Genomic DNA, 288358 nt, shown 5'->3' with positions numbered 1-288358 from the left:
TATGAGTAAAAGATTGCTTTGTGAAGAATCTATTTTTATCCTTCAAAGAATTCAATGAGGTAAAGCCTAAGAATTACACGATTACCTATTGGAACTACATCCAACTACACAATTTTATTCGGAACCATAAGCAGAGATCTCTTTTGACTAAACCCCTGACGGCTTTCGAGAAGATTTGCGGGGACCAATCGCCCTTTCCTAAAACCACTTCTCAAGCTTATAAGTGGATTTCTCATACCACTACACAACCACCAGACAAATATAAGAACATTTGGGAACGGGACCTGGAATGCACAATTTCCGATAAAAATTGGGAGAAAGCATGTGTTTTTACTCATAAATGCTCCCTAAGCACAAAAATTCAGGAAATGGCATTTAAAATACATACACAATGGTATCTTACTCCAGTGAAATTGAAGGCCTGGTCCCTGCAGTATTCCGACAGCTGTTGGAGGTGTCTGAAACATAGAGGCACATTTGTCCACATTTGGTGGTTCTGTGATTTAATACAGCCCCTAACGTACCAGATGAACCTGTTAAGCCGAAAAAGTTCTTTTCAGATCTTATTGGGTTTTATCCTTGCCGCAAATGTAGGGTGTGTGACTACAATTGTGACAAGAGAAGAAAATTTACCTCTTTCCAATCCACTGTCACAAATAGTCTCTATCAAATAACATTTTTTGCTACATGTGCAACTACCCATGTTGTCTACCTGATGACGTGCCCATGTAAAAAACAATACGTGGGGCGCACCATCAGATCATTAAATGTACGTGTTAACGAACACATCACTAGCATTATCACAGGTAAGGACAAACATAATGTATCCAAACATTATTTATCGGTTCATCACAAAGATCCTACAGGCACTTTGTTTCAGGTTATAGACCAGTATACATCTCCCTGGAGGGGTGGCTCAAAAGTTAGAGGTGTCTCCAGGAGAGAGATATACTGGATCTATACCCTTAAATCTTACCATCCTTATGGTTTAAATATTGAATGGGACATTAATGCCTTTATAAATACAGCATAATGTCTACACTCTTTGTTCCATTCATTTCGCTCTTTTTACTTGTTCCCATCCTCCAATTGGTATTATTAATTTTACTAATTTTTTATTCATTTTTTAATTATTTGTTTTAAAATTCATCAAACCATTTAGTGATTTTTTAACCTAGTCATATGGTGTACTACATTTTGTGCTATGAGAATATGTATATGTACTATACCTTAATTGGTTTCTTTACATGTTCTACCATAATTTATTGATATGTCTGTTTGGTTTTTTGTCCCCCTGTTTTGGGAAATATGTTTGGACATTACTAATTAATGCTTTTCCTCTGTCCCAGAAATATTGGTATATTCATTTTCACAGCCGATTCTGGTAATATACCGAGTTTAAGTACGTTGAGTCGCAAGCCTCGACTGCGTTGCGCCTCATTGACGTCACTTCCGCCGAGTCCCGGATGTGACGTTGGCGCATCTGTGTTTTTCTTCCATAGCGAGGCTTAAGGCGTATGACGACGCGACTGCCTACTTCCTATGTCCCGCTCGTCACGCCTCAATGAGGTCACTTCCTTGTTTATCTCGGAAGTGACGATATTATATATTTGTTTTGGTGGTTCTTCACAATGAGGCTTGGAGCGCACGCCGGTGTGCTCCATTGACTTCCTGTTGTCCAAAGCCAATTTCCTTTGCAGGTGGACTGAACCAATCGACATGTTATATATATTAGATGTTTCAGTGCTGACAAATTATCTTTTGAAAAAGGCAGATATGCCGAAACATGTTAAGAGGACACCAGTCAGCTCAGTCGTTTTATACTTGATATGCCTTATAATCACGGATGTTTGTAAGTGTATCGGCTTTTTTTTATAAATAAATTGGTTTTAGCAATATTACGCTATGTATGTCCCCCTTCTTTTTGATACACCATCCAACGTTTGAGAGTGGAGATTCTGATCGATTACATCTGTCAAGGATCTACTTATCATCCTTCGTGGTCGGTGAATTCTGTGGGAATACATCTTTACTCTTTCAAGTCTGTTTGACCCCCTTGCTATATGGTATTGGGGTCCCATCCATCTGGTGAGCGCAATTCATATATATCTTCACTGGTGTTGGGATTTGCTGCACAACTAGTCTATATTTACAGTTTGGATTATTTTCATCAAGTTTATCTTCACGATATTCTTTCATGGGACTTTGTTCAATTTATGTCGGACTTTATTAATTCATTAGAGCTACACATTTGGTTACTTTATATTTAATACAGGCTTACTGGGTAAGATTATTCATCTAATAAAGCTCATCACGGACACCTCTCTAGATTTGAATGCTGCATGTTGCCTATTACATGTAAATAACTTTTCTTACAAAAATACAAACAATCTTTATTGAGACACCTGCTTAACGCAGCTAAAGCCATTATTCCTCTTCATTGGAATACTCAAAATATGCCCTCTACTAAAGAATGGGCTGATAAGGTAAACTCAATTTATGAAATGGAGGAGATCGTGGCTATCAAAAAAGAGCACGATGCCGCTTTTCACAAAACCTGGAGACCATGGTCGATATTCACACTCTCCGATTATTTTTCTAAATTAATAACACGTTAGCCAACCTTGATGGAAATTGACGAGATACTGTATCCAACCGCTTACTTCATTCTTTGTTCCTTGGTAAATATGTCTTATATTAATCTGAGCCCGTACTTCCCCCTCTCCCGCCCCACTCTTCCTCCCCCACCTAACCCTCCTCCTTCTTATCTTTCTTCTTTATTCCTTCTACTCTTTCTTCTCCCTGGCCTGACAAATTATCTTTTGAAAAAGGCAGATATGTCGAAACATGTTAAGAGGACACCAGTCAGCGCAGCCGTTTTATACTTGATATGCCTTATAATCACGGATGTTTGTAAGTGTATCGGCTTTTTTTATAAATAAATTGGTTTTAACAATATTACGCTATGTATGTCCCCCTTCTTTTTGATACACCATCCAACGTTTGAGAGTGGAGATTCTGATCGATTACATCTGTCAAGGATCTACTTATCATCCTTCGTGGTCGGTGAATTCTGTGGGAATACATCTTTACTCTTTCAAGTCTGTTTGACCCCCTTGCTATATGGTATTGGGGTCCCATCCATCTGGTGAGCGCAATTCATATATATCTTCACTGGTGTTGGGATTTGCTGCACAACTAGTCTATATTTACAGTTTGGATTATTTTCATCAAGTTTATCTTCACGATATTCTTTCATGGGACTTTGTTCAATTTATGTCAGACTTTATTAATTCATTAGAGCTACACATTTGGTTACTTTATATTTAATACAGGCTTACTGGGGTAAGATTATTCATCTAATAAAGCTCATCACGGACACCTCTCTAGATTTGAATGCTGCATGTTGCCTATTACATGTAAATAACTTTTCTTACAAAAATACAAACAATCTTTATCGAGACACCTGCTTAACGCAGCTAAAGCCGTTATTCCTCTTCATTGGAATACTCAAAATATGCCCTCTACTAAAGAATGGGCTGATAAGGTAAACTCAATTTATGAAATGGAGGAGATCGTGGCTATCAAAAAAGAGCACGATGCCGCTTTTCACAAAACCTGGAGACCATGGTCGATATTCACACTCTCCGATTATTTTTCTAAATTAATAACACGTTAGCCAACCTTGATGGAAATTGACGAGATACTGTATCCAACCGCTTACTTCATTCTTTGTTCCTTGGTAAATATGTCTTATATTAATCTGAGCCCGTACTTCCCCCTCTCCCGCCCCACTCTTCCTCCCCCACCTAACCCTCCTCCTTCTTATCTTTCTTCTTTATTCCTTCTACTCTTTCTTCTCACTGGCCTCTATGGCCAACTGGTGGGGTGGCCCTCCCCTAGGACCACACCTCTTGTATGTTTTTTATCTCTGCTGAACATAGACTATCAGACTGCTGATGCCACCTGATGGTTAGTTTTTCTTCTTTTTGTTGCAATGTCTATGATATTCACCTTCTTGTTAAAATTGTACTGTTTACACTACTTGTGTTAATGTTTGCATTTAATTCTCAATAAAAGTTTTTTATTGAAAAAAAAAAAAAAAAAATGAGCACATAGACTATCAGTGCCAAGAGGCCTGTGTGGTGCAGTCCTACTCTAATCAAGGTGAGCACTAACAATGTGTATATTATAGTAATAAACCCAATACAAGCTGTCATGGGAGTTACCCAGTACATGGAAGAGAAGAGTGCTGGGAAATTTTGTACTGTGCCCTTAGTTTATTATCCTCCTAGTGTGTACCACCCATGTCCTTTTTAATGGATCTAGCAGCTGTGACTTTTACACATCTGTGGAAACTAGATATTGTAAGATTAAAGGGAAAAAAAGACATGTTCAAAAATAATTTAGGAGATATCATCACTGAAATGACACATATTATACAGTATTAGAGATAGGTTTAATTAGCATTTAGCGCCGGTTCACACATATGCGATGTCAGACATTGCATGTGATTCACACTGCACTGCTGTGCAAATCACATGCTTTGTCTTCCCACAGTTAAAGCACCCCCCCACACACAGTTAGCAAACACTCCCTAGGAACACATTTAACCCTTCGATTGTCCCTGATGTTAACCCCTTCCCTGCCAGTGTCATTAGCACAGTGTATTGGGGTCACTGGTGCGTAAAAAGTGTCACTTAGTATCAGATATGTCCACCGCAATGTCACAGTTCTGCTAAAAATCGCTGATCGCCGCCATTACTAGTAAAAAAAAATAATTTAAAAAAGTCTATAAATCGATCCTATAGTTTGTAGGCGCTGTAACTTTTGCGCAAACCAATCGATATATGCTTATTGTTATTGGGATTTTTTTTTTACCAAAAACATGTAGCAGAATACATATTGACCTAAATTGATGAAGAAATTACATTTTTTACATTTTTTTATTGGATGTGTTTTATAGCAAAAAGTAAAAAATATTGTTTTTTTTTCAAAATTGGCAGACTTTTTTGTTTATAGCACAAAAAATAAAAACTGCAGCAGTGATCAATTACCCCTAAAAGGAAGCTCTATTTGTGGGGAAAAAAGGACAGAAATATTTTTTGGGTACAATGTCACACGACCGCACAATTGTCAGTTAAAGCAACGCAGTGCAGTTTCGCAAAAAATGGCCTGGTCAGCAAGGGGGTAAAACCTTCCAGAGCTGAAATGGTTAACAAAGCCTTTATTATTGACATGAATTTGTTTATCAAGAGAAGAATGTCACACAGGACCTGGGTCACACAGCTAGGGTGGGCTTCTAGTTTCAGGCCCCCTTCACACACGGAGTCCGTCAGACAGACTCTGTTTTTCTCAGCGGGTGATCGATCCGCCGATCCCCCGCTGAGCAGGTGGATGACAGCTGTGTCTCCGCGCTGTGTGCGGAGACAGAGCTGTCAGGTCCCCACTCATCTCTATGGGGGAATCGGATGGGAAAGGACCGTCTGTCCGTTCTCATCCGATCCGCCAGACGGATGGAAAATAGGTTTTCCATCTGTCCGGTTTTGATGGATCAGATCAGACATGTCTCCGCTGACATCCAATGTCCCATAGAGATGCATGGGGCATCCGTTCAGATCCGCCAAAAAAACTGACAGGCGGATCTGAAGTGACTCCCTGTGTGAAAGGGGCCTAAAGGGGAACTTTTGTTTAGCTAATTTTGCTTACCAGTGCAGCATGGCAAATGTAGAACATCATTTCCATGAATTAAGGTGCAGGAGAAATCAACTTTGCTGCAAAATCTAGATGTGGGAAATCTGCCATTCATACCTAATCTTTGGTTCAAATTACAAGAGTAACAAAGGTGGGTACACCTGCGCCAATGGATACCTAGTAATAAGATACCGTACAAATGCATAAGCAGAGGATGCTTATTTTATTCTGGCAAATCCTGTCTTTAAATTGAGTACTATAGTTACAAGGAAAAATTTGATTTTTTTTTGGTTGTAGAAAATTTTTATACTTGTTTTTTAAATAAAGGACAGCCTACTGTCATTTTTTGTACTACACCTTTTTTGGTTGAATGAGTAAGGGAACTATGTACCCCATACTCATTACCATAGTGGGAGGGGGGGGGGTGAGATCCAGGGGCTCCTTTGTTAAAGGGGGCATCCAAATTCTGAATAAGCCTCCAGCCTGGCCAGTTGTTGTGATTAAGAAGCCCTTGTCCCCATTAACCACTTGCTAATTAGGCCTTTTCTGGAACTTTTTCTTTACAAGTTAAATTAGTATTTTTTGCTAGAAACTTATTTGGAACCCCAAACATTATAAATGTATTTTTTTAGCAGAGACCCTAGAGAATAAAATGGCAATTGTTGCACTATTTTATGTCACACTGTATTTGTGCAGCGATCTTTCAGACACTATTTTTTTGTATAATGTGAATGATGATGTTATGCTGAGTAAATAGATACCCAACATATCATACTTTAAAACTGCGCACGCTTGTAGAATGGCGAAAGAATACAGTACTTAAAAATCTCCATAGGTGACGATTTAACATTTTTCACAGGTTACCTGTTCAGAGTTACAGAGGAGGTCTAGTGCTGGAATTATTGCTCTTACTTTATTGATTGCAGCGATACCTCACAAGTGTGGTTTGAACACTGTTTACATATGCTGGTGTGACAAACGTATGTGTTTGCTTCTGTGTGCAAGCAGAAATTCTTTTTTTTTCTTATTTGTTTTACTTTTTATTTGTTATTTTTACACTGTCCCTTTTTTAATTTTAATTTTATTTTTTAGCACTTTTATTCCTATTATAAGGAATAGAAATAAGCATGACAGGTCCTCCTTATTGAGAGATCTGGGATCAAAAAGACCCCAGATCTCTAATTTACCATTAAAAGCAAAATCCTTTTTTTTTTTTTTTTTTTTTTTCGACATTTTGACTTTAAATTAAAAAAATATATAATTTCTTTATGCCCGAGAACCAGAAGTGAGGTCAGAGGTTGCTCTGGCCTCTCAAGGGCATGGAGCCAAGTGAGGACCATCTTGCATGCAATCACTTTTGGGTCTGTTGGTTTTCTATTACTCTACTACACCTACTAGTAAATTATTTGCCATGTAGAAATATAATTTATACCATCAACAATGATTGTACTGGTTAGTGATGTTGGACTGCTATTATGTTGAACACAACTGTATATACAGTATATATATATATATATATATATATATATATATATATATATATATATATACTGTGCATCCAGGAAAGTATTCACAGCGCTTAACTTTTTCCACATTTTGTAATATTATAGTTTATTCCAAAATAGATTCAATTCATTATTTTCCTCAAAATTCTATAAACAATACCCCATAATGACGATGTGAAAAACGTTTTTTTTAAATCTTTCCAAATTTATTAAAAATAAAAAAACTAAGAAACTCACATGTTCATATGTATTCACAGCCTTTTCTCAATACTTTTTGAAGCTCCTTTGGCACTAATTACATCCTCAAGTATTTGTGAATAAGATGCTAGAAGCTTGGCACACCTATTTTTGGGCAATTTCTCCCATTCTTCTTTACAGGACCTCTGAAGCTCCATCAGATTGGATAAGGAGCATTGGTGCACAGCCATTTTCAGATCTTACCAGAGATGTTAAATCGGTTTAAAGTTTGGGCTCTGGCTGGACCACTCAAGGGTATTCACAGAGTTGTCCCATAACTACTCCTTTGTTATCTTGGCTGTGTGCTTAAGGTCATTGTGTTGTTGGAAGATTAACTTTCATCCAAGACTGAGGTTCAGAGCGCTCTGGAGCAGGTTTTCATCAAGGATGTCTCTGTATATTACTGCATTTATCTTTCCCTCAATTTTGACTAGTCTCCTAGTTCCTGCTGCAGAAAAACATCCTCACAGCATGATGCCGCCACCACAATGCCTAACTGTAGGGATGGTATTGACCAGGTGATGAGCGGTGGCTGGTTTCCTCCAGACAGGGCGCTTGCTATTCAGGCCAAAGAGTTCAATCTTTGTCTCATCAGATTAAAGAATTTTATTTCTCATGGTCTGAGAGTCCTTCAGGTGCCTTTTGGCAAACTCCAGGAGGGCTGTCATGTGTCTTTTACAGAGGAGTGGCTTTGGTTTGGCCACTCTACTACACAGGCTTGATTAATGGAGTGCTGCAGAGATGGTCGTTCTTCTAGTAAGTTCTTCGCTCTCCACAGAGAAATGCTGGATCTCTGTCAGTGTGACCATCGGGTTCTTGTCACCTCCCCGACTAGGGCCCTTCATTACTTTGTTTACCGAGCGGCCCGCTCTAGCAAGAGTACTGGTGGTTTCACACTTCTTCCATTTACGGATGATGGAGGCCACTGTGCTGATTGGGACCTTCAATGCTGCAGACATTTTCCTGTACACTTCCCCAGATCTGTGCCTCGATACAATCATGTCTCGGAGGTCTACAGACAATTCCTTGAAATTCATTGCTTGGCTTGCACTCTGACATGAACTGTCCAATCAACTGAATTTACCACAGGTGGGCTCCAATCAAGTTGTAGAAACATCTTAAGGATGATCAGTGGAAACAGAATGCACCTGAGCTCAATTTTGCATGTCATGGCAAAAGCTGTGAATACTACATTTTCATTTTTTATTTTTAATAAATGTGCAAAGATTTCAAACAAACTTTTTTCACGTTGTCATTTTGGGGTATTGTTTGTAGAATTTTGAGGAAAATTATGAATTTAATCCATTTTGGAAAAAGAGTGTAACATAACAAAATGTGGAAAAGCGCCGTGATTACTTTCTGAAAGTACTCTTTACATGGGCTTTATATAACTCAACCTATATCTTTCTTTAGCCTGTTTAAGGGCTCTTTCACACGGGTGTTCTGATCAGATCCGCCTGTCAGTTTTTTAGGCGGATCTGATCGGATATCCCATTCAGCCCTATGGAGCAGCGGATGTCAGCGGAGACATGTCCGTTGACACCCGCTGCCATCCGCATCCGATCCTGTCCGTGAAATCCAGATGGATGGAAACCCTATTTTCCATCTGTCTTGGGGATCGGATGGGATTGGATAAGAGCGAAAGAAATCCAATTTTGAGACCGCACTCAGGATATTATGATGAAATCAAAAGTATCTTTATTCCTCATGAATAAAATAGACAGACAGTGTGCAAACAGACGCGTCAGGTTGACGCGTTTCACAACGCTGTAGGTCGCTTACTCATAACCACACGATGAGAACGCAGAAGTTGGCTAGCATTTGTAGGTAGACAGACAAACGGGAACAAGGTAGTGTAATCAAACACACCCTGAACCAATTAACTTGATGAAAAACAAATGGGAACCAAACTATCCGCGATGTCAAGGTGGAGACAATTATTGACACATAGAATCTCACTAAAGGGAAAGCATTGAAAATTGTGAAAAGTCAAAAGCTGTCCGCTCTCATCCGATTCCCCATAGAGAGCAGCGGGGCTCTGACACCTCCCTCTCCGCAACGGAACCGTGTGAAAGAGGCCTAACTGTTATTTCACAATTACGTATCTTGAACATTTTAAATAAACTGAATACTTGAGTTTAGTGTCATTTGAAGTTCTTCCATTTCCTAGCAGATTATTATTTTGCAAAAGTTTTTACTTGCCTTTCTGGTAATTTATGCACATTTCCCAGTCTGCAGTATTATGAGGATATAAACACCCAGAACCCTGTCCTTAATTTCAGCCACTATTTTATTTCAAGGTCCAGTTCAGCAGAAATGTTTATGTATTAGTATCAGTGTCAACACTTAGGGTCAGAAGCAGGATTTTTATAGACTACAGCAGGTTGTTATTTTACTAAAATATTGTGTACTGGCACTGAACATTCCCATAATTTTACAGCAGCCAATTCAAACTAACCAGCTCTCTGGAAAATGTCACCAAGTTAATGAGATATGTTACTGTTTAAAAGAAGGAAGTTACAGTTTTTTACCCAGAACTGCCCATCATAGTAGCATTTCTTACTTTTTCAAAGGGAATGTTTATGAATGTACTAATGATAATTTATATGTACTATGCTGCTTCAATTAATAAGACTTTAAATAGAAACTATTGTACATTCCAAATGTTCAAAAAAATACAAAAAGCAGATCTAACTGGTTGATTTTATGGTTGGTTAAATTATTTTTTTTCTGGGTGTAAAGTTAAAGCGGAGTTCCAGTTTTTTTTTGTGTTTCTGTAGCTGCTGACATTTAATAAGGCCCCTTTAGCACTTGTGGGACTTGTCCTGTGACTTGGCACTGCAAGGTCGCATTACAAGTTGTACCTAAAGATTTCCAATAAGTACCATTCAAGTCCCAGCGACTTCGAAGTAGTTTCTGCACTACGTTGGTTCAACTTTGCTGCGACCTGAGGTCCATAGACCTCAAGATTACACAGGCATTGCTTCAAGTCGCATCAAAGTTGTGCAGCAAAGTCGCGTCAAAGTTGTGCAATTTTCAGTTTGTACAGGTGTGAAAGGAGTTTAAACAGACACTCACCTGTCCCAGGATCCAGCGATGTGCTCACCCAAGCCGCCCCTTCCCTCTGTCTTCTGTCCCCAGTATTGACATTTCAACTGTGGTCAACCGGCTGTGACAGCTTGCGGCTTCACAGCCGGGTGCCCACTGTGCACGCACGAGCCACGCTGCAGATTGTGAATGCTCTTGCAGTCTTCTGGGACCTGTGATGTGTCCCAGAAGACTGCAGGGAGGGAGATGAGAATTTTCCTGTCAAAACTAGGTACCCGCTCCCCCCCAAAAAAAAGAAGTGCCACCTTTTGGGTGGAGCTCCTCTTTAATGTGATTAAAATTATTTTTGCAATGTTTCCAAATAAAGAGCACAGAACTGATGTATCAGTCATTTTACCAGAATTCCATAGAGCTGTTTCATCCATGGAGTGTTGAAAAGATAGCATTTGCATAGAAAAACTGTATAGCAAAACTTCATGCACACAGATTAATACACCATTGAACACATAAAGTATATCTGTTCTACATCCTAAATGATTTGTATTTCTTTCAATCAAGTTCTGAGATATACACAGCTCAGCCAAATTGCAGTGAAGCAATAAAGCTAGGTCACCTCCCAGCTTTCAGCTTTTGATTGGACAATGAAGAATCAAAAGGAGAGCATCATTCTGTCATGCTGCTCTCCTCCTGTGTTAACATTTCCTTGTCAATTGCCTGATTAGTTCCTAAGTCTGCTCCCATCTCTCCCTGTCTAAAGCCTAGTACACACGCAACGATTATCGGCCGACCGATCGTCTTTTGTCCAGAGTTGTGTTTTGTTGGTTGGAATGTGCCTAGACTGCACACCATTTTTCCCGCCCGACAAAATTCTACTTCAGAAGTGATGTCATGTGTTGGTTTGCTTTCTTTGTGTTCTTTCTTCTCTGAGCATGCCTAGTCTTGTTCATTAGATTTTTCCCCATCGAAATCTGTACTGACTGCAAGAAAATCGGACGTGTTTTGACGGAGGACAAAAATTTCATAGCCTGCACACCAGATTTTTTTCGGCCGAAAAGTCGGAGTCGGTTGTCGGAAGCATCATACTAACAAGCCGAAAATCGGCAGATCGGTCGTCGGACGAAAATTCCCTGCCGATTTTCGACGCGTGTGTACGAGGCTTAAGTTTAGGTTCACATGTATGTGGGCTGCGCTTGATGCTTTTTTCTGGCTCATTTTGTAGTGCATTTTGCGTTTTTAAACCTTCATTTTTGATGTGTTTTACATGCTGTTTTCATGCATTTTGCGTTTTGTGTCCCCCCCCCTTTAAAAACACTGTATATAGCTGGTTGCTAGGGGAGCAGGTTGGGAAGCTGGCCACCACATCCTTAACAACTGATGAGTTCCCCACTGACAGATGAATGTAGAAAAAAGAATTGCCGGCAAAAAAAAAATTGGGAAAAACAGTGTGGAATTCCCCCCTTCGGGTGTTGTTTGAATGTGGAGGGGAACCCTATGCCAAAATGTAAAAAAAATGGCGTGGGGTCCACCTCAAAATCCATTCCAGACCCTTATTTGAGCATGCAGTCCAGCAGGTCAGGAAAGGGATGGGACAAGCGAGCACCCCCCCCTCCTGAACCATACCAGGCCAGGTGCCCTCAGCATGGGAGGTGCTTTTGGGCAAGATAAGCCCAAAACGCATCAGTCAATGACCTCACGGGGGACGGTGCCACCTGATGATGTCACTGAATGGCCCCGCCCCTTACCTATTTAAGATCTGTTAGACAGAGGAGTGGACAGATGGTGGTTAGCCTTCAACAAGTGAAGACCTTTTTTTGGGGGGGGGGGGTTGGGTTCCTGCAGGCGGCATAATTCATGATGGATCTACATCCAGGGACATTATTTTTGGATTTTTCATAAAAAAATTGTCAAAAACTGTGTTTGTGTTTTATTTTTCTATGTGACAATTTTTTTTTTTGAATGAATAGAGGTAACTCTACTTATTCAGGGCAGGATCAGGGGACCCCACAGATTCTGATAAGCCCTCCGCCCGCAGACCCCCACAACCACAGCCCAGGGTTGTGGGGAAGAGACCCTCTGTCCCCATCAATGGGAACAAGGTGTTTTGGAGTGGCAAGGGCAGTGCCCCCCTGCTCCAAAGCACCCCCGATGTTGAGAGCATATGTCCTGGTATTCTATAGGGGGGCACTCGCTTGTCCCCTCCCTTTGCTGACATGTAGGGCTGCATGATTGGATAAGGGTCTGGTATGGATTGGGAGGGCCCACGGCATTTTTTTAAATTTTGGTGTGGGGGTCCCCTCCAAATCTAAAGCAGACCCGAAGGGCCTGGTATGGATTGGGGGGACCCCATGACATTTTTTTCTCAGATTTTTTACCGGGCAATTCTTTTTTTTAAAATTAGCTGTTGTTAAGAATGCAGTGGCCAGCATCCCGGTCTCCTCCTTAGTAACCAGCTATATTCCGTGTTTTTAAAGAGAGAAAAAACGCAAAATTCATTAAAAATCATATAAAAAATGCAACACTTGCATTTCTGGTGCAACTCTATTTAAGTCTATGTAGCGCCACCCCTGAAGGAGCTGTTTGGTAATTTTGAGTTCCTTGTTCCATGCCTCGACTCCAGAAACAATCTCAGCCCCTCTGACACATCTTCTGTGAGCTTGAGTAACACCACAAATGTAAAATACCCTTCACCTAGCTGTGAGGTATTGCCAGTAGAAAAAAAAACACACACACCAGGCTAGGGAGAACTTGCTTAATCTTTTATGAAGATTACCATACATAGCAGTTTCAACAGAATTAAACAACAGATCAGGCACATTCAGACACAGACTGCTAAACAGGGTAAAATAACTATACCCAAGTAGAAAAAGGGGAAAGAAAAAAAAAAGGAAAGAACAGTACACTTCTATATCATTAGCTACAAACTATGTATAATAACTCTAAATGCATTCAGAATGAGAAAAGCTCTATACTGGTTATACAAATGAATAGACAAGGACAGGATACCATATACACACAAATGCAGTGCTGAATAATCATAGAAAAGTCCTATAGTAGTGGAGACCAGCCGACCTCCAGACATGACGACATATACGCAGAGCCTTGCCTGCCCAACGCAATTCAGGGCGCCCCTGATGACATCTATGTGACAAAATGCATTGGGAGGAGCAGGCTTTGCGTATATGTCGCCACGTCCGGAGGTCGGCCATTTTGTTGGATAGAAACAGGACTTGTTTACTGCATTACAGACGTTTGTTTTACCAGTCATCTGGTGAGTATAATTTTATTCATTCAATAAAATAGAATGAACTTATTACACTATGAGTCTCTTTCTCTGACTCTTTCCCGATCCGCATGTATCTCATCTTGGATATCCTTGAGGGGTCTGGATATAAGATCAATCTGGGTTTTAAGGCTAAGTGATCCTTTTAAATCACCCACTGCACTGTTTGACCATTGCGGGAGCAATGGTCCATCCATTGTGGTAAGAGACAGTGTGTTTTGTGATGGTGGAGGATCATGTTCACAACTTTATGGCTATTACACCTGGGTGGAAGATCCAGTCTCTACTACTATAGGACTTTTCTATGATTATTCAGTGCTGCATTTGTGTTTATATTGTATTTTCCTTGCCAGTGTTAGGCTAGCTGCTACCCAATTCTAGGAGCGCGGGTTTATTGTGTTATTTCATATATCAGGGACAGGATACCACTTTAACTGGCCAGCAGATAGAGCTTCAAGTTACAACTAGGGGCAGCCCTTGGTCCTAAGTTTCATTGGAGCTTGTTGGCGCCCATTGCGGCCATCGGTAAGGCCTGCAGGCTGTATTAGAGCTATGGGGTCACTGGTTTAGTAGCTCCTAGTGGATTTAATTCCTAGCAGTGGTACCAAGAAGTGGCTGCAAGGCCCTCTCACCAGTCCAAGTAACACTATCTTAGTTGTCCCTCCGATAAGGCATCCACTCGCTTAGGTTGCATGGGGCGACTGTGGCAGGCAGCACGGCAAAGACAGCATCCCGATAGTGGCTCTGTCTATGTGAGTTTTCCGGTACCAGAACTGCTTTCCCACACTGTAGTAGCTTCCAATGGCATGGCCTCCCTCCATCTCTGGACTCTTGAGATGACACCCCATGTCTCGTCCTCTCACCACAGTGGCCCTAATAACTCACTGCAGACTCAGGAAATACGCCAAATAGCTGGGGGGTTTTGCCGACTCAGGCTCTCTCTTTCTCTGAAAAATCTTCTCAGCCTCCTCAGCACTTCCTGAAACTCCTCTTTCTTTTCCAGTGTCCTTTGTGTCTCTGAGTTTTCTGGATCTTACCTCATCCTTCTGATCCAATCGGCATCCATCTCTCAATGATAACTCACCTCCACCTCCATCCTGGGGTCCAAGAAAACAGGGGGCACCTCGCGGGCTCCTCCGCTTTCCCCAAGGAAGCTCCGTTCTGCCAAATCCTCTGGGAGTGCTTCTCGGCCTATGGGTGCCCCGGCGGCCATTTTGGACACGTGGCCTCCATTCTCTAGCATGTCGGCAGGTACGCAAACCGATACAGACCCGGGGGGACCCTCCAATCCGTCTCCATCGGATATCCTGGAGGCCATCAAGGCTTGTAAGGATACCCTGATGGTCAAGATGGACTACTTGGCCACAGATGTCAGCCTCATCAGGCATGATCTTGACAAATTCCGTGCCCGGATGTCGGAGGTGGAAGACCGTATCTCTCACCTGGAGGATTCCACCCGCTCCGACTCCCGTGAGCTGCACGCCCTTCAGATCCAGGTCAAAGCGCTGCAAGATCGGGCCATCAACACAGAAAACCGGCTCCAGCGCAACAATATTAGGATCCTGGGCCTGCCAGGACGGGCCAAGGTCGCTAGGCCGGCGGAGTTCACAGAGACCTTCCTCCCCTCCCTTTTCGACTTGCCTGCCATGCCGCCTGCGTTCATCGTGGAGAGGGCGCATAGGGTGTCCCCGACCCCTCCGATCCCTGGCGCACCGCCTCGGGCTTTTCTCCCCTGGCTGCTGAACTACCGGGACCAGGATCGCCTGCTGGCTGTGGCCCACGCCAAACAAGACCTCCGCTTCTAAAATGCAAAGATCCTGCTTTTCCCGGACTACTCTCCGGAGGTGCAACGCCGACACCGGCTCTTCACTGACATTCAGAAGAGACTGCGGGACCAAGGCCTGAAATATAGTCTCCTCTACCCCAGCAAACTTCGTGTCATAGACGGTGACCAGGCCCAATTCTTTGAAGACCCGGGTGAGGCGGCTGCTTGGTTGGATGCTCGCTTTCCCGCTGATGATGACCTACCTAGCCTGCTCCACCACTGCCATAGTTGCCGCAAGTATCAGTACCACACCTCTCCCATCTCTTGCCCTTCTCCCTTTTTGACTGCTTCCTCTCCGGTCGATGTGGCCTGGTTGGTCCCTTGTGTAGGCCTATCCTCTCGGGTTCTGTCCCTTGCCTCCCCTGCCACCCTTCCTCCCTTCTAACCATGCTGAGAACTGTGGAACTGCTACCTGCCTCATTGTGATGGATGCCCACTGTCCGGGAGCTCCCCCCTTGGTGCCTTTTCTTTCCCCACCTGGTTGCGTTGACTGTCCTTACACCCCCTTTTTTACTTTTTTATTTTTTTGTAGGACTGAGACTGTGGCATGCCCTAGGGTTCAGCTCCTAGTGCTGCCCTTATTCTTTTTTCTCTTTTTTTTTGTGTTTTGGGTATAGACCGCCCCCAAACCCCCCATGTGTTTTTTGGGGTGCCCGGGGGATGGTAGGATGAGCCGCCTTGGCTCGGGTTGTTTTATTTCAATGTGTGTTTTGCTGTTGTTTCATGTACATTGGTGCGAGATACTCTGTGCTGCTGCTGCTCACCAGGTACTGCTAATTGGCCTCTGGCCCGTAGATACGGGCCTCCCCAACCCCTTTCTTTACCATGGCGTCCTCTAATCAACGCACCTTTTCGGTGTTCTCATGGAACGTCCGTGGCCTAAATTCCAAATTTAAACGGGCGCTCCTTTTCCAATATGTTAAGTCTTACAACCCCTCCATTCTAGTTTTGCAAGAAATGCACCTGGTGGGTGTCAGCCTGCGGTCCTTAAAGAGACCGTGGGTTCAGAAGGCCTTCCACACCTCCTACTCCAACTATGCTAGAGGGGTGTTAATTTTGCTCCACAAGTCCCTGCCCGGGGTGGTTGAGGTGGTACACACCGACCCCCTCGGCAGGTATGTTATTTTAGTACTTTCTATCTGGCAGAAGAGATATGTAATGGCTGGTGTCTATGTTCCTCCACCGTTTAAATCTGAGGTCCTGTATACGGTATTGGACAAGGTTTCCAGCTATAACCCTGCCAGGATGCTTCTGCTTGGGGACTTTAGCGCCATTCTCTCCCCTGACTTGGATCGGCCCACGCCTCCTAAGGTGTTCTCTGGGGATCTTTCCCGTTGGGCGGTGGCAGCTGGTCTCCAGGAGGTCTGGCGGTGGAAGTACCCCTCGCAGAAGGTCTATTCTTGCTTTTCCACCACTCATAAGACCTCTTCCAGGATTGACTATGCCTTTGCTAATCCCGCCATGTTGTCAGATGTGGAGGAGGTGGCGTATTTGCCCAGCGGGTTGTCTGATCACAGTCCCCTGCTGGTCAAACTGCGCTCTGGCTGTACTCGGGATGGTTCTATGTGGCGCTTGGGTGCCCAATGGATTGAACAACCGGATATCTTGGCTCAGACCCCCCGATTTTGTGGGGGTTCTGGGAAGTGAATAAGGGTACCTCCTCCCCTGAGATGGTGTGGGATGCCTTTAAGGCGTTTACCAGGGGTCACTATATCTCCGCCATCAAGGCGGTGAAGGTCCAGCAAACTGCCGAGGTTTCTGCCTTGGAGGCGGTGGCTGATGAGGCTTCTGCCTGTTATGAGCGGGACCCTTCCTCCGCCAATTTTGAGGCACTGCAGGCCTCCAAGCGGGACCTCCACCTCCACCACTCTGAGATGGCATGACTGTCCCTGTACCAGTCGCGACAGCAACTTTTCGAACAGGGTGATCGCAATGGCAAGCTGCTGGCGACTATGTCTCACCATGCTGCCCCCTTGACCTTGGTTCCCGAGCTCACGTCTCCCACGGGTGAAGCCATTACCTCACCAGATGATATACTTACTGAGTTTCGTAATTTCTACTCTCGACTTTACACCACTACTCTCCCATCAGACCTATGCCCGAGGGATCTGTTCCCCCTTTTGGACCCTATTGCCCTGGGCTGGTTGTCTGATCAGGAGCGGGCCGGTCTGGTCCGACCGATTTCGGAGGAGGAGGTCTGAGAAGTGATCTGTTCCATACCCAGGGGCAAGGCTCCTGGTCCGGACGGGCTGCCCATCGAATTTTATAGAGCCCATCTTGATATCTTAGCTCCCCTGTTGGCTTCCCTGTTTAATGACTGTTTCGCAGCGGGGTCCCTTCCTCCCTCCATGGTGCAGGCGCATATCATCCTCATTCATAAAACTCCTAAAGGTCCAAAATTGTGTGCCTCCTCTAGGCCAGTGTTTCTCAACTCCGGTCCTCAAGGCACACTAACAGGCCAGGTTTGCAAGAAAACTGAAATACATCACAGGTGATATCATTTGCTGCTCAGTGATTGCAGTATTCTAGTCTGCATCTCCCCAAGGTAATACTTAAAATCTGGCCTGTTAGTGTTCCCTGAGGACCGGAGTTGAGAAACACTGCTCTAGGCCAATCGCTCTGCTTAATAATGACCTTAAGATACTTACCAAACTGCTGGCTGCCAGGTTGCAGCCCCTGCTTCCCTCTGTTGTAGATCAGGACCAGACCGGCTTCATGACCCAAAGATCCACGGATATTAATCTCCGTAGACTCTACACTAACTTGCAGGCCCACCATACCAATACTGGCTCCAGCGTTGTTGCCTCTCTCGATATAAAGAAGGCATTTGATTCAGTGGAGTGGGAGATCCTCAGACGCATGGGCTTCCCCCTGCTGTTCATCGTGTGGCTCCAAACTCTTTATAGGTCGCCAGTGGCTGCCATCCGCCTTGGTGGTAGATTGTCCTTGGTGTTCCAGCTGTCGCGGGGTACGCGGCAGGGCTGCCCTCTCTCTCCGGCCTTATTTGCTATTGCCATGGAGCCGTTGGCAGAGGCACTCCGCGTCTCCCCTCATATTAAAGGTGGCGTGGCTGGAGGAGAGGGTAGCCCTGTGCGCGGATGACCTCCTGCTGTTTCTGAATGATGCTGGTCCCTCCCTGCAGGGGACCCTGCGGGTGTTAGATGCCCTTTCGGTGGTGACGGGACTGAGGGTGAACTGGTCCAAGTCACAGCTCTTGGCCATTGACCCAGGAGGGTGAGGCAGGATTACCTTGTCAAAATGAAAATTCTCCCTAAGTTTACATATCTGTTCCGCAATTCGCCCTGTTGGATTCCGAAGTCCTTTTTCTGTCAACCTTGCCTTTCTGTGGGGTGCTAGTCCCCCTCGGTACAAGTTTGCCATGCTTATGCGTCCTCTGTCTCAGGGGGGGCTGGCGTTTCCGGATTGCCACAAATATTTTTTGGCGTCACAACTTGTTACTGCAGTGGATCACCACTTCCGAGTTATTTATACTGACTTGCATGCCTCTTGCTACTGGCAAGCTCCAGACTGTTGTAGCCCCTGGTTGAATATTCTGTTTCTGAGTTACACTGCTAGCTCCTTTTGAAGGACATGCCCCTGTGTGGGCAGCACGTTATTAATTGCTGTCGCTACTGTACCTCCTTGCTGTGAACTTCTCGCACCTTGTTTGTTTTTTGGTTATGTCTTGTTGAGTTGTTCTTTGTTAAAACTTCAATAAAAAGATTTAAAAAAAAACTGCCAAAGCCAGTCTATGCCCATTTATTCATCATCACTATCTTGTGCATCCATGTTTGGTGGCAAGGATTGGGACCTGGTTATAGGAGGGGATTCCTGAGATGTAGTTATAGTAGGCTGTGGATCTGGTTATTGAGGCACACAAACTGCTTCTGATAGCGGCAGTAGGTAATTACAGTGCCAGGTCTTTAGTGTGCCCGTACTTCCTTCTGGGTGGATCTGGTATACTGGTAGTCCTGGCAGCTGCTTACAGATTATATAAGGCTGCGACTTCCAGCGATCTGCCAGCTCGTGCTTTCCAGGGACACCCAAGTTACTCAGTAACACTCTGTCACCAGGCAGCAAATAATGTATTTTTACCATCAGGTCAAAGTTTCGCTTGTTTTGCTTTCCCAAGATATCTGAGGCAGCCTGAGCTTTCTCATATGCTGTTTTCAGACTCTTCCTCAAGCAGTCCACATATCGTCTGTATGACACCATAGAGGTATGATCTAAAGAGGTGACGAATGGTAAGTCAACTGGCAGTCAAGTCTCATTTCAGAACACCAGCCTGTATGGTGTATAGCCTGTGGCATCGTTTTCAGTGCTATTATATGCGTGTACAATAGCTGCAATGTGCTTGCTCCAATTTCGCTTCTTTTCAGCCGTAAGAGTTCCAAGCATATTTAGGAGGGGGAGATTAAAGTGTTCTGGCTGAGGATCCCCTTGAGGGTGGTAGGGAGTGGTTCTTGACTTCTGAACACCTAACAGTTCTAACAGTCTTTTAATGAGTCTACTCTCAAAGTTTCTACCCTGGTCAGAGTGAATGTGCTGAGGTATGCCATAGTGGAAAAAGAGCTTTGCTACCAAAATTTTGGCCACCATAGGTGATTATTGGTCTTTAGTTGGGAATGCCTGGGCATACCGGGTGAAGTGGTTGGTCACCACCAGAACATTTCCCTCTCCACTCAAGTCAGGCTCCAGACACAGAAAGTCAATACACACCAATTGCAGTGGTCCTTGACTTTGAAAATGGCCCATTGGGGAAGCTCTGCGGGGCAAAGTCTTCCTCTGTATAAACCGTTAGCAGGAGTAACAGTATCCCTCAACTTCAGCCCGCATACAGGGCCTATAGAACCTCACACCAGTTTTAATATCCTCTCAGGCCTGAGGTGGTTTGTCATGTAAGGCATCCAGCACAGTCTCTCTATGCTTTCTCGGTAAGAATAGCTGCCACCTATCTTCAGGACTATCCAACAGACGCCTTCGGTGGACCACTCCATTGCATAACTGCAGTCGATCCCATTCCTTGTGTACTAGGAATACTTCTTTTGGAGAGTCTGTTAGCAGTAGATCTTAGCAATGGCACTCCAGAGCCTTTAGTGTTAAACTACAGAGGGGATCTTCCTTCTGGTCCTTTCTTAAGTCCCTGTCTGAAAGCTTAGGTAGGCCATTGTCCCTGACAGTAGCATTTGGGGAAACCTGCCACAGAGACTTCGACAGCTTTGGCCCCAGTTGTTCCTCTGGCCAGATGTTCCACTCCCTGACACAAGGCTTGTATCCCTTCTGGTGTCAGATGCGTCCACTCTTCAGAGCAAGCCCCTGTGTCATAGTGTCTCCTCGATAGGGCATCAGCATTCGATTCCCAACTCCTGGACGGTACTTTAAGCTGAAACAGAATCCTGATATAGCAGCCAACCACCTGTGCCCAGTGGCATCCAGCTTGGCTTTGGTAAGAATATATGTGAGTGGGTTGTTATTGGTCTTGACTATGAAGTCTGCACCATACACGTAGTCTTATAACCTAAATGGACCTTCGGATAAAAAGCTGTGCTGTGGATGGGATCCAGTCGCCTTAAGGTCAGTAAATTCTGACCTTATTGAAGCATACCCATACGGATAATTTGATCCGGGAACCCTACGCAACCAGGCATGTAACCAAAAACACAGAAATAGAGAGAGGGAAGGTACCCTCTCTGGAAGGTTGCTAAAGAAGAGCTCACAGGGATTGGTTTGTGCAAAAACAAAATATAACCTTTATTAAATTTGGGTGCAGTACATACAAAAAATAATATGGAAATCAATAAGATAGATACAAAAAATAAAATAATAAATAAAAAACTACCTAGTTACAGATTGAGACTCGGTAGCTGATGGCCGACCCCTCGGGTCGGTGTCGGTTGTGCATGAAATGCAAATGCATCAACCTTGCCTGGCACCTGTGGCACCTACTGGGGTTCTGTTTTAGGAGCTTACTATGGGGAGCGGGTGACGTATGATAAATTCATTTGAGTCACCAATTTACTCAACCCTATGTGTAGAGGTGTCTACTGCTCTGTATCCAGTTTATGTAAAAATGGTGTGTACCTTGGAAAAGCTTAATGGTGAGTATGGTAATGACCGGCAGAGGGCAAACGGACCTGCTTAAGGTAAGCAAGGACTGTCCATGTTCGGGTGATATAGAATGCACATAATTGCAACCAATCTAAGATTTAAGGAAGTATATGGTATATCACAAATCTAAATATACACATAAAAAGGGTGGCCACCCGACATGTAAACAGTTGCTGATTCCCTGTGGAGATCTCAGGGACTGTTCGGCACTTCCATAGTCATAGGGACAGAGAGTCCAATCATGTGATGGGGGTGGTATATGTATCACCCGGTAGATATGGGACACGGACAAGATCTTACTGGATCTACAGTTGGCGGGGGCAATGAAGTATTGATGGGACTTCAGTCTCAGCCCGTGGTGCACGGAGGGAGCAGGCCAATCCGGAACTGGGGAGGTATTACCAAAGCAAAGATAGGGATACAGGATATATCTGTCTTAAAGTGTGTGTAGTGATACTGATCAGGGATGGGGCCCACCTAGTCAGAGGAAAAAGGGGTTTAATAGCGGTGATCCATCCATAATCCTGGGTCAGTCCATCAAGGATAAGTAACATACAGTGTCTGTGTGTGGGGATCGTATCGCTCACCTTACCTCTCTGATTGACTCAAATGTGGGATGAAGAAGTCCAGTACCTCTGATCAGTCATCTACTCACAGTGGATGGTGTGTCTCCTCTTGTCCCTTGCAATGGGATGCTCACCCTGGCCGGTGCTCAGACCTCCGGAAGTGCAGCCGGGAAGCTCTCTCACTCCAATGCTCTGTATCAGGCAGTAAGATGCCACCGCTCCTGCGGCGCTGCTTGCTTCTGGCGTCCCACGTGGGTGTGCCGTGCTGGCCGTGCTGGTCCTCTAGAAGGTAGGTAAGCTTCCTACTGTGCCTGTCAGGTGCTGGCGTCGACCAGTTGACTAGTTTCGCGTGCCCTGCGCACGCTTCTTCAGAACTTAAAATGGTGTAGTCTCTTTGGGCAGAATAAATAGTAGTCCTGATTTTTTTGGCAATTGATTTCAGCTGTCCCATAATGCAGACTATCGCCATCTTGTGGTCAGACAATGATATCACATTTGTAAGTGCTCAGTGGCAAAGAATATTTAAAAACAAAACGAACATATAAAAACATATGTACAAATCTTGATGAGAGTATTCTGACTTTGTGGCTTGTCAATTTACAAAGATGGTAACATAGCTATTTATGTACTACGTATGCCGTCATTGATAAGCTGATAAAGTGCAGTCCCCCAGAGGGGATCAAATGCTTGACATTAGCATGGAGGATCGGTGGATCGAGTCTCTGTTTTTGTAAAAAATATATATATATTATTAAGGAAATTTATTATTTTGCAAAATTCCCGATATTCTTTGTGGGAGGTACTTATACATACATGGAAAACAGCCTGAGGAAAATATACCATAGAGGAAGGAATTGTTAGAGGATATATAGGGGCTAACCAAAGTATCTGACTTTGTGGCTTGTCAATTTACAAAGATGGTAACATAGCTATTTATGTACTACGTATGCCGTCATTGATAAGCTAATAAAGTGCAGTCCCCCAGAGGAGATCAAATGCTTGACATTGGCATGGAGGATCGGTGGATCGAGTCTCTGTTTTTGTAAAAAATATATATATTATTAAGGAAATTTATTATTTTGCGAAATTCCCTATATTCTTTGTGGGAGGTTCTTATATATAGCCCCTATATATCCTCATACAACACCATAGAGGAAGGAATTGTTAGAGGACACATAGGGGCTAACCAAAGTATCTGGATATTAGCCCATTGGGCCAGGACAGTCCTTGCTTACCTTAAGCAGGTCCGTTTGCCCTCTGCCGGTCATTACCATACTCACCATTAAGCTTTTCCAAGGTACACACCATTTTTACATAAACTGGATACAGAGCAGTAGACACCTCTACACATAGGGTTGAGTAAATTGGTGACTCAAATGAATTTATCATACGTCACCCGCTCCCCATAGTAAGCTCCTAAAACAGAACCCCAGTAGGTGCCACAGGTGCCAGGCAAGGTTGATGCATTTGCATTTCATGCACAACCGACACCGACCCGAGGGGTCGGCCATCAGCTACCGAGTCTCAATCTGTAACTAGGTAGTTTTTTATTTATTATTTTATTTTTTGTATCTATCTTATTGATTTCCATATTATTTTTTGTATGTACTGCACCCAAATTTAATAAAGGTTATATTTTGTTTTTGCACAAACCAATCCCTGTGAGCTCTTCTTTAGCAACCTTCCAGAGAGGGTACCTTCCCTCTCTCTATTTCTGTGTTTTTAGTCTTATAACCTGTCTACTACTGCCCACTTCAGAGCCAAGAATTCCAACTTGTGAGTAGAGTAGTTCTTCTCAGCAGGTGCAAGACTTTGGCTCACATAAGCAACAGGCCGCAGGTGTCCATCGTGTTTCTGATACAGTACCCCGTCTAGCCCATCTCGGCTGGCATTGACATGCAGTTCATACGGTTTGGCTGGATTAGCACAGGCTAGGACAAGAGCAGTGGTTAAACTCCACTTCAATTGACTAAAAGCTTGCTCACATGAGTCAGTCCACTGATCTTGGATCGACTCTGGAGGCTTCCTGGGTCCTCTGATTTGCTCGACGGGTTTTGTTGAATCGGGGTCATCATCATCATCCTCATTCTTCAACAACTCATTAAGGGGCCGAGCTATTTTAGGAAATAATTAGATGAACCTTCTATAGTATAAGCAAAATCCCAGGATTGACCTAAGCTCAATCATATCGGTAGGCCTTGGCCAAGAGGTGACAGGTTCCAGCTTCTGGGGATCAGTAGCTATTTCTTCAGTGGAGACAACATGGCCGAGGTAGTTTAACTGAAGGCTGATAAAACTGACATTTTTATAGGGACAGCTTCAATCCCTTGTCATAGAGTCTCTTTAGGACTTTTTCCACACGCTCTTTATGCTCTTTGAAGGTTTTGCCGAAGATGATGATATCGTCTATGTATACCAGCACTTCAATCAGGTTCATGTCTCCTACTGTCTTCTCCATCAGTCTCTGAAATGTTGCCGGAGCACCAGTCAGACACTGAGGCATCCTGTTAAACTTGAAGAACCCTACTGGGGTGATAAACGCTGTCTTCTCCCTATATTTAGCTGGATCCAGACCAGATCCGAGAGTAGAGCACCTCTCAGGATCTGCTGCATTCTAACTTGATCAATGGCTGAAGATTCCTTTACCTTCTGTAATACAATTTGGTTTAGCATTTTGTTTAACCACTTAAGGATAGGAAGGTTTTACCCCCTTAATGGCCAGGCCATTTTTTGCAATTTGGCACTGCATGACTTTAACTGGTAATTTTGCAGTCATGCAATGCTGTACCCAAACATAATGTATGTCCTTTTCCCCCCCACAAATAGAGCTTTCTTTTGGTGGTATTTGATCACCACTGGGATTTTAATTTTTTGCAATATAAATGAAAAAAGACCATCAATTTTGAGAAAAAATAACATTTTCTACTTTTTCTTATAAAAAATATCCAATAAACTCAATATTTGTCATACATTTAGGCCAAAATGTATTTGGCTACATGTCTTTGATAAAAAAAATCTCAATAAGCATATATTTATTGGTTTGCGCAAAAGTTATAGAGTCTACAAAATATTGTGTTATTTACGCTATGGTGGAATTTACGCAGCTTTTACTTTCTGACTGCCTATCTAATTTCTTGAAGTGCTAAAATGGCAAGATAGTACAAAACCCCCCAAAATGACCCCTTTTTGGCAAGGTAGACACCCCAAGGAATTTGCAAAGAGGCATGTTGAGTCCATTGAATATTACCTTTTTTTGTCACAAATGTTTAAAAAAATGACAAAACAAAAATATATATTTTTTACACAAAGTTCTCATTAAAATTATATATTGCTCACACATGCCATGGGAATATGTGGAATTACACCCCAAAATACATTCTGCTTCTTCTCCTGAGTACGGGGGTACCACATGTGTGAGACTTTTTGGCAGCCTAGCTGCGTACAGGACCCCAAAAATTAATCACCGCCTTCAGGCTTTCTAAGGCTTTCTAAATTTCACTCCTCACTACCTATCACAGTTTACGAGGCCATGAAATGCCAAGATAACACAACCCCCCTCCAAATGGCGCCTTTTCAGAAAGTAGACACCCTAAGCTATTTGCTGAGAGGCATGTTGAGTGCATGGAATATTTTATATTTTGCCACAAGTTTTGGGAAAATTACACATATTTTTTTTATTTTGCACAAAGTTGTAATTTAAATGATATATTGCTCAAACATGGCATGGGTATATGTGAAATTACACCCCAAAATACATTTTGCTGCTTCTCTCGAGTACAGGGATACCACATGTGAGACTTTTTTGCAGTCTAGCCACGTACAGGACCCTGAAAACCAATCACCGCCTTCGAGCTTTCTAAGGACGTAAATTGTTGATTTCACTCCTCTCTACCTATCACGGTTTCGGAAGCCATGAAGTGCCAAGATAGCACAACCCCCCCCCCCCAAATTACCCCTTTTTCGAAAAGTAGACACCCTAAGCTATTTGCTGAGAGGCATGTTAAGTATTTTGCAGTATTTTGCAGATCTCGCTTTTTGTCACAAAGTTTTGAAAATTGAAAAAAAAAATACATTTTCCTTTTTCTTCATTTTCCAAAACAAATAAGAGCTGCAAAATATTTACCAAGCCTGAAGGAAAAAATAATAATTTTCCCAAAACTTGTGGCAAAATATAAAATGTCCCTCAACATGCCTCTCAGCAAATAGCTTGGAGTGTCTACTTTACAAAATAGGGTCATTTGGGTTTGTGCTATCTTAACATTTCAGGGCCTCCAAAACTGATAGGTAGTGAGGAAGTAAAACGAGCAATTTACGCCCTTAGAAAGCCTGAGGTTTTCAGGGTAATTTTCCTGAAACCTGTGGCAAAACTTGTGGCAAAATATAAAATACTCCATGGGCTCAACATGCCTCTCAGCAAATAGCTTGGGGTGTCTACTTTTCAAAAAGGAGTCACTTGGGGGGTGTTTGAACTGTCCTGGCATTTTATGCCAAATATTAGAAGCCTATGCCACACATCACCCACTCTTCTAACCACTTGAAGACCAAGCTTTTTCTGACACTTTTTGTTTACATGAAAAAAATTCTTGCCTTAGACCTCTAGTGGGTTAATTATGTGGGCAGACACTTCACCTGGGGATTGCAGCACAAGTTATAAGGAGTGGACACATATAGAATGATTAACATATTGTACCGCTTATAGAGTTTTGGAAGGAGTGCCTTCTTTTTTCTTTTTTCTTTTATTTAATATATATATTTTTTGCACTTCAGGACTTATTGTCTTGCGCCTTTTAATACCAGAGACGGTGTTTATACACTATTGTTGCACTTTAGGAGGTGCTCACCTTTGGATTGCTTATATATAATCATTTTTTGTTGTTTTATGTCATATTTCATATAACTTATCACTTTCTGTTTAGGTCTGTCTATTCATTTAGTCAATTGGTTTATGCTAGCAGCGCTATCGCATAGTTATTTTCCTTAAGTACAGAAACTACTGCTCACACTGAATAGCAGTAGTCTCCAGGTGCCTTTACTATAAAGCCTTTACTTTTAGAGCACCCTGGGACTGCTGGGGCTCTCTAATATGCAAACAGTGAACATTTCCTGTGATCAACAGCTCTGCCCCTCATATACCATTCAACCTATTGGTTAGTGAGGCCATTCTTCACAGTGATTGGCCAATAGTGAGGTGCAGGTGGGAGAGGTAAGCAATGTTAATTTTGACGTCAAATTATGATTTCGTTTTAGTCATCATCCTTTGGCTAAAATGTCAGTTCTAGTTTTAGTCATATTTTAGTCATCTGAATTGTTTTAGTTTTAGTTGTATTTTAGTCAACTAAAATCTGCAGTACATTTTAGTAGACTAAAATCCTACATTTTAGTTGACTATAATCTCCGTTGACTATAATTTTTAGTTGATATAATGTATCTGTGGGGTGAATTAGGGGGAAGGACTGTAATGTGCCGTAAATGTTCTGGGTGGTCTGAGGAGGCCTGTAATGCACAGTGAGTGCTCTGGACAGTCAGAGGGGGCCTGTAATGCACACAGTACTCTGGGTGGTCTGAGGAGGCCTGTAAAGCACAGTGAGGAGTGCTCTGGACAGTCTGAGGAGACTTGTAATGCCCACAGTGCTATGGACAGTGGTCTGAGGAGACCTGTAATGCACAGTGCTCTGGACAGTGGTCTGAGGAGGCTTGTAATGCACACAGTGCTATGGTCAGTGGTCTGAGGAGGCCTGTAATGCACAGTGCTCTGGACAGTGGTCTGAGGAAGCTTGTAAATGCTGCACAGTGATCTGGACAGTGGTCTGAGGAGGCCTGTGATGCACACAGTGCTCTGGACAGTCTGAGGAGGTCTGTAATGCACTCAGTGCTCTGTACAGTGGTCTGAGGAGGCCTGTAAATGCTGCATAGGGCTGTGGACAGTCTGAGGAGGCTTGTAAATCACACAGTGCTCCGGACGATGGTCTGAGGAGGCCTGTAAATGCTGCACAGTATTGTGGATGGTCTGAGGAGGACTATTATGCACACAGTGCTCTGGAGGGTGGTCTGGGGAGGCCTGTAAATGCTGCACAGTGTTGTGGACAAGTCTGAGGAGGCCTGTAATGCACACAGTGCTCCGGACAGTGGTCTGCATAGTGCTCTTGAAAGTCTGAGAAGTGGAGGTCTGTAATGCACACAGTGCTTTGGATAATTGGAGGCCTGTAAATGCTGCACAGTGCTCTGGACGGTGGTCTGAGGAGGCCTGTGATACACACAGTACTCTGGATGGTTAGGAGGCTTTTAAATGCTGCACAGTGCTCTGGACAGTGGTCTGAAGAGGCCTGTAATGCACACAGTGCTCTGGATGGTCGTTTGAGGAGGCCTGTAAAGCCGAGCACAGTGCTCTGGACGGTTGGGAGGTCTGTAAATGCTGCACAGTGCTCATTACAATGAAAATAATTTTGTAGACTAAAATAACACTGGTGGTAAGAGCCTATACTCCAGTACTAACTCCAGGACACAACAATTAAAAGTAACTGGAGGCTGGAATATTAAATTCAAAATATGGTCACAGATGGACTTGAGTCTTACCTTCGCTAGCATCTAAATACATCCCTGCATTACTATGGGGTGCTGCCCACTTGCCCAGTCTAACTGTGATTGTATAATGCAGATTCTGCATCCCTTTACAGGAGGCAGCTGAGAGACCACAATAGAAGGCAAAATGCTCAGGATGACAACTGAGATAAGATGATCACTTTGTCACATACAGTGATTTACACCATTGCATACAGTAGGTCATAGAAGCTATTGTGGTTTTTAATAGTTACATAGTTACATAGTAGGTGAGGTTGAATAAAGACAATAGTCCATCCAGTTCAACCTGTGTAGGTGTGTGTGGCTGTAATCATCTCACATACCCCTGAATGTTCTGATCCTTGAGATGTAAGTCTAAGAGTCTTTTGAAAGCCACCATACTACCCGCAGAAACCACCTCTTGTGGTAGAGAATTCCACAATCTTGTAGCCCTAACAGTAAAGAACCCCCCACGTTGCCTGAGGTTAAAACGCTTCTCCTCTAATTGCATTGTATGCCCTCGAGTCCTCATGCAATCCCTTCGAATTAACAGCTTTTTTTCTAAGCTGGGATCCCCATTAAGATATTTATAAATTGCTATCATGTCCCCCCTCAGACGTCTCTTCTCCAGGGAGAATAAATCGAGCGATTGTAGACGCTCTTCATAGTCAAGGTCCTTCAATCCCCTAATTAGTTTAGTTGCCCTTCTCTGGACTCTCTCCAGCTCCAACACATCCCTCCTGAGGACTGGCGACCAGAACTGGACAGAATACTCCAGATGCGGTCGGACCAGAGTTTTATAAAGTGGAAGGATTATAGTCTTATCTCTGGAATACATCCCTTTCTTTATGCATGCTAATATTCTGCTGGCTTTGGCAGCTGCCGCTTGACATTGCATGCTGTTGCCTAATCTATCATCAACCAAGACTCCCAGATCCTTCTCCATTTTTGATTCCCCCAAGGGTTCCCCTCCTAACGTGTATTGTGCTTTTATGTTTTTAGTCCCCAAGTGCAAAACCTTACACTTCTCCACGTTAAACCTAATTTGCCATGTCGTTGCCCACTCTGTAATTTTGTCCAGGTCATTCTGTAGGATATCTGCTTCATGCTGTGCAGTTATTGCCCTGGCCAATTTTGTGTCATCTGCAAAAACTGATATCGAACTACTGATCCCGACCTCAATGTTGTTTATGAATAAATTGAACAAGGTTGGTCCCATGACTGAGCCCTGGGGCACCCCGCTTACTACCTCAGACCAGTCTGAGTATGCGCTGTTTATTACCACTCTTTGGACACGCCCTTTAAGCCAATTCCGTATCCAAGAGCAAACCCTGCTGTCGATACCTGCAGACCTTATTTTATAAATTAAGCGCTTGTGGGGAACTGTATCAAACGCCTTAGCGAAATCCAAGTACACCACATCCACTGGTCTCCCCCTATCTAGCTCACAGCTCACCTCCTCGTAGAATGTTAATAGATTGGTTTGACAAGAACGCCCATTTGTAAACCCGTGCTGATTACTGCTGATGATGTTGTTGTCTTTAGCAAACTCTACGATATAGTCCCTTATCATCCCCTCCAGAAGTTTACATACTATTGATGTCAAACTGACAGGCCTATAATTTCCCGGGATATGCCTCTGGCCCTTTTTGAATATCGGAATCACGTTAGCTTTCTTCCAATCCCCTGGTACATCTCCTGTCCTAATACTGTCAGCAAAGATCAGGAACAGTGGTCTGGATATAACCTTACTGAGTTCCTTGAGTACTCTCGGATGTACGCCATCCGGGCCTGGTGATTTGTTTGTGTTAAGTTTATCCAGCCTTTCCCTGATTTCACCCTCTGTTAGCCATAGTGGCAAGTCCTGTGTATTACTACTAACCATACAGTCATGGTCAGTGTACCCCTCCGTTTCCTGTGTAAAGACTGACGAGAAAAAAGCATTCAGCACGGTTGCTTTTTCAGTGTCCTCTGTAACCATCCTCCCATCATTGTTAATTATGTGTGCAATATGCTCTGCCCTAGTTTTTTTGCTGTTGATAAATTTAAAGAATCTCTTTGGATTTTTTTACTATCCTCCGCTATTTGTCTCTCAAAGTTGATTTTAGCCATCTTGATTTCTTGTTTACTTTTCTTATTTGCCTCCTTGTATTGCTCGAAAGTCGATACTGTGCCTCTGATTTATACTTCTTGAAGGCCAATTTTTTCCCCCTAATAAGTTTTTTGACGCTACGGTTTAACCAGCCAGGTTTGGCGTTGTCTCTTCTAAATTTATTTCCCATAGGAATGCACTGCAAGATGCATTTGCTTAATATGTTCCTAAAGCATTCCCATTTTTCCTCTGTGGTCAGGGATCCCAGGGTTTGGTCCCAGTTTACCCTTTCCATCAATGAGTACAATTTTGGAAAGTTTGCCCTTCTGAAGTTTAGGGTTCTTATGTTCCCCACTTGCCTTGTTATATTGTTATTTATACTAAATGTGATCATCCTGTGATCGCTAGAGCCCAGGTTGTCCTGGACTCCTACCTCCGAGATTATGTCTGGGTCATTAGTGATCAATAGATCCAGGACTGCATTTTCTCTAGTGGGAGAATCCACCAACTGTGACATGTAATTATCCAGTAAGGTTTCCGTGAATAGGCGGGCCTTCTGTGAGTGTGTAGTCCCCTCGTCCCAGTCAATGTCGGGATAATTGAAGTCCCCCAATATGATGACTGATCCCAATTTTGCCACTTTACTCATTAGTGCTAAGAATTCCAGCTCTACCTCCTCCCCTTGGTTAGGTGGCCTATAGCAAACCCCCACAATTACTTTCCCCTTTTCTCCTTCCCTATGGAGTTCAACCCACACAGATTCTAAATCCATGCTCATCCCATCCGTAATGTCACTCCTTTCTATCACCTTTATAAGTCCATGCTTAATAATAAATTCAGTATTTACTATCTGACCCTCAAATATATATCTGACCCCTCAAACATATGTCACAGGTGTACCCATGTTGCTTCTTAAACAGTAAGATGCCTTTAACAAGCTCTGTCTGCAGATACTGTATTGTGTTTTCTAGTATTTATTATGTTTATGGAATTAGGAATATAAATCTTTTTTGGAATATTGTTCCATCAATCTTCCTGACCCGATACTTGATCAGTTTTGAAGGATGGAATCATTAACATTTCAGGAGGTTTTCATTATTATTTTGCAGTTTCTATAGAAACACAAATTGCATTGCAGTTTTCTGGGCGGCAGGCTGAGGTAAATTGCGTGTAAATGTTGGTCCCAGCTGGTCTGAAAGTTGATGTTTTACTTTTTTATCTCTTATATTCTTTTTTAATTATGTAATAAAAAAATGTTTCCAAATGAAACAGCACAACCTTTGTCACATTTGACAAGTTTTGTGAAAAAAAACAATATTTTACTTTTGTTGGGCCATTGCCGTAAAACAATGACATACTTATAAACTGCTCTCTGTGCCTACAGTTTAGATTTAACCACTTGCCAACCGGCTGCTGTATATTTACTGCAGAGGTGTGGTTCTAAGGCGCGAAAGGACGTACCTGTACATCATTTCGTTCAATATTCACTACATGGCGCGATTGCACTGTGATTGGCTAGCGGAGATGTCAATCAGTGGGTCCGGCCACTCGCCTTTATTCCCGGGAGAGGCAAAGTGGCGGTCTTCCTATGTAAACAAGGCAGATCGCTTTTCTGCAAGGGGGCAAGATGGAGATCTTGTGTTCCTGCTAAGCAGGAACACGGATCCCTGTCTTTCCCCAAACAGTGCAACCCCCACACAGTTAGTAAGCACCCCCCAGGGACACATTTAACCTTTTGATCACCCCTGATGTTAACCCCTTCCCTGCCAGTGACATTAGTACAGTAACAGGTGCATTTTGTTTTAGCACTGATCACTGTATTCGTGTCACTGGTCCCCAAAATGTGTTAAAAGTGTCAGTTAGATGTCCGATTTGTCCACTGCAATGTCACAGTCCGCTAAAAATTACTGATCGTCGCCATTACTAGTAAAAAAAAAAAAAAATATATAAAAATTCCAAAATATTGCATCATTTGTAGATTCTATAACGTTTGCACAAACCAATCAATATACATTTATTGAGATCTATTTTACCCAAAAAATGTAGCAGAATACATATTGTCTTAAATTGATGAAAACATTTGATTTTTTTTTCTTTTTTAATGTTTGTCGGTGTTTTATAGGAGAAAGTAAAAAATATTGTTTTCTTTTTTTTTTTTTAAATTGTTGCTATTTTTTGTTTGTAGCGCCAAAAATAAATATCGCAGAGGTGATCAAATACCACTAAAAGAAAACTCTACTTGTAGGAAAAAAAGGACATACATTTTATTTGGGTAAAGTGTCGCACAACCGCGCAATTGTCAGTTAAAGAAATGCAGTTCTGTATCACAAAAAATGGCTTGGTCATTAAGGGGTTAAACATTTTAACTTCGATAGTTTATTTTTACACAAAATCTTTCTTTATTATTTATGATTGAGACAAAAAAAAATGTAATTTTTTTTAGACAGGTAAACATGAAATATTGTCAATGAATGGTTTGGTTAGGCTTTGGGGACTGAAGCTGAACTTTAGAAAGATATAAATATCACAGATTAATATAGTTCTGTAATCATTAATACATCATTACATTCATTTTTTTGTAAATGCAAGCAGTGTAGGTGTCTGAATTTGGCTTCATATCAGCCCCTTGCAGTTTATTGTATAGTCTGTTCAGTAAAGATCAGAGAGGAGGGATAAGCAGCACAACCAGTTAGATGTGTTACAGTGGAAGGAACATGCTCATAGGAGGAGAGCCCAGAGTGACCGGGAGATGAGCTGATCACTGTGCTGCTTCTTCTTTCACTGTACAGTCACTTGCTGGGGAGGACCTGTAGGTAAAAGTGAAATTCAAGCAGAGAAGGATCAGGTCTTCTTTTTTGCTAGACAGGGATGTGTTTTTGGTCAGAGATGTGGAAATCTCAGAATTGAATGGATACAGGTAAAACTATTCTTATTTTTATATTTAGCTGTTTTCCTAGAGTTCAGCGTAAGGCCCTGTTCACACCTGAGCGTTTTTCAGCTCGTAAAACGCTCATCTCTGAAGTAAAAAAACGCCTGACAAGCAAAATCCTATTAATTTCAATGTCCCCTGTTCACATCTTAGCGTCTTGTTGCCTGAAGCAAAACGCCTGAAGCTCAAAAAAGTACATATGCCTCTTTTTTGTCAGATTACAAGCGTTTTTGTTAGAGGTCAATGCCTGCCTCCAAACCCCTGCAAAAAACGCCTGAAAAAACACCTGAAAAACACCCAAAATAACACCTGAAAACTATACGCTCAGGTGTGAATGGAGCCTTAAGTGGGATACACACTATAAGAAAATCGTCGTCCGATTTTCCTAATTTTTTCACAGCAAAGCAGAACCGATGAAAGAAAATTTGTACGAAAATTCTCATACGGCAAAGGCTTTTTTTTGTTGTTTATTGTTTCTGATCATGCGCAGTCTTTGTTTTCTGTATTTTCTTGTACAAAAATTGTCCCAAAACGGTACACATTAACCTTCTCCCATCCGTGCTACAGCCTATATACGGCTGCAGCGCGGACTCACATTTTCGGGAGGCCGTTTTTAAACGGCCTCCCAGAAAGACTCTCCCCGCGCGCTCCCGCGAGCGCGTATCAGGGAAAATCTGTGTCGGCCGTGTCCCTTGGACACAGCCGATCACAGATCGTGGTGAATGGCCAATCACAGCTGCCATTCACCACGTGATCGGACCGTCCAATGAGAGATGATCTCATATGTAAACATATGAAATCATCTCTCATCGCCAGCGCTCCTTCCTCACATGGAGACTGCAGTGTGAGGAAGGAGGGAGAGCTGCCCAACGCCGGGGACACAGAAAAAAGTAATCAGGGCACTGATCACCAGTGCCCTGATTACACAAGGTACACCAAACACACCTTCAATGCCCACAGTGCCCGCCATCAGTGCCCCCCATCAGTGCACACAATCAGTGCCCATAGTGCTGCCAGTCAGTGCCCATCAGTGCCTGCTCATCTAGGCACTGATGAGCACTGACTGGCAGCACTATGGGCACTGAGTGTGGGCACTGATGGTGCTGCCCATCAGTGCTCATCAGTGCCGCCCATCAGTGCTCATCAGTGCCGCCTGCCAGTGCCCATCAGTGCCGCCCGCCAGTGCCCATCAGTGCTGCCCGCCAGTACCCATCAGTGCCGCCCGTCAGTGTCCATCAGTGCCGCCCGTCAGTGCCACCTCTCAGTGCCCATCAGTGCCACCTCTCAGTGCCCAGCAGTGCCACCTCTCAGTGCCCAGCAGTGCCGCCTATCAGTGCTCATCAGTGCCGCCTATCAGTGCTCATCAGTGCGGCATATTAGTACCTCCTCATCAGTGCCACCTCATCAATGCCCATAAGTGCCACTTCATCAGTGCCCATAAGTGCCACCTCATCAGTGCCCATCAGTGCAGCCTATCAGTGCCCATCAGTGCCGCCTCATCAGCGCACATCAGTGAAGGAGAAAAAAAATTTTATTTTCAAAATTTACTCGCAGAAAATAAGAAAAACTTTTTTTTTTCAAAATTTTCTGTCTTTTTTCTTTTTTTTTGTAAAAAATAAAAAACCCAGAGATGATTAAATACCACCAAAAGAAAGCTCTATTTGTGTGAAAAAAAATGATAAAAATTTCATATGGGTACAGTGTAGCATGACCGCGCAATTGTCATTCAAAGTGTGAGAGCACTGAAAGCTAAAAATTGGTCTGGATGGGAAGGGGGTTTAAGTGCACAGAAGGCAAGTAGTTAAACGAAAATCGTTTGTTTTTTCCCATACGAGAAACATTTTGGAGTTTATCCCTTCGAGAATTTTCATACGAAAATTCAAAATCGGCTGTAGAAATTCTGTACACTGTACAAAAATCGTACGAAAATTCTTTAATTTTTGCCCAATTTTCTTATAGTGTGTACGAGCCTTTAGTGTGGGTCCCAAAATGACATAAATAGCATATTTTGTCTGCAGCAGTACCCTGTAACATTTCCCATTGATCATGCCAGCAGATCTATTATTTTTTTAGTCCTTGCAATAAAACAACAACCCAGTATGTTCTGCTGTAAAACCACACTCAGTGTTGTCACCCTGCGGACAGGTAAGTGTTAGATTGGCACTTAAATTTTTAAGAACTGTAAATTAAAGACAAACAAATGAAATCCCAATTCCAACAAACACTTTTAAATTTGAGGTTCAATCTTCTAATATTTTGTTCCTTTCCCAATCAACATGCCAATGGCATTTTTAAATGCATTTTAACCACTTCCCAGCTGAGCCAATTCTGATACCTCTTTTACATGTAAATATTTTATTTTTTTGTTGCTAGAAAATTACTTAGAACCCCCAAACATTATATGTACTTTTTTTTTTTTTTAGCAGAGGCCCTATAGAATTAAATGATGGGTGTTGCAATTTTTTATGTCACACGGTATTTACACCATGATTTTTCAAACGCAGTTGTTTTGGAAAAAATACACTTTTAATTAATTGTTTTGTACACAACCACAATATAATGAGAGAAGGGGAAGGGCTGGTTCCGCGCTATGGACTAATTAAATATATGTAAACAAGAGAAAAGCTGCTGCCCCCCACTGAAACGACTAGATGTCTAAAATACAAAAATGTAGTAATGGGGAGTGGGTGTGGTGCTGCTAATAATTTCCCATACATGTGTAATGGTAAGATACAATCAATTTGCCAAAAATCATCAAAAATAAAAAACCATAAACATCATCATAAAATCAGATACAAAACCAAACAATATAGTCAAACGTACATGATCTGAAATGTTTACACCGTAATTAATAGGACCTGAATTGGTGAAGTGATATCAGGTGAATAATGTGAACACATAACATATAACAACGAGTCCTTTAGTGGAAAATAAAAACACGGGTGCTTTAAAAAATAAAAAATGCAAGACTTTTATAAAAATAAAAATAAACAAAAGAGTCCTTAAAAACAAGTGCGTGAAAAGCTGTAAATTCCACACAAGCGAACGGTGTCCATATAACACTTGTGCTCCCTGCGGCCACTTCTGATGACGTCGTGAATGACGAAATGCGTGTAGCACCCTACAGTTGGGCTGTTATGTCTCCCAGGTGTGGTTACTGAGAGGGGAGTCTCCCCACAACAAGGCACAAGACTCTCACGGATATCAGAAGGATCCTAATAATGATGACACACTCATGTGAGACCATAAATCCTTAGCCAGGGGACACACTAGGTGCAGCCAGACCACTTCCTTAGGCTCTTTGCATCAGGGAAGCTCTGATCACCAAAGTATCTCCACTGCATTTCAAGAAAGGTTTCCTGGGTCCATCCTGAAGCGTTGCTGATGGTCCCCCGGGCAAAGGATTTATGGTCTCACATGAGTGTGTCATCATTATTAGGATCCTTCTGATATCCGTGAGAGTCTTGTGCCTTGTTAGCCCGTCTGGTAACACAGGCGCTACATTTGAGGTGAGAAGATAGTTTGGCTGGGTGTCGGACGCACAGAGTGGAGCACAGTTTATATCTTATATGTGCACGATCACATCATCTTCACATCGGGACTACTTTTTGCTTCCATTTTCTATATTTATATATGGATTAATATATGTATTTTTACTGCTAGCGCTGCACTTTTTTTTTTGTTTATAGCTACCGGTATATAAATCCTGTATAATAATAATGAATATGGAAGAGCCTAGAGAAGACATTTGTATTCTCATGTAGCAGCTACTGTAAGCGTTTGCTAACAATGTGTACACTGCAGTTACACTGTGCACATTAAAGGTTATATATTTGTGACCCTTTATTTCAGCATCTCAGCAGGTGTTATCTTGTTTCAGTCAACCTTCCAATGCTTTGATTAAAAAAGCAGAAACATACATAAAACATGAAAATCTGATTGCTAGAAGATACTCACAAATATCACATTTTAACTTAGAAATATAGTGGATTTTAGCAGTAAGTATGCAAGAAAATAACATCTACAAAATTACTAAGGTATAAAAATTATAAACAGCAATTTAAAGATATTCAGGGCTCATTTACACATTTACAGTACCTTGATAAAGTATTCATACCCCTTGAAATGTTCCACAGTTTGTCATGTTTCAACCAAAAATGTAAATGTATTTTATTAGGGTTTTATGTGATAGACCAACACAAAGTGTCACATAATGACTAGTGTCACCAGGCAGGTGAGCCTGGAGGTGGCCCATCCCTCCTGAAAGGTAATTGGGGGCATAATGGAAGCCCAGCTGATAGTATTACAGCAAAGGCAAACAGTATGTCCACTCACCAGTACACATTAACAACAAAGAAAATGGCCTCTGCCCCCACCTATAACTGGCCTTCATAGCAAAGAACACATGGAAGGGCAAAACACATAAAACAAACAAAAATAAAATTCCCAGTTCAATTTGCCAACCAGTCTGCTTACCAACCAAATACTATCAGCTGGGCTTCCATTATGCCCCCAATTACCTTTCAGGAGGGATGGGCCACCTCCAGGCTCACCTGCCCCCTATCTATCCATTAGCTTGCATGTGCTTCCACTGTGAAGACTCTTATAAATTCATTAGAGCTAGGACTGCAGGTAACACAGGGAGCCATGAAGTGGCCCTGCAGCTTTCACATGCGTTTGCAAATGTGTCCTAACTAAACCCCTGTTTTGACGCAAACTGTTAGACAGGTTAATTTGGTTGGTAAGCAGACTGGTTGGCAAATTGAACTGGGAATTTTATTTTTGTTTGTTTCATGTGCGTTGCCCTTCCATGTGTTCTTTTCTATGAAGGCCAGTTACAGGTGGGGGCAGAGGCCATTTTCTTTGTTGTTAACAATTCCCATCATGCCCAGTCATGTCTGTGCATGTCAGAGGTTTACAATGCCTCATGGGATGTGTAGTTCTGCAACAGCTGGAGGGCCATAGTTTGAAGATCCCTGATCTAAACCTTTTCATTGTAGCTCTGGCTGTATGTTTAATTCATTGTCCTGCTGAAAGGTGAACCTCCGCCCCAGTCTCAAGTCTTTTTCAGACTCTAACAGGTTTTCTTCTAAGATTGCCCTGTATTTATTTCCATCCCGCTTTGCATCAACTCTGACCAGCTTCCCTGTCCCTGCTGAAGAAAAGCATCCCTACAACAGGATGCTACCACCACCATGTTTCACGGTGGGGATGGTGTGTTCAGGGTGATGTGCAGTGTTAGTTTTCTGCCACACATAGTGTTTTGCTTTTAGGCCAAAAAGTCACATTTTGGTCTCATCTGACCAGAGCACCTTCTTCCACGTTTGCTGTGTTCCCCACATGGCTTCTCGTAAACTGGACTTCTTGTGGTTTTCTTTCAACAATGTCTTCCATCTTGCCACTCTTCCATAAAGGCCAGATTTGTGGAGTGCACGACTAATAGATTTCCCCACCTGAGCTGTGGATCTCTGCAGCTATTCCAGAGTTACCATGGGCCTCTGGGCTGCTTCTCTGATTAATGTTCTCATTGGCTGGCCTGTCAGTTTAGGTGGACAGCCATGTCTTGGTAAGTTTGCAGTTGTGCCATAATCTTTCCAATTTCGGACGATGGATTGAACAGTGTTCCGTGAGATGTTCAAAGTTTGGGATATTTTTTTATAGCCTAACCCTGCTTTAAACTTCTCCACAACTTTATCCCTGAGCTGTCTGGTGTGTTCCTTGGCCTTCAAGATTCTGTTTGTTCACTAAGATTCTCTAACAAACCTCTGAGGGCTTCACAGAATAGCTGCATTTATACTGAGATTAAATTACACACAGATGGACTCTTTACTAATTAGGTGACTTCTGAAGGCAATTGGTTCCACTAGATTTTAGTTAGGGGTATCAGAGTAAAGGGCGCTGAATACAAATGCATGCCACACTTTTCAGATATTTATTTGTAAAAGTTTTGAAAACCATTTATCATGTTCCTTCTATTTCACAATTATGTGCCACTTTGTGTTGGTCTAGCACATAAAATCCCAATACAAATTTACGTTTTTGGAGGTAACATGACACAATGTGGAAAATTTCAAGGGGCATGAATACTTTTTCAAGGCACTGTATGTTTCAATGTATCCCATACATACACTAGGTAAAAAAAATGAAACTGTTAAAAAATTTAAAAAATGCAAAAAGTCCCCCATCACCATTGCCAGTCTAAATATGTCAATGGATAAATAGTCATTTGAGTGGCTTGGATGTACAATGGATGTAATACATGCAAGCAGGAGTGAGTGACGGAGGTCAACGTTGATATTGCTGTGTTCAACGGCACAACTATCAGTCCGTCTCCACTGCCCCCACATGCCAGGGTGTTAGGTGTAATCCTGGACTCTGAACTCTTCTTTTGGCCCCATGGCCATTCGTTGTCTAAATCTTGCAGCCTCAACCTCCTTAAAATCTCCATTATACACCCCTTCTTACCAATGATATCACAAAGTTTCTTATTCAATGCTTGGTTATCTCTTGTCTTGACTTTTGTAATTCCCTCTTCATTAGCTTACCTTTACAAAGAATATCCCACCTTCAGTCCATCATATATGCTGCTGCCAGACTCATCAACCTTACCAGCCGTCAAAGCCTAAAACATACTGCTGTTTTGTTTTTTTTTTTTTCCATTCAACCCAGCGGCCTGAACGAAAAAAAACCTGAAAGCTTAGGTTGAAGCCGTGGTACCAACAATCCAATGTTAGTACAGTGATCTCCCCTGCTGTTCTATTGTGTTCTGACAGGGGGAAGGCACCCCCCCCCCCCGCCAGGACACACCGGTAAGCTGATTAGGAGCCAGTTGGCAGACCTTTCTTGGCCATGCCAATTCGACAGAAGCTGGCCAAATGACTGGCTACAGTACACACGGCCCGAATGTCGGACCGAATGCCCACCCAAAGACTAAATATCAAAATACTAACAACAACCGACAAACTCATCCACTATTCTGCTCCAGCTACAGTACATCACTAACCTTGTCTCAAAATAATAACAGTTCTCTTCACTCTTCCCAAGACTATTTTTTCTAATTACTTTGTCACCTTCTCCTTTGCTCACCTCCGGATTTTTACCGAGCTTCTCCCATCCACTTGAACTCCTTACCTTAGTTAGTCTGACTATATCCTACTCTATCCACCTTTAGGTGATCATCACTTTAGAGAGACCTATCCTACCGCTCACTAATAAACTGTCCTTTTTTTTTCTCCATCAGCTCATTCCCCACAGTTATTACCTTTTGTATTATTCAACTCTTCCTTTTAGATTTTAACTTTTTAGATTTCTAACGAGCAGGGCCCTCTGATTCCTCTTGTATGGAATTGTATTGTACTGTCTGCCTCCATTTCGTGAAGGGCTGTGCAAACCATCCTCTATAATAATATAATATAATAATGGCAAATGAGTAGTGAAAACAAACAATTATTTTCCATTCGTTTGAAACATGCAACTACATCCTGTTGCCAGAGGGTGACAAGAATTTAGAGTGGCTCTGAGGAAGAGGCTAGGCCTCGAAACGCGTCAGCGCCATCTCATTGGTTATAGACGATTACATGGACTAACCCGGACATTTGAGCAATTCAGCTCGATATGATATACTTTCATCTATGTCTGTGAGTAGCCATTTTTTAATGTTACACAAATAAAGCCTGTTATTGAGGATAATGCGCTAGGTCGGTGCGCCCTTTCTTTGTTTTCTTTGCTTTTTGACAAGAATTTAGTGCTGGTGTTTACCTTGCTATACAGTGACTTGTGAGTTTATAAAGTGCTCGGGGAACAGCTCAGATCAAGAGGCAAGTGAGCAGTGTATCTCTGCACCACCCCTTAGGGAAGTCACGCCTTACCTACCCACCATCTGCTATTTTATACACCAAAAAGTTGAATCTTACAATAGGAGGAGCTGGCCCTCGCCTCTTCCAATAAGATCCTTCCAGCGCACTGCTCCTTCATTACATGCGATCGGCTGTGCGGTGCGAATTCAGCCATACACTTTGTATGTCTAAATTCGCACTGCACCCGCACCAAAGTCGCACAGGACCCTTTTTTTCAGCCGCATCAGGATCGGATCGCACAGTGGTTCACACTTGTGCGATCCGATCCTGTGCAAACTGTAAAGATCGCACTGCGATATGCGATCAAACTGGGGGTGTCGTTAACATCTCGTTAACAACCCCAGCATATCGCATATGGCAGTGTGAACTGCCAGGGGTGCGTTTGCGATGCGGGAACAGGCTGCGAATTCGCAGCCTTCCCGCATCGCATAAGTGTGACCCGGCACTTAGGGGCTGCTACACACAGAAGGCATAGAATGGATTAAGATACAAAACCTTCCTGACTTTACAACTCCTTTAAGATTCAGTTTCAGCTAACACTGATGATAGTAATGCTCCTACATTGCTTGATGTCATAGGCTCAATTCACAAAGCTGACACATCAGGATAAGGAACATGGTTTTAAAAAAAAGTGACAGCTATTTTCAGTTGAATCCAAAAGCACTGAAAGATGGAAATTACAGTCATATGGCTAAAATAAAGATCCTTACTTCTGTGTTAAAGCTTGGTGAAATGATCTTCATGTGTCTAATTACTGATTATTTCCCTTTGTCTTTTGAAAAGGGATTTAGGGTTTTAGTTAGCGTCTATATTTCAGATTTGGGTTTAAGTTTAATATTATCTTTTTCTGCAAAAATGAATTGGTTTTAAAGGATAATGTTACTTTCATAAAGTTATCCTCCTAATCTCGAAATTTCAATTTCTTTGTGAACATAGAGATTCTGATGCAATACCTGGCTGTATTGGAAGATATTTCTCAATCAGTGTATGATACTGTGTATGATACTTTAAGTACCATCTTTCAAAGGGTTCAATTTTCCAAAAACTATTTGAGAGGAATTTATCACAGATATGTGCATGTTTTCCTTATTTATTACAGTCAAGATAAAGGTTTAAGGGTCCATTCACACTAGCGCGACTTGTCAGGCGACTTGGTCGCCTGACAAGTCGCGGTCGCTCGCTCGCCATTGAATAGTACAGGACCCGTTCTAATAGGAGCGACACAAGTCGCTCCGACTTAGAAAAAGGGTCCTGTACTACTTTGGGGCGACCTGGAGGCGACTTGCATTGACTTCAATTATATGAAGCCCCAGCAAGTCGTGTCGCACCAGTCTGAATGGGCGCTAAAAGTAATATTTTTGTCTAGTCAAGTACATGAAACATTAAACAAAGAAGCATTGTTTTTTTTTAAGCTAGCAGATAAAGCTTTCTACTCCTTCTCACATGGTCACAGGCTTTACTAGTCCCTTTGATGGAAAGAGCCTATTGTATACAGTGTTCCATAGCTCAACCTCAATTTACACATACTGTAAGTGACTGACTCAAAACTTAAATTCAAGCCTTATCAGATGTTTTTTTCCTAGGTTTTAGTAGAACAAAAAACAAGTCAGGCAGCTACTAATGTGCTGTCGATTTTGCTAAACCAAGTGACATATGACTTCTTTCTAATCGATTAAATGTTTTTTAAAAACTTGTAAACACAAAGTAAAAAATGAAATAATAAAAAAAAAAAAAAACAGATTCCAAAAAGACTTTAAACTATTATATTATAGTTTTACCTTCCCTGTAGCTTGTATGTATTGGGTGCTCATTATTAGCTGGTCATACAATAGTAGAATTTTGCTAGACATTTTTAGGTTCAGGAATATTTGTTGGATTTTCTAAATACATTAGACAACAAAGAGTTTGCTTCCTGAACACTTTTTGGAGTGTTTTATAAATTTTGACTGCTAATCACGAAAATAATCTGTGACCCCTGGAAAATTTACCCCCCTTCGGGACCAGGTCATTTTTTTTGTGATACTGTACTGTATTATTTTAACTGACAATTGCGTGGTCGTACGTTGATGTACATAAATAAAATGTATGTCATTATTTTCCCACAAATAGAGCTTTCTTTTGGTGGTATTTGATGACCATTGCGTTTTTATTTTTTGCGCTATAAACAAGAAAGGCTGACAATTTTATAAGAAAAAAAAAAAAAAACAATATGTTTTACTTTCTGCTAAAAAACACATCCAATAAAAAAAAATGTAAAAAATCAAATGTCTTCATAAACGTAGACCAATATGTATTCTGCTACATATTTATGGTAAAAAAAAAATCCCAATAAGCGTTTATTGATTGGTTTACGCGAACGTTATAGCGCCTACAAACTATAGTATATATTAATGGAAATTTTTTGTTTTTATACTAGTAATGGCTGCAATTAGCAACTTTCAGTGGGACTGTAATATTGCCGTGGACAATCGAACACTAACTGACACTTTTGACACTTTGCGGAAACCAGTGACACTAATACATTGATCAGTGCTAAAAATATGCACTGTAACTGTTCTAATGGCACTGGCTGGGAAGGGGTTAAATTTATAGGCAATCAAAGTGTTAACTGTGAGGCTAGCCAGTGTTTTTGTGTACTGTATGTGTAGTTTTTACTAGGGGAAGTCATGGGTTTTAGTCCCTGCTTTGCATGAACACAAAATCCATACCCCCCCCCCCCCTTTCAAAATGGAGATCTGCCTTGTTTACATAGGCAGATCCCCGTTCTGTGTATTTTACTGACAATTGGCGGGTCATCTAGTGTCTGGCACCCACAGATCGGCTTCTGCTGTGGGCGGAAGTATGTACATATTTACACGTGATCCTGTGCAGAGCTGCTGCCCTGTAGCAGTAACAGTGCTAGAGGGTGGTCGGCAAGTGGTAAACCTATCCCAAGCCATTTTATAGAAACCTTTTGTTTTTGCACTTTGTTCTTATAGATATTTCATGTTTACTTTTTGCGTTATAAGATGTTTTGTATTAGATGTTAGATTTAGATTTTGTTTAAGATGTTTAGCATTTCCAAGCATGTACTGGGGGCAGATTGCATAGCATCTGTGTAACCGGTACAGATTGGGCATGCCTAGGCTGGATGGCTGCTGCCTGGAAAAACTATTAAAGCAGATTGCATGCACAGATAATGTTAATTTCTTTGAACTCAGTACATGTAATTTGCTTAACAACTAAGCCAGCTTTAGACTTGCTATATGACAATTGGTGACAGCAGAAATGACTCGCCAATGTTGGAACAGTCATGATAAGTTCTGATACATTTGTACATGCTTAAGCCTCAAAGACTTGACTAGACTAGTTAAGAAAATGTGGGAACTGTACTTTGGTTGCAATATTGGTAATCAAGACAAGGCCTGAGCTCCCCACATTTGTTGTGCAAGATGTGCTGTCAATCTCAGAGAAACTTAGAAGTCAATTCCGTTTGCTGGCCTGATGATCAGTGTTAATTTTGGCATCGAATTTTAATTTATTTTAGGTTATAGTTTTTTGACTAAAATGGCATTTTAGTTTTAGTCCCATTTTAGTCATCTGCAATTATTTAGTTTTAGAAAAATCTACCGTACATTTTAGTCAAATAAAATCCTTTAAGTCAACTAAAATCAAATGTGTTTAGTTAAATTGTAATGCATTTTTTAAGCATTTCTACAGAATTTCCAAACTCATTATATACTCCTGGAGCAAAAAAATGTAATATCATGTTATTATTCATGGTATTAAGGTTTGAAAAAAGTCACAGATACAGTTTTAGCCACTCTGGATGGTCTAAAGAGGCCTGTAATGCTGCACAGTGCTCTGGATAGTGGTCTGAGGCCTGTAATGCACACAGAGCTCTCTTTGGACATGCATAGTCTTAAAAAGAGGCCTGTAATGCTTTGCACACTGTGCTTGGATGGTGGTCTGAGGAGGCCTGTAATGGTGCACAGTGCTCTGGACGGTGGCTGTAATTCTACACAGTGCTCTGGACGGTGGTCGGAGGAGGCCTGTATAGCTGCACAGTGCTCTGGATGGTGGTTTGAGAGACCTGTAATGCTACACAGTGCTCTGGACGGTGGTCTGAGGAGACCTGTAGCACTGCACAGTGCTCTGGATGGTGGTATGAGACTATGAGCGGCCTGTAGAGCTGCACAGTCCTCTGGATTGTGGTAAACGAGAGCCCTGTAATGCTGCACAGTGCTCTGGGATGGTGGTCTGTCTCTGAGAGGCCTGTAATGTTGCACAGTGCTGGATGGTGGTCTCAGGTCTGAGAGTTGGCCTCTAATGCACAGTGCTCTGGATGCCCGGTGATCAGAGATGGAAACTGGAAACTTTACAGAACACTGTAAATATTTGCCAGCACACCTCGGATCTTCTGATAACATTCAAATGGTTTTTAGTGAAGAATAATCACATCACAGCAGAGAAGCTGTGTGTAGCCATTCTTCAATTAAAAAAAAAAAAAAAAAAAACATTTGGATGTTATCTGAAGATCGGTGGTCTGCTGGCAAATATTTACACTGACCTGTGCAAGAAGGATGTATTACTTTAAAAAGAAATAGCCACTCCAGAAAAATTTGGTTTCAGAACAGAAAAACCCACATAAAACCATTTGCTGACCTGACAAAGATATTTTTTGCCTCCACTTTACTTAGACTGATGAAAAATGTTATCAAAGCCGCAAACAAGAAAGGTGAAGGTTTTTGTTATTTGAGACTAATATTTCCAATAATAACTGATGCCAAGATTAAGGAAGATATTTTTGTTGGTCCAGAGATTAGATACATTATTAATGACAAGGGGTTCAAAGATCTGGTAACAGGGCCAGAAAATATTGCCTGGAAAGCATTCAAGGATGTCTGAGAATTTTCTCGACAACTACCGAGAACCACACTACATCCAGCTGGTTTAGAAAATTCCTAAAACATACAAGACCATGAAGTGCAACATGTCACTGAAAATTTGTTTTATGCATTCACACCTGGACTTCTTTCCAAAAATGTAGGTGCAGTCAGTGACACACATGTTGGAAGGTATCACCAGGACATTGCCACAATGGAAAAACAGTATCAGGGCAACTGGAATCCATCAATGGTGGCTGACTATTGTTGGACTATTGTTGAACACTGCAGCAAGGTGCACCAGAGTACAAATACAAACCAGCAGCAAAACAATGATTGACCTGTTGAACTAATCATGTCAGAAACAATATGGATTATACACTATATTATCAAAAGTTTTGGAATGCCTGCCTTTACACGCATAAGAACTTTAATGGCATCCCAGTCTTAGTCTGTAGGGTTCAGTATTGAGTTGGCCCACCCTTTGCAGCTATAAGAGCTTCAACTCTTCTGGGAAGGCTGTCCATAAGATTTGGGAGAATGTCTATGCGAAGGTTCGACCATTGTTCAAGAATCACCTTTGTGAATTCAGGCACTAACATTGGATGAGAAGGCCTGGCTCGCAGTCTCCGCTCTATCGGGTTGAGATCAGGACTCTGATTTTGATCCCTTTCCTGTCAGTGTCATTTATACAGTGACAATGCAATTTTTTTAACACTGATCACTGTATTGGTGAAATTGGTCCCCAAAAACTGTCATCCCGTGTCAGACTTGTCCGCCGCATTGTCGCAGTCCCGTTAAAAATCGATGATGACTGCTATTACTAGTAAAAAATAAATACATTTCCATAAATCTATCCCATAGTTTATAGACGCTATACATTTTGCGCAAACCAATCAATATACACTTATTGGGATTTTTTTTTTCCTTAAATATGTAGCAGAATACATATTGGCCTAAATTGATGAATAAATTAGATTTTTAAATTTTTTTATTGGGTATGTTTTATAGCATAAACAAAAAAATTTTTTTTCAAAACTGTCTGCCTTTTTTGTTTCTTAGCGCAAAAAATAGAAACCGCAGACGTGATCAAATACCACCAAAAGAAAGCTCTATTTGTGGGAAAAAAAGGACATACATTTTATTTGGGTACAGAGTCCCTGCAATTGTTAGTTAAAGTAAAGTAGTGCCGTGTCGCAAAGCCTAGTCATTAGAGGGTAAATCTTCCAGGGCTGAAGTGGTTAAGAAATAGACACTTACTTGTTTGTGGAGTACAGCGATGTTGTCAGGACCTGGGTCCCCTGCTGGTGACACTGATGTTCCCAAGGCCGAAGAGTGCACTTTGGGTGGCCACCAGCGGGTGTCTCCCAGCAGCCAGCTTATACTAGTAATTAGGTTCCACCTGATCCTGGCTGCTGGGAAGGTATTTAATTCCTCCTTAGATGAAGGTCGGTTCTTCAGTGTTCTACCTGTGAGCAGTGACCCTGCCTGATCCTGTGCCTTGTGTTTTGTGAACTGCTTCCTTTTTGTGATATGTATGATCTCAAAAAAGATCAAATACAGCGCTTGCTTTAAACTATAGATAACAATATCTCTATACTCTATATCTGGTGTGTATATTGCCAGTGTATAATAAATATCAAAACATCAGATTATCACAAAGCATAAATTCCACCAGTTGATTGGTTGTGCAAATCAGTGCAAAGTGACACAGCATAAATATATAAATACAAAGCCAATTCAGTAGGTAGAGAGTAGAAAATCACTAAAAAGTCTATATATATATATATATATATATATATATATATATATATATATATATATATATATATAAATAGCCAAGAAAAAATTGTCCGAAATATATAAAGTAACTGCTGTGCTCCAGATTAATAAAATATATACATAACCAAGAAGGGTTATCCAAAATATTAAAGTGACTTCTGTGCCTCAAATTGATAAAGGTAAAATGTCTATATGTATATATAACCAGGGAAAAAATGTCCAAAATATATAAAGTGACTGCTGTGCTCCGAATTAATGAAATATATCAGGAAGGATTATCCAAAATATTAAAGTGACTTCTGTGCTCCGAATTGATAAGGGCAGAGTGTCCTTAATGGCAGATATATTCTCAGTTCCAAGGTGCAAATGCTCTAGCCGTGACAAATATATCCCTTGTAAATGGGTGAAGTAAATCACTTACCAGATGAGGTGGGTTCTGTATGCCGTATGGCACCAGAACCTTTCACGCTTGTAAAGCCCACTGGGCTTAAAGGATGTTTCCCCTCTATGTGGTCCTCCGGAATCCTGGGGTGCCTCTATGCTCCGGGGTACTCGATCCCAAATACCATATGGGGGAGAAAGGAAAAGCTCCAAATAGTGTAATAGGGTTTATATAATGTCTGTATTTCTCCATAATTGAGGTAGATTAAAAGTTGTACAACATCACTGGTGGTCTAGCGGTGCGAGTTGTTCGTCTTCCTCGCAGAGCAAATAAAACCAACTCACTTCCGGCTTGCGTTCCACCTCCGTCATGACACAATGGCGCTGTGCGGTCCAAGCTGACGTGTTTCGTCACTTCCGGTGACGTCCTCAGAGTTGCTTCCTTTACCCTGGACCTAGTATCCAATATCCTGTTTCCCGCATCTAGTACCTTGTATCCTGCTCCACTCCTCTTGTTTCCAGTCCCAGTCTGTAACGCTCCTGCGTTTTACGTATGATGTGGATTTTTAGCTGCAGAAATATTCCACTTCAGTAGTCATGTAGAGAAACGCTGAGACACCAATCCCAACTCTCAATGACTCATCATGTGTGGATGATCTCAATTCAGCAAGTAAATACAAACACTCAATAAGATGTTTCCTAGAGTGACTTATGTATATAGTAACACAGTGATGATAGGCTGAAGAGACAGGTTGGGTAGAGATGGTAGATGACAGACACTTGAAAGGAAATGTTCTTGAAAGTAAGATAGTAGCAGATGGGATGCAGATAGGTTTAGCAATCATGTATGGTAGCAGATGACAGAGTAGCAGGTGGACATACAAGAGAGATCAACCCAGTGCAAGAACAGGTGGTAGTAGGCTCAAGAGCTAGCAATCTTAGATAATGCAGATGTAGTAATAGTCCTTAGTATGCAGAGCTAGATAGTGTAAGCTTTAGTATAAAGGTTATAGAGGTTTCCCCTGTGGGGTACTTATCACTAATAGCAATGTAGCAGAGGAGAGGTTCGGCAAGAGCGGATGATCCGGTAGCGGGATACAGGGATCAGCGCAGCGTGGTTCCAACAGCGAGGTATGCTTGCAAGCATGAGAGCTTCAAGACACGTTAGCATCAAGGCACAAAGCAGTTTGAACGAACACATGTGAGTGAGAGCCGGCGATCTAAATAGCCATCCAGTCCGGCGCTCAGTGATGACAGCATCAGTCTTAAAGGTGTATGCGCACCTTACCAAAAGAGAATGGTGGGGCGCATACACTTATGAAAGAGTAATTAGGGTACCCAAAGGTACCAGAACATTACACAGTCCTGATCCTGCCCTATTCACATGAGCTCCCTATTTTGTACATGGCATGTATTAGTTGGGTTGATGTTCTGGGCTTGCTGCACTATCATGTTTATTTTTCACTTTTACATTGTTTTAAGTTTGTTGGAACGGTGTTATTTATGTTAATAAACTTTAAATATACCTGGTCTGGTTCCGGATTCTTTGAGGTATAGCCCAATGATCTGGTCATCCCTGCCAGATATCCGCATATGGTATCCCTAACAGATAGATGTCTTCCTCTGAGCTGATTCCTCAGCAGGCCTCATCTCTCCAGTGCTGCCATCTTGGATATGGGATCCAGCTGTCATTTCCTGAAAACTCACAGTGGGACTGGTTCCATGAGGTTGTAGGTGGGGAGTCAAGCTAATGTAATTCTAGCCTACGCAAGTATTGGCGACATGAGATTGAGAACCTGTCACAAAACAATACTCACTACCCCAAAAAAAAAAATGATTGGAGGAAGGGGAGAGGAATAAAGAGGATGAACAGTACTTTAGTTTTTATGTGAAGGTCCAACCTAATATTATTCAGTCTTAGCAATGATTTTTTCTTTCAAATCCCTATCTTCTATCTTCTTTAGGCTTGGTTCATACCAACCGGTGCAATCAAACGTGGGCGTGTTTCAGTGCATTTTTCATGCATTCCCACACGTCATGTGTAGGGCAGCCCATTAATTTCAATAAGAGGCTCTACTTCAAAGAAACACAAAGAAGGCCCTGACTCTTTTCAAAAAATGCACTGCACGGTGCTGTAGCACCATGTGGTTTGGCTCACGCAAAAACGCACACGTTTGCAGATGTGTGAAATTGCCATCAAGAATTAATGGCACCTCCACCTGTCTGTGAAAGGGCAGAGCATTTCCGTGTGTGTAGGGAAAGCACGCACTTTTATGTGCATTCCTAACACACATTAATGCAAACCTAGACTTAGGACCCTTTCACATGATCGGACCGATCAAGGCCGCCTGTCAGTTTTTCAAGCAGACCTGATCGAGCCACCCATTCTCCTATATAGAGAGGCGAATTTCAGCGGAGATGTGTCCGCTGATACCCGTCTGTCATCTGATCCGACAAGATCCACTGAAAACAGACGGATGGCGATACATTCACCATCTGTCATGCAGGTCGGATTGGATGAAAACGGACATGCTGTCCATGTTTATCCAATCTCCCCATAGAGGAAAGCGGGACTCTGACAGGTCCGTCTCTGCACAGTGAGCAGAAACTGAACTGTCATCCACCTGCTCAGCGGGGATCAACGGAGCAATCCCTGCTGAGCTAGCGGAGTCGGATCCGCCCCGTGAGAAAAGGGCCCTAAAAACTATAACAACACAAAAAATCGGGTATGATGGCGCTCCCGGACAAAATGACATGAAAAGAAAGAAAAAACTTGGATGCTGCTCGGGATCTGGATAATAAACTTGTTTATTAAAATCAATAAAATAGGCTCCTGGTCAAGGAAAAACCAATGGTGTGCCAGGGAAGTAATGCTGAGCATGTAGACATAGTACCAAGGGGGATGACTCAAACAGCAAGGAGGACCCAGAGGCAGGGAAACAACGCCTTACCACCAGTAAGGTCTGGACAGTGTGTCACCTGTGGATGGGCTGACCGACAGCCTCGATCGGATCGGGAGCCTTCGCTGCGGGTGAGTCTCCAGATGGGGCGATGCCTGGGGTGAGGAGAGGTGGATGGAGGGGTGGTATCCTCAAACCCTGACCTGCAGCTCCGGTGGTGGTGCGCGCCCGAGGTGGCAGCGGCCGCTGCTCGTCAGTCCCTACTGACGCGGCGCCGGGAGATGACGTCACCAGGTGCCTAGCGCCGATATGCGCACCAGGGGCTGGACCCACGATGTAGCCGGAAGTGTGGAGGTGGCTCACCAACGACCCGGCTCTTGCATCACCAAAGGGTCACCTGGCGGAGCTATTGGGGAATGCCACAATTGGAGGGAAATGACATGTTTCGGGCCAAGCCCTTCTTCAGATCGGATCTGAAGAAGGGCTTGGCCCGAAACATGTCATTTCCCTCCAATTGTGGCATTCCCCAATAGCTCCGCCAGGTGACCCTTTGGTGATGCAAGAGCCGGGTCGTTGGTGAGCCACCTCCACACTTCCGGCTACATCGTGGGTCCAGCCCCTGGTGCGCATATCGGCGCTAGGCACCTGGTGACGTCATCTCCCGGCGCCGCGTCAGTAGGGACTGACGAGCAGCGGCCGCTGCCACCTCGGGCGCGCACCACCACCGGAGCTGCAGGTCGGGGTTTGAGGATACCACCCCTCCATCCACCTCTCCTCACCCCAGGCATCGCCCCATCTGGAGACTCACCCGCAGCGAAGGCTCCCGATCCGATCGAGGCTGTCGGTCAGCCCATCCACAGGTGACACACTGTCCAGACCTTACTGGTGGTAAGGCGTTGTTTCCCTGCCTCTGGGTCCTCCTTGCTGTTTGAGTCATCCCCCTTGGTACTATGTCTACATGCTCAGCATTACTTCCCTGGCACACCATTGGTTTTTCCTTGACCAGGAGCCTATTTTATTGATTTTAATAAACAAGTTTATTATCCAGATCCCGAGCAGCATCCAAGTTTTTTCTTTCTTTTCATGTCATTTTGTCCGGGAGCGCCATCATACCCGATTTTTTGTGTTGCTATTCTCTCCACCCAGTTGGAATCTGGGTTAGGGTAGGCAGCAGCCCAGACTTGGACGTGACATTTAAGGTGGACCCCCTTGGGACATTGTCCGACCCCATTATCCCAGCCCCGCCGTCTGATCACCGCAACCACAGCGCCAGGACTTTTTTGTTTATACCTAAAAACTATAAAACGTTTTTTTTCCCAGAAAGTCTGGCATAATCTCAGGTACACTGTTTAATCATGAACCTCATGAATTATATTTATCTTGCCCATTTTTGGCTGCACAGACTTTTTCTTTTCAATAATTTTTATTAAAGATTTTCAACATACAATAACATATTTCGTTAGCATTACAAAGAACAAAATAATACAACATGAGAAAATATAGCTCATATCACAACTTGTACATACATTACACAGAGCTCCTCAGAGTTCTAACTAATTCCTTAGGGAACCCCAAGTGCGTGCCAAGCGATACAGCCGGGGTGCCCCTGAGGACCCAGGTGAGATACCCAAGGAGCTCGGCACCCCTTCGGGAGCATACTGTGCCCAAGCCCCCCGGGCTCCCACCCCCCCCAGCCAAATCTACATTAAGCGTCTGTGGGTCCCTAGTGCCCCAATCCCATACCTTATATCTCTTCCTCCCGGCTAACCATAAGCATGGGATAGAACGGGCCCCTGAAGACTCTGCTGTGATAGGATACATAACAAGAATGGAGTAGATAACACTCAAGGCTGCACAGACTTTTTAAGCACACAGTGCATCCAACTGGAAATGCAGGAGTGATACTATTTGCCATAGAGGTATTAGAGACAGTTCATGAACATGCGCATGCATAAAGAACATACGTTTTTACAATCAGTGAATACAATAATTCAAAAAAGTTATCTAAAAAAACTTATGTTTACTGACTTGGCTAAAAGCCTTTAGTGAATGAAATCTAATTTAACAAGTCACAAATAGGGGCTGTTAAAAAAACACTTAGCACATTAGGGATTAATGTGATGTTTTGCCTTTCAGTATTGCAACTTAAACCCAAAGAGACTCCACAGAGCAGGCAACCTGTTATCTTTGTGAATTCACACCTCTATGGAAAATAACTTTTTATGCAAAACTTTGCATGGTTTTAGAAGTTCAATACTGCAAAAGCCAAAGAAATGATGCAGCTACAATGCATTTAGGCGAGTGTACTCCCTGTCCTCTTTGTTTAAGTATTTAAGTATTTAAGCTGGGTTCACATCTGATTAGGACTGGGAACGTGTTGAAATCTTGCATATTTTTCTGGACCGGTAAGTAGAGAGTATTTTGAGCAGGGCTTCAGCTTGGAATGGGGGTCAGGAGGAGGATTGGAAGAGTGAGAGGGGGGTGAGGGAAAGTAGGAGGGAGGCTGAGTCGCTGCACCATGGGCCTCTGCTTTGTACTTGCCCCCTGGACCGAAAGTTGCCAGTCTGATCTGGGGTGAACTCCAGGCAAACAGCTACAGCACAGTTGAAAGCTGCCAAAGCATTTGCAATTGTTACAGTCAGTCTATTGATCCAGAAACCACTGCCAGACAGAACTGTGCCCTGGACCTCCACTGTCCACACTGCAATTACACAACATAGCCTGGCCCAGGACCCACTCTATGAATGGAGCTGCTCACTGATAAGGTCATCCACTACTCTTCCCAGCCTTCTTACAGATACTCTGGTTGATTTGATAAAGGCAAAAGGGCTTTTCACTGTGCAGGGGAAGCTGCACTTTATGGTTGGTGAAATGTTGATTATGGTGAAATGATGCTTGATTATGGTGAAACGTCACTCTTCAAAGAATACCAAAGGAAATTAAAAAAATAGATTTTTTTTTCTTGCACGTGATTGAAAACCAACATAGCTTCACCTCATTCAACAATCAAATTACCTTTACAAAGTGCAACTTTCCTTGCAAAGTCTAATTGCTTTTAGTACATCAATAGGGATGATCGAACGGTTCGGGTTGACCATTGGTTCGACCCGAACATTGGCTGTTCGAAATTCGGCCGAATTCCGAACTTTTTGCGGTAAAAGTTTGGAATTCGGCAACCAGAACCGCCCAAAATGAAATGGGACAGGAACTAGGCTTTAAAAGCCTGTGATTGGACCAGAAACGTCAGGAAAAGCCAATTGAGGGGGCAGGAGTATGCTAGGAATGGGATTGGAGTGACTAGGGGGTCCAGAGGCCAATCAGTAGTGAATACACCCCCCAGTATATAACATAGCCCCGCCAAATTTCTAGCACTGTAATACAGGGGCTGTGGAAGAGAGTGGAAGCAGTTCTGTTACTCCTGCTGCAAAAGTGTCATTTAGCAATTATTAGTGTGAGGAAAGGGATATCTAGTGTAGTTAGGGTACTATATACCACTATAGCTAGATTAAAAAATCTAGTTTCTGTAGGGAAAGAGTTAAGTATCAGGGTGACCGTAATGTAGTTTAGTGTGAACTGACTCTGACTGCTATGCCAGGGTGACAGAACTCATCCATGTCAGGGTGACCGCCATAAGAAAAAGATAATTTTTCTTAGAATTATTAGTAGAGCAGGGTTGTGGCTCCGCTCCTTTCACACCTGGGCGTTTTTGTTTCAGGCGTTTATTGGGCTTTTTTGTGGACGTCTTTGGAGGCAGGCATGACATCTGAACTTCTGTGTAGGGGTATATATACACACACACATATATGTATATATACACATACACACATATAGGTGTGAAAGGGGCGGAACACCATCCATGCGCTAATTAAATAATTTGCAGGGATAGGGTTCCGCTCCTTTCACACCTATATGTGTGTATGTGTATATATACATATATGTGTGTGTGTATATATACCCCTACACAGAAGTTCAGATGTCATGCCTGCCTCCAAAGATGCCCAAAAAATGCCCAATAAACACCTGAAAAAACACACCTGGGCGTTTTCGTTGCAGGCGTTTATTGGGCATTTTTTGGGCGTCTTTGGAGGCAGGCATGACACCTGAACTTCTGTGTAGGGGTATATATACACACACACATATATATATATATATATATATATACACATACACACATATAAGTGTGAAAGGAGCAGAACCCCATCCCTGCAAATTATTTAATTAGCGCATGGATGGTGTTCCGCTCCTTTCACACCTATATGTGTATATATGTGTATATATACATATATGTGTGTGTGTATATATACCCCTACACAGAAGTTCAGATGTCATGCCTGCCTCCAAAGATGCCCAAAAAATGCCCAATAAACGCCTGCAACAAAAACGCACAGGTGTGTAAGGAGCGGAGCCACATTCCTGCGCTATTGAAATTCTAAGAAAAATGATATTTTTTCTAGTTCTGGACATGCTACAGAGCTGAAACTTCACAGGTACACTTTTTAGACCCCCCACCCCAGACACTAAATCCAAAGAAATCTCATTTTTTTATTTAATAACTTTTTCAATAATTGGCTCTCTATCAAAAACGACAATTTTTAAGAACTTTTTTTGTGTGATTAATAGTCCCTGGGGCATGACCCAGAACCCTAGGCACTTTTTAGGGGAATTTATTGGGTTTTAGGGCTTCAAAATGGTGTTTTTTGATTACCGAAGTTCAGGTCTCATTGATTTCAATGGGGTTCTGGAATCCGGACCCGAACTTTCGGGAAGTTCGGGTGTTCTGGCCGAACCAAACTTTTCAAAAGTTTGATCATCCCTACCCTATATACATCAACCCTATTGACAGCACTGCAAACTAAAAGCCCCAAGTGGCTTAGAGTTCTGACCCTTCCTCTGTCAGTCTGCTGACCAGTGCTCCCCCGCCCAGCAACAATAGACCCCCGGCAGCAAAAACAGATCCCACCCGCAGCCAGCATCAATAGACTCTCCAGATCCCTCCCAGCAACAACTGATCTCCAGCAACAGAAGAGCCACCTTCAGCAACAATAGATTCCCCACAGCAACAAAAGATCTCCCCCTCAGGCAAAAATAGATCCCCTCCAATGACAATAGATCCCCAGCAGCCAGCATCAATAGATCCTGTAGCACACCCCAGCACCACTTACCATTACATACATTTAGTGCTGGAGGTGCCAGAACTGCGTTCCCCCGCGTTCCCGCTGAAAAAAAGCCCTGTATATATGTAAATGTGGGTATGCAGTTGTAAGGTCAGCTCTCTGCTGTTTGGGACTCTTGTACTGTCCCCCACCAGCCACTACCACCCCCCTTACCCACAAATCGTATACTCACCTGTCCACAATCCAGCTGTGTCTTAAGTTCTGCTTCACATAATTCCATAATAAAGAGTCATTACTAAATCATAGTACTAGCAAATCCATATCTAATAGAGCATTGAGATACCATACCAGTCGTGGATGAAAGTGGGGTGGGGGAAGTTTGGGCTGCTCCCTCCCACCTGCTTCCTATCCACCCATTAGCAGCCATGTGCTCCCAGAGTGGAGACACTTACATTTAAAAGTGTTAGGGACTGCAGATAAAACAGGGTGCCTTGTCGTGGCTCTGCAGCTTACATATGCGTTTGCAAATGTGTGTCAACTAAACCCCTGTTCTTTATGTATATTGAGACAGGTCTACTTGGTTGGTGGCAGACTGGAGGGTGAGTACATCAGACTGGGGGCTGGCTGGCTTCCATGCACCTCTTTTAATCCTTTTCAATTTGGTTTTTCCGATACAGGGATGGAGACGCTGGGCATACCTGCCGGTGTCTCATCTAAAGTCCCACATAGCCCACATTGTCTATAATTATTATTTGAACATTACTAATGAATCCTACAATAAGGTATATTCGGTGCAAATGTTGTAAAGATATGAGACATTGCATAAGAAGTTTTATAGCCGTAATCCGTAATAAAGAGCAAAAAAATAAATAAAAATAAAAAAAAACCTTTCATTTAAATACACTATACTGTCAAAAGTATTGGGACACCTGTCGTTACATGCACATGAACTTTAATGGCATGCCAGTCATAGTCCGTAGGGTTCAATATTGAGTTGGCCGACCCTTTGCACCTATAACAGTTCTAATTCTTCTGGGAAGGCTGTCCACAAGGTTTAGGAGTGTGTCTATGGAAATGTTTGACCATTCTTCCAGAAGCTTATTTGTGAGGTCAGGCACTGATGTTGGACAAGAAGGTCTGGCTCGCAGTCTGCTCGCTAATTCATCCCAAAGGTGTTCTATCGGGTTGAGGTCAGGACTCTGTGCAGGCCAGTCAAGTTCCTCCACCCCAAACGTACTCACCCATGTCTTTATGGACCTTGCTTCGTGCACTGTTCCAAAATCGTTTGGTGGAGGGGGGATTATGGTGTGAGGTATTCTTCTGGGGTTGGGCTTGGTCCCCTAGTTCCAGGGAAGGGAAGAGCGTCATGTGCGTGTAAGGGCAGGAATCCCAATACTTTTGACAATATAGTGAATAGTATTCAATAGCCACAAAGATATACATAAATCCACTTTATGTGAACCAATTGCCTTTACAAACCCAAATATTACCATGTGACATTATCACTGTGCTGCGCATAACAGGGATGTGGGACCTAGCAAGCCCCACCCACTACAGGCTGTGTGCAGAACATGAAAGGTGGGCGGATACAAGACCAGTCACCAGACATGGGAGTAAGTCACATATGTGCAAGTCACAAGCAAGTCTCAAGTCTTAACCTTCAAGTCTCAAGCAAGTCCCAAGTTACTGTGGCGAAAAGCAAGCAAGTCAAGTCGAGTCACTGCTAGAAGTCAAGCAAGTCAAGTCATTTATTTTGGTCAAGTCACAAATCAAGTCAAAATACTGATCTACCCCAATTTTCACCTTTAAATCAGGTAAAAGTCAGTGGTCAGGAAAGGTTTTGTTTTATTTTCAACATTAACAAAACTGCTTAGGGCTTTTTTCTTGGCATATTCACCACTCGCCAAATACATATACTGCGGCGGTCAGCCCCTCACAGGCAAAGTGACGTATGGGTACGTCACTAGCCTGTGAGGCTCTGGGGAGCGAGCGCGCGCCGCCGGAGGTGCGCTCCCGCTCGGTCACGGACCCCCCCCCGCGCGTGTGCCCGGCGGACCCGATGTCCGGGCATTCGCGATCGTCCGTTAGAGCAGGAGAAAGGCAGGCGGCTAATGTAAACAAGCCGCCTGTCATTCTGCCCTGTGTAAGAACAGTGATCACTACTATGTAGGACCGTTGATCACTGTTCCTACACCTCAAGCCACAGCCAATCACAGTTAGAATCACGCCCCTAGGGACACACACAACCCCTCCCTCTCAAAAAAGGTTAACCCCTTCACTGCCAGTGTCATTTTACAGTAACAGTGCATATGTATAGCACTGATTACTGTAGTAATGTCACTGGTAACCACAAAAGTGTCAAAAATGTCAGTCGAGGGTCCGATCTGTTCACCGCAATGTCGCAGTCCCGCAAAAAAAATCGCACATCGCCGCCATTACGTGTTAAAAAAAAAACAACAAAAATGACAAAAATCTTTCCCTTAGTTAGTAAACGCAATAACTTTTGCGCAAACCAATCAAAATACGCTTTTTGCGATTTTCTCCACCAAAAGAAAGCTCTGTTTGTGGGGAAAAAAGGACATCAAATTCGTTTAGGCACAGCATCGCACGACCGCGCAATTGTCCGTTAAATTCACGCAGTGCGGAATCGCAAAATAGGCCCCGGTCAGGAAGGGGGTAAAATCTTCCGGGGCTTAAGTGGTTAAAGAAACACTTTGAATGCCCAAACAGCTCAAAATTCTTCATCCGGTCATGTTCAAACACCACAGTCACTAAAAACATGTGTAGCAAGGTTTCCAGTCCTATGGCCTGATGTGGGTCTGCCATTAGTACCGTTAATCTCTCTAGCCCATGTGAGCTGAGTCCCTGGGTGTGACAACTGAAGCAGCGACAACTCCGGCATCTTTGTTTGTGTTTTTTTTATTGGAAGGCTTGAGGCTTAAACTAATTACAATTGGGACTTTATTTCTGAAAATGCCCATTGGCGCTTCCTTGACGCCAACCAACGCTCACTGACACTGAGAACGCTCTGTAGAACAGAAGTATAAAAAAGGAAAAAACAACTGCGCTAATCAAAGTGAGAAGCAGCAACTTCAAGTGTGACCGACACCCCAAAAAACAATAATATATATAAGTTGCGCTAGAACGTGATCAGTCATATATGTAAAATATGCCAAAAACAGTGAAAAATAAAACTGAAATAGTCCAATCAAAAGTCCATAAATCGATCCAGAAATAAACAACGTGAATAGGAGTGATTGTGTGGATTGGACGCTTACCAGAACCAGCTAAATTCGTGCCAAAAGATATCAATGGATCCTGAAGTTCCCAAGGACTTGGATACGATGGACTCCGCAGCCTCAACACCGATGCTCTCAATGTGATGGTTGTATAGGGAGTAAAAAGATATATATCGCCATAGCATAAAACCAGACAACAAATGCAAAAAAAAACTCTCAATAAACTATATAGAATCACCCAAACTCAAAGTGAAAAAGTGCTCAAATGGGGGTGAAATAAATGGGTGAATAAGAAGAGAATTCAACCACCAAAGCAGACCTCCGGGGTACCTCTTACCAAAAATTGGGAAAAATTAGCAGTTGAATGAAAGATCCAAGCACCTCACCCGATAGAAAAGCAGCTTACCAGAAAGATGTGTAAAAAGCTCATATAACCACAGGGGGTCCCGACCATGCAAACAAAGTGTATCAGAAGCAACACTAAATACCCTTACCACATGAAGGTAAAGGAACAGCAGGGATGATGTTATACAGATGTATATACTCGATAGCCAGATCTCCTCATACAGCCTCTGGTTGGTGAGACTGACATGCAGAGGAAGGCCTCTTGTACAGCTCTGGCTCGAGGGCTACTGATGGAAGCCCAGTAGTCTGTGCTGGGAGTAGCCAAGGATTCATGGAAGGAAAGCCAGGATCAGCTAACAACAGGCAGATGAGGCAGCAGGCGGATGTGACAGCATGATGGCTAGATGCAGGCAGACTGGCTCAGGGCTTGGCTGGTGACATTCTGTGGATGCACAGTAGGAAGCAGGAGCCCAAAGATGACGAGCTGGACTGTTGATCTTGTTAGAAATTCAGAACTGTGCTGTGTCCGGTGCACACTTCTTTTGCTAACTCAAATGGTTATCTTCATGAAGAAGTGTTGAATCCCCGACTTATAGTCCAGAAGATCCAAGACTGAGAACTGTAGAACTCCTGACACTGTTGTACTATGAAAATCACTGAATACTTTCCCCCACCTGGCACAGCTTGAGGTAGTATATTGTAGAACTCTGTATAGCTGTCACTGTAACTGGCACGCTCTGTGCAATTCGGGGCCCAAACTGCAGGTGCCCCCTTTGACCTTTAACTCTTCAGGGTCCACTGACTATGTACTCCCTCTGTAGCTTCAGGGTCCTCAACCTAGGTACCCCATTTGCAGCTAGCTGGCACTGGATCCCAGAACCTCTCCTGGAGTGGTCCCCTCTAACACTTCAGGCAGACCCCAGGGGCAATCCTCAGTACTCACGACCTGTGTAGGCTTTCCTGGGACTTGACCCCCCTCTCTCTCTCCTCAGGCTCTCGGCACACCGGATCCCCTCAGCTCAACTCAGCACTTTCTGGACACTCAGGCAACACCCCGAGACATCCACCTTCCTCAGACAGGAGGAGAAACAGCCGCACTCTCCTTTCTGGGACTCTGCTCTTGCCAAAGACACCGTGCCACGCACTTCCCCCAAACTTATATCCACTCCCAGAATCTTTTGCAGCATAATCTGCCTTCTGGGGTAGTTACAAGCCTAGATGTGTCCCCTGATTGGGCTTCCCACACTGCCCTATGAGAAACCTCTCACAGAAGCCAGTGGGGAGACTTCTCCCCTCAGCAGGCACATCTGGAAGCCCTGACACCCTAGCTTAATAAATCACAGCCCTGCTGTTAGGCAGACGAGGCCCACTATATATTTACCTAGCACCTACCTGTAGGGTGCTACCAATTTTAAGTATTTCCATTGTTAAACAGCCAGTGACCTAAAAATCAGAACACACTGAGGTGTTTTAAGTGACTGTGGTGTCAGAAACATAACAGGCACATTCATTTTGCTTTAACACATCTTGAGAAAATGCAAATATTTAATAACTTAAAAAAGTAAAGTCAAAGTCAAGTCTCAAGTCATGAATACCAAGTCAAAGTCAAGTTGAGTCTTTAATTAATTTTAGTCAAACAAGTCTCAAGTCCTCGAACTGGTGACTTAAGTCTGACTTAAGTCAAGTCATGTGACTCAAGTCCCCCACCTCTGCCAGTCACCCTGCAGAAAGAGAGAGCAGCAGTGACCGGTCTTTATTACAGAAAACTCCCTCACAAAGGAAAAGGAGTGAATTATTCTACAGATCTGAAAAAAATACACAAAGGACACCAACATTCAAATAAGAATACATATGACTATTATATTTAGACAATATTTACCTATCCCAGGATTCAGCTTTAACTCATGGGGGGCCGGATTTAAAGAAACTGCAGCTTCAAACATCTATGACGTGTTTCAGTTTCGCCGCGTTCAAATCAATTAACTGGCGCTGCGGCGAATTGGCGAGTAAAACAGCAATAATGAATTCCGCCGTCAGCGGGATTCACTTACGATCGCGGCTTCGCCAATTCGCAAACTTATGTCTTCGTGCTTATAGCAGTTTCACATAGCGATGTGGGCTAGTGGATTAGTGCACACATCACATGTCTGTAATTCATCTCCCTCTGCTGTAGGTTCGAGGCTTACCATCTCCACCTACTTTTTTTATTTTCTTTTTTTGTTTATATTGCTAAAATGTAACGGATTACATCATATATATTGCTAAATAATGTTACACTCAGAAGCGCTTGCAAGCTTACACCATTTTAAGTGTTTTTTTGATCTTGTCTGTGTGTCGAATCGATCTTATGAAGGAAAGTACCAAAGGCAAGTGACCAAACCCCTACCCTACTTCAGGGCAAGATGAAACCTCACAATTTTACCATGGTCTTCTTCCCACATTCCATACAATGTTTAGTTCTTTAGCTATATGTGCTTTTTAGCCTTAACACACTCCTTTTTTTCCACCATACAGCTTTATTCTGCACAATAGCTAAGTGCTTTGCAACTTCACTGCAGTTCACAACGTCATGGGTTCAAATCACATCACTACACTTGGGATCTCTTTTCACTCTCATTTTTTTAAACAGTTTTTTTAAACTATCTTGAATTTGGGGGGGGAGGGGGGTGTCCTACCCAAATTTCAAGCACATCAATGGAAACAACACAATTTTGATTTTATGAGTGTGGTCCTAGTTTTATCGAGATGCAATTCTTTACATATTTACCATGGTTCTTACAATTTCTTGACCAATAAACATAGGTGTCTGATATTGGACTCTCTCCATATTTCAACAACACAGACCCTCATAGTCCAACACTACATTTGCCTCACACCTCAACACAACACTGTCACATCCCTACTCTACATTACAACCCCTCACATCACCAGTACAAGCAGCATGCAAAGTGCAAAACTCCGGCCTTGGCAGCTTAATGGGCCATACACTAACAATTTGTCTAGACTTTTTCCTGTAGACTTAACCAAACCATATAATATAAGCTCAAACCTCAACACTTTCAATTTGGATGCAATCAGGCAGGCCCTTGCACTACATAGAAAATGTCAATCTGAAGGATAAAGTCTTCTCTAAATCTTACAGTGTGGATGGCCCTTTTGTCTGTAGGCACCCACACAAAACAAAAAAACACATGTTCAATTCTAATGTATTTATTTATTTGAGAATGACAGCAGAAGGAGGGATGCAGCAAAAGAATATTGTCACTCTCCAGTCCGTGTGCCTTTACAGCGCCAGACCACGATCTTTGCTCCATGGCTACGGGATTCTGATGTCTTCCACAACTTCCGGCAGAGTTCAGAATCCATTCTGCACCTCTACCAGCTCATAGGGGACAGGCATGGCAAGTTTGCTGGTCAGCTTCCAAGCCACTTTCGAAGTTCCAGGGTGTTCATGTTGGTCATTGGCCATGTGCCTTACCAAATATCCACTGACCACAAAAGAAAATGAGTGGAGTCCATCAAGGTGGGTTTCTACCACCTACACCCGCAAGCAGTACCACTCCTGGAAAAATAAAACAAAGGATAAGACATTTCATAATGAAAATCACATCTTAATGCCTGTTTGCTTCATTCTGAACTTCATTTAATTTCGACATCACGAGTGAAATAACACATTTTATGCCAACTTACACAAACCAGAAATCATTAATGTAAACATTTGAATACACACCTGTGACGCCAGACAGCCCATCACCACAGGCTTCCCATGGTACGTGCCATGATTCCAAGATGTTGATGTTCTGGAAAATTACAACACCATAAGATACCAAGCAGCCGTTCATGTTATCAATAACTACACAGGTGGCATAGACACAAATAAACACCTGCCAGCTCTTCTCAGCCCTTTACACTATTCACAATACCAACATGTTTATGGTTAGAGGTGCATGTTTTTGCTCAAGTAACACAATTTTACCAATGTTGACTACACTTTATCTACAATGGCAAGTGTCATTGGCAGATGATAATCACCCTCTGTCTCCCTGTGAGTGGCACCTCTGCTAACTAGCTAATTAATACACATGCCCTATCTTGACCGGTTACAGTACTTACATGTAAAGTGGCTAGCAACCAGGGTATTCCGGGTGGCCATACCGGCAGCGGTGCTCCGCCGCCTGGGGGCCGCCGGCTGACGGACCTCTGGCTCCCTCTCCTCCGTCAGCTCCCAAGAATCATCCCGGGCAACGCACATGTTGTGCAACACGCAGCACGCCAGGATGATCTTGGAAGCCTTTGTAGGAGAGTACAGGAGTTCACCCCCAGGCCGGGCCAAGCAGAGAAACCGGGACTTGAGAAGACCTATGGTCAACTCAATGATACTCCGGCTTCTCCGCAAGGCCCTGTTGTAATTCCTCTCTGCTGGGCCCTGGGGGTACCTGATTGGAGCCATCAGCCACGTCAGCTGCGGGTAACCAGCATCCCCTGAAAAATAAGAAAAATATACATTAGTTCTTCCTATCATGTGACTTTAGATGACTCCTCAAAATGGGAGACAATTAGGCATTTTACTAAACAACCTGCTCGTCTGTTTGCAAAAAATCATATGAAACATCTCAACTCTGTCTAACTGCCTAAATCACTAATACAAATGGGAAAAAGGACACACAAAGTGGTGGGTTTCTCTTGCAAGTTCCAACTTGGCCCCTATTTTGTTCCTATTACATTAGCCTAGGTCTTACTTCTGGAATATATCTGCAACTAGAGTGAGGAAACCAATATTGACTCACTTATGCAAAGTACTTTGGGGATATGGCAATACCATTGGAATCATTTGTAGGTTTTCTTTGGGTGGCTAGAGGACACCATTTACACATTGGTTAACCACCTTCATTGGACTCAAAGACAACTTTGCAAATCTTTCTTTTGTGAGCTGCTAAGCTGCTGATCTGGTTGTGTGTGAACAGCCTGACAACTCCTAACACATCCATTTTAGGTAGGCTTTGCTTAAATCAGGGTGTACACCGATGTAGCTTATTCCTATGTCTATGTAATCTTACAGTTTATGTTGTTAAGACAAAATACTTTACCAATAAGCCACCCTTCGGGCATTTGTCCACTTTCAAACACCTCGTACAGAGTACTTGTTCTTAACATACTGGAATCATGGCACGACCCTGGGTGACCAGTGTTGACACTCATGATGCGCTGTTTGGCGTCACACACTAATTGGACGTTCACGGAGTGGTACTGCTTGCGGTTCCGGTATTCACTTTCGTGGCTCCTTGGGGGCCTAATGGCTATGTGGGTGCCATCGATTGCCCCTAGGATTTGCGGCATGTGTGCCCGCCGGTAGAAACCCAACTTGACTTCATTCCACTCATTTTCATTCTGTGGCCAGTGGATAAAATTGGGCACTATATCCACTATGGCATTAATGACCAACATGAACACCCTTGAAACTGTGGGCTGGCTAATGCCCATGATACTTCCCGAAGTGGCTTGGAAGCTGCCACGCCCTAAAATATACAAAGTGGCCAGCAATCTGGCCATGCCGGGCACCGCATGGCCGCGCTGTGTGTCCGGGTCAATTTTCTCTGCTATGAGCTGGTAGAGGTGTAGAATAGTTCCTCGCTCGAGCCGGAACTTCCTCCTGACATCAGAATCCCGCAGCTTGTCCAAATAGATCCTTGGAGCAAAAATGCGTGGCTGGCGAGGTAAGGGCACACGGACTGGAGGTGCTGCTGCTGGAGGTGCTGCTGCTGCTGCTGCAGCTTCCCCACCTTCTGCTGCCTCCTGTGCCAGGGCCTCCTCAAACAAGGCACCGATAAATGCCAGCATTGCACCATCTAATGCGTCTGGGATATCGTCCTCCATTTTGAACGCGCAAATTCGCGAATGCGCAGATATATATAGAAACGTCCGCTAATTATCACACCTGTGAGCCAGCTATAAAAGGAGCACATGGCCAATATGGCTGCTGGATGTTATAGATCGATGTTTCTTATGTGCTAGCAAGACCCTGTGACCCACAACCTACATTATCTGGAGGTAAGACAATTGTATCTCTCTCTCCCAAAAAAAAGGAAGGAGAGAATTTGTACTTATCTTGGGTGTGCTTAAGTTGTCTATGGTGAATCCCCTCCAACCCACAATAGCTTGGGAACCCCTCAAGTGTCTTTTAATCATGCAGTTGTGCATGTGGTTTGGACATGTGTTTTCTCATGTTTGTTAAAGGTGTGCAGTCTAGATTTGGCATCTAAACCTGCCCCCTTACCTTCCCAGCTTCCAAAGACACCATTTTTGCTTTCCTGATAACTGTAATTTATTATGTGCACGTATGTAGGTCATGCGATTTCTCATGTATGTTTAATGTTTGCAGCCTCCTTTTGCCTATAAAGGATTACACCACCCCCCCTCCACCAAGTCTGTTTGTGCCATTAGGTAAGTGTTTGGAGGGCCTTGTGTGATTTGTACCCATATGCGTTTTCTTATGTGTTTTTTTTTTTACATTTCTTTGCAGCCTCTTCTGCTCTTTGCCACCACCACCACCACCACCACTGTGTTTGTGCCATTAGGTAAGTGTTTGGAGGGCCTCGTGTGATTTGTACCCATATGCGTTTTCTTATGTGTTTTTTTTTTTCCATTTCTTTGCAACCTCTTCTGCTTTTTTTGCCACCACCACCACCACTGTGTTTGTGCCATTAGGTAAGTGTTTGGAGGGCCTCGTGTGATTTGTACCCATATGCGTTTTCTTATGTGTTTTTTTTTTCCATTTCTTTGCAGCCTCTTCTGCTCTTTGCCACCACCACCACCACCACCACCACCACCACTGTGTTTGTGCCATTAGGTAAGTGTTTGGAGGGCCTCGTGTGATTTGTACCCATATGCGTTTTCTTATGTGTTTTTTTTTTCCATTTCTTTGCAGCCTCTTCTGCTCTTTGCCACCACCACCACCACCACCACCACCACCACCACTGTGTTTGTGCCATTAGGTAAGTGTTTGGAGGGCCTCGTGTGATTTGTACCCATATGCGTTTTCTTATGTGTTTTTTTTTTCCATTTCTTTGCAGCCTCTTCTGCTCTTTGCCACCACCACCACCACCACCACCACCACCACTGTGTTTGTGCCATTAGGTAAGTGTTTGGAGGGCCTCGTGTGATTTGTACCCATATGCGTTTTCTTATGTGTTTTTTTTTTCCTTTTCTTTGCAGCCTCTTCTGCTCTTTGCCACCACCACCACCACCACCACCACCACCACTGTGTTTGTGCCATTAGGTAAGTGTTTGGAGGGCCTCGTGTGATTTGTACCCATATGCGTTTTCTTATGTGTTTTTTTTTTCCATTTCTTTGCAGCCTCTTCTGCTCTTTGCCACCACCACCACCACCACCACCACCACCACTGTGTTTGTGCCATTAGGTAAGTGTTTGGAGGGCCTCGTGTGATTTGTACCCCTATGCGTTTTCTTATGTGTTTTTTTTTTTTCCATTTCTTTGCAACCTCTTCTGCTTTTTTACCACCACCACCACCACCGTGTTTGTGCCATTAGGTAAGTGTTTGGAGGGCCTCGTGTGATTTGTACCCATATGCGTTTTCTTATGTGTTTTTTTTTTCCTTTTCTTTGCAGCCTCTTCTGCTCTTTGCCCACTACTACCACCACCACCACCTCCAAGTCTGTTTGTGCCATTAGGTAAGTGTGTTCTGTAACTGTTCACTAATTATACTGTATATGAAGAGCAATCTGCAAATCCTGTTTTTTCTGTTTTCTCTTTTGTCATTTCAGATTTAGGAGTTTGGGGCTCTTTGCTGCTGCTGGACAGCCAGATTCTCTGCCCACCTCGTGCTCCCATGGCCCCACCCACTGGAAGGATGAGAAGGGGCAGGGTGGCCAGGGGGGCCAGGGGGGCCAGGGGGGGCAGGGGGGGCAGGGGGGGCAGGGTGGGCAGATCGTCTGGCTCTGGTGTGAGGGAGGCTCCAGCTGTATCCATGAGGGAGTCCACCATCCCCATCCCGGAGGAGGAAGCCGGGGGAGGTGGTAACACACCAAGTGGACAAGCTGGCTCTTCTGACAGTAGTCCTGGAGCGGGTCCGTCCACCAGAGTCAGCTTGTCCACATTACCCCGGCTTCCCCGTTTCACCCACAATCAGTGCTGTGCCCTGGTCCACGCCTATATGGCCAGATATCAGGCGATACATGGGACCAGGGCCGCGTCTTACTCAGTAACAGAGAAGAACAGATTGTGGGATGAAATCCGGGATGCTGTAAATGCACTGGGTGAAGCACCTCGCCACCGTGACAGTGTGCGGAAGAAGGTCAACGACATCTGTGGGTCCGTTCGGAAGAAGCTAATTGCATGGGCTGCGGAGGGTCTTTATGACCGTCAAGGTCGGCTGGATGAACGTGCACGAAGTTCTCTCTGGGATTATCAATTACCTTTCTTGAACATCATAGGACCCGATACCATCTTTCCCAGAGAGGACTTAGATTTGGATGCTTTGCACCGAGGTAGGATATTATCTTGGATGTCAATTGTGTGAGTTGTTTGGAAAAGATTAACTACTATCCTATGTGTGACATTAAGAGAATGTGATACTTGCCCTTCCAATTGTCCTTTTTTTGTTTTCCCCAACCTGCAATTTGTTCATCTGTAGCACGGATCTCAGCCCCTCCACAGCCCATGCAGCTTGGCGAACCAGACGGACTCACAGGTGTTGACATCAGTGCTGACCCTCCTCCTGGTAGGTCCAATATCATACTGTGCCAAACAATGTAGATGTTTTTTTTTTTCCAAGATAGCTCATATTGCTATGTCCTTTACAGAAGATCCGCAGCAGGGAACACACCCAGTGCAGCTAGGCCTGGAGGAAGGTGTTGGTATGTCTAGTCAAATAATGTTTTTTTGAATCTTATTAACCCCATTAACACACATGTTTTTTCTTAGGAAAGAGTGTTGCCTTTTAGATGTTTACCCTGCAAAACACAGTTGACAGCATTAATGGGTGCCGTCATTAGTAGGCAGACCAAGCCTTCTTAACCTTTGGGAGGGTTTAGCAAGTGTCCTATGAGCCCAGGAAAGCACTTTTGAATGTTTGGCCTCAATGCTTCATTCATGAAGCTAGGAGGGCAATCTGGCCATAATCATTACTGACTAAGGTTATGTACTAAACATGTTTTTTTTTTTTGTTTTTAAAAGAACATCAGGCCCCTCTTGACGTTGCAGCTGGAGTTGGATCAGGAGCTGGCGACGATTCTGCATCCAGTGCTGTGGTATGTGATATAAGGGAACAAGGTGCACATGTAACATTTCAATGGTAGCATTGATTTTGGACTAGATGTGGCTTACATTGTGTGTGTTAAATTAGTGCTATGACATTCTGACGATGCACCAGCACAACAAGAGTTCTATCTTGAACATCAGGGAATTATGTTATAATTTGGTGTGCCACTAATGTTCCAAAAACATCCAGGATCTTTAAAGTCCGGCCCGTCTTTGATTTTCCAGGTCCAAATTCATGGGTATCGTTTGGTTGGGTTGTCCTGTAGCCGATTGATGGCAAGATTTTAGACAACATACGTAGATGTATAAAGTCATTGGTGTAGTAACAGATTTACCAAAAGCATAAACAACCTACCACACCAGGGTTAATTGGGAACACCTTCATGTTGAATCTTTTTTGCCTTTGTCATATTAGTCATACCAATATAATATGTACCCATTATCAGAAGTGTTGCTAGCTTGGATAATCTTACAATGAACAAGTACTCATTAGAAGCACATCAAACTTTTCAACGTTCTGCTTGGGGTGTTAAGTTGTCAAACTAATCTGAAATATTTAGGCATGATGTTTGATAATGATTTGGTCTATTTCTTCTGCTTTCAGGTAGCCTTAGATGCAGAGGGATTGTCACCTACCCAACTTCGTCCATCTATGCTGGATGTAGCCGAGAGGCTGCTTGATGAGTATCAGGTCCAAAATGAGTTAAGGAGGCGTACTCAGCAATCTACTGAGGCAGTACGTCTGCTCGGGCTCATACAGGAATCTGTAGCAACAATGGTACAGGTTCACCAGGATATGTTACAGGTTCAACAGGATATGCGTAACAGCTTGGTAAGTTTAGCAGACCAGCATCAACGGGATCGGCAAAGTGTTGACACTCAGGTGCTGGCCACACGCCAATGCCTGTTTGGATCTGAAGATGCCCCATTGGCAGAGCCCTCCCAAACATCTCACTCACCTGCCACTGCAGGTTGTGGTAGTGGGAGGGTAATGCCAGTGTTGGCCACTTGTCAGGCAGCTGGGGATGGGACAATTCCTCCTGTAGCCACTCCTAGCACTTCACACTCCGTTCGGACTCCCACACCCCTCAATGAGCAATCCTCCTGCACAACCTCAATGCGCACTGGTTCCACAGTACCCCTTCCACCTGACTACATTCCCTCCACACCTTTATCACTTCACTCCTCCCCAGGCCGTTCTTCTTTTTTGTCACCAATGCGACATGTCGTTTGCCCCCGCACCGTGGACCACAACAAACAATCAACCACCACTCCCCACACATCTTCACAACCCTTGCACCACCAGCAGCATCAAATAGCCTTGGAGCAGCAACGATCCCATCTCATGGTAATGGCACACGTTGCCCAAATGCTTAGGCTGACCCCAGAGCAGATGACACTATTGGCAGAACATCTTCTGTCTGGGACATTTCCAACGTTCAACACCCTGCATCATCAGCAGCCTCAGACACAAGATATGATCCTAATGGGCCACTTGAGCACAACTCTACAGTTAACCCCAGACCAGATGGAACTATTGGCCCACCATTTGATGGCAGGAAACTTAACAGTGCTCACCACACTGCTTCAGGCACCACCACCAACTTGATTTTTTGTTTTTTTGTTTAATTTGGTTTAGTTTTGTTAATGATTTACATTGGCCAATTTGTTGGGCCATTTTTTTTTTTAATTTGAGGGTGGCACAATATGATTTATTATAGTGCTTCTTTTGGGGATGAAATAAAATTTTATGCAAAATGATTAGTTTGTGTTTGCTCTTTGGTTTTTTAGGAGTGTTGGTGGCCAAGTAATGGCCCTGGTTAATGTAGGCATTTATACACACGTGCTTCTCTATCTCCAAACATATGATTTCATGTAAATTTAGATAACTCAATGTTCACATAACGACCCAAGAAAAGGTCTCCCTTCAAATGTAGCTTCAAAACAAGTCTCAAGGCTAACATAAACCAAAGCCAACATACTAACAATTACAGACCACACCACTCAACTAAACAAATACAACACAAAAGACATTCGATGTGTACACCAAAAAGAAAACTTGGGTAATAAAATAAATGTTTTAATAACACATGTGGGTGTCTACCAACTGTAGCGTACAAAAAATATATTACAATATATAATAGAATGAACTAAATTGCCAATGTAACATTTGTGTTGCAAAGAGCAACATACTTAAATTTAATTTAGATAAACATTTTAAACATTTTTTATGTTTTGACATCATTTTTTGGAAGGTTTTCACAAAAACAATTCTTTTTTGTAAACATTTGTGGTTTTGTCGTTTGCCCTAAAAACAACAAGGCTTTTTTGTAAACATTTTTGGTTTTTTCCGTTGCCAAAAACAACAAGGCTTTTTTGTAAACATTTTTGGTTTAGTTTGTTACCAAAAACAACAAGGCTTTTTTGTAAACATTTTTGGTTTAGTTTGTTACCAAAAACAACAAGGCTTTTTTGTAAACATTTTTGGTTTAGTTTGTTACCAAAAACAACAAGGCTTTTTTGTAAACATTTTTGGTTTTTTCCGTTGCCAAAAACAACAAGGCTTTTTTGTAAACATTTTTGGTTTAGTTTGTTACCAAAAACAACAAGGCTTTTTTGTAAACATTTGTGGTTTTGTCGTTTGCCCTAAAAACAACAAGGCTTTTTTGTAAACATTTTTGGTTTAGTTTGTTACCAAAAACAACAAGGCTTTTTTGTAAACATTTTTGGTTTAGTTTGTTACCAAAAACAACAAGGCTTTTTTGTAAACATTTTTGGTTTTTTCCGTTGCCAAAAACAACAAGGCTTTTTTGTAAACATTTTTGGTTTAGTTTGTTACCAAAAACAACAAGGCTTTTTTGTAAACATTTTTGGTTTAGTTTGTTACCAAAAACAACAAGGCTTTTTTGTAAACATTTGTGGTTTTGTCGTTTGCCCTAAAAACAAGGCTTTTTTGTAAACATTTTTGGTTTAGTTTGTTACCAAAAACAACAAGGCTTTTTTGTAAACATTTTTGGTTTAGTTTGTTACCAAAAACAACAAGGCTTTTTTGTAAACATTTTTGGTTTAGTTTGTTACCAAAAACAACAAGGCTTTTTTGTAAACATTTTTGGTTTAGTTTGTTACCAAAAACAACAAGGCTTTTTTGTAAACATTTTTGGTTTAGTTTGTTACCAAAAACAACAAGGCTTTTTTGTAAACATTTTTGGTTTTTTTGTTACCAAAAACAACAAGGCTTTTTTGTAAACATTTTTGGTTTAGTTTGTTACCAAAAACAACAAGGCTTTTTTGTAAACATTTTTGGTTTTTTCCGTTGCCAAAAACAACAAGGCTTTTTTGTAAACATTTTTGGTTTAGTTTGTTACCAAAAACAACAAGGCTTTTTTGTAAACATTTGTGGTTTTGTCGTTTGCCCTAAAAACAACAAGGCTTTTTTGTAAACATTTTTGGTTTAGTTTGTTACCAAAAACAACAAGGCTTTTTTGTAAACATTTTTGGTTTTTTCCATTGCCAAAAACAACAAGGCTTTTTTGTAAACATTTTTGGTTTAGTTTGTTACCAAAAACAACAAGGCTTTTTTGTAAACATTTTTGGTTTAGTTTGTTACCAAAAACAACAAGGCTTTTTTGTAAACATTTGTGGTTTAGTTTGTTACCAAAAACAACAAGGCTTTTTTGTAAACATTTTTGGTTTTGTCGTTTGCCCTAAAAACAACAAGGCTTTTTTGTAAACATTTTTGGTTTAGTTTGTTACCAAAAACAACAAGGCTTTTTTGTAAACATTTTTGGTTTAGTTTGTTACCAAAAACAACAAGGTTTTTTTGTAAACATTTTTGGTTTAGTTTGTTACCAAAAACAACAAGGCTTTTTTGTAAACATTTGTGGTTTTGTCGTTTGCCCTAAAAACAACAAGGCTTTTTTGTAAACATTTTTGGTTTAGTTTGTTACCAAAAACAACAAGGCTTTTTTGTAAACATTTTTGGTTTTTTCCGTTGCCAAAAACAACAAGGCTTTTTTGTAAACATTTTTTTTTTTTGGTTGCCAAAAACAAGTCTTTTTTTGTTTTTTTTGTTTTTTTGGGTCCCAAAAAAAGGGTTTTTTTTTAATTTTTATATTTTTTTTGGTTGCCAAAAACAAGGCTTTTTTTGTTTTTTTTTGTTTTTTTGGGTCCCAAAAAAAGGGGTTTTTTTTAATTTTTATATTTTTTTTGGTTGCCAAAAACAAGGCTTTTTTTGTTTTTTTTTTTGTTTTTTTGGGTCCCAAAAAAGGGTTTTTTTTAAATTTTTATATTTTTTTTGGTTGCCAAAAACAAGGCTTTTTTTGTTTTTTTTGTTATTTTGGGTCCCAAAAAATGGGTTTTTTTTTAATTTTTATATTTTTTTTGGTTGCCAAAAACAAGGCTTTTTTTGTTTTTTTTTGTTTTTTTGGGTCCCAAAAAAAGGGTTTTTTTTAAATTTTTATATTTTTTTTGGTTGCTAAAAACAAGGCTTTTTTTGTTTTTTTTGTTTTTTTGGGTCCCAAAAAATGGGTTTTTTTTTAATTTTTATATTTTTTTTGGTTGCCAAAAACAAGGCTTTTTTTGTTTTTTTTTTGTTTTTTTGGGTCCCAAAAAAAGGGTTTTTTTTTAATTTTTATATTTTTTTTGGTTGCCAAAAACAAGGCTTTTTTTGTTTTTTTTGTTTTTTTGGGTCCCAAAAAATGGGTTTTTTTTTAATTTTTATATTTTTTTTGGTTGCCAAAAACAAGGCTTTTTTTGTTTTTTTTTGTTTTTTTGGGTCCCAAAAAAAAGGGGTTTTTTTTAAACTTTTTTTGATTTTTTTGTTAGATTTTTGTTTATAATGGGCAACAATTACAAATGTGACATTTATTTGTGTTGCAACGTGCAACATAAGTAAACAAACAAAAAAAAAAATACTAGGATCTTTTTAAAGGTGTGACATTCCTAACAAATGGCTCCTTAGGGTCTGGATCCACGCCACAAAGGTGTTCCAAATAGAGAATTCGGTCTCCGCACCACCTCATATAATCCAGGAGGACCTCGTAGGTGAGGTGGGTGTGCCCTGGGTAGAAAAAAACATGACAATTAGTTTTAGGCAAAATGATCCAAACAAGGATTGTAATTAATGTGCCTCAACAAATATGCTTAGGAGTCTATTGGTTGGCTTTTATCAACACTCTGAAGCAAATATGCTAAATTGCTGTTGTAAACCTTAAACTCAAACTTTCACAGCAAATTGTTCAAAAGGTTACATAAGATGGCTTGGAATGTTAGTAGCAGTTCCACCAAAGCTAAGTAAAATGCTTTTCTGCATGTAAACACAAGCAATCATTTTGAAGAATGTAAGGTGTTTTGGGTTCAATTGGTCAACACGATACATGTGCACACATTTATCTCTATCACCATTGGAATCTGTGGAGCGTTCTCTCTCCCTCTTACTGTCTATAGATTGAACCTGACACATAGTAGAGACTCACCCTTAGGAATTTTGAGGGCCAGTTCTGGACGGAGCAGATGTGTCTGCTCCCCTGATCTCCTTTCCGCCATCCCAGCTGTGTTAAGAGAGAAGAAAAAGTTTATCAACAAATGGACTCACGCTAACTGTAGGTTACGCAGTCATGAAAACGCTCTAACACCCACTCATTACCCCTCCACATTTCCCTGAAAGTTTTATTTAGACATTGATATGGTGGTGATGCAGATTTGTACAGTGCAAGCGTCATTCTTCTGGGTGAAGCTTGTAGCGTTAAGGATACGTACTCCCTGCTTTTGTGCTGATTGTGTTTTTCTGATGTTTTTTGTGCCTCAGCCCTGCCTGTTCTAAGTGTTGGAAACATATCATTTTGGGAGGGCTGCGGAAAACTAATCAGGTTAGACTTACACTCTCTAGGTTTTTGGGGACAAGAGAAATAACAATCCTCCTTTTTACATGGCCCCTGTACACACCTCTAGGCACCTCCCTCCTGTTGTTTGACCCCACAGCAGGCAGCTTGCTATGGAGGCACATGAGATGAAGCCAAGCACCCTGTGCCTGTTCAGGCACTAGGCTGTGAGCCAGCCTTGCCCCCCTCCCTTCCAATGGTCTCAATGATTAGGAGTGACAGCATCAGGAGGCAATATTGGCATGCTGTCACCTCAGTTAAGGAGGAGGGGGAGTCTGTTCCAGACAAGTATTAGTGCAAAAATTTGGACCGTAAAAAATGGTCCCAGTAAGTCTTAGGGGGAATATGCACACCTATCACTTGGAATACTAATGCATAGAATGCATTCACATAAAGAACCCGCTGCCTTTAGAACAACTTGAAGCCTGAGCGGGGACATACACAGTTAGCATTTCTCCACTTACTAAGTAGACACATTACTGGAAAAGCACACAACTTACCATCATCAGGTTTTTTTTGGGGCCCCTGAAGTGGATGGCGTGGCTGGCTCTGGAGAAACTGCACAAAAAGAACACAAATTGTGAACTGGAATGTGGTACATTACCGAGGAAGAGTATTTATGAAAGATTGACAAACACACATTTTCAGTGTTGACTAAATCAGGACATGATTAAATTACAATGTCCCCTAAAAATTTACAAGTACAAAGCACACCATTTCCAATGTAGAGAAACTAACACCAATTTAGAATAGGGTGGCTTGAGATAACTTACAAAAGATAACATGTCCTGTAATGCTCCCCAAAACCACCTTTCAAACATGAAGGTTAAGCAAGAGTGTTTCATGACCAACCTTCCTGTCACATATAGCAAAACTACACTTGCTTTGACTCCAACTTAGATTATCCTAGATACACATCATCCTAGCACACACAATTCATGTGAGAATCTAATTTTAGGTACTTACAGACTAGTTCAGGGGAGCCTGGAGTGGGGGAGGATGGGGGAGACCCTACATGGGGGGATGGTGTCCCTTCATGGGGGGATGGCGTTGTATCTCCTAGAAACACAAAGACACAAATACAATCCTTGAACAAAAGCTATTTGATAAAGGCACACAGAAAGTAGTCTGGAAACATTGAAGGTAGTAGTTACAGTGGACTGGGTAAGCAGTGGCCCCTCTTCCCCAGTCCTCCACAACAAACATCCTCAATGTCAGCTGCTACAAAACCCCAATGTCAAAATATATATATTACAGCCCTTATATTTACCAGGACACATTGAACACACAAACACATGTAGAATACTTACTTCCCCTTTGAGGAGAGCCCAGGTCCTCATCCGAGTCGGACCAATTGGCCTCTTCTTGGCCAACAGTTTGTTCCTGGCCCGGATCCAGGCGACTTGGCCCTGCCTGAGGCTCCTCTCTTGCTGAAGTTACATCAACCACAAAAGAAAACAAAACAAACAATCATTCCTCCAAGTTCGACCTAATACACAACACACCAGCACATCCACATTACTTACAGGGGGCCTGAGAAGGCTGAGCCTCCACATCCTGATCACTGGTTTCTAAAATAAAAGAAAAACATTATATATTATTTATGGACACAAATAGGCAGTAACCTCTCATCATGCTAGCACCATACTCAATGCCCCTACAATTCAGAACATAGAAGTGCACTTACACCAATGAGATGCATTGACCATGTTTTAAAACAGGAGGGCACCATGCAAATTAAGCGGGCGCCTAAGGCCTCGCACCTACAGGGGCCTTGCGGCCAGTGGCGGAGCACCAACATTTCGAAGGGCGCAGTCAGGGAAATCTCCCAAGTAAAAGATTGCTTTCAATCCTCGGATCAAAAAGTTGCAGCAGTGTGCTGCAGTCCCTTCACTGCGTCTGCCAGGTGTCTGTTGTCCGCTGACACTTACTCCTCCTTCTCTGCCTGGGGATTGGCCGTCTGATCATGTTATCCTAAGATGTGGAGGAATCGGTAGGTGTGTACCTGCACCAGTAGGAAGTGACTGGCCGGTCAACTCACTCTGCTATCATCAGTTGTTGCTCTGGGAGGAGAGCTCCGCCCTGGACCCGGAACATACAGGTAACCAGGCCCAGACTTGATATTTTGCAGGCTGGTCATAGATTTGTTGTGTCCACTATGCAAAGTGGTTGAGTAGCCCCAGGGAAGTTGGAAGAGTCTGAAAATGGTTGGTGGAGGAGGAGGAGAAGAAGGCCCTGGGTGGCTGGGGGACAAGGAGAGGGCCCCTGGGGGTTTTCTAGAGGAGGAAAGATCCACAATGACGCCAGAGTCAATTGCCAAGGAAGAGAGTGGAGCTGAGCAAGTCCTGCCTATCTGACATGAAAGCCAAACATGGTGTAGATGGAGCCCTTTGCCCTACACAATGACAGCACCAGAGGTGGAAGGTGAGTGGTAGCGGGTCTTTGACATTATAGAGCATATGGACTCTGTCCATTATTGGTAGTTTTGTTTGGAGTTGTCCTTTAGATGTTTAACTGTGTTGTTTTTGACCCGAGCTGTGAGGGACTGAGGTATGACAGCCCACTATGCTGAGACTTATAGTGCCCTAGAATGTTGAGGACTGAGGAATCCTTAGTCCCTAACAGAGGGCACTACAAGTCTTAGCATAGCAGGCAGTATTTCCTCATTCCCCTACAGAGAGGATTACAAGTCCAAGCAGGTAGCCTTCTGCAGTGGGACTTGTTGTGCCCTTGACTGTGGTGGACTGAGGAAGGGAAGTGTAAGAGGGTCTCTGTAAGCTCAGATGTATGGGGGAGCTTTGGGGAACACAGAGTTCCCTTTTACACCAGAGTCCCCAGCTTCCCCCCTCAAATAATGGTTCCCAAACTCTCCTTATATCAGAGTCTTCACACTTCCCTCTTACAGTGTAGTAAGTCTGGAGACTCCGATGTAAAGGGGGCTCTGTAAAATGTGATTAGAGATTAGAAATTTCTATCATTTTTATTTTCTACTTACGATCCACAATTTTCAGCTGCTCAAATGGCTCGCTGCCTCTGATTGCGTATTGTAGTGTGGCCGTCCTCCTCCTCCCCTTCTTCACCAAAAGCACAAGAGGGTGCCGTCCGTCCGCTTTGGCTAGAAGCAGAAGAAAAAAAAGAAACATAAAAAATACGAATGTACATAGTAGTATTAAAGGTTGTGAAGAGACACTTGATGGAGGTAGGAAAGGTAGGAGCGAGAGGGAGGGGGGGGGGTGTTGGTATTAGTGTTGTTGCATAGCTAAACACATGTCCACCTACCCAAAAAATTGTAACCTATCTGGTCACATGTAATGTATATTTTTACTTACCGGAGATTTGCTCCACAGCCTTTAGCAGGAGCTTGGGTGAGCGCCTTTTGGCATCACTCCAGGCCCGCTGCAGATCCACTATATCAGGCAGGAACTGAAATCTCCGCTGCAGCCTCATCCGGAGACGACACATCATCTTGTGCTTTTGGTGAAGATGCGTATATACATTATCATACCCCCAGAGGAGGAGGAGCTGTGGAAAGAGCAGTGTATGTTTGAGTCCAAGTATGTCCAAAATAGTACAGTCTTCAAATAACATGCTAGGTCGTCTTTGAGATATTGTAGAACAAAGAATTCCATTTCTGGTGATACATATACATCGATGTCCAAATCTACCTCCATGACATAGGTTGCCCCACACTGGTGATTTCCTCTACATGATATAGCCATTTTCTCAATCGGCCTTTCATGACACACCCAGGGCCGCCATCAGGGGGGGACAGGCAGTCACTGTATTTACAACCTTATTGCTGTCCATTTAGCAGGGTGCAAGTAACTTTACACACATGTAGCATAGGTATCAACTTTTGTCACCATGTTAAAAGGACAGCAGTATGGGTAGCATTACAGTGACTGTTATTAGTCCAGGCTCACTAAACTAGCCAATGCTTGGAAAAGCAAGCCATGCAGATTGCTTTTCAGGTCCCTTTTAACACGAGCTGTCTGATTGGGTGTGGCTGTTAATTTTTGACGCAGACCTGATAAGCCCCTCAATTCTCCTTTATGGAGTGTTATATGTAAATGGGATTGCTTCATTTGAGATGCAGATTTAAACTGTGTATGGCCAGGCTGAAGGTACCCAAGTTGATTGGTCGATCACCTGGAGGACAACGTACAACCAGTCTGTCAGATTTTACACACACTTATCGCTAGCATCTCTTGTAGCCACTAGCAATAATCACTGTGTTTTCCTGGCAGGGGCAGCACCAGGAGAACACAATGGCTCCGCAGGAGGGTTTCCCCTGTCTGTGTTGATGGTGGAATCAAGGCAAAATGTTTTTCCTGCAAGCCACGGGACAAACAAAGATAGTTTTTTAATTAATCCATGATTTTGCCAAAATGGAAAAAAAAAGATGTTTGCTTTGTATATTCTTAAGTTTGCTACATAACTAGAACATGTAACAGTGTTATATCATTGCAGGAGATTTCCCTTCACTTCCTGTCTTGGTGTCACCAGGACAGGAAGTGAGGGAATCTCCCGTGGGGATATAGCCAGCAATTCTTTCCTTTTATATATACTATGGACATTATAAGGCAACAATTGCAAGCTATTTCCCCACAGTGATATTCCCCTCACTTCCTGTCTTGGTGACACTAAGACAGGAAGTGAGGGAAAATCTCATGCAATGATATCACCCTACTAGAAATTGTAGTTCCGTCTAAAAAGTATACATAAAGTAAGCACTTGGTTTCCAAAGTGGCAAAATTATGGAGGAGTTAAAACCCCATAGTGTGATCGGGTAATCTGACGGTGTGTTCCTACACTCCTCAATGTGTCTGTTCATTAAGCTGTGCTGAATTATCCTTGATTCACAATTCCTGCAAGAGTTGCACATGGTATGTGGGAGATGCAAATTTAAGGTGGCATAATTATCCACACAATCACACATAATCCTTTTTAAAGGTCCCCAGCAGAATTTGATGGCATAGTGGTTCACAGCAGTGCCATCAGATTCCAGTTAGATCTGTAAATTAACAAAGCAATGTGATCTGGGGGTGTATTTAACTTGCAATGGACACCCCCATTCATTATCATATGGCAGTGTGAGATGGGTGTGTTGGGAATGTGATCCATTGAGACAAGTGATTATACACTCATGTGTTTCTTTTAGAGGTGATTTGTTCAAGGCAATCCTTTGAAGACATGACCATTCCAGATTTTTGTGATCACTGATTCCATCTCAGGTGAACCAATTAGCTGCTGTGTGCAGATCCAGCTTATGATGGTAAGAGTGTCAGACAAGACAAACGGGGCCGAGCTTGCAGTGTGTATGGATGTATGTAAGGCAATAATTTTTGGCATTATGCATTTAGGGAATATAATGTTTCTAATCTTGCATATATGAAAAGGGTCAATACATTTGTCTTTATCGAGACAGATTCCAAAGCGTCAGAGCAATCTGTCACAGATAATTGGGTTTCATTTTGTGTAAAAGTTGAAACGAATCAAATCTATCTATATACAGGCATAGCCCACTTTAAGTACACAATGGGACCAGGGCATGTATGTAAACTGAAAATGTACTTAAAGTGAAGCAATCCCTTTTTTCTTTTCTCGATGCATGAAAATACACCAGCTCCATTGTAAATTTTGGCCACATTGACATAGCCTTACTCCCAAACCATGTGGGAGCATGTTAAGGGGATCCAGGACTATGACATGATAGATTACCTAGGCAAGCTGGCCAGCCACAAAATGGATATGGTGTAGTCCTGGGTACCTGGGTACCCTGTCGTTGCTCCCTAAGTTTGTTATCCCTGTCACTTATGGTTTGTGAGCAGTGTCATGGCAAGCTGAACAAGCTGTGTCCTTACTCACGATTGTATATAAAGTGAGTGTACTTAAAGCAGGGTATGCCTATCTATATCTATATAGAAAGTTCAGAGATGTGAACCTGTTCCCTATTATATACACTAATATATGGTATATAACATATTCTATAATGTATCTAATGTATATATATTGTATATAATATATACATAGTATATATATTGTCTAATATATATATTTTGTATAATATATATTTTTTATATACACATATATATATATATACACACACACATACATACATACATACATATATATATATATATACACACATATACATACATATATATATATATACACACACATACATACATACATATATATATATATATATATATATATATATACACACACATACATACATACATACATACATACATATATATATATATATATATATATATATATATACATACATATATATATATATATATATATATATATATATATATATATATATACATATATATATATATATATATATATATACATATATATATACATACACACATATATACATACACATATATACATACACATATATATATATATATATATGGAACAGGTTCACATCTAGGAAGTTTCTATAACAGGAAGCTTCTAGATCACGTCTAATAGGCAGAAAGTGCATGCGCAGATCAGCAGACCAAAAGTTTCTTGCACACCCGCTAGATAAGCGACCCACCCATCCCCCATCCCGCACCCTGCACATTCACACCCCCTCCTTACCTTACACACAAATGCCACTATTTCGGCAGTAAACAGTGCAGGAGCCATGATGCACACTTAAGACAGGGCCTGGACAATTTCCGGAAACGTGTGCACGCACCAAAAGTTTCGTTTCCGGTTTCATGTATAAATGTGAGAACGCGGTTTTGTATATTCGCGAATTCGCGAATAGTGAACATACACAACCATTAAGCAGATTTAACTTAGAAAAAGAAATACAAATACATACATTTGTGGACACCAGAAAACTTTATTTAGACACATGAAGACATTTTAAAAAAAAATTGGAAACATGCTGTTTATTACATTTGTATTTTTCAAACAAAAACAACCTTTGTACAACATTTAGACCATATACATCGACAAAGAGCCCATAATCAACAGATGCATGTGCAGATTGACAGAATTATGTTAACAGCAATAAATACTTACAGAGAGTCAACACACAACACAGCCAAATCTCACCTCCATAAATAACAAAGGGCCAAAAATGTTACCCATAAAGCATGTGACACACAAATATATTGGACCTCTTCGTAGGTCAAGTCTTTCCTGATGTCTGAGTGAGCTATATATAATCCAAGCAAACACACCCAGAATGGTAACGCCCAGTCCAAAAATTAACTGTGTGTGTCCTGTGTGTTTTGGAGCATGCTCAGTTGCCAAAACAAGGGAAATAGAAATGAGGAATAGAAATGTATGTAGGTGTGTATAGTATATGTGAATTGAAAAAATTCTCTCTTGAAGTTTGCTAGTCATTATTTAGAATGTTTAGATACAGGAATACATACATATATATACAATTACGTGAGAGAGAGAGAAATATATATTTAGGTAAACAATTGAAACACACCTTTTGGGATTTGGGAAGTGAGATTGTGACAATTGACCAGATATGTAAGCCAACAATCTGACTCATCACTCATGAACATCCCTAAATTTGGCGTGGCAATTATATCAGGCGTTCTTATGTGCATTTTGGCTGGCGTTTTCACAGGCGTTTTGACATGCATTTTTTGGGCAGGCATTGTTATATGAAATCACCTACAAAAGCCCCAAAAACAGACCACAAACACGTACATGTGAACGTAGCCCGTTTGGGGGCGTTTGAGGGGGATTTGTCCAGCTCAAGGATCAGCTCCCAAAACAGGCAAAAAATCCAATCCTATTCAGTTCAATGGCCCCTGTTCCCATGTGAGCATTTTGACGGCATGAGGAAAACACCCAACGCTCACTGAGAAATAGCACAATGATTAGGGAGTCTGCCTTCCTGCTGTAGGTTTGTAAGTTTGAATCCGGAAGGTGCCCTCTGTATGGGCAACACTTGGATATCTCCAATCCTCCAAATGTTGACATCATTAATTTTGTTCATGTTTGAAAAAGGCATGTGTATCAGCAAACTTTTAATCTAAAGACATGAACAAAATACAAAAGATGCCACATAAAGTCAATATGTAGCAATATTGTGAGCTAAAGCTCTATTTGTTTGTTGGGCATACTTTGCTAATTAGCCAAGTATAAGGGATATATATATATATATACCTTCAGTTAAATGTGTAGTAAAATGGTAACACTTAGCCATACCCATATGGAAGAAAAGGTAGTATTTGCAATATATTTCTAAAAACATTCTTTGGAAACACATAAAATATTGTCAAAATTGTGACATTTCCTTGATATGTGTGAAATGCTAATAATCTTTCTTTGAAATATGTTTTACATCTATTTTTTTTCTATCTGACGACCAATTCCCCAATGTAATATTTTGTGGGTTTTTTCAGAGAATGTGGAGGTTCTATATAAACACTGTAGATTTGACTGCTATGATTTCGGAGTTAGCAGGAAAGGTGTATGGAATGTGATGGTGTTTACTAAAGGATCCCTTGTTGGAAGTGTGCATGTTTTTCCAATTCCGCCGGTTTTTGCCATTTTCTATGGGCGAGACAGCGGATTTGCAAGCGGTATTCAAAAAAAAATTGACCCAAAATCGCGCTGGCGAAATTTTTTGAGCCAATTTGGCGTTGCGCATGCGCACATTCGCGAGTTCGCAGCTCGCGGCTGGAGGAGCTGTTTAACCTTTCCACACTTTCGCAGATATCTCTCTTTCTAAGTCAGTTTTTGAGATTTTTTAAACGCAAGTCATCTCCAAATTGACTTCCACACCTTCCACAGTGATTTGGGATTTTTGGGGGTACAGGGGAAAATTTGGCTAAACTTTAGTCAAGCTTTTAGCTGGCGTGGTTTTAAGTCGCGCTCTGACCATATTGCATCTTAATGAATCTCACACTAGGCGCTATTTTCCGCCCGCCGTTCTTTGAATGCCAATTTCAGACTTAAATAATCGCCGCTTCGCAAAATCACGCCGAAACGCCAATTCGCCGTACTATGAATCAGGCCCTTAGTCTCCAGCATTTTGATCACACATCCTGGTTTTTGTTGTTTTAGATAAAAACCATAATATGTGACCCAAACGCGCAAATTAGTCTTTTTCTTTTCTTTTTTTTTTAAAGGGCCAATCAACCTCATATAAAGTTTTTTTTTTTTGTTTTTTTGTTAAAACTGACTAGTTACACCACAAAGTTTATGCTGTGCTCAGACTGTGAATGTGTTTGACCCTTTACAGTGAAATTACCAGGGCTGATGATAAGGCAGTACAACTGGTTCTGTTGTACTGGACCCAGGCCCCATAAGGTAAACAGGGGGGCCCAGGGCAGCTTTTATTGTTCATTTATGCCTAAATTAATATATGGATTTTACTAGATCACACCCCCACTGCTACTACCTTATCAGGGCATAAATTACATTTACCTTGACCTCATAATGCAACCCAGGGGCCCAGAAGGTGGGAGATACTTTTTTTTTTTTAATTTTCGGGGTGTAGGTGGATAAAGTCAGTGCCGTTGTTCCACTGCCCCCCTTTGTAGGTAGAGTTGGGGGGGGGGGGGGGGCCTCATCACGAAGGCTGTACGGGGCCCCATGATTTCCAATGGTGGCCTTGGAAATTACTGTAACCATACTCATGTTTGAATAGGTTTGTGTCACACCAGGAGCGTAACTACAGGGGTTGCAGGGGTTGCAAATGCAACTGGGCCCCATGCTCCAGGGGGCCTGTGCGGCTCCCCTGTACACCTGGATAGGAGGGGCGGCGGGGGCAGCATGTAGAGAAATCACTGTCCTCCTTTTTCCTCCTGTAGCTGCAGGAGGAACATGGAGGAGATTGGTTCCTCTGTATGCTGCCCCCGCCACTCCTTCTATCCAGTTCACTTGTGTTCTGCTGTCTCTGGGCCCCTGTGTGCTCCCCTGCCCCCTTCCCCCACTGTGCTACCCTCCCCCCCCCCCCCTTTCGGCTGCTGCAAGGGATGTGTCACAATAGAGAACAAGGAAGGGGTTGGTAAATATGTAATTTATCAGCTCCTTCCTTTTCTGAATGGACACAGTCATAGTCAGTGACATTGTAAAAAAATAAAATAAATAGATAAAAAATGATACAATTAAAATACCAAAAAATAAAAACTACTGACACCAGTGGGTGAACTTCCAGGATTGCAAAGGTCACACTTGCGACCGGTGTTCCGTGAGAATTACCTACCTGTGAGAAAAACCTACCCTCGTCACTTCCGGTTGCAGGGCAGTGTGTTTAATGCGGCGGTTTCATTAAAACAGCTGGCCTGCAATACGAGTCATCTCCGCTCCTGTCCCTGTCACTTCCCTGATCTGGGCTAGTAAATATAAAAGCGGCGGCGGCTGTATGAAAAGATAAATCACGGAGCCGAGAGCCGCTTTTATATTTACTAGCCAAGATCAGGGTAGTGACAGGGACAGGAGCGGAGATGACTCATAGTGCAGCCCAGCTGTTTTAATTTAACTGCCGCATCAGTAGGTTTTTATCACGGACACCGTGATAATTTCATACTAGTGCGCATGCGCACTACTCTGATCCTCAGCTGCTCCATTACGTATCGGGGGCTCTGAGCATGCGCACTGCGGCGCTGCTCAGCTGTTTCTGGCCGGAAATGACGAGGGTAGGTTTTTCTCACGGGGTAGGTAATTCTCACGTTACACCGGGTCCTGGCATTCCACCACCATGGGGAGTCCCCAAGATGGCAGGAAGGGGGCCCACTGCAGAACTTGTGAAAGGGTCCAGCTGCAGGACCGTAATAAAGGGCCCAGCAAAAAGAGTAAAGGACCCCAGGATTAGTGGGAAGAGTCCCAGGTTTTACGGAAAGGGCTCCAGCCAGGGATCCGGGGGGCCCTTCATGGTTTCCTGCACTGGGGCCCTGAAGGTGCTAGTTACGCCTCTGTGTCACACGGCTGGAATCAGACAGTGCAGGAGCACCCTCACATCTCTGAGTTCTTGCCCTGGGAAACTCTCATCTCTGTCCCAAGGATGAACTCTGTATTCAATGGAAGAACCTTACAACCAGGCCACAGATGTTCTATAGTGCTTTGAACAGTATTTGCATAATACGTTCCACTCTTTCAATGTTTGTCCTTGTGTTCTCCAAGAGTTAATACAGAGATGGATTTTATTTGACCTGAAATTACCTAGATGTCATAAAACATATTTTTTTCAATTTGCGTAGATCATAGCCATAAACCTTTCCCTATAAGCTGCCTGGCAGCTTACAAAGGGAGGAATGTGTCTGTACAAGACAAAGAATTGTTCATAGTTCTGCTCGGAAGGGGTATCCCTCTAGTGGCCATTACAGAAAATGCACAATGGAAAACTTACTTATAATGCAATACAGCAAAAAGTACTAAATATGTAAAATAAGCACTTCATAATGTACTGTATATGCTGATAAGCAATGAAGCTGGGAGAAAATATGAGATGAATTACATATTAGAAGCCCATGAGTTATTGTTATCTGCAGCTTTTAGTCCCTCCACCCCTATACCTAAGAAGCAGTTGTTCTAAATTTATAAAAATCACTCACAGGCTAGAAGCACCAAGTTATTGCTGGGAAGTGGGAGATCCCTTCATGACCAGTGAGGTGTTTCTGATGCTAAACCTTCAAAAATGAAGGCGGTTTGAATGATGTAAAATAGTAACATTTTTATTTTGAAGGGAGATACAGTGGTGTCACTAGGGTCGGTGTCACCTGGTGCAGTAAAATATGGTGAGCCCTACAGCCTGTCCAGTCAATTCCAGTGATTATTCAATCCCAGTGCCAGGCCTACTGTTATTGGAACTGATTCACTAAAATATTAAATATAATAAGTAAACTATAATATATTATGGCTACATATTTGTCATATATTATTAAAGTGCACATTGTTTTTTCATACCTTCCTCTTTTGGGATGGTCCCATTTCACAGGGAAAGTATGAAAAAAATGTTCTGCACTGAAATTTAAAAATGTACAATGAATGTGTAGTCATAATTTATTATTTATAATATTTTACTATAATCAATCCCAGTGGCATTGTCTGTCTGTCTAAGCCTGTCACTCAGATTGATTAGGCAGGTTCTGGCCTGGGACCTCTCTTTCCACAGTAATCCAGCCCCTGCTCTATACTCTATGCATGGGGTGTATAATACAGGTGCCTCCCATGTCATGTGATATAGGGATCCCCTCAATGTCTCCCCATCCATGGCAGCCAGTGACAACAGGCAGGACAGGACAGAGGAGGTGTCAGTCACTCAGGTGTGAGCAGATACCACATGTCTGGACAGATCCTGGTCAGGGAATTGGAGAGCTCACCAGGGGGGGGGGGGGGGGGGCTGGACTGAAGCTGCTATGGGGGAGACATGGGAGTGAGATGGGGAGACGGCCAACAATACAAAGTATGGTCCATGCTTTGCACTGTCTGCTGTCCTCAGGGACAGATCCGATTCAGAGATCCCCATACTGTATGGGGATCTCTGGATTGGATCTGTCCCTGAAGACAGCAGACAATGGCATCATTGGCACTGATTATTGCTTCAGAACTGACTTTCTGACAATGGTGTGTTGCTTGCTGGAATCAGGATCTGGATGGCCGCGGGGAAGATGTCAGGATGCTGTGGGTCACTGCTGGTGTTCTGCCGAAAACTCCAACTTGCCAAAATCTCCAACCATGTTACTTCCAGTGACTCTCCAGCAGCAATAAATGGAAATTTTGATGACTTGGCTGTTTTCACAGAGCACTGGCAGCGTATACACTATGGCACTATAATAAGTGGACATTGCTAGTCCGCCTACTACTAACCAACAACATAGCCGCCTCCAAGGCAGTGACAACTTTTCTTCTCCTTACCGGGTGTTCTGTCAAAACAGCCAATTCATCGCATACCGTAGTGTAGTGGTCCTCAACTCCGGTCCTCAGGGCCCACTAACAGGCCAGATTTTAATTATTACCTTGGGGAGATGCAGACTAGAGTACTGCCATCACTGAGCAGCAAATGATATCACCTGGGATGTATTTCAGTTATCTTGCAAACCTGGCCTGTTAGTGGGCCCTGTAGGCCAGGGTTGAGGACCACTGCCGTAGTGTATATGCTGCCGGTGCTCGTCGAAATCTCCAATTAATGCTGCTGGAGAGTCACCTGAAGTGAGGTGGTTGGAGATTTTGGCGAGTTGGAGTTTTCGGTCGAACACCGGCAATAGTATCGGGCAACCTGGCGACAACACAACTGTGTGGATGCCCATCCCCTTGGGTATCAACGCCAGCGATGTCACCCCTCCCCCCCACCAACAACACACCATCACACCTCTACACCTGGGCGGTGGGAGGGAGGATTTAGTGCAGCTGCACTGGCCGGAGAGTTCTTTGCTCTGTCACTCCGAGCTTCTACATTACAAGTGACAGCAGCAGTGAGAAGAGGAGAAACACAGGGCTAGAGCCTGGATATGGCGGAACTATGTTCCCCCATGCTCCGGCCAAAAAAAAAGCCCTCCCTCCAGGACCCAAGGCCCCTGTTGCCCTCGGAATAGTGTCACCCCTCTGGTGGGTGTCACCCAAGTGTAGCGCCGTCTCAACCTCCTTTGCACATTCACCCAAGTGTGGTCCACACCTCCATAGTGATGCTGCTGGGGAGTTATATTCATAAACAGGTAATGTAGAAAAGTCTATTTAAAATGTACAAGATATAGGTTTGCATTAGAGTTGAGTAGAGTTGTGTGATTATGGCCCCTTTCACACAGCCAGTTTGTTCAGGCCACCCGATTCCTGTGGCAAGAATCTTCAAATTTGTGCTGTTGGAATGACCGGGTTATGTGATCACCAGTGGCTGCTTAACTCATATAAAGTAATGACAGCAGCCGCTCCTGATTGCATGTAGCCACACACAGAGCGATTAACTGCAGCGTGGGACTAATGTCTGAGCCTGGATGCAGATAATCGCTCTGTGTGCGGCTACATGCGATCATCAGCATAATAACAGTGGGGATCACATAACTGGGTCATTCCAATTGCTTCAGGAATCTGTCAGCCATAACAAACCGGCCATGTGAAAGGGGCATAAAGCTGACCATGGGCCTTACGCTGCCTGCATGGATTGAAATTTGACCAGTTCAGCAGGGACTGGACGAATTTCTATCCAAGTATGGACAGAGTGGTTGTACAGAACTCGATCAATCGCTTGACTTCTATAAAGTCACCCTGTTGGGTTTTCCCAGCTCGATCATTGCTGCAGGCTATAGCCTGCAATGCTGATCAATGTATTCTGGCTGCTGTTTGAATGAAATAAAATCAAAGGGGCTGCTTTAGTGAGTGGGTTAGACACGCATGCAGCACATTGATTTCAGTCATGAAAAGTCTGCATATAATATTCAGCAAATGTAATGCTGCAGAAAACTGCCAAGGACTGTATACATGCAACAGAAGAGAGTCAGAGACTATACTGTAGGTGTGTGCATACCTCCGGTCGCTGTCAACCTCGACATATACGGCCTCAGTCTGGGGCAACATACTTGGATATGGTCAGAATGGGGCATGTATCAAGGAGCCAACTTGCAATGTTTTGACCCGATTGTATAAGTGTGAGTATACAGCACTATATATGCCATGATGACTGTATCAATTTGGTTATAATGATGATACGGTTTTGATAAATCATATATATTGACATATATATTTTGCATTTATAGACCTGAGTACTTTGTTCCCCTTTTTCCCTTGAAGAAGGAATTTTTATGTTCCCGAAACATGATGGATATGGATGTGTCAGTGTGAACCTATGTCGGGTTGGATATCTACATCCTTTGGCCCACCTAGCTTCCCTGACTGAACCTATGGTACATGTGAGTGTACTCCTATGGATGGTCAATTGTTTTATATCCTTGTAATGTGATATCATCACTTTTACTATGTGAAATAAATCTATTGATTTTATACTCCTATTACTCCATTCATTTTCTGCCTATAAAGTCCCACTTGGGGGTTCCTATTTTTATGATCCATATTTTTAGGGATGTGGCAGACAGTCTTTAGGATGTTAAAAAATTTAGCTCTTTATTTGCTTTATTCTCTGTAGCTGAAGGGGCTATCAGTTGGGGGTCCTCCAGTCCATCCGCCCTAGATTTACTATTCTTTGGTTCATGGAAAACAGAACGTAATAGAAGTGGCTGTTGGGACATGGTTAAACCAATAAGATTCAGTCATAATAATTACGGAGAAAAAGAGCCAGGACTTCCTGAACATTATGTTAACCAAAACGTGTTCTTCCATCCAATAAGGTTGCTTGTAACTTATCCAAACTGCAGATTTTATTCAGTGGTTTGTCCCATTGTATTAAAATTATGTTTCAGTAGGGCTAGGCTGCCTCCCTTTTCTATTCATGCAAAGTTTGTCTATTTTTGTTGGTAGAACGGTGTTTTATTCTCACCCATTCTGAGTCTGCTAGAGCCAAGCTTCTTGCAGAGTCAGGTGAAAGTTTATCCTATTCCTTTAGATATGTGTATACAGAATGGAAACATTGAATCAGCCTCTTCACCCCAGCCCTATGCTTTGTCTGACTATCACATCTGATCGTGTTATTGTGATACTAACCTATATCAGATGCAGGGGCGGACTGACCATACGGGCATTTAGGGCACTGCCCGGAGGCCCGGGGCCAGTAGGGGGCCCCATGATGCTCGCCAGCTTACTATATTCAGGGAAGCTGTCAGCATGGTAGTGAAGCCGAGTATAACACGGATGGACTATTTGGTGTGAGCTGGAGCAGGCACGGGCAGAGGAACACACAGCAGCTCTGTGCTCCGAGGTTGTGTTACACTTTGAGCTATGGGAGAGTAAAAACAACATCTGATGAGGGAGTGCAGAGACAGTATTTCAGATTTGATGGACCAGCAAGCTGGAAGTAGAATTGAAAGTCGGTAAAGCTCTCTATATGACCGCTCTGACTTGCTGACATCCGTGGAAGAGCCCTGATTGTTAACCATTGCTTATCTGCTGCAAGGAAATGCTACACTGCTGCTATCCTCTGTTCTTGCATTAAAGCATATGTAAAGTGAAATTCTTGCCTCTGCTCACTGATTTTCTTACACTGAGCATAAAAAGCTGACTTGCCATATGCTTGCTGACAGAGGCGTAACTAGAACTTTCAGGGTCCCAGTGCAAGAACCCAGGGGGCCCCCCTGACCCCCAGCCTGGGCCCATCCCACTGATCCCTGTGGCCATTTGCTCCCATTTCAGGTTTCTTTATTACAATCCAACAGCAGGACCTTTTCACAAGTTCTGTAGCAAATCTCCTTCCTGCTGTTTTGGTCCCCCCCCACGGTAGCAAAACACCAGAGCCTGGTCGCATATGCGAACTTTGCAACCCTGGTAGTGTCAGTCAGTAGGGCAATGGATCGTGTCAGTAAGGCCGTGGACAGTGTCAGTAGGGCAGAGGACAGTGTCAGTAGGGCAGAGGATGGTATCAGTAAGGCAGTTGAAGGTGTCAGTAGGGCAGTGGAAGGTGTCAGTAGGGCAGTGGAAGGTGTCAGTATACGGACAGGCTAGGGAGGTATACAGACAGGCTGGGGTGGTATATGGACAGGCTGGGGTGGTATGTGGACTGGCTGGGGTGGTATGCGGATTGGCTGGGGATGTATACGGACAGGCTGGGGTGGTATGTTGACAGGCTGGGGATGTGTAAGGACAGGCTGGGGTGGTATACGGACAGGCTGGGGATGTATGCGGACAGGCTGGGGATGTATGCGGACAGGCTGGGGTGGTATGCGGACAGGCTGGGGTGGTATGCGGACAGGCTGGGATGGTATATGGACAGGCTGGGGTGGTATAGGGACAGGCTGGGGTGGTATGCGGACTGGCTGGGGTGGTATGCGGATTGGCTGGGGATGTATATGGACAGGCTGGGGTGGTATACGGACAGGCTGATGTGGTATACGGACAGGCTGGGGATGTATACGGACAGGCTGGGGATGTATACGGACAGGCTGGGGTGGTATGCGGACAGGCCGGGGATGTATACGGACAGGCTGGGGTGGTATACGGACAGGCTGGGGATGTATACGGACAGGCTGGGGTGGTATACGGACAGGCTGGGGTGGTATACGGACAGGCTGGGGATGTATACGGACAGGCTGAGCATGTATTCGGACAGGCTGGGGTGGTATACGGACAGGCTGGGGTGGTATACGGACAGGCTGGGGATGTATACGGACAGGCTGGGCATGTATACGGACAGGCTGGGGTGGTATGTTGACAGGCTGGGGATGTGTATGGACAGGCTGGGGTGTGGGTGTGGCTTGAGTGTGGATGGGGACACAGGGGGCCCCATGATCTCCTATTGCCCAGGGGCCCCATGAGTTGTCAGTCCGCCTCTGATCAGATGACTGGGGTAGGAGAGGGCAGCATAACACAGCTGGCCTTTCCATTGAAAGCTGGGTTGTACTAGTTAAAATTCTGGAGTGGCATTGAGTCTGCTGAAATGGGATAAGAACATTATAAAATTCCAAAATTTGTCTCTCTCTTATAATCACCATCCCTGGAGTGTTATACATATTAATTGAACAACTGTTCATCTCGCTGAATTCATCCACATGAATAATGCTAAGAAATTAATCCAACACATTAAATAATCATGTAATGTGATTTCACTTGGTACAGTTTATCAAAAGTCCCTAATATAAAATTGGAAAGCAATAGAAAGTGCCTGGACTTCAGAAAAACCTTAACAATGGTATTTCGTTCTATGTATTCTGTAAAGTGGTATTTAGTAGTGTTGACATTAAATACATGTGGAAAAGAAAAATAGTTTACATATTTTTTTTCACTGTACTTTTTGTACTTCTTGTATTCAGCCAACAGTCCTTTGGAGACCTAAGATCTATCAGTATGCATGGGATTTACTGCTAGCATTTGAGCAGTAATCCCCTTAGCCATGTGTGGGTTTTTTTTTTTTTTGTAGTTATGATCTTTTCCTTTTTTTTTTTTAATTTCTATTGTTTGGTGTTGACTTGATGGTCACTTGATGGTCACTTATTGCTATTTGTAAGCTGCTTTGTTGTTTTTGCAGCAAGGCCTTCTGTTAAGGAGCAAAAAAAAAATGTATATACAATATATATATATATATATATATACCGTATTTTCTGGCGTATAAGACGACTGGGCGTATAAGACGACCCCCCTATTGCATGATCTACCGGTAATACTTATACTTAGGTTACCTTGGAGATATTATACTCGGCGTATAAGATGACCCCCCATTTTTGGGGGATTTTTTTGAGGTTCAAAAGTAGTCTTATACACCAGAAAATACAGTATATATATATATATATATATATATATATATATATATATACAGTATCTCACAAAAGTGAGTACACACCCCCCTTTTTTGAGCCCCCTGTGTATATATATATATATACAGTATATACAGGGCGCTCAAAATATCAAGTCCTAAGTTACTAGCCAAGCCTTAAGAGTTACTTGTCACCAGTTGCCCCACCCAATTCCTATACTGACCTTCTTCTAATTCCGCCCCTAAACACGCCCTCGTAAATTATCTCATGAAATGACACTGTTAAATGTTTTATGCAGAATTATGTTAAAAAAATAAATATTAACAACAACGACTTTAACAATATTAACATAAAGCATATTTCATTGATCTGACTGTGATAAAAAAAATAAAGATAACATATGATTGGCTACTATAGGCACTGTACTCATCATTACTGCCTTGTTAACCACTTGCCGAACAGCCGCTGTGTATTTAAGCGGCGCTATTGCACAGAATGATGTACCTCTATGTCATTTCATTCAATAGCCACTAGATGGTGCCATTGTGCCGCTGCAGGCCCGATTGTGTTATGATTGGCTAGCAGGAATGTCTATCAACAGGTCCAGCAGACCCGATGTCTGCCGCCCACCCATAATCTACCCCGGGAGAGGCAGAACAACGATCCGCCTATGTAAACAAGGCAGATCTCCGTTCTGCAAGGGGAGAAGATGGAGATCTTGTGTTCCTGCTAAGCAGGAACCTGGATCTCTGACTTCCCCCAATCAATGCAACCCCCCAATAGTTAGTAAGCACCCCCTAGGGACACACTTAACTTTTTGATCACCCCTGATGTTAACCTATTCCCTGCCAGTGTCTTTAGTACAGTAACAGTGCATTTTTTAACCCTGATCATTGTATTGGTGTCAATGGTCCCAAAAAAGTGCAGGGTTGAGAGGTGCATTACAGGTAGAGTGCAGGGTTGAGAGGTGCGCTACATACAGAGTGCAGGGTTTAGAGGTGCGCTACGTCCCGAGTGTAGAGTTGAGAGGTGCGCTACGTACACAGTGCAGGCTTGAGAGGTGCGCTATGTATACAGTGCAGGGTTGAGAGGTGCGCTACGTACACAGTGCAGGCTTGAGAGGTGCCCTATGTACACAGTGCAGGGTTGAGAGATGCGCTATGAACAGAGCGCAGGGCTGAGGGATGTGCTGTTTACTCCCAAGGGTAGGTGGCAATTTGGGTGGCAAGTGGTTAAGATATATTCACACCAGATGCGTTGGCACTGTGTTGGGTGGCTATTCCAGCACAGTCCCACCACATGACAAGGCAAAATGCCTTGTCTCTAGTATGTCCAGTTCCCACCATTGCGTTTACAGCACTGCGGCAAAATGAACTTTATGAAAAGTCAGAGTGAAATTTCAATACAGGCCCTCCGTAGAAGTCCCTTGTGATGAAACGCATTAGGGCGTGAGCACACGGTCACCCTAGCAACTGAGCGCCTGACGTCATACCGCAACCCAGAAGTCCGCTGCCTGGTACCGAGCAACAGATGATACGAGCGGAGACTGACCAGAAGGCTGTGAGGGAGCTATACCTATCAAGTAACGCTTTTATTTGCTTTTATATTGTGAGTGCATATAATTTGGATTTTAAAGTTTAATAAAACTGGTGTGTACAGTTTACTCTATGAGTCCACATTTCTATTACATGGTGTCTGAAGTGATTTATATATGAGGATTGAGAAGGATCCATCCTGATCTTCCAAACAGCCGGAATCATTTGGAGTTTTTTTTGGCGTATCCTTGCTCTCCTATAGGTACGTGGGCAATACCTAGGGGGTCACAACGGTGAGGTGATGGTGCATGTTTATGCCAGCTTCTCTGACCAGCATTAAAAGACTGTTTTAACAGGATTTTTCATCTGGATCATCTCATCCTGCACTCATGTTTTACTAGTCTGAGCACTTCTGACTATTTACTACACACTGGGACTTTGCTTTGTGTTATTTTTAGCGATGTTAGTGTTTGCATGTGTCTCCTTCCAGCAGGATATTATGTACACACCTTTTATTTGCAATTTCAATACAGTTCGTTTAAAAAAGGAAAAGTACAGCAGATTGTAACGCAGCCGCTGGGGTGAATAAACCCTTAGCCCTTGTTTACACCGGTGTGATTTGTCATGCAAATTGACAGGTCCAAATGACATTACAAGTTGGACCCAATTGCCGGCAATGGAACCGTTCATATTGCTGCAAGTCATGTTGCAGTGATTATGAAAAAGGTTCCTGCACTACATTTTTTCAGATTTCTTTGCGACTTCTATAGATAATTTTTAAATTAAATTGCAAGCTGCATTGAAATCAGTGGTGAAAATTGCACTGATCTGCAGCTTTGAAATCATGCTGGAGCCATGATGCTTTGCTTCATGACTACAGCAAGAATTATATCTCCAGTTGCATTTGCGGGCACTACTGCTCACCAAACACAGCAAAAGGGTCTGTGTTGCAACTTTCCCACAACCGTGTACAATCCACATGGTTGTGGTGGGGGTAATGCACTATTTGGAGGGTTAAAACAGGTGGTGAGGGGTGACATATCGCCTCCTCACCACCTGTCTAATACCTCTGAAAAGCAATCCATGTGCGGATTGCTTTTCAGAAGAGTAGCAGTCTTTTACAGTAGGAGACTTAGAGCAGCAGAGGAGAGGGACAAATGCATTTGTCAAGTTGAGGGGGGGGGGGGGTGGGTTTGGACAATGGACTCACTGATTTTGGAGTCTCTAGTGTCCTCCAATTGAAGTTTTCACCTGCTGCAACTGCACACAGACCTATCTAGCACCATGCTGTGTGTGTGTGCGCACATCATGGGTTGGGGCTGCTAGCGTGGGCACAGCAGGGATCGGTCATTCTACAAGGAGTCTTCAGCACCCCTGGGGGCTTCTGCTATTCACAATCAGAATTTGTGTGACACTGCAGGATCAGCACAGGCAGCTAAAAGGCAACACAGTTTAATGTGCATCCAACCTGCTCCCAGCCACCGGGTCTCTATGGGTTGGATAGAGTTTGCTCCATGATATTGCGCCTGTTAAAGACTACTTGTGATCACATTGGAATTGCCTGCTATTTGCATGGAAATGTAAGTTTTCTACTTTTTAATAAAGCTTGGTTTTGATGATATTACACTATGATGAGACCTTTTGCTTTTCTGGGTATCCAAGTGATTTGAAGAGAAGCTGTCAACCACCCAGTGATGTTGTACCATTAAGGCTTATAGCCTTCTGCCTATATGACTCTGCTATCGGCAGTAGAGTCCACGATTTCTGAGATTTAAAGAGAAGCTACCAACCACCCAGCGATATTGTACCAGGAGCGTCGTTTTTTCTTACAGCCTAAAAACACCCTCCATGTTATTCTATGGCCTCATGCACACACAGGCTTTTAGGAGCTGTAAGTGGCATAGGCCTTTTCAAGCTGTAAAAAAACCCCAGGGCCAGTGCGTCTGGAGCAGCGTTAGGTTGTAAAAACCCTAAACGCGCCTAAACACTGTATACAGCGGCCGCCGATTGGCTGAGTTTCTGCTGCACTGCATTCCGGGAGTTGTAGTACGGACGGTGCTCAAGTTCTTGGTGGCGGTGGGTGGAGAGAACTGAGCAGCAGGAAGCAGGAAACTACAACTCCTGGAAGACGGAGTCTTGAGGCGAGCAGAGGCGGGGCGCGAGGGGACGGGTCATGTATGTCTGGATGGCTGCAGCAGTGAAACAGATGAGAACAGCGAACGGCTTACTTATAAAACTCCTGGAGTCTTTGGACTGGAGGCAGGCAGAGGAAGATGTCATCACCCTCCAGGAGGCCGTGCAAGGAGCTGCAATCGGCATTACTGAGGTGAGAGACCCTGACACCCCCACCTAACCCCTACATTCCATCCCTCCCATACACCCCATTTACCCTGCCCCGGTGCCCTGCCCACCCAGTAACCTTAAAATAGGAAATAGCTTTCAATACTGTCTGGTTGTCTGGTGCTGGCCATAGCCTGTGGGTCCTGATGGCCATGGCCTGCGGGTCCTGATGGCCATGACCTGCGGGTCCTGATGGCCACGGCCTGCGGGTCCTGATGGCAACTGCCTGCGGGTCCTGATGGCCACTGCCTGCAGGTTCTGCTGGGAGCTGGCCACTGCCTGCGGGTACTACTGGCCACTGCCTGTGGGTCCTACTGGCCACTGCCTGTGGGTCCTGCTGGGAGCTGGCCATTTCCTGTGGGTCCTGCTGGGTAAGCAATTGCCTGTGGGCCTGCTGGGAGCTGGCCATGGCCTGTGGGTCCTGCTGGCCACTGCCTGCGGGTCCTACTGGCCACTGCCTGTGGGTCCTGCTGGCAGCTGGCTATGGTCTGTGGGTCCAGCTGGGAGCTGGCCATGGCCTGTGGGTCTTGCTGGCCATGGCCTGTGGGTCCTGCTGGCCAATGCCTGTGGGTCCTGCTGGGAGCTGGCCATGGCCTGTGGGTCCTGCTGGCCATGGCCTTTGGGTCCTGCTGGCCATGGCCTGTGGGTCCTGATGGCCTTGGCCTGTGGGTCCTGCTGGCAGTTAGCCATGGCCTGTTGGTCCTGCTGGCCATGGCCTGTTGGTCTTGCTGGCCGTGGCCTGTGGATCTTGCTGGCCGTGGCCTGTGGGTCCTGCTGGCCGTGGCCTGTGGGTCCTGCTGGCCATGGCCTGTGGGTCCTGATGGCCATGGCCTTTGGGTCCTGCTGGCCATGGCCTGTGGGTCCTGCTGGCAGTTAGCCATGGCCTGTTGGTCATGCTGGCCATGGCCTGTTGGTCCTGCTGGCCATGGCCTCTTGTTCCTGCTGGCCATGGCCTGTTGGTCCTGCTGGCCATGGCCTTTTGGTCCTGCTGGCCAATGCCTGTGGATCCTGCTGGCAGTTAGCCATGGCCTGTTGGTTCTGCTGGCCATGGCCTGTTGGTCCTGCTGGCCATGGCCTGTTGGTCCTGCTGGCATGGCCTTTTGGTCCTGCTGGCCATGGCCTTTTGGTCCTGCTGGCCATGGCCTGTGGGTCCTGATGGCCATGGCCTTTGGGTCCTCCTGGCCATGGCCTGTGGGTCCTGCTGGCAGTAAGCCATGGCCTGTTGGTCCTGCTGGCCATGGCCTGTTGGTCCTGCTGGCCATGGCCTGTGGGTCCTGCTGGCCATGGCCTGTGTGTCCTGCTGGCCAATGCCTGTGGGTCCTGCTGGCAGTAAGCCATGGCCTGTTGGTCCTGCTGGCCATGGCCTGTTGGTCCTGCTGGCCATGGCCTGTTGGTCCTGCTGGCCATGGCCTGTGGGTCCTGCTGGCCATGGCCTGTGGGTCCTGCTGGCCAATGCCTGTGGGTCCTGCTGGAAGTTAGCCATGGCCTGTTGGTCCTGCTGGCCATGGCCTGTGGGTCCTGCTGGCCATGGCCTGTTGGTCCTGCTAGCCATGGCCTGTTGGTCCTGCTGGCCATGGCCTGTTGGTCCTGCTGGCCATGGCCTGTGGGTCCTGCTGGCCAATGCCTGTGGGTCCTGCTGGCAGTTAGCCATGGCCTGTTGGTCCTTCTGGCCATGGCCTTTTGGTCCTGCTGGCCATGGCCTGTTGGTCCTGCTGGCCATGGCCTGTTGGTCCTGCTGGGTGGGCCATGGCCTGTGGGTCCAGCATTACCCACCAGCAGTAACCGCCAGAAGGACCCGTCAGCAGTAACCGCCAGCATTACCCACCAACACTACCTTCCATTATTAGCCACCAGTAGTAACTGCCAGCAGTCTGAAAAATAAGTAGAAAAGGTATGTGCATTAGCGTGTGTAAATTGTTGCAATATGTTTTTTAATAACTAGTTGTGTTTTATCATAATATGTCATGTCCTTGTTCATATATGTATGAACAAGGACATGCCATTTTCTGGCTGCCTAAGTCATAGGTGCTAGAGGGGCAACTATCCCCCAGCACATAACTGTAAGTATCCCAGCATGTTCCTGACTCCTCCCACCATGACCACTTCAAATCACTGACATGGTCATGGTGGTGGTTAGAGTGTTCCTTTATTATCTCTCAGAAGTAAACCTCTGTATACTGATTCCATTTCATGTGATCATCCTCTAGTTGTGGTAAATTAGTGTGGGGGGGGGGGGGCGCGGGAAGGGCGCAACGGTGTTTTATTACTTATATACCTTAACTATAGTATATATTTTATATGCGGCCCGGGAAAATTTCTCTATACTCAATGTGGCCCAGAGAAGCCAAAATGTTGGACACCCATGCTTTAGATGGAGATGCAGCTGCCTTCACTGAGCAGCACTGGCCTTACACCCCCGGAGGCAAGGCCCCCCCTGCACCCCGTTGGTACGCCACTGGGGCAGAGAAAGGCTGCTAAACGCTAACACTGCTAAACGTGGCTAAACGCTTCGGTATGAATATTGGCCAAACATTTGTACATATGGGATAGAATAGTGGTAATTCTGGAATTAACCCCTCTACCTATGTCTTTTAGGGCTTGGGTAGCCCAGGACTGCGGGTCCATATAATTGGATAGATGTGCGTATAGGCCCTATTTACCTGCCTGAAGTACTTCTCAGTCTGAGGAGAGGTAAGTATGAATGGACCCTCGTTTTCAATACATTAGATGCCCCCTGAGATTTTTGGTTCTCTACTATGGTTAAATTAAAAAGAAGTAATTCCCATATATACCCTCTTTTCCAGGTCAATTTTGCTATCATTTAGGACAAGTTTGGGGATATTCCTCCTACAAACTGCACAGAAAAAAGAGTCCCTTGAGCCTGGCTTAAGTTGTTGCAATATAAACACTAGGTGAGTGTCTGTACTACTTATTTCAATCCCTATATATAATCAACAGCATTTCCTACTTCTCCCCTTTGTTCAGCCAGGTATGACTTTTTGGAATATGTACCATCATCTGATGATTAGTCTCAGATGTTGGAGATATATAGTAACCGTGGATATATGGCGAACAATATATAATATATGTGCCCATATCCCTAGATTGATTGGATCTGGGGGTGAACGCACATATGGATGAACAAACCAGGAAGAGGATACCTATTTGCTGAGGGGTGACTATACCCCAAGATGCTTAAGTGGAGCCATATTTAGCAGGTTGGTTATAAAATACAGAATACAATACAGACGTTATTAGAACTACTGGCATCCATTTTGCAAATATAAATATACACCTATTGATACTTTGATTCACAGCCTTGACCTTGATGACACAGCTGGGACCTAATATATCGGATTTTATGCAAGGAATTTCTTTTTGATGCCTATATAGATTATGTGTGGTGAATACGGAGGTATTATCTTCCGAACAGCCTATGCATCGCTATAGCCCTGTCGCCTAACACAATTCACTGTTCAAAAAGGGTCAGCTATAGCCCTGTCGCCTAACACAAGTCACTGTTCAAAAAGGGTCAGTACAAAACTTGAGCCAAATATATATATAAAAATATTCAGCAGCATGATGTATGTTATATCATTGAACATGTAAACTGAAATGTAATTACTTGTATTTATGTTACTCATAGAAACATCGGTCTGTTATGGTCTCTCAGGCCCTGAGGAAGCCTTAAGCGAAACGCGTCGGCTTGCTGGGGACCTACCGTGACCGAATTCAGCCTGAGACCCATCATCCACCTACACAGGCTTTGTTGTTCGCTCTAATCCCTTTTGGGATATGTTTCTATATAAACAGTGATGTTAGAATTAGATTTTAACAATTCTGTATGTTATTTTGTTGCTATCATACATGCATGGTAACCCATGCTTGTTTTTTACTTGCTACAATAAAATGTTTTTTTGATTTTACAATTGGTTTTTGGTTCTGATCCTTCTACTCCCACTGGCCCGCAAAGCCCCGCCTTTTTCTATCCCAATGTTTTTCACTAATCCTCAACAGGGGTAAGGGCCTATCTTACACGGCATTTTTTTGTTTACAAATTGTGTAAGGAAATTTGTGGTGAAGATAGATGCAATGAGAGATCATCTGCAAAAAGTATTACTTTATGATGAACATCAATAAGCACAACTCCTGTCTGCTTTGGGACTAGAGTAACAGCCCTAAATCCATGTGAGAAAGTGCTTATGAAAAACCTGCTTTCGAAGTGTGAAAAGTACAGTAAGTATTGCCAGATATGGGTGTCACATGTAATGATAAAAGCATGGATTTAAGTGAACAAGTGTGAGCAAAATTGATACAGTAAGCTGTATTATCCCTTAAAGTGGTTGTAAAGCCTTAAGGTTTTTCACCTTAATAGATTCTATCCATTAAGGTGAAAATCCTTCTGTGCTGCAGCTCCCACCCAGACCCCCCCTTTTTCTTACCTGAGCCAGATCCAATCCAGGGATGTGCATGAGAGCAGTGGCTACAGCTGCTCTCGTCATTGGACAGATTGATAGCGGCCATTACCTCCTGCTGCTGTCAATCAAAGATTGTGACACAGGAGCGATGGGCAGGGCCGAGGCACGCTGACTGTGTCAACGAACGCAGTAGCAGGACTCGAGAGCGATCCCACATGGGTTCCCCTATTGAAAGCGGCTTTCTGTGAGGGCACCTGATAAAGAGGAGGGGCCTGGAGTGCTGGCGGGGGACCGCATAAGAAAAGGATTGGGGCTGCTCTGTGCAAAACTATTGCACAGAGCAGGTAAGTATAGACATGTTTGTTATTTTTTTTAAAAATGAACATTTACAACCATTTTAAATAATGTACTCTGCCCGTCATCTGGGGTGAAAGCCCATCTGGTCTCTATGAACTGCCAAGCCCAAAAGCCAATAATTTTATCCACGTTCAGGACTAAATTAGTTTAAATAGGCATGGGGATCAGTATTAGAGCCGGTTCACACTATTACGACTTGCCAGGCGACTTGGTCAGCCTGGCAAGTCGCGCACCATCGGGTCCATTGAGTAGTACAGGACCGGTTCCAATAGGAGCGACACAAGTAGCTCCGACTTAGAAAAAGGGTCCTGTACTACTTCGGGGCGACCTGGAGGCGACTTGCATAGACATTCATTTTATGAAGTCCGTGCAAGTCGCGCCGAAGTCGCGGTGCACGCGACTTCACAGGTCGCCCCCTAAGTTGGAGCGACCTAATGGGAACGGGGGCTTAGGCTTCGGTAGCATAACAATGCTAATGAACAACATAGTAGAAGAAAGCTTTAGGATTTGTTTAAAGTGGAACTTTGATCAGAAAATTAAGTCTTGCTAGATCACTTCATGCTGGCCCCTTTTGCAGGTATAGCTATGTAAAACATTAAAAATAAGTGCCTATACTGTTTAAAGTCCGGTCTGTCTGACCCTGCTCTGCGCATGCTCAGTTGCTCTTTATTTTTTTGAAACTGTGCCTAAAATAAAAGCTACTAGAGGCTAATCAGCTGACTGCTGCTTAGTGTCTCTGGGCTTCAGCAAAATGGCAGCCAGCAGCAAGAAGAAACAGGAACTATGCTGGAGGCAATTTACAGCACACACTCATTTTGGCAGCATAATTATTACTGTGGAATGTCTGTTCCTTGCTAAAGAGCATAAGTTGTTATGGGCAAAAAATATAAAAAATACCCGGATTAGAAAAAAAAGCTTCCTCTTTGCTTGCTCTAGCTAACTGCTAGGTCACTAAAAGTGACTGGGTGACATACCCCACATGGCCTTCGATCCAAGAGACCCATGAAGCTCCCCCAGCCAAATTCTTCCGTTATATTCAGCTGCGACACTGGATAACTACCCTCTGGCATCATGTCTTCTTTCCATATTAAATGATTGTCTTCGAACATACCTGGCAGTACCATTTCTATAATTTACTCCTCACTAACTGCCAACAGCACCTCTATTTCCCTCTCCAATGTGCTTAAATGGGAACAAGACCTGTCCCCCATAGACCTTGCAAACTGAAGTAAAGCCTGGTTCAGCATAGCGAAGCACTCTTTTAACACAGCCACGTTGGAGGCAGCCTATGAGGTTCTCCTACTCTGGTACTGGATCCCAACCAGCCTTGCCAAGTCGAACCCATCCTACAGTGACAGATGCTTCTGGTGGGGAGGGGGGGGTTTGTGAGGAGATGAAATACATATATGGTGGTCTTGCCCCAGCTTTGTGAGATTTTGGTCAAGGGTCTTTGGACACCTATCTACCCTTTTCCACGTACCTTTTCACAAAGACCCCAACCTTCATTGCTCCATTGTTCGATCCCGGGCCTCTTCTCTCACCAGCAGAAACTAGCCACATATCTGTTTATCGCAGCTAAGCGCAGAATAGCAAGGACCTGTAAAAAGTTGGCTGTATCATTTTCGGAGGCGAAGAACACCTTGACGACTCTCATGATCCATGAAAAAATATCCAGTATTAACTATGTAACTCCCATGCCAAATTTCATGCCAAGTATGGCCCCGTGGGGTCCTATGCATTTGCTGCTCTGCACCCGACCAGTCTAGGCCTCTCAAACTAACTTGACCCTATCCCCAGCCTGAGGGACCTTCTTTTTGCCTTTTCTTACTTCCTCTTTGCCTCTCCTCTTACCCTTTCTATTTCTGGGCTTCCTGCCCGCCGCTCTGTTTGTTTGTTTGTCCCGTTCTTAGTTTGGTTTTGGGTTTATTCTCCCCATTATTGCGGACAGCTCCACCTCCCTTGCCCACCTCAGCCCCCGAGTCTGCAGGCTCAGGCAGTCCGCATTACCACCGCCCCCAGCCTGAGGGTCATTGTCTATAATTTATATCTTTTAGCACATTTTACTTTGTATTTTTGTGTGAACTTCTGTTTTATGCTTCATGCTTATATCCCCTGTGTGGGAATTTGTTATCTGGTTTCCCTTTATATGTCAATAAAAACATTGTACCAGAAAAGCTAGCCAAAAACAAGACAGCCCAGCAAATTAAATGTTTATTGGAATTAGGAAGAATCTTCACAAGCAATTAAAACATTTTATTTAAAGCGGAGTTCCGGGCACAAAATCTATCTTTTTTTTTTGTGCCCGTCCGCTTGTTCTCATTCACCTGAAAAGGAATTGGATAGTTAGGTTTTTTTTTTTTACTCACCTTGTAATTGGAGATTGAATATACTCACCTATTCTTCACTTCCTCCCTCTGCGCCGCGGCTCCGCCGTCACTTCCTGGCTTGCACTGATTCCTGGGAGCCGAACGTCATCGCTCCCAGGAATCAATGCGACGGCACCGGCTCCTCTCGTCACTTCGGTGCGACGCCGCATTCCCTGCTAAACAGCTTCCGGGCATGCCCAGAAGCTGTGGAGGAATGCGGCGCCGCACCGGAAGTGACGAGAGGGGCCGGTGCAGGCGCATTCTGGGAGAAGAGGACGCGGAAGAAGAGCAGAAGAGGATCGCGCCGGCTTCAGCTGCCCACAAGAGAGATGGCAACGCTGTGGAAGAAATTTTATAAGTGAGTATTTCTTCTGGCAGGTAAGTTCGAACCGGGACAGATCAGAGGCTAGCCATTGTGGAATGTACTAGCCCTGACTGTCCCGGGGGTATGTTCACTGAAAATTTTTTTCTGTGCCCGGAACTCCGCTTTAATTCTCCAGTAAACCAAGTGGATATAGCAGTTGGTCCCCCAAACAAACTTCTTTATGTTGGCTGAAATTCTACCCCATTCTGAATCCCAAATTATGGATGTTCTTGTGGTGGAAGACACATCCGACACAGAGCCACCACCCCCTCTCTATGCTCAATGCTTTTTTACTATATGAATGAAAATTCAGCCCTGCTTGTTCATTCAAAAGAGAAAAAAAAAACGCTCATAGCTGCAGCTCTGTGTAATATATCTGCTGGCTCCCTCTTATATTACGCGTAGCCTCACTTAGAACACACAGAGAAGCAGCTCTAAGTGATCTTTTACTACTATCAATGAATAGGCACTGCTGGTCATACATTTAAAAAAGTGAAAGACCACACAGTGCTGCGGGGTTATTTGATCTATCTGTATTCTGCATCAGCCCCCAACCAATGAGCCTTTTATGAATCAGAGATCAGCAATGTCAAGCAATGCGTTGTATTCCAGCCCTGCAGCACTGATCATTCATTGATAAAAGTGAAAGATCTCTCAGTACTTCGGCACTGTCCCATCTATAGCCTTGGGCTGTGTATGTTCAGATGCAGTCACAGAAAAACACACAGCACCACAGACTGTGTCATCTTTCTGAATGGTAGTGCTGGTCTCCAGAGTGCCCCCTACTGCCAGAATCCAGTGCCATCACACACAAATCCGTCTCCTTTCTAGTAGCTTGATTAGTGTCACGTACCTGACTGTGGAGCCCAAGATGATGAGGGTGGCTGTCAGGAACACTCAGCAACCAGACAGCTGCGGGGACACATGCGCAAACGCAATCCCAGATCTACCCACCAGAATGGGCAGGAATGTTTGCCAGAGGCGCACACATGTGCGTGCATTAGGTGTTCTTGGTGCCTTTTTGTATATAAAAGGTTGACAGCTGCACTAGGGCAGCGTTGTCTGATCTGCAGTTTCCCCTGTATCCTGTGCCTGTATCTGTATCTGTCCTTGATCTTATTTAACCCAGCTCTTCTGTCCATCCTGATTCTCTCTAGTCCTGACCTCGGCTTGCCTTTTGACCTTGATTTATCGCATCTACCTGATTACCTGTTGCCAAACCTTTGTCTGAACTTTGACCATTCTTTGCTCGCTGTCTCTGATGTTTCGGATTTCCTGTGTATAACCTGACTTGTTTGACTCTGCAACCATCTTCACAGCTTCCAGCATCTGCAGCATACCTGCTTCCGCAGTACACCTGCATCTGCAAGTGCCTGCATCTGCAGCAGACCAGCACCCTTTACCCCTGCTGCCATCTGCTTCTCTTGTCTGCTGACAAATGAAGAAACTCGCAGGCACTCCTACCCCGCCACCCTTTTGCGGCCACTGTTTCAAACCTCGGTGGTCCTTGAACCTGGGTGGTACGAGAGGCCTTCCTCTGCTTGTCAGGCTCTACCAGAAGGTATGTGAGAGTCCACTGAGGGTCATGGTACAGTTGTGCCATTGCATCAAAGAAGCACGACATCTCCTGAATTTGAGCACTATTCTCCTCCAGGAGTCGGTGGGCCCAGGACTGGGGTTCCCCCTGCAGCAGAGCAATAATGAATCCCACCTTGGTGAATTCCAGAGAAAAAGTCCATGGCTGGGGGGCAAAGTATAGCTGGCACACATTGCGAAATGCCTTGAACTTGCTTTGATCCCCCGAGAATCACTCAGGTGTAAGAACCCGAGGTTCTGGTGGCAACATCATCACCGTAGGTGGAGGAGCTGCCTGGGCTGCAGCCAAAACTATCAGAGGACTGGTTGAGGTGGCTAAGGACTGCACCCGTTCCTCCAGTTGCACATAGTCTTCTTGCAGGGACTTGATGGCTTGTGTAAGGGGTGCGAGGTGCTGACAAATCTCATCCATGGGGAAGGGTCCTTTTGGAGGCTCAGTCATGGCTCGCTGATACTGTCACGTACCTTCTGGTAGAGCCTGATAAGCAAATGAAGGCCTCTCGTACCACCCTGGTTCAAGGACCACTGAGGTTTGCAACAGCGGTAGGAGTGCCTGCGAGTTTCTCCATTTGTCGACAAGAGAAGCAGATAGCAGCAGGGGTAAAGGGTGCTGGTCTACTGTGGATGCAGGCACGTTGCTGGTGTACTATGGATGCAGGTATGCTGCAGATGCTGGAAGCTGTGAAGATGGGTGCAGAGTCAAACAATAACGAGAAAAATGGTGCTAACCAAAAAGACCTGCGCAAAGGATATATTTGACAACAGGGACTTCTAAATAAATTAGTGAAATAAATTAAATTATAAATTATAAATTGTAAATTGGTTCCGGGAATTACTTCTGCACTGCGAGCTGCAATAGGGCAGCAAACTACACTTCACAGAGATCTATGCAAATTGAGGAGAGGAGAGCAGAATTTTTTGAAGGCAACTCAGAGGAGGTCTAGGGGTTTCCAGTGTGGAGAGCCAGAGAGTATAGACCTTTTGCTGGGTGTGTCCTACACTAAGTAAGAGAACCTGTGAGAGCTGGGACTGAGCCTTGTGAGGGCTGGAGTGCTGGGGCTGAAACCTGTGTACTGTGTGTGCAGAGACTGAGGACTGAGCCTCTGAGAGGAAACAGTCTCTTGCTGCTGAGAATCAGGGGTCTGGAGCTGAGGTTGTGAGGACTGGACTCCTAAGTACAAAGCCAGAGGGACTGTCAAACAGAAAAACATCCAGTGCAAGATCCGCCACACTGACGGGACTGGTGAGCCACTGCTGTGTGTGTAATCATTACTGTTGCTAGGAGTCAACTACTGCATGCAGGGATGGTAACTAGGTGCACCACTGTAAAAGGTGAGCCTCAACATTAGCAGACTTAAGTTTTCAAATTAGGTGCCAGGTACTGTACAATCACCTCAGGAACACATACATATACCTACCTCCAGGGGAATATACACAGAGTGCACTACAGGGCACAATAATTTAATAGTCGTTTTTATCACAGAACTGTGTAAGAACTTACCGTGGGACTTTTCATTTATAACATCCACTGTTTATGCTGTCCTTTAGCAGTGCTGTTTAAATCAATTTAACTTGGTTTAGTATTATTGTGGTCTAGAATAACTGCCATATCATAGCCTAGTATTTACACCAGTTAAACTACTGAATAGTCTTTTTTTTATAAATGCTGGAATACTGCCATTTACTTTGCCTTTATGACAATACATTTACTTATTTTGTAACAATCCACTAGCCTGGTGTTTATATTATCTATGCTAATATAGTTCTGTGTAGTATTCCAATACTTAAGCTCATATAGGTTTCTGCAACATCCCACTATGTAACCAGGTGTGTCAGAGGGGACAGAGCAGTTCAGAGTTGTGGCAGAACAGAGAACTCATCATTCCAAGCGGCTCCTCCAGGGTAAGAGCTGCATGTGTTAGATAATATTGTTGAACTGGGGTTGCTAGAGCCAATAAAGAATCATCTTGACAAGGTAAGGTCCAAAATCTTATCCTTGCATTGGAAGAACTTTGTGACAATTTTGATTTGACTATACACAAAGCAGAAAATGGGGTGCAATGGTGGTACTGAAAACAGTGGATTATAAGAATAAGGCTCTTAGACAGCTTACAACACCATGAATTACCGAGTTTTGGATAAGAATCCAACTAAGATCTTCCAGAAAGCCAAAGATGAGTTGATGGAGCAGGGTGAGTATTTGGGACCAAGTAGTAAAACTGTGGAGTGTTTTAAGGTTCAATCTCCATAAAACCCAGCATTTCATTACCTTTTTAGGGCACATAAACCCAGAGGGTCAGACAATTGTCAGAGGAATTGTCTCTTATTTGGAACAGTTAGGGAAATTCATGGTTGTCCACCTTCAACCTTTAGTTGCCTGCCTTGTAGCATACACCAGGGACACTAAATATGTTATGGTTCAGCTTCATCATATGTCATGGGAGGAATAGCCACTCTCCCAGTGATGTTTAAAATGCAATTTACCCATTCTGCATGCAGATAAACAATTATATTGGGATATTAATTTATATTTCTATAGCTCTTTTATCCTTGAGGACCTAAAGCACTTCATTGTGGAATATCATACATGGGCCAATAAACCTCTTTGGGAGTAAACCCATGCAAGCACAGGAGGGACTTGCAATATGCTTGCAGATCATGTCCTAACCAGGACTTGAACTGAGGACCTGGCTGCAAGTACAAACCACTAAGCCACTATGCTGCTTGTTCTTGTTAATTTACTTCAGTTTCCCTGTAGAAATGCCCCAACTTGTGGATAGTTATTATCTCATTGTTGGGAGGACCCAACTGGGATAAAAAAAAAAAAAACAGTTCGGATTAATGTGAAGGGTTCTTCTTATAAATGTGCATATCAAAGCATGAGTGGTTCAGTCATTGGTTTCGAGGGAGACCTTTCCTATAGAACAATGTATGTTGTATTGTTGTACTTAGAGGGTTGTTTATGTTATCTCATGTTTTAATATGTGGGCTGTACAGTCCACCTAATGCATATCAGGAATGGTGAGCATTTTTGTAGAAGTCTGTATTTTCTGCTCCCCACCTTTCCAATGCTTAATGAACATAAAGGAGGGTTGGGACTTTGAATGAGGAGCAATGCAAAACATTTTGACAATAACTGGTTGCCAGCTATCATATGCCTTCACATGCCATCTTTAAGGTAAATTATCAGAGAAGACCATTTCACCGTTGGTGGGGACATTTCTTTTCCCCCCTCCAGTTTTATTACTTGATACACAGATTGAGCTCATTTACCCTTTCTGTTTATTACTTTTCTTATGATGTATATTTGTTCTAGACACCCTTTTGTGCATCCGCTCCCGAGGAAGTAGCTTGGTCTACGAAACGCGTCGAGCAATATGATGCCAATACTGTGTTGAATATACCTACCTAATTTTTTGTACTCCATTTATTTCCCATGATTTACCAACTCTTCCAATATCAATATTGTAATGCATTTATTTGTATCACTGTATTTCATGTTGTTGGGTTTATGACTTTGCTGGTGATGTTATGTTTTTCCATTATGCTATTCTATTGACAATATGTACTGTATGCATCACATGCTGTGGCAGCCGCAATAAACTTGCCATTTTATTATACTCACTACTCTACTACAGGGATGGAGACAATTTACATGTCTCACTCAAAGTCCCAACCCCCCCCCCCCTTTTTATGTTTCCAATGCTTAAAAACACTTTTCAATCACCCACAAGGGAGATATGTTTTCTTCCTTCCTCCATTGCAAAGTAGGAGTTACTTCACTCTGTAAGGGAGGTCACCTGCATCAAGTTTCTGGAGTGGGAGTTATTTTGGATTTATAAACTCCACTTTTTTGGGACTTAACTATGAATGGGACATACATACTAATATTAAACTAGTTGTTTTTATTTTGGTGTCTTTTATTTTTTTCTATTTTTGCACCCACTGTGTTTTCAATCTGCTGTATAGTGTGGTTTTCCAGATTTTTCATATGATGGTGTTAAAGTGGTTATAAAGTCAAGTGAAGATTACTACCAGCCCCCGTTCTACTAAGATATACTAACCTGTGTACATGTTTGTATAAAATTGTGCCTGTAAATCATTTATTTTAAGTGATTGTAAAGAATATTTTTTTTTTGTTAAAAATAACAAACACATCATACTTACCTGCTCTGTGCAGTAGTTTTGCACAGAGCAACCCCGATCCTTCACTTCTCAGGTCCCTCTTTGGTGCTCCTGGGCCCTCCCTTCTGTTGAGTGGCCCCACAGCAAGCAGATTTCTATGGGGGCACCAGAGCTGGGTCACAGTTCCGTGTATCCATTCAGACACAGGGTCATGGTCCGGCCTGCCCCCTCTCTCTCCTCAATGGCTCACTGAATTTAAGTGACAGCAGTAGGAGCAAATTGCGCCATGCTGCCATCTCAGCCAATGAAGACTGAGAGTCTTGGGCAGCCGAGACACTCCTGCAACATCACTTGATCGAGATGGGCTCAGGTAAGTATTTAGGGGGGCTGAGGGGGGCTGCTGCACACAGAAGGCTTTTACCTTCTGACTACAACCACTTTCAGTTCTTTTATGGTCGATCACGTGACCGCTGGCTGCTCTCCTCCCCCAGTCTAAGGGCTACAATGGGAGGGCCGAGATCCCCCTGCTGTGGTCAACCAGGAGTTCAGGTAACTGCTGTTCTGTCCGCTCATCCCCTCCCAATGTAGCCCTTAGATCCGGGGAGAGGAGTTGCCAGAGACCAGCCAGAAACAAACTGAAATAAGGTAGTTACAGGCACAATTTTATAAAAACATGTACACAGGGTACTATAGCTTAGTAGAACAAAGGGGCTAGCAGTAATCTTTATTTAACTTTACTTCCCGCTACTAATAGCGGCAGGAGGGGAGGTAAAAAAACAGGTTTTTTACATCAAAGAGAAGACAAGATTAGACAGCACAAGCACTGTATATGCAATGTATTACATATGGTTTGTAATGTTTCTACAAGGTTTTATAAGGTTTTGTACTTTGTTTTGTTTCTATTCGAATATGGAGGCTTTGTTTCTTTAATTCACAGCTGGTTAATTCGTTATTCCTCTTACCATTGTGCAGATAGGGTATTTAAATCAGTTGTATTTTACTAATATATAGTTAAGATTAGGATTCTCTAAAGCCTCGTTTACAAGGGGTTGAGGCCTGTATTCTGTGAACGGGCTGTGTTTTTCCAGCATTTTTGGCCTCCAGGTGCTGCATTCCTTCTGCAGCCCACTGAAGTCCATTAGGATGCAGGGCTTGCACAGCCAAACATCATAATGTGACACACATGTGCATGCATGGCCTCAGCAAGCAGTGTGTGTTCAGGGCTGCTCACCTGCACGCCTGAGACATTGGATGAGCAACTGTGTCCATGCAGCCACTGCATACAGGACCTGGAGGCTAGAAAATGCCTGAAAAGACTCCTGTTCATAGGGGCCTTAGCGCTAGGTTTGCCACCTCATCCCTTTAAAACGAAACATGTATTAATTATACAGGTTCTATGGCTTGTTAAGGTGGTAAATAACTACACTTAGTGCCTTACCTGCATTAAATTAGCCCCAGAACCCCTGTAATTAACATGTTTAAAGGGCACCTGTGTGACCTTGTCGTATGCACTAAATCACATAAGCTTTATTGGTTTTGTGGGTCACTTAACTCTTCAATAAAGCTTACATTGGACGATCACCTCAAGTGTCGCCGTGTCTTAAAGTTTCCCTTTCTTTTCTGTCGCAGAAACACATCAGCAAGTAAAAATAGATCTCTCCAAAGCAAAGTGGTATTCCCTCGTAGACAGTTGTCACCAGAATAGCTTGTAAGATTTCCCCTTACTCCTATGACAACTAAAATATGTTTGGATTTCTGATTTCTTTCTGTACCAAAGTCTAAATTTACCAGCATAAATAGTGAGGAAGGGGGGATTTCCCCAGTAGGGACACAGCAGTAAAAATAGAACCGAGGCTCCACATTCTATCTACATCTATAAAAATAAAAAAAAATTAACAAATAGTGGTATTATGTACAAATTCTAGTAATATGATGTATGTACACCATTAGTATAAGGTTAAAGGGGAAGTCCACCCTAACACTAAAATCTCTACATCTTCAGACCTCCACAATCTAACACTAACCTATCTAGCCCTGTAAAGAAGAAATCAGTATACATACCTTTTCTTTTAAGTCAATCAGATCCGGTCTCTAGCGGCAGAAGCTCTGCAGAGGACACAGCCAACAACGGCTGTGAAATAAATGGGGAGTGATGTCACCCATAGACTTACTATGGGGCTACCGTTGTTGGATGTGTCCTCTGCACCAGCCTCCACAGCGAAGTGTGGGACCGGATCGGCTTCAGAAAAGGTATAAATAGCGATTTCTTCTTTACATGGCTAGATAGGTTAGTCTTAGAATGTGGATGTCTGTAGATGTAGAGATGTTAGTGTTAGGGTGGACTTATCCTTTAAAGTAGAACTAAAGGCAAAACTTTTTTTGTGTGTGTGCTTTAGACAGAGTGCAGAAAACAAGTAATTTTTTTTATTGCTGTCTGTGTGCCCATTAGGGAGATTCACCCTCTCTATTTGTCCTGTTTACCACTAAAATCAAAAGTGAAAGTAAAAGAAAATCACACGGGGCGTGGCATGACCTCGGCCGTGATGGCAGCATAGGTTGAGAGCTCCACGGAAGGACGGGATACCAGAGCGGAACACAACGACTACAGGCATCAGATTGCCCTCCAGACACTGCGGTCTGGTGCCCTAAAGTTCCACTGCCATGTCACGGAGAAAGAAGAATGAACATATACTTAAGAAGCTGACTGCATACTTTATTCAGCCACTGACGCCGCATGGCCAAGATGGCGCCGCCTCCTTACCATTCCTGGCCTCAAGCTCAGGCACATTGTCCAACCACAACAGCCCAGCATCCAGAATGGTAAATAAATCCCTGGAAAGCTCATAGGCCTCAACCCCAGTGTGCAGGAGCCCAGCAAAGAACAATCCCAGGATGGATGGGTCAGAGCTGCAGCACTGTGAGGTAAGATCTAACTCTGACTCATAGGATGATACTAGCGAGCTCCCTGATTCTATTAATGCATTCCACACATTGAATCAGCCTATCCTAGATACAACATTAAAAGATATGCTTATTTCTCTGAGGAGCACCATTCACAAAGACATGATGGACTGTATGACTGTATGAGGAAATTTAATTCAGATCTTACTGTGGTGGGTGAAAGAGTGGATCACATAGAAGTTAAAATGGGGAAATATGCCACTACAATTAATGATCTAATAGACACCCATGATACGGCAGAAGAGGAACAAAATGCAATTAAAGCGAAGCTAGCGGACCTAGAAGATAGGTCGTGGAGGAATAATGTGAAAATAAGGGGAATTGCAGAATCACTGAAACCAGCTGACCTGCGTCCCTATGTCATCACTTTGCTCTCCACCCTCATGCCTGATCTATCACCCATAGGACTTTCTATAGATAGAATCCATCGCATTCTGAAACCCTAGTTTATCCCGGGAACATCTTCCTAGAGACGTTCTACTCCGTATAAATTTCTACCATGTAAAAGACCGTCTCAAGCAGATTACCCGCAAGGGAAAACATCTTACTACAGAATATTCCACTCTCCAAATCTATGCGGACTTGTCGCAATACACCTTACAACTCCGCAGGAATCTAAACACCATTACAAAGGCCTTAAGAAACCATGACATAACCTACAAATGGGGATTCCTGACCAAATTAATAGTAACCAGAAATGGATCGAACCATGTGATCACGTCTCCTAACAAGGGCTTCCAGCTCCTGAGGACCTGGAATATCCTCCCTGAAGAACCCTCATCCTCCCCCCCTGCAAGGGGTTCTGACAGCATCCCAACGGAATGGCATCAGGTCACCGACTGATACTTCTACACAACCTGTAGATATCCCCCTTTTTAATTTTCCTTGCTGACATCCCTATTATAGACTACTATAAGAGAAAGTATATATGTATATATATTTTTTATGTAGCTTTTTTATAGCTGTTTTTAGAATATTTTTAAAAATTTTTAGTATAATATATATATATATATATATTTATATGTTTATATGTATATATGAATATTTTTATTCATCTATTATCCATGGGGTTTCTATGCACAATTTCATGCACATTTTATGTACATGAAGATTATTTTGAGCATATATATTAACGTTATATATTATTTCTATTTTTATTTTCATTATTTTTATTTTTATTTTTATTTTTATCTTTATTTTCATCATTATTATTTTTATTTTTATTTTTATTTTCATTTTCATTTTCATTTTTCATTTTTTATTTTCATCCTTTCTTTTTCTTTTTCTTTTTATTTATCTTTTTATTTTCTTCTTTATTAGCATTGATTCATTATTTTTGATTATAACAACTTCCACTAGTTTTTTATTATATTTTTTTATGGTCCACGACATTGTTTACTGCAAGCATGTTGTGCTGTATTGTATTGTATTTCAATGTTGTACTTTGACAGCTGTAACCACTGCTAAAACATTTCTATTACCATTCTGTATATACAAAAAAGCATTCTAGCCATGTTCAGATGCTGTCACACGTATCATAATGGAAAAACCCGCCGTAATATTTGAACTCCAGGTGGACACTAGGACCCGGCAGATCCTGGCTCCCTCTCTACTTAAGCCCATATCCAAGATGGCGCGCTATCGGCCTGAAGAAGGAGCGCATGCTCCGAGAACGCGTCGCCGGCGCCATGACGTAACCACGCTTGCGGAAGTGACGACGGAAGGTCTTCTGAGTGTCCCCGGGACGAGGAAGTGCGGTAGCTACCGCTACAGCCTGTCTACCTGTCACCGCTCGAGCCATCCTGATTCATACCGGAGTGTGTTTATGAGCTGTTCTTAATCATCCCCTTTGTGAGTACCCCCCTATATAGGGGTTTATCCCAATTAAAGTTTCAAGTTACTGCACTTAGAGTGGCGCCTGTGTTTTCTTCCAGTTGACTCCAAGCGTATCTTCTACTTGTCACTAGAGCTGCCTCAGAAGTGCACCTTGAGCTTTTCATAGACTTTTTATGGACCTTTCTATGGACATTGCCAAATATGGATTTTTATTTCTATTTTCCAATCTGCCCTTTCCATTGATTGTTACCTATTGTTATTTAACTGGTTAGTTGTATGTCCGGTGACATTGGTATAGCCCCTGGTGATATATATTCCTCGTTGTGCGCCAGTCATTTATTTTTGCGTACAAGAGACGCACTTTCATTAGCACCTCCTAAATGCACCCATAAGAGTTTTCAGCATTACTTTACCTCCAGTATGCAGGCAAAAAAAGAGGGGGGTTCTGACTGCAGTGAAGGATATGATCAGCTTCCAGCTTCACTCAGAGATCTCAGATCCATCAGGATGTGCAACATCAATGGGACTCGATATACCTTAGTTAATGTATATGTACCTAACTCTCACCAAATTACCTTATTAAATAGACTAATAAAGAAAATAAAAAAGATCCAGCAAGGATCTCCGCTGCTTTGTGGAGACTTTAATGTGATACCTGACTCAAAGATGGACTCTACGTCGCCCCCCACTAGGAGATCCCAATCCCTGGCACATTTTTTAAGTTTCCACGATCTTTATGATGTATGGTGTTGTACTAATGCGAATGAAAAAGACTATTCTTTTTACTCCCATAGGCACTGCATTTATACTAGAATTGGCCTGTTCTTGGCGGACAGGTGTCTTCTCCAAAAAGTTATACAATTTAAAATCAACACCATAACGTGGTAAGACCATGCCTCTGTCCTCATTGAGCTCAGAGATGCATACCCAAATAACATGGCATACATATGGCGCTCTAACTTATTCATAATGCTACTACCAAAAAAATCCTGGAAGGCCGCCTGCTCGAGTACTTTCAGATGAATTCCCCTTCTACAACTGATCCTTTTGTACTGTGGAATGCACATAAGGCATTTATACGTGGTATCTTTATTCAACAAGGTGCGAGGGCGAGGAGGCAGAGGCAGCAGCAGCGGCAGCGGCAGGTTGACACCCTACTAGTGGAAATTAAAACTTTAGAACACCAAAACAAGGCAAAACCTACCCCTTCCACTAGTACTAAACTCTCTGTATCTATATCATGAGCTTAGAATCATTTTACTACAGACTTCTGAACAAACGGAGAAGCGGTTGAAAATGTAATTTTACTCCACCAGCAATAAAGCAGGTAAGGCTTTAGTCCATAAACTACAAGGGCAACGTTTCAAAAACAGAATTCCAGTTTTAATTGATCCTACAACCAAACATAAAGTATTGGATCCACAAAAAATAGCTGACACATTTAGCGAATACTACGGATCTCTATATAATTTGCATAGTGATAGCAACACACACCAACTATCCCTTACAGACATAAAAAATTTCTTGACAAAGCTTAATCTGCCTAGTATCTCACAGGCTCAACTCCAGAACCTCAATGCACCATTCTCATTACAGGACATTCTGCAGGTATTAAATACACTACCTAACAATAAGTCCCGGAACCTGATGGCTTGACAGGAGAATATTACAAGGCCTTCAGAACGATATTGAGCCCCCAACTCAATAGAGTGTTTGATGCTGCGGCTGCCTCGGCTTTTTTCCCAGCTGAAATGTTGAAAGCTCTGATGGTGACGCTCCCTAATCTGGGGAAGTCGCCGGATACACCTCCAAACTTTTGACAAATCTCCATACTGAACAACAATTTAAAAATGTATGCTAAGCTATTAGCACTGAGATTGATGGATATCTTGCCCACATTGATCGCTAGAGATCAGTCGGGCTTTGTCAGGGGTAGACAAACATCAGACGCTACCAGACACCTTATAGATATTATCTACCTAGCTGGCAGGAAAAGAACGCCTTCCCTGCTCCTGGCTTTGGACGCAGAGAAGGGGTTTGACAGGGTACACTGGCAGCATCTCACCAAGGTCCTGGAGCGGTTCAGATTCTCGGGTCACATACTTTCAGCTATATTGGCCCTATATACTTCCCCATTGGCTAGAGTGTACACCTCTGGAATGCTTTCAAAGCCGCTGAAGATCACCAATGGTACCCGTCAGGGATGTCCACTAGGCCTGCGGAATATAATCCTTCGCGATTCTGCATCGATTCAGGGTGCCGTCAACATCGATTAGGAAATGACGTCATCAGCCGCGGCCACACCCTATCGCGCCTGGGAGAAAAAAGTCACAAGAACACCGCTGATTGGTGGATTAATGCGGGAAGTCACAAAACACAGCTGATTGGTGGATAAGTGCGGGAGCTTAATAAAAAGGCTCCGCCCCTCCTCTTCCCTCTCTTTGACCCGGGCCGAGAACATCCCCCGCGTGTATCGGCATCCCACCTGCGGCCTTGCAGCCAAGAAGCCAGCCAGCCAGCCAAGCCAGTCCACACTCCAGTCCACACAGGAGGAGCCATCTAGAACCTGGAGCCCCAAGTGTCCCCATCGCAGCCAGCCAGCACCGCCCGCCTCACCGTGGTCATCCCAGGCCCAGCCACCACGCCACACGCCAGCCAGCCACTGGAGCCCAGAGAGCAGAGCACCTGTCTTCCTCTGCAATGCAGTGCACAACAACCCACACGGTCACACAGCAGGTATGTTAAGTCAGAACGAATAATTGTATTAATCATGGGGGTCTCTCTGTATCTCTGGGGGGGATGTCTGTGATGGGGGGGACCTGGGACAGGGAACATTTCGGTCGGGGGTAGTGTTCTGCAGTGGCAGGGGGGGGTCTCTGACTGTCAGTGTTAGTGGGGGTGGGGTCTCTGTCAGTGTCAGCTGTGGGGGTCTGGGGAAGGGGGGGGGTCTCTGTCAGTGCTGTGGGGGATTGGGGAAGGTGTGGCAGTGGGAAGGAAGGTCTCTGTCAGTGTGTCAGCTCAGCTGTGGGGGGAGGGGGTCTCTGTCAGTGTCAGCTGTGGGGGTCTGGGGAAGGGGGGTCTCTGTCAGTGCTGTGGGGGATTGGGGAAGGTGTGGGAACTGGGAAGGTCTCTGTCAGTGTGTCAGCTCAGCTGTGGGGGGAGGGGGGTCTCTGTCAGTGTCACTGTCAGGCAGCTCAGCTGTGGGGGAAGGGGGGTCTCTCTGACTGTCAGTGTCAGTCAGGCAGCTGTGGGGGAAGGGGGGTCTCTGGCTCAGTGAATGCATAAAAGGGACTGACAGACAGACAGACACACAGTAATATTTTATGAAAGATGTTGCTTGCTTGTTGCGGCTTAGTTTACAAGTGCTTTTTTTTTTTTAAACACTGGCAGAGTTTGGCAACTTACTTCATCCGTCTCTGTCACATACGTGGTAGTATGGTAATGGCAGAAGGAGAAAAAGATTGAGAGATAAAAAATGCACCTAGCGTTTTAAGAGCAAACATCTGGGCACATTTCGGATTTTACAAACACACAGGGAAGCATGAGTTGGACAAGACACACGCTGTGTGTAAAGCCTGTCACACAAAAATTAAATACCTAGGGAATACTACGAACTTGAGAAACCCTTTTTCACTCTGAGTTAGTAACACCTGTCGTCACCAGCAGTGCCACCACTGCCAAGGAAAGACTACTAGACCCAGATCAGCCAAGAATTGATGCCATACTGTCAACTTATGCGCCCAACTCTGAAAAAGGGAAGAAACTAACCAAAGCTGTGGCAGCTTTCATCGCCAAGGACCTACGGCCTTACTCTGTTGTGGACAACCCCGGGTTTCGCTACCTTGTGAAGACGCTAGAGCTACGTTATAAGATCCCGTCACACAGTCACTTTACAGAAAACTTTATATCTGCACTCTACCACGACACCAAAGCTCAGGTACTTGCGTCAATGAACCAAGCCAGTCGAGTTGCAATAACGTGCGATTCATGGACTTCAGTCACAACGGAGTCCTATGTTACAATAACAGCACATTACGTTACTAAGTACTGGCAGGTCTTGTCACATGTGTTGCAAACGAGAGCCATTTATGAGTCTCACACAGGTGCTCATCTGGCAGAGCTACTGTCTCATGTTGTGGAAGAATGGCAGCTGTCTGATAAATCTGTAGTGCCTGTGACCGACAACGCGGCGAACATGATAGTTGCAGCTCCAGTTGGTAAATTTCCTCATGTTAAATGTTTCGCCCATACACTCAATCTTGCATGTCAGCGGGCACTGAAAGGGGCCACGCTCTCCAGGCTTCTCGGCAGAGTGCGACGAATATCCACATTCTTTCATTGCAGCACTAGAGCAAGCCACTGTCTAAAAGAGAAACAGAAATGTCTGGGCCTGAAGAATCATAAGCTAATAACTGATGTGCCAACAACCTGCAGTTTGTGCCACCTTGCTGTCTGCAGAAGTCAGAAAAGGAGAGTCTGATCTCTGCACTCTCAATGAAACAGATGTGTCAAATGCAGAGGACGCTGTGAGTGCATTAAAGCCAATGAAGGATGCAACCTTGCTGATGTCAGAAGAGCGCAACCCAACAGTGTCTCTCATTGCCCCTCTAAATGCACAACTGCTCCAGAGCATGGCAGACACCATGGGAGACACACCCATGACCCATGAGATCAAGAATGCCATCAAAAAGATCTCCTGAAGAGGTACAGCACTGAGGCAGAGAAGAAGATCCTTCATACAGCCTCTGCACTGGATCCTCGCTTTAAAGGACTGCCTTTTATTCTCACAGAGGAGGAGAGATCGGAGATATACAGAGGAGTGACTGAGGAGGCTGCATCTTTGGAGGTAATTAGAATTTCATCATGTTTCCTCCCAGACAGCTAGAAGCTCAGCTACATTGTGTTGTGTAACAAGCCCTGATTCACTGATGCGGTGTGGGAAGTGGAACTGTATAGATTACCATGCAGTTTCCCACACCTCATCAGAATGAATCACACTCTTAGGCAGTTCAGCTCTTCTTATACTATTATCTTTTGTTCAAACACAGATTACATCTAATAGAAAGACAAATGTGGATGAAGTGCCTAGGGAAAAAGCAACTGTGGAAGAAGAAACACCCATTGAGGACAGCCATTCTCCTCCCAAAAAAAAGGCCACAACATCGCTGCTCATGACTTTGCTGGGGCAGTCTTTCACTGATGGTGCAATAGAACCTAAGACCCCCTATGCCAAGGCAGAAGACGAAATGGAAAAATATTGTAAAGCCCCACCTCTGCCTCTCACTGAGGACCCTTTGAAATGGTGGCGTGAGCATGAGGTCATATTTCCCCTCCTCTCTCAGCTGTCAAAGCAATACTTGTGTATCCCAGGTACAAGTGTATCTGCAGAGTGGGTTTTCTTTACTGCAATAACTTTCTTTACTGTTATAACTGCGAAAAGGAGCAGTCTGAAACCTGAGCATGTGGATCAGCTAATGTTCTTACAGAAAAACCTACATGTTCCCAAATTCTAAGCACTGCAAAAATTACTAATTCATGTTTTTAATGAATTAGTAATTACTAATTCAGTCTGCCAGTCACACCAGTGTTGTTTTATAGCTTTATAGCACTGATGGTTTGTTTTTGAAGATTGTCCTGTCCAATGTCCATTGCCAATCCATAATCCGTTGCTTCACACTAAAAGTGTCTAGGGGTTCATTTAACCCTCAACCAAATAAATAATATTAAAGTGTATTTTCTTCTAGACAACTGACACCAAGCCACGGTGCCAGCATTATAGGAAGGAAAATCATTGAGAGAAATAACTTGTACATTGAAGCTTAACCTCGAGTAAATCTTATCTTATTGTATCACAAATAAATACACAAATTTTGGATTCTTGTGTAATATTACTGTGTGAGTTTGTGAATGTGACCCCATAAGGATTTCCTCAAGGTTAAGCTTCAGTTGACAATTTATTCTCTCAAGGATTTTTCTTCCTCTAATGGTGGCTTGTTGGCTAGCTTGGCTTCAGTTACAGATGTAGTCGACGTGGTAGAGTGCAGTGCAGGTAAAGTTTTCTTTCTGTAACGTGACTGACTGAGTGTCGTGACAACTCAAGAGCTTATAACACAGCTCTAGCATTAACTCAACACACACACACACAGTGTGTGTTGAGTTGATGCTAGAGCTGCGTATAAGCTTTTGAGTTGTCACGACACACACACACACACACACACACACACTGTGTTTAGTTGACTGGCAATGGCAGGGGCAAACACAATCACAATGAACCTGGAACATTTTATATTTTTTACAGCTTTTCTGGCACTGGAGAGATGGAGAATGGCTTGTTTTCAAAAATGGTCCATTCACATAAGTGAATCGATAAGCTTAAAGCTTATACTTAAAACTCCCCTTTAGCAGCCATCAACTCACTTGAATTGACTGGCAGTTGCAGGGGGAAACAAACATCACGGTGAACATGGAAGTTATGCAGCAGTGCACTATTGCCAGGCAAAAGTTTTTTTTTATATATACACTAGCTCTACCTAAACACATTATTTAGTATATTTCTACTGGTTTTTAGTATTTTTAGTATTTCCTTTTTCTTTTAGCCATATACTTCCTCAGAGATTTTTTAATAATTTTTTTAACAATGTTTTTCAATATGTCTCTTAGTAAAGATATTATTTATTGTTGTATATATTATGTAATTACTAGGATCAACCCTATATATGCTGCAATAGTAATTTTCAGATACCACAAATGTACATAGACTTTTTGGCACTATCTCTACATTAAACTGTATTAGCTCTCAGAGAGGCTATTACCACGGTTTCTATGCTTGCGGGCCACCGTGGTTAGTTGCCGGGTAACCGCAGCATATATATGGAGGAGATCGGGAAGTGAAGTGACGCTGCTGAAGACGTCTATGACGAAACGCGTACAGCGTAGTTGCGTCACTTCCCGATCTGGATCTTCCGTGGAACGCATTGCGTTCCGGAGTACAGCAGGTTACTGCCGGCTTCTTGTTTGGTCTCTGAGTGAGACACACTATTCACGCTGATTATATTCTACTGCAATGTGAGTACCCCTTTTTGTGTGCATTAAAAATAAACTTACCATACGGAATTACGCTATATGTTCCCCCCTTATTTATCCTATACACTACACCACCGGAGCATTACCCACCAACAAGCGGAGGACTGGAGAGCAGCAGGGTCCCTTCCCTCTCCCCCATACAGAGGAACACAGAAGTAGATGACCTATAGGAACTTACAGTTTCCTGCTGTGGCTTACAGTACAATATACGCTTCCCAATACCCCTGTGTGGGGTTGGGCACTCTGGTGAGTGCAATCTATTTCACCATCCACTTTGAGCACCTATCCTAGTGCACGAAGATTGGGTGCCAGCAACACTAGAAGATCAAGCACTCCATTAAATGAACTTTATTCGCTATGCCGCATCTTTTTGCGTTTAAACTAATTTGAGATGCACTTTTATTAAGGAGTGGGGTGCACTTATTTATCTGCACTCATTTTTTCTGTTGCTTTGATATTTCTGGGAATATATTTCCCACACACCTATCACTGGACACTTTATTAGTGTATATATTTGCCAGTTATACACTACGCACATATTTGGATTCACCAATCACCTTGCACTTTAGTGCTTATATGCATAGATCACTTTTATAATTAACACAGCATTTAAATTGAATATATTTAGATTTATTCAAATATTTATTCTTATTTATTCATTTTTTCGTTGTGTTACCTAATGGAATTATCAATTATTTTATGTGTTTTTATATATATTGTATTTTTTATTGATTTCAGATTTCATCTATTGCACATCACTATATCACTTTTATACCACCAGTCACCATATATTTATATGTATTGTGGTAATGAATAATTTGAGGATTTGAGATATATATTTTTTTCATATTGTTTTAAGATTAATACACAATATTTACTTGTGATATTTATTAGATTTACACCATTATCCCCTTGGGCAGCACCAATTCCATATCCCTTTATATATTTAATATTCAGATATAGCATTGCTATATTTTTGGGAGGCCGCAGCCCTTTCATTCCTTTACATCTCCATAGCACAGGTTTCCTTTCTTTATCTTACAAAAAAATTTTTACCTCCCTATAATCACTCCTGTCCAAGTTCCTGTGGGAAGGTAGACAGGCTAGATGTGCTTTTACCAAGCTCAGCAAATTAAGACAGGTGGGGGGAATGGGGGTACCAGCTTTGGCTGACTATTGGCTGGCAGCATTGTTGGCACAACTTAGAGGATGGACTCCTGAGGAGCCTGTCTCGCTCTGGGGCAAGATAGAACAATCCCTAATCCCGGGTGGGAGACTCTATGACTATGCCCTGGCCTACCCATACCTTGAAAACACATATACAGAACTCCAGCCCCCAGCTCTAGCAACCCTACAGGCCTGGAAGTATCTAAAATCGCACCAAACAAGGTCCGCACCATTGGTCTCGCTCCCTATACCTCTCTTTACCTTGACACTTTTGATCTCTGATCTCAAAATAGATCTCTGGACCCAAAAGGGCATAAAATGGATATCGGACCATTACCATGATACTAATATTAAATCTTTTACTTCTTTGCAAGATGAGTATGGCCTAGCCAAATCAGAATTTTTTACATACGCCTGTATATCGTCCTTTCTTAAATACACCCCATATCTAAGATACTATATATTTTGGAAAATTAACCACTGCATAACATCCAGTGAAAGCCGCAGAGGGGGCATCTATATATTTTATAACTTTTTACACAACAAAGCCATAATCAAAAAAACGAAACCCACGTTGGCCTGGGAGAAATACATAAATTCCACTTTTTCAGATTCTCAATGGAGAAAAGCCTTCCAGTACACACACTCAGCCACAAAATGTACTACCCTTTGGGAAATAGCACATAAAGTTACACAATGCTGGTACCTGATCCCCTAAAAAAAGGCTACATTTATAACTTCTATATCCCCATTATGTTGGAGAGATTGCTCTCAACTGGCACTCTATTTCATATTCTATGGTCATGTAGCAAACTGGCAAAATTCTGGCCCAAAATATTTCACATATTTTTCAAAGTCACAGGTCTACAAACCCAAATTTCCCTGTCAGTAGCCCTTCTTAATTTAGGCATCGAGGACCTACCGCTCTCCTTTACACAACTTACCACCCACCTATTTCTAGCTGCTAAGCTGGTAATACTTCGACATTGGAGATCTCCAGACCCTCCAGAAGTGGAAGAAGTAATCCGTACTGTATCTACTCACTTCACCTACAAGAAAATGCTGGCATCAGCAGCCGGCAAGCACACTGCATTCCCTAATAACTGGCAATCTTGGATTAACTGGTATGACAAGTACAAAAATCTATAGGAAACATATGACAAAAACATTTGGATAGCTAGAATCCAGGCTCAACCAATCCTAAGCATCACTTAACAGCGAGCCATTCCTGAGAGAGACAGTCCTCTAGAGGTTCTCCGTTCCCTATTTCCTTCCTTTTTTTCTGTTATTATTTTCCCCTACTGTTTATATCTTCTTATAAGACAAGATTGATTAGCTACGAGATATTGGTAATCAAATCATATTATTTAACGTTGCAGCTTCTGCCCGAATAAGACACAAGGGTATCACCTTTTTTATTGCACAGAAAGATCTCTGATATTGGAGTTCTGCCCATCTCTGGGGGCACAGTATGATCCCAGTGGGGTGCCCAGAGAGATGGGACCGCCCTGAATGCCAGAAAGTTAATTTATATGGTATGGGTTTGCCATAGATTTCTATGCCTTATCTACATATGTAATGATGCTGACTATAATAACTATGAAGCTGCTGTACTGTTTGGAAATTGTTGTGTATGTATTTCTACCATTACCAATCTTGAATAAAAATTATTGAATCAAAAAAAAAAGACAACCACACATTTTGGTTTGCCCTCTGAAAAGAAATATAGGTGAAATCTTCCAATGGGGGACACTAGTTCTGGTGACCTGGGGAGCCTCCAAGGGATTCCTCTAATTTGTAGGGATTTCCTCTCACTTCCTGTTTTGGTTATGGGACAGGAAGGGAAGGGAAATCTCTCAAAGGGACACAGATGGCAAAAAAAACTGACAGGGGTTACAACCCTCTCTTATTCTATTCAATGAAAAAAAAAAGTTTTGCCTATAGTTAACTTAAAAAGAATTATACATTTATTTCAAATGAATGCATAAATGGTGAACAAAGTATTTATCTGACACAGCCAAACTTGAGAATTGGACATTGCCCTAATAAAGTTAGGCAAGTTCATGTTCGTATCACACTTTATTTCCTGTACTTGTATCATGTGCTATCCAAAACACATAATTATTTGTGACTTGCTCTCATTAATCATTAACTTAATACGACATACAATGTTAGTTTAATAAGCTATTGGTCATAGTCTAGCACTAGTATCTGAAGCAAATACAGCAGCTGAATCAGCTACATAGTACTACTACAGCGTACTGAGTGTAGCTTTTTGCAGTGTGCGTGTGTGTATATATATCTATCTATATATATATATATATATATATATATATATATATACAATTGCATTTTACAGATACAGATCAAAATCCCTACAGTCCATACAGATGTGAATTAATATTTAATTTGTAAATCCAGAACATCTCCTGTCTTATTTATAGTAACTCCCTAAAGGGCACTGATTCAATCACTACATATTTTAATTGGGGCACTCTATGTAATTTTTCTATGAAATAGCTGGCCAAAGGTTGCTCTATTCAACTATCCTAAATGGCATTTTTATGGCAAAAAAACGCAAGGGCATGTCATCATATAAATGACATATTTGCTAAAACTAGTATAATAACCCCTAATTTATATCCTCTTCAAGGATGAATAAATATTTCTCCCTTGCTCATATTGAAGCAATGAATTCATGAGAGATATGGGAAACAACCATTTCTTTACTTCCCTAAAAATGTTGTGATTGTTCATTACTGTGGCTTCACAAAATCACCTTGCCCAACCCAGTTATACACAGTGCGACCTCGACTGAATTATTGTAAAGAAAGTTAATGAAACTTGTTAATCAGAAGCTAGGTTTTCATTAAAATATGTCATTCAATAGAGACACATTTTTTTTATTTGAACTGGAATGATACTGGGATTCAAATGGTATCCAGGTACTTTTACTTGGTTTAACCCACTGCCTAAAAAAATGCTTAAAGTAGTATTAAATCCAAAACCAAAAATGCAATATATTTCAGTTTACCAATCATTAGATGTGGTGGCTGCATTAGTTTTCTTTTTTAGGCTTTTTCCTTTTGTTTTCACCAGTTGATCTGGCCAGAGACACACCTCCTGTATTAGAGTGCCTCCACTCTGCATGAAAGAGCACAGGGGGACACAGCAAACATTAACATTGTCAGTCTGGGTGTAGGGAAGTGTTAAATGTATTAGGAGATTACAGATCAGTTACAGTAAACAGCTTTTTCATTTTGGGATAAAGGTTTTACATAAATATATAAAAGTTGATCACTGTAAGCACCCCTGTCAGTGGTTTGTCTAATCCCTGTAAACTGATTTTCCTCTATAACTGCAACAAAAGCATTAGCATATGGGGGTGCAGCATTAGAACCCACCGCTGCACCCTGTAGTTTTAAATGATAATCTGCAAAATTCAACTTGTAAGCAGTATAACAAACTGAAACAGGTACAAATTCCTTCTGCTGTTATACTGGTTACTTGGGAAATGTCATTGTTATTATATACAGTACCTCTACTGATCATGATCTGGGTATATATGCTAGTAAAATATTGCTGGAACACTCCCCCTACATATATATATATTTTTTAATGGTGCACTGTTGACAAAATGGCAGAGGTATTTTAGTCCAAATCAGGAGAGTAATCTAAAGCCAGCCATAGATGGATCGAATATCGGCAGGTTAAGCAGGGACCGGCCGAGATTCGATCCATCTATGGGCAGGCTCATTTTACCTAAGGTAATCCATCGACCTGGGTACAAACAGCATGTCAAATTTTTAGCATGTGATTATTGCCAGCAGCTATTGTCACTAGCAGTTATCAATGTGTTCTCCCAGCAGGGACAGCTTCCTGCGTGCCCCCCACCGGGAGAACACAATAGCTCCATTAGAGGGATTCTCCCATCAACACCTGTAGTACAGAACAGAAAATTGCGTAATCTATGGCTTTCCTTAAAGTGGATATAAACCCCATTCATGAAATCTGACCTATGCACATATATGTGTAGTGTTTACTTATCTCTCTCCAAAGCTCTGAGTCCCATGTCTTTCTGCTTCTTTGTTCCTCTGTTATCAATCTGACAAGTTCTCCGACACAGGAGATAAACACAGCAGGAAATTTGTGTAGAGGAAGGGACTATAAGGGACAGATAAGCAGAGAGTTGGTCTATTCACAGCACAGCTCTGCAAGTTTCTTCGTTCTCATGTGGAGGTGGGGGGGGGGGGGTGACTCCCCTCCCACTGCTGAATGAGGAAAAAAAATTTGTAACATGATGTGTACTTTCTAAACAATGTAGAAAGGTTAGGACAGCAGATATGCAAGTAAAATTTATTTAGAAGGATTTGTCTCATCTTGGTGAATCATCTAAGGCTGTTCACTTCACTGGGTATATGTGAGGGCTTACATCCACGTTAAGTGGACAATGTTACTCCACCAGTAGAGTTAGTGAGTAAATGAGCATTGAAGACGCAAGTGTGTATTTTTCTATACCAGGGTTTGATATGGCTGCTATTGTTGACTTCTGGTTTTAAAAATAGTAGGCAGCTTTCTATCATGCAGTTCCAATGGAGTCAATAATTAGAGTTTCTGACATGGAAAAACAATGCAGATGAGGAGATTTTTACTTTACTTGCTGCACACGCGTTCCTGTTCAGTGATCCTGAATGTTTTGAGGCCACAGAATCCACAAGTCAGCCAGGCAACTAACATGCATATATGGACAGTCTGCTAGTCCAGTGCCTAATCACTTGAGTCCCCAGTGCCATTTTAAATAAAAGCACTGGGAGAGCAGCTATTTATCCCAGCAACATTTGGCACTAGGAATCAACAGCTCTTGTGGTGGTTCATGTGAAATGCGTCAACAAGCAGCTTTCGTGTGTCACTTGTTCTTGAAGATTACACAATAAATGGTGCAAGAACTTGCAATGGTGTGTAGCAGTTTTTTTCTGAAGTTCATGCATTGTTTTGCATGTAATTCTTAAGAACGAGCAGCCCAAACCAACTATTTACACATGATTTTTTTTCACTGTGCGCTCTTCTTTATAACATCTCGGGTATGATAAAGTTTGAAACACAAAATCATAAATTATAATATAATAAATAACTATAAATAAGTTAAAGTATATATATATATACAGTATATATATATATATATATATATATATATATATATATATACACATGTATACATATATTATATATATATATATATATATATATTTATATTATATATATATATATATATATATATATATATATATATATATATATTACATATATATATATATGTACATAAAAAGTACAGTAAAACTGCAGGAAAGGGCACTGGGGGGGGGGGGGGGGCAAACTAATGTTTTTTTATTTTTTATATTTTGTAATGTATCAGTGTGTTTGGTGTGTTTTACTATTTGAATTTGCCGCCGGCCCCACCCCCTGTGAGCGTCACGTCGCAGGAGACGGAAGTCGGGGCACAGAGCATCAGGAGGAAGATCCGGCCATCGCACACTGCCGGGATACATCGCTGGATCCCGGGGACAAGGTGAGTACCCTCTCTTACAGGATCCTGCGATCTCCCTAGCGGTACCCCGAGTGTGGCTCGGGGTTACCAATAATGGCTCTGAAATTTCACGCGAGCCACACTCGGGAATACCGATAAGGAATGTAAACCTAACCTGGAGTGGGGTCTCCTTCTACTAATAATAAAGTGGTTCAGGTTGGACATTCTGGCTTCCAAAACTTCTACAGATCAATGCATAGGAGCATGCTGTGGAAACAAATGTAAACACTGGTACCACACTCTGTTTACATTGGGAGTGCATTGATGTCACAAGTGATGTTACAGCACAGAGGCTGAAGCCGGCCATACATGGATAAAATATTAGCCAGTCCAACAGGGACTGACTGAATTTCCATCTATGTTTGGGCAGCCTGGTTGTACACAAGTGGATCTATCAATCGACTAGTGTACAACCAGCCTGTCGGGTTTCGACAGAATAATCAGTGCTGCTGGTTATAGCTGGCAACACTGATTATTGTGTTCTGAAGTTTCCCCGCTGTCAGAAAACAATAGCTCGGTGGGAAGGATCCCTCCATTCACATGAAATGTGTGGATTGGGGGAATCGGCTTATTTTTTCTAATTCAACCCACCTGTTAAACAATAAAAACATGAATCATGTATAGCCAGCTTTAGGCAGAGCTGTGAAATCTGTGTTCTCCCTCTCCCTACAGCAATAAACTACTGCTATGGTAATCTATTGCTGGCTGATTATAACCATCAATATATCACTATTAGATGTGATCTCTATTTTAGAGTTAGATTGTTAAGGATATTGAGGAAATAACAGGAGAGCACATACAGGCTGAACCCTGGGAATTTTTGTTTCATAAAACAGATAAACCCATCACACATTTTGGAATATCTTTAGTGCCACACCTATTAAATGCAGCCAAAGGTTTGATCCCCAGGTACGGACGAACACAAAAAACCTCAAGTGTGAAGGAGTGGATACTGAAAATTTATAAGATATGTGCTATTGAAGTGACAATATATACAGGAGAGGATTAAATACAGAGATTCATAGATATCTGGGGGAAATGGTTGGAGAAAATTGGGAGGTATATGGAAATGTTGGGCATAGGAGAATGAGAACAGACTGAGACATCAATATTACAAATATATAGAAGACGAGTTACTTGAGAAATATTAAAGAAGGACAATGTAGAATTCTAGAGAAGAGAGAGAAGAGGGTAGGGCTTTTCTCTTTTATCTGTTCTTTTTGATTTTTTGGGGGGAAGGAGATGGAAAGAGGAAAGGGTGGGGGGAAAGAATACAGTTTGGGGTATATGAAGGGATTTTAATGGAGAACTGATTCTCATCTCCACCCAAAAGAAAAAAAAGACAATATATAAAATATTCAATGCGCTACACAATGTAGCATTGTAAGGGGTTTAAAGCTCTCCTAAAGGAAAATGCATACTTTCTCTTTGAGCTTTACATTCCACTATGTTATACAAAAGTTACGCTAATGTGGTATCATTTTATTCAGCAGACTTTGTTAATAATATCTTAGGGTAATTATATTGGGTTATACAAATTACATAAACATTGTGTTGGAAAACATTACAGGAAAATGTAATTATTCCCCAAAAAATAAAGGAAATAAAAATATGTGTTCCCAAATTTCCTGCCAAATTAAAGCCTTATCTGTCCCAAAAAAATTATATATAACACGTTAGGGTGGACTGCAAAACCTAAAATATATTATGTGGTTAACCAAGACTTCGCCAAAAGGAAAAAAAAAATGTTCTGTGACTTAAAGTGATTGTAAAGTCATGTTTTTTAAAAAAACATAACAAACATGTTATACTTACTGGTCTATGCAGTTGGTTTTGCATAGAGCAGTCTGGATCCTCCTCTTCTCGGGTCCCTCTTCGGCTCTCCTGGCCCCTCCCTCCTGTTGAGTGCCTCCACAGCAAGCAGCTTGCTATGGGGGCACCTGAGCCGAGTCACAGCTCCCTAGGGGCATTCAGACACAAAGCCGCAACCCGGCTCCGCCCCCTCTGCTGATTGGCTGACTGACTTTGATTGACAGTAGCGGGAGCCAATCATGCTGCACTGCTGTCTCAGCCAATAAGAGAGGGGAATCCCGGGCAGCTGAGAAACTCCTGCAACATCGCTGGATGGAGATGGCTCAGGTAAGTATTAGGGGGGCTTCTGCACACAGGAGGTTTTTTTTATCTTAATGCATAGAATGCATTAGGATAAAAAAAAACCTTTTGCCTTTACAATCCCTTTAAAGAGATGTAGTGAGAACTGGGGACTGAAGTGATTAATAAAATAAAATATGTCACCAGTAATATTGTCCATGGTGATTTATCACAGTCAAGGAAACAGATCATAGTAAAAGAAGTAACACACAGTAGACTGAAAGGGATGGAAGATATTAAGATCACAATACCATTCATCGACTCTGCCGCATGTTTATATATATATATATATATATATATATATACATACAGTATATATATATATATATATATATATATATATATATATACAGTATTTTACAATAACAGTGTAAATTTGCTGTCCTCTCAAAATAACTCAACACACAGCCATTAATATCTAAACCTCTGGCAACAAACGTGAGTACACCCCTAAGTGAAAGAAGCCAAATGATGCCTAAAGTGTCATAATTTTGTGTGGCCACTATTATTTTCCAGCACTGCCTTAACCCTCTTGGGCATGGAGATCACCAGAGCTTCACAAGTTGCCACTGGAATCCTCATCTACTCCTCCATGACGACATCACGGAGCTGGTGGATGTTAGAGACCTTGCGCTCCCCCACCCTTGTTGTGGAAATTGCATATTTAACAGTGGCTCACTAATGATACCTTTCTTTTGTAAAGATTTGGAAGGAAGTTTGGCCAAGCCTAACCCCCCCCCCCCTTAAAGTCAATGTCCAAACAATGGATAAAAAGCCCTTTTGTCCTCAGGACAAAGGGTGTTGGTTTGGGGGGATGGTATATTCTAAATACTTCTGGCCAAAGCTGCAAGAAAGTCTTCAGTCTCAAACGAAACATCCGTGAAGCGATGACTGCTGACTTTTCTCTGTGCCATGTGCTTGAAAGCAAACGGGACTCCATGGCTACAATCTTCTTTTAGTTAAGTATATTTGCTTTATCTTTATCTGTATCTGCTAGTCTTGTATTATGCTCCTAAATATTGTAATAGTTTTGTATGTACAGATTGTTTTTGCATAGTAAAAGCACATTTATACACCACAAAGGTCTAAGTTTCCTTGGTTGTACCGCAAAGTAACCCTTGCTAGAAACGCAAGCAAAACATTTGGGGGCTCGTCCGGGATTGCGCTATAAATTCAACTGAAACAGACCTGTTTGTTTTCTGTGGGGTGTTGTGTAGCTTGTGCTAGGTAAAAAAAAATGCTGCGTAAGCTGTTTAGGAAAAGCAAGGCTGCAGAGGTTTCTGGTGTCCAGAAGGAAATGTGCAGTTTACCTATCTGGGCCAGAGACAATGAGTGGGAGTCTCTTGCTAAAGAATTTGCAAAGTATGCTTCTCCTTTGAATAAGACTTGGGGTGATAAAATCTCAGATCATTTTGTAGATTTTTTGTGGTATTTTCTTCATGCTCTCTATACAGAATCACAGAGAAGGGAGAAGGCAGAGGCAGAAGTTAAGTTATTGAAAGACCAGCTAGCAGTTGCTTCAGAGTGTGTGCGTTCAACTTCTAGTAGGGCTGATGATTTGCAAGAGCGGTGTGCAGCCGTCATGACCAAATCAATTAATGCCTTAAGGAAAAGAAAGGGACGTAAACCTGTTAGTAAAGCCAGGGTACGTGCCATTGTCACATCCCAAAACTGGGATTGTGAGGATGTCTCCTCCAATGATAGTGAGGATGAGGAGATGGAATTTGATGTTTCTGATGATGATCATCCAATGGGAAAGAAAAAGTGTGCCAGACCTCTCATTACTAAGCATAGGAAAAGGCAACATGATAGAGAGGATATGGCAGTCTTTGCGTCAGGCCATGCGAAAAGCCCGAGAGTTTAGTGTGAATTTTTCACTCTTAGACCTTGTGAGAGATGGTATAGTCCGAGTGTACGCTAATCCTAGTGACCTGGAAAATACCTACTCGTGGAGAACATTAGGAGAAGGTATTTCCAGGTTACGTGAGATGGGTTGTATAACCGGATTAAATACATTTCCAGAATGGATGGGTCCAGATATGGAACCCTTCACGTCTGCTCTGCGCTCTAAGCTAATGAAGTCTGCACCATTTAATCTCAGGGCTCCTTTATTGTCTTTGCTGGGAGGCCTGGGTTTAAACAGCAAAATTCATGAAGCAACAACCCTTTTAAGCCAGTTGGGGGAGCTAGAGGAGACTAAAACAAAACCTGTCAGGGCAGTAGATAAGGTCAGACAGGCAGAGAACAGGCTGAAAAGGACTTTTAAAGAGAAGAAAGGGAATGTGGGAGAGAAGACAGGAGGTGAAGAGAAAACCAGGCTAGTTATTTCTAGGAAACAAATGTGGGTAGACCTATTAAAGGCAGGAGTACCTAAAAGTGAGATAGATGGCATCTCTACTGCAGAAATTTTGAAGCGGTGGAAACATTTAGTGGGGAAAACTGTCAGGGTTAGAAACACTACTCCTAGTGAAGATAACATCAGCCTAGATTTAGAGACAACAGAACAGACCCCTCCTGTTAGTCCCAAACCCATTCCCAAAACTGAACATGAACCCAAACCCAAATCCCTTTATCCTGGGGAGGAGTTAGAGAGAATTAGAAAAGGGGATTGGGAGGTCCCTTATTCTTTATGAAGGGAAGGTGGGTCTCCTGTAATAGCAATAAGAACAGTGACAGCAGGAGACCGACGCCCATATGCTCCTGTCACTATATGGTGTGGGAAGTCTTCTCCTCCTACACATGACATGGCTTTAGTGGATAATGGAGCTGAAGTTACACTTTTGCAAGGAGATCCTTCCCATCACAAAGGAGAAGTGATTTATGTAGAAGGTTTGGGAGGGCAAACTACACCAGCAGTTAGGACACGGGTGAAATTGGCTATTGGCAAGGGACCAGGATTTTGGACAAATGTTTTGGTATCAGAGTTACCTGAAAATATTCTTGGGATGGATGTACTTCAAGGTCAGTCTATTCAGACTGAACAAGGTACATTCACATTCGGGTAACCTGATAAAACGTATCTGGTCAGGGCGGTGAAGGCTGTGGTCAGAGGTCATGCAAAATGGACCCCTGTCTTTATTCCTCCACCAGAGAAGCCAGTCTGTCTCAAGCAATACAGATTTCCTGGAGGCCACAAAGAAATTGGGGAAACTATTCATGAACTGTTAAGAGTAGGGATCCTTAGACCTGCTGTAAGTCCATTCTCATCTCCGGTGTTCCCAGTAAAGAAACCTGATGGGACATATAGAATGACTGTGGATTACAGAGGTCTAAACAAAGTGGCACCTCCATTAAAGTCAGCTGTACCGGATATGATCTCAATCATTGAGAAAATTGCTAAAGAGGCAGGAGAATATCATGCTGTGATAGACCTGGCTAATGCTTTCTTTTCGATTTCAATAGACCCAGAGTGTCAGAACCAGTTTTCCTTTGTGTGGAATGGCCGCCAGTACACTTTCACTGTCCTTCCTCAAGGATACCTTCATTCTCCAACGATTTGTCATGGACTGATTGCCCGAGATTTAAGCACCATAAATCTGAAAGTCGCTATGTTTCACTACATTGATGACATCATGATCTCTGGAACAAAGGAAGATGTAACTGAAGTACTGCACCTGCTGATACAGCACATGGAGAACAGAGGGTGGGCTATCAACAGAGACAAAGTCCAAGGACCTGCCACAGAGGTGAAATTCCTGGGAATGATGTGGACTGGGCCACAGAGGAAAATTCCAGAGACAGTTGTGCAAACTATCCAGGCATTGTTGCCACCTACTACCAAAAAGGAGGCGCAGAAGTTCATTGGAGTTGTGGGATTCTGGAGATCATTCATCCCACATCTTGGATTGATTCTGAGGCCTATATACAATGTCACAAGAAAAAAGACTGAGTTCACATGGGGTTCAGAGCAGCGGACCGCATTCCTGGCTGCTAAAGAAGCCATTTTGCAGCATCAAGGATTGGGACCTGTGAGACAAGGAGTACCATTTCAGCTGGATGTAGTTGAGCAGGATGGTACAATATCTTGGAGTCTGTGGCAGCCAAATGAAAAGAAGGGACTGAGAGCAATACCCATTGGATTTTGGTCCAAACAACTTACAGGGGCACAGAAGAGATACACGCCCCTAGAGAAGTACCTGTTTGGGGCCTACACAGCACTTCAACACGTAGAGACCATTACAGGAAAGTCACCATCCATACTGCATTGCCAATAGCAGGATGGGTGAGAGATGATGGACTGACCACTAGGGCAGCTGTAGCCCAGAACCAAACACTAATGAAATGGAAATGGTACCTTCAAGAAAGAGGGGGTATTGCAGCTGGGGATGTCAGAGACATTTCAAAACAGTTGGCTGGGCTTGTCACTTTTACCAGCACCCATACAGAAGAAGAAATTCCTGGGCTGCAGTCATCCCCCATTCACGAGGCTCAAACCTTTGAGTCTCTGTCAGATAAGATGAAGGAGTCAGCATGGTTCACTGATGGTTCAGCCATAGTCACCTCGTCTGGTCGTAAATGGACAGCAGCAGCCTACAACCCGAGTACAGACACAGTCCTGCAGGAGACCGGAATTGGAGGGTCCAGTCAGTATGCAGAGTTGAAAGCTGTAGTGATGACTCTTCAGGAGGATTTTTCTTCCCATGTCACCATCTACACTGACAGCTGGGCGGTCTTTAAAGGACTGACAACTTGGATGCCCACGTGGAAGTCCAATGAATGGTTGATTCATGGTGTGGGGAGGCAAGGGAGTCTGGGACTTCATCTGGAAGGAAGCTCACTCCCGCACCATAAAAGTGGGGCATGTTGATGCACATGTGCCCCTGGTCCCAGACTTTGAGAACTATAACAGAGTGGCAGACGAAATTTCCAAGGTGAATGCAGTTGTGCCAATTGATCCGGTCTTGATGAACTTGGCCAACTGGGCCCACAAGCAATCTGGACATTTGGGGCAGAAAGCCACATATGAATGGGCACAGCAAAGAGGATTGCCCATATCAATGGACATGATAAGGACTGTAATAGGCAACTGTACAGTGTGTGGAGAAGTGCGACAATGGCCATTGCAAAAGTACTCCACCGAGTCGATTAAGAGGGGAGAGAGGCCTGCAGAGATTTGGCAGATTGACTTCATCAGTCCCCTGCCCCGGGGAAACAATGGACTGAGGTATTGTTGCACTGCAGTGGGCACCAATTCAGGACTTTTGTTTGTTCATCCTTGCAAACGTGCAGATCAAGCCACAACAATTCAACTGCTACAGAAAATTGTTGTTGCGTATGGCTGTCCCAAACAAGTCCAAAGTGATAATGGCTCACACTTCACCGGACCAACAGTACAGCAATGGGCCAAAGATTCTGGAGTGTACTGGTTGTGCCACATCCCATACCATCCACAGGCAGCTGGTTTGATTGAAAGATACAATGGGCTATTGAAGGACCAGATACGCAAACTTACACCCACATGTACACTAAGGGGGTGGGATCAGGTCCTCACACAGGCAATCATGTTGTTAAATTCTAGGCCACTAGCCAAAAGCACACCATATGAAAGGATGGTTGGGGCTGGGGTGCAGATTCCACAGCTAGAGTGCAGAGTTCAGTATTCACACAAGGTTCCTGAAAGAACAGGGTTTAATAGGTACCAAGTTACTGCTTCCCATGACATAGAAACCAAGAGTGACGTATCTGAAGCTGAAGCCTATCTAGGAATGAGAGGGAATCTGGCAGGAAGGTTTGAAGTTATATTTGCATTGGCAGATGAGCTTCAGGACAGTGGCTGGGACTCTGATTGGTTAGTGGATACTTCCCAGCAAGAGTGGAAGGTGAGGCTCTATAATATCAAACCTTCCAAAATAAACAGCAGTGATCTTCTAGGAAATATCAGTATATTTCCTCTCCTCCCTATTGATGTTCTTTGGGAGGGTCAGAAGTGGATACAGGCAGGTGGAAAAGTGTTGGTCAGAGATCCAGGCAAAAAGTCAGTTAGAGGAGAGATTGTAGCTGAAGGGCCGGGGTCTACTGTATATGTATTATTAGAAGGAACAGATAATCCGCTTTGTTTTCCACTCCACAGGCTGTCTCCGATTTGATCCATAGGAAGACCAGAGAAAGTGGTTACATGATGGACAGAATGATGGAAGACAGCAAGAGCTATGGAGAGCAAGGCCTTTTGATGTATTACAAGCCTGGACTTGTTTTCTAAAGAACGTTAGATTGGACTTTTCTAATGAACTTTTAGCCAAAGACTGAAATACCTTCATAGTTATAGGAGGGGGTTGTATTTTAGTTAGTTCCCCCATTGTGTTTTATTTAAGATAAACCAGGGGGTGGGAGAATTATTAGATGTCTTTATGTAAAGTTGGAGGCATTATGTCATTTGTGAGCCAAGGGGTGGAGTGTTGTGGAAATTGCATATTTAACAGTGGCTCACTAATGATACCTTTCTTTTGTAAAGATTTGGAAGGAAGTTTGGCCAAGACAACCCCCCCCCCCCCCCCCTTTAAAGTCAATGTCCAAACAATGGATAAAAAGCCCTTTTGTCCTCAGGACAAAGGGTGTTGGTTTGGGGAGATGGTATATTCTAAATACTTCTGGCCAAAGCTGCAAGAAAGTCTTCAGTCTCAAACGAAACATCCATGAAGTGATGACTGCTGACTTTTCTCTGTGCCATGTGCTTGAAAGCAAATGGGACTCCATGGCTGCAATCTTCTTTTAGTTAAGTATATTTGCTTTATCTTTATCTGTATCTGCTAGTCTTGTATTATGCTCCTAAATATTGTAATAGTTTTGTATGTACAGATTGTTTTTGCATAGTAAAAGCACATTTATACACCACAAAGGTCTAAGTTTCCTTGGTTGTACCGCAAAGTAACCCTTGCTAGAAACGCAAGCAAAACAACCCTCCATTTGGGAATGCACCACAGATGCTCAATAGGGTTTAGGTCTGAAGACACGCTTGGCCAGTCCATCACCTTTACCCTCAGCTTCCTGGAGTCATCTTGGAGCTTCAAGGTCGTCTTGAAGGTGTGTTTGGGGGTCGTTATCATGTTGGAATACTGCCCTGCGGCACAATTTCTCAAAGGAGGGGATCATACTCTGCTTCAGTATGTCACATTATATATTGGCATTCATGGTTCCCTCAATGAACTGTAGCTCCCCAGTGCCAACAGCACTCATGAAGCACCAGACCATGACACTCCCACCTCCATGCTTGACTTTAGGCAAGACACACTTGTCTTTGTACTCCTCACCTTGTTGCCGCCACACACGCTTGACACCATCTGAATCAAATACGTTTATCTTGGTCTCATCAGACCACAGGACGTGGTTCCAGTAATCCATGTCCTTAGTCTGTTTGCCTTCAGCAAACTGTTTGTGGGCTTTCTTGTGCATCATCTTTAGAAGAGCCTTCGTTCTAGGATGACAGCCATGCAGACCAATTTGATGCAGTGTGCGGCGTATGGTCTGAGCACTGACAGGCTGACCCCTCACCCCTTCAACCTCTGCAGCAATGCTGGCAGCACTCATATGTCTATTTTCCAATGACAACCTCTGGATATGACGCTGAGCATGCACATTCAACTTCTTTTGTCGACCATGGCGAGGCCTGTTTTCAGTGGAACCTGTCCTTAAGCCACTGTATGGTCTTTGTCACCATGCTGCAGCTCAGTTTCAGGGTCTTGGAAATCTTCTTATAGCCTAGGCCATATTTATGTAGGGCAACAATTCTTTTTTTCAGATCCTCAGAGAGTTCTTTGCTATGAGGGGCCATGTTGAACTTCCAGTGACAAGTATGAGAGAGTAAGAGCGATAACGCCAAATTTAACACACCTGCTCCTCATTCCCACCTGAGACCTTGTAACACTAACGAGCCACATGACACCGGAGAGGGAAAATAGCTAATTGGGCTCAATTTGGACATTTTCACTTAGGGGTGTACTCACTTTTGTTGCCAGTGGTTTAGACATTAATGGCTGTATGTTGAGTTATTTTCAGGGGACAGCAAATTTACACTGTTATACAAGCTGTACAGTACACTCACTACTTTACATTGTAGCAAAGTGTCATTTCTTCAGTCTTGTCACAAAAGATATAATAAAATATTTACAAAAATGTGAGGGGTTTACTCATTTTTGTGAGATACTGTATATAACAGTGTTGGGGTAGTTACTCAAGAAATGTAACTAGTTACTAGTTACTTCTGTAAATTGTAATGAGATTACTTTACTAGTTACTGCATTTGAAAAGTGACTTCACTACTTATTACTTTACTTTACTTTTGAAAAAAAAATATGAACAAATTCCAATGCGCATATTTATTTGTAGTGTAGTGCACAAAAAAAAATACAATATTTATGTTCTATTCAGATATATATGACCACAGTGTGCCCCCTTTCAATGCCAGTGACCCCAGTGTGCCCTCTTTCAATGCCAGAGTGACCACATCGTGCCCCCTTTCAATGCCAGAGTGACCACAGTCAGTGTGCCCCCAGATTGACCACAGTGTGCCCCCTTTCAATGCCAGAGTGACCACAGTCAGTGTGCCCCCAGATTGACCACAGTGTGTCCCCTTTCAATGCCAGAGTGACCACAGTCAGTGTGCCCCCTTTCAATGCCAGAGTGACCACAGTGTGCCCCCTTTCAATGCCAGAGTGACCACAGTGTGCCCCCAGATTGACCACAGTGTGTCCCCTTTCAATGCCAGAGTGACCACAGTCAGTGTGCCCCCTTTCCATGCCAAAGTGACCACAGTGTGCCCCCAGATTGACCACAGTGTGCCCCCTTTCAATGCCAGAGTGACCACAGTGTGCCCCCAGTTTGACCACAGCATGTCCCCTTTCAATGCCAGAGTGACCACAGTCAGTGTGCCCCCAGATTGACCACACAGTCAGTGTGCCCTCAGATTGACCACCAGTGCACTTACCTGCAGTGGCGGGCATCTTCTCCTCAGTCCCCTGCTCTCCTCGAGTCCTGGCGCCTCCTCCTCCCCGCATCTCTTCGTTGGGTCCTCCCGCCTCCTCCTCCCCGCGTCTCCTCGTTGGGAGTCTCAGTCTGTGGACTTTACCTTCCTTTGTTGTCTCAGTCTGTCACTGTGTCACTGTGGGACTGCCGCTTGCACCGCCAGGTCCGCCACCCGCCACTGGGATTGCTGGTGATCTCTGCGCCCTCTCAGTCTCAGACAGCCGCCCACCTCACAGAAACTTCTTCTCCCTCACTCCGAGTCCACGCCCACGGCAGCTGCGGAAGGAGCGGAGAATCACTCCGCCGACGAGGAGGGCAGAGCCACAGAGCATAGGCAGTGGGCGGCCGGCGCCCGGCCGGAACTATAATGTGCAGCGGTTCATGCGACCGCGGCTCTCCATGATAGATACCTACGCGGCCCGTAAATGGAAAAAAAGTTTGCCTCCTGGGACCCTCTTTTGAGCAGATGGGGCCAAGGGAAGCTAACTTATTTAAGGCCCTTTGTAGTAAAAGCAGGAGTGGGAGGCTGAAGCTATTAAAATCATTCTATTATATAGGCAATAAAGCTGCCCTGGTTGTATGATGATCGCACGGGTTGAGTAACGCAGGAAAGCGCGTTCCTCAAGCCGTGTAAAGTAATGTAGTTACCGATCTTACAAATGTAACTCGTTACATTACTACGTTACCAAAAAAAGTAACGTATTACTGTAATCCGTTACATTGTAACTAGTTACCCCCAACACTGTATATATATATATATATACACACACACACACACACACACACTCATAAATAAATGTAAACAAACATTTTAAAAATGTATTAAAACATATATGGTGTCAGTAGGGCAGAGACTGGTGTCAGTAGTTTTATTATTACATTTGTTTTTTTTTACTATCATATTTATATTATTATATATTCATATATTATATTTTTTTATTATTCTTAAAACCTCCCCTGCAGCAACTGGCTGGAGAAACCATCAGCGCTGTGCACTGTGGGGGTGGGGTTCAGGACGGGGGACTTGGGGCAAGGGGAATCTGCGCCACATGGAGTGATTAGGGTGTGCCCAGCAGGGCCATCTTCCCGAATGGGCACGCTGGGCAGTTGCCCGGGGGCCCCACCTGCCCAGTGACCCAGCCCCAGCCAAGCATTACAGTAGTCTTGATAGCCGTGTGCATCCCGCTGCCGAACTTAGCAGGTGGCAAGTGCCTGTCAGCCCTGCGCTGCTGTCAGGCCACTTGGGCCATGGAGGGGGAGCCCATAAATACAGGAATGCGTGTCCGCCTCCACAGGAACAGGAACACACAGGACAGTCGAGTCTGACTCCAGTCTGTGTGTTCACCGGACCCTGATGCCGAACTTGGAAGCTGTCATTAGCCTGGCACTGCTGTACCAATAAATATTGCCTTATCGATAATTTGCATTTTTATTCTTGTGGGTGATTGTGTAGGCAGGGCCCCAGTGCATTGCATTGCCTGGGGGCCTATAATGCTCTTAAGATGCCACTGGTGCCCAGGCACCCCTGAGCACACACCTATGCAGGCATTAACTTCTCTAGTTTTAGGACATGACCCCATGTTTTTGATCTTGGATTCATACCAAAACTACTGCCCTCCTGAAACCTATTCACGCTCATGCATATAAAGGTTTTAATCATGTCTCCCCTTTCCTTTCTTTCCTCCAGACTGTACATATTACGTTTCTGCAGTCTGTTTTATTAGTGCAAAGTGCAGTGCTTTGTATAGCATAAGATAAATCACATTTTTTTCTTTCTATCTGACAGATATAAGACTTATGATGGTGGGTGTGGTACCACAAAAATAACAATGTAAACCTATTGTTCACAGCACACCACAAGTCGTTAGAATAAGTCAGATGTTTTCTGAAGATCCATGGTGTGCGGGTGAATATTACACTGTGTCATGCCTGTTCCAGTATCCAGCTGGTGGTTGCTGCAGCACCCAGTGCTTTTAAGAGCCCATTCCAGGAACATGTAAAATGGGAATATGAACTATTATTTGGATGTTGGTGTGTCTACTGTATAAAGCTGGCCCCACATTTTACAATCTATTTGCCAGCTTCCTTTTCTAAACTGTTTTCTTGTGACTGTTTTCTGAATGTAATATATCATTTAGGCTAGGTTTACACTGTTGCGGTGCAAGTTTAATCGGTTTTGCAGATCAATTTGATCAGTGCGAGTTGATGCGGTTCCGAGGCGATTTAAATGCGTTTTTCATGCAATTTGGATACAGCTGCAACTCTCCCTCTCTCTCTCTCTCCTCCCCATGGTCCAGAGAATGGAGAAAGTAGAAACCTACTGGAATCATGTTATTTTAGGAAAGATAATTGTTTTGCATTTGATTACCTTTCAAGTTTATGGAGGTTAAAATACGCACTGCACTCCACAGGACCTTTTTAAAATCGCATTGGAATTGTAATGCATATATGTAAATGGCCTCCATAGAAAGTCATTTCTTTTCAATGCGATTGCATGCATTCTGGAAAGCATTAGAAATTGCATCAGTCTCGTTTTTATGAACCGCAGTGGCTTTCTAAAGCCATAACTTTGTTTTTCTTTTTGGATTGAGCAGGGTATGATAATACCAAAAAAACAACACAAACTTGAAGATTTGACAAAGAGGCAAGACCTCAAAACATGTAATCTTGGAGACCCTGTATGCTTACTGGCACTACGGACTCCAGCAGTATGGCCGCCTGAGGACTTTCTGTTAGCAGTGATGCACTTCCAGCCTGACAAAGCAGCTCTATTGTCCCTGCTGGCTTGAATGCTGCAGCATCTCCACACACACCTTCTAGAGGGCACAGATCTTGCCACATTATGCCCATTGGTCGGGTAATTTGTAAGAGTGCGCCTCAGACAAGAGTACCTCCATGGTTTAGATATGCTTTTTATCCACTGCACAAAGCGGAAACCAGTGTAAGCACTATTGCTGCTTTTATGTGGCTACCATTTACTCATTTTGGAATGTTTTTAACACCTTATTGGCTCAATAAAGTTTCCATTTGAGTTTACGTACATGAGATTGGCACATTGTTTCAACACCACCACAAGAGTTTTTGTTGCTTGGGCATGTAGGTGAGCATTATGTGTGGGGTTGGAATCAATCCAAAATTAGCACTCACAACTAAGTAATTATAAAGATTTTAGCATCATCATCTAGCTTATTTATTAGGACACCATATATACTCTCAAGCTCCTTGTGCTGTGTTTTGTGTGTTACCTTTAGGGTATCATAATAAATGCCTGTTAATTTTTTACTTGCTGTCAGTGTCCATTTGGTAGATTTCCCTTTACTTCCTGTCCTGTATAGATAACATGAAGTAAAAGGAAAATTCTCCAAAGTAAGATGAGGTAAGGAACAAGGAATATGTGTAAAGGGCAGTTACAGAAGCTGACTCTTTTTAGTGGAGTCAGCAATAAAAAAAACAGGTGAACCAAGCAAAGCAAAGCAAACATACAGTAAAACAGTATAAAGCAAATACCTAAGGCACACATACACACTGACCCCTCCACCCTTTTTGAATTTCTGCAGCCATCTTCCACTCAGCTCTGCTTCACCACACACTTCTGTAGCCCTCTTCCACCACTTACCTTTGCTTCACCACACACTCTGCAACCCTCTTCCACCACACACCTCTGCTTCACCACTCACTTCTGAAGCCCTCTTCCACAACTCACCTCTTCTTCATCACACACTTCTGCAGCCCTCTTCCACCACTCACCTCTGCTTCATCACACACTTCTGCAGCCCTCTTTCACCACTCACCTTTGCTTCAGCACACACTTTTGCAGCCCTCTTCCACCACTCACCTCTGCTTCACCACTCACTTCTGAAGCCCTCTTCCGCCACTCACCTCTACTTCACCATACACTTCTGCAGCCCTCTTTTACCCCCTCATCTTTGCTTAACCATACACTTCTGCAGCTCTCTTCCACCACTCACCTCAGCTTCACAACTCACTTCTGCAGTCCTCTTCCACAACTCACCTTTGCTTCACCACTCACTTCTGCAGCCCTCTTTTACCACTCACCTCTGCTTCACCACTCACTTCTGAAGCCCTTTTCCACCACTCACCTCTGCTTCACCACTGCCTTATGCAGCCCTCTTTCACCACTCACCTCTGCTTTACCACTCCCTTCTGCAACCCTCTTCCACCACTCACCTCTGCTTTATCACTCACTTCTACAGCCCTCTTTCAACACTCACCTCTGCTTCAACACTCACTTCTGCAGCCCTCTTTCAACACTCACCTCTGCTTCACCACTCACTTCTGCAGTCCTCAATGGCTAACCTTTGCTTACTACTCCCCCTGTTCACTTCTGCACCTCTCCTCCACAATTCACTTTTACATCACTCTTCCATGGCTCACCTCTGCACCCCTCATCTACGACTCTCCTCTGCACCCCTCGTCCACTACTTACTTATGCACCCCTCTTCCACAGCTCAGTTTTGCACTCCTTATCCACAGCTATCCTCTGTATTACTCTTTCTTTGCACATTTCAACACTCCTCTACCAATGCTAACATCTTTGCACCATTCTACTACTATTCACCTCCGCTCCACCACTCATCTCTTTAAGACCCCCTGCACACTTATGTGCTTCAATGTAGTGCATTGCCACATGCACATTTTTTCATGTTGATGAGTGTTACATTAGACAGCTGATTCTAAGTGATTTCCTAAGTCCTATGAATATTTTTGATGCATTAACTGAGTAGGTAGAGTAGTCAGCAATGTAAGGATTTATTAGGTATGAATTCTGGCAACAAAACACTATAAATAACCATCATTGGTAACATTTTTAGTTGACGTTAAACTCAGCGCAAACCAATGTAGTACCCTCCTAGGTAGGTGCTAGTGAGAGAGTATAGTTTTGAGCTCTGTCTGCTTACTAGAGGGGCTACAGGTAAATCTATATTGCTTTCTGCCTACCAGAGATCAGGATCTGTTAGTGAGATCTGCTCATTGTGCTCAGCATGCGATTCATTCAGTCAAGAGAGTGTTTCACACTGGTCCAATAGGGAGGCATGTTGGACAGTGGGAGGAAACCTGACGAATGGGTGCATAGGCTTTTGACACAGTCCTGGTGATTGGCAGAGGGCATTCTGGGATACCGTATAAAAGCCAGGAGCACATGTGCTGTGGGGACTTTGGCCAGAGAGCAGAGTCCCGGAGGGAGGGGGCGGCTTCCTCCTCCTCTGTAGAGGTAGCATGCGGTTGAAGGAAGTCCTCCTGAGTGCCACAAAAGTGGTGGAGAGGAGCTGAACACAGAGGTCCTGGAGAGATCACTGAGAGGGGAGACACTGGAGACCCGGGTACTACAGTATCGTGAGTACAGAGAGACTCATGTCAAGGGGCCTGACCTGAAAGGGGCCACCCCTGCTAGTAGGACAGTCAATGGATGGGTGTCAGCCGAAGAAGAGAGAGAGGATACTAAGGAGAGTGTCCTGAAGATAACTAGTTGTTCATCAAGTCATCTTAAGGATAAGAGGTTTAATCCACATTCATCCGAAGTGGCAGGATGAATCAACAGCCTGGCTGTTCCAAATCTATAGTAAAGCAGAGAAGATAGGAGTCCTCAATCACTGTGAATAGTTAAAGTCGGGGTAACCCACTATGTCCTTCTCCTATCCCCCATTTTATAATAAAACACAAAACAACCAAATACTCCTGGACTGATACTGGAGTGTGAGCCAAGGAGAATTAAAGAATTGTCTTTGCTTGTGGTCGGGTGCTGGTAACCAGGGGGAACCCACAGCGTGAATATCAAGCAGTCCTTGCGGGGCAGTGCTACACCAATATATTGAAAAATTAAAATATTGTATATTTATCACAGCCTGTTCTATCTGCCTGTCCAGTCAGTTCTGAAATTGGTGGATACACGTATTATTCGGATAGAATACAATTCTACTCACCTGCAAAATATTTATGGACACTTATGAACTTTTATGTTTATGCACCAATGGATTTGCATTATTAATTGGCTTCACAGATTGATATATGTTATATATATTTACTTTTGTTGATTTGGTTCACACATAGATATATGTTATATATTCATTATTTATTTGTTGTTTAGCGCACCCCACACCACATATACATTTATCTATATTCAAAAGTTCTGAAATGAACACAGTCCTACCAGACAACAAAAGCAGGTATTTGACCTGATCAAAAGCTAGGTGAACTTCCTGTCCCCACCCTATGATTGAATGGTGAAGAAGCAGCAGCATACTAGGGAGCTAATTTTCCTTCTGTCAAGATGTTTCTTTTTCAAAATGTATGCATACATCATACCTGATTTGCTCCTAGTTGTTTTACCTTTCTTTGCCAATATGAGTTCAACTGTACAGGCGATTACAAGATTTTGATTTCCAGGAAAATTCACCTATTTACATTGCATTTACAAATACATTTTTTTAAATGAATGCATAACCGCTTTAGTCTGTGTTTTTTTTCATCTACTTAAAGATCATCTTTTAACATTTAACCTTAAAATTACCTTTAAAGGACAATTAGAATTACAGATATATTGTATTCTGATAATTATATGGTGTAATGCATAATGGTATTATACACTATATTAATATCATTGTTTGCTTTTATTTGCCTTCATTTTTCTTTTTCTTTACATATACCTGTAGATCAACCTGACCTACAAATATTACAAGGTTTTAGACAAATGGTAATCTAAGAAGATTAACATGTATAACGCAGATTGATTTTTTTTAAGACGCTTTATGGATTTGGTTTGGCAAAGTTGGACATGTCATTGTGGCATAAATGTATTTTACAATTTTATTTGTTGTACTTCCTTGTTTTATTTACAGGAATATTAATTTACTTGCATTTTCATTGTACACCGTGGGTAGATTATTTTAATCTTAATATCAAACATGGATGGAATGTTGCTCTACTTGAACTGTCTGTGTATATTTTTCTTTCCTAGTATGCTTGTTCATTTTGACATTCACACAAAGAATTAGCCCAACTTAATGTATCAGAATTATGTTCTCTGGGGTGTAACATGTAGGGTTGTGTGGGGACAAATGCTTATGGGTGTATGAGATCAGAGGCTGAACCTTACACTAAAAAGCAAGGTCTGATAATTCTCCAACACCCCACCTAAAAACTGTAAAAAAAAAAAAAATTATATATATATATATATATATATATATATATATATAATATATATACATATATATATATATATATATATATATATATATATATATATATATATATATATATATATACAGGTATTGATGTTTAAAATGTCCATTTAATGGTAAATAAATTACATTAAATGTTGAATATAAAAAATAAGAAAAAATGTCAATGGAAGTCTGATGATGAACAGCCATGATGAAAGAGCACTGAGGTTTAACAGCACATAACAGGAAAATGCAGTAAGAGGCAGAGCGTCATCATGTGGTGACATCAGCAGACGGTAACGCTCATAATGGCAGATTTGCATGTAATGATCACAGTCTCACACCAGAATGAAAGAGGTGGAGTGATCATCATATCAGTCATCACTGTAGCCAAAATTTTGTGTGTTCCTCACATCACAGACCAAATGGGGTGTGAAAGAGGAAATATGACATGCAAGGAAAATTAATAAATAATATGAAAGTACTGTAAATATATACACTCACCGACCACTTTATTAGGTACACCTTGATAGTACTGGGTTGGACCCCCTTTTGCCTTCAGAACTGCCTTAATTCTTCTTGGCATAGATTCAAAAAGGTGTTGGAAACATTCCTCAGAGATTTTGGTCCATAGTGACATGATACCATCACGTAGTTGCTGCAAATTTGCAAGCTGCACATCCATGATGCGAATGTCCCATTCCTCCACATTCCAAAGGTGCTCTATTGGACTGAAGTCTGGTGACTGTGGAGGCCATTGGAGTACAGTGACCTCATCGTCATGTTCAAGAAACCAGTGGTGAGATGATTTGAGCTTTGTGACATGGTGCATTATCCTGCTGGAAGGAGCCATCAGAAGATGAGTACACTGAAGTCATAAAGCAATGGACTTGGTCAGCAACAATACTCAGGTAGGTGGTGGTGTTTAACCACTTGCCTACAGTGCACTTTCACCCCCTTCCTGCCCAGACTGATTTTCAGCTTTCAGCGCTCTCACACTTTGAATGACAATTACTCAGTCATGCAACACTGTACCCATAAAAAATTTGTGTCCTTTTTTTCACACAAATAGAGCTTTCTTTTGATGGTATTTAATCACTACTGGGTTTTTTATTTTTTGTGCTATAAATAAAAAAAGACTGAAAATATTGTGAATATTAGGCCTCTGTCAGTGACTGTTTACTACTGCCGGTGACTAGCTGTGTTCCTACGTTCCTACGCTGTGTTCCTACGGAACACAGCGCCACCGACATGCGCGGTCATCTTCCGGGCTCCTGTATTGTGATCGGCTGTGTCATTGGAACACAGCCGATCACGTGGGAAACAGCCATGCCCATTGGCTGTTTCCCCCCTGCCGGTGACGGGGGGTGTCACCGGCAGTGCAGGGCGGCGCGCACACAATCGCGCGCCTGCCCTGCTGAATGGGATCACGTCATATGACGTCTTCCCAGAACAATGGCCGCACCGTCCCGCCGTCAATTGACGGCGGGGCGGCAAGTGGTTAAACAATGGCCAATTGGTACTAAGGGGCCCAAAGTGTGCCAAGATAATATCCCCAACACCATTACACCACCACCACCATCAGGATGGATCCATGCTTTTCTGTTGTTTACGCCAAATTCTGACCCTACCATCTGAATGTCGCAGCTGAAATCAAGACTCCTCAGACCAGCCAACATTTTTCCAAACTTCTATTGTCCAATTTTGACACATGAGCCTGTGCGAACTGTAGCCTCAATTTCCTGTTCTTAACTGACAGGAATGGCATCCGGTGTGGTCTTCTTCTGCTGTAGCCCATCTGCTCCAAGGTTCGATGTGTTGTGCGTTCAGAGATGGTATTCTGCATACTTTAGTTGTAACGAGTGCTTATTTGAGGTACTGTTGCCTTTCTATCATTCTCCTCAGACCTCTGACATCAACAAGGCATTTTCCTCCACACAACTGCCGCTCACTGGGTATTTTCTCTTATTCAGACCATTGTCTGTAAAACCTAGAGATGGTTGTGCGAGAAAATCCCAGTAGATCAGCAGTTTTTGAAACACTTAGACCATCTAGTCTGGCACCAACAACCATGCTATGTTCAAAGTCATTTAAATCCCCTCTCTTCCCCATTCTGAAGCGCAGGTTGAACTTCGGCAAGTCATCTTCACTACTTCTAGATGCCTAAATGCATTGAGTCGCTGCCGTGTGATTGGCTGATTAGCAATTTGTGTTACCAAGCAATTGAATAGGTGTACCTAATAAAGTGGCTGGTGAGTATATACAGTTAGGTCCATATATTTAAACACAGGCACAATTTTTATACTTTTGGCTTTGTATGCCACCAAAATAAAATTAAAACAAAACAATCTAGATAAATTTGAAGTGCAGACTTTTGGCTTTAATTCAAGGGGTTGAACATAAGTATCAAGTACAAATACTTGACAGTTTTAGCATATTCTAAGTGCTTGGCTCAGTCAGAAAACAATCCAGGGGTTTGGGGGGTTTTTTTTGTTTTATTTGAGAACTGGGATAGGAGAAGGGATGAGTGGGATACTCCAACTGAACAAACTATGCACAATTACTGGGACTTCTGATTATAGATGGATGCGGCAAGGCCGCTGCTTCACCACGCCACTAAAGTGAAGTAGAATTAAGCGAACTGCACTGTACTGTGAATCACTCTTTTAAGGGCCTACTTGGCACCCCATTTTTGCCTACTCTTCAGGGATTTACATGGCACCCCCTTTACTCTGACACACTGTATGAGTTGACCCTTTATCCTCTGACTTCACTGGAGTGGTCACCTTCCTGGGCAGACCCTTTGGCAAGTCCCCGGGTACTCACAGACACTGTTTTTCCTGGAAGACTCTGCCAGCAGCTCCACTGTCAGCTGTTCACCAGGCCGACTGCCTATGACCACCCTCCTCATGCAACAGGAGGGGAGACAGCCATCCACATCCTCCTGGGACTCTGTCACATGTCCCCTCAGCTTTTATGAGCAATCCCAGGATGCACTGCAAGAGTGCCCTCCCACTGGGACTCCCACAAAAGCCAATGTGTCACTGGCCAGGTTTTCTCCACTGTCCAACAGGCTCCCCTATTAGTTGCAGTGGGGACACTCCCTCAGACCCAGTGAATTACACCTGGGAACATGCAACAGGCAACCTAATAGATCAGGCTCCCCTGATATGCAGAAGGAGCATAAAATGCTATGAACCTAGCATCTAACTAGGAGGGAGCTACACTTGAAAAAGGGGGATGATAGAAGTTTGGGATACTTCACATTCCCAGGATCTTGTGGGAAGGGTGGTGATGTTACCCTCTCCATTGTGGAAGCTTGGTAGAAAAAAAGGTTAACTGTATATTCTAAGCTTTCACCACAAAATATTTTATGCTGACAGTTTATGCTTACTATTTTTAAACCATATTTACTGGAAAAAATGTCAAACATGACCAGGGTGTCACTTTCTTTTAATAATCCACTGTGTTAATTGTTTTATTTATTATTATATGTACAACTTTTAAGCAATGGTTCCATGCGAAATGAAAACTATTTTAAAGGTTTCTCCAGTGTAAAGAGGTTGAAAAGGCTAGTCTAGACTATGACTAACTGTGAAACCGGTTCGAATTCTTAAAGCGGAGTTCCGGGCACAGAAATGATTTTTCAACAAACACACCCCCGGGACAGTCAGGGCTAGTACATTCCACAATGGCTAGCCTCTGATCTATCCCGGTTCGCACTTACCTTTTAGAAGAAATACTTACTTATAAAACTTCTTCCACAGCGTTTCCATCTCTCTTGTGGGCAGCTGAAGCCGGCGCGGTCCTCTTCGCGTCTTCTTCCGTGTCCTCTTCTCCCAGAATGCGCCTGCACCGGCCCCTCTCGTCACTTCCGGTGCGGCGCCGCATTCCTCCACAGCTTCTGGGCATGCCCAGAAGCTGTTTAGCAGGGGAATGCGGCGTCGCCCGGAAGTGACAAGCGGGGCCGGTGCCGTCGCATTGATTCCTGGGAGCGATTACGTTCAGCTCCCAGGAATCATCGCGAGACAGGAAGTGACGTCGGAGCCACGGCGCTGAGGGAGGAAGTACACTGAGGTGAGTATTTACGATCTTCAATTACAAGGTGAGTAAATAAAAAAAAAAACCTAACTATACAATTCCTTTTCAGGTGATGTCGAACTAGCGGACGGGCACAAAAAAAAAATATCGATTTTGTGCCCGGAACTCCGCTTTAACCATCATCCTACCTAAAGAAGCTAAAATGTGTAAAAAGCCAAAACTTTTAGTTTAGTTTTGGATTCAGTGGTAAGGGGTTAGATTAGAATCTCTGTCAAGTTTCTTTTATTACCCGTCTCCCTGGTTGGGAGTTATCCCTGCTCTGTTTGTCTTAGAAGTCATTGTCACCGGTAAAAAAAAAGCTATGCAAAACCTAAAATTTTACAGTTGTCACCATAACAGGGATATTTGGTAGCATGATTGAGCTACTAGAAGTCACTCATGTACCTTTGAATTTGAAAATCATCTGACAAACCCCAACATGTATCGTACCTACCAAAACTAGTTGGGTGAACAGTTCTAGCCGAACAAATGTTCGGGCCTGAACATTGCCTGTTTGCCCGTTCAGAGAACACCCGAATGCAGCACAAAGCTTTGCCCAATCAGGGCATAGTGATTAGCTGGTTGTTAAGGAGTGGGCCAAGAAAGCCAGCCACGGCGTCCTTAGAAACAGATGAGTCGTAAGCTGTCAACAGGCTACCTCACTGACAGCTGAATGGAAAGAATAAAAATGTTGCCGGCAATAGAAAAATGTGAAAAAAATAGCGTGGGGGTCAGCCCCCACCCCTCCTCTAATGCATACCAGGCCTTTTGGGTCTGGCATGGATTTTAATGGGATCCCCACACCAAAATTTAAAAAAAAAACTGTGTTGGGCCCTCCAAAATCCATACCCTTATCCGAGTATACAGCCTTGCAGGTCAGGAAAGGGGGGGGGGGCGAGCAAATGCCCCCCCCTCCTGAACGATACCAGGCCACATGCCATTAACATGGGCGGTGCCCCAAAGCACCTTGTGCCAATGTTGATGGAGACAAGGACCACTTCCTCATAACCCTGGGCTGTGGTTGTGGGGGTCTGCAGTCAGGGGGCTTATCTGAATCTGGAAGCCTCCTTTAACAAGGGGGCGACCAGATCCCAGCCCCCCCCCCCCCCCATTGTACCCCTACTCATTCACCAAAAAAGTTTTAAAAAGAAAAACAAACACATTTTTTGACAATTCCTTTATTAAAAATAACAAAAACAATGTCCCCCCGATATAGATCCATCGTCAATCACGATGCCCGCCACCACCGTCCAAAGCAAAAAAAAAAAAAAAGAGTTCCGTCTGTGACAAAGGCTACTGCCAAAAGCCTGCTCCGCCGTTTGACAGTTCTTAAACAGGGACTGGGCTACCTAACAACATCAGCTGATGTCACTGCCCCAAGAACTGTTAAATGGCTATGGAGGCATGTGGTGGTTAGGCTTCATTGCAGGCGCTTGGTTTTTTTTTGGGTTACGGCGGTGGTGGGGGGCAGCGTGATTGCCAATGGATCTACATCCAGGGACATTGTTTTTTTACTTTTAACAAAGGAAATGTCAGAAAATTTGTGCTTTTATTCCTTTTTGACACTTTTTTGGTGAATGGGTAGGGGTACCATGTACCCCATACTGATTCACATGGGGGGGGGGAGGATCTGGGGACCCCCTTGTTAAAAGGGGCTTCCAGATTCCGATAAGCCCCCGACCTGCAGACCCCCCACAACCACAGCACAGGGCTGCCCTATGTTGAGGGCATATGGCCTGGCATGGTTCAGGAAGGGGGGGGGGGACAGATCTGGTATGGATTATGAGGGGGACCCCACACCGTATTTTTTTTTTTTTAATTTTGGCATGCGGTTCCCCTTAAAATTCATATTAGACCCAAAGGGCCTGGTATAGATGGGGGGGGGAGGGGCACTCCATTTTTTTTTTTAAACATTTTTGTATTGCCGACAATTGTAATATATTGCTGTTAATTTAAATGTAATTTTGATTTCTTATAAATGTCAGTTTTGCTGCAACTTTACAGACTAAGGAGACCCCCCAGGCACTAGATTTAACCACTTGCTGACTGCCTAACGACGATTTACGTCGGCAGTCAGCCCTTCACAGGCAAAGTGACGTAGATCTACGTCGCTAGCCTGTGAGGGTCTAGGGTCAAGGGTCCGATCTGTCTGCCCCAATGTCGCAGTCCCGCAAAAAAAATCGCAGATCGCCGCCATTACGCGTTAAAAAAAAAAAACAACAAAAATGACAAAAATCTTTCCCTTAGTTAGTAAACGCAATAACTTTTGCGCAAACCAATCAAAATATGCTTTTTGCGATTTTTTTTACCAAACATATGTAGCATAAAAAAAATTGGCTGAAAATGTTAAAAAATTTTGATTTTTACATTTTTTGGGGGGGAATTTCATATAAAACAATGTGAAAAATATTGCTATTTTTGCAAAATTTACGCTCTTTTTTTGTTTATAGCGCATGATCAAAAAATCGCACAGGTGATCAAATACCACCAAAAGAAAGCTCTGTTTGTGGGAAAAAAAGGATGTTAAATTTGTTTAGGTACAGCATTGCACGGCCGCGCAAATGTCCGTTAAAGTCACGCAGTCCCGAATCACAAAATACCCCCTGGTCAGGAAGGGGGTAAAATCTTCCGGGGCTTAAGTGGTTAAAGGAATTTTTCATTTTAATTGTTTCACTTTAAGCATCATTAAAATCACTGCTCCTTTAAACAATCTTTTTTAAAAACTTGTTTTGCATTGAAATATGTCCATCAGTGACCCAGACCTCAATACCCTTTTTAGGGCCAATAACTTGCATATACAGTAAGCCTTCAAAAAGGGGACTTTCGATATTTTATGTTCGGTTCCCATAGACTTTAATAGGGTTCACGGTTCAGGTCTGAACTTTTGCGATGTTCAAGAGTTTTGGCACGATCCAAACCAGGGGGTGTTCAGCCCATCTCTAGGGAAAACCTCAAGGGGCACATTTATAAAGCAGTGAATATGACATTCAGCAAACATTCTCTGCAGGTGAATCTTTCAGCCTCATATGTATTAAATGACACTGTTTGGTTCATCGCTGGAGAATGTTTGTGAAAGTCACATTATTTTCTTTACTGTATAAAGAGACCCTTATTAAAGGCAGATTTTTTTTTTTTCCCTTAAGCAGCCCCCAGCTCCTCTAATGCTTATCTGAGCCCCATCACGATCCAGCGATGTGCACAAGAGTCTCGGCTCTCTAAGGACTCTACCTCCTCATTGGCTGAGACAGCAGGGGGAGCCATTGGCTCCCGCTAATGTCAATTACGGCCAGTGAGCCAATGATGAGAGAGAGGGGGCAGGGCCAAGCCGGTGCTCTGTGTGTGAATGGACATGTAGAGCAGCTGCTCGGGAGTGAGCCTGCTTGGGTCTGAGGATTGGGGCTGCTCTGTGCAAAACCACTGCAGAGAGCACAGAGCAGGTAAGTATAACATGTTTGTTTTTGTTTTTTTAAAAAAGCATTGCCATTAATATCACTTTCAAGAGTGCATCCAACTAAACCATTTTTTTTTCTTTTAATGAAGGGTCAGATAGCTTTAAAACCAAAAAGAAGTTTTAACCCTCCCTACAATACTCAATCTAAAACAAACCGAAAAAATGTTTTTGCAGGACGTACACCTTGGAACCCCAAGTTCTAAAATGAACCCTAACACAAATACTAAAGTTTCTGACCCCGACTCCAACCTAACTCCTAATGTAATGCCCAGCACTGACCTGACTTACCTAGTGGCTGTGTATTCTAATGTAGAGTAGATAGGACACTTGACTGATACAATCTCCCCTGATGAATGGTTTGTGCGCTTCCCATTGAGTGAGGGGGGAAGTTACTGGAGAAATATTATTCGTTATGTAGTCCTAAAGGGCTGTTTCGATTTCCAGGCGATGGGTTGGATTGGCCAAAAGACTATTGTTAATGTACCAAGAGGTGTGGGTAGGTCTAGGGATAAGAGATGATAGTGAAACAAGTACTGCACTATAATCTGTCCAAGAGATTGGGATAATGGTGGAGGCCAGGAGGAGGGGGGAAGAACTGATGGTTAGAAAAATTTGGTCTATGCAGGAAAATACCTTATTGGGATGTGAGTAATGAGTAAATATGCGTCTTGCGGGATTTTGTTCTCTCCAGGTGTCCAAGAGGGAAAACTGGTTGCTGAAATGAGAGTTGATTAGGACTTGGGGAGAAAGGAACTGGGGATTTATCGTGGAACGGGTATATCACTTGGTTGGAGTCACCACAGATTATGAGGGTACCCCATTTGTGAGAATCAATAACAGTTAGTAGGAAAGAAATGGAAGTGGGCATTTATTAGGGACATAGTAAGAGATGATTGTGCTGTCTAGAAGACGTCTGGTCAAGATAAGGTAGAGACCTTCTGGGTCTCTGATCTCCGCTAGGAGTGTGAATGGGGTAGTGCGATGAAATGCAATGAGCACACCCTCTTTTTAGAGGAGGCTGAGGCTGTAAATGCTTGTGGATACTGGGGACCAAAAAATGAAGGTGTGGATTGTGTTGTAAAATGGGTCTCCTGTAGGCAAACCACATGTGCAGAGGCTTACGCAAATGAACTAAATGCCTTGATACGTTTGTTGGGAGAACTGAGGCCCTGAACATTGAGCGTGAGAATATTCAATGGTTCCAAAGCTAAGAATAGGAGGACTTGTTAGGGAAACATTTAGAGAGAATAATAAGCTTGAGGTCTGTCAGCACACCCCTAGGGGGAGGGATAAGCTAAGAAAGAAGTGTAAGTAGAGAGCGAGGGAGGAAATTGCAGCAGGGAGGAAAAAAAGGGGGGGTAGAGAGAGAACTAGGTAGGCTCAGAGACGGGGGGGGGGGGGAAGGGGAGTTAAACTGGTGGACAGAAGGAGAGGAGAATATGTCCTCTAGTGGGTAGACACAGATACTACCAAGGACAAGATAGGACAGGAGTGGGCTTGTAGGATACCCTATTGGGGTATATATGGACCTGGTGGGGGGGGGGGGGCAGTGAACAGTCTCTGAGACTATAACAGCCTATGTGATGAAATAATACAATATATGAAATAACGATACCCCCCCAAAAAAAAGTACATGTTGTAGGGACCCACGTAATAACGAGGGGTCCATTGGAACATAAGCAGTAGACAGGTCTGCCGTGGCTTAGAGATGTCCATGAGGGCACCCAGTGACCAATGGCAAAATGACAGATAAACTGCAAAACTCAGTGTGAACAATATTGCGAGGGCTGGGAAGGCCTATGGCCCAGCTAAGGCAATAAGTAAGCACAAAGGTAAGTGTAACAGTTAACAGTATCCAGGATAATCGTGAACAGAACATGAGCAAGTTTGAGGGCTTAAGGCATTATGCCAACTAGAATGGCGATGGGACTCATCCCAAACAAACAAAAAAGGGACAAAAAAGGGACAGTGACAGTTAATAAAATGACAAGTAAGCTGTATGGCAAACAATGTTAGGAGAACCAGAGAGGCAAACAGCTTATAGCCCACTCCAGGCAATTAGTATAATTGGAAGTAAGTGTAACAGTTAACAATAATCAAAACAATTGTGAGTAGGACATAAGCAGTCTCAGAGGCCTAAGACCCTAGAGCAGGGCATTATGCCAATTAGAATGGGAATGGACTTCAAACCATATGAAATATGTGAGAAGAAAAAGGGGGTGAAAGAGGGAGGCAGAGAAAAGGAGGGGAACGGAGGAAGGGGGTAAAAAGGAGGGAGAAGGAGGGTGGGAGAAAAAGGGTGGGGGAAAGGGAGGGAGGGGGAAAAAGGGTGGGGGGTAAGGGAGGGAGGGGGAAAAGGGTGGGGGAAAGGGAGGGAGGGGAAAAAGGGTGGGGGGTAAGGGAGGGAGGGGGAAAAGGAAGGGAGAAGGAGGGAGGGAGAAAGGGGAGGGAGGGAAAAGGGAGGGAGGGGGAGAGGTAGAGGGGGAGGGGAATGTGGCATAGGGAGAAATGAGCAAATGAACATATTTCAAAAAGAAGTAAGGTTATTTGAGTATATGCAGCTGGAGGCTGCAATTAGACCTGAAAAGCTAAAACATAGTTATGGTGGTGTAGAAGACCCAGGAGGGTTCGCTGAGATAGTGATCGAGGAGGGATGTGGAGAAATATACATTTGGGAGATCTGGTCAGTGCATAGAATCTTCATGGGCAGGAACTGGCGAGATGAAACGTCCTCGTTAATGGATGCTTCAGGAAGCCTTGAGGCCGGGGAAGCTTGGAGCTTCTGTGGGGAGCGAGATGCAGAATGGGTACGGGAGCCCAAAGTAACAGTCAGGAGTCAGGAGGTGCCAGGTGGAGCTCGAGGAGTGTAGAGTGAAGATCTTCAGCCGACTTACCTAGAAAGAAAGATCCCTTGTAGGAAAAGCGAATGGAAAAGAGGAAGCCCCAGCGATAGGTTATACGGTGTTTTTGCAAGATTTGTAGGAGAGACTTCAAGGCTTTCCGTTTCGCCAAGTTCACTTAGGAGAGGTCATGAAAGATTTAGTAATGATGACCTTGGAACACCAATGATTCCTTGTGGCAGGATGCCGTTAGTAATTGTTCTTTGGTGTGGAAATAATGTCGTGAGGGGGCCGTCTTCTGGGCATTGGACCAGGGTTCGGTGGATCTGGTCCATTTCAAAGCGCTCAATGGGTATTGATGGTGCAAGTTCTTGGAAAAGCACAATAATTGTGGACTGCAGATCTAGGATTTGTTTGGGAATACCACGTATGCGTAAATTGGAACGCCTGGCCCTATTTTCAAAGTCCTCAAGACGGGACTGAAGGGTGAGGTTTTCTTCATGCAGGGCTTCCAGTTTCTCAGAATGATTGTGGGTGAGAATTTCAACCTCGTCAGCTCTCTGTTCCAGCTCTCAGGTTCGACGGACCAGGTCTCTGATTTCACATGTCATTTTTCAGTAATGGTGTCAGAGGTATGTTTTGGGGCCTTAGTGAACAGCTGCTCAAACTGTCGTAGAAGGTCAGGCTGTAAATGATCAAATTGTAGGGCTAAGGGAGTTATCCAAATGACAGCATCTGACTCACCCTTATTTGTAGCCCTTAGCCGAGTTTGTGTGGGAGTGCATGGCATTGCTGGCTGGGAGGATGCAGCCATCACCAACTTGGAGGAGGCCTTTACAAGTACATCCCAGATAGTTTTAGATTTAATCTTATGTTTGGAACCACCGTAAACCATCACAGACGGTTCTGGGAGCTCTCGAATGTGTGTAGAGGCGGTAGGGACCCAGTGATAGAGCAGGTATCATGGCTGCTAGGCTGTGTGATCTGTGGAGTTACGGAGCCTCAAGCAAGCATGTCTTGCAAGGACAGCTCCGCGCATGCGCCCCCTTCCAGTCACACTTTTACACATTTTAAAGAACCTTACACGCAACATAACCTAGATATCAGTGATATTCAAATGAGCAAAAAACTGTACAACATTTATTGTGAGTTGACTTTTACATACATATTGTCCACAAATGTCTGATCTAGTGAGAATAAAATAATGTGGTAAATAAACCCAGCATATATGATTGATTTACTAAAACTGGAGAGTGCATAATCTGTCACAGCTCTGTATTTTAGCCAATCAGCTTCTAACTTCAGCTTGTTAAATTAAAGTGATAAGTCTCGCTTTTTTAAAAAAAATAACAAACATGTTATACTTACCTCCTCAGTGCAGTTGGTTTTGCACAGAGCAGCCCCGAGCCTTTTCTTCTCGGGTCCCTCTTTTGTGCTCCTGGCCCCTCCCTCCTGTTGAGTGCCCCTGTCAAGCATGTGGGGGGCACCCGAGCCGAGTCACAGCTCCTGAGTAATGTGACCCGGCCCGACCCCTCTATCTCCTGATTGGCTGACTGTCTTTGATTGACAGCAGTGGGGGCCAATCAATCTCAGCCAATGAGGAGGGGACACTGGGGCAGCTGAGAAACTCCTGCAACATCGCTGGATAAAGATGGGCTCAGATAAGTATTAGGGGTGCTGAGAGGGGCTGCTGCACACAAAACTTTTATTATCTTAATGCATAGAATCAATTAAAAAACCTTCAGCCTTTACAGTCCCTTTAAGCTTTAACCACTTGCAGACCGCACACGCCCCAGATATACTGCGGCAGACTGGCTCTGCTGCACAAACCGCCGTTCCTGTACCGCAGATCATGGGAGCGCTCCTGGGGGGGCACGCGCACCCCGCCGGAGTCACGCACACGCCCCCATAAGTCCCCGCTGAGAGAGAATGACGGTCTGCTGTTGTAAACACAGCAGACCGTTCTCTCTGCAATGAACACATATTTAGGATCACAGGTCTCGGTGTTAATTCAACGAGTCCATCCCTCATACAGTTAGAAAACACTCCCCTAGGCTCACACCTTTTGATCATACCTGGGTTAACTCCTTTCCTGTCAGTGTCATTATTACAGTAACAGTGCATATTTTTAGCACTGATTACTGTAGTAATGTCACTGGTCCCCCCCAAAAGTGTCAAAAATGTCAGTTAGGGGTTCAATCTGTCTGCCGCAATGTCACAGTCCCGTTAAAAATCACAGATCATTGCCATTACTAGTAAAATAAATAAATTAATAAAAATGACATATATCTTTGCCCTAGTTTGTAGACGCGATAACTTACCAAACCAATCAACGCTTATTGCGTTTTTTTTTTTACCACAAATATGTAACAGAATACAAATTGGCCTGATATGATGAAGAAATTAGATTTTTACATTTGTAAAAAATATTGGGTTTTTTTCAGACTTGTCGCTTTTTTTGTTTATAGCGCAAAAAATAAAAATCACACAGGTGATCAAATACCACCAAAAGAAAGCCCTATTTTTGGGGGAAAAAAAGGACATACTTTTTTTAGGGTACAGCATCGCACAACCACGGATTTGTCAGTTAAAGTAACGCAGTGCCGAATCGCAAAAAATGGCCTGGTCATTAAGGGGGCAAAACCCTCCGGTCCAGAAGTGGTTAACAAAAAAAACTGATTTCTATGCAGAGCTGCACCAGACTTTGCACTTTACCGTTTTTGTAAATCCATTCCTTTGGGGTGAGATTGCACGTGTTAGATCATTGTCAGCATTTTAAAATATTTGTATGTAATATTTGGAATGTCTTCAGATTCCTCCAATTTGTTTTGTGTGCAAAATGTACAAAAAACCTATCTAAGCTGGTACCTTTAGCTAATTAAAACTCCAAGCATTCTCGACTTTTCAAAATATCTGTCAATCTTGTAAAAAAAGAAAACTAGTTAGGTAACTTTAAGTGACAGGCCATAAAATGGACCTTTCATGTAAAAAAGGAACATTTGCTGATAGGATCTTTATTGCCTGCACAACAGTAGACAGAGGATGAGTCAGCAAAAAAAAAAAAAAAGTTAGCCAAAAATTCCATTCAGTCTGCACAGCCACTTACATACAGTCATTTTCACTGTAAAACACTGAACTGTGCAGATTATTCTATCAATAGCAGACAAAAAAAGCCCTCCGGTGAAATCCTGGTTTGCTAGACATATATCATCTGCTCACACAGCCTCTGCTTTTTCCACCCTCTCTGTAGTCTACCAATATCACTATTCCGCCCTGAAGTCAGGTGCTATATTTTCACAGCAATATAGCAGCTAATCAAGATAGACCACTCAATGGATAAGCAGATTGGTTGGTGAGAGGGGAACACAGAAAGGTCAACAACTAGGCACTTCATATATGAATGACCACGCAGATTTGGTTTTTTTTAACCACCGGAAAGGTTTTACCCCCTAATGACCAAGCCATTTTTTGCGATTCGCACTGTGTTACTTTAACTAACAATTGCGAGGCCCTGCGACACTGTACCCAAATACAATTGATGTCTTCTCCCACAAATAGAGTTCTCTTTTGGTGGCAGAGTTATATAAAGTACTCAAAACCCATACTTGAGTAAAAGTACAATTGCTCGATCAAAAAGTGACTTGCGTAGAAGTGGAAGTGCTCCATCAAAAAGTGACTTGAGTAGAAGTGGAAGTGCTCCATCAAAAAGTGACTTGAGTAGAAGTGGAAGTGCTCCATCAAAAAGTGACTTGAGTAGAAGTACTAAAGTATTCAACATTTTTTTGTACTTAAGTATTGCAAGTAGTTTTTTTTTTTTTTTAAATTTTGCTACTCAAGTACTGAAAGTAAAAGTACCAGTAGTTTTGAAAAATAAAAAGCTACTCAAGTACTGAAAGTAAAAGTACAAGTACTGTGTTATGTAGTTACTAAAGAAAGAAGTCAAAAGTTTGAACATCATATTGTTTTTTATTATTTCAAATGCAGCTTTTATTTATACATACAGTAGCATTTATTTTCGTATGCGCTGATAATACATATGTTTTGAGCTTCATAAAACCTGCCATCTACTGTTCTGGCAGTGGTAATTTTTATAATAGTAACGAGTAACTATGCAGCACAAAAAAAAAATATCGGAGTAGAAGTATTGAAATCATCGAAAAAATGTAGTGAAGTAAAAGTGGAAGTAGGAGAAAAAAATTCTACTCTAGGAAAGTACAGATACCGCCTTTCGGTACTTAAGTACAGTAGTGAAGTAGTTCTACTTAGTTACTATACATCTCTGTCTGGTGGTATTTTATCACCACTGCGGTTTTTAGATTTTGTGCTATAAACAAAAAAACAGCAACGATTAAAAAAAAAAACACAATATTTTTTTACTTTCTGCTATAAAACATACATTTTTAAAAATCACATTTTTTTTTTATCTGTTTAGGACAAATTGTATTCCGCTACAAATTTTTGGTAAAAAAAAAAAAAATCCCAAAAAGCGTATAATTATTGATTTGCGCAAAATTTATAGCGTTTACAAACTACTACGGGATATATTTTTGGACTCTTTTTGGTTTTTATTAATAATGGCCTCAGCGATTTTTAGCAGGACTGCGACATTGCAGCGGATAGATCGGACTCCTAACTGACATTTTTGGAAACCAGTGACATTAATACAGAAATCATTGCTAAATATGCACGGTTACTGTATAAATGACACTGGCAGGGAAGGGGTTAATTACTGGGGGGTGATCAAGGGGTTAAATGTATGCCTAAAGTGCTTGCTAACTGTGGGGCTTAACTGAAACACAAATGGGTGTCAGGAATGACAATCCCATGGGGCCACTTCTCTATTTTATTTTGTCATGGCCCTGACATACAGTACACAATGTGTCACAGAACATGAAAGTAAGTTTCATGGTACAGATTTTCTCTATGAAAGTGAATCTGATAGCATATTTTCTTTTGTAGCTACCTCTGTCATATTTGCCCCTGTACAGATCATTAGTAAGACCTCATCTGGAATATACAGTTCAGTTTTGGGCACCAGTTCTTAAAAAGGATATCGGGGAACTGGAGAAAGTGTAGAGAAGGGCAACCAAACAAGAGGCATGGAGGAGCTCCGCTATGAGAAAAGATTAGAGGAACTGAATTTATTCTCTCTTGAGAAGAGGAGATTAAGGGGGGATGTGATCAACATGTGTAGATGCATTGGGGGTCCATGTGGTGAACTTGGTGTTGAGTTGTTCACTTTGAGGTCAACACAGAGGACAAGGGGGCACCCTTTACGTCTGGAGGAGGACAGATTTCGTCTCCAAATACGGAAGGGTTTCTTCACTGTGGGAGCTGTGAGCTTGTGGAATAGACTCCCTCCAGAGGTGGTTCTGGCTAGCTCACTAGATTGATTTAAAAAAGGTGTGGATTCTTTCCTGGGTGTACATAATATAAATGGGTACTAATATTTATAGGTAAAGTTGATCCAGAGAATATCAGATTGCCTCTCAGGGGGGTCAGGAAGGATTTTTTTTTTCCCCTGCTGTAGCAAACTGGATCAGGCTTTGCTGGGGTTTTTCGCCTTCCTCTGGATCAACTGAGGGTATAGGATTGTGTATATGTGATTGTATTGTTGGTTTTTCAATACTAATTGTTTTTTTTTTTTTGTTGGTTGAACCAGATGGACTTGTGTCTTTTTTCAACCCAACTAACTATGTAACTATGTAACTATGACATGTAGGCATGATTGTGTTTTAACATTTTCAAAATAAATTTATGAAGAGAGGATCCTGTCTCATATAGTTCCTCCATTTGTTTATTTAGGTTAGCACCTCTTGTCTGTGATTCCTGAACAGTCCAATGAGTTTAATCATTTGTCAGTTCCTAAGTGTTCTTGTTCTTTATTGATCTAATGCTGATAGCCTATTCTCATTGATATATCTAAATCTACAGTAAATCTAGCTCTTTTTGTGATTAGACCATTTGTGCCAGATGCCCTGTTAGTCAAATCTGACATTATATCTTTTTCTTTATTCTTTGCTTTTGGTCTGGAGCTTTTAATTCCCTGGTCATTCTCTTCCTGCTTCATCTCAAATGAATTTTCTTGATAAGCAGGATGAAGATTCAATTGTGAAGCATTGAAAGGTTTTGGTGTAGCTAAACAATCCCTGTGGGGCTCAGCCACATAGATCTGCATTCTCCAATGCTCCTCCTCAATTCAGTACAGGGCTCTGCTTTTCTTTTAGTAAATCACAGTGTATTTCTACTACAGTGCTGCAGAAATCTGCTTTGCAAAACATTGTTGCCAGGTAGGAAGTTTGTTCTCAAATCCAGAGTCCAGTAAGCATGGGGAAAGTGATCCATATCATGTCCCTTTGTCTGCTGAATCACAGTTCTGCCTTGTTCCACGTTTATTTCCTGGGTGTTGGTATACTATAGACCCGGGGTCCTCAATAGGCGGACTCCGGGCCGCCTCCGGCCCCACACGGACTTAAATCTGGACCGCCGAAGCGGTCTGCTTTCTTCTGTCATCAGCGGGGGGCAGAATTGAGAGGATCGGGAGGATCGGAGTGGCTGTGTTTTACACTGGCAGCGCTGCATGATTACAAAAAGCCGAGTTCTTCTGCGGCGGAGAGGATGTCCTACAAAGTCCCACCTCCTGGGCCGGCTCCTACCTATGATAGACAGAACACTGGTGACGTCTATCATGGGAACCGGTGTCCAGGAGGCGGGACTTTGTGTAAAACACAGCCACTCCGATCCTCTCAATTCTAACCCCCCCGCTGATGACAGAAGGAAGCAGACCGCTTCGGCGGTCCAGATTAATGGGGGCACGCACACTGGTCAATCTGCATTATTGGGGGCACGCACACTGGTCAATCTGCATTATTGGGGGCACGCACACTGGTCAATCTGCATTATTGTGGGCACGCACACTGGTCAATCTGCATTATTGGGGGCACGCACAATGGTCGCTCTGCATTAATGGGGGCACGCACACGGTCGCTCTGCATTAATGGGGGCACGCACATGGTCGCTCTGCATTAATGGGGGCACGCACATGGTCGCTCTGCATTAATGGGGGCACGCACATGGTCGCTCTGCATTAAAGGGGGGCACGCACAATGGTCAATTTGAATTAATGGGGGCACGCACACTGGTCAATCTGCATTAATGGGGGCACGCACAATGGTCGCTCTGCATTAATGGGGGCACGCCCAATGGTCGCTCTGCATTAATGGGGGCACGCCCACTGGTCAATCTGCATTAATGGGGGCACGCACATGGTCGCTCTGCATTAATGGGGACACGCTCTGCATTAATAGGGGCACGCACATGGTCGCTCTGCATTAATGGGGACACACGCATGGTCACTCTGCATTAATGGGGGCACGCACACTGGCCGCTCTGCATTAATGGGGGCACGCACATGGTCACTCTGCATTAATGGGGGCACGCACAATGGTCGCTCTGCATTGGATGGGGGCAAGTTTTGGGGAATGCCTTTTTTGTTGTTGGCGTTCTGTATTTGGAAATTGACGGTCACTTTTCCGGACCTCGGACTGAATGGAAAATTTGTAAGTGGACCTTTCAAGTTTACATTTGAGTACCCCTGCTATAGACTATGCCAGGAGAGAGTTTTAGACTCCTACAAAAGACAATGTATCTTTTCAGAACCACCTTATCGAAAATTAGTATACTGTTGTATATGTGATTCAGTTCTTGGGTTTTTGGTGTTTGTATCACACATTATGCCTATGAGCAGAATTTTACTGGTGGGCTGGGTGCTTGTCATCTCAGACCTTTAACCTCCCTGGCGGTATGATTATGTCAGGAATTATGTACCAAAAGCAGTACAATTTTTTTTCATGGAAATTTGGCGTTATGTATTATAGGCCTACAATTCTTAGTAATTACTGACTTAAACCTGACCAAAACAAGACTCTAGTAGACATCCCAGATGTGATAAATTTGAAACACAAACGCATGAATTATAATCTAATCAATAATCTAATTTTATTATATAATATATAATATAATATAATATATATAAAATTATATTATTGATTAGATTATAATTCATGCGTTATATGTGTGTATACGTGTGTGTGTGTGTATGTATGTATGTATATAATATAATATAAATGTTATGTGTGTGTTTGTGTTTTGTGCAACGTTCAACGTTTGAATTTCCCTCCCTAGTTCCGCTCCCATGCAGCATTGCTGCTGCAGGGAACGGAACTAGGAAGTCATCAGACCGACGGAGGACGGACGAGCGGCGGGGATCTCAGACGGCTGGCGGTCACAGCAATGGGAGATCATCACTGGATCGCCAGGAGAAGGTAAGACACCGCTGCGCGCTCTGCACATCTACCCCGAGTGTGACTCAGGGATACGGATCCTAGCATAGAAAATCCACCCAGAGTCACGCTCGGGGATACCGCTAGGCAGGTTAATTCTCTTATTGGCATGTTGGTTATGTTAGAAGGTTCTGTTTGGTATTAAAAGTAAAAGTTCATTTCATAATTAATATTGTTTTAAACCCAATAAAGGGGCCGTGGCCTAAACTTTTCCACAATCCTTGTGTGTTTATTTTATATTTTAGGTATGTTCTTATGTTCTTATGTTCTTATGGTATGATGGGTGTTAATGGGGTGTACAATCCCATAGGCCTTTTGTGTACATAGAAAAAGTCTTAGATCTTTGAGTTTAGTTCATGAAAAATGGGGGCAAAAAACAAAAGTGTTGCGTTTTATAAATTTGTTCAGTGTATGTATTACTTTTTATCCTAATGACAAAGGAATCACTAAATAATAGGTCCACAGCAAACATTTAAAAATTGCTCTGGCCCAGGGTGTTCACTATGTAACAAATATAAATGTACCAAAAAGTGCTAGAATTGCACTTCTGAATGAATGGATAATGGACATCCCTAAACACACCCAAATATCTGGTAAACAAGGAAATATCCGCGCTGTGAAGAAATTGTACCTGTGCAGGCTGCTGGGACTAAAAAGCAGTATATCAGCGCTTCTGTGAAATTGTGCAAAGTAAAATTGCAGCGCCTCAAAAACATATGAAACAAACACACATACAGTATATAAATGATACATTAACCACTTGCCAACCGCCGCAAGTACATATACTGCGGCGGTCAGCCCCTCACAGGCAAAGTGACGTACCGGTATGTCATTAGCCTGTGAGGCTCTGGGGAGCAAGCGCGCGCAGCCGGAGGCGCGCTCCCGCGCGGTCTAGGACGCCCCCTGCGCGTCCGTGACAGCGGGAGAAAGGCAGACGGCTGATGTAAACAAGCCGCCTGTCATTCTCCCCTGTGTAGAAACAGTGATCATACGGTTCTACTATGTAGGACCGTTGATCATTGTTCCTACACCTCACGCCACAACAAATCACAGTTAGAATCACGCCCCTAGGGACACACACAGCCCCTCCCTCTCAAAAAAAGTTAACCACTTCACTACCAGTGTCATTTTACAGTAACAGTGCATATGTATAGCACTGATTACTGTAAAAATGTCACTGGTAACCCCAAAAATGTCAGTCAAGGGTCCGATCTGTCCGCCCCAATGTCGCAGTCCCGCAAAAAAAATCGCAGATCGCCGCCATTACGCGTTAAAAAAAAAAACAACAAATGACAAAAATCTTTCCCTTTGTTAGTAAACACGATAACTTTTGCGCAAACCAATCAAAATAAGCTTTTTGCGATTTTTTTTTTTTACCAAACATAGGTAGCATAAAACAAATTGGCCGAAAATGTTAAAAAAAATTTATTTTTACATTTTTTTTTTGGGAATTTCATATAAAAAAATGTGAAAAATATTGTTATTTTTGCAAAATTGACGCTCTTTTTTTGTTTATAGCACACGATCAAAAAATCGCACAGGTGATCAAATACCACCAAAAGAAAGCTCTGTTTGTGAGAAAAAAAGGACATCAAATTTGTTTAGGTACAGCGTCGCACGGCCGCGCAATTGTCCGTTAAAGTCACACAGTGCCGAATCGCAAAATACCCCCTGGTCAGGAAGGGGGTAAAATCTTTCGGGGCTTAAGTGGTTAAAGTCCAAAGTATCAAAATTAAGTTCCAAATAAAAAAGTCCAAAGTGAAGGTAATTGCAAAAAAGATAAAACCAGTGTTGGTAACACAATTCTTCTCAAAAGTGCTTCAGTGATCTCCCATCACCCATGTATGAAATGCAAACTCACCAAAATGAATGACTGCCACTACAGCAGCATAAACGCCTAAATCAGCATGTTGCTGAAACATGGATCATTGAAGCATGAGGATTCCCAGGACTTCTGACACCCAAATATCTTATATTTTACATCCTTATTGCAGCTAAAATTACCATTGCGAAAGCATGGAAATCTGTATTTAACCCCTTCGCACCTAAACAAATCTTAATACCGAAGCCAAATTTTGCACCTTTGAGATGTGTTAGTAAAACCGTACATATCATCACAACTACTTTGTTTTTATTTTTTCAGGACAAATTGGGCTTTCATTTTGTGGTAATGACGCGGCGGGAGGGGGCACCTCTTCCCCTGCACTGTAAGGGTAATTCTGCGGCGAATCCGCCACTGGGACCACCCTTATCTGAAAGCCGACCGCCCGCCGTTTAAAAAAATACTGGGGTTATAACAGCTATGTGCTGCCATAACCCCAGTATTTAGCTTTTAATGGCCGACGTATATAGTCGTTAGGCGGTCGGTAAGTGGTTGCATGTATATAGCAAAAATTGCACCCCAAAATACATTGTATAAAGGAAAGTGTACATGAATAGGATTAGGAATTTGATTCGGATACTGATGAGAGCTCCCCGGTGCTCTCATCAGTCATGGAGAGGACCTGAAGGGCCTCCTCGCTGCTGTACATCCTATTTGACATGCTGGCTGTGATGGGCTGTGCGACGGGTGATGGTTGACTGCGGATGATCACTGATGGGTGGCAGGTGACTGATAGGTGGCAGGTGACGGTCACTGATGGGGTGACAGATGACGATGACTGATGGGTTGACAGATGACGATGACGGATGGGGTGACAGATGACGATGACTGATGGGTTGACAGATGACGATGACTGATGGGGTGACAGATGACGATGACTGATGGGGTGACAGGTGACGATGACTGATGGGGTGACAGATGACGATGACTGATGGGGTGACAGGTGACAAAGACTGATGGGGTAACAGGTGACGATGATTGATGGGGTGACAGGTGACGATGATTGATGGGGTGACAGGTGACAATGATTGATGGGGTGACAGATGACGATGATTGATGGGGTGACAGATGACGATCACCGATGGGGTGACAGCCAGGTGACGATGATTATATTAAAAAAGAATAGCGCGCAAATGTAAAAGAAATTACTAACAAATCTGAAGAGAGTCCATAAATAAAAATGGGGGTTTGGTCCCACCATATGGCCATATCGTGCTCAAGCCCACTACTGCGTCAAAGTACCCCATTATCAGTGGGTCCTACACTATCCATGAAAAAGAGATGAATCCAGCCCTTCTAACCCTTGGAGACAATACTCCTTGCTGGGAAAAATGTGCAAATGCACTACAGGGGACTCCTCCTATATCCATTTGATGGTGGACACTGATTGAGTACAGGTGTATGTGGGGGGTGGGGAGGGCTGCTCAACCTCGATAGTCTGGTCAGACCGAATACATAATAAACAGGCAAAAAATTTGGGGGAGCATACCCATGTATTTCCAAAGCTGCTGCAGCTATGAACCAAAAGACATGTATATTAAAAAAGAATAGCGCGCAAATGCAAAAGAAATTACTAACAAATCTGAAGAGAGTCCATAAATAAAAATGGGGGTTTGGTCCCACCATATGGCCATATCGTGCTCAAGCCCACTACTGCGTCAAAGTACCCCATTATCAGTGGGTCCTACACTATCCATGAAAAAGAGATGAATCCAGCCCTTCTAACCCTTGGAGACAACACTCCTTGCTGGGAAAAATGTGCAAATGCACTACAGGGGACTCCTCCTATATCCATTTGATGGTGGACACTGATTGAGTACAGGTGTATGTGGGGGGTGGGGAGGGCTGCTCAACCTCGATAGTCTGGTCAGACCGAATACATAATAAACAGGCAAAAAATTTGGGGGAGCATACCCATGTATTTCCAAAGCTGCTGCAGCTATGAACCAAAAGACATGTATATTAAAAAAGAATAGCGCGCAAATGCAAAAGAAATTACTAACAAATCTGAAGAGAGTCCATAAATAAAAATGGGGGTTTGTATTCGGTCTGACCAGACTATCGAGGTTGAGCAGCCCTCCCCACCCCCCACATACACCTGTACTCAATCAGTGTCCACCATCAAATGGATATAGGAGGAGTCCCCTGTAGTGCATTTGCACATTTTTCCCAGCAAGGAGTGTTGTCTCCAAGGGTTAGAAGGGCTGGATTCATCTCTTTTTCATGGATAGTGTAGGACCCACTGATAATGGGGTACTTTGACGCAGTAGTGGGCTTGAGCACGATATGGCCATATGGTGGGACCAAACCCCCATTTTTATTTATGGACTCTCTTCAGATTTGTTAGTAATTTCTTTTGCATTTGCGCGCTATTCTTTTTTAATATACATGTCTTTTGGTTCATAGCTGCAGCAGCTTTGGAAATACATGGGTATGCTCCCCCAAATTAGGTGACGATGATTGATGGGGTGACAGATGACGATCACTGATGGGGGGGGGCCAGTGACAATGATTGATGGGGTGACAAGTAACGATCACTGATGGGGTGACAAGTGACGATGATTGATTGGGTGACAGGTGACGATGACTGATGGGGTGACAGGTGACGGTGATTGATGGGGTGACAGGCGATGGTCACCGATGGGTGACAGGTGACGGGCGATGGTGCACGGCGGTACTGATGGCAGTCTCTGGTGACAGGTGCACTTTAGGCTACGTTCACATGTGGGCGTAGCGGATCAGGGCAGAATCACTGTGATTCTGCCCGCATTCCGGAAATCATTGCAAATCGCGGGGTGCCTGTGCGTTGCCCGTGATTTGCAATAACACCCCAAACGCTGTGCGATGTTGCCGCGATTTCCACCTGCCGAATCACGGTAACATCGCCCAAACAACGCATGACGCCCCAAAGAGCTCTTGTACCTTTTTTGGGCGTCATGCGTTGTTTGCGCGATGTTACTGCGATTCGGCAGGCGGAAATCGCGGCAACATCGCACAGCGTTTGGGGTGCTATTGCAAATCACGGGCAACGCACAGGTGTCCCGCGATTTGCAATGATTTCCGGATCGCATGATTCTGCCTGCAATCGCTACACTCACATGTGAACGTAGCCTTATGGGTGGCAATTTCTGGGCACTGATGAGGTGACTGTTGGGTGACAGGTGCAATTGGGGGGGGGGGGCTGAGGACTGTGTGGGGACCTTTATTGCTGTGATTTTACTTTTACAGGTGTACAGAGCAGTAACTCATTGTTTCTGGCTCTGCTCTCCTCACACTGGAAACTGTGTGAGGGGAGAAGAGATGGTGTTCTTGGGGTCATAGTCAGCGTTTTTCTTCCTCTAAACAGAGCGAGTCAAGTTAATGCCAAAGAACTCCATTTTGGTCTCATCTGACCACAGCGCTTTCGCCCAATCCTTCTCTGAATCATTTAGATGTTCATTGCCATGACTGTACCCGTGCCTTCTTGAAGAGGGGGACTCCCCTTGTTTGGAGGAAGAAAAATGATGACTATGACCCTAAGAACACCATCCCTACAGCCAAGCATGGAGGTGGAAACATTATGCTTTGGGACTGTTTCTCTTCTAAAGGTACAGACCGACTTTGGCAAATTAAAGGGCCAATGGATGGGGCCATGTATTGTAGAACCTTCTTCCCTCAGCCAGAACACTGAAGATGGGTCGTGGATGAGTCTTCCAGAATGACATTGGCCCAAAACATACCGCCATGCAAACAAAGGAAAGGCTCAAGAAGAAGCACATTAAGGTCATAGAGGGGCCTAGTCAGTCTTGAGACCTTAATCCTATAAAAAGTTTATGGAGGGAGCTGAAACTTCGAGTTGCCAAGCGACAGCCAAGCTTAAGGATTTAGAGAAGAAATGCAAAAAAAGGGTGGACCAAAATCCCTAAGGTGTACAAACCTTATCACCAACTACAAGCTTACCTCTGTGCTTGCCAACAAGGGTTTCTCTACCAAGTACTAGGTCATGTCTTGCTTGGGGATCAAATACTTATTTTACTCACTGAACTGCAACTCAATATATAACATTTGTATCATGTGTTTTTTCTGGATTTTTAGTTGATATTCTGTCTCTATCATTTAAAACACACCTATAATAAAAAAAGAATTATAGACCCTTCATTTTTTAGTAAGTGGGCAAACTTACAAAATCTGCAGTGGATCAACCCATTGTATGCGTACGGGGCCAACGTGTGCATTCGCCTTTGCACGCGAGCACAGGGGAAAGAGGGCGCTTTACATTTTTAATTTATTTATTGGCGAGACACTGGTACACTAACAGATGTTTTTGTGCACTTGTACACTGACAGATGTTTTTGTGCACTTGTACACTGACAGATGTTTTGGTGCACTTTTACACTGACAGATGTTTTGTGCACTTGTACACTTTGACATGTGCTGATCGTCCACTTGAGGACACCGACAGATGTTGATGTTGAAATGGAACACTATATTGTAGATGTTTTTTGTGCACTGGTACACTTATAAAGATGTTGATGGAACACTGTAACACGGTGACAGATATTTTGTGCACTGGTACAGATGTTCATGAGGACACTTGCACAGATGTTCATGGGACAGGGACAGTGGTGCTTGGTAAACTGTGTGGGGATGGCTGCAGTCTGTGTGATCGGTGACATCTCTCTGTGTAAAACCATCTTTTAGACACATAGCTGTCAGCACAGGCTGCAGCATCCCCTGCTCTCCCCTCACTCAGTGGGGGGAACTGACACAGAGACACGTGTCTCTGTTTACACTGTGAAGGCTGTGATTGGACACAGCCATCTGGTGATCTGGAGTGCCAATCACAGCACCCATGACCCCATCTGTGATTGGCTTTGTCGGAAGATCGCTGTCATTACAGGACCACGCCGCTGCGTGCCCTCGCCTGGGCACTTGTTCTAAACGACGTACTAGTATGTCAACTCAGAACAACAAAGATTCCACCCCGCAGTTTAAAGCGGAGTTCCACCCTGGTTATACTTTTTTTAATAAAAATACCCCCGGGACAGTCAGGGCTAGTACATTCCACAATGGCTAGCCTCTGATCTGTCCCGGGTTGCACTTACCTTTTAGGAGAAATACTTACCTTGAAAAAGTATTGTCCAGCGTTGCCATCTCAGGTGTGGGCAGCTTGAAGCCAGCACGATCCTCTTCTGCGTCCTCTTCCTTCTTCTTCGGTCCCACGATGCACTGCACCGGCCCCGCCGTCACTTCCGGTGCGCGCGCGTCATCCCTCCACAGCTTCTGGGCATGCCCAGAAGCTGTTTAGAAGGGAATGACGCGCGCGCACCGGAACTGACGTCGGAGTCGGTGCAGGCGCAATGATTCCTGGGAGCGATGACGTTCAGCTCCCAGGAATCATTGCAAAAGCCAGGAAGTGACGAATCGCCATGGCCGCCGAGGGGAGGAAGAAGGAAGTAAGGTAAGTATATTTTCTCTACAAGGTAAGTAAAAAAAAAAAAAAAATTGCTATTATCCATTTGTTTTTCAGGTGACCCGGAGCGAGAAGATGGAGGTAAGTATAAATTTAGGGTGGAACTCCACTTTAAGTACAGTGGGCAGGTGGGAAGCAGTTAATAAATAAATCATGTCCAAAAAAATACTGACCCTGACTTTGACCTAAACATTACCCTGGCATTGACCTAGACCTAGATCACACCTTGATCTACAACCCCTGGCAAAAAGTATAGAATCACCACTCTTGGAAAATGTTCATTCAGTTGTTTAATTGTGTAAAAAAAATTAATCAAAGACATGCCTTAAAACTATTTTCATTTAACATCCCAACTTTTTGCCAGGGATTGTAGGTATTTTTTGATTTTTTTTTTTTAAATAATTAATTTTTTAATTAATATTTTTTTTCTACACACAATTTGTATTTTTATTATCTCTGCGAGGACAGGAAAAGGTACAATGTATCTCTCTCATTCATTCACAGAGAAGGAAATCATGGGGGCGGGCTTTACAGTGACTGAATACTGTTATAGCCAGTCGGAGGCTATCACAGCGATCAGGTGCCACAGAATCAGACGTTCCGGGTCCCGAATGTTAGAACGGGGTCGGGGCTCTCGGTGAAACCCCAGTCTCTGTGCTAGGAGCACGCCATGTGCCACGCCCCCAGCACAAATGGAGAAACGCAAATATGCGGCCCCACGGAAAAAAGCTCAGTCCAGTGAGGCTGCATATTTGCATAAGGTCAGCGTGAAGGAGTTAATAGAGTTGCAGCAAAGAACAAAATATCTTAGATAATGCTACACAAGAAGTTGGCCATTATCCTTTGGGGCTAATAGACCAGATTTGAAAATATCTGGAATCCCTGGCTGCACTACTTGCAACTGACATATAAATATAGTTGGGGTGAGGAGCCGGGACGTGCAGAGCCAGATTTAGACTTTGGGAGGCCCTTATACACATTGTTGGTTTACATTCTCAATGCTATTCACAAATTTTTAAGATGCATGACACAACGTCTTTCTGAGGTGAGGTCACACATGCCAACACACATGCAGTCACAGTGCTCTATGCGTGGCTTGCCTGAGCCACCAAAATTAATTTTTGAAAAACGATACAATATACCAATCCTGAGTTTTACTTCCCAAGATACATTTGATGAAATAAAGTGAGTTATTTATTATACATTTTATTAATATTTATTTATCATTTTTTTATATTGTTTATATCATTTTTGTAAAGAGGGGGGACTCTTCTGTCAGGGGGACCCAGGGCAATTTCCCCTTTTGTCCCCTTAAAAATCTGGCCCTGGGGACCTGGACTCAGAGCTGTCCTTAATATTGATTGGACCCTGGGCAAACATTTACTTGGGCCAGCTCCCCTCCCCCCATGCAACTTCGTTCTCCATCCCAGCATCTAAAAAAACAAACAAACAAACACACACATAGACTTCATAGACTTATCTAAAAAAAAAAACTTTATTAATATAAACATAGAGAACTGGTCCACAAACAAGTCCTTAGTTTGATCTGTAACAGTAGGTACTCTCCAACTGTAGTAACACAGGAGTCTCCCTTCTCCATCATTACACAGGACCCCTCACCCATACTACGCCCCATCATTACACAGGACCCCTCACCCATACTACGCCCCATCATTACACAGGACCCCTCACCCATACTACCCCCATCATTACACAGGACCCCTCACCCATACTACCCCCATCATTACACAGGACCCCTCACCCATACTACCCCCATCATTACACAGGACCCCTCAACCATACTACCCCCATCATTACACAGGACCCCTCACCCATTCTACCCCCCATTATTACCCAGGATCCCTCACCCATACTACCCCCCATTATTACGCAGGACCCCCTCCCCCATATTACCCCTATTATTACACAGGATCCCCTCCCCCATAATACCCCCATCATCACATAGGACCCCTCCCCCATATTACCCCCAGCATCATACAGGACCCCTTCCCCATACTACCCCCATTATTTCACAGGTCCTCCTCCCCCATACTACCCCATCATTACACAATAAAGACAAACAGAGGCGCCTCTAAGTGTAGACTTTATGCTACAGGTTTAATGAATAAAATGATGCACTCACGTTAGTAAGCATATATTCATGCCCATAAAACAAGGTTCCAGTGTGGAGAAGTGTACATCATCCGGTCATGGACATCCGTCCTGCTGGAGCCGAAATCCTTTCCCCGTGGCCGGCTTGTACGGCAAGGTTAGAACCAGGAAGTAGGCTCGGGGTATTTGCTTGACAGCGAGGCTTGGTGGATAGTCGAACCTGAATAATGTCATCTGCATGCGATGCGTTTCCGAGCGTGCTTGCTGCCTGGGGGAGGGCAGCCGCGCTCCTTCTTCAAGGCAAGTATCGTGAAGTTGCCGTGAAGGAGCACGGCTGCCCTCCCCCAGGCAGCAAGCATGCTCGGAAACGTGTCGCGTGCAGATGACATTATCCAGGTTCGACTATCCACCAAGCCTCGCGGTTAAGCAAATACACGAGCCTACTTTCTGGTTCTAACCTTGCCGTACAAGCCGGCCATGGCGAAAGGATTTAGGCTCCAGCAGGACGGATGTCCATGACCAGATGATGTACACTTCTCCACACTGGAACCTTGTTTTATGGGCATGAATATATGCTTACTAACGTGAGTGCATCATTTTATTCATTAAACCTGTAGCATAAAGTCTACACTTAGAGGCGCCTCTGTTTGTCTTTGTTTTAGCCCTGTGGAACCCCTGGCTTTGGTTTCTGGATGGCTGCCCTACATGGTGGACTTTTCTCCCCCTGTGCCATTAATGACTTTTAACTCTATGGACTTTTGGTTCGATATGTGATCAAGCGCCTGTTAACATTGTGTATTACACAATACCCTCTCCCTCCACAGACCTCTGCTTTAACCCCCCCCCCCCCCCCCGCAGTCTTACCTTGATAGTGTCCAAAGGATGTCAGGCCAACACCAGGCACACCCCACCAAACCCTCCAGCAAAGAAATCCTTCAGCGGGTCGATGGTCTGCGGCTTATCGGATATAAAATTATGCAGAATAAAGATATGTAAAGCTATAAATTATACAAATAGGTATAAGCTATTGAATGGGTTCTGTGTTCTAAATCTGTTTACCCTGAGGAAAAACAGAATTACAGTAGTGATTTTCCCCTCTGCTTACCTTCCAATTACTGTTTTTACATAGATGAGAAAAAGTTGGAAGCCCACATTGTAGTTCAACTTCGGGGAATCTTCAGGCTACACTCTCATTGAGACATTTTGCTAGATGTTGTAACCGATTGCATTACAACTGCTGTATATGGAAATGAACAACACAGCTATTCTTGATAAATGTATTTTGTTAAGCAAAATCAGGATTTTTTGGAGCTGATACAACCATGTGCATGGATGTTAAAATCTTACAAATTGTTATGTCAATATACCGTATTTTTTCATAAAAACAAATTAAAGTGTTTTATTCACCAAAAAACTACATCAAGGTCATAGAATACAAACAGAGTTTGATTTGCCAAAATTTGCCAAAGAAGTTTTTTTTTATTTTACTGTTATGACAACATTTGAATAATGTCCAATAAATTATCCTTTTGTAGTCCTCTGACCCTACCCAGATACTTTGCTTGAACATAGGTCAACCTTTACTAAATCATTCTTTTGGGTATACAGTTATCCCACATAACAAAGAAAATGACTTAATGCAGCTATATATTGAATATGGGGAGACTTGTTGTTCTATCACTCGGATAAGCAAAAAGGAAAAATAAGTGAAAGAATTTAATTGTTATACACACAAGAAAATAAAACTTATGTCTGATTAACAATTACACAGAATTAGTTTTTTTTTCATTTTTACACCAATATAATGAAAAGTATTAGCAAGCTGTGCCTTTCATCTGATAAATATCCCTACCGGTAATGCTGATGTAAAAAGGCAATGATGTGTCTCTTAACTGGATCAATGTTCACAGCAATACAGAGATTACAATAAACTTGTATATTAAAAAGTGTATACTAAAAGTGGTGGGCTTGAGCACGATATGGCCATATGGTGGGACCAAACCCCCATTTTTATTTATGGACTCTCTTCAGATTTGGTAGTAATTTCTTTTGCATTTGCGCGCTATTCTTTTTTAATATACATGTCTTTTGGTTCATAGCTGCAGCAGCTTTGGAAATACACGGGTATGCTCCCCCAAATTTTTTGCCTGTTTATTACAATAAACTTCACTATAAAGCTAAAATAAATAAATAAAACAAAGAAACCAGATATCATCTCAATACCGTTAGGCTACGTTCACATGTTGGCGTAGCGGATCCGGAAATCATTGAAAATCGCGGGACGCCAGTGCGCTGCCGTTGATTTGCAATGGCACCCCAAATGCTGTGCGACGTTGCCGCGATTTCCGCCTGCCGAATCGCGGTAACATCGCGTAAACAAAATCGCGGGACGCATGACATCCCAAAGAAGCTCTTGTACCTTTTTTGGACGTCATTCGGCAGGCGGAAATCGCGGCAACATCGCATAGCATTTGGGGTGCCATTGCAAATCAACGGCAACGCACAGGTGTCCCGCGATTTGCAATGATTTCCGGATCGCAGGCAGAATCGCTGTGATTCTGCACGTGATCCGCTACGCCAACATGTGAACGTAGCCTTAACATGTTGATTTGATTATTATTTAAACATTATTATTTATACATTTAGAAAGTTTTTTTTTTTCTTTTTTTTTACATAATACATTACAATATAAATGATTCCAAATATTCATATACCTGCTGGGGTAAATAAAAGCAATACATAAAAAAAAAGGATTAAACTGTCTGCAAATGAGTGGAATAAACAAAATACGCTAAATAATTGAGATCAAATAAACTTGATATAAAGTAATAAACAGTTTTTTTTTTAAATATTTGTATGTCAAAGCTTATTAGAAAGATATTTCTAGAGAGCGATGTGTACTGATTCATCATTATTTAGATAATGCGATAAAAGGCCGTTTCCTAGGACAGACAATCAGACTGTGTGCCAAGTCAGAGCCATCCACATCCTGGGTTATGCATAACAGGTTACATTCAGTACTTACACACTGATACTAACACATTGCATTACCTACACTTTAAATAGTGTGAATGTGCCTGGAATTTTCAGTGTCTCACAAATATGATCTTTAGACTGTGACACAGTGACTTTCATTTTATCATTTTCCCTTGATGCTACTTTGTGGAAGCGTTTCGGAATGCTGTCCCTTCATCAGGCTGATCACGGTTTTCAAAGTGGTCATATATCTAGCCCCTGGTATACAGTATACAAGTGGACCACCATTCAAAGAAAAAAAAAAACAGGAGGAGAGCTCAGTCACCTGACAAATCAAAGTCATGTGACTGGTCTTTTTTACATCATGGAGTTCTCTTTGCATAGTTAAAGTAGTTCTAAAGGCAGAAGGTTTTATATCTTTATGCATTCGATGCATTAAGATAAAAAGCCTTCTGTGTGCAGCAGCCCCCCTCGCCCCCCCTAATACTTACCTGAAGTCCATCTAGATCCAGCGATGTTGCAGGAGTGTCTCGGCTGCCCGTGACTCCCCTTCTCATTGGCTGGGATAGCAACGCGGTGCCATTGGCTCCTGCTGCTGTCAATCAAAGTCAGTCAGCCAATGAGGAGCGAAAGGGGGCGGCTCCGTGTCTGAATGGACACAGGGAGCTGTGGCTCAGCTCAGGTGCGCTCAAAGCAAGCTGCACTCAACACAAAGGGAGGGCCCAGGAGCACCGAAGAGGGACCAGAGAAGAGGAGGATCTGGGCTGCTCTGTGCAAAACCAACCAACAAGAGAAGGGCGCACCAACCTTGTGCATTACCACTAAAATAGCTTAATAAAATCCAAAAAGATAGCATACATTGTACTCACAATAGTAGGATGTATATACACATGTAGAAATTAGAGACCAATTGCCTCCAGGATACTCCTATACTGCTGGATGATGTGATGGTATCCGGAATGGTCTGGCTGACGCGTTTAGAGGGAGGACCCTCTTCCTCAGAGCCAAACGTGCAACTTTTGGATTTGATTTAAATCAAGTCGATTTAAAACATGATTTTAAATCACTAGTAAAAAGGCTTGACTTAAATCAACTCAATTGAAATTATCTGAAATAGGGTGCAACAAATACCGCTAGCATGGACCAATTTGTAACACTAGCAGCGCTAAAGCATCAAAAAAAATCATAAATATTGCTTAAAAGCTAATGGCTGGAAATAATAAAAAATTCAAACATTGAAAGTCCATCAGTGTTCAAAAACTCCTGCTGATGTGAAGGTGAGCATTCGGCCAAAGTCCAATCCCATGTACCCATGCAGTGATAACATGGAAAAGAGTGCGGCTAATGATAATGTCCGTGTACCACCACCAGCAAGCTGTGATCACCCGTCAGATTAAAAACTCACCAAATCAAGGATATAAACAGGCATGTACATATCAATGTTGGCTCCTCCACTCAGACCGACAGCACCCACCGCTTGGCTCTTTAATGCAAAACCTTATCTTGTATGTTCATAACACCATGTGGATGCAAGTATAACAAGGGGATACATAGCGTAATTCCGTATAAAATGTTTATTGAAAAAACCCCCGTTCCCCACACATATATACTCACAAGCACAAGATTTGATCAGGCATAAGCATATGAATATCAGCGTCCATCCGCCTCTGTCACTTTCAAACCGGCCGCTTTGGCGGCAAGCGGACCGGATCGGACAGTACCTGAGGCAAGGAGGCGGGGCGGAGGTGGGGCGGAGCACAGCCTCAATACAATACATACAGTACAGCTCACTGAGAGGAGGCGGGGCGGAGGCGGGGCAGAGCACGCAGCGCAGCTCATCTCCTGTGTAATAATGCGAGATTTCATGCCCTGAGATAAATCCCAGCACAGACTGCGAATCGCCGAATGACGTAATCGCCGACCGGACCCGGAAGTGAGAAGAGGATAAATAAAGCAGAAAATAAGGTATTTACTAGCAACAAAAAAAAAAAAACTTTCCATTGGTAAAAGTCATTTTAAAGGGGATTACATACATCTATGTAATCCAATTTATTAAAAATGGGTGGAACTCCACTTTAAACATGAAGAACTCCATAGGAAAATGCAGGGTGAATGGAACGTAAAATGCAGACCATGGTGTGGAAGTATCTAACAGATAGCTTTATCCTCTTTCCACTTTGAATAGGCCCATAGTGTTACCTGCATTTCTCATGTTTAAACATGAACTTTTTAGTTCACTAAAGGCATTGCTGCGTGTATCAGTTGAATTTTCCCACACAGTTTGTTATTGATTTTGAGGCATTTTGATGTAAAAGTCAATTAATAAAGTTTAACAAGCATTGCTTCTACACTGCTAGCTGCAGGCTGGTAATACCAGTGATTTTCAATTAGGTAACTTTTGAGGAGAGCAGTAAAAGGAGATATCAGAGGTGGAGATATAATAACCCTTTGAAATATAACAATTCATGATAAATTAGGCTTTTAACAGTGCAATGTAACAAAAGAACATTTCCGCACCTAAGTGATATTTCTAAGATAAAAATCATGAATTGAGCTAATATAACTCATCATCTATCCTAGTGATTGAGCCTTTTGTTTGCATGTTCACAGTGTTGGTTCAGCCAGGACTTAGTAATAATGAGTCTCCGGTATTTTTATTAGATGTCGGACAATATCTTGTTTATGATGGGAAGTCCATTTCCGATCACGCTGCCAACAGCTGCTGTGCTGGAGGTGTATGGTGATGTTCGTTTGTATTAAGAAACTTTATTCACGCATCACCATGTTCTGCAGCGTGGAAAAAAGTCAAATTCAGAAGACATAACAATATGGGTCAAGTTAGACAGGTGATTTCAAAACTCTTGCTACTGTACAATGTGGCCACTTGCTGGCAGTCAAACTCCAGCCTTTTTTTTATTTTATTCAATTTCTTTATCCATAGGAAGTAATTTCCTTTATCTGTGTGTAGCACCCTCCTAGACAGGTGCTAGGTAAAAGCATCCATTGCTCCGGCTGCTTAACAGGGGAGCCTGATCTATTAGTTTTGCCTGTCACATGTTTCCAGGTGTGATTTACTGGGTCTGAGGGAGTGTCCCCACTGTATCCAATGAGGGAGCTTGTTGGACAGTGGAGGAAACCTAGCCAGTAGCACATCAGGGTTTTTTAGGCAGTCTCAGTGGGGGGGGGGGGGGGCATTCCTAAAATGCATCCTGGGATTGACCATAAATACTGAGGGGGACATGTGACAGGGTGACTTTTGGCAGGAGAAAAGTCCCAGGAGGAGGTGGATGGCTGTCTCTCCTCCTGTAGGTGCGAGGAAGGTGGTTCAGGCGGTCGGCCTTGTGAACCAGGTGTGGAGCTGAGCTGCAGAGGATCCAGAGCGCTGACAAGTGGAGCTGCTGGCAGAGACTTTTGGGAAAAACAGTATCGTGAGTACCAGGAGTTTTGCCTAAGGGTCTGCCTAAGAGAGGGGACCACTCCAGAGAAGTCAGGGGATCAAGGAGCTAACTCACACAGGATGTTTATCAGTAAAGGGGGTGCTGTGTTGTTGACCCTGAAGAGTAGGAACAAAGTGCCAGGAATGACCCTGAAGTTGTTCTGCCGTACAGTACAGTTTCTCAGGAGGCTCATTTAATTCTACTTCACAGCTAAAGGTAAAGGGAAGCAGCGGCCTAGCCGTGACTAGCGTTACTCAGCATTTTCAAGTCGTCCCATCCAATTGTGCATAGTTGTATAAAGTTGGGTATCCCACTCATTCCCTTCTCCTATCCAAGTTCTAAATAAAAACCCCAAAAAACCCAAAGCTACTGGACTGTTTCCTGACTGAGCTAAAACACTTGGGAAATGTTGAACTGTCATGTTGTTGCTAATGGTAACCCAGGGGAACCCGTAACAAGCAGCTCCCAAGGGAGTAGTGCTACATGTGTATTTGCTACTTTTGGAGATTAATCCTGGTTTTAGTAGGAACACTGGGGCTGATTTACTAAAACTGGAGAGTGCAAAATCTGGTGCAGCTTTGCATGGTAGCCAATCAGCTTCTAAATTACTCAGTTTGTTCAATTAAAGTGTTACTAAACCATTGAACAGTCAAATCAGTCTTGTTATATGCAGTAAAGCATGCTTGTTATACTCACTGTGGAACCTAAGGGATTAATCCTCTGCATTATGTAAAAAGGCTGTTTGATCAAGTCTTCTCTGATGATCCCCTTCTTTTACTGTCCCCAATCCATCTGCTGATAGAATGAAAACCCTAACAGGGCACTCTACATATGCTCAGTTTGGTGTGTATTGCTAGAGGGATTTTTTTTTTCTTTGAGGGGGGGGGGGGCATGTGATCAGCACAGGGCCAATCAGCACTGTCCAGGTAGAAGGTCAGGGATCATGAAGCCATATAGGACAGTCAGAAAAGAATCAAAACACCCCTTCTACAACTTTTACCAGTGCTGGGCCGGACCCTGATAGAAGTCACCAGACTGCTATATACTGCTGATGAGAACATTTATCTAGCAGTTTATATTTGCATTTCATTCTCTGTTAAAAATAAATAAATAAATAATCACATTTCCATGTTCTATGTACTGTGGAAGAACAGATATAGTGAATGCAGGCTCCTGGGTTTAGTAACACTTTAGGCTTTGACTCAAAAAAAAAAAAAAAAAACTGGAAGTTGGTTTCCTTGCAGAGCTGCACCAGGTTTTTTTTTTTTTTATTCGTTTTTACGTTGCACAGGGATTATCAGGGCCTGCAGGCTCTCACAAACAACAAGCAGTATGGGCAAGGAGCATGGTACACAAACATAAATAAAATCAACAGTAGAATCGCCACAGATAGACAAGCATACTTAGTAAAGTACAATGTGTTAAAAAAAAAAAAAAAGGTAAAGTCTATCAAAACAGTAGCAGTGTCTGATTTTGCACTCTTTAGTTTTAGTAAATCAACCACACTGAGTTACTAAATTTCTCCTGTGTGGCTTTAACCTGATAGGGTAACTGGTCAAATTTCTTCCACGTAGCTCCAGCCTGTTCACACTTTGCATGCTACAATGTTTGCAGTTATCCTCCTTTTAAACACACATTCAGGCACACTTGCATGTTTAACATAAAAAAGCAATCTGCAGAAAAAGAGCACTACTATATAGATGTATCTAACTGCAACACTTTTTATTCTTATGGGCTCCAAACTACCTAGTCATGCAGTCAGGGCCGCTGATAGGAGGGGACCACCAGTCCTCCTCTAGGGGGCCCAGGCACACAGGAGGCCCCTACAGCACGGGGAATTGGTGCGGTCGGGTGGAGGGGCAATTACAGAAGGAATCCCTGTAGAGCTCTCTGCAGCAGCTGAAAGCCAGTTTCTCCCCCTTGGGGGTGGGGCTGGCTGTCAGGTAGGCTGTACGGGGCCCCGTTAATTTCTAACAGCAGCCCTGGATGCATTAAAATCCATGAAAGCTGCATTCTCTGTAACTCAGAGATATGAATATCCTTTGTATAACAATGTTTGCTGCAGATCCCTAATTGGCTTTAGTACCACTGGGTGGATCCACACTTCTGTGTCCATGAAGCACGCATGGTAACACACAGGCGTAGGTGTGAATGGGCCCATGTAGTTTTCTATTTGTCCATCACATAAAATTGCAGCACCTATTTGTAATCCAGTCCCATAAAATGCTGCAATTTCTTGTTAAAATGCATTCTTTGCAGCAAAATTCAAGCATTTTATTCATCAAAACAGGGAAGTGTAAATAGGCCCTTATGTAATAGCCACCTGAATAACGCATAGGTACTTCCAACTCTCCATTTGTTTTATTATTCCATAATTATAAATAAAAATATAAAATACATTATTAAATACTGAACACCTGAAACACCTTTTTTAAACCATGATACCCATGATGAATGCATCGATGGTCATATATTTTTAAGCTACATTTTCTACAAGAAAGCACAAAAAACATATCAAGGTCTAGTGGCTAGCAAAACTAAGATTTTTCCTTTAATTGCAAATGTTTATTTTACATCTTATTGATAATTAAAATAGAATACAAATCAGAATCACAGTCAGAATGACAAAGAAGCTCATTCATAAAACATTAATGCCATTCTTTAAACTGGTTGAAAATAAAAAAAAGTGTTCTATTTTTCCTAATTAAGCCTTTGGAGATTCACTAAAATAAAACTAAAGTTATTGATGTAGAATTTGATAAACAAATGCCAGGATTGCTGCTGCCTCTGAATGGAGTCCTGGGATTTGTGGTTCTGCAGTTGGCAGCAAGCATCCTGGCCTTGAACTGCTGAAAACTTTTTTATTTTTAATTCCAATACTGTTTTTGTGGAGCCCTATAAACTAAATTCTCAGTATTTACTAAATTGTATTCTACATTTTAACTTTCAAATAAGCTTTATTATTTATTTAAATAAAAATGTTTATATTTGAGGTTCCTTTTTTTGTTTTGCCTAGGCTGTATATGTAAAACATTAATTTAAACAAACACCAACTTAATCAAAAGATAATTGCAAATCGCATCAATAGCTGCAATTACAGAACAAAATTTAAAAGTGACTTTTTCCAGAGAAAAACCTGAAGGTTTAAATTTTTAAAATTTGGTACTGTTCTTTCAGGGAACATTGGCATATATTGCAATTCAAAAAAGGTGCCCACAATTCTTTAGCCCCAATATCATAATTTTCAACATTTTATTGATATTTACAAGCATATTTGAATAATGCGTCATGCACCGTACTGTGGTGGAGAAGTGGAAAATAAGACTACAAGGATACAATGAGCACCAAAGCATTAGCCACTTAAATAAGTGGTTTCCAGCACTGTAACAGGGTCAGCTACTGCAGCTGTATTAATTGAAATATTACTCAAACAAATCAGGCCCATTATACTTTCTAAGCTGCAGTAAATGGAAAACGTTTAGTTTAAAGTGAAACCAATTTTTTTTTTTTTTTTTTTTTTACTATTATAATCTCATACAGGTAATTGTAATACTGACTCACACAGCTTTAAACAAACTACCATAGAAAAGATTTAAAATCAGAGCTTTCAATCTCCTAGGAATACACAATGCAGCCATAAAACCCCACTGCAGAAAGTATTTTTGTCCCCTTTTCTGCATAGGGCTGATCGGGTTTGATTAATGTTAGTCATTTATGTGGCTGTTGGGTAGGTTGTTTCTCATTTACGTGTATCCCTGAGTGATTAGGCTAAGGATAAAAGGATCAGTTTACATGTCATAAAGAGATCTAAAAATGTCCTAACATCTGTATCATCTGGCATACAGTGGGGATCATTTACTAAAACTGGAGAGTGCAAAATCTGGTGCAGCTGTGCATAGAAAACCAATTAGCTTCCATTTTTTTTGTCAAAACCTTATTGAACAAGCTGAAGCTAGGAGGATATCAGCTGCCATGCACAGCTGCAGCAGATTTGTCAGTTTTAGTAAATGAACCTCACTGTTTTCTATAGAGAAATCATTTTGTTAAGCTAAGGCTACTGTAGGTGATTTTGAGAAAAAAAAAATAAAAAAATCTTAGGGCCCTTTAACACATATCTAAACACAAAAGCAGAAATGTATTATTTGGTAATATATTGCAGTTTACCAATCCTTAGATGTGGTGGATGCTTCAGTTTTCTATTTTTGGGCTTTTCTTCCTTCCTGCCTTACGCATGATCTGAAAATCAAATGACAGATCGTCCGATTTTATTTTTTTTTGGTTGCTAGTCTCATTTTGAAAATTCAGAGTTTACTAAAGTGATGAGAATTCTTGTACGGCAGAATAAAAATTTGGAAGTGATGTAATGTGTTGTATTTGTATTGTATATGTTAAGGACTGTGTAACGGAAATTGTACGATCTGGTATCCTACAGGTAAAACTTTCCTGCTTGTCCCATCAGATAATGTTAGATGAACTGTCCTGATTGCCTCTCAAAAGCTGTGTAATAACGATCAGATTATAGTACGATCGCTTCGAAAGCAGTATTTTTCGTGCGATTTTCGGATTGTGTGTACGGGCCAATAGGGTGGTTCCTTTATCTATGGAGGAGTAAAAGAGACAGACTTGGGCAGCTGCATTATCTGGAGACAGTATTGATTGATGGACTAGTAGATTTAGATGGACGTTACATAAGTGATTAACAATTTAAAGCCAAACTCCTGCTTACCATTATAGGAAAAACATTTTACATAAACAAAAATACTTAAAGCGGATTTCCGGCCTCAGGGGTGAAATTTAGATAAAAATACCCCCGGGACAGTCAGGGCTAGTGCATTCCACAATGGATAGCCTCTGTACTGTCCCAGTTCGCACTTACCTTTTTAGAAGAAATACTTGCCTTGAAAATTTCTTCTCCAGCGCTGCCATCTCGGATGTGGGCAGCTGAAGCCAGCGCGTCCTCTTCTGCGTCCTCTTCTCCCAAAATGCGCCTGCACCGGCCCCGATCGTCACTTCCGGTGCGGGCGCGTCATCCCTCCACAGCTTCTGGGCATGCCCAGAAGCTGTTTAGAAGGGAATGACACGCCCGCGCCGTAACTGACGAGCGGGGCCAGTACAGGCGCATTGATTCCTGGGAGCGATGACATTCAGCTCCCAGGAATCAATGCAAAGAGGAAGTGACGGCGCGGGCCGCGGCCGCAGAGGGAGGAAGTGGAAGAAAGGTGAGTATATTTTTACAAAAAAAAAATTGTAACTGTCCATTTATTTTTCAGGTGACGAAAAGCATGCGGATGGCCCAAAATCGACTATGTCCATTTTGTGGCCGGAACTCCGCTTTAAGAAAATACATAAATAAAAGCTGACCATTCTGCGCAACCTTGTCAATGTTAAATGCCACTTTTGTTGAAGGATCCCTACATTTAAGAACTTGTAAACTGCAATATACTACATTTTTACATTTGGGTTAGGATACAATTTAAGGCAGCCCATGCATGTCAAATGGACTAACAGCATATTTTAACACAGGTTTCCACATAGGTGTGAAACCAGCCTTAGAGAGAATGCTACTACATGTAACATGCACCATTTACTTCAATTTATTTGGCAGAAATACACCTGAAAAAATAATCCAGCAATATTATAACTCTTAAACTCCCTCTCAGATCCATGGAGGAGAGGAAATAAAGTGTGAATACTTCTACAATGAAAGTTATTTGCAGCGTTGTGCAATCATGGATGAACAACTGCTCCATTGTGAAACTGCGAAACACTTTCAGAGAAGGAGGCTCTGATTTCTCTTTATATAGCCTGAGTTAGAAACTATTTAAAATTCTGTATCCAGTTCTGTAGACCTCATTTACAAAACATATTTATATGCTAGAGAGAGTCTAGAGATGGGCAACAAGAACAGTGAAAGATTTGAAGGGTAAAACACCAGGAGAGACTGTAGGACATTCATTTGTACATCCACGGGGAAGGAAAGCCATTAGAGGGGTTCTAAAGCCTTAAGATTTTTCACCTTAATGCATTCTATGTGCTGCAGCTCCCCCCCCCACCCCCCTTTTTCTTAACTGAGCGCGATCTGATCCAGTGATGTGCATGAGAGCAGCACCTCCTGCCACTGTCTCCCTCCTCATTGAGCCAATTGATAGCAGTGGGAACCACTGGCTCCCGCTGCCGTCAATCAAATGCTGTGACACAGGAGCGGGGGGTGGAGCTGAGTCCCGATGACTGTGTCAATAGACGCAGCAGCAGGGCTTAAGAGGGAGCATGCGCGGGTGCCCCCATGGAAAGCAGTATTCCGTGGGGGCACCCGTCAAAGAGGAGGGGCCTGGAGCACCGGTGCTGGACCCCAGAAGAAGAGGATCAGGACTGCTCTGTGCAAAAGCATTGCAAGATCAGGTAAGTAAACATATGTTTGCTACTTTAGTTTAAAAAAAAAAACTGAAGGTTTATTATTACTTAACCTTCCTAGCGGTATTCCCGAGTGTGACTCGGGGTAAGATTTTAGTGCCAAAAGCGGTAACCCCGAGTCACACTTGGGGTAGCGCTAGGAAGATCGCTGGATGCTGGAGGAGGTTTTACTTACCTTTTCTCCGGGATCCAGCGAAGACTGCGAGCGGTATGCGGCGGCGGAGCTCTCTCCCGATCGTCTGCGAGCCCCGCCTTCCGTCTCCGGCGACGTGACGTCCGCCGGGGGGTGGAACCGGCGGCAAATTCAAATGTAAAATGCACCAAACACACTGATACCGTTCAAAATAAAATAAAATCACATTACATTGCCCCCCAGTGCCCTTTCCTGCAGTTTTACTGTACTTTTTATGTAAATATATGTATATATATCTATATATATATATATATATATATATACAGTATGTATATATATATATATATATATATATATACACGTAATTCTTGTGAATGAGCAGCCCAAACCAACTGTATACATTATTAATAAATGTATACAGTTGGTTTGGACTGCTCATTCACAAGAATTACATGCAAAATAATGGTACCGCTTTCAGCACCTAAAATCCAAAAGAATCATACCGCCAGGGAGGTTAATTACATTAAAGGTTTGAAAAAGGTTGAGAAAGGCAGTATTTTCAATATGAAGCTGACTCTAGAAAACTTAATGTCCCTAAGTCAGCACAGGGACAGTTCAAGAGTATTGTTTAAAAGTATTATTTTACCCACAGAGTAGTAGATGCTTAAAATATATTTCTAAAGGAGGTAGTGTGCGTCAAACAACAGTAAGTAAAGAAAATATCTGATGATGAGCCTCTTCTTTTTCTGGCATCTGCATTTCTATATATTTGATGCAGTAAAAGTTTTATCACATGAATGAACAGAATTTATAGCATTCATGCATCAACCTTTTAGCATTATGTATGTAACTGTCAAATCAGAAAAAATGAATGCACAGTTAATTGCCCCTTTAGAATAATGATAGCTGCTCTCTGACGATAATTGAAAGGTTCTATGATGAAGTGAGGATTAGCAGTGGAGATAAGAAAAAAAAAGATTATTAAAGGCTTTCCGTGTTTAAATTACTATTTTAACTGAACCAAAAAAGTTGAATGCCTTGATGAAAAATGTGATAAAACTACCAATACCATAAAAAAGCTCATATAATCTTATGGCTTAGTAAATTGATCCTATTCCCCAGGAGTTTTTTAAATGTTTTTGATCTGGGGACTAAAATAGGAAAATGGTTACTGTACCAGGATCCAAAAATAAATGAGAGTGAAGCAATACAACAATGACCATATAAAAATAACCAACCACTTCAGAATGTTGGCTTGCTAAAACCTATATCACGTAGCTCTATATATTTATGTGTGCTGTTAGTCACAGTCCTTGTGCTATCATCCCTACTGATTTCACGCTCGGCCAAGTCAAGGAAACACCCACTCCAAACACATTCATGACCCATAGTTTAAGAAATACTGCTATACCCTAACATTACCAAATATTACAAAATATAATAATACAATTTTAAGCAAATATTAAGGAATTTTGATTTTCTGTTCTGGCTTTTTTTTTTTTTTTTTTTTTTATTGCATTCCACATTGCGTTTCTAGTACCATTGACAATACTTTTATTATGCTATTAGTTTTGATGTCCAAATCTAACAAATAAAATACAGATGTCGATTGGTCCAGGCCAATTGGTCCCAACCACATCTAGTAAAAGTAGTGGACTTTAAAGGGTGTGAATGGTGTTGATTTGAAAATCTAATTTTAGCCTGATTATGGAAAGCTACCCATACTCATCCTGGCTCGAGCTACCTTCCATTTCATGCATATCTCCCAACTTTTAAAGATGAGAAGCATGTCTAAGTACAAAGGATGTGGCCAAAGGTCTCACTCCTACCTTAACCCCAATTACACAGGTAAGTACTCCTTAGAATAATGATAGCTGCTCCCTAATGATAATTGAAATGTTCTATGATGAAGTGAAGATTAACAGAGGATATTTAAAAAAATAACAATAAAGGCTTCAGTATTTAAATTACTACTTTCATCTAAACCAAAAAAGTTGAATGCCTTCATCCAAAAAGGTGTACGTTTATGAAAGGGTGAATTTTTTTCTCTGTTCGCTTCTCTGCAGTTCTCCGGGGGAAAATGATCTCCTCTGGCACCCTTTTTATGAAGCAGAGAACTTCAGTTCTCCCAGGGTGATCAGAGAAGTGCTTCCTCGGCGAATGGCCAAGATCTCTATATAAGTGAATGGGGCGCCTGTAATCTTGTGAGACAAAGCGAGATTACCGTACTATGAACATCACTGGCGCTCTTTTAATAAACAGTGATAGATTATCACTGCTGAATACACGATCCCCACTAATGTTAATAAATAATAGTCCCCTTACATAAATATATATATATATATATACACTGAATACACACAGGCATACATTTTATATATATATATACACACATTAAATATATATCTACATGTATGTATATATACATGTATATATATACATAAATATGGCAGGGGGACATGATTACTGTGTTGGGGGGTCTGAACGAGGAAGAAGGAAGTCGATAATCTTCCTTCTTCCCCCTCAGTTCTCCCCCGATTTGGTCTTCACTCCCCGATTCACAAGCTCCAGGCTGGTGAATCTGGGAGTGTGAATTCTGGCACAGATCACCAGTGAAGTGCTGAGCTCGCAGCTTCATAACCTGGCTGTTTCTGTGTCAGGCAATGACAGATTCCCGTGTGAAGAGATGATCAGCAAAGAACATGTCGCTGATCATTTCTGTTTCATAAACTGAGAATGATCGGAAATGAGCTGTGATCAGCAGGATCACTGCTCATCTCCATTTCATAAAAGGACACCAAAATGTAATAAAACTATCAAACACTTAAAAAGCACAAATAATACGGCTTAGCAAAGGGATACTATTGCCCAGGGGTTTTTAAATGCTTTTGTTCTAGGGACTTTAATAAGAAAATGGTTACTGTACCAGGATCCAAAAAGATATTTTTTTTTTACCAAAATGAGAGCGAAGCAATATAACAATGGCCATATAAAAACAACCAACACCTGCAAAATGTTGGCTTGCTAAAATCGATATCACGTAGCTGCTTACACTGTATGTGTGTGTGTGCTATTAGTCATAGTCCATGTGCTATCACTCCTGCTGATTTCACACTCGGTCACTAAGTCAAGCGAAGACCCACTCTAAATACATTCAGAGTTTAAAAATTACTGCTATAGCCTTACATTACAAAATATAATTATACAATTTTGAGTACATATTATAAAATTTTTATTTTTTTATTTAGTTTTTGTTCACTTTTTATTGCATACCACATTAAGTTTCTTCTAGTAGAGTTGACAATACTTTTATTATGTTATTAGTTTTGAATTCTGAACATAATTTTAGCCTTATTCTGGACACCTGCCCAAACCCATCCTGACTCCAGCTACATTCCATTTCATGCATATCTCCCAAATTTTAGAGATGAGAAAAAGGAGCATGTCTAACTACAAAGGATGTGGTCAAAGGTCTCACCCCTGCCATGACCCCAATTACACAGACTACAATGACCTAATGCACAGAAAATTACTGGTTAAATTCACAGATGCTTTTTTTCACAGATACTTTAAAAAAAATATATATATATATAATTTTAACTAGGGTTCCTGCTGAAGTTTATACAGGTCCATTGAGCAATGGTGAAATTATCTCCCACCTACTCAGACCATCAACCCAAGGAGTCACCTTTACACTAACCACCAATGTCTGAGAAAAACACATTTCATTTTCTGCATTTCTTTTCTGTTCTTTTAATTTCAAGATTATTACGAAAAATGCTTTTGTATAGAAAATAAATAATCTTTCAGGGAGTGAGAGCCTGCTTGACACCTATGTTGCTCAATGAACACATGTCCAGTATCCTTAATGACTCCCATGCCAAGTTCTTAAAAATTTGGGAACCATGGTGGGCGTGTGCCTTCTCTTCTCTCCCCTTGATTAGTGTGGGTCGACTTTGGTTGGCATCCCCTATGATCCTGAGTGCCTGTCCTTCCCATTCCCATCTCCTCTTGTGTCCCCCTCTCTTTTTATCTCCAATTCTGTCTTTCTTGATGGATCTCTATGCCCCGTTTTGAACTCTCTTTGTGTCCAGGTCTAAAGGCAGTGTTTTTTAGAATTCCTCATGTCCTGATATGCAGTGCTAGCTCCGAGGACCCCTTTAGAACCTTTTTCTTTGTCGTATTTATGTAAATTACGATTGCCTGTGGAGAATGTTCCTCCTCTTTTGTTCATACTGTGTAAGTCTGCCTTTACCCATGTTGCCAGTCCTAGTCCCTGCATGTGTGGACTTGGTGCTTCTCTTTATTTTGTTTTACTGGTATACATAAATAAAAATAATTGAACAAGAAAATAATCTGCCCCGGGTGTCAAATATGCTAAGTAAGCCAAATTATTCATTCTTATTTACACATAGTTCTACAATTTAGTGCTCATGTTAATTTATAATGCACTTTAGGTATAATTATTTTAGGAAGGAGTTTCCTAAAACATAAAAAATAATTGAGGGGTTCCTCTGCAGTAAAAAGGTTGAGAAAGGCTGACTTAGATGTTGGGTGAAATCTGTGAGTGAAATCTTGTAGGATCTAAAAGGTAAAATCAACTTCTTTATTGTGGGATATACAGAAAATCACATACAAGCAGGAGAAGAAAGACCCATAGGGGTTGATTTACTAAAGACAAATAGATTGTGTACTTTGCAAGTGCAGTTGCAATCTGCAAGGGCATTTGCTCCAGAGCTTAATAAATGAGTGGAAGCTCTGCTGATTTTCATCATCCAATCATGTGTACGCAAAAATACTGTTTTATTTACCTTGAATGCAACTGAGTATTCTTTGAAAAGTGAAGCTTCACATCATTTACTAAACTGTGGAGCAAATGCACTTTCAGAGTGCAACCGTGTGTGCAAAGTCCACAATCTATTTGTGTTTAGTAAATCTACCCCATAGTTTCACTTCTGCTGTATTGCACGAGATTTTTGGGATACACCACAATAAAGAAGTTGATTTGTGGAGTGCCACAGTCCATGGGTTTTATATGGTAAGTATGCTGAGTAATCTGCTGGATAAGGGTGGACCTACCTGGAGAGGTATCATACATTGGTTTAATTTTTTACAGAGGTCTATATATCTGATAAAAAAAAGTGAAAAAAAGGTAAGTAGGATTTGGCTTCAAAACAGGGACAGTGCCTCCAAATAAGGACAGTTGGGAGATGTGTCCATGGCACCATTGGGGAGCATTCTCTGTCTGGTGTCAGCACACATGGCAGCACTGGGAGCCAGCACTAGGGGATGGCACAAACCTGAGAAGAGATCGCTCCTAAAGGATAGTACATAGGGGGTTAAAGAAGCCACAGCGAACCTATCACACCCCCGCCATCCTTGGCATCCACCATTCATTCCAATACATGAAACCGAAAGTGCTGAGCGCAGACGGAAGTTCCCATAGACTAGAAAAGCCCATAGGAGGGACATGCTGGCTGTGTCATCGCCCATGGCGTGCTGTGCACAGTCAGAGAACACACACAGTCCCACTCACCGGAATCCCGTCCTCTGACATGCATCCTGCAACAACCAGGGACATATCACCATGACTGCAACTCACCGGCTCAGGAGATCACCTACCGGACAATGTTCAATGGTAAGGGGTCCGGGGGGTCAGTGCTCCTGTATGGATGGTGCTCCAGGACGGCCAGAGCACAGGGGTGCTCCTCTCTGGCAGTACCAGGGACTGTGCCTAGCGCTCTTCTCCATACCAGCGGCTGTGCCTAGCGCTCTTCTCCATACCAGCGGCTATGCCGACTTTCTTTTCCAGAAATCCCAGGGGGTGCCTAGTGCTTCTCTCCATACCAGGGGCTGTGCCGACACTCTTCTCCAGCAAATCCATGGGGTGCCTAGTGCTCCTCTCCATACCAGGGGCTGTGCAGACTTTCTTCTCCAGCAATACCAGGGGGTGTCTAGTGCTCCTCTCTTGCGATCCCAGGTGGTGTCTAGCGCTCCTCTGCATAGCAAAGGGTGCACTGACGCTTTTCTGCAGCAATCTCAGGGGGTGCCTATAGTGCTCCTCTCCATACCAGGGGCTGTGCAGACTTCTCCAGCAATCTCAGGGGGTGCCTAGTGCTCCTCTCTTACAATCCCAGGGGGTGTCTAGCGCTTTCTCATGCAATCCCAGGAAATGTAGTGCTCCTCTCCAGCAATGCCGGGGGATGAGGTAGCGCTTCTTTCTGGCAATTCAAAGGGGTGAACCGGCTCTCCTCTCAAACAATCCTAAGGGGTACACTGGCGCCCCTCTCCGGCAATCCCAGATGACGCACTAGCGCTCGTCTCCAGATCCCAGGGGGTGCAGCAGCGTTCCTCCCCGACAATCCCAGGGGGTCCGCCGGCGCTCCTCTCCAGCGCAGCGCTCAGCTCCTTCTCTCAGCTCTCCCCGGATGAAGTGAAAGCTTCTTCTGCTTCCTCCTCGCTTTTAACCCCTTGTAATTACGGGGGTTTCCCACATTTTCATAACGAAACTGAACACCTACGCCGGCTGATTGGAACAGGTGTGTTCTGCCGGGAAATCCAGGGCGAAAGTTGTCATTCTGGAAGTCCAGGGACTTTGAATTGGCAGAGGCGCGGAGCGATCACTGCGGGGACCTGGAATGAGATAGGCGCGGAGTGATTATTGCCGGGACCCAGAATAGGAGAGGCGCGGAGCGATCAGTGCGGGGACCTGGAATGGAAGAGGCGCGGAGCGATCAGTGCGGGGACTTGGAATTGGCAGGGGCGCGGAGCGATCAGTGCCGGGACCTGAAATGGGAGAGGTGCGGGACGATCAGTACGGGTCCCGAAATGGGCAGAGGTGCGGAGCGATCATTGCGGGTACCTGGAATGGGAGAGGTGCGGAGCGATCATTGCGGGTACCTGGAATGGGAGAGGTGCGGAGCGATCAGTGCGGGGACCTGAATGGGCAGAGGTGCGGAGCGATCATTGCGGGTACCTGGAATGGGAGAGGTGCGGAGCGATCATTGCGGGTACCTGGAATGGGAGAGGTGCGGAGCGATCATTGCGGGTACCTGGAATGGGAGAGGTGCGGAGCGATCATTGCGGGTACCTGGAATGGGAGAGGTGCGGAGCGATCATTGCGGGTACCTGGAATGGGAGAGGTGCGGAGCGATCAGTGCGGGGACCTGAATGGGCAGAGGTGCGGAGCGATCATTGCGGGTACCTGGAATGGGAGAGGTGCGGAGCGATCAGCGCAGGGACTTGCCTGGATTCAGTCGTGCATTGCAATGCCCTGTCTCTCTGTTTGCTGAGATAAGCCGAGCCCAGTCATGGCATGGAGTGAGTATGTTTGGCTATCACTAGACTTTGTATAATGAGAGCATTAATGGGCGGCCAGGGCTGTCACAGAATGTCATCGGTCATTGGTTCAGAGCTGGCCGAATAAACAAGGTGAAGGAATGTTTTACCGAATATATTTGTGTAGACTCACACACATATCATTGCATTCTCTTCAGAAAAAAGCTACATTTGTTGAGCAGTCCCTTTTTGGATCATCTCTAGTAACTGCTGATCGGTTGCTTGGGGTTAATGCACTTTGCACATTGCTTATTGCAGTATTTGTGTGTGGGATTAATTCATTTTTCTAATAATACCTTGGAGTGTTCTAGTAAGTGTCATAAAAAGCTGCAGATTAGTAAAGTAGTAGTTGTATGTCAATGATTAGTGTATGCCAATTTTGTTTGTGTATTATGCAAGTTATCCAGGATTCAATACATAAAAACATGACAGTTTGTACAGCAGTTGTTTATTATCAAGTAGGATTTGTATGCTGGCCTGTACTATTATGTTTTGTTTCCAGTGCCATCTAGGTAGTAAAGATAGGGCTCCTGGACCTTCAGGAATCTGTCAGTATGGGGCCACTCATCAAAAAATTTACATTGCCTGTTATTCAGAGAAGGCTGCTGTCAGTGGCTGGCTAAGAACAAGCATAATGAAGCAAATGCAATGAATAGTTACATATACAGTAATTAGTTAGCAGGTAAGGTTGAAATCAAGACACAGTTTCACCAAGTTCAAACTCTATGGGGTTGATTTACTAAAGGCAAGTAGACTGTGCACTTTGCAATGTGAAGTTGCACTCTGCAAGAGAGAGCAGCTGCTGCAGGGTTTAGTAAATGAGGTCAGGCTTCACTTTGCATAGAGTACCCAATCACGTGCAAAAAAAAAAAAAACAAACAACATTTTTGTTTGCACATGATTGGATAATGAAAGTCAGCAGAGCTTTTGCTCATTTACTAAGCTCTGGAGCAATTTCACTTGCAAAGTGCAGTCTATTTGCCTTTAGTCTCCCGTGTGTGAGTTGTTTATGTTTGAATAAACATCCCATAAAAGCATAGGGCAATTTGGTGTAATAGAGCAAAACAAAAATAATAAAAAATGCACCCACATTTTCCAGAAACTATCAAATATATACATATACATGTATTTTATTTTTTTGCATAGGAGCCTAAAAAGCATTGCAACAGGAATGAGTGTATTGTGGGTGCAATTCACAGGCTCCTGCAGACTCTATGGTCTGTACTGAGGTATGGACCTTTGGTTACAGGACTGCAGGAAGTGGACTGCAAGTGTGGTGATCACTGCACTTTTATTCCATTGATAACTACAAGTTCCTTTGCTCCAGTAGCTGGCGAGACTTTTAGTTTATTCATTAACCAATCTCTATGAATGAATGATGCAGTTGAGCTGGCAAAGCTAGGCACAGCCAGGCAAAATTTAGAAAAGGACAGGAGAAAGGAAGGAGGAAAGGAAAGGAGGCACGCTGTGGTCAGTCTGCATTGAAAGGGGGCACGCAGCGGTCAGTCTGCATTGAAAGGGGGCACGCTGTGGTCAGTCTGCATTGAAAGGGGGCACGCTGTGGTCACTCTGCATTGAAAGGGGGCACGCTGTGGTCAGTCTGCATTGAAAGGGGGCACGCAGTGGTCAGTCCGCATTGAAAGGGGGCACGCAGTGGTCAGTCCGCATTGAAAGGGGGCACGCTGTGGTCACTCTGCTTTGAAAGGGGGCACGCTGTGGTCACTCTGCTTTGAAAGGGGGCACGCTGTGGTCAGCCTGCATTGATAGGGGGCACGCAGTGGTCAGTCTGCATTAAAAGGGGGCACACTATACCTTGATTACTGAAGGACCCTTTCACACTTTTGTGACCTCAAAGTCACGCAAATTTTTACAGCGTTTTTTGCCGCAAAGCAATGCCTATTACATTTATGCATACATTTTATACGACCCCCGAATGATGTTACAAAAATCCAAATGGCCTTTGGCAGAAAAAAGGTTCCTCACCCTTGATCTAAAAGAATGAAAAGATACATTGTAAAACATTGTGTTTATAGTTATCAAGCAAACTTACCAATGTTGATAAACATTTGCTGAAGGCTCTTTTTTTTTTTGACAGCTGTGAGTGAGCAGAGAACAACTCTAGGTCCTTTCACACGGGCTTTCCGCCTGGCGGACTCTGTTTTGCTCAGCGGGGATCAATCGGCCGATCCCCGCTGAGCAGGCGGATGACAGAGACAGACCTGTCAGATCCCCGCTCTCCTCTATGGGAGATCGGATGATAAGGGACCGCCTGTCTGTTTTTATTTGATCTTATCCAATCCTCCAAAAAATAGGGTTTCCATCTGTCTGGATTTCACGGACAGGATCGGATAGCAGCGGTCGTCAGCGGAGATGCCACTGACATCTGCTGCTCCATAGGGATGCGTGGAGCATCCGATCAGGTCCGCCTGAAAAAAAACAGAAAGGCAAACCTGATCGGAAAGCCTGTGTGAATGGGGCTTAAGAATTGAGGACATGCCGTTTTAAGATTGCGAGGGGGGGGTGAATCGAGATCGTGATTTTTCTTAATGATTAATCGCGCAGCTCTAGTGTGACGTAATATGGTAAGAAATGTGGAATTAGTTGACTTTTTGTTTTAGTCTGACTATTTAGGTTGACTATTTGTTTCAGTCTGGACTTAAGGCTAGGTTCACACCTGAGCGGCTCTCAGAGCCAGGTTTTGCATGGAGACAGCAGCTCATTCATTTACATGGGCTGCTGTGCCTGCATTTCATGCAGGACAAAGGTTCCCACAAGCGAAAACACGTAAAGGTGACATTTACCACTTGCCGACCGCCGCACGACTATCTACGTCGGCGGTCAGCCCCTCACAGGCAAACTGACGTAGGTCTACGTCGCTTGCTTGTGAGGGTCTAGGGAGCGAGCGCGCGCCCCCGGAGGCGCGCTCCCGCGTGGTCACGGACCCCCCCGCGCGTGTGACCGGCGGACCCGATGTCTGCCGGCCACTCTGCGATCGGCGGGGGAGAGGGAGAAAGTCAGGCAGCTTGTGTAAACAAGCTGCCTGTCATTCTCCTCGGTGTAAAGACACTGATCACACGGATCTACTATGTAGATCCGTTGATCAGTGTCCTTACAGCTCAAGCCACAGCCAATCACAGTAGAAAGCACGCCCCTAGGGACACACACAGCCCCTCCCTCCCAAATAAAGTTAACCCCTTCACTACCAGTGTATTTTTACAGTAACAGTGCATATGTATAGCACTGATTACTGTAGAAATGTCACTGGTAACCCCAAAAGTGTCAAAAATGTCAGTCAAGGGTCCGATCTGTCCGCCCCAATGTCGCAGTACCGCAAAAAAATCGCAGATCGCCGCCATTACGCGTTAAAAAAAAAAACAACAAAAATGACAAAAATCTTTCCCTTTGTTAGTAAACGCGATAACTTTTGCGCAAACCAATCAAAATACGCTTTTTGCGATTTTTTTTACCAAACATAGGTAGCATAAAACAAATTGGCCGAAAATGTTAAAAAATTTAGATTTTTACATTTTTTTGGGGGGGAATTTCCTATAAAAAAAATGTGAAAAATATTGCTATTTTTGCAAAATTGACGCTATTTTTTTGTTTATAGCGCATGATCAAAAAATCGCACAGGTGATCAAATACCACCAAAAGAAAGCTCTGTTTGTGGGAAAAAAAGGACGCCAAATTCGTTTAGGTACAGCGTCGCACGACCGCGCAATTGTCCGTTAAAGTCACGCAGTGCCGAATCGCAAAATACCCCCTGGTCGTTTAGCAGCCAAATCCTCCGGGGCTTAAGTGGTTAAGAATGAATGGCAGCCTTATGTGTCTGCAAAGAAGCAGCATGGTATGGCTGTGGCTGTTGCGGGTACAGGTGCGGTTTACATGCTGTCCAGTACCCACAACCACCCGCACAAGTGTGACACCTAGCCTAAAAGGAGATTCTATTAACTCATGGCATGGCAAGACAGTTTAACTCTTTACTCCTGTCAGCAATATTTTATTTGATGTGCAAGTGGACATTTAATACACATGTATGTACATTGGAAATAAACATAGATGAATAATACAGCTAGCAAAATAGATGAATTTACATACCTTGTCATTTGTGAACTTCATGAAAGTGTAAAAGGAGACTACCTGAAAGTAACCATAAAAAAAGACCACTTCATATTATCCATAAGAAAGACCACCTATTACCTGTAAGAGTGATTATCTGAAATTAGCCATAAAAAAGACCACCTGATAATAGCCATAAAAAAAGGGAAATCTGATATTAGTCATAAGAAAGAACACCTGATATTACCTGAAGGAAGGATCACCTGATATTAGCCATAAGAAAGACCCTCTGATATTAGCTGTAAGAAAGACTACTTGAAGTTAGCCAAAAGAAAGACCACCTATTACCTGTGAGAAAGATCAACTGATATTAGTCATAAGAAAGAACACCTGTATCTGATATTAGCCGAAAGAAAGGCAATCTGATATTAGCCATAAGAAAGAACACCAGATATTACCTGAAGGAAGGATCACCTGATATTACCTGAAGGAAGGATCACCTGATATTACCTGAAGGAAGGATCACCTGATATTACCTGAAGGAAGGATCACCTGATATTACCTGAAGGAAGGATCACCTGATATTAGCCATAAGAAAGACCCCCTGATATTAGCTATAAGAAAGATTACTTGAAGTTAGCCAAAAGAAAGACCACCTATTACCTGTGAGAAAGATCAACTGATATTAGTCATAAGAAAGAACACCTGTATCATCTGATATTAGCTGAGAGAAAGGCGATCTGATATTAGCCATAAGAAAGACAACCTTATATTAACCATAAGAAAGGCCATCTGATATTATCCATAGTACAGTAACATGTAGTAGTTGATAAGGTTCCCCGGGATCTACTCAAGGCACCAAGTTTAGTCGGGTGTACTCCTGCACTAAAATCCATTTTCAGTTCCCCCCCATTTTGGCTCACTTTGATCAACCTCCCCTTGATCTGTGTACTTTTTTTTATCAGTAAATATACTTTTAAATAAGGTGTTTCTTATAAACTAAATTGACTTGGTTTTGACAAGATTATGTAATATAAGTCTATACTGTTACACTGAACTTTCATTCACACGGGGGAGTCTCCTCCATGTTAGATGACCCAATGTTCTGTGGCACGTAAAGGGTATTTGTTGTACTAAGTGAGAAACAGTGTTCAGATGTACTTTGGACATTTTGTTTGGCTGGTAGCGTTTTTTATAGGTATCTGCAAGAATTATTGTGCACTCAAAATGCATGTTTATGTATGTGATCCATGCTCTGTAACTTTTACAAGGGCAATCAGTATTTGCATTTGCTAGAGACATAATGAGGTCCATCTTGAAATTCATATTTTTTTTTTTTTGCCAGCATTCCAACAATTGGAATATTATTCAAACATCACACTTTTTTATGCATTTTATAATATGCACTGCACTGTTATACACTGTAAACTGGACTATGGCCAACTCATTCTGTGTTATGGTTATGAGAACTATGATGATCGTGTCTTTGTTTCTTCATGGCTGAGTTCAGGCAGGCATGCGTCACACATAATTAAAGCAGTAATAAATCCAAAAGCAAAGATTTATTTCATTGCAGCTTACCAGTTCTTAGATGTGATGGTTGCATTCGTTTTCTTTTTTTAGACTTTCTTTCCCTTATTTTTGACTGGTGATTTGACCAGTAAGTCTGTTGTTTTTCTACAGAACAAGCTCTCTTGCAGATTGTAACAGTTAACAAGGATAAAACAAACCATTTACAACTGACAGGGGTGTTTACAAGGATTAGTTTTATTTATTTATGAAAAACCTTTATCTCCAAAAGGAAAAAAAAATAATTTTTTTGCCGTAACTGCTTATTAAGGCTCATGAACGCTGCATCTCAAAGAAGCACAAAGAAGCTGCTCCTACAGGCTTTTCAGATTTTTTGAGCTCTAATTTTTTCTGCCTGGAAACTCCCCTCCATGTTAACCAATGTGTCCATGCACACTATGGCTTTCGAGCAGAAAAGATGCCTGAGTGCCCAAAAATGTGCAAAAAAGCATGAAAGAGCTCAAAGAAGGTTGAAAACACACACACACAAAAAGGAGAAATGAGCTAAGGGGAGAATTTTCTGTAAATTAAAAAAAAAAAAAAACACTTATGCTCAAAAAAAAGCTCAAAGAAGCTCCATAAAAATGTGCAAGAGTCCAAAAAAGCACACGATTCTTCAAGCTGGAAAAAAGCTCAAATACCTGCAAAAGCAGATTGATTTTTTTTTTTAGCTGCAGTGTGCATGAGCCCTTAAAGTGTTAGCTGGAGTTTGGCTTCACTTTAGTGTATCTTAATCTGCTAGTACATCTTGCCTCCCCCCCCCACTGGCCAGATCATCAGGTGAACACAGAAGGAAAATGCCTTAAAAAAGAAAACTAATACAGCCATTGCATCTAATGATTGGTAAGCTGCAATATATTAAAATGTTTGGTTTTCGGTTTATTACGGTTTTGGGCTGACACATTGGTCAGACCTACATTTTTCTTAACAAAATATATGGTTGAATACAACCTTCCTAAACATGCATACCATGTATATTATCTATACTGTGTGTGTTCCTGTTGTGAGCCTCTACTTGATGTGCCACATCCCAAAAAGCATAATACAGCAAAAAAATTCCCCTAGGGGTGGGACTTTATAGGCACAACTTTGAAAATTTGATTTGTCTTCCCAAAATTTTCAAAGTTGTGCCTATAAAGTCCCACCCCTAGGGGAATTTTTTTTGCTGTATCATGTATATTATCTATATACTCTGTACATAATTTTAGTCTATAAAACTCAAAGAAAAACTGCAGAGAGATACAAATAAAAACTTACTCATTTATTTAAATCACTCTTTCAAGCTAACTACTCTTTACTTTCTACACATATTAAATCTCTTTTTAAAACATGATCCTCGTATCATATATCATTCTCGGGTAGAATTAATGCAATCAAGATGGTCATACTAATGAAATTGTTATTCAATTTTAGAGCACTGCCACTATTAATTCCCAAATGTACCCTAGACCCTAGACTCCCTACAAAAGGATAATATTAAATTAATGTGATGTGATAGAAGGCCTAGATGTGATAACTTTCTCCTGCATAGACCACAATCTCAAGGAGGACTAAGCCTCCCTAATCTATGGTTATACTATTTGGCTGCAAGATTTACACAGCTAGCCCAATGGTATGCTCAAGTTAATAGGTTTCCTTCACTTTCTTTCGAAGAACACTCCATCTTCCCATTCCATCTATAAGGCCTACCGTATTTTCCGGCGTATAAGACGACTGGGCGTATAAGACGACCCCCAACTTTTCCAGTTAAAATATAGATTTTGGGATATACTCGCCGTATAAGACTACCCCTCTTCCAATGCCCATATTGTACCGTATATACAGTTGGGAAACATCATTTTATTTATTTTCTTCCACTTAATTTACACCCCTTTATCTGGTAATAACAGATGTGACCAGATAAACCCGCCTCTTTCACCTGTCTGGCCCCTGCCCTGCTTGTACCGTAGTCTATGACACAGGACTCCCTGTCAGAGTTGGTATCCCCGCCGCTGGATCTTATCGCGCATGCGCACCTTCACCGCTTCAGGCCTCAGGAGCGAGACGCAGGGATGGACGCCGATAAGAAGGTAGGATACCAGAGCGGGCAGGCGAGCAAGCGGGCGGGCGAGCAAGTGGGCGGGCGGGCAGGCGGGTCAGACGGCTTAAAGGCATGTTTTTCCCGATGCATCTGGTCACATTGCCGCTCTCTCCATACCCCGGGCATACCACGGATGTTTTTGAGCGCCCCCCCCCTCCACCGCATATTCTGATTTGGCGTATAAGACGATATCCGGCGTATAAGACGACCCCTGACTTTAGAGAAGATTTCCAGGGGTTAAAAAGTCGTCTTATACGCCAGAAAATACGGTACTTTGGTCCAATTCAGTCCCTCCTCGTAAATCATTTGTGGTTTAGATATAGAGAGAGGTTAAACTTGGCCTCTGTTACTCCCCCTTTAGCCTCATTTTTGGGCTTCACTCCAGCCTTTAGGGATAACAGCCATTTTGCCTTATTGATATCACACAACCTTGAAAAAAAAGGGGAGAAATCAACTGCGCTAACCAATTCAAAGTGAGAGCTGCTGACACAAACAACTGACAAGTAGGTTGATATACAAAATAGTGAAAATAAAGAGCAGCGCTGTGATAACAAAATACTCCAACAATTCACAGTGAAGGAAAATTATAAAATATATGACAGTCTATGAATGAATAAGGTGAAAGGAGTCCATATTCAAATTCCAAACAATAAGTGCAGGTAGGATATTCCACAATACGAAAGTGAGTCGTGATAATGATGTCCCGTCACCAACACCAAATAAATTGCGCTCACCAGATGTTGTTGACCCTAAATACCTCATGGCATGAGGGTCAAAAAGAGCTGTTAGGATGAAATGGGATTCCTTGAACAATCTGCGACCACGGATGTCTCCTCAGTGTGTATCCAACAGGGAAGATGGACAGGATCACTCACAGATAACCAGACCCATGTGGAGGTAAACCAAAGGAGACAGACATAGTGTAAAACCCCAATAAATAGTTTATTTAAAAAGGGAAAAAAAACACTCACAAACATTCCAATGGTAAAAGCAGAGAGGTATGCAAGTCTGGCTGTAAAGGTACGATCCAGATACAGCCAGACTTGCATAGCTCTCTGCTTTTACCATTGGAAAGTTTGTGAGTGTTTTTTTTCCCTTTTTAAATAAACTATTTATTGGGGTTTTACACTATGTCTGTCTCCTTTGGTTTACCTCCACATGGGTCTGGTTATCTGTGAGTGATCCTGTCCATCTTCCCTGTTGGATACACACTGAGGAGACATCCGTGGTTGCAGATTGTTCAAGGAATCCCATCTTATCCTAACAGCTCTTTTTGACCCTCATGCCAGAAGGTATTTAGGGTCAACAACATCCGGTGAGCGCAATTTATATGGTGTTGGTGACGGGACATCATTATCAAGACTCACTTTCGTATTGTGGAATATCCTACCTGCACTTATTGTTTGGAATTTGAATATGGACTCCTTTCACCTTATTCATTCATAGACTGTCATATATTTTATAATTTTCCTTCACTGTGAATTGTTGGAGTATTTTGTTATCACAGCGCTGCACTGTATTTTCACTATCACACAACCTTGTCAACCTAAAATCCCTTTCTTCAGATAACAAATTTTGTTCTTTTCTTCAACTACAATCAGCATTTAAATAACCCCCAATCGAACTCCCACACTGTTCTCAACTCCAAAACTTTTTTTCAAAATACTATTCATTAACCCTTCAAACCCCTTTTACTGTATTCAAAAATATTTGCATTTCCTCCCCCAGAGACAAAGGGTTAATTTCTCGCATATATTCCCATCTAAATGAAATGTTTCCCCCATATAAATTCAAACCAATGCTTCAATGGGAGACTGATTTAGATAGTTCATTTACATCTGAAGAATAGAAAACTATGATCGATGATTCACTGGGTTATAACTTTGTCTCTAACCCTAACTAATTTTCTTTTTGGAGATTACTACATAACATTACTTTTATATGACCATTCATATTGTATTCACATTACCTTATGTACTAACAGTAGTATAGCTCTTAAAAGTTTGGGTTCTTGAACCACCTCCCACCCGGGCCATTGTACATATACGGCCGGGTGAGAGTCTCGTCCTTCTGATCGGACGTTCCGGAACGTCCTTCAGAAGGAGAGGGATCGCGCCGCGATCTCGATGTGCCTGTGTCCCTAGGACACAGAGCAACAAGATGCGGCAGGAGGGCCCTGTGATTGGCCCTCCCGATCACATGACGGCTGTGTCCAATCACAGCCGTCATGTAATGTCAATACAGCCGTTGTAACGGCTTCGATCTCTTCTCCTCCTGACAGATCCTGTCAGTGAGGAGAAGAGGAGAGGATCGATTCTGCAGCCGGGGGGATCAGTGAGTATTTCTAATTACTCACTGATCACAGGGGGGGTCTGTGCTGGTAATCAGATGATTGATTACCAGTGCAGCCCTGGGGGGAGGGGGTGCCACTAGAGCCACCAGGGATGCCCACCCATGACCACCAGGGATGCCCACCATGGCCACCAGGGATGGCAAACAGGGCTCAGAGAGCCTGCCAGTGGTGTCCCCCTATCAGTGCTGCCCACCAATGCCATCTATCAGTGCTGCCCACCAGTGCCCGTTATTGCCATCTATCAGTGCCGCCCACCAGTGCCCATTATTGCCCACCAGTACTGCCTATCAGTGCCGATCAGTGCCGCCCATCAGTGCCACCTATCAGTGCCCATCAGTGCCGCCTATCAGTGCTCATCAGTGCTGCATATCAGTGCCACCCCATCAGTGTCTCCTCATCAGTGCCTGTCAGTGCGGCGTCATTAGTGCTCATCAGTGCAGGAAAAAACGTATCTATTTACAAAATTTTATAACCTAAACAAAAAAACTTTTTTTTTTTTTTCAAACTTTTCGTTTTTTTTTATTTGTGCACCAAAAAAGAAAAAACCTGGCGGTGATCAAATACCACCAAAAGAAAGCTCTATGAGTATTCAGGTTGTGTCCTGTACTGTATGATTACGATTATGCAATTATACTTTAAATGCATTTTTAAAGATTAAATTAAATTGAAAAACAAAAAAAAAAAAAAAATCCTAACGTTTCTATTAAAAAGGGACATTTATATATACAGTAAGTACACCCCTCACATTTTTGTAAATATTTTATTAGTGAGTGTACATCTTGTATAACTGTGTAAATTTGCTGTCCCCTCAAAATAACTCAACACAGCCATTAATGTCTAAACCGCTGGCAACAAAAGTGAGTTAGGCCCTAAGTGAAAATGTCCAAATTGGGCACAATTGGCCATTTTCCCTCCCCAATGTCATGTGACTCATTATTGTTACAAGGTCTCAGGTGTGAATGGGGAGCAGGTGTGTTAAATTTGGTGTTATCGCTCTCACTCTCTGATACTGGTCACTGGAAGTTCAACATGGCACATCATGGCACCTCATGGCAAAGAACTCTCTGAGGATCCGAATAAAAGAATTGTTGTTCTACATAAAGATGGCCTAGGCTATAAGAATATTGCCAAGATCCTGAAACTGAGCTGCAGCATGGTGGCCAAGACTTTACCAAGACAGGTTCCACTCAGAACAGGCCTCGCCATGGTCGACCAAAGGAGTTGAGTGCATGTGCTCAGCGTCATATCCAGAGGTTGTCTTTGGGAAATAGACGTATGAGTGCTGCCAGCATTGCTGCAGAGGTTGAAGGGGTGGGGGGTCAGCCTGTCAGTGCTTAGACCATACACCTCACACTTGTACCAGAAGGAAGCCTCTAGTAAAGATGATGCACAAGAAAGCACGCAAACAGTTTGCTGAAGACAAGCAGACTAAGGACATGGATTACTGGAACCATGTCGTGCGGTCTGATGAGACCAAGACAAACTTATTTGGTTCAGATGGTGTCAAGCGTGTGTGGCGACACCCAGGTGAGGAGTACAAAGACAAGTTTTTGTTGCCTACAGTCAAGCATGGTGGTGGGAGTGTCATGGTCTGGGGCTGCATGAGTGCTGCCGGCACTGGGGAGCTACAGTTCATTGAAGGAACCATGAATGCCAACATATACTGTGACATACTGAAGCAGAGCATGATCCCCTCCCTTCGGAGACTGGGTAGTATTCCAACATTCTAACGACCCCAAAAACACCTCCAGGATGACCACTGCCTTGCTAAAGAAGCTGAATGTAAAGGTGATGGATTATGCAAGCATGTCTCAAGACCTAAACCCTATTGAGCATCTGTGGGGCATCCTCAAACTGAAGGTGGAGAAGCTCAAGGTCTCTATGCAGGAGTGGAAGAGGGCTCCAATGGCAACCTGTGAAGCTCTGGTGAACTCCATGCCCAAGAGGGTTAAGGCAATGCTGGAAAATAATGGTGGCCACACAAAATATTGACATTTTTTAGCCCAATTTGGACTTTTTAACTTAGGGGTGTACTCACTTTTGTTGCCAGCGGTTTAGAAATTAATGGCTGTGTGTTGAGTTATTTTGAGGGGACAGCAAATTTACACTGTTACAATGTAAAGTAGTGAGTGTACAGCTTGTATAACAAAGTATAATTTCTTCAGTGGTGTCACATGAAAAGATATAATAAACTATTTACAAAAATGTGAGAGGTGTACTCACTTTTGTCCTTCCTCACTTAGCTATGAGGTAGCATAGCATAGCTATGAAGTCTAAGATATTGCCAGTATGTAAACTGGTTTCCAACTACCTGAGTTCGCAGCTGGGTGTAAGGCCTAAGTCTTCCTTCCTCCATACAGTGAAATATCGTCAAGGGCACTGTCGATTCTCCACCACCCGGTTCTATCACCTTCTTATTTCGTGCCCAGTCCATCTTGCCCTCCAAGGGGGTCAGTGGACCCGGAACGGGATATTATGGAATATCTCTAATGTGAGTCCGATGGTTGGATGTATTCTAACTTCCAATGGAAGTGATTAATATGGGATCCATGGTAGAAATCTTAATGGTAATGTAGATTGCAAGCTTTCCATATTCACCCAATCTTTACATTTAGAGTGACAATTCCAATCAACGACCCTTACAAGATGTGTAGCATAATGATAATGCAGAAAATTTGGTAAATTTATACCTCCCGCCTCTTTAGGTCTGGATAATATCTGAAGGCTTATTCTCTGCTTTTTATCCGCCCATATAAATTCAAGGATAGGAAAAAACCCCTAGGTAATCTAATGGGCAGACTCCTTAGGAGATACAGTACCTTTGGGAGGACCGTCATCTTTATGGCCGCTGCGCGCCCAATCGTGTACTCACTTTTGTGAGATACTGAATATATAACTGAATATATATATGTATATATATATATATATATATATATATATACTGTATATATATATATATATATATATATATATATATATATATATATATATATATATATATTACTGTGTATCTCTACTATGGATTGTGTTATTTATGTTCTCCATTGTACCATGAGTGGCCCTGGATGTTGCATTACAAAGACTGAGGAAGTAAGACCTCATTTGCTGTAACAAATGCAGTGGAGGTTTATGTCTGGCAGGGCAGAGCCTTGAACTACAACAGGTTGAGCTCACTGTGAGTGTTCCGGAAACATGTGAAAAGACAGTGGATGATACACCTTTTTCTATCCATAACCAGTAAAATCGGTAATGGGTGGACTGGTCCTTTAAAAGAATAGAATGACAGCTGATTCCTGTGATATAGTACTGCAAAGAATATCATATGTAATGACAATGGGAAATTATAATGTTTGACAGAGAGAAGGAAAAAGTCCCAGTGGATGATTCTCAGCAATCACAGGGTGTTTGTTTCTGTCAGTAGGTTTACCACCATTCATATGCAGAATTGCCTTTCATACCATGTTCACATCTGAATTCAAATACTTCTGGAAGTTATCGGGATGAGGCAGCTGTGAGCGTATTCCTCATTTTATTTCAACTTCCTTCAAAGGACCAAGCTGTTCAGCAAAAGTGGCAGTTAGATGGATAGGACAAATCATTTAACACTGACAGGGGTGCTTACAATGGTCAGTTTTTGCTTATTTATGTAAAACCTTTATCCCTAAAGGAAAAAATAACTATTGCTGTAACTGTAATAATAAATAAGGCTAGCCTTTGTTCAATATGGCCGACGCTAAACCAGCAAATTTAAATAAATAAGGAGTCATTCCACCAAAATGATATAAACATTACAATGCTAAATAAATAATCTCTATGAACTGGAAATAGGGGAAAGCAAAATAAATAATCTATATGAACTGGAAATAAGGGAAAGCAAAATAAATAATCTATATGAACTGGAAATAAGGGAAAGCAAAATAAATAATCTATATGAACTGGAAATAAGGGAAAGCAAAATAAATAATCTATATGAACTAGAAATACGGGAAAGCGTCCATTTAGGAGACACCGTACACATCCTCTTTAACCCCTTGTTGGCAGACTCATCAAAAGCTTCTTATGACTAAATTCTTTTTATCACCGCCGTGACTTGCACTGCAATAGTGGCAAAACGTACTACGCATGTTCAGGTGCTATTCATTTTCATTGTCGCGTGCCAATTGTGTCAAACCGCATCGCATGAAGCTTCTCATCTAAAACAAGCTCCTGCACCTTATCATGTGATGTGGTTTGGCGCAAATGCTGCGCGATTTAACACAACGCATTTAGGGGCCAATGAAAATGAACAGCACCTGAACATGCGTGTTGTGTTTTGCCATTATTGCAGTGCGATTTGAGATCAGGGGCAGAATCACTGAGATACCAAAATGCCAGATGTGAACGGGGCCTAAATAATTTGATTGGCTGCCATGCCCAGCTTCTACAGATTCTGGCTGCTCCAGTCATAAAAGAGCTGGAACAAGAAAATATCTGAAGAAGGGGTTAATTCTAAAGCCCAAACATTTTTTTACCTTAAAGCATTCCCTGGATTAATATCACTCCCTTTATACTTAACTGAGCCCTCACTCGATCCAGCGCTGTGCTCGTCTGTAGCCAGGGCCGCTGATAGGGGGGGGGCACCGGTCCTCCTGTAGGGGCCCGGGCACACATGATCCTGCCATGTGTGCCAGAGGTATCTGACCGGACACTGAGAGCGGGGGATGGGGCCCCCAAATGGAAATGCAAAATGGCTGGAATCCCCCAACCTGAACACCCCCCAACACTGTTGTCTCTTTACTAGTCAATGGAGATCACTTCCTCTCCCCAACCCTACCAGACAGTCCTTTTGCTTTTTTTATACTGCGGCTATTCCATACCAGCTGACAGTATTCCCCATGCCCCTCCCTGACCATCCTTCTCCATTCCCCTTGTCCTCCATCTATTTGCCTCTGTTCCACCTTCCCTCATGCCAGCACAAATCCTCGCCCTTTTTTTTTTTTTACCCCTATACAGACCAGGATCCCCCCAGTTTCACTCCAGTTCTTCTCTACTCATCCCCCATCTCATACCCACCCCCACTTTTTCCCCCCTTCTCCCTTACCCCATGGTTGTCATCCCCATCGCCCCTCCCCCCTTTTTTTTTTTTGCAGGGAAGAACCCTGAGGTAGAGCATCTTACTACTGCTGCTGCTTGAGTGGGTGGGATGTGCACCAATCCCTGCTGACCCTCATCTCCTATTCATCCCATGTGATCAGTGCTGTACTCATCTCGCCCACACAAGCAGCAGCAGTAGTAAGTTGCCCCACCTCGGGGTTCTTCCTTAACAACTGCAAAGTGCCAGTAACTCTGGAGGGGTAGGTAGAGTGGGAGATGTCATTCCAGTTGTGGATTTAGCCCAGTGACAGCCTGCCAGAATAGTAAGGATCTGTGAGAGCAGCTTCCCTGCACAGCTCCAGGAGGCCATATCTGTATAATACATTACTTACCCTATACTGTACCCTCCTGCCCCCTGTACTGTGTTCACTTACCCTCCATCTGTACTGTACCCCTCTGCTACGCCCTGTACTGTACACTCCTAACCCCTGTACTCTTCCGTCCTGCTCCCCTCCTGTACTATATTCTCCTGCCCCCTGTACTATATCCACTCACCCTCCCCCCGTACTGTACCTTCCTAACCACTGTACTGTGCCCTCCTTCTCCCCCCTGTACAGTATCCTCCTAACCCATGTACTCTTCCATCCTGCTCCCCCTGTACTATACTCTCCTGCCCCCTGTACTGTATCCACTTACGCTCCCCCTGTACTATACTCTCCTGCCCCCTGTACTGTACCCACTTACCCTCCCCCTGTACTGTACCTTCCTAACCACTGTATTGTGCCCTCCCGCTCCCTCCTGTACATTATCCTCCTAATCCCTGTACTCTTCCGTCCTGCTCCCCCTGTACTATACTCTCCTGCCCCCTGTACTGTATCCACTTACGCTCCCCCTGTACTATACTCTCCTGCCCCCTGTACTGTACCCACTTACCCTCCCCCTGTACTGTACCTTCCTAACCACTGTATTGTGCCCTCCTGCTCCCCCCTGTACTGTACCCTCCTAACCACTGTACTCTGCCCTCCCTCCATTCTGTACCTTCCTGCCCCCTCCCCATACTGTGCTCTCCTGCCCCCCCTCCCCCATACTGTACTTTCCTGTTCTTCTCCTACTGGGTCCCTCTGTACTGTACCCTCTTGCCCCCGGTACTATGTCCACTTACCCTCCCCCTGTACTGTGTCCTCCTAATCACTGTATTGTTCCCCCCTGCTCCCCCTTTACTGTAGCCTCCTAACTACTGTACTGTACCCTCCTACCCCCCTTTACTGTACCTTCTCCCCCCCCCATACTATACTTTCCTGTCCCTCTCCTACTGTGCCCCCCTGTACTGTAACCTCTTAACTTCTGTACTGTGCCCTCCTGCCCCCCCCCCTATACTGTCCCTTCTGGCCCCCCCGTACTGTATTTTCCTGTCCCTCTCCTACTGTGCCACCCTGTACTGTACCCTCCTAACTGCTGTTCTGCACCCTCCTGCCCCCTCCCCCATACTGTGCCCCCCTGTTTCCCTATATGTTTGTAAGTTATGTTGTGTTTGTGTCTGCTAATAATGATTTTAGTGTATTTTTAGCGAAAATATTGTTTTGATTTTTTTTAGGGGGGCCCTGTCAGGTAGGCTGTACGATGCCCCGTGATTTCTAACAGCAGCCCTGCTTGTAGCAGCTCATCCTGCTACCACATGGTTTGCTGAGGTCAATGGTTCCTGCTGCTGTCAGTGAAATCTTGTGACAAGGGAGTGGGGGGCAGGGTCGAGTCATGCTGTCTGTGTATATGGATACAGGCAGTGTGGCTCAGGATTGAGTCTGCAGGTGTGCAACAACAGGAAGTGGCTTCCCTGCCAGCAGAATACAATAACTCTGTGGGAGGGCTTATCCTATCAACACTGACTATGTTGATGGGGGGAATAAAGTGATTTATTTCCTTCCATCCGCGGTGAAAGGAAAGAGAATCTGATAACCTTTGGGCTGTGTTAGCTGAGTGTTTCCACCAAGAGGACATTCCAGGGAGAACTAGGTACACTCTGCGGGCTTACTTAACCTCTTAAGGACTGCCCGCCGCAGTTTTATTGCGGCAGGCAGCCCCTTCTGCACAAACCGACGTAGGATTACGTCGGTCATGCGCCTGCTGCTAGGGGGCGAGCGCGTGTCGGCGGCAGCGCTACCGCCCCCACTCAGCAGCGGGGACTCTGATGCACAGGGCTCCCCGCTGAGAGAGAAGTACGGTCAGCTGTTGTAAACATAGCTGACCGTTCTTCTGTCTGGAATGATCACAGAGCGCCTGTGATCCTTCCATATAGGATCACAGGTCTCTATGATCATTTCAAAAGCCCATCCCCCCACAGTTAGATACACTCCCCTAGGCTTACATTTAACCCCTTGATCACCCACTGTGTTAACCCCTTCCCGGCCAGTGTCATTATTACAGTAACAGTGCATATTTTTAGCACTGATTACTGTAGTAATGTCAATTGTCCCCCCAAAAGTGTCAAAAATGTCAGTTAGGGGTCCGATCTGTCTGCCGCAATGTCGCAGTCCTGCTACAAATCACAGATCGCCGCCATTACTAGTAAAAAAAAATAACTAAAAATGACAAATCTTTCCCCTAGTTTGTAGACGCGATAACTTTTGCGCAAACCAATCAAAATATGCTTATTGCGATTTTTTTTTTTACCAAAAATATGTAGCAGAAAACAAATTGGCCTAACAGGATGAAAAAAATAGATTTTTCGTTTTTTTCTTTTGGGAATATTATATAGCAGAATGTAAAAAATATTGTTTTTTTTTTTTTTCCAGAATTGTCGCCCTTTTTTTGTTTAAAGCGCAAAAAATAAAAATCACACAGGAGATCAAATACCACCAAAAGAAAGCTCTATTTGTGGGTAAAAAAAGTACATCGATTTTATTCAGGTACAGCTTTGCACGACCATGCAATCTTCTGTTAAAATATTGCAGTGCCGAATCGCAAAAAAGGGCCTGGTCATTAAGGGGGCAAATCCTTTCGGTCCAGAATTGGTTAAAATTCTGCAGGTCATATCTTACATACCACTGGTCTTCAAGTAGCTGAAAAAAAAAAACTCATATCACAATGTCCTGTTATAGAGTGTAAGCTTCATGAGCAGGGCTTTATTGTAATTGTACCAACTCCCTTGGCGCTATATAATTCCTGTATAATAATAACATATTCCTGTTTCTTCTTCAGAATTTTAATGAAAACATTGCGGACCTGCATAACATTGCCCTCCCAGCATAAATAGTATCTTATCTCAACAGTTGTTTTTAACACAAACATTCACTCAAAAATGAAAGTCCCTCTCATAGTTTTCCACCTTGTAATCAAATCAAAGTTGTTGCTTTTTCTTTTTTTGGGGACCAAACGCCTTTCTGATGATAACTCTCGCAGTTCCTCATTCCTCGCATATGCCAGGGTGACGTCGTCTGGACTAGCCACACCCCCGCCCGCAGCCTCCTGGCATACACTTCCCACATCCCAGGACCTCACTGCATGCTGCCATCTCACGGTGCGAAGCAGGGGGCAGTATTTGTAGTATCTGACTTTTAATTCTCAAACATCCAGGTGAAATTCCACTTTAACCCCTTTGCGCCGGCCTCCCGGCCCTTTAAGAGGTTTGAGATGGCGGGAGGCGGGGTTTTTGATCATGTGCCTGCAGTGATTGGCTGTCACGGCGATCACATGATTGGAAAGCTTTTGGTTAGCTACCTGTGACTGTGCCTAGAGCACGCAGGGTGCAGGCTCTCGGCACAGCTGTGTCTGCTAATTGATACGCAAATATGGGGCCGCTCGGTGTCAGGATAAAAAAAAGCAAAATGTTGTTCTGGGCTGTACTATGGGTGCAAACTACAACTAACATACACATACGTGGTATTGTTGCGATCGTATGGAGCAGGAGAATTTATTTTTGGTTGTTCTTTGGTGTTAGGCAATGGTAGTACCAATAAATATACAGTTAAATTAAAAAAAATGTAAATTTTTTTTTTTACTATTTTGGACCAATTTTTCTTAGATAATAAAAACAAATCAGGAGATATCCATTACCATTTACCACCAAATGAAAGCCCAATTTGTTCTAAAAAAAAAGGTATAATCCACCTGGATGCACTAAGTAGTTGTGATTATATGTGCGGCTTTACTAACACATATCAAAGTTGCAAAATTGGGCTTAGGCATTAAGATTTGTATTACCCTTAGGTGCGAAGGGGTTAATCTACTTTGCCTATAATTGCCATAGAAAAATGTCATCCTCGGTCGGAAGTAGAATACCGGGGTTATGATTGCAGCAATATGCCATAACCCCAGTATTGTTTTTTTTCAGCCCGCATTTCTCTAACCGATAAAAGTGGGTTGTGTGGTGGGTTCACCGCTGGAACACTTATAGAAGCGGTGGGAGGGGTCGCTCCTCCCGCTGCTTCCCGGAGAATTTCGGGCTTCCCTTCATGATCGGTAGCCCAGAGAACCGATCCGGCGGCTGGTAATAGGAATGAATGGAAGAAAGATGGCCTCCGCTCATCTCTATGGGCGTAGGAGAATCGGAGTTGTGTCATTACATCATTTCTGGATCCGGCAAAATATAAAAAGGCCTTTTTTTTTTTTAAACGCTAGATCCATTTTTTTTTTTTTTTATCTAACGCTTTCAATTGTAGAGGAACGGTGTGGGGTCTTATTGACCCCAGATCTCTCCATAGAGAGGACATGTCACTGCTTATTTCTATCACATAGGATGTTTACATTCCTTGTGATAGGAAACAAAAGTGATCAAAAACATTTTTTTTAAAGGGACAGTGTAAAAATAAAAAAAAGTAATAGAATAGATTCTTCTAAGTTCTCGCACGCAGTGGTGAAAGCATACGTAGGTCACGCCCATATATATATAAACAGTGTTCAAACTACACATGTGAGGTATCGCCACGAATGTCAGAGTGAGAGCAATAATTCTTGAACTAGATTCCCTCTGTAACTCTAAACTGGTAACCTGAAGAAATGTTTAGATTTTTAGTAGTTTGCCGTGATTCCACGAGCGTACGCAATTTTAAAGCGCAAAAATTATCTTTCATGTTTTACAAAAAAAAATTGAGTTATATATTGTGTTTTGTTTTATTTTTAAATTCATTAAAGTGTATTTTTTCAAAAAAATTGTGATTGAAAAACTGCTGCGCAAATACCGTGGGGCATAAAAAATTGATTAAAAAAAAAACGATTAGCATTTTGTTTGTGATAGGGTCTCTGCTAAAAAAAAAAAAAAAAAAATATATATATATATATATATATATATATATATAATGTTTGGGGGTTCTAAGTAATTTTCTAGCAAAAAAGAACTGTTTTTTACATATATGAGTGTCAGAATTGGCCTGGTTAGCAAGTGTTTAATGCCCAGTTCCAACTACCAAAAAAAGAATTAAAATGATACTGTCCAACAAAAAATAAAGTTAAAAAAATAACACTTGGTGCAATGCCTACCTCCTCTCTAGCATTCACTCTTCGTTCCATCAGTAAGAGTTGAATGATGCCCAGCTTCATTCAATCCAATGCTTATGCGCCCAGGGCATGGAGGATCTGTATGTCATCAGGCCTGGACTCACAGGACAATGTTGCAGTGTGTAGAACCTCCCCACCGTTGAAGGCTGAAGAAGAGGAAAAGGTCATGCAACCAGAATTTTTTTTTCTTTAACAGAGAATTTTGTTTTTAAAAAAAGCCCCACTCAGGATCTATTTGATTGCTGGATTATAAGAAAAAAAAAAAACACTTTACCTTAAGCCACGGTCACGTGACATTGCAGCGCCAAGACTTCTCCTCTTCTGTTTACTTCTTGTTTGGAATCCTTCTTTGGTTGGCCACTTCAGTGCCTGCATGACATGGACACTTCCTATTGGATGTCCAGTGGCAGGGGTCCTCTCAGGATCCAGAAAAGGACAATGTCATCAAAGCCGAATGGCAGGGGACCTGCGATCTCGATAGGTGGGTGGGGACATTGCAGTGCTGAATCAGCAGCCCACCCTGGCACAGCGATAGCGCTCGAGCAGGGCGGGGGGATGTGGATTTACTGTAGGTGAGTGGCTTTGAAAGAGAAAAAAATTGCATATCAACTTGGAAAAGAGGGGTTATAGCAGGGAAGGATGGTCAAAAATTAGTATTATCCCAGAGTGGGGCCTTAACTAAGGGTGTGGGGGTGCGCCAAAGGGTGCAGCAAATAGAAGCTGGAGTAGGGTTTTAACTATCACAACAACTACCCAAAATATGTGCTCGTTATAAATTCACTATACTTTCCCTTTAACAACGCTCCTCTGTTGGTCTTGATAAGGACATGCAAATTTTGATGGAGAAAATTCAAGAAGCAGTAATGATAAGGGTGTGTTGCTTTTTATTCCTGGAAAATGTTGCATTAGGTGCAGTGTATAGAGTCACAATGTAATTTACAGTAGTGATCATTAAAGAATGTTTCCATGTTTACAGTAATTCATGTAATACCAAGGTCTTGTATATTTGTTGTCAGTGAACACAAGTCGTCACTATGAGAGAACAGGGAGTCAAAGAAATAACATAAATACTTGTCTATCACAAACATACTTTAAATAACTATTGCTCTGTAATACGCCTTCATCTTGCATTATTCTGAAGGCTCAGAAGCAGCAGAATGTGACGAGTGACGACCAATACTGATGTTGGATTTGTTGAGCCCATTAGGCTTAAAGCGGAATTTAACTGTATCTGAGCACCACAAACCGAAAAATCAGATTTAAATACTTTTTTTTATATATTATATATATAAGCAAACTTCATGCTTCTTTTTTTGTTGAAATATCACTCCTAGCATTTGAAGTTGCGACCATCCTAAATAAGGGCAGTTGATTCATGTAGCATTTATTTCCTGGAAATCATCTGCCCTTAGCTCAGGCACACTGGCAGGAGGGTGTGCTTAGCCGAGAAAGCCCCTCCTCCAGATGAAATTAAAAAAAAAAATGTCCATGAAGACTCATTGGATGTATGATATAATTTTGTCTTCGGCCAGAAACCAGAAAACAACTGAAAAAAAAAAAAAAAAAGTTTAACACAAGAAAATATAATATACAGTAAACCCCCCTCCATTGCGGGGGTTACGTTCCGGATCCAGCCGCGAAAAGTGAAAATCCGCGAAATAGAAAAGCCCTATTAAAATGCATTGTAGGCATGTTTTTTTTTACTGTCACTGTACGTGTAAAAGCATTTTAAGGTCTTTAAACACACTTTTAAAACAATAGAAACTCATTTAAACACATAAAAGATACTGAGAGACAGCAAGAGCTATGGAAAACACAAAAATATTTCATTTTTAATGATTAACATTACAAAAAAACCCGAAATATACCGGGACCGCAAAAACTGAACCGTGATGGAGCGGGGGTTTACTGTACCTTGCTAACTATTTACTAAGGCTAGCAGCATAGATGGTAAAACAGTTAATGTTGATTGAGAAAGTAAAGTTCCTCTCAACAAAACAGTGGAGTACAGAGCAAAAAAAAAAAAGCTATTCAGAAGATTTTTTTGCCCTGTCCTTGTCATTTATATACCAAACTTTAGTTTATTTGATCAGAGCTAATGTTTGGCACCTTTTCCCACCTGATTCTGTCTTTACACATGCTTGGCATTACTGAGGGGTCTGTACTGGGAGGGGGGCTTACAGAGGGGTCTGTACTAGTTTGGGGGGAGCTTACTGAGGGGTCTGTACTGGGAGGGGGCTTACTGAGGGGTCTGTAATGGGAGGGGGGCTTACTGAGGGGTCTGTACTGGGAGGAGGGCTTACTGAGGGGTCTGTACTAGGTGGGGGGGGGGGGCGTACTGAGGTGGTCTGTACTGGGAGTACTTACTGAGAGGTCTGTACTGAGAGAGGGGCTTACTGAGGGGTCTGTACTTGGAGGGGGGCTTACTGAGAGGTCTGTACTGGAAGGGGGGCTTACTGAGGGGTCTGTACTAGGAGGGGGATGGCCATACTGAGGGGTCTATACTGGGAGGGGGGCTTACTGAGGGGTCTGTACTGGGAGGGGGGCTTACTGAGGGGGCTGTACTGGGAGTATGGCTTACTGAGGGGTCTGTACTAGGCGGGGGGGCTTACTGAGGGGTCTGTACTGGGGGGCTTATTGAGGGGTCTGTACTGAAAGAGGGGCTTACTGAGGAATCTGTACAAGGTGGGGGACTTACTGAGGGTTCTGTACTAGGTGGGGGGCTTACTGAGGGGTCTGTACTTGGAGGGGGGCTTACTGAGGGAATCTGTACTGGGAGGGGGGCTTACTGAGGGGTTTGTACTACATGGGGAGGGGGACTTACTGAGGGGTCTGTACTGGAAGAAGAGACTTGCTGAGGGGGTCTGTACTAGGTGGGGGTGGCCTTACTGAGAGGTCTGTACTGGGAGGGGGGCTTACTGAGGGGTCTGTACTGGGAGGGGGGCTTACTGAGGGGTCTGTACTGGGAGGGGGGCTTACTGAGGGGTCTATACTGGGAGGGGTCTGTACTGGTAGGGGGCTTACTGAGGGGGCTGTACTGGGAGGAGGGCTTACTGAAGGGTCTGTACTAGGCAGGGGGGCTTACTGAGGGGTCTGTACTGGGAGGGGGGCTTACTGAGGGGTCTGTACTGGGAGGAGGGCTTACTGAGGGGTCTGTACTAGGTGGAGGGGGGGCGTACTGAGGGGGTCTGTACTGGGAGTACTTACTGAGAGGTCTGTACTGAGAGAGGGGCTTACTGAGGGGTCTGTACTTGGAGGGGGGCTTACTGAGGGGTCTGTACTGGAAGGGGGGCTTACTGAGGGGTCTGTACAAGGAGGGGGGTGGCCATACTGAGGGGTCTATACTGGGAGGGGGGCTTACTGAGGGGTCTGTACTGGGAGGGGGGCTTACTGAGGGTGCTGTACTGGGAGGATGGCTTACTGAGGGGTCTGTACTAGGCGGGGGGGCTTACTGAGGGGTCTGTACTGGGGGGCTTATTGAGGGGTCTGTACTGAAAGAGGGGCTTACTGAGGAATCTGTACAAGGTGGGGGACTTACTGAGGGTTCTGTACTAGGTGGGGGGCTTACTGAGGGGTCTGTACTTGGAGGGGGGCTTACTGAGGGAATCTGTACTGGGAGGGGGGCTTACTGAGGGGTTTGTACTACATGGGGAGGGGGACTTACTGAGGGGTCTGTACTGGAAGAAGAGACTTGCTGAGGGGGTCTGTACTAGGTGGGGGTGGCCTTACTGAGAGGTCTGTACTGGGAGGGGGGCTTACTGAGGGGTCTGTACTGGGAGGGGGGCTTACTGAGGGGTCTGTACTGGGAGGGGGGCTTACTGAGGGGTCTATACTGGGAGGGGTCTGTACTGGTAGGGGGCTTACTGAGGGGGCTGTACTGGGAGGAGGGCTTACTGAAGGGTCTGTACTAGGCAGGGGGGCTTACTGAGGGGTCTGTACTGGGAGGGGGGCTTACTGAGGGGTCTGTACTGGGAGGGGGGCTTACTGAGGGGTCTGTACTAGGTGGAGGGGGGGGCGTACTGAGGGGGTCTGTACTGGGAGTACTTACTGAGAGGTCTGTACTGAGAGAGGGGCTTACTGAGGGGTCTGTACTTGGAGGGGGGCTTACTGAGGGGTCTGTACTGGAAGGGGGGCTTACTGAGGGGTCTGTACAAGGAGGGGGGTGGCCATACTGAGGGGTCTATACTGGGAGGGGGGCTTACTGAGGGGTCTGTACTGGGAGGGGGGCTTACTGAGGGTGCTGTACTGGGAGGATGGCTTACTGAGGGGTCTGTACTAGGCGGGGGGCTTACTGAGGGGTCTGTACTGGGGGGCTTATTGAGGGGTCTGTACTGAGAGAGGGGCTTACTGAGGAATCTGTACTAGGTGGGGGACTTACTGAGGGTTCTGTACTAGGTGGGGGGCTTACTGAGGGGGTCTGTACTTGGAGGGGGGCTTACTGAGGGAATCTGTACTGGGAGGGGGGCTTACTGAGGGGTCTGTACTACATGGGGAGGGGGGCTTACTGAGGGGTCTGTACTGGAAGAAGAGACTTGCTGAGGGGGTCTGTACTAGGTGGGGTGGCCTTACTGAGAGGTCTGTACTGGGAGGGGGGCTTACTGAGGGGTCTGTACTGGGAGGGGGGGCTTACTGAGGGGTCTGTACTGGGAGGGGGGCTTACTGAGGGGTCTGTACTGGTAGGGGGCTTACTGAGGGGCTGTACTGGGAGGAGGGCTTACTGAAGGGTCTGTACTAGGCAGGGGGGCTTACTGAGGGGTCTGTACTGGGAGGGGGGCTTACTGAGGGGTCTGTACTGGGAGGAGGGCTTACTGAGGGGTCTGTACTAGGTGGGGGGGGGCGTACTGAGGGGGTCTGTACTGGGAGTACTTACTGAGAGGTCTGTACTGAGAGAGGGGCTTACTGAGGGGGCTGTACTGGGAGGAGGGCTTACTGAAGGGTCTGTACTAGGCAGGGGGGCTTACTGAGGGGTCTGTACTGGGAGGGGGGCTTACTGAGGGGTCTGTACTGGGAGGAGGGCTTACTGAGGGGTCTGTACTAGGTGGGGGGGCGTACTGAGGGGGTCTGTACTGGGAGTACTTACTGAGAGGTCTGTACTGAGAGAGGGGCTTACTGAGGGGGTCTGTACTTGAAGGGGGGCTTACTGAGGGGTCTGTACTGGAAGGGGGGCTTACTGAGGGGTCTGTACTAGGAGGGGGGGCTTACTGAGGGTGCTGTACTGGGAGGATGACTTACTGAGGGGTCTGTACTAGGCGGGGGGCTTACTGAGGGGTCTGTACTGGGGGGCTTATTGAGGGGTCTGTACTGAGAGAGGGGCTTACTGAGGAATCTGTACTAGGTGGGGGACTTACTGAGGGTTCTGTACTAGGTGGGGGGCTTACTGAGGGGGTCTGTACTTGGAGGGGGGCTTACTGAGGGAATCTGTACTGGGAGGGGAGCTTACTGAGGGGTCTGTACTACATGGGGAGGGGGGCTTACTGAGGGGGTCTGTACTGGAAGAAGAGACTTGCTGAGGGGGTCTGTACTAGGTGGGGTGGCCTTACTGAGAGGTCTGTACTGGGAGGGGGCTTACTGAGGGGTCTGTACTGGGAGGGGGGCTTACTGAGGGGTCTGTACTGGGAGGGGGGGCTTACTGAGGGGTCTGTACTGGGAGGGGGGCTTACTGAGGGGTCTGTACTGGTAGGGGGCTTACTGAGGGGGCTGTACTGGGAGGAGGGCTTACTGAAGGGTCTGTACTAGGCAGGGGGGCTTACTGAGGGGTCTGTACTGGGAGGGGGCTTACTGAGGGGTCTGTACTGGGAGGAGGGCTTACTGAGGGGTCTGTACTGGGAGGGGGGGCTTACTGAGGGGTCTGTACTAGGAGGGGCTTACTGAGGGGTCTGTACTGGGAGGGGGGCTTACTGAGGGGTCTGTACTGGTAGGGGGCGTACTGAGGGGGTCTGTACTGGGAGTACTTACTGAGAGGTCTGTACTGAAAGAGGGGCTTACTGAGGGGTCTGTACTTGGAGGGGGGCTTACTGAGGGGTCTGTACTAGAAGGGGGGCTTACTGAGGGTTCTGTACTAGGAGGGGGGTGGCCATACTGAGGGGTCTATACTGGGAGGGGGGCTTACTGAGGGGTCTGTACTGGGAGGGGGGCTTACTGAGGGGGCTGTACTGGGAGGATGGCTTACTGAGGGGTCTGTACTAGGCGGGGGGCTTACTGAGGGGTCTGTACTGGGGGGCTTATTGAGGGGTCTGTACTGAGAGAGGGGCTTACTGAGGAATCTGTACTAGGTGGGGGACTTACTGAGGGTTCTGTACTAGGTGGGGGGCTTACTGAGGGGTCTGTACTTGGAGGGGGGCTTACTGAGGGAATCTGTACTGGGAGGGGGGCTTACTGAGGGGTCTGTACTACATGGGGAGGGGGGCTTACTGAGGGGTCTGTACTGGAAGAAGAGACTTGCTGAGGGAGTCTGTACTAGGTGGGGGTGGCCTTACTGAGAGGTCTGTACTGGGAGGGGGGCTTACTGAGGGGTCTGTACTGGGAGGGGGGCTTACTGAGGGGTCTGTACTGGGAGGGGGGCTTACTGAGGGGTCTATACTGGGAGGGGGGCTTACTGAGGGGTCTGTACTGGTAGGGGGCTTACTGAGGGGGCTGTACTGGGAGGAGGGCTTACTGAAGGGTCTGTACTAGGCAAGGGGGCTTACTGAGGGGTCTGTACTGGGGGGATTACTGAGGGGTCTGTTCTGAGAGAGGGGCTTACTGAGGAGTCTGTACTAGGTGGGGGGGGGCTTACTGAGGGGTCTGTACTAGGTGGGGGGGCTTACTGAGGGGTCTGTACTTGGAGGGGGGCTTACTGAGGGATCTGTACTGGGAGGGGGGGGGTTACTGAGGGGTCTGTACTATGTGGGGGGGGCTTACTGAGGGGTCTGAACTATTTCCTTCCTGTATTGGCCAGGTCCCGCAAGCTACAGTTTGCCCAAATTAAGGTATGTAGTTGTAAACATATATGGACCAGGGCCATCTTTAACACTGAAGGAAAGGGGGAAGCTGCCTCAGGCCCTGTCATTTTTGTGGGGCCCAAAGCAGCTGACCTTCTTGCATGCCCAGAAGCTGTTTAGCAGGGAATGACACGCCTGCACCAGAACTGACGAGCAGGGCCAGTGCAGGTGCATTGATTCCTGGGAGCGATGACGTTCAGCTCCCAGGAGTTAATGCAAGCAGGAAGAGATGGTGCGGGCCGCGGCTGCAGAGGGAGGAAGTGGAAGAAAGGTAAGTATATTTTCTTCAATAACAAGGTAAGTAAACAAAAAAAAAATAAAAATCGGGACTATCCATTTCTTTTTCAGGTGATTGTCAGCAAGCGGATGGCCCAAAGTGGTTTTTGAGGACGGAACTCTGCTTTAAGTTTGAAATTCCCTTTTCAATTTCCTGTAATTCTCTCTTTATTGAGTAGATCCTATAATCTGATGATAAGTAGGCGGAGATTAATTATGCGGAGTGGGCATAGCTTCAGGGAAGTGAGTGTGGTACATTTTCAAGTAAGTAAATAATAGCTGTGCTGCAAAGTGTCCCTGGAAATATTTTTCAAATGTTGGCAACTATGGCAAGGTATCCTGGTATGGTTCAGGAGGAGGGGGGGGGGGGGGCTTTCGTTCATCAGGCTGCATGCTCAGATAATGGTCTGGTATGGATTTTGGGGGAAAGCCCACGCTGTTTTTTTTTGTTAATTTTGACGTGCCGTCCCCTCAAAATCCTTTGGGTCTGGTATGGATAGGGGGGCCCCACGCTGTTTTTTTCATTTCTTTTTCATTGCCGGCATTCTTTACACACACAAGTCGCATGTATATCATTCAGGTGCAAATTTTGAGGGATTACATTGAAGTCTATGGCCCTCAAGTCGCATGCAAGTCAGACCAAAGTATTGCAGGAACTACTTAAAAGTCACCGGAACTTTACGTTGCAAAGATATGAACAGTACTCACTGGGAAACATGGGGTGCGACTCGTCATGCAACTTTTGGGTCCAAAGTCACATGACAAGTTGCACAAGTGTGAATTGGGCCTGAAGAAAACAGCGTAAGAAGTGTGATCTACTGAAATGTGCATCACACTGCTCCCTGCCGTGGCTTGTACTGTCACTAGCCTGCACTAACTGTTTTCTTTGACTGCTTCATAGATTTAATACGGGCAGGTTTTATAAATCAAAAATGTCAGCATGTGAAAAATTACTGAACATTAAATTTTAGAGCTGTGTAACTGATAAGCAGGTGGTAAAATATAGCACGTTCCCAAGCCGATGTATGAGTGGGAAACTTCTGTTGGAGTTAGATTGGCTAAAAATAACCTACACATGCTGTATATATTTTCTAGTTAAGGATTTACTAAATTCTACTATCAAACTGACAACTAATTCAGGGTAATAGAAACCTGAATTTCAGATTGGGAATATTTTACCAGCCTATTTCTATTCATGAACATTGTCCACCCTGTACCAAAATACCATACTGAGCTCAAACCCTTGCTTGGACAGCTTGATGCTCTGTGTGTACGTCTGTTGCTTTCAGATCCAGATCTGTTAGATACTGGGACCTTCATTCACAATTTAGGAATAAAAGTTGTATGTACATTTCAATGGGGACTGACAGCACAGCCAGGTCCTCAAACACCACAGGAGCAGCTTGCTGAGTGGACAGTGAAAGAACAGCGGTAATATGTAATATTACCTTCTGCTCTTTCCTCCTGTTAGCATATTAGCACAGCAGCACAACGTAATTGGTTGCTAGTGCTGGCTCTGTATTTTTCAGTAGGGGTGCTTCTGTACTGGGGATTACAGGGGGTTGATATCAAGATAAATGTAGGTACTTGGACTAGTTTCAATTCAAATAAAATCCATTTAAGCTTTTTTTTTTGTTCAGTCTTATATATTCACCCCAAAATATATTCAAGAAAGTTTGCTGATAAAAATGATGTAGCACCCTACAGGTAGGTGCTAGGTAAATATATAGTGGGTCTTGTCTGCCTAACAGCAGGGCTGTGATTTGTTAGGTAGGTTGTCAGGGCTTCCAGATGTGCCTGCTGGGGGGAGAAGTATCCCCACTGGCTCCTGTGAGAGGTTTCTTATAGGGCAGTGTGGAAAGCCCAATCAGGGGACACATCCCAGCTTGTAACTACCCCAGAAGGCAGATTAGGCTGCAAAGGATTCTGGGAGTGGGTATAAGTTTGGGGGAAGTGCATGACAGGTTGTCTTTGGCGGGAGCAGAGTCCCAGGAAGGAGAGTGCGGCTGCCTCTCCTCCTGTCTAAGGAAGGTGGATGTCTCGGGGTGTCGCCTGAGTGTCCTGAGAGTGCTGAATTGAGCTGAGGGGATCCGGTGTGCCGAGAGCCTGCGGAGAGAGAGAGAGGGGTCCAGTCCCAGGAAAGCCTACACAGGTCGTGAGTACTGAGGATTGCCCCTGGGGGTTTGCCTGAAGTTAGAGGGGACCACTCCAGGAGAGGTTCTGGGATCCAGTGTCAGCTAGCTGTAAAGGGGGTACCTAGGTTGAGGACCCTAAAGTTTTAAAGAGGGCACCGGCAGTCTGGGCCCTGAAGTGTACAGAGCACAGCAGTGTCAGGAGTTCTACAGTTCTCAGTCTTGGATCTACAGGACTATAAGTCGGGGATTCAACACTTCTTCGGTTATACAGAGTGTTCTCAGAGTCAGTGAGCGTTGGCTGGCCCCGGCTGGCATCAAGGAAGTGCCAACGGGCATTTTTCAGTGATAAAGTCCCACATGTAATTAGTTAAAGCCTCAAGGAGTATCCCACTCATTCCCTTCTCCCATCCCCTTTTTATTAAATAAAAACCACAAACAAAGATGCCGGAGTTGTCGCTGCTTCAGTTATCACACCCAGGGCCACAGCTCACATGGGCTGGAGAGAGCACCGATTCTAATGGCAGACCCACATCAGGCCACAGGCCTGGAAATCTTGCTACATTTGGGGGCTCGTCCAGGATTTTGCCATTAGCTACTGGGCCAGTTGCCATTGGCAACGGCACAAGAAAAAGTCCAAAAAATCAATTTTTGTGTCTGGAACTGCTACATCAGCATCAGCCCGGGTGTGAGACTGCATCTGGTGGAGGCAGGGAGAGTGGACTGAAGCTAGAGGCCCACAAAGAGGGATGTTTGTGGCAGCGTAAAAGCTCCAAGAAAGACTGTAGAGTGACCAAGACTCTTCATATGGTTTATGAGATGTATTTTGCTGTCAGGAATTGGAAAGCAGGAGACAGGTGTGTCAGGATGCGTGAATGCATCAACTACCTGATAGCAAGGAGTCCTAGTGTGGACAATGAAAATGGCATCAAGGGTCCAGGGAAGGACGGAGAAGTGAACGCTGGAGGTCCTAGTGTGTACGGTGAAAATGGAGGCCAGGGGCACGGAAAGAGAGGTGCCAGGGGCCGGGTGGTGGTGCAAGCTATGTGGAAGAATGTTGACCGTGCAATTGGTAGCGGGACATTTACTCTTTATGGCTGGTGCACACATACTGTGGGGATTGCAGTCGGCCATGTCAAGGAGGGCCGTAGAGCTAGTCCCGGAGCCAGTATGGAAGATGTTAATTGCACGTGTGTGGCAAGGAAGAGGAGTATCGACCGTGCAGTCGGTAGCGGGATGCTGCTCTTGCCGAGCAAGAAAGGGCGGCTGGCTTTGGGCAAGAGAAGCACAGTAGAGGCCCTAGTGCAATTGAAGTGGGCGGATGTATGTCTAGCAAGTGACATATTCTGTTTTGCAACTAATGTTTGCAGTGCAGCAGCATGGTGGGGGAAGAGTTACAGTACCGCGCGGGAAAGCGCGCCACGAGCAGGACTGCCCAAGGGGAGGAGTGATTACCCAACATGGTGAAAGGGTGGAGACGGCGGGAACATCTGGCCAATCCGGAGAGGCAGAGGGGACCCTATTAATATCCCCTCCGTCGGGCGTGGCCGTGCGGGAGACACGTGTGGAGGAAGGAGACATGTCGTTCACTAGAGGAGTGAAGGGTGTTCCTGCTATTGCTGCCACCATGGGCGAAAACCCTGCGAAGCAGAGCTGAGAGCAGATCTACCAGCCCGATCCCCCGCTAGTTTGGGATACCCGTATCTGGATGGTATCGGACGGCGGACTCACAATGTGCACCGGAGGAGGTCGGGATTCCTGGGAGTGGTATGTCCCAAATGTGCCACTGTTACTCTGAGGGTGCATGCGTGGGTTCAATGTGGGCAATGTGGTGATTTGCTGCTCAGGGCAGAGTAGAGCGAGGGCCGTCCCAAGAAGCCTACAGTCATGTGGGATACAGGCCTCACTCAGGAGGTGACGGGGAACGAGTCCAAGTTCCTCTGTGGTGACGGGAGAGGGATATTCAGGCTGATGATGCAGATGGAGACCCTACCAGCAGTTGGTGGGCTCACACTCTGCGGGGAGGGAGTTCGGTTGCAGAGCTCCATAGGAAGGGGATCCGTGTCCACCCAAACAGTAGGGACCGGGCCAGAAGTACCGCCGGTCAGGGCCCTGACAGTATCTGCCGCTATTAGTATCCCCTAGCCTGTGCAGACAGAAACTCCCCAAATGAATTCTTCCAGCACCAGTAGCGAAGGTGAAAAGTGCCCTATCCAGGTGAATTCCCCATCTTTCTACGCAAAATATGGGTCTGTGGAGGAAGATATAGATGATTGGGGATCCATTGAGGAAACAGAGTGGGAATGGGGATCATAGACTGGCAGAAGCTCCCCAGGTCCCAATATTGTTGTGCCTTTTGACCAAGAAGCCAAGGAGGCCATTGAAAGAGGAGAAGTGGCTCAGAAATTGGGGTTCTGTGTCCTATGGCCTATGTCGCTAGGGTCCCAGACTTCACCCCACCAGGGAAGATTACCAGGGTCCGAGATCAAAACATTGCCTATGAGGAAATGATCCAGAGAGTTCACACCCCTTTTTCTCCAGGGAGAGGTAACTGGAGAACCCTTCCAAGGTTATCTAGAATACAGCGCTGGATGCAAAAAATGGTTGCACTGGAGTATGGTTATGACTACCCCTATGCTCCAAGGGAGGTCATGCTGCTGGTGGAAAAATTTAGGGACTGGTGGTGTGATGAGCTTATTTGGGACTATCTCTTTGTTCCCAAGCCATACCGGGACTCCCCCGAGGAGGGATTGAAAGAAAAATTAGCTAAAGTCAAGGCTCAGTGGTTTTACGGGTGCTCCATCTATATTGATAGGGTGGAGGTCCGCCGCCCGGATGGCTCTAGACATGCTTGGTCCATCCGGGTCAAGAACGAGAACGGAGAATATATCCAAGTACCTTATCCAGAGTACTACATTTAAAAGTGAGACTTTTTCAGTACCTCATCAAAAGTGGGAGGATTTCAGGAGTAATTAAGACAAAGAAAATCTCTGTGGCCGACCAGCTACCAAAACTGACCAAGGAAATCTTTTGTTGAAAATATACTGCTGATTTTGAATTGCATCTGTTAAAGTGATGTGGACCCCTTGGGCCATCGGGCCAGGGTCTTTGGAAAAAAAAAAAAGGGGGTCAAGTGTTGTATTGTTAGACCTTCTTAGGCCATCGGGCCAGGGTCTGTTGTGGATTACAAATGGCTGTGTGGGAGTTCATCCACAGTCTTTACAGAAGAAGCTGTTACCAAAGTTCATGAGGATCAAGAAATTTGGTGTGGGGTGCCTTGCTGGACCACCTTGATATTTCCCTGACTCAGCAGGACTGTGCGTCATGATAGACTGTGACCTGCCCTGTTTCCTTACTGAAGTGCTCAAAGAGACAGCAGAGGGCGCTGTGTTTCACTTCATACAAAAGGACTCTGTCTAGACAGTCAGTGTTAGGGGACAAGCTCCTCCAAGTTAAAAGAGGACCCCGGCGTGTCAAGACACTGGATGGCAGAGGCAGTCAGGGAGGGAGTGGAAAGGTCGCCCTTGAAGTTTGGAGGAGGGTCTTTCCACTCAACTGTTCAGTGAGTTAGAAATGTGATGTGATTTCTATGTGATGGGATTGACCAATCTTTGCTTCTTTTTCTCTATACAGGTGGGACCACCTTAGAGTTAGACAGTTAGGATATTTGTATTGTATTTTTCCTTGTTGTTCTCCACCAGGTGAGTTTATTTGGTGGGGGGTGCATCGGTTATCATGCACCTTAAAATGTGTATATAAATGTACAGCAGATTGTAAAGATATATTTTTTCATGCTAATTTATTCTGTAAATCTGTTTTCCCTTTTCTCCCTTTCCAGGTTTGTGGGATACTCCTGAATATTTTGGCAGAGTTTTTGATAGGAGGCGGCTGCCTCAGAGTCAGAGGGACCTGACTCATTTGGTGTGGGGTGGGTGTAGCACCCTACAGGCAGGTGCTAGGTAAATATATAGTGCCTGCGGAGAGAGAGAGGGGTCCAGTCCCAGGAAAGCCTACACAGGTCGTGAGTACTGAGGATTGCCCCTGGGGGTTCGCCTGAAGTTAGAGGGGACCACTCCGGAAGAGGTTCTGGGATCCAGTGTCAGCTAGCTGTAAAGGGGGTACCTAGGTTGAGGACCCTGAAGTTGTAAAGGGGGCACCGGCAGTCTGGGCCCTGAAGTGTACAGAGAGTGTCAGTAAAGTGACAGTTACACAGAGTTCTGCAATATACTACCTCAAGCTGTACTAAGCGGGGGACAGTATTTAGTGACTTCCACAGCACAGCAGTGTCAGGAATTCTACAGTTCTTAGTCTTGGATCTACAGGACTATAAGTCGGGGATTCAACACTTCTTCGGTTATACAGAGTGTTCTCAGAGTCAGTGAGCTTTGGCTGGCGCCAGCTGGCGTCAAGGAAGCGCCAACAGGCATTTTTCAGTGATAAAGTCCCACATGTAATTAGTTCAAGCCTCAAGGAGTATCCCACTCATTCCCCTCTCCCATCCCCTTTAAATTAAATAAAAACCACAAACAAAGATGCCGGAGTTGTCGCTGCTTCAGTTATCACACCCAGGGTCACAGCTTACATGGGCTGGAGAGAGTACCTTTTCTAATTGCAGACCCACATCAGGCCACAGGCCTGGAAACCTTGCTACAATGATATCACATTAGTGGGACTTTTATGTAATGTAGCGGAATGGTAACATACACTTATGCATTTACTTTAGGGGAGCTTTATTCATCTTTCAGCTCTACATTGTGACACACGTGGGGAAAAAAAGATTTGCATGGATTGTTAGCGTAACATTAAGATAAGAATATGGCAGGTTGACAAGGGTACAAATTTGTGACTTTTTATGGCTTTGCGTTCACAAAACATTGTGTTCACATATGAATATTTGCAACCTGGGGTTTTATTTTGAGAGGAAATACTTTTTTGCACACTGTATTTTTTAACATTTATTTTTCAAGTTTTTTAACCCTTTTTTTCTTCATGAGTTGTCTGGATCTGATAAGTGGAGACCTGACTCAGGCCCATCCAGCTGTGCAGCAACAGATTACTTCTAATAGTGATCTCATAGCTGCAATTTAGCCAGCAATAGATCACTATAGCAATGATCTATTGCTGAAGGGAGAAGCTGGACAGAGCTGGAACAGCCCTGATTGAGCCTTTGTGCTGACAGAAAGTGCTGTGATGTCACTTGTGATGTCATAGTGTTTACTCTTCTACAGTGCCCTCCTATGGATCAGTTGGTAGAAGGATTGGAAGCCAAATGTTTCAGCTCTTGGGCTTAGCGCTGGACCCGCACTGTTACTAACACCTGGCAGTTCCAGTGCTAAAAGTCATCAGACCAAAGAGAGCTCCAGAGCTTGGGTGCCCTTTCATAATGATACTGGGGCATACAGCCATTGTCCCTGTGCTGTTGCCAAACAGTACCCAGGGCTAAAGTTGTTAAAGCTCTACTCCAGCCAAACTTTTGTTGCTTTTTTTTTATAGATTTTGAAGGCCTGGAAGGTCTGAGTCTGTAACTCCATTTGAGAGACTTCATCTCAATATCCTGTGACACCAGAACAAGACATTTGATGTCTTGTTGACATCTTGTAATGATTAAGCACAAGATGTATGTGTGAAACGCGTCTACGAGACTTCACGTTGGTGTCTTTGGTGTCATCACTTGCAACATTTGGGAATTAAAGGTATTTGAAACTTATTGGAATCCCTGGATGTGCGGCTATTTCTTTTTCTACAAGACATTTGATGTATGTTGTCATCAGGACAGGAAGCCATAGGCCCCAGTAATTACCTGAAGTGGATTTCAGGCTTCCATCCCCACCATCCAGCCCTAAAAATAAAAAAGTTGATTATCCTCTACTTCCTGTCATTTTTGTTATCCAGTCATCAAAGTGAGGGAAAATTTCCCCTTATTCAAATATTTTATTGCAAAAAAGCAAGTTACATAAGGGCTGGCAAGAAAAGCGTACAGTAATAACAAAGTGAGTGGACGGGAGCATTCAAGAGCAATTGGGGCGCAGCCCCTATGACATAGAATGGAATTAACACACTTGAGACTGTTACATCTAAGCATGGGTGCTAAGCAGCAAGGAAATTGCATTATTGTGGCATAGACAAAGTATTATAGATTCTCAGGGTGTCCGCACTGGGAATGAAAACCATATGCTGCCACAACAACCTTGGTCTTGCAGTGTAGACCAGAATAGGAGGACTGCACCGATCAAAATAGGCATTACAGTACGGGCAAAAGAAAGGGACAAAGAACATGTGATAGAGAATACTAGCAGCGGGACATAGTGTGGGACAAATGTTACCAAAGTGAGGGAAAAGTTCCCAAGTGGGTACACAGGAAAAAAAAACTAAAAAGAAGGAAGGTCACTGTCATAGCGAATTTGCATTTCTCATCCAGACTATGAGGTTAGCTGAGGATAATCTCTGACCACACCTATATCAGCAAATAATGCTGAACTGATAATAAGTACAGACAGTAAATTGTGCATATGAAATATTGTATCTTTTTTTAAGCATTCAATTAATCTTATATTATTCCAACATTTCAAACTTGCCACTATCCTTTACATATTTTAATTCAATGAGGCAAAATGAGAGAATAAACAAAGGCAGCCATTTCTGACCCCCATCTAAAAATTCTAGTTGCCTGGCCATTATGCTGGCTCAAGGAGTAATCCAGAAATGCCTTGCCAGTTTAAGCCCCCGTTCACACTGGGGCGACCTGTGAGGCGACCTGGTCGCCTCACAGGTCGCCTCCCATAGGGAAGCTGCGGACCCGTTCTGATAGGAGCGACACAAGTCGCTCCGACTCAGAAAAAGGGTCCGGAGCTTCTTTGGGGCGACCAGGAGGCGACCGCCATAGACTTCAATGTTACGAAGTCCGTGGCGGCCGCTCCTAGGTCGCGGCGCGCTGCTCGCACCGCGACCTCGGAGGTCGCGGTGCGAAGTAGCGTCGCCCCAGTGTGAATGGGGGCTTAGTGTAAAATGCATCTCCCATCCCATTTTCCTATCAAAACACACACTTTCATACTCTAATACAAAACTTAAAGGATGATCTTTAGTGGTCGTTCCGCCCATCCCCACCTCAAAAAATAAATAAATAAAAATCAGCAGCTTCAATTACTGTAAAAGGACACTTACCTGTCCAGGGATCCAGCATGGTTCTCCCCAGGCTGGTTCTTCCTTGGTCTTCGGGTAGCTGGCATGTGTACTTTGGGAAGCTGGCTGTGACTCAATGTGGCTTCACAGCCAGCAGCCCACCACAGATGCAGGAGCCGCGCTCTGCTTTGTCAATGGTCTTGCAGTGTCCTGGGATCTGTTACATTTCCCAGAAGGCTGCAGGCAAAGAGAGGGGGACTGAACTTATCCTCGGATCACCTAGGCTATAAAAACTAGGTACCCTTTACCCCAACCCCAAAAGTGGGAGAGGAGGGGGGAGGAAGCAGAAAAATGGAACTTCCTTTTTTGAGTGAAGTCCTGCTTTTATTTCCCCATGTCCAAAATGACATGACATATTTAAAGTATAACTAGGTAAACCTTTTTTTTAGTTTTGAATGGAGTGGAGCAGGATTAGAACACTTGGCAGTTTGTATTGCTGTCTGTGCCCCAGTTAGGGAGAATAAACCCTCTCTATTTGTCCTATTTACCACTTATCACTGAAAATGAAAGTAAAAGTCAGTCTCAAATTTTGAGTTGTAACCAGAACATGAATAGAAGAGGCATTTTCCAAAGTGGACACTATTTCTGGTGACAACCAGGGATTCCCTCAGTTTGGAGGGATTACCTCTCACTTTCTGTTTTGGCTATGGGACAAGAAGTGAAGGGAAATCTCCACAATGGGACACAGATGGTAAAAAAAAAAAAAAAAACAGATAGGGGTTATACCTTCCATTACTCCATCCAAAATGTAAAAAAGAAGATTTTATTTCGGTTCTACCTTAAAGAGGTTGTAAACCCCAAAAACATTTTTTCTTCTTTTTGTAACCTGAAAGAGAAACACACAATGAGCTAGTATGCACTGCATACTAGCTCATTATGAAATACTTACCTTAGAACGAGCCCCCGCCGTGCCGCCCGCTTACCTGTATGACGGGCGACATGTCCAGTCGCCCGTCTTCCGGGATCGCGGCATCTGGCCATCTGATTGGCTGGAGCCACAATGGCACGCGGGAGCCAACGGTCACGGTACGGGGCTCTGAAGGAACGGCACCAGCGGCCATTCCTTCAGAGTGCATGCGCCAGTGACGTCACTGGCTGCATGTAAGGTAAATATCTCCTAAACGGTACATGTTTAGGAGATATTTACAGTACCTATAGGTAAGCCTTTTCATAGGCTTACCTATAGGTAAAAGTTACAGAGAAGGGTTTACTTCCTCTTTAATAGAGAAGGTGGAACTGAAATAAAATCTTTGTTTTACCTTAGACACTATAACTTTTGCACAAACCAATCAATATACGCTTGTTTTTTTTTTTTTTACCAAAAACATGTAGCAGAATACATATTAGCCTAAGGCTCGGTTTCCACTAGTGCGACTTGCGGTGCGACTTGACACATGTCAAGTCGCACAGCAAGTCAAAACCCATTGTTTTCAATGGGGCCCGTTTCCACTGCCGCGGCTTCAGTTGCGGCGACTTTAAAAGTAGATCGTGCACTACTTTTGAGCCGTCTTCAGTGCGACTTCCCTCTATATATGAGGGACAAGTCTCACTGAAGCCGCAGTTTACTTTCGCTACGAAGTCGTGCTAGAAGTAGCACGACTTCGTAGCCGCACTAGTGGAAACCGAGCCTAAATGTACATTTATGAAGAAATGTAATGTTACATTTTTTTTATTGGATATGTTTTGTAGCAGAAAGTCTGTTTTTTTTAGCGCAAAAAATAAAAAACGCAGAGGTAATCAAATACCACCAAAAGAAAACTCTATTTGTGGGAAAAGAAAGGATATCACTTTTTTGGGGGTACAGTGTATGCCCAAATACTTTGTATACAGTGCATGACTGCTCAATTGTCAGTTAAAGTAACGCAGTGCCATATTCCAAAAAATGGCCTGGTCATGAAGGGGGGTAAATCAAGTGGTTAATCAGTTATGACAGCAGCCATTGGATGGTTTGACAGTTTGGTTGGGAGCACAAGCACGTGTGACAGCTAGCATTCCCAGCATGCCGGGAATGTAACTGTTTTTTGAAACTGTTAGATTGATGGGTTTATTTCTGCTTTAGGATTTCATAATATTGTTGAAAGGGAAATTTATAAGAATTTTTACTTTCACTTCCCCCAGTTATTGCTTAACTAATCTGGACTTTCATCTAACATTCCCCGAGGTGTAATGTAATGTGAGGAATTCTAGATAAGCTTTTTATAGCTACATATTCAGCAGATTCTAACTGTACAGTCTATGGAAGCTTCAGCCAAAGATGAGAACCCCCTTCTCTTCGAACTTATCTCCAGTCATTTTATAGATTTAATTCTGAATAAAGAGGGGGGAGAGTTTTTTTTCATTTCCATCTAGATATGTCTGGATATCCTCCCCCCTACACTTCTTTTTCCTGAATTGGCCGTTAAAGAAATAGGGATGTAGTCATCACTGAAACAGCATTAAAAATATTGTGAGGAGATCTAAAGCTAGCCCTACCTGGGGGCCGAAGAAGAGAAATCTAAAGGATTCCTCCATGATAATAGATTCTCCACTATCAGACTCGTTGGTGCTAAATACCTGAAGAATGACTGCGTCTGATTAGATACTGCATCTTCAAATCAACTTTTTAGCTGATAACCTTTCACTCAGTTCCCCTGACAACAGTCGACTTACAAATGTATTTTGTTGGGCAAGGGGTTACAACAGGGCCACCCACTGTTGGAATTTTCAGGCATGTATAGCCAGCATAATCCTTTCCTCCCATGACACTACAAAACTTAAAGTATAAATAAAGGAAAAACTTTTTTGGGGGTTTTTTTAATAGAGTGGAGAGGGATTTGAACACCTGTCAGTTTGTATTGCTGTCTGTGCCCCTGTTAAGGAGATTCACCCTCTATACTTGTTCTGTTTACCATTATCATTGAAAGTAAAAGAAAATCCCAAATTTTTGATCCCAGAAAAGTAGTAGAGGGGAAAGCTTCCAATGGGGACACTAGTTCTGGTGACCTGGGGGTCCCTAAGGAATTCCCTTAATTTGCAGGGATTTCCTCTCACTTACTGTTTGGCTATGGAACAAGAAGTGAAGGAAAATCTCTACAATCGGACACAGATGGCGAAAATAAATCTGATGGGTTTATAACCCTATTAAAAACAAGTTGCTGCGCTGATTATTAAAAGGAAAAATAAATGTCCATATAGTGAAACAATTCATGCTGTTCTGACTGATGAAAAACAAAACAAAGTGAATGAGAACTGCCTGTTGAATGTCCAACTGCTATAGATAAAATCAAATGCAAATGCTGGTCACCCAAGTTAACCTCTACCCCATTCCCCTGATGATGTCAACTCTGACGAAACGTGTAGGGAAGAGCCCATGTCCGTGAGGTTACCACACACGCAAAACTTGTGTACATGCTGATTGATTCCTGGGAATGTTTACTAATACATGCTGGATTTTAACTGGATTCTTGTAATTTTTTAGCAGTTTTGCTTTTTAATAAATTGCTGTACGGATTCACACTATGTGGCCATTTTATCTCTTCTTTATGGGCTTTGATATGGAGTAATCCCTACCAGCAGCCATGATTGCAACATCATCCTCAGCATGACAGAGGGAGTTGATTGAATCTTCTGTGCTTATATATCATGTCTGTATAGACTCCTATAAGGAGGCACTTTATATGTTCTATGGTGGAGGTGCACTTGGGTGACCAGCACTTGCATTTAATTTTATCCATATCAATTGGACATTCAACAGGAAGTTCACAGTCACTTTGTTTTGTTTTTCATCATTTAGGACAGCACAAATTGTTTCACTTTATGGACATTTATTTTTCCCTTTATTAATTAGCATGGCAACTTTTGTTTTTTATTTTGTTATGTCACAAATGGTCCTATTGTGTTGTTGTCAGCAGCCGTTTATGCACTAATTATGTCTACCTGCACAGTAATTGTTTTCTAATTTGGTTGATAACCCTCCCTTGCTCTATCCAAAAATGAAAAAGAAAAAAAATTGCCTATAGTACTACTTTAAGCCCAAAACCAAAAATGTAATATATTGCAGCTTACTAATCATTAGATGTGGCAGCTGCATTAGCTTGCTATCTTTAGGCATTTTTATCTCTGTTTTCAGCTGATCAGTCCAGTAACATTGCTCCTACATTAGAGTGCCCCCTCTCTGGATGAATGAGCAACAGAAATACCTTTGAACAGCAGCATTTTCAATCTGGGTGGAAGGTAGTGTTAGAGGCACTAACAAATGGAAGCCAAACTCCAGCTAACTTGTTTTAAGTAGTTTTAAAGCGGTTGTATGCTCACTGAAAAAAAAAAATGATTTGCATACTAGCTCATTATGAAATACTTACCTTAAAACGAAACCCTGACGCGGTTGCCCGGACACCGCTGAGGGAGCTTTCATGTTCCCTCTGCGTCTCTTCCGGGTTCGGTGGCTCCGCCGCTGTGAGTGGCCGGAGCCGCGATGACGTCAATCCCGTGCATGTGCGCGGGAGCTCACTTTCCGGCAAGGAGCCGGCAAAGAGCTCTGAAGGTCCGCCAGACCTTCATAGCTCATGCGCCGCTGATTTCAGTGGCTGCATGCAGGGTGAATATCTCCTATCCTAAACCTTCCAGGTTTAGAAGATATTAATTGTACCTACAGGTAAGCCTTATTATAGGCTTACCTGTAGGTAAAAGATAAAAAAGCGACGATACTTCCGCTTTCAGTAGTTACATTTTACATAAATAGGAGCTGCACATTGTAAGCACCCCTGCCAGTGGCAAATGGTTTGTCTCAACCCTCTAACTACTACATCTGCAGGACAGCCTTTTCTGTTGAAAACCAATAAACTTACTGGCTGGATCATCAGTGAAAATAGAGGGAAAAAATGAAAACTTAGGCAGCCATCTCATCTAGGAATTAGTAAGCTTCAATATAATAAATGTTTCCTTTTGGGTTTAATACTGCTAGAGATGTAATGCTTCCCCAGCAAACGTCTTTTATGAATTTTGGAATTCAGGATTATTGAAACTAGTCACAGAGTTCATAACTGAAATAATTTAAATCCCACTGCAACCCAGACCACATTGTCTTTTTGGACTGATTAAACCATTAACCCCTCCCTATGGCAAGGCATATCTTATTAAGTCTTTCTCTCTATTATGCTTGAAAAGCCATATTAATATATTGTAAAAAATTCTGAGTTTCCTACATTTGACTTTTGAAAAAAGCTGGTAAACTCCATGACTCCCCTTTGAAAGAAAGCGTGCCTTTGGAAATGTAATTTTCATAGTGGCTGAATGACCCTCTGAGTATCACTTCTCTAAAAGAAATAAACATTTTTCATCTAATAATACTTTGGATAGCTGTTTCAATCCTGGAATGTTGGGGGGTTAGTGCTGGTTCATGCGATTCTTAACAGGATTCTTCAGCAGTGCGATTTGAGCTATCTCTTTATATGGCTTAAATCGCACCGTATCCGCATCAAAATGCATTAAGTTAACATGCACACTGGCGCTTTGCATGAACGGGTATGCAATTTTGATGTGGTGTGGAAACCGCACAGAATTTGCTGCGAATTCTGCACCGCATCGGTGTGAACCGACACTTACTCTAAATGTGATTAAACTACCCTGATCTCACTCTGACTTTCCTGATCTGCAAGCGTCTCCCGGGTGAGTGTCAGTACAAGTTTGCTTTGTGTTATTAGAGGTTTTGGTATCAATGCATCATAGTGCTGGTGCAGAAAGTTTGCATGTTTGGATGAGTTCTACAAGTTGTCCCAATTTTGCTTCTTTAAATGCCTGTATTGGTTTGTTTTGCATAGTGGGAGTGGGAAAGGGTTAGAACCTCTGTTTTTATTCTGTTTTTATTTTGTATTTGTTTGCCCTCTGTGTCTGCTTTGTTCAGATTTTACTTAATTTCTCCAATGGGGAAAAAGAAAGCAGTAAAAGCACTAGAGTGAAAAAATAACAGAAGCTCTGTCAGGATTGTATTGTGTTCTCTGTCCTTGGTGTAAAGATTCTCTTTACTTCTTGGGTGGTTACCAGGACAGTAATAGAGGGGAACATTTTGCAACTTTGAAATAGCCTGCAAAAGATAGAGGCTTTAATCTTTCATCGTGTCATCCAAAGTTTGACAAAAATGGTTCCTTCCTCTTAAATTGGGTTTTAAATGTATTTCTATTTTTGTTCCAAATATAGAATGGTAGACAATGATAAAAATACTGTAGAATTTTGAAGTCCCTTGTTTGCACTGTTTAAAGAAATCTTTAATTCTGCTGGTGATTTGTTTTTGTTATTGGCATTTTGCTGCCATGGCCGTTTTTGTGTTTTTTGCATACATGTTTAAAAAAATTATGATCTCTGAAATGTAAGTCGTACCCGCATATGTAAACAGTGTGCAAACCACACATGTGAGATAATCCCGCGATCATTAGCGTGAGACCAATAATTCTAGTACAAAACCTCCTTTGTAACTCTAACAGTTAACCTGTAAAAAATGTTAAAGCATCAGGTATGGGGATTTTTATGTACCGTAGTTTGTTGCCATTCCAATTTTAAAGCATGACATGTTAGGGTCTCTGCTAAAAATGTATATATATATATATATATATATATATATATATATATATATATTAAACAAGCAAAAAATTGGGGGAGCAAACCCTTAACATGTATATCTAAAGCCGGTGCAGCTATGGACCAAGCAACATGTATATTAAAAAAGAATAGCGCAACCATGCAAAAGAAATGACTATTAAATATGGAGACAATCCATAAATAAAAATGGGGATTTTGTCCCACCATATGGCCATATCGTGCTCAAGCCCACCACTGCGTCAAAGTACCCCATTATCAGTGGGTCCTACACTATCCATAAAAAAGGGGTGAATACAGCCTCTCCAACCCTTGGAGACAACACTCCTTGCTGGCATGGATGTGCTAATGCACTACAAAGGACTCCTCCTATATCTACTTGATGGTGGACTCTGATAGAGTACATGTGTGTGTGGGGGGATGCTCAACCTCAGAAGTCTGGTCAGACCGAATACATAAAAAAAAATAAGCAAAAAATTGGGGGAGCAAACCCTGAACATGTATATCTAAAGCCGGTGCAGCTATGGACCAAGCAACATGTATATTAAAAAAGAATAGCGCAACCATGCAAAAGAAATGACTATTAAATATGAAGACAATCCATAAATAAAAATGGGGATTTAGTCCCACCATATGGCCATATCGTGCTCAAGCCCACCACTGCGTCAAAGTACCCCATTATTTTTTATGGATAGTGTAGGACCCACTGACAATGGGGTACTTTGACGCAGTGTTGGGCTTGAGCACGATATGGCCATATGGTGGGACTAAATCCCCATTTTTATTTATGGATTGTCTCCATATTTGATAGTCATTTCTTTTGCATGTGTGCGCTATTCTTTTTTAACATACATGTTGCTTGGTCCATAGCTGCACCGGCTTTAGATATACATGTTCAGGGTTTGCTCCCCCATTTTTTTGCTTGTTTATTATATATATATATATATATATATATATATATATATATAATTCTAGTGCAAGACCTCCTCTGTAGCTCTAAACAGGTAACCTGTTAAAAATGTTAAAGCATCGGCTATGGAGATTTTTAAAGTATCGTAGTTTGTTGCCATTCCACAAGCGTGTGCAATTTTAAGACCCCGTTCACACAGGGGCGACGCTACTTGCTGGGGCGACCTGTGAAGTCACGGTGCACATATCATTGAAGTCAATGCAGGTCGCCCCAAAGTAGTACAGGACCCTTTTTCTAATTCGGAGCGACTAGTGTCGCTCCTATTAGAACGGATCCTGTGCTAATCTATGGCAGGCGACCCACCACCAAGTCGCCTGACAAGTCGCGCTAGTGTGAACTGGGTCTTAAGCATGACATATTAGGTATCTATTTACTCGGCCTAAGATCATCTTTCATACTTCATATTAAAAAAATGTTAAAACTATTTTTACAGTTTTGTTTTTGGTTTTTTATTCAGAATTTATTTTTTTAAAAATGAAAAACAAAACATGCAAAAATGCAAAATAATTGCATTTGAAAGACCAGTGCACAAATACAAAGTGACATGATATATTGCAATGATGGCCATTTTTATTCCTAGGGTCTCTGCTAAAAAAAAAAATATATATATATATATATATATATATATATATATATATATATATATATATATATATATATGTACTGTATCTCACAAAAGTTAGTACACCCCTCACATTTTTATAAATATTTTATTATATATTTTTATGTGACAACACTGAAGAAATTACTCTTTGCTACAATGTAAAGTAGTGAGTGTACAGCTTGTATAACAGTGTAAATGCTGTCCCCTCAAAATCACACAACACAATGTCTAAACCACTGGCAACAAAAGTGAGTACACCCCTAAGTGAAAATGTCCAAATTGGGTCCAATTAGCCATTTTCCCCCATGTGACTCATTAGTGTTACAAGGTCTCAGGTGTGAATGGGGAGCAGGTGTATTCAATTTGGTGTTATCACTCTCACTCTCTCTGACTGGTCACTGGAAGTTCAACATGGCACCTTATGGCGAAGAACTCACTGAGAATCTGCAAAAAGAATTGTTGCTCTACATAAAGATGGCCTAGGCTATAAGAAGATTGCCAAGACCCTGAAACGGATCTGTAGCATGGAGGCCAAGACCATACAGTGGGGTTTAACTGGACAGGTTCCACTCAGAACAGGCCTCACCATGGCCCACCAAAGAAGTTGATTGCATGTGCTCAGCGTCATATCCAGAGGTTGTCTTTCGGAAATAGACGTATGAGTGCTGCCAGCATTGCTGCAGAGGTTGAAGGGGTGGGGGGGTCAATCTGTCAGTGCTAAGACCATACACCGCACACTGCATCAACTTGATCTGCATGGCTCTCGCCCTAGAAGGAAGCCTCTTCTAAAGTTGATGCACAAGAAACCCACAAACATGTTGCTGAAGACAAGCAGAATAAAGACATGGATTACTGGAATCATGTTCTGTGGTCTGATGAGACCAAGATAAACATATTTGGTTCAGATTGTGTCAAGCGTGTGTGGTGGCAACCAGGTGAGGAATACAAAGACCAGTGTGCCTTGCCTACAGTCAAGCATGGTGGTGGGAGTGTCATGGTCTGGGGCTGCACCAGTGCTGCGGGCACTGGGGAGCTATAGTTCATTGAAGGAACCATGAATGCCAACATGTACTGTGACATACTGAAGCAGAGCATGATCCCCCTCCTTTCGGGGACTGGGCCACAGGGCAGTATTCCAATATGATAACGACCCCCCCAAACACACCTCCAAGATGACCACGACCACTGCCTTGCTAAAGAAGCTGAGGGTAAAAGTGATGGACTGGCTAAGCATGTCCCCAGACCTAAACCCTATTGAGCATCTGTGGGGCATCCTCAAACGGAATGTGGAGGAGCGCAAGGTCTCTAACATCCACCAGTTCCGTGATGTCGTCATGAAAGAGTGGAAGAGGACTCCAGTGGCAACCTGTGAAGCTCTGGTGAACTCCATACCCAAAAGGGTTAAAGCAGTGCTAGAAATTAATAGTTGCCACTTAGGGGTGTACTCACTTTTGTTCCCAGCAGTTTAGACATGAATGGCTGGGTGTTGAGTTATTTTGAGGGGACAGCAAATTTACACAGTTATACAAGCTGTACACTCACTACTTTACATTGTGGCAAAGTGTAATTTCTTCAGTGTTGTCACATGAATTGATATAAAAAAATATTTACAAAAATGTGAGGGGTGTACTCATTTTTGTAATATACTGTATATATATATATATATATATATATATATATATATATATATACCAGGGCTTGACAAATTTGTTTGGAATCTAGGAGCCAGCTAAAAAAGTTAGGAGCCAGTTTTTTTTTTTAACAACAAAGCTTTATTTTCAATGATGAAAATATAACCGATCTTAAATTTAAACAGTGCAGCAAGGTTGGGGCGATTGGAGATCCAGAGACCAAGAGTAACATATACCACCTTAGGCCCCTTTCACACGGGTGCCTACGCTAAGCAGAATCCGCATGCTCAGTGGGGATCTCTCTGCTGATCCCCGTTGAGCAGGCGGATGACAGGTCCTGTCCGCTCTGCTATGCAGACGCAGCCCATTCTCCTCTATGGGGCAATCATATGGAAACGGATCGTCTGTTTCCTTTCGATGCCATCCAATCTGATTCACTGGACGGATGGTAAATAGAATCACCATCCGTCTGTTTTTGGCGGACAGGATCGGATGGCGGCGGCTTGCCACTCCATAGAGACTGAAGGGTCCGATCAGGTCCGCCTGAAAAACTGACAGGCGGACCTGATCAGAAAGCCCGTGTGAAAGGGGCCATCGGCTGTGTGGCATGGCAGGGCAGGGAGATGATGAAAAATAATAATTTATTTTATTTTTTCCATAAAAGATTCTTATTGTGAATAAGGGATTGTAATGCAAAACAAAAAGATCAACACATTGCAAGGAGATTACAAAATGCAATTTTTAAAGTAAGGCCCCTTTCACACAGTCCGCATTCCCTTGCGGACCGTGCTCTGCTCAGCGGGGATCGATCCGCCGATCCCCGCTGAGCCGGCGGACAACAGCTCTGTCTCCGCACTGTGTGCGGAGAGGGAGGTGTCAGAGCCCCACTGCTCTCTATGGGGAATCGGGTGAAAGCGGACCGCCTGTCCGCTCTCATCCAATCCGATCCGATCCCCAGGACGGATGGAAAATAGGTTTCCATCCGTCCGGATTTCATGGACAGGATCGGATGCGGATGGCAGCGGTGTCAGCGGACATGTCACCGCTGACATCCGCTGCTCCATAGGGCTGAATGGGGCATCCGATCAGATCCGCCTAAAAAACTGACAGGCGGATCTGATCGGAACGCCCGTGTGGAAGAGCCCTTACACTCTTTTTCAGAAGTGCATAAATATGTAAAACACATTATCCTTGAACTTCCAGGAGAGAGCGGTGTAAAATGGGATTTAAAAATAAAATCAAATAATAACCACACTCCCTGCACACTTACCTTTTAACAAAAGGGCACCAGATGAAGACTGCAAAAAGTTCTGTCTCTCCACCTCTTGGGAAGGAGAAGGGCTGGCATTTAGAACAAACAGTAGAAATGCCTTGCATTGCTAGTTACTGCGTGTTGTTGTAATACTCCCGGCCACCACAAGAGGCCGCCAGTTCCCCATTGGCAGCATCTCTGTGAAGAAGGCCCAAAAGCCGGGGACTAAATTTTTGGATGATGCCGTAGTTCGAGCGCTCAGGGAGGGGCGCAAAGCGACGGCACATCTCCTGCAGTTCACCCCAGGCGCCAGGTCGCTAATTCTAGTTGCAAATGCGACCTGGCACCCGGGGATTGTCAAACTCTGTATATACAATGTTTGGCTGTTCTTTCAAGTAATTTTGGAGCCTAAAATACTGACTTTTACTTGTAAACAACAAATGTAAGAAAAGGCCTGGTCTTAAAGTGGTCAAGTAGTGGATGTATATCGATTTTTTTTTTTTTTTTAAATAAGTATATAGTTTAATGTCGCTTTAAATAAATTGTGGTGTTTCATTCACAGAGGTCAGTTGTGAACAAGCGAAATGATGCGTTTGGCCTGAAGTATGAAAAATTGGCATAAAGCTTTTGTCATTAATCACTTTTATAGTCCCTATGAAGTAATATAAAATCCATTATTATAATTTCTTCAGAAGTGCTTGTAGTGTTTTTCAGAATAAAGTTTTGTAATGGTTCAGTTACTACAACAAATATTGTTTTTCCATCTAAACAAGGCTACAGATGTATGTCATTTTTTTCTCCTTTAAGGGGGCATGACAGGGGTGTGTGTCATATGCCTACAAACTTTTGCTGATACAGTAGGTGTTCCTCGTTCTCATATTAAAAAGTTGGGAGGTATGTATATACAGATGCATCTCATAAAATTTGAATATCATCAAAAAGTTATTTATTATTTTTTTCAGTAATTCAATTAAAAAAATGTACCTAATATATTTTATATAGATGTTTTACACACACACAGAGTGATATATTTTAAACATTTCTTTCTTTTAATTTTGATGATTAAGGCTTACAGCTAGTGAAAACCCAAAATTCAGTATCATAGAAAAGTAGAATATTACATAAGAACAAAAAAAAAAAAAAAAAAAGTTTTTTAATACACAAATGTTGTTGGCTCACTGAAAATTATGTCCATGTACAGTATAGTATGCACTCAATACTTGGTCGTGGCTCCTTTTGCATGAATTGCTGCATCAAAGCAGCGCGGCATGGAGACGATCAGCCTGTGGCACTCCTGAGGTGTTATGGAAGTCCAGGTTACTTTAAAGAGGAAGTAAACCCTCCTCTGCAACTTTTACCTATAGGTAAGCCTATGATAAGGCTTACTTATAGGTACTGTAAATATCTTCTAAACATGTACCGTTTAGAAGATATTTACCTTACATGCAGCCAGTGACATCACTGGCGCATGCGCTCTGAAGGAACAGCCGCTGGTGCCGCTCCTTCAGAGCCCGGTGCCGTGACCGTCGGCTCCCGTGTGCGTGTGACGTCACCGCGACTCTGGCCAATCAGATGGCCGGATGTCGCGATCCTGGAAGACGGGCGATTGAACATGTCGCCCGTCATACAGGTAAGCGGGCGGCACAGCGGGGGGCTCGTGCTAAGGTAAGGTAAGTATTTCATAATGAGCTAGTATGCGATGCGAACTTTCCACACTCCGTGATGATTTGGGGAGCCATGTCATCTGCTGGTGCACTGTGTTTCATCAAAATCAAAGTCAGCGCAGCCCTCTACCAGGTACTTAATTATGCTTCCCTCTGCTGACCAGCTTTATGGAGATGCTGACTTCTTTGTTTGCAGGACTTTGCACCTGCCCACACTGCCAAAAGTACCTTTTTAATGATCATGGTATTACTATGTTTGATTGTCCAGCAAACTCACCTGACCTAAACCCCATTGAGAATCTGTGGGGTATTGTCAAAAGGAAGAGTAGAGACACCAGACCCAACAATGCAGACGAGCTGAAGGCCCCTATCAAAGCAGCCTGGGCTTCCATAACACCTCAGCGGTGCCACAGGCTGATTGCCTCCAAAACAATGCATTGATGCAGTAATTCTTGCAAAAGGAGCACCAAGTATTGAGTGCACACTATACTGTACATGGACATACTTTTCAGTAAGCCAACATTTTTGTATTAAAAATCCTTTTTTTTTTTTTTTTCTTATTGGTCTTATGTAATATTCTACTTTTCTGAGATACTCAATTTTGGTTTTCACTAGCTGTAAGCCATAATCATCAAAATTAAAATAAAGAAATGCTTAAAATATATCACTCTGTGTGTACCGCATCTATATAGTCAGGTCCATAAATATTGGATATCAACACAATTCAAATCTTTTTGGCTCTATATTGGATTTTAAATGAAACAAACAAGATGTGCTTTAACTGCAGACTTTCAGATTAAATTTAAGGGTATTTACATCCAAATCAGGTGAAAGGTGTAGGAATTACAACGGTTTGTATATGTGCCTCCCACTTTTTAAGGCACCAAAAGTAATGGGACAATTGGCTGCTCAGCTGTTCCATGGCCAGGTGTGTGTTATTCCCTCATTATCCCAATTACAAGGAGCAGATAAAAGGTCCAGAGTTAATTTCAAGTGCTCTATTTGCATTTGGAATCTGTTGCTGTCTACTCTCAATATGAGATCCAAAGAGCTGTCACTATCAGTGAAGCAAGCCATCATTAGGCTGAAAAAAACAAAACAAACCAATCAGAGAGATAGCAAAAATATTAGGTGTGGCCAAATAAACTGTTTGAAACATAAGAACTTAAAAAGAAAGAACTCACCGGTGAGCTCTAGCAACACCAAAAGACACCGAAGACCACGGAAAACAACTGTGGTGGATGACCGAAGAATTCTTTCCCTGGTGAAGAAAAAAACCTTCAACACAGTTGGCCAGATCAAGAACACTCTCCAGGAGATAGGTGTATGTGTGTCAAAGTCAACAATCAAGAGAAGACTTCACCAGAGTGAATTCAGAGGGTTCAACACAAGCTGTAAACCATTGGTGAGCCTCAAAAACAGGAAGGCCAGATTCGAGTTTGCCAAACAACCTCTAAAAAGCCTTCACAGTTCTGAAACAACATCCTATGGACAGATTAGACCAAGATCAACGTGTACCAGAGTGATGGTAAGAGAAGAGTATGGAGAAGGAAAGGAACTGTTTATGATCCAAAGCATACCACCTCATCAGTGAAGCATGGTGGTGGTAGTGTCATGGCGTGGGCATGTATGGCTGCCAATGGAACTGGTTCTCTTGTATTTATTGATGACGTCACTGCTGACAAAAGCAGCAGGATGAATTCTGAAGTGTTTCGGGCAATATTATCTGCTCATATTCAGCCAAATTCTTCAGAACTCATTGGACGGCGCTTCACAGTGCAGATGGACAATGACCCGAGGCATACTGCGAAAGCAATCAAAGAGTTTTTTAAGGGAAAGAAGTGGAATGTTATGCCAAGTCAATCACCTGACCTGAATCCAATTGAGCATGCATTTCACTTGCTGAAGACAAAACTGAAGGGAAAATGCCCCAAGAACAAGCAGGAACTGAAGACAGTTGCAGTAGAGGCCTGGCAGAGCATCATCAGGGATGAAACCCAGCGTCTGGTGATGTCTATGCGTTCCAGACTTCAGGCTGTAATTGACTGCAAAGGATTTGCAACCAAGTATTAATAAGTGAAAGTTTGATTTATGATTGTTAATCTGTCCCATTACTTTTGGTCCCTTAAAAAGTGGGAGGCACATATACAAACTGTTGTAATTCCTACACCGTTCACCTGATTTGGATGTAAATACCCTCAAATTAAAGCTGAGAGTCTGCAGTTAAAGCACATCTTGTTTGTTTCATTTTAAATCCATCTTGATGGTGTATAGAGCCAAAAAGATTAGACTTGTGTCGATGTCCCAATATTTATGGACCTGACTGTAAATACAGTATATGAGTTTCACTTTTTAAATTTAATTACTGAAATAAATTAACTGTTTGATGTAATTATAATTTTTATAATATGCCCCTGTATATATTATCCCCTCTGCATATGCAAGACTTTTATTAGGCTCCATGCACACTGGGCTTAAAAAAAAACGCCCGTTACCTTGTCAGAAAAATGTATCTTATAGAACGTTTTTGTACATAGCTTAGGCGAGTTTAGGAAAGTTTCGCGTTTTTTTTTTCTGCCAGAAAGTTCTAATCAGAAATGCAAAACCAGGAGGGTTTTTTTTTCCTGTCTCTAAATGTTGAGCTAAATATATGCCTATAATTGTTCTAATTTGCATGGACACATAGTATAACATTGAGCTACTTCTACAGGCAAAATGCAAAACTCCTGTGGAAGACTTTTTAGGCCTAGTGTGCATTGAGCCATAGAACAATTCTCCTCATCCCGTTTAGTGAGAATCATCTGAAAACTGAATAGAATTACCATAGCTTGTTTGGCTGCTTCCTCTGAGAATGCATTGCATTTAAATCAAGTGACCTCCCTGCTGTATATACAAGCTGGCCCTTACAAACTATTTCCATTACTGAGAAATATGGCTGCTATTAGTGCTGTGGCATCATTGGTATTCCGTCAGCAGTTCGGGGGCCTGCCATCTGCTCTGCTCAGCCATTCACAGGAAGCCTTTTATTTTTTTTTAACTGAATACAATGCTTCCTCTAATATGCTGAGGTGGAGATTGTGACATCATCTGCAAGCCTCTTCACTGCCAATCAGAAGAAGCCTTCTATTCACCAAAAAAATACAAGGCTTCCTGTGAACGCTCAGCAGCACTCATTCCAAGTTGATTTTGTTCTGGCAGCAGATGGGAAGTCCCGGCACTGCTGCCAAAATAGCTGATGCCACATATAGTTATTATAGGACAGACAGATGCTGGATTTCTTAGGCCCTGTTCACACCTGAGCGTTTTTCAGCTAGTAAAAAGCTCATCTCTGAAGTCGCAAAACGCCCAACAAGCAAAATCCCATTCATTTCAATGGCCTCTGTTCAAATTTGAGCATTTTGTCACCTGAAGCAAAACGCCTGAAGCTCAAAAAAGTACATGACCTTCTTTTTTGGCAGATTACAAGCGTTTTTGTTAGATGTCAATGTCTGCCTCCAAACACCTGCAAAAAACGGCAGAAAAAACACCTCAAAAAACGCCTGAAAATGATACGCTCAGGTGTGAATGGAGCCTTAGTAATGGAAATAGTTTGTAAGAGCAGTGTTGCCAACCATCAGTACTTTTACTGGCAGCCATTGAACGGACACATCTCTCCTGCCAGTAAATGGCAGTGACAGGAAAAGGTTGCTGGAATTAATATATATGGCTGTGGCTTTGGAAACTGTGCATGAACAGTTCTGGTCTGGAGCCGGCCGAGACCATCCGAGTGCCTGCTACAATGTGTTTGGTTGGCGCTGGTGGGGGTGGGTCTGGCGAAGGCGGTGCCTTAGCATGTCGTGGGACGTCATTGTGCAAGGGAGTGGAGCGGAGCAGCCAGAGCCTCTTGTATAGATCTGCAGGCCGGGATCCGGACTGTCAATACTGTTTGTACTGGAGTGGACTGAAGGGATGACCAGGCATGATGTCAGTGTCATTGTGAGAGTCAGTGTCATGTGTGTGTGCCTGTCCATTCTAATTTCTTGCCCACCAGTCCTGTCCCTGAGCTACCTACTTACTATACTGAAAATAAAAAAAGAAATATGTTTTTTGCCTTAATATCTACCTCCTTTCACACCAGTGTGGCTTTCAAATCGTTCTGCTTCAGCCAAATTTCAAAGCCACACATTAGTGCCATTTGCACTGCTGAATTCACTGCGGTTTGTGACTTAATGCAACAGAAGTCTATGCAAGTTGCAATGGAATCGGAAAAAAGTAGTGCAGGAACCTTTTTTAAGTTGCTGCAACATGAGCCGCTGCATTTTGAAAGGTTCCATTGCCGATAATGGGGTGTGACTTGTCATGCGATTTGGAAATGTCAAATTGCATTACAAATTGCTCTGGTGTGAATGGGTGCTAAATCACATTGCTGATTGCATATTGTACTTGTTTGTAGCCTAAGGCCCCATGCACATGGGGCATCAGAAAAAACGAACTGCAGAGCCACTTCTAACGCCAGGAAAAAGCAGCTGTAAAAACGTGCTTTTAGCAGCTTTTGCCATTGGCGTTATTGCATGTTTGGCCAAGTTGGCTTTTAGCAGCGTTTTTCTGCCTCCATTCAAAATCAATGGTTGCCTAGGAGCCATCTTTGATACAGCTTTCAGCCCATTGATTTTAATGGAAGTCACATCACAAGTCGGATCACGCCAAAATGGGGAAAAAAATGGCGTGGGGGTCCCCTACAGGTTCCAAACTGGGCCCATGTTGATTAGGACAAGGGCCTCTTCCCGACAACCCTGGGCGTATAGGAATCTGGAAGCCCCCTTTAACAAGGGGGCCCCCCAGATCCCGGACCACCTCCCTATGTGAGTACCCCTACCCATTCACCCCATAAAAGGCAGTGTATGTAAATAATGACAGGAGACGTTTTGAGAAGTTTATTAAAAGTCTTCCTCTGGTCTTCACCCCTCTGGTCTTCTCCCCTTTGGTATAATGTACCCCATACTCCTTCACATAGGGAGGGGGTCTGGGATCTGGGGGGCCCCCTTGGTAAAGGGGGCTTCCAGATTCCGATAAGCCCCCTGCCCGCAGATCCCCACAACCACCGCCCAGGGTTGTCGGGAAGAGGCCCTTGTCCACATCAACATGGGGACAAGGTGCTTTGGGGTGGGGGTGCAGAGCTCCCCCTTCCCCAAAGCACCCCCCCCCCCCCAAGGTTGAGGGTGTGTGGCCTGGTATGGTCCCCTCCCCTTTCCTGACCTGCCGGGCTACATGCTCAGATAAGGGTCTAATATGGATTTTGGGGGGGGACCCCACAACATTTTTTTGGCGTAAGTCTCCCCTCAAAATTCATACCAGATCCGAAGGGCCTGGTTTAGAACCTGGGGGGGGGACCCCCGCGTCATTTTTTTCACATTTTGGTGTGGATTTCCCCCTCAAGATCCTCGCACAAGTGATGCGACTTCCATTCAAATCAATAGGCTCCCATAGGGAACCATTGAATTTGAAATAAAAAAAAAAACGTATAACGTGGCTTAACGCTGTATAAGCAACGTTAATCAGCCTTTAGCAGCGTCAGACGTTGGTCATCAGAATGCACAGGCCCTGGGTTTTTTTTTTGCAGCTTAAAAAGGCCTATGCCACTTGGAGCTTTTAAGCTGCAAAAAAAAAAAAAAAACGTCTGACGCTCCTAAAAGCAGCTGCAAAAACACCCTGTGTGCATGGGGCCTAAATACTGAAATTTGCAGTTAAAAGTATAATTTTGTAACTTTTGGAAGTGCCAGTAAAAACATGGCTGTGCCAGTAAGTTTTAAGTATTTTGTCAGTAAATTTCTGATAGTCTGGTAGGTTGGCAACACTGCGTTAGGGCCAGTTTGGCCGAAATAAACTATTTACGTAACACAGAACTTGGAGTTAGGCTTTAAAGTGATTGTGAAGTCTCTTTTTCTTTTTTAATAAAAAAAAAAAAAAACAAACAAATTATACTTACCTCCTCTGTACAGTTGGTTTTGCGTGGACCAGCCCCGATCCTCGTCTTCTCGGGTCCCTCTTCGGCTCTCCTGGCTCCTCCCTCCATTTTAGTGCCCCCACAGCAAGCAGCTTGCTATGGGGGCACCTGAGCCAAGTCACAGCTCCGTGTGTCCATTCAGACACGGAGCTGCGGCCTGGCCCCGCCCCTTTGTATTCCCATTGGCTGACTGACTTTGATTGACAGCAGCAGGAGCCCACAGCGTTGGGCTGCTGTCTCAGCCAATGAGGAGAGGAGTGTCCCAGATGGCCGAGACATTCCTACAACATCTAGAGGGACCTCAGGTAGGTGTTGGGGGGGGGGGGGGCTAAGGGGAGCTGCTGCACACAGAAGGCTTTTTATCTGAATGCATAGAATGCATTCAGATAAAAAACCTGACTTTACAACCACTTTAAGCTGTAAAAAGGCCAGACACAATTTTGGTCCGGGAACAGGACAGGAAGTCCCTGTACTAATGCTGTAACACTATACTGTATACTATGGGATTGACTGTGCAGTTACACTCTGCAAGAGCAGTTGCTCCAGAGCTTGGTAAATGAGGGGACTCTGCTGACTTCCATCATCCAATAATGCTGTTTCTTTAATTTTCCTTGCACTTGATTGGGTATTCTTTGCAAAGTGAAGCATTACCTCATTTAACAAGCTCTGGATCAACTGCACTTTGCACAGTCTAGTTGCCCTTAGTAAATCAACCCTTAAATGTAGCTAATGTTACATACAGTTTATACAGCGCTGATTGCAGTCACATTTTTTAGCAATGGGAATAGTTCATTTGAAAAGAAAAAAGAAAGGGGGTTTCAAATTGCGCTAACATACACAATAGCAACAAGCTGCTAGCACATCAACCGACATCAGTTGTCCACATAAAATATATAAATAAAGTGCAGTACTAAGAAACATATAACAAGTCCTGTGAAGAACTGTAAATGTATATTATAAATTAGATAAATATGAAAAAATAAATAAATAAGTGAGTCCCAGGTGAAAAATGAAGGTGAACCATCCAAACTTATATAGGTGATCACAGATTGCAGACAGATCCCCACACCAGCAAAGTGGAAGCTGAATGCGCTCACCGGAGGATATGGACCCAAACTACCATACAGCAAATGGGTCATGCAGACTGGATATTAATCATGGGTTTCCCCAAAAATGGCTGAATCAGCAGATGTTCAAGCAGATGGCCGTGAAGTCTGGAACAAGGGTGGCTGAATCTCCCACTCAGATATTCATACATAGAGATAAGCCAAACGACAGAGACATAGTGTAAAACCGCTTACAGGAATTTATTAAAACAAAGAAATACACTTACAAACATCCATAAAACAGCACAGGGAATGAGGTTAGATGGCAAAAAAGTGATCTGGCGCGCTTCGTCAAACTTGACTTATTGGGCAACTTCCTATGAATAAGCCAAGTTTGATTTTGCATTGTGACTTCAGTGAGACTTTCATGTTTTGCAACTTTGGCTTCAGCCAATCATAACAATACAGAATGTGACATATAATATTGAACTTATAAAAGTCAGAAGTCGCAGCCAAAGTCGCATAGATAAGACAAAGTAACAACTTCTGTGTAATCACAACTTTTGTGATTACATCTATGGCACTCATGTCAAAAGGAAGACACAGAAAAGTAGTGTAGGAACTGTTTTTTTTTTGTTTGTTTGTTTTTTTGCCGCTGGGACTTGAGTCGCTGTAATGCAGACGGCACCCACTGAAATGAATGTGTTTTGACTTGTCATGCAACTTTCTGTGTCACACATTACAGCAGGTCACATGGGAAGTTGCAGTAGTGTGAACCAGGGCAAAACATAGCCCCATATCTGCCACTTAGTTTACGTCAAGACCTAGAAACTGTTGTATTTCTTCAACTATTGGGGGCTGGGGACTAAACATCATTTATTATGAGAATTGATTTTTGTCTAAGTAGGTCACCTGTGCCTGAAGTTTTGACCTAAAGTGTTACGAAACCCAGGACCCTGCATTCACTAGATCTGGTCTCCCACAGTACACAGAACATGGAAATGCAATTATTTTAGTAAATATAAATTTCTAAATACCTTTTCTCATCAGCAGTATTCAGGAGTCTTGTGACATCTATCAGTGTCCAGCCGAGCACTGGTTAAAGCTTGTAGGAGGAGTTTTCATCCTCCTCTTACTGTCCTGTGAGGTTACAGGGACCCCTGCCCCTCTGTCTGGACAGTCCTGAATGGCCCTATGCTGATCACATGCACCCAGGGCCGGTGCTACCACTAGGTGAACTAGGCAGCCGCCTAGGGCGTACTGCCACCTAGGGCGCAGCCATGGCCAGTGCCACATTTTTCTCCTGTCACCTCCTTATCCCCGGTGGATGTCACCTCTCGAGAGGGGGGAAGTGTGTACAGGAAGGGGGGTGTAGGGTTAAAGGGGGGCAGTGTGTATAGGAAGGGGGGGTGTAGGGTTAAAAGGGGTGTAGCAATAAAAGGGGGCAGTGTGGGCAGGAAGTGGGTGTAGCATTAAAGGAGGGCAGTGTGTGCAGGAAGGGAGATGTAGGGTTAAAGGAGGGCAGTGTGTACAGGAAGAGGGGTGTAGGATTCAAGAGGGCAGTGTATACAGGAAGGGGAGTGTAGGGTTAAAGGGGGGGGCATTATGTGTAGGAAAGGGGGCAATATGTACAGTTTTTTTTTTTGGGGGGGGGGTGCAATTAGCTGGTCTTGCTTAGGGCGCAAAATAGTTTAGCACCGGCCCTGCATGCACGCTCTCCAAGAAAAAAAAATCAAACTAGCAATAGACACCAAACTGAGCATGTGCAGAGTGCTCCCAAGGCTCTGTATTATTAGCAGATGGATTGGGGACTGTGGAAGAAAGGGAGGAGGAGAGAGTACAGCATGCTTTACTGCATATGCAGACTGATTTTACTGTTGTGGGTTCAGTAACACTTTAATTATTTTGTGGACCTTTTCTGCTAACATAAAGTAATGTGTTTTCTTTAATCTCTTGCAAGAAAAGTATTACATAATAGAAAATCAACATATTGTATCATAATTTCCGTCAAGGGAAAATTTGCTACAATATAAATACTAGGACTTTCACAATTCACTGGAGTATGTGTACTGGACATCCTTGAATGGAAAGACAAACAGATTTTGTAAGTCTGCATGTACAGGTATGCAAAAAAATGATGCAGTAAGACCAAGGAGTAAAAAATAGTGATCCATATGTGCCCTGATTACCAAGAAAGTCAGATATAAGAAATCTTGGTAATTTGGAATGTGGCTGATTCACTAATAGAAAAACTTTCTATCAGAGCTGAGATGTGGTCTGAAAAAAGCTCATACATGGCCAGTGAGCCTCATCCTTTTATAAAACTAGTAAGGTATTTAACCAGTTCTGGAACAAAAGGATTTGCCCCCTTAATAACCAGGCCATTTTTTTGTGATTCGGCACTGCGTTATTTTAACGGACAATTGTGTGGCGTGCGACGCCGTGGCCAAAAAAAATTGATGTATTTTTTTCCCCCACAAATAGAGCTTTCTTATGGTGGTATTTGATCACCTCTGCGATTATTTTTTGTGCCTTAGACAAAAAAGTAGCAACAATTCTAAAATAAAATATATATATATAAAATTTTGATTTTTACACTTTTTGGGGGGGGGGATATATATATATATATATATATATATATATATGTATATATATATATATATATATATATATATATATATATATTTACATATATATATATATATCCCCCCCCCCCAAAAAAAGTGTAAAAATCAAAATTTTTTATCCTTTTAGGCCAATTTGTATCCTGCTACATATTTTTGGTAAAAAAAAAAAAAAATTGAAACAAGCGTATTTTGATTGGTTTGCACAAAAGTTATCGCATCTACAAACTAGGGGAAAGATTTATGTAATTTTCATTTTTTTTTTTTTTACCAGTAATGGCGGTGATCTGCAATTTTTAGTGGGACTGCGAAATTGCGGCGGACAGATCGGACCCCTAATTTAAATTTTTTTCACTTTTGGGGGGACCAGCAACATTACTACAGTAATCAGTGCTAACAATATGCAATTTTACTGTAATAATGACATTACCAGGGAAGGGGTTAACATCAGGGGCAATCAAAGTGTTACCCAGGAACCATGAGGTCTAATTTACCTCAGACAATATTCGGGTTAAATGAGAGTTCTTTGACCATGAGTAAAAGCTTCAAAACAGCAATATTAATTTTTTTGGTATATAGCCTGGAAGCCTAAATTAATTTACAACAATCTATCTATAGTTCATACAAAAATGGAAAATATTCCTAGTTTAACTGAACAAATATAGAGTATGATACTCATATACCCAGCCTCTCGATAGCCCTCCTCTCTGGGGGGATTAATCATGCTAGGTCAGCTGCTGGGCAAATTGTCCATCCCTGAACAGACAACCATCTTCCTCGCATATCTAAAGACTAAAGGCCCATACACACGTGCAGATTGTCGGCCGAAAAGATTCGGCCGACGACCGATCGGCCGATTTTCGGCTTGTTAGTATGATGCTTCCGACAGCCGACAGCGCACTTTCGGCCGAACAGAATCTGTCGTGCAAGCATTAAAATGTTTGTATGCCGACACCAGAACGGCCGATTGTTCGCCAGTCAGTACAGATTTCGGCCGACAGACAGCAGATTTGCAAGACTGGGCATGCTCAGAAAAGAAAAAACACAGGGAAAGTTAACCATCACATGACATCACTTCTGCAGTCGGCTGTTGTTGGCGGACAAAATTCGTGTGCAGTCTTTTGCACTTTTCAGCGGACACGACAGCCCGGGGACAAAAGACGGCCGATCGTTTGGCCGACGATCGGTACGTGTGTACGGGGCTTAAGTCTTTGAAGAGATGACAAGGGGAGTGACACGGCCTACAGCATTATCACTATTGCCTTGGCCCCAGCATGTCTGGCTAACAGGAACTTAATTACAGCGTGGTACTATTTTGCATATCAGTATATGTAAATAGCAGACCCTTCTCTGGTAGCTCAGGCATGCATTTAAAAAGGACTTGCTAATCAAATTACTACTGCTGGTCAGACTGGATTACACAACTTAAAAATCTACACTAATATTCATCTATGTGTTTGAAATCAAAACTGTGTACATTTATATTTACATCCATCTGTTTACAATTACTATAGGAGATTACACATAAACTCCTCATAAGGCAACAAAAGGGTTAAGTGTGAGCCTAGGGGGTGTTTTCTAACTGTATGGGGGGTGGGCTTGTGAAATGACCACAGAAACCTGTGTTCCTATATATCTGTGATCATTTCAGAGATAACAACGGTCTTTTTTTACAACAGCGGGGAGCGATTGCAGGTACCCAGCGGCAATCGTGGCTGCCGGCCCCGTGGATCAGCATCCCCGCTGCCTAGCGGCGCGCGCCCGCCCCCCCACCACCTCTCCCGTGAACCAACGTACCACTACCTATATGCGGCGGACGATCAGCAAGTGGTTAAACAACATTTCTTCCCAGACTGGCTCAAAGGGTGTCACCCTAACAAACTTACCTACCTTCAGCAGACAATGGTGCCCTGATCACTGTACACATCTAGACAGATTTTTGCAAAGGGGATTATCTACTTATCGGGTATCAGGATATATTCTTCTGGCTGGCTCACCAATATGTTGCAGAATAGACCTGAATATCAGTCTAAGAAGAAATGTGTTTTTTGGGTTTCATTCACTCGCCCATAAAAATTATTACACATGTGTTTTCTAGGTAGAATGTTATTGGGTAATGATCAGTAAAATGCACTATATTGTCAAAAGTATTGGGAAACCTGCTTTTACACACACATGAACTTTAATAGCATCCCAGTCTTAGTCTGTAGAGTTCAATATTGAGTTGGCCCACCTTTTGCAGCTATAACAGCTTCAGCTCTTCTGGAAAGACTGTCCACAAGGTTTAGGAGTGTGTCTATGGGAATGTTTACCATTGTTCCAGAAGCTCATTTGTGAGGCCAGTCACTCATGTTGCACGAGAAGGCCTTGTTTGCAGTCTCCGCTCTAATTCATCCCAAAGGTGTTCTGTTGGGTTGTGGTCAGGACTCTGTGCAGGCCAGTCAAGTTCCTCCACCCCAAACTCACTCATTATTTATGGACCTTTCTTTGTCCCCAAACTGTTCCCACAAAGTTGAGAGCATTAAATTGTCTTTCCTTTCCTTGCCCGTGGCAGGAAGGTACTCTTCCCCCCATGAGACCCTTAATGATGTCTTCCAGGGTAGCCCCAAAAAGGCGATCACCTTGAAAGGGCAGATCAATACAAGCTTTCTTGGAGGCTTGGTCTGCGGACCAATTCTTAAGCCACAGCACGCGCCTAATCACCACCGCTGAAACAGAAAGTTTGGACAGCACAGGAGCTGTATCCAAAGCTGCATCGCAAATAAACAGCAGCCCATGGACATGGAGCAACTGGTCTGCTAAATCAACATAAGCAGTGGGGACCTTCTCACCCCCCAAGCCCGGGCACAAAAGCTTGGCCCATTCAGTTAGGATCTGAGACACCAGGGCTGAGGCAGAGACTGGCCGCAATGCCGAACCAGTCATAGTAAACATGCTGCGTGTCACAGCCTCTGCTTTCCTGTCAGCCGGGTCCCTAAAGGATGGGGGTTCTTCTACTGAGATCATGGTTGCTTTATTCAACCTGGAAACAGGAGGGTCCACCACTGGAAGACTAGTCCAGTTTTTTAAACGTATCTCCTTAAAAGGGTAACGTACAGCAAAATGTTTGGGAACCACAAAGGGTAGTTTTGGCTGTTCCCATTCCTTGCAGGAAAACCTGTCAAAATACGGAAAATGGCCCCCGTGACATCACCCTGGGCCCTCTGCAACGGGAACCCCCCCTGAAGGAAGGACACATGTTTAGAGGAGACTCCGCTGCACACTCTGCATCAGTCTCTGTACTGGAACCCGCCTGCACTATACCCTCACTGCAAACAGTAGGGCATGCACCTAGGGGTCTCTAAACTGGGACCCCTCCAGACTACCAGGGCAGGACGCACACTATCCCAAGACCATTACAGAGTGGAGATAGCAGGAGAGACCCCAGGAGTCTCTGCTGCATCCTCTGCCATGGGACCCCCACCAGACTCTAAGTCCTGACGGGGGGAAGGGAGTGGGGGAAGCCCAGCTCACTGAGGGATTTAGGGATGGGATGAGGGAACCTGCAGGCAGGTCTGACCTTCCCTGGAGGTTACCCACGTCCACCCCAAAAAACCACCAAAAAGGCAGAGGGGGGCCGTACTTACCCTTCCATGGTGTGGGTAACGCTCCAGACAGAATCCTCACCACCGAAGTAGGTTAGCTGTCGGCCAAGGGACTGCGACCCAAGCTCGGTCGTATGCGACCCTGTGAGACGTTTAACGCGCGGGCAAGCCCCTATCCAAGAGGCTATGTCACAGCCGACCTAGCAGGTAGCTGCGGTCTGCACGCACTCGCGGGCTGGGGTGACCACTGGATTTAGATTATGCAGCCTGGCAGTTTATTGTAGATCTCTCGAGAGAAAAAACAAAAAAGATGTAAGGAAGGAGAAAAAAACAAATTGCTAGGACCAGAGATCCTAGCAGGGAGCCTAGGTCCTTACTCCTGACTAGAGGAATAAAAACTGATTACCTAGAGCAGAGAGGGGGGTTACAGTATATATCAAGCTGAGGATGGCCCATGGGCGTAGACAGGCTTTTTTTGTTCTGCCTAGTCCTACTCCTGGAGGAGGCAATATAACCCAGTAGTTATGATTTATGGACCGCTGTGTCCATCGATGAATAAAAGAGAAATTTATTTTGCATACTGGTTTATCATAAGAAATGAATTTCTAGTGAAATGTTTCTCAGTTCTATAGTTGATCTGGCAGTTCCCTCTGGGCAGATCCACTCTGAAAAGCCAGACAGATGTGTTTGACGTTTCGCTATAACTAAGCCCAGTAACGTATTTCGTAAGAAAGTCAGTGAAGGAACTCAGGCAGATGATGTGACTTCTTGGAGGAATGGAGGATATGGGAGTGTATTGGTTGATGAGGACTGACCTGTGCAGAGCTGCCACTCGGAGATGGAGAGACGATATTGCAAAGAACAGGACCCTGAGCATTATGGGAAAATGTGTGTATTTATGTGACTATTGCAATCTAATGATATTTTAGGATACTAATGCCCAGAATTCCCCTCCCCCTTGCAATATTTACTGAATGTGAATTTTTCATTTTGATGTGTGACTCTTCATGTGTTGTTTTGTGTAGAGCTATACCTGAATTTATGTAATTGTACAGAACAATTACAATAAATAGTTTGAAATTGAAGTATTAAATTAAGGCGTAACTCCACTTTTGTTGAGAAAAAAACATTCCCCTCTGGGGACCTCTGTACATTACAAGGATTAGAAGAACCTTTGTTGCAGATTCCTATCTTTTGTTATTCTGAAGAAATCATTGTTTGTTCCTCTGTGCCGAGTGGGTCTAATGGTCTAATACAGTGATGGCGAACCTTGGCAGCCTAGATGTTTTAGAACTACAATTGCCATGATGCTCAACTACACTGCAGAGTGCATGAGCATCATGGAAAATGTAGTTCCAAAACATCTGGGGTGCCAAGGTTCGCCATCACTTGTCTTAAAGCGGAGTTCCACCCAGGGGATACTTTTTTTAATAAAAATACCCCCGGGACAGTCAGGGCTAGTACATTCCACAATGGCTAGCCTCTGATCTGTCCCGGGTTGCACTTACCTTTTAGGAGAAATACCTTGAAAAAGTATTCTCCAGCGCTGCCATCTCAGGTGTGGGCAGCTTGAAGCCAGCGCGATCCTCTTTGGCGTCCTCTTCCTTCTTCTTCGGGCCCACGATGCACTGCACCGGCCCCGCCGTCACTTCCGGTGCGCGCGCGTCATCCCTCCACAGCTTCTGGGCATGCCCAGAAGCTGTTTAGAAGGGAATGACGCGCGCGCACTGGAAGTGACGTCGGGGCCGGTGCAGGCGCATTGATTCCTGGGAGCGATGACGTTCAGCTCCCAGGAATCATTGCAAAAGCCAGGAAGTGACGAATCGCCGTGGCCGCCGATGGGAGGAAGAAGGAAGTAAGGTAAGTATATTTTCTCTACAAGGTAAGTAAAAAAAAAAAAAAATTGCGATTATCCATTTGTTTTTCAGGTGACCCGGAGCGAGAAGATGGAGGTAAGTGTAAATTTAGGGTGGAACTCCACTTTAATATAATTATCAATCAGCTGTGGCACCTGCAAAGCACTAATGAGAAAGTCTGCTGGGTCTGCATCCCTTTAGACATGTTCCTATTGGGAGTATCTCACCAAAAATGAAATTTTTGTTGCAGGGGATGCCTGAAATCTCACTTGTATCTTAGGCAGACTTCTGGGAAAATTGGTGAGCCAATCACAGATGCAGGAAATTATGTTTCTGGGGCGTGTTCAGTACACATTCTGTGTACAGAAAACCCCAGGTAGCCATATTGCATCTGCGGCTGCAGATTGAATAGGAAAGGTAATTTTTTTATATCATTCAATTACAGTACGACTTGTGTCGCAATTGTATACGCTATATTATATTTTCTTTATTTGCTATTCCCCCCCACCCCACAAAAGTGGAGTTACCCTTTAAATATAAACTGGGCAGAGTCTGACTTTAGAGCATCAGAGGAAAGGATTTCGGAATCAAAAGATACCCTTGTCTTATCAGTGCGAACACCAAATGACCAAATGCAGTATTTTGGCATTTTTTGTACTATTGTAAAACCCTTTACTATAACATTGCAACAGCTATGCACAAAGCATTACTGTTTTTCTGTATGCTGGGTGCAATTTTTATTATCTGTTCTAACTCTGTACAGCAGGACTTGTTCTGTATACTGGGTGTATGTCTGTGTGTATTGGTCCTGCACAGTGGCATTTTATTCTATATTATGTGTGCATTTCTCAGTAGCGGCATTTTCCATAGGTATGGATGCTGAGCTGTGGCACTTTTTCTCTTGGATGAAATTCTCAGTATCTGTTCTTATTCTGTATTTATAAACACTTTACAGTAATATTTCTCCTGTTCTGGTTTAAAATATTAGTATCTGTTGTAAATCGGTATGTATGGATGCTGACACTTCTCTTACCTGGTTTACTGAATTCATGGTATATTAGTATGTTATGATGTCTCTAGGGACACAGTATGGTGTTCCACCCTGTAAGTGATTTTTGGCATATGTTCTAGTTTGTTAGGGATACTTACTATGACTGCACAACATCTCCTTTTTTTACTGGGTAACTTTATAAGTCCCCTTTTATGCCATGCCCCTTAACCACTTCCCGTCTTTAGGTCGTATATATAAGAGGCCTTAGAAGCAAGCAGCTTTACAAGGATCACGGCTGCAGCTGCATACGTGATCCTGGTAATGTTTTGTAAAAGTCATTCGAATGGCTCTACAGCCCCCAATCCCTTTTATAGGTTCCACCGGGGGAGCCTGGAACCGCTGTAAATGGTCAGGCTGGCTGTCCACACAGGAGATGGAGGAACATCCGTTCTCTGATCTCCTGTGTGACGAATGAAGCTGGAAGCCACAAGGACTTGGTCATCTTCAGTTTCAGGGCTGTGTTTCCCTTACAGGGAAGCAGGTGATCAAACAAATCTCTATTTTATCGGCTGCTTTGGAGGCCAGAAGAGGGATCAGGGTACCACTGATTTGCCTATAAAGAGTACTTGTCACTGCCCAAAGCTATCACAGTTGTTTATCCCGTGTGATAGCAATAAAGTTGAATGAAAAAAAAAAAAATTTAAAGCAACATAATCCCCCAATCCAACTCACACACAAATGCAAATGTGCACATGGTTACATATAGTTACATAGTTGAAAAAAGACACACATCCATCTAGTTCAACCAATAAAAGGGAAAAATAAAAATTATACAATCCTATATACACAATCCTATACCCACAGTTATTCCAGAGAAAAGAACCCCCCCCCCAGCAAAGTATGATCTAATTTGCTCCAGCAGGGGAAAAAATCCTTCCTGATCCCCCAAAAGGCAATTGGATATTCCCTTGATCATCTCTACCTATAAATGTTAGCACCCAGTTATATTACGTACATTTAGGAAAGAATGCAGGCCTTTTTTAAAGCAATCTCCACTCTAATTTATCCCAAAGGTGTTCTTTTGGGTTGTGGTCAGGATTCTGTACAGGCCAGTCAAGTTCCTGCACCCAAAACTCACTCATCCATGTCTTTATGGACCTTGCTTTGTGCACTGGTGTGCAGTCATGTTGGAACAGGAAGGGGCCAACCCCAAACTGTTCCCACAAAGTTGGGAGCATGAAATTGTCCAAAATGTTTTGATATGCTGACACCTTAGGAGTTCCCTTCACCGGAAATAAGGGGCCAAGCGCAACCCCTGAAAAACAACCCCACACCGTACCCCCCCTCCACCAAATGATTTGGACCAGTGCACAAGGCAAGGTCCATAAAGACATAGATGAGCGAGTTTGGGGTGGAGGAACGACTGGCCTGCACCAGTCCTGACCTCAACCCTGATAGAACAGCTTTGGGATGAATTAGAGCGGAGACTGTGAGCCAGGCCTTCTCATCCAGCATTAGTGCCTGACCCCACAAATGCGCTTCTAAAAGAATGGTCAAACATTTCCATAGACACACTCTTTAACCTTGTGGACAGCCTTCCCAGAAGAGTTGAAGCTGTTATAGCTGCAAAGGGTGGGCCAACTCAATATTGAGCCCTACCGACTAAGACTGGGATGCTGTTAAAGCTGTTGTAAAGGCAGAAGGTTTTTAATCTGAATTCATTCTATGCATTAGGATAAAATACCTTTTGTGTGCAGAAGCCCCGCTAATACATACCTGAGCCCCAGCTCAATCCAGTAATGTACACAAGTGCCTCGGCTGTCCAGGACTCCCTCTCCTGATTGGTTGAGAAACAGCAGCAGCAGCACCATGGGCTCCGGCTGCTGTCAATCAAAGTCAGTTAGCCAATGAGGAGAGAGGGGGGGCGGGGCAGAACCGTGGCTCCGTGTCCAATCAGTCACATGGAGGTGTGACTCGGCTTGGGTGCCCCCAGGGCAAGCTGCTTGCTGTGGGGGGCACTTGACAGGAGGGAAGGGCCAGGAGCAGCAGTGAGGGACCTGAGAAGAGGAGGATCCGGGCTGCTCTGTGCAAAACCAACTACACAGAGGAGGTAAGTATAACATGTTTGTTATTTTTAAAGAAAATAAAAATGAGACTTTGGTATCACTTTAAAGTTCATGTGTGTATAAAGACATACGTCCCAATACTTTTGGTAATATAGTGTACTGTACTGTATATGTATATATATGGTTCTGTGAGGTATCCACTGAACAGAGGATGTAAAGGAGCGATTGGGAGGAGAAAATTACCAGTAAATGCAATAAAATGGTGGCTTGTGATAAACAGAAGTTTTCAATAGTTAAAACCATTTCATGTGAAAAAATACTAGTTGTCATATATGTTTGTGAATTAACCACTTGCCTACTGGCCACTTAAACCCCCTCCCTGCCCAGGCCAATTTTCAGCTTTCAGTGCTGTCACACTTTGAATGACATTTGCGCGGTCATGCAACACTGTACCCAAATTACATATTTTTCATTTTTTTCAAACAAATAGAGCTTTCTTTTGGTGGTATTTAATCACCACTGGGGTTTTTATTTTTTGCTGACCGAAAATTGATATTGTGAAAAATTTTGTTTAAAAATTTTGCAAACAGGTCATTTTTCCACTTCATTGATGTGCTCTGATGAGGGGGCACTGATGGGCACTGATAGGCTGCACTGATTGACGCTAATAAGGCGGCACAGATAAGGCAGCACTGATGGGCACTGATAAGATGGCACTGGCGGGCACTGATGGGTGGCACTGATTGGTGGCATTGATGGATGGCACTGATGGGCGGCACTGAAGGGCACTGATGGGCGGCACTTATGGGCACTGATAGGTGGCACTGATGGGCACTGGTAGGTGACCGATGGACAGCACTGATAATGGGGCACTAGTTGGCACTGATAGATGGCACTGCTGGGCATTGATAGGTGGCACTGGTGTGCACTGACAGAAGGCACTGGTGGGCACTGGTAGGTGGCACTGACCTGCACTGGTAGGTGGCACTGGTAGGTGGCACAGGTGGGCACACATGAGGTAGCATTGTCTTTTCCTCTTTGAGACTGATGTCCCTCTGACAGCAGCCAGGGATTGGCTTTTTTTTTCTCTTCAAGCTGTCAGCGTGAGGGGGAAAAAAAGCAGATTACCGGCTCTGTTTACATCACATGATCAGCTGTCATTGGCTGACAGCTGATCACGTGGTAAGGGGCCGGGATGGACTCGCTGACCACAGAGCAAGCCGCGCATGCCTCGCTGGGAGCTCGCACTCAGCTCATGCATGGGAGGACATAAATGGACACCCTCCTGGCAATTTAGGCCCACGCTGTAGCCATCTTTCGGCTATAGCGCGGGCAGGAACAGGTTAAACATTTTAGTGAGAAAAATATCGAAAGGTAAAATAATGAACACTAATGTATCTTAGTGAATTGAGACTTTTCTGACAACTGCACCTTTATTTCTGATTGTACATTTCATGCTTGTGCATTTTGGGAATGGGCATAACTCTAGATTTTAATGTGAATAAATAGATATTGGGATGCTTTACAATTAATGTATATAGCAATTTTCCTGTAACCTAACAAGGTTTTCTTTTCCTTTTTATCTTGTTTTAGCTTTCCTCAAATATGGTATCACCATTGCATTCCTAATGACATTTTATAATAAATCTACAGCAAATTCCTGTGACTACAACATAGACGAGTTGAAGAAAATGTACCCCAATTATATAGTAAACCACATTAATGATCTGGTATGTATTTTCATCCCTTCAATCTCTCTCTTTTCATGATACATTAGCAAATATCTATATTCAAAAATCATAATTTTGTTCTAGAGGGCTAGTTCAACTAAATTCTGTTTTTTGGTGGATAAATAATTTTTATTTGACTCTTGTGGGTACTTCAATGATGAGATTTCTAAGTTTGGGATCACAGGTCTGTACAACCATTACAAGGGGAGTGGACCCTATTGCTCCTATAGGATTCTTTATTTTACATTATGAAGAACTCATTGGAGGGGTGAGACTAAAACATGACTGTGAAAAGAACTTGGATATACAGTGCAGATATCCTGTCACTGGAATCATCAAGGGATTTAGGAAAATACAATATATCTGTATCTATATTTAAAGGAGAAACACAGGGGTGGGTTGCAAAGGGGTGAGCTGCAAAGTGACAGATCACTGTAATAGCCAATCAGAGGCTATCACAGTGATCAGGTGATCCGGAACTGAGACAGTGAGAACCCGGTCTCCATGCTGGGAGTGCGCTGTGCAGGGTGCTCCCACCACAAACACATATATATGGCCTCACGGAAGAAGACCCAATTCAGTATATACACTTTATTACCAAAAGTATTGGGACGCCTGCCTTTACACGCACATGAACTTTAATGGCACCCCAGTCTTAGTCCGTAGGGTTCAATATTGAGTTGGCCCACCCTTTGCAGCTATAACAGCTTCAACTCTTCTGGGAAAGCTGTCCACAAGGTTTAGGAGTGCTTTTATTGGAATGTTTGACCATTCTTCCAGAAGCGCAATGGTGGGGTCAGGCACCGATGTGGACGAGGAGGCCTGGCTCCAAGTCTCCACTCTAATTCATCACAAAGGTGTTCTAGTGAGTTGAGGTGCAGGCCAGTCAAGTTCCTCCACCCCAAACTCACTCATCCACATCTTTATGGACCTTGCTTTGTGCACTGGTCCAAATCATTTGGTGGAGGGGGAATTATGGAGTGGGGTTGTTTTTTCAGGGGTTGGGCTTGGCCCCTTAGTTTTCAGTGAAGGGAACCCTTAAGGTGTCAGCATACCAAGACATTTTGGACAATTTCATGCTCTCAACTTTGTGGGAACAGTTTGGGGATGGCCCCCTTCCTGTTCCAACATGACTGTGAACCAGTGCACAAAGCAAGGTCCATAAAGACAGGGGTGAGCGAGTTTGGGGTGGAGGAACGTGACTGACCTGCACAGAGTCCTGACCTCAACCCAATAGAATACCTTTGGGATGAATTAGAGGGGAGACTGCGAGCCAGGCCTTCTCGTCCAATATCAGTGCTTAACCTCACAAATGCCCTTCTAGAAGAATGGTCAACCATTCCCATAGACACACTCCTAATCCTTGTGGACAGCCGTCCCAGAAGAGTTGAAGCTGTTAAATTCTGCAAAGGGTGGGCAAACTCAATATTGAACCCTATGGACTAAGACTGGGATGCCATTAAAGTTCATGTGTGTTTAAAGACAGACGTCCCAATACTTTTGGTAATATAGTGTATATGGCCTCACAAAGAAGAAGACCCATTTCAGTATACATGTGTACAGGCGGCAAGGAGTTGATGAAAGGACAACACTGCCAGAGCTGTTTTTTTGCATTTTTTTGCACACATTTAAAAAATAATTTTAGGCCTAAACATTATGTAAAACCCCAAACATTATATGTTTTCTGAAAGCAAATAACCTAGAGAATAAAATAGGGGTGGATCCAATTTTTTATCCCACATAGTTTTAGCTCAATAATTTATGAAAGCAAAATATTAGTAAAAAAAAATGCACGTAACCACTTCTGGACCGGAAAGGATTTGCCCCCTTAATGACCAGGCTATTTTCTGCGATTCGGGACTGCGTTACTAGAGATTTCTTTTGGTGGTGTTTGATCACCTATGCCATTTTTATTTTTTCCACTATAAACAAAAAAAGAGCGATATTTTTTTTAAAAAAAAAAACAATATGTTTCACAATCTGCTATATGACATTCCCAAAAAACATTTTTAAATCAAAATTTTTCATCCTTTTAGGCCAATTTGTAATCTGTTACATATTTAAAAAAAAAAAAAATTGCAATAAGCGCATTTTGATTGGTTTGCGCAATAGTTATCACGTGTACAGACTAGGGGAAAGCTTTATGTCATTTTTATTTATTTATTTTTTACTAATAGCGGCGGTGATCTGCGATTTTTAGCGGGACTGCGACATTGCCGTGGACTGACATTTTTGACACTTTTGGGGGACCAGTGACATTACTATAGTTATCAGTGCTAAAAATATGCACTGTTACTGTAATAATGACATTGGCAGGGAAGGGGTTATCCTAGTGGGGGTTAAAGGGTTAAGTGTGAGCCTAGGAGAGTGTTTACTAACTGTAGGGGGGATGGGCTTGTGAAGTGATCATAGAGACCTGTGATCCTATATAGCAGGATCACAGACGCTCTATGATCATTTCAGAGAGAAGAATGGTCAGCTGTGTTTACACACAGCACCATGCCCGCGAACAATGTAGGGCTACGTCAAGGGCTGGCCCAAGACATTGTGCTGCCTGGGTCCAAGAATAAAATGCTGCACCCCCCCCTCCCCCCTCCCAAAAAAAAATCACACCCAACAAAAGGCCCCCACATCCATTATTTTATATAAATATAAAATTTTGAAAATATTATGTATACTGTTATCTTCTTCCATGACTCACCACCGGCCTGGTCCACCAAACACCCATTGTCTGTCCTCACTCCTCCTGTCACTACTGTGTTTGCCGTGCCCACTGCCCTAGAAGAACCAGCCTGCCCTGCGTGAGCTGCAGTGTGCTAAAGTCTGACGTCATTGCGCACACCATGATCATGCGAGGGACATTCCCAGGAGGACACACTCCGCCTCCTCATACTCATCAGTTTGCACTACGGGAGGCAGTATGAGATGGGAAATGCCGCCCGTAATGCGCCGCAAACTGATGACACACAAAACTGCTGGAAAAAAAATCTTGAGAGTCAATTTGCTGCCCCTCTCTAAGTGCTGCCTGGATCCAATGGACCAAGTGGGACCCTTGGTAGGGCCGGCCCTGGCTACGTCTGTTAGTACAGGAGAGGCAGTCTGTTACAGTAAATCTGTGGCGGGCCGTCTTAAAAGTGTTAAGTTAATTTTAGAACACACATAAATGCAATATATTATCCAATTTTGGTAAAATATGAAAGATGAGGTTGTGCTGGGTAAATAGATACCCAAAATGTCAAGCCTTAAAATTGTGTGTGCCCATGAAACCGCAACAAACTTCAGTACCTTATATTTTCCATAGGCAACGCTTTAAAAACTTCTAGAAGCCATCATTTTAACCACATAGCCAATGGCCGCCGCAATTTTACTGCGGCAGGCAGCCGCTCCTGGGCAAAGTGACGTGGTACTATGTTGCTCGCTCAGGAGACTCTAGGGGGCGAGTGTGCGTGCCGCTCGTCAGCCGGGGAGCCAGCGCGTGTGACCGGCCACTCAGATGGCCGCCGGCCACTCGTGATCTCCCACAGCTGAGAGAGAAAGACAGATGGCTGATGTGAACACAGCCGTCTGTCATTCTCCCTTAGATTATCACAGAGGCTATGTGATGCTGCTATATAGGATCGCATTTCTCTGTGATGATCTCACAAGCCACGCCCCCTGACAGTTAGAATCACGTCCCTAGGGTCACACTTAACCCCCTTGATCACCAGTAATGTTAACCCCTTCCCTGCCAGTGTCATTTTTCCAGTAACAGTGCATATTTATAGCACTGGTTACTGTAGTAATGTCACTGGTCCCCCCCAAAGTGTCAAAAATGTCAGTTAGGGGTCCGATCTGTACGCCACAATGTCGCAGTCCCACAAAAAATCGAATATCGCCGCCATTACTAGTAATCAAAATACGCTTATTGCGATTTTTTTTACCAAAAATATGTAGCAGAAAAGAAATTGGCCTAAAATGTTAAAAAATTTAGATTTTTACATTTTTTTTGAGAATTTCATACAAAATGTTCGCTCTTTTTTTGTTTATAGCGCAAAAAATAAAAATTGCACAGGTGATCAAATACCATCAAAAGAAAGCTCTGTTTGTGGGAAAAAAAGGACGTCAATTTTGTTTGGGTACAGTATCGCACAACCGCGCAATTGTCCGTTAAAGACACGCAGTGCCAAATCGCAAAATAGGGCCTGGTCATTGAGCAGCCAAATCCTCCGGGGCTAAAGTGGTTAAAGTAACCATAATATATGGTTATTAACACGATTACATGTTATGTAACATGTATAGCACAATCAATGTTTTATTTGCTTAGGCATCCCCGATGCGTGCATTTACATTTATACATGGGGGTTGGGGGGGCTCAAAAATTATTTTAGGGGGGGGTTTAAGTGCTTGAGTGTAACTTCCATTTATTACACTTTTTTTAATACTTTTTTTTGTTTTTTCATTACACAGAAGAAAAACACCCCTATGTGATGCACTGATGTCTGACCTGTTCTCCAATGAAATTAATGCAGTGCAGATTTCGCTGCATTCGTTTCTTCCCTGGCCATACTGGCTGGGGAAAGTGACACTGGGACCCGGAACTGAAGTTTTACACGGTGCATCTGGGTCAGTAACAGGAAGACCGGCGAACAGACTCCCCTCTACCCTACAGCACCCGCCATGAACTTTTCTGGCCCACTGATGAGGCATACACAGGGGGAGGGGGGATGGGGGGGGGTCCATTACTGTACCTATGTTGGTGGCAGTAAAAAGGTTAAAAAGAAACTTTACCCCTACACAAAAATGACAACACAGGAACCTTTAGAAATGTTTAGTAATAGCAACCTATAAAACATACTTATAGATAATTGCAGGCTTTTTATTCTTTGTATACCTTACTTTTATTTTTCTCTCTATTCATCCAACGGTGACCATTTTTACTAAGGGCAGATGAATCCATTTCCCTTTACTTCCTGGAACACTGCTTCCTGAAACATGTGACAAGAAGTTCCTAGGATGCAGCTCTGAAGCCAGGGTTATATTACGAACGCCTTAAAGTGGAACTACACCATCCTATCTCTTTTATCCAAGGAAGCTGTCAGCTTAGCCTTTTTTGTTTTGCAACTGCCATGGTGCTGCACATGTGATCAGTTATGACACCAGCCATTGGATGATTTGACAGGTCATTTGAGAACAGAAGCAGATGTGACAGTTAGAATTGATGGCTTGTTGGGAATGTAACTGTTTTTAACACTGTTAAATTGATGTGTTTTGTTCCACTTTAAGAAACCAGGAAGTGGAAAAACAGTAATTGTACAGAAAAGCAAAAAATGTTTGTTTAACTGATGAATGTAAGATCATTTCATATCAGCATGCAGAGATGTGTGGGGCTGTGATTTTCAAAGAAAGGGGGGAAGGTCATCTTTAACCACTTTACTACCAGTCACGTAACCTCTACGTCGGCTGACTTTGAGTGGTTATACCGGGATGATGCCTCTAGCTAGAGGCATCATCCCGGTACCGTTGTTTGAAGCCGACGGTCGGCTTTCCGTCGGTAACGATCGATGCGGCTCGGGAGCCGCTCGATCGTTACCCGGGGGGGCGGGAGGGGACGTCCCCCCCCTCCCGCCGCCTTCCGCGGCTTTGCTCGGGGCTACCGTCCCACCGGGAGCCCCGAGCACCCAGCCGGCATGTCCGCCGGCTGGATGGAGTCCCGATGAATGCCGGAAACGGCATCGATCGGGTCTCCGATGACGTAACCCGGAGGCGGCGTCCATGACGTCACGTCCGGGTTACTGTGCTGCAAAAGGCGGCAGATTTGAAAAACGGCTGTATGCAAAAATGCCGTTTTCGGCGTTTTGCATACAGGGAAGTGTAGTGGAGGGGTCTAGGGTCTTTTAGACCCTCGATCCCTCCATAAAGTGTACCTGTCACGACATATTGCTGTCACCAGGGATGTTTACATTGCTTGTGACAGCAATAAAAGTGATCAGATTTTTTTTTTTTTAAAAACCTGTAATAAAGTTTAAAAAAAAGAAAAAATAAATAGGAAAAAAAAAAAAAAAAAAAATTTAGCCGTCCCCGTCACCGTTAGCTCGCGCACAAAAAAAAACGTATACGCAAGTCGAGCCGCAAATGAAATCGCTGTTCAAACCACACATGTGAGGTATCGCCGCGATCGCCAGAGCGTGGGCAATAATTAAAAAAAAAGAGCTACACTCTAACTCTAAACTGGTAACCGTTAAATAAATTTAAAGCGTCGCAGATTGAGATCTCTATTGACCGTAGTTTGTCGCCATCCCACGGGGGGGCGCAATTTTAAACCGTAACATGTTTGGTATCTATTTACTCGGCGTGACATCATCTTTCACAATATACAAAAAAAATGGGCTAACTTTACTGTTTAGTATTTTTTAAATGCAGTGAAATGTGATTTTTCAAATTTTTTCCAAAAAAATGGCGTTTTAAAGACCGCTGCGCAAATACCGCGTGACAAAAAATTTTGCAATGACCGACATTTTATTCTCCAGAGTCTTTGCTAAAAAAATATATATAATGTTTGGGGGTTCTAAGTAGTTTTCTAGGAAAAAATACTGGTTTTAACTTGTGAACAAAAAGTGTCCGAAATAGGGCTGGGGCTAAAGTGGTTAAGCTTAGCTTAAAATGATTGTAAAGTCTCAGTTTTTTTTGTTTAAAAATAACAAACATGTGTTACTTACCTACTTTGTGTAGTTGGTTTTGCACAGAGCAGCCTGGATCCTCCTCTTCTCGGGTCCCTCGCTGGCTCTCCTGGACCCTCCCTCCTGTCGAGTGCCCCCCCCCCCCCCAGCAAGCAGCTTACTATGGAGGCTCCAGAGCCGAGCCGCTGCTCTGTGTCTATTCAGACACGGAGCTGCTGTCTATCTCCTGTTTGGCTAACTGACTTTAATTAACAGCAGTGGCGCCACTACTGTGTCTCAGCCAATCAGGAGGGAGAGTTACGGACATTCAAGGCACTTGTGCACATTGCTGGATAGAGATGGGGCTCAGGTAAGTATTAGGGGGCTGAGGGTGGCTGCTGCACACAGAAGGTTTTTTTATCCTAATGCATAGAGTGCATTAAGATTAAAAAAAAGAAAACTTTCTGCCTTTAAAATCTCTTTAAGGCGTTAGTCCAGAGATGACAGACCCACAGGTTGTACACAGTGCTGTATCTTGGCCTAGGCCATCAAGGCCCAGGCCTAGGGCAGCACTTTGCAGGGGGGGCAGCAAAAAAGCTGATGGGGCTGCACTGATATGTTGCACTGATGGGCACTAATAGACTGCACTGATGGCCACTGATGAGGCAGGACTGATAAGCTGCACTGATGGACACTGATATGATGCACTGATAGGCTGCACTGGTTGCCAGTGATAGGGCTGTACTGATGGCCACTGATGAGGCTGCACTGATGAGCAGTAATGAGGCTGCACTGATTAAGCTGAACTTATGGGAACTGATGAGGCTGCACTGATGGGCACTGATAGACTGTGGTTGTGGTCTGTGGTTTACAGATGAAAAGGCGGGTCATAAACAGGAAAGGGTGTGGCCTTTACAGGAAGGGGTGGGTCATATTTAAATTAGGGGTGCCCAAGTTTAGTTAGGCCTAGAGCAGTACAAAACCTAAATATACCACTGGTTGTACACCTCTCCATCATTGCACAGCATGTATGACATTTATACATTTGTTGAAATGTGAAATATCATGAGGATATTTGTAGAGTCCCATTCATATCACTGTCTATATGATTAATGTATGCCCTCATCTTCATGACTCGCAGTCTCTGAATTTTATGTTTTTCAGAAAGATGTTCTCAAAAATTTAACCTGCGGAGCTATCAGCAATATAAGTGAGATGTTTCCTGATCCGTGTGGCAATTCAACAGTGGTATTCATTTTAATACTTTGTGTTTTATATAATATTTTACAGCTATATCACATCTGATCACAGATTACAGAGGTTTATAAAGCACCTTTAATGACTTAGCTTACTGAACAAACTTGAAGTATAACTATAGGCCATACTTTTGTTTTTTGGACAGAGTAGAGTGGGGTTGGACTCCTCTCTTTTGCTGTCTGTGCCTCCATTAAGGACATTGGTCCTCTCTATTTGTCCTAATTACTGAAAATCCCAAATTTCCGGTTAATACCAGAACAGGAATAGAGGGGAGAAATCTTCCAATGGGGGCACTAGTTCTTCTCTGGAGAGATTTCCTCTCACATTCTGGTTTGGCTATGGGGCAGGAAGTGAAAAGACAGCTCCCCAATGGGACACAGATGGCAAAAAAAAAAAGAAACCCTTCCATAGCAGTGGCGGAGCCAGAGGGCTAGCTGGGGTGGCAATTGCCACCCCAGAAGAAGTCCTTGCCACCCCTGTGGTCACCCCGGCCCCGCTCACGCCTCGCGCTTGCTGAAAATATATGCTCAGTCATAAATAACATCAGCTGCCCTCAGTTCCCTGAAGTTGAACGAGTGGGCGCCTGCAGCGCCTAGTTCTCCTGACTCAGACTGACTGACTGTGACTGTCTGAGCCGAGCGCGGTGAGCAGCAGCAGCGGGCAGCGCCGTGAGCTGCTGCACAGCTAACCAATCACACGTGCCTGCACACCTGATTGGTTCGCTGTGCCGCTACTCACGACGTGATTGGTTAGGCTGTGCTCACCGCTCGGTCAAGAGAAGAACTAGCTGCGGGCCGGGGATGGATGTCACTGTGTCAGGCTGTGTTCTTCACTACTTCTTCTACCTGTAACCGTTACCTTAGGTAAGTCTCTCTGCCTCTGGTGGTCTCTGCATGATTGAACTCTTCTAATAGATTAGTCACCAGGTGACTGTCACCTCACACTTCCCAGCTCATGGTTCGGTAGAGCAACTCCCCCCCTAATTTCAATGAAAGGGGTACCTATTTGGTACTGTGGTCCCTACACTCACTAGTGCCCAGCCTGTGGGAAATGTTGGTGTCTGCTTCCTGCATTAGGTGTCAAATCCAGGAGATAGACTGAATTGGTGACCCAATAATTCATGTACCATGTCCAGGAGATGTAGCCAAAGGATATATGGAAGGCCCCAAAACCTCATTTACCAGGCTAGGAGATAGGATCAAAGGGAAAGGGCAGGGCACTGAATTGGTGACCTCAAAACCTCAGGTACCAAGGCTATGGGATAAGATCAAAGAGCACCTAATGGGTGACCTCCCAATTCCCAAACCTCAAGTACCAAGGCCAGGTGATAATACCAAAGGGCACTGAATGGGTGACCCCCACAATCCCAGGTACCTAGGCAAAAGATCTAAGGGCACTGAATGGGTGGTGCTGGTCACTACATTGTCAATTGATGGGGGGGGGGGGGCGCATGCTGGTCACTACATTGATGGGTTGGTATGCTGGTCACTACATTGTCAATTGATGGGGGGGCATGCTGGTCACTACATTGATGGGGGGCATGCTGGTCACTGCATTGAAGGGGACACGGCACGCTGGTCACTGCATTGATGGGGGGCATGCTGTAGTAACTCTGCATTGAATGGGGGCACGCTGTAGTAACTCTGCACTACTAAAAATGCACGACGAAGAGGATCCGCCGCAAAAAAATATTGCAATATATTGACCCCCCAAAATAATACCTTGCCACCCCTTTGCCACCCCTGTTTTAAAAGTCTAGCTCCGCCACTGTTCCATAGTCTATCCAATATGAAAAAAAAACCCTTGCCCTTTGTTATACTAACCACTTGCCAACATGCCAGAGTGCATATACATACCGTACATGTATGTCATGTGCCTCGGGTTTAGGAGCACGCCGCACTCCCGACCCGCAACTGTTGTGTCCGCTGGACACAGCTTGTTGCGAGTCCTTGTACTCTGGCCTGGTGCTCATGTGATCGCTATGTGATCACATGATCACAATCTCAACAAATGAATTCATAACAGCTGTGCTGCCTGGATTGTGAATGTCCCACAGCTATCACAAGGTAACTGGGCCAATAACATCACCCTATACCATGTGATTAGCTGTAGCCAATCATAGATCACTAGTGATCACAGCTGTCATGAATGGTTAACCCATTTCTGACAATTGAAAACATTGCTGTTACAATGCAATGTTCTTCATTGTAACAACAAATGAAATGTGAAAAAAAAAATCCCTGATCACCTTTCCCCCAGAGTAGTACACTGTTACTATGGTGACACTGAACTACTATGATAAAAGTATTTAAAAAAGAAAAGTAAAAAATGTTAAAAAAAATTGATTAAAAAAAATATTATATATTTTTTTTGTAACATAATTTTACCAATCAGTGTCCCTGATCACCACCACATCAGTCATATGATGGCACTGTACTGTACTGGTGATAATATGTAAAAAAATAAATTCTGAAAAAGAAAAAAAAAATTCATTCAATTTCTTCATTTAAAAAAAAATTGTGACAAATGCCTCAGACTGTCTACTTTCAAGAAAATGGTTATTTGGGGGATATTTGTACTGTCCTGGCATTTTAGGGCTTCAAGAAATGAGGGAAATGGTCCTCAGTACATTAGAATTGATACATTTTCTAATATATATATATATACAGTATCTCACAAAAGTGTGTACACCCCTTATTTTTGTAAATATTTTATTATATCTTTTCATGTGACAACACTGAAGAAATTACACTATGCTATGCTAACAGTGTAAATTTGCTGTTCCCTCAAAATACCTCAACACACAGCCATTAATGTCTAAACCGCTGGCAACAAAAGTGAGTACACCCCTAAGTGAACATGTCTAAATTGGGTCCAAAGTGTCAATATTTTGTGTGGCCACCATTATTACTCCCTTAACCCTCTTGGGCATGGAGTTCACCAGAGCTTCACAGATTGCAACTGGAGTCCTCTTCTACTCCTCCATGATGACATCACGGAGCTGGTGGATGTTAAAGACCTTGCACTCCTCCACCTTCTATTTGAGGATGCCCCACAGATACTCAATTGGGTTTAGGTCTGGTTTAGGTCTGGAGTGGTCATCTTGGAGGTGTGTTTGGGGTCGTTATCATGTTGGAATACTGCCCTGTGCCCCAGTCTCTGAATGGAGGGGACCGTGCTCTGCTTCAGTATGTCACAGTACATGCTGGCATTCATGGTTCCCTCAATAAACTGTAGCTCCCCAAAACCGGCAGCACTCATGCAGCCCCAGACCATGACACTCCCACCACCATGCTTGACTGTAAGCAAGACACACTTGTCTTTGTACTCCTCACCTGGTTGCCGCCACACATGCTTGACACCATCTGAACCAAATAAGTTTATCTTGGTCTCATCAGACCACAGGAAATGGTTCCAGTAATCCATGTCCTTAGTCTGCTTGTCTTCAGCAAACTGTTTGCGGGCTTTCTTGTGAATCGTCTTTAGAAGAGGCTTCCTTCTGGGACGACAGCCATGCAGACCAATTTGATGCAGCATGCAGCGTTTGGTCTGAGCACTGACAGGCTGACCCCCCACCCCTTCAACCTCTGCAGCAATGTTGGTGGCACTCATATGTCTATTTCCCAAAGACAACATCTGGATATGATGCTGAGCACATGCACTCAACTTCTTTGGTCGACCATGGTGAGGCCTGTTCTGAGTGGAAACTGTCCTGTTAAACCCCAGTATGGTATTGGCCACCGTGCTGCAGCTCAGTTTCAGGTTTTTGGCAATCTTCTTATAGCCTAGGCCAGGGATCCTCAAACTACGGCCCTCCAGCTGTTGAGGAACTACACATCCCATGAGGCATTGTAAAACTCTGACATTCACAGACATGATTGGGCATGATGGGAATTGTAGTTCTTGAACAACTGGAGGGCCTTAGTTTGAAGACTCCTGGCCTAGGCCATCTTAATGTAGAGCAAAAACTATTTTTTTCAGATCCTCAGAGAGTTCTTTGCCATGAGGTTCCTTGTTGAACTTCCAGTGACCAGTATGGGAGAGTGAGAGTGATAACACCAAATATAACACACCTGCTGAGACCTTGTAACACTAACGAGTCACATGACACCGCAGAGGGAAAATGGCTAATTGGGTCTAATTTGGACATTTTGACTTAGGGGTGTACTCACTTTTGTTGCCAGTGGTTTAGACATTAATGGCTGTGTGTTGAGTTATTTTGAGGGGACAGCAAATTTACACTGTTATACAAGCTGTACACTCACTAATTTACATTGTAGCAAAGAGTAATTTCTTCAGTGTTGTCACATGAAGATATATAATAAAGTATTTACAAAAATGTAAGGGGGTGTACTCACTTTTGTGAGATACTGTATATATATATATATATATATATATTTATAATGTATATATACTATAGTTTGCAGACGCTATAACTTTCACACAAACCAATTAATATACATTTACTGGGATTTTTTTTATCGGAAACATGTAGCAGAATACATTTTGGACTAAATTAATGATGAAATTTAATTTTATTGGATATGTCTATGATAGAAAGTAGAAAATACCGGGGGGGTTCACAAATTTTGGTCTTTTTTAGTTTATATCGCAAAAAAAAAAAAAAACAGTAGCTATCAAATACCACCAAAAGAAAGCTCTATATCTGTGAAAAAAATGATAAAATTTTAATTTACTTACATTATTGCATATCCGTGCAATTTCCAGTTAAAGTAACACAGTGCTGAATAGCAAATGATGTCCTGGTCATGAAGGTGGTAAATACTTCCTGAGCTCTAGTGGTTGATATGATATGGTGTTATATGGTACAATGGCTCCCGCTGCTATCAATCTGCCTAGGGAGGAGGGAAACAGTGGCGAGAGCCACTGCTCTTGTGCACATCGCTGGATCAGATTGGGCTCAGCTAAGAATCAGGGAGTCTGGGTGAGATTCTGCAGCACAGAAGGTTTTTCACCTTAAAATGGTTGTAAACCTCATTTTGGTCCATATTGACATGATAGCATTTGTCAACTGCACATCCATGGTGCAAATCTCTCGTTCCACCACATCCCAAAGGTGCTCTATTGGATTGAGATCTGATGACTGTGGAGGCCATTGGAGTACAGTGAACACATTGTCATGTTCAAGAAACCAGTGCTAGAAGTAACCATGTATAGACATGTTCAGCAACAATACTTGGTACTATGGGGCCAAAAGTGTGCCAAGAAAATATTCCCCACCACATTACACAAGGCTGAACTGTTGATACAAGGCAAGATGGATCCATACTTTTACATTGTTTATGTCAAATTCTGACCTTACCATCTGAATGTCACAGCTGAGATTGAGACTCATCAGACCAAGTAACATTTTTCCAATCTTCTGTTGTCCATTTTTGATGAGCCTGTGCGAATTGTAGCCTCAGTTTCCTGTTCTTAGCTAGCATGAGTGGCACTTGGTGTGGTCTTCTGCTGCTGTTTCCAGGTTTGATGTGTTGTGCATTCAGATATTCTGCATACCTTGATTGTAACGAGTGGTTATTTGAGTTATTGTTGCCTTTCTAGCATCTCAAACCAGTCTGCCCATTCTCCTCTGACCTCTGACATTAAAAAGGCATTTTCTTTGAAACAACTGCCGCTCCTTGAATATTTTGTCTTTTTCGGACCATTCTCTGTAAACCCTAGAAATGGTTGTGCATGAAAACCACAGTAGATCAGCTTTATTCCTCTGTTATCAGCATTTCTCACTTCTAATAAGTGTTCCTTTTCTCTAATTAGCTCTCACACACTGTAACTGTAGCCTCTCCACCCTCTCCTCTCTGCTCCTCACAGAGGAAGAACGATTTTAACACAATTATGCCCTTGTGAAGGGGTGTAGGGAAGAGAAGGCTGTAGATAAACAAGTAAATCTAAGATGATTTGCTTAATCTCTGTGTATCATCTGAGTCTGTTCACTTTGCTGGATATACGTGAGGGTTTACATCCACTTTATTGCACAGAATGCATTAAGGTAAAAAACCTTATAGTTGATGTAAACCCTCACATATACCCAGCAAAGTGAACAGCCTCAGATGATACACAGAGATAAAACACATCTCCCTACTAAGTTGCATTTGTATATCTGCTGTCTTCCGCATTCTACACAGTTTAGATAGTGAACATTGTGTTAGAATCTTTTTTTCCTGTTAAAGCACTGGGTGTTGAGTCTTGGCATATACTGTGTGACAGGAAAGGCACCCCCCCCCCCTCCACATAGGCAGAGGAAGGAAGAAACATGCAGAGCTGTGCTAGGAATAGACTAGCGTTCTGCTAATCTATCTCTATGCACCCACCCGGACACAAATTTAAATCTGCTTTTATCTCCTGTGTCAGAGAGCTTGCCAGAGATTATTCTGCTGATAACAGAGGAACTGAGCAGCACAAAGACACAGGACTTCAAGCTTTGGAGAAAGATAAGTAAACACTACAGCTATATGTGCCCAGGTCAAATTTAATGAATGGGGTTTACATCCACTTAAGGCTTTAGAACCACTTTAATAAAGCCCTGATGGCATTTATTCCATAGTTCTAAGAGAACTTTGAGGTATTGTTGGTGGACCAATAATGGATCTAATCAAGCTCCTCTAATAGGAGAAGTTCCCCTTGACTGGCGGACAGCTAATATTGTACTCATCCACAAGAAGGGCATCAAGGTAGAAGCAACATTGGTTGTAGTCAAGTTAATGGAATCATTCCTAAAAAGAAGGATCATTGATCCCTTAAAAACACACAACTTTCTGGACCCAAAGCAGCCTGGCTTTACTGAGGGCAGATCATGTCTAATCTGATTACATTTTTTGACTATATTACCAATGTTTTGGACTAGGGTGGTGCTATAGGCAAAACATACCTTGATTTTAGCAAGACATTTGATACAGTTCCACATAATGATCTAATACAAAGTTGTACAAGCTAGGATTTAACCCTTGGGTGGTTCAGTTGATATGCAGTTGGCTAAAGGATATAGTGTAGTTGTAAATGGGATTCATTTGGAACAGAGAACAGTCACCAGTGGTGTACCATAACGTTCTGTACTAGTTCTATTTAATCTATATGTAAATGATATAACTAAAGGTTTGTTGGACAAGTTATGTCTGCTGGCTGATGATACAAATGGTGTGTAATAGGGTTAATATCCCTGGAGGTGTCTGTAATACGGAACACGATTTGGCATTACTGAAGGTTGGTCAAAGCAGTGGAAACTGCAGTTTAATGTTTCTAATTGTAAAATAATGCACCTAGGGAAAAAAGAATCAGTACAACATTGGGGGTACCAATTGTATTGGCCAGGACTACAGAGGAAGAAGATTTGGGGATACCTATTTCAGGGGATTTCAAAATGAGCAAACGACCAGGCAGTGGGAAAAAAAAGAATTCTAAGATGCATCACTAGAGGGATCACCAGCAGGAGGAAGGAGGTCCTGATTCCGGGGCAAGGATGTCCAAACTACGGCCCTCCAGCTGTTCAGGAACTACAATTCCCATGAGGCATTGTAAATCTCTGACATTCACAGACATAACTAGGCATGATGGGAATTGTAATTCCTGAACAGCTGGAGGGCCATAGTTTAGACATAGCTGCGCCTATATAGATCTTTAGTGAGACCTCATTTAGAATACTGTGTCAGGTTCTGGAGACCATTTACAAAACGATATTGATAAGGTTGAATGGAGAAAAGTCTGGGAAATAAAACATATCAAGAGCGACTTCAGGAACTTAATATGTACAGTCTTAGGGGAAAGGACAGACATGACTGAAACCTTTAAATATATCAAGGGGGTGAATAAGGTTCAATGCAACAGTATTTTCAATGTGAAACCAGGATCAAAAACACAGGGACATGACCTCAAACTAACTGGAGGAAAGTTCAAATCTAATCTAATAAGGGTAGTTGATGTTTGTAACAGACTTCCAGCAGAAGTTGCGAGTCAGTCAATAGTAAGTGGTTTCAAATATGCTTGGAACAAACATAGATCTATACTATACAAGTTATTGGAAGAAAAAATACAAAACATGTTTAACTACCTCAATACTGGGCACTTAAACCCCCTTTCTTCCCAGACCAATTTTCAGCTTTTAGCGCTGTTGCATTTTGAATGACAATTGCGCGGTCATGCAACACTGTACCTAAACCAATTTTATGTCATTTTTTCCCCACAAATAGAGCTTTCTTTTGGTGGTATTTGATCACCGGCGGCACGATCTCGCGCCTTCTGAAGGACGTTCCGGAACGTCCAATCAGAAGGACGAGACTTCCACCCGGCCGTATATGTACAGTGGCCGGGTGGGAGGTGGTTAAAAAAAAAAAAGACGGGCACATTTGGTGGGCCACTTGTTCTTTTTCTGCCGTCGCTTTTCAATGTTTCTATGTTTCTTTTCAGGGACAGTTTTTGGTCTGTAGATTAACTGCTTGCCCACTGAGTAAAACAGTTAATTGTTATATATAGGTGTTTCATCTAAACCAAATTCTAATACAACATCCAACTTTTAATTAATGTGTGTCATGTTTAATCACATCATTACAATTGACTTCCAGTCTTTCCTAAAGTGTTATCTAGACCCAAAGCTTTCTTTAAATTTTGGATGGAGTAGGCAAAGGTTAAAAAGCTTGTCAGTTTTTTTTTTTTTGTCTGTGTTTTTTAGGGGGTCGTATTTTACTTCCTGTTCTGTAGACCCGTCTGGAGAAAAATCATTTTTTAGAATGTATACCGAGTGGATTTTTCATCTTGCTGTTCCTGTGCCAACTCAGTGTTGGAACTAAAAGGGGTGGGACTTTACATATGCGTTTGAGAACACATCACACAATGCATATACAGTATCTCACAAAAAGTGAGTACACCCCTCACATTTTTGTAAATATTTTATTCTCTCTTTTTATGTGACAACACTGAAGAAATGACACTTTGCTACAATGTAAAGTAGTGAGTGTACAGCTTGTATAACAGTGTAAATTTGCTGTCCCCTCAAAATAACTCAACACACAGCCATTAATGCCTAAACCGCTGACAACAAAAGTAAGTACACCCCTAATTCAAAATGTCCAAATTGGGCCCAAAGTGTCAATACTTTGTGTGGCCACCATTATTTTCCAGCACTGCCTCAATCCTCTTGAGCATGGAGTTCACCAGAGCTTCATAGGTTGCCAATGGAGTCCTCTTCCACTCCTCCATGACGATAGCATGGAGCGGGTGGATGTTAGAGACCTTGCGCTCCTCAAACCTCCGTTTGAGGATGCCCCGCAGATGCTCAATAGGGTTTAGGTCTGGAGACATGCTTGGCCAGTCCATCATCTTTACCCTGAGCTTCTTTAGCAAGGCAGTGGTCATCTTGGAGGTGTGTTTGGGGTCGTTATCATGTTGGAATATTGCTTCAGTGTTGTCACATGAAAAGATATAATAAAATAGTTACATAAATGTGAGGGGTGTACTCACTTTTGTGAGATACTCTAGATTAAAAAGGTTCCTTATTCCGCTTATACAGATAAAAGATGCCTAATAGCATACAACATTGTGATTAATACTATACAGTATAGAGTACATATCGCGAGAGCACAGAGGTATGTATTCAATAAAAGATTGGTCTGGTCGACACGTTTCACAGAACTCCCACTTCTTCAGGACCATTCAAGCATGTATAATATGTAACTCTTAACTAGAATGAAGCAAATATATATACGATTTTTACATACACAAAGGAAAATATAATAGACATAATATCCCTATGATACCATATATTAAGTACAACAAGCAAATAATTTGATTCAAATTTGTATGATCTAATATACTATGGTTTGGCTCAGCCAGCGAGGGTACCCCAACCAAGATGTATGTATATACGTTAATACCCAAATGTACAATAAGTCATACCTTTAGTGAAAATACGTAGCTCCTACATGCATCAAAAAATAAAAGAAAAGCTTGACATGGGTCTCCAGATGGGGATAGCACCTACCAGCCCATGGGAATAGCCCACTACTGTGCAATGGATGAATAAAGTGGAACATTATGCCCATTGTAAAATCTATTTATATATTTTCTTCATTATAGTTAAGAGTTACATATTATACATGCTTGAATGGTCCTGTAGAAGCAGGAGTTCCGTGAAATGTGTCAACCAGACCAAGCTCTCATTGAATATATACCTCTGTGCTCTCACGATATGTACTCTATACTGTACGGTATTAATCACATTGTTGTATGCTTTTAGGCATCTTTTATCTGTATAAACGTAATAAAGAACCTTTTTATTCTATATGTAATGTGTGATGTGTTCTCAAAGGCATATGTAAAGTGCCACCCCTTTTACCTGTGCGCTTTCTCTCTTCTATTCAATTTGGGATGATGCCAATAAAAACGTGATATGATATGGAATCTCATTCTCAGTCCACACTATATCTTTCTTATATTAGTGTTGGATCTCCTCTCACTTTCAGTTGGCTAATGGTTTGTTGAGATAATTGAAAAGAAGTGTAATGAGCGCTATCAACCTAAACAAAATCTAAAACTACAATTGTGTATCTGGTTGCTAGCTCAAACACCTACAGTGCTCCCCAATCTGTGACATAATATAGTGTAGCGCAACATATCTAAATGAACTACAGCATAAAGTGTAATAATACGACTGTAAACATTTGCATCCAAAATAAAGTGAAAAAAACTGCAAATTAATAAATCTCCCAAGTTCATTCACATTTTCATTAAAGTCCAAAATAACATGATCCACACAGTTTAATCCTTAATAGTATAAATCAGCTGAAGAAAAATACCCAAAGTGTCTTCACTAGTGACGGGCTGAACGCTCGAGTCGACTCGAACATCGTGTGTTCGCTGTACACACGAGCAAATGTGGCGCTCGGCGGCAAGTTCTCCTGCCGATGAGCGCCCCATAACGCATTGTGCGATTTCAGTGCATTAAGTGCTTGTGATTGGCCAAAGCATGCACCTGGACCTGTATGCTTCGGCCAATCACAGCACAATGTCCTGTCAGAGCCATGATTGGCGCAGCAGCACTAATTTTATTTAGGGCATAATTGCTGTCCCTTCTTTTGTGTCGCAGGTGCTATTCCTTCAGCGTCAGCAGTTTTTTTTGTGGCGCATCAGCACTAATTTTATTTAGGGCATATTTGCTGTCCTCCCTTTTATGTCGCAGGTTCTACTCCTTCTGCGTCAGCAGTTTTTTTTTTTTTGTGGTGCAGCAGCACTAATTTTATTTAGGGCATATTTGCTGTCCTCCCTTTTATGTCGCAGGTTCTACTCCTTCTACGTCAGCAGTTTTTTTTTTTGTGGTGCAGCAGCACTAATTTTATTTAGGGCATAATTGCTGCCCCATCTTTTGTGTCACAGGTGCTATTCCTTCTGCATCAGCAGTTTGGGTTTGTTTTTGTGGCGCAGCAGCTCTAATGTTATTTAGGGCATAATTGCTGTCCCCCCTTTTGCGTCGTAGGTGCTATTCCTTCTGCATCAGCAAGGGTTTTTGCAGCGCAGCAAATGTTTTTTGGCTTTATTACGTTTTTCTTTATTAAAAAAAATATAAATAATAATATATATAATAAAACGGTTTATAGTGCATCAAGCACAAAAGTATTGCACCCAAGCATCATATTTCTATCCCACATTCTATAATAAGAAGTTATAAAAAAAACCCTAAAATCCCCATCATGTCCGAAACACCAACAAGGAGAGGCAGACACTCACAGGCCACTAAAAGAGGGAAGCAGTCTCTGTGTTCACAGTGAAAAGTGGTGATCGTGGACATCGTGCATCCTCTGCAGGCGGGACACGCTTGTCCTTTTTTTCCGGTGCTGGCCGTGTTATTGAGCCATAACATGCGGAAGAGTTGGTGGAGTTAATAACTAAGCCGTCCTCATCTTCCTCATCCTCTGTCACCCAGGCTCATACTAGTTTGCCTTCCTCCACAGCTGCCAAAGGCTCATTGTCCACAGCTATTCCTTCCGTAGCCTCACCATCATGCGCGGAGAAGTCACCTGAATTATTTGATCACAGTGTCAGTTACATGATGCGGGAGGATGTGCTGCAATTTGAATGCTCCGATGTTGGTTCCCAGGTTGAGGAAGAGAATAACATGAACCTAGAGAGAGGGTGTGACAATGACAGACAAGAAACTAGCAGTCGTGTTCCAAAAGCTGCAGCATACTGCCAAGTTTGCTCCAGTGATGAGGAGGGAGGGGATGATGAGGTCACTGACCATATTTGGGTGCTTGTGAGAATAGAGGAAGAAAGTGAGGAGCAGGAGGCACAACTCCAATGAGGCAGGATGTCCCCCAGGGGCCGACTTCAGGGCAGCCACCCAATTGTATTACACCACAGAGCTTCATAGGTGCAGGGCACTGCTAACTCCCCGCTGACTTCCAAAATGTAATTGGTGTGGGCTTTTTTTAACACATGTGCAGCAGACCACAGTGTTGCTGTTTGCAATTCCTGTCTGAAGTGGATCAAGCGTGGCCAGAACACCAGCCGCTTGGGCACCACATGCTTGATAAGACATACTGTATGTCGACCTGCCATGCAGCCTGTTGTCAACAGATCTCTACCCCTATTATACCTCAAGTCCTGTCAAAAACCTGCACTGAGAGGGATGATGGTGTAGCAATGGGTGCCACAGGTACTTGCACCCAATCTGCTAGCAGTACACCACCTGTTGATTTGACCAGCAGGCAAATTTCGCTACCCCAGTTGCTGAACCGTAAAAAAAATACTGTCCCAGCCATCCACATGCTTAGCATCTAAATGCTAGCTTGGCCAAATTGCTAGCACTACAACTGTTGCCTTTTCATCTGGTAGACTCTGCCCCCTTTCATGAATTTGTGGAATGTGCTGTACCCCAGCGGCAGGTTCCAAAAATACATTTTTTTCCACGTAAGGCCATTCCAGCTCTGTACCACCATCTGGAAGGCAATATTTTGGCCTCATTGGACAGGGCGGTCAGCAGGAAGGTTCACATTACTGCTGACTCTTGGTCCAGCAGGCATGGTCAGGGACATTACATTTCCTTCATGGCGCACTGGGTAACTCTGCTGGCAGCTGGGAAGGATGCACGACAGGGTTCAGTGCTGTACAAAGGCAATCCACCTTAGATTGTATTTACGGTTAATACCTAGATTGTATTCTAGGTTAAGGGCTACTGCCCATGTACACAAGCCCTGATGGTCACCAAGATAAATAGAAAGCAGATACAGAGACAGCAAAAAAAAAAAAAAAAAAACTAATTGACCTGTCTAATCTAAAACTAAAGAAAACATTTTGACAAACTTTTAGAACTCCAATAACAAACTTACTCTAAGGTTTTCCCCCTATACATTCATGTAGGGTCCAAGGTAAAAGTGGCATGTATCTTGCAGCTGAATGGGGTTGTGTGAGAGGGGCTGCATTTAAACTGTATACTAATAATAAACACTCTGAGACTTGTCTAATTTGTTTTAATGTCTCATATCAAAATAAGCATGACATATATTTATTACTTGTTTTATTTTTAGGAGAAGACTAAGAAATATGTTAGAGAAAATTGCTACAGACTTGCAAGCAATGGATCATGTTGCTGCCAGCTCAAGGTAAAGCCAAACAACTTTTTATCACTTTAGATTTTTCTAACCTAATACAAATTCTTTTTCAGGACATATACAACTTTAATATTGGAGGAGATTTACAGTGTATGTTAAGCTAAGCTTTTTATTTAGTTTTGAATAGAATGTGGAAAAGGTTAGAATTATTATTTATTTTTTTTATTGCTCTCTTTGTCCCTGTTCTGTGAATCCATACCACTTTTGGTCCTCATCATCGCTTTACTGTAAAGAAAATGATGGGAAATCCAGCCTTTTTGAGTTGTCACAGGGACAGAGAGGGAGGGGAAATCTTCAAGTGGGTAAATGTGTTTTAGTGACAATTGTCTAAAGGTGGCCATAAATTGGTACATTCGTACAAAAATACACACAAAAATTCTTAGTACATTCAATGACTGTTGCTTCAGGGTACTTAAAAATGTAGTTTGCTTTTAACATTAAATTTTGGAACAAATGGACTTTACTAAACAAAAAACACAAGTGACGCTTGAGAGGGGATATGATATCAATGTACAAATACCGTACTGGTGACCCGAGCATAGGGAACAAACTATTCAGTGAAAGGGAATGTAAAAGGACTCGCGGCAATTTGCTAAAATTAGAAGAGAAGCGGTTTAACCTTAAACTGCGTAAAGGGTTCTATACCGTGAGAGTGGTAAGGATGTGGAATTCTCTTCCACAAGCAGTGGTATCGGGGAGGATCATCAATAGTTTCAAAAAACTATTAGATGGGCACCTTAGCGACTACAACATACAGGGGTTTACAATGTACTATTGACATAAACACACACTCAGCATAGGTTGAACTGGATGGACTAGTGTCTTTTTTCAACCTCAATAATTATGTAACTATG

This window comes from Pelophylax lessonae, assembly GCF_965119305.1.
Source record: "Pelophylax lessonae genome assembly, chromosome: 5".
Classification (NCBI taxonomy): Eukaryota; Metazoa; Chordata; class Amphibia; order Anura; family Ranidae; genus Pelophylax; species Pelophylax lessonae.
This window is presented reverse-complemented; position numbering follows the sequence as displayed.